Below are 253,283 nucleotides of genomic sequence, written 5' to 3' on the forward strand. Positions count from 1 at the left end.
TATTTTGAGTCTTCTTCCTCCGCTTGTTTAAAACAAATATAACATTAACTAAAAGAATACTATAATGAAGTAAAAAATAAGGGATGCCCATTTTCCCCCTTTCGCAACTATAAGGTTGCCAGGTACAAGGTACTTAACGTAACAATTAATTAAGAATTTTATTTAGCATGTACTCTGGATTAGTGTTATTAAACACATGAGTGTGTACGTTTCTTAAATCTAGGCAACCATACCTATTTTAAATCAACTTTTAAATATATACAGGAATTAATGTAAATATATACCGTTCAAGACAATATACAATATAAACAAGTGTCTTAATGTTTTCGCTGTAGTAACAGTTACCGACATCGAAATCTCATTGGCCACACAAGGTTCATTTCGACATAATTTCTTCCTTATAAAACAGCGGCTAATGATCTAAATAGTAATTAAAGTTGAGTTGCAATGCCAGATGTTGAAAATCATATATCACATTAATTTGGTATTTTTATCCGCGTTTATGTTACATAGCGTGACCCTTACCCTCTTCTGAAAACTGACTTTCTAAAATAATAAAGTATTTTGCTTATTGGTCCGGGTGATCACAATATTAGCACATTCTAAATGAAACTTAATTATATGTAGTTATGATAGATGTCGGTGGAATTAAAATTTTGAATTTGGAAAATTACGATGCGACGGTACTTTTGAAGCTTATTCAAATTAAACTTTTTTTTTTATTTTGATTATCTATGTTCAAAATGTTAGCTAAAATACTGAATAAGTTGGTTTTTTTAATAGGTATTCGATATTTGGTATTCTGTAGTGGATTATATAGGACTCCTGAATCACATTTGTTATGATTATTTTTATTGGATAAGAATTATTTAACTTAAAAAATAAACATTACTTAACAGTACTTTTTGATTGATCTTATATATAACCTCAATATAAATATAAAATGCGCTAACAAAGGAACAAAATAAATAGAAACATTTGTTTTGGGAGCCTAAACAAGCGCAGCTTCGTTAGGATCTCGAGTTCCAAATCCTGTCGCATTGTTCCAACCTAACTCCAATCATTGACAGTACACAAATCGTATTGAGCTTTACCAAATTATACCTGATTTCTTTGGTACCATTCTCTATAAGAATTATATAATTTTGTACACGTGGCAATAGGGATTTATCAGAATAGGTTCAATTACATTTCAATACGTTAATTGATGTTTCTGGTTTAAATACTGAGAAATTCTAAAACTGTTTCACATCTGAGTTATTTCTTTTAAAGTAAATGAAATTGTAGTGTATATATTTGAATTCGTTAAACTTGGGTATTGTCAATCGGATTTTAAACACAAAATTATTTCCGTTAGAAAAGCCTGATATGGTAAATATGGGCTACAAAATTTTATAAAGAAGCGAAATAGTAACCTAATGCAGGTTAAGCTGAGTTGTATATCTAGTGTTTATCAGTTGATCACACTTCAACATAATGAAAACCATTCAAGAAGTACTTCCACAAAATATAGCTTTTAAATAAATCATTTTTTTTCCAATCTAAATAATGAAGATTTTAAGTTGATTTGGTAAATTGGTAACACTGACAGTTTAGAATTTAATGATATGATAATTTATCTTTTTTCTTCTTTTTTTAAAAGAACTTACCTTTAAATTTTGTTGCCTTGTAGAGTATTTATTATAATAAAATATATAGAACAGCTTAGGCTCTAATTAGATAACCTTATTTTCTCAATAAGCATGAAGAATTGATAAGAAGAAATAATAGAAACGTAAAATTATATCTTTGAAATGGGCTTCAAAATAATTTAATTTAGTTATTAAAGGCAAAAATATCAATCTTAGACTAATTAAATATAAAGGAAGATAATAATCATCACAGAATTTATTTGAGGCCATTAAATACCTAACATTCTTAATTACATTAACTCAATACAGTGTAAACAAGTAAGTAGCATTACAAAGTCGATTCTTTGATAACTTGACTATCAAATTTGTTTTTTTTTTTTTACATAAAACTTAATTAAAATGAATTAATTGCTCCTACAAACCTCTGATACGTACTCAAAGTAACTGTGAAGACCTTATCAATATATGTTGTGTGATTAAAAAGAAGAAAACGGACAACACGAAGGACATGATTAGAAATATTATACTCAATGTAAAGATATATTAATACAAAACTTATATGATATATTATATTCCCGAGTAGAAAAAAGGTCAGGCTCAACCAGATCATGTATCTGGACCGGATCAGGATAGGATAAGGTACGCCTGATCCGGCAAGCTCTATCAGGACCGGGTCCGATCCAGACAAAGATAGCCTGATGTAAAATATAATCAAGTATGGTAAGGCATACTGGATCAGGACCAGGTCCGGTCCAGACAAGGATAGCCTGATGTAAAATATAATCAAGTATGGTAAGGCATACTGGATCAGGACCAGGTCCAGTCCAGACAAGGATAGACTGATGTAAAAAATAACCAAGTATGGTAAGGCATACTTCATCAGGACCAGGTCCGGTCCAGACAAGGGTAGCCTGATGTAAAATATAACCAAGTATGGTAAGGCATACTGCATCAGGACCAGGTCTAGATCAAATAAGAACAGCCTAGGTAGTAAAGAATAAAGCCACCCCCTCTCCCCCCAGGACCCCATAAATTTGAGACCGATTATGTGAAGGATTACGCGAAAAGCACACTACGGGGGGGTAAAAAACCCACCCTCCCCACTACCCTTTACCCCCTCACCTCCATTTCACCCCATAAATTTGAGGCCGTTTAAGTAAAGTATGACCTAAATATTAATTTTTACTCTTTTTTTTTATTTTGTTTCCTTTACCTTTGCAATAAAAGGGATACGACCGATGAGTAGGTGGCCTTTACCTTGTTTAAATGCCTATTATTAACTATATCAGTTTACTGTAGTCTATAATAATTCGAAACTGTTCACTGTTTGAAAGCGCCTAGTTTTTTAAATCATAACCTATATTCTTACATGTTACCGTTTAGTCTATTGTAATGACAAGTTCTGTGAGTTTGATGATTATAACATTTTAATGTGCCTATTATCGCGAGTTTATAACACCAAACGTCATCGATGTACACTAAGTTCGAACGCCCATACAAAAATTGGCCATGTCATATAAAAGTAGCCTAAGTTACTCCTTGTTACCTGTGTAGCCAACCCTACAGTTTTAACTGTAGATCTACAGTTTTTTGGAAATTCTCTCAGTTTTTAGTTTAGGCCTTAAAATCTACAGTTTTTTGCTTAAGATGCTAGCGCCATCCATTTGGTTTGCTACGTAGTAGTTCGTGCACTAAGTCAGCTTAAGTAAAACCTACTATCATCGAACCGGAGGTAATGGTCATCAATCAATTTAATAGATGGCGTTATTAGTAGACAGTCTTAGATTGTTTCGGTCGATGTTAGTTTTACCGACATTTTGTTTTTCTTACTGGGAAATCCCCGCGAATGCTTTGACTGTCGAGATATATGTACTTGACCGTGTATTCAGTCATTCGTCTGATTGTTCAGTTAACGTTGTGAGTTGAGCAAAAAGTTACGAATATGCATAGCTGTAGTAGTGATAGTGAGTCAGATGTTGACAAATCCCCAGCAAGGAAGAAGAAAACAGTGAGATACGAGCAAAAATTTATTGACTCTTGGCTCAACGATGAAAAGTTTAGCGGATGGCTTGCAAAAAGTAAAAAAGGCAACACATATTTTTATTGCTCTGCATGCGACTGTGATCGTAAATGCGCGAAGAGAGAATGATTTGACTTATCCTTCAATTTCATGCCTCCGACTGCATATTATCTACGACGTTGCATAAAGTTTCGAATGACTACCGTATTAATATATTTTAAATGTACAGCACAAAATGTTTGATATTGTTTCTATTTATTTCGCTGACTTTGTGTGCATATTGAATTTTTATCTTGTTCCAGCTTTTTCAGTTGATTTTCTATTAGTTGTTCTTCACGTAGGCGGGTTTTTTGTTTTTTTTTTTTTTATTATTATTTTATTTATGTCTTTTTAGTCAGAAAAATTACGTAATCGGTTAAATTCATTAAAACAGTTTACATCATGTGGTTGATTAAGTAATTTTTTAGGTAACTGATAGCAAGCCCGGAGAAAGATCTCACTCTGCTCAAAGTAACGTAAGCCTGACTTTTAGCAAATAGGTGACTGCTTAAGTCAACAACTATTAGTTTTAATATAATAAAATTATTATTAAAATTATTTGTTTGTATTTGGTATTATGTATTTGTTATTGATTTTATTAATGTAATTGTAAATTGGTGTGACATTTATTAATTTTTATTTGTAATTTTAATTGTATGTTTTTTTTAACCATTGTATTTTATTAGAAAGGCTACACCCCGAAGTTGATCGTCGCCTAGGAGGCGAGTTTGGCATGGCATAGGCGTGGGAAAGAGCAAAGTCCACATTTTTTAAACTTTAATATTGTATTTCTTTATTAGTATTACGGTAATAATAATCATGATATACCTTTTTAAAATGCTTGTATTGTGCCCTTCAATTTGATACCCATATTGTAGTATTCGAGAAAAAATTTTTTTTCTCTAATGGCTTCGCGCAGCCGCCATGTTTGATTTTTTTTAATGTCACCTATCTAAGAACACTTGGGCAGCTAAGACGAACCTAACGACACCTCGATTATGTAAATCCGTTCAGTGGTTCTGGAAATATGAGGTAGTAAAGAATATTACATACATACATACAAGATACGCGCGAAAAACATAACCCTTCCTTGGCAGTTGGGTAATAAAAAAACAAAGCTGTAGATTTACTGTTTTTTAATTTGATATTTACAGTTTTCTACAGTTTTTTTCTGGCATATCTACAGTTTAACTCTATGCTGGGGTTGGCAACACTGCTTGTTACATTAATTATCTGCCAGTGAAAGTCCCGTCAAAATCTGTCCAGCCGTTTCAGAGATTAGATAATACCAAATTCAATTTTAAATAATAATCAGAAGAAATTTCCATCGATTTAATGAAATATTTTTAGATTAAAAATATTAATTATTTATTCGTTTATTACTTGTTTTGTTACTTTAACCAATAATTTTACTTGTTTCATTTGCATACCCAATTTCGTACCTAATTTGTTAACTCAGAATACAGAAAAAAACTGTGTTTGTTCTGTATTCTAAATTTGTTAGATAAATAAGTAGGTAGGTATGTGATTTTCCAAGTATTTTTGCTCCATAACTCTTGATATAAACCCTGCCTGATTAGCCTGATTTAGACCTAGCCACATATATACTAATCTGTTATTTAGACTTTATTAAATTTCACTAACGCGTGCATAGTTAAATTTTATGATAGCCGTCAAAAAATAAATAAATCAATGAACAGAGTTATTTTTCTTTACTCTTGATTTGAAATTCAATTCCAAGATTTCGACTTAATTAGATACTATTTTTATTTCCGTTTTTCATTAAATTTATAGAAACAATAATTACATGACGTAAAGTTATTTTTATCATAATTATGATCGATTTATTCATTTATTGTATTACAAGCACAATTTGATAGTCTTTAGTTGTTTGTTAATTTGTTATTCATAGGTCACTTCACTTCCAGTCAATTGAGTATATTATATATAAAAAACTGCCTTTAATTTCTATTAAATAACATGAATATAATAACGAATATAACATAATATAATCTTGTATTGAATTATATACAATAAATAAAAATTAACGAAAATATTAATATAAATACAACATAATATGGAACGAAATAATAAGCGACAACGCGTGACGTCACGAAGCAACATGTCGAATCTTGTTCACAGTGTTCTTCGAGTGTTTCAGTGTATTAATCTTTATGTCTAATATAGTGTAATATATTTAATATAGTGTATATCAGTGTATAATTATATTTTTATATAACTTAAAAGTTATTTGTCGATTAGCATATTAATGTAAATAATATCAAGATTAAATAAGTTCAATACAAAAACTGAACCATATTAATATTGTGTTAAACAAAAAAAAAGTGTACTATAAACTTCTCTCTAGACGTTTACTCGGTGTGTATTGTGTACAAAATACGAACTTGTGGACTAATTTAGCTAGATAAAAATTTGTGTTGTGTGTAAAGCTTCGTTTTTATGTTTAATTACGTAAAACATTTAAGGTTAGTAAAAATCATTGAAAAAATACATTACAATTCTTTACTATTTTTAAAATAATTTTATATTTCAATAATCTGTTTTTTTCAGATGGCTTTTATGTATGCATTAGTTTTATTTTTAAATGATTCGTCCAATAAAGAAATTGATATATTGAATATCGTGGTACCGGATGTAAATAGCCTGAATCATTGTTAAAAAGTACTAAGTATTGTAAATTATTACAAACGATAAGTGACACAGCAGGTAAATTATTATTTAAATTATAGATTTTTAAGAATTGCTATTTCATTGTCATAATAATAAGAAAGTAATTCATAATTACAATTAATATTATCAGAAACAATGGAAGAGGCAGAGGAAAAATTATTAAGATTAAAAAGAACCCCTATTCTTCTCTACCAATAATGAGTAGTCTGCTAAAGCAAAAGCGGCTGCTGTTGAAAAAACTTTCAAATTAAAAGCATTAGCAAAGGATTGATTAAAAATAGATAATATATTTAGCCAAACGGCTTTAGAGTTAACTGGCGAACCCACTGAAATTGCAGGTAATATATAATAATTATTTACAAAATCATAATATAGATTCCATTCTGAAATTGTGGAGTGTTGTAATCGTGATAATATTTATCTATCAATATTTATATTTACATCAGTGTCACAATTTTGAAATTTAAATCATTGTGTTAGTTAAAAAAAAAATAATATATAATTTATTTTCAACAGATTCTTTGCTGGAATGTATCAAACATAATTATAACAGTCTATCAAAACAATTAGCAAATTTAAAAGGCCATATCTGCTGACGTTCCCAAATCCTATCTGAAATAAAAAAATAACAGTACTCAGCTGTTAGAGTTCAGTTTATTAACAGATCCTGAAGGAAATCCAGTGGTCCAAAAATTAGAATTTCCGCTATCAACAATGGAAGATATTATTTTGATAAATGCAATGAAAAATTAAAAGGCCAAAAATATAAAAAAAAAATGGTAAGTTTTTAATAAACTATATTCTTATATACAAATATATGAAAGATCTAATATAGTTGCTCTATCTGACAATATTGAAATTGTCATATTTGATAAAATGCTAATCATAATAATTAATTAATCATACAAATAATTATAATAAATTTTCTTTTCCAGAATAAACGTATATATACTTTTCTCTTGATGGAAAAAATACTTTTACCCGTAATATGGGAAATATTACTCGTGTTTATATATCAAGAGATGTCATATGTAGCGGTTAAAGCAACTTCAAAAAAAAGTTTTCAAAGATACGACTTTTTCACTTCTATAAAAAGTATGTTAATCATTATATAGTGCAGAATTACTATCATTGATACCTAATTAATTATTTCTTAATTATGTGTTATTATTTTATACCTAATAATAATTATTTTTTACTATTACTAATTTAATTACGTACATGATTAATTTAAATTTTGATTCGAAAAGAATCAAGAAAGTATTTTCGATAATAAATTCCATCAAGCATTGTCTGCAGTATTGAATAATGCTAATATAATAATAAAGATTGGGATGGGTACAGGGTATCCAGGATCAAAAACTACCATCTAATGAAGATAAATAAAAACAACTATTTTTTTGGCTGTGTAAAATATTTTGCCAAGCAAACAAAAAGAAAAATTAATTCATAATATTTAATAACAATCATTATTATTATTAACTATAACATAAAAATAATTGATATTTAAAGTAAAAACAAAAATAAATAATACATTTGAAAAATAAATGGAAATAAATATGTTTTTTTTTTCAATCGGATAAGTTTTTTTTCTGTTCAAGTGCACAATAAAGTGTATTGTTATGTTATGTTAAGTTAAATATATATAATATGTTATTTTAAATATACATAGTATGTTAAGTAACATAATATCATTTCTTTTTTTTTTTTGACGTGACGTCTAATAAATCGATTAACGCCGGCTTTGTTACGCTCATATGTATGCTTGTGCCGCATCTATCTGATCGGCCTATGCATCCGAGGAGTTATGATGGAGGATGTTTTGTTATGACGGTTGTCACGTTTAACTATCGTCTGTAAACCAACTTTGCAGACAACCAAGTTTTTTAATAAACAATTTTGTCAAGACTGTGCATTCGTGTTTTATTTAAAAGGACCGCACATTTTTTTTTTCTTTTGATATCGCAGGGTAACCCATTTACGGGTGATATCCAGGATGCCAGGGTAGGCATTTCTAGACCGTTTGTCGGCTTAGTACTTGGGGGTGCACTACCGACCAAAACCCCTGCGGGGAGCCTTCAGCCGCTTTAATTGGAGGGTCCCGGATCTGCAGGCAACAGGATCCCTCCAGCGACAGGCTGGCCTCGGCGAAAAGACCAGACTTCTCCTCCATGGGATTGTCCGGCTCACCTCTGAACAATCCCGACGACGCCATGTCTAGCAGGACCGGGTTCCTATCCCGGCCCGACATGGGCACAGGGGCGTTACTGGAAACGCATTAAGTAGCGCCTCCTACGCACCCCCGTTCGTCGCCTGCGGACGGAGGCCTCGTCGGCGGCCCCTTCTCTCATCCGCTCGTCGTTCTCCTTCTGGGACATTACTGTCTCGCAGAAGGAGACCATCGCCTTCCAGGACTCGTCGTCGCCGAGCATCGCGGTAAAAGGACCGCACTGGGCATACTCGATTTGGATCAAGCAACCAAGGACCGGACCGTGCATGCCTGATCAGGACTAGATAAGGCATGTAACGCAGATGATGTATCTGGACCTGACCAGGGAAACCTGATCAGGTCCAGATCAGGTATGACCTGAGATCAGGAAAACCTGATCAGGTCCAGATCAGGTTTTCCTGATCAGGTCCAGATACATCATCTGCGTTACATGCCTTATCTAGTCCTGATCAGGCATGCACGGTCCGGTCCTGACAAGGAAGACGAAAAAATTTCTACTCGGGTTTTTTCATGCCGCTTCATAAGCATTATATAATTATATATTTTTTAATATTTTCTAGGATTTCATAATAAAAACAGTTGACGCATTTGATATTAAAATCAACGTTGCAACCAAGTTTTTGTTATTAACATATAAAAACGAAAAGTGAACGTACATACAAAAAACTATACGGCTGTACGTAGATATTAAATTATCTTATTCGTTACTCATTAGTAAATCTAACTCTTTAAATTATTAATTTAATAGACAGCTTTATATGCGAAATAAAAATTCAACACTAGTATTCCGCTTAGCAGCTCATCAATTACTTTTGAAAATACAATAGCAATAGCTTATATATTTTGTATGCTTGAATCTTTTTTCCCTTGGGTAGTAATGATAATTTTATTATGACTATTAATGGTGTTTTTGACGTTTTATCCATGGCCTTGTTGCGTCAGAAATGTCAGTTCCTCTTCCTTATTCTGTATTTTCAATAGTGTTGCCCTACTTCCGTTGCTCGAACAAAAACCGTATCCCTGGGTTTTTGGTCTACTGTCATGATTAACGGATACGTTATACCGACGTAACTAATTGATACTACCGTATAATGAGTTAAGTATAATTCATTACTGTAAGTGTATGATAGCAAAAATTACTGTGTTAATTTATTTATTTATTTATTTATTAAAGAGCGTTGTAGCCCAACTAAATTACACATGTGAGTGGAGATGACCCGATGCATAGAATACGGTAATCTTAACTAATATATGTAGCGTTCAGTACTGTCTATAAATAATTAATTTTGTGCAAAGTGAACCTAGAATATAATGCAAGTATTAATTCCAGTATTACTGCCGACCTTATACTGTTTTTAATATCAACTGTGCATAATCGGATTAAAATCGAACAAACAGTAAATATTATAGCATACGTAATAATTAATCCCGATTCATTTCGTCTGATTTTATTACGGCCTTCCTATGCATATTGAAATATCAAAGACGCGGCGAGCCCGAAAATTTATGAGCTTTTTTTATCTAAAAGGAATTCTGCAACCATAGCGGGCTTTCATTTCGGTGAAAAGCGCAATTTCCCCATTCTATGGCCGCCTAGTGAAATCGTTATCGTCTGTGCGCTGCTGCGGCGCCCATTTCCTAATAGTGGCATCGCGTGCATTTAACCTTTTATTACGTACCTGCTCTAACCGAGTACTGATTAACTATCGCCTTCAAATATCGTTGTTTACTTATAATGACATTCCGAAGAATCTTTATGATAGATAAATGAAAACAATGTTGTAATTAAAACGAAGCCATCGATTTATTCATGAAAACAACTTTTTAAAATGTACACCAGCTACATAAGAAGATTTAATTATTTTACCCACCATCAACTCGTTGAAATCGCCAATCAATATCATCGTATTAATTGCTTCATAAAAATGTTTTGTTCGCAGTTTACTTTTTCAGAACACCGCTTTATCATCACGAGGAAGAGATAAACCAGAAAATACGATTTTACTTGTAATTTATTAATGTCTGATATAAGGGCAATTGTTACGTAATCTACTGTCCCCGTACTCGTATATATTTATTTTCAGCGGGAAAATGCTGATGGCGTTGCCGCCATTCCACACGGACATGATTTATACAACAATTATCTGAAAATAATTATTTACTAAACTTCTTTACAAGAATACGATAAAACGGTAAACCATTTTTCATTCCAGACCAATGTCTAAATAAAGACAATACTAAAATATATAGTCGATTTGTTTGAACTCTTTGAGTTATGTCGCTAGGAATATTTCCAATGTCGATAAAATATCGCATCTGCTCATCTATCAAGTCGTGTTGTGCTACGTTAGATGCGAATCGGATCGTTGAATCAGCCAGTTTTCTGTAATAAAGCTTCGTCTATTGCCTCTCTTTTTATCAACCGACTTCAAAAAAAGGAGGAGGTTACTCAATTCGACCGTATTTATATTTTTTTTTATGTATGTTCGGGGATAACTCCGTCGTTTATGAAACGATTTTGATATTTCTTTTCTTGTTGGAAAGAAGATATTCCTCGTTTGGTACCATGATAAGAGAACCAAGATCTAATGAAGGGATCCCAGAGAAATCAAGGGAAATTCTCGAAAATCCGCATAACTTTTTACTGGGTGCACCGATTTTGATGATTTTTTCATCTACCTACGTTGTATTACTTGTCGATATAATTGAAGTCGGGTTTTTTTCGTTCTCCTACAAACACAATTATTCCTATCTATTTACTTGCAACGCAAAGCCTATTGTTCATATCGGTAAAATGAATTTGTTTTGTACGTTTTCTTAGCATTAGTTGATTCAAGAGTTTGGGAATACATTAATTAAACTCGTATTTTCAGTTTATAAATATATCGATTAACCTACATTGGTTTTGCTATTAGATTACTAAAACGGCAAAACTAGATTATTATTATTGTATCAATCATATTAGTAATTTATATAAAACAAACGTTCAAGTTGACATCGTAATTAACTTGATCATTACATCGACAAGTAACACAACGTAGATAGACGAAAAAATAGTCAAGTAAATACGCATTATTAAATATAACTCGAAAATTACTTGACGACACCTTTTGATTTAAAAAAAATCATCAAAATCGGTCCACCGAGTTAAAGTTCTGAGGTAACATACATTATAAAAAATACATTCGAATTGCGTAACTTCTCCATTTTTCGAAGTCGGTTAGAAATGTTCTTATTACTTTTAATAAGTTACACAACAGTGACCTATTATCGTATTAAACTAAATTAAATCAATTAATAGTAACAAATTTTGTCACAAGAAGAATAAGCTGTCATCAAAAAAACTTTTTAAAGTGATATTGGGTCATAATTAATATAACCTAGGAAAATAATTATATTTAACTAATATTATTTTGCATCACTAAATATTTTTCTCAGGTGACACCTCTTTTTTATAAACACAAAATCCGCAGTTTAGATTAAAGTTTAAAAATATTAAGAATTTAGTTCGTAGAATAGAATAACAGGATTCCTCTTTTACTAACCTAAACTGACCTATATTTGTGTGCTACTATTAGGCTACCTAAATGTGTCCACTATTTTTAAAATTGTGATGATATTTTGTTATATAATCAATGTCACATATTTATATGAAAATACTTGAAGTAGGTTTGTAATTCACTAAATCTATTAAAATATATATTTCTAAATGGCAATGATTCCTTTCTTAGGTGGAAATGCAGCGTAAGCCACTTTATCTACCAATAATTTTTAAATTGGGTAACATCTAAAAATTGGATGAAATAAACATTTTGTATTTGATAAATCTTTACGGATGTTTTTTTAGCATTATTTCTTTTTAAAAAAAATATACGGTCGAATTGAAGTTCCCTCTTTTTTTGAAGTCGGCTAAAAATAAAATTATAATTGAAAATTTTAAAATTTTAAATTTCCTTGTAACTGTCAAATATTTCGTGTCCAAGACATCTTTAGTTTAGCTGTCCGATCGCGTAATAGATGCGAGCCGAACTGCAGCGTCGTCACGGACAGCATAAAGACCAAGTTAACTCACTATTGGAATTTATTACACTATGCTATTATTATTAGCACTATAGAGAGTATTATATTATAAAAAGAGAACAACCACTCTGAAGTAGTGGTGCGTGTGCCATGTAAGCATCTAAACACCGCCAGTTTGCGGGTTCGATTTCCGCTCGGGATGGATATTTGTATTTGTCCTGGTGGGTCTCCCCATCGTGACTCGAAGAGGACGTTAAGCTTTTGGTCCCCCTTGTTATCATGTACACCTAATAGCGATCGTTACTCATGATTTATAGTAAGAAATATATCCCAATTATATAAGATCAAAAGGCAATTCTATCTTTGAGTGATTTTGTCTTGTATATAGATCAACGTCTTGAGTATACATAAAATGTATTATTAATTAAATAAATTTGAGTTGAAGTACAGATTTTAATGATTTTATATAGAATCGTTTAACTGCATTTGACTTTATATGCCATAAGGAGTACGATTGTTTAATTTCTATTCTAGATCGTGTTAAATCATTCGAAATGGCATGTAGTGTAAATATACAAAACGTTTATTTCGGACTCGAAACTTCGACACGAAGCAAGTGTCTTCATAAAGAACTTTTCTTTTAAAACAACTTTGTTCTTTTCTGAAGGAATATTTTCGGACATATTTACAATTTTAGTAGCAGAGATTTGCCATTTGAAAACGTGAATTGAACGCCCGCTCAGTCAGTGACTTGTGTATAATAAAGTAAATTACTCAGAGAACAACGGCGAGCGAGGCAACAATGATATTTCGACGGAGGAAAAAACAAGAGGGTCGTTTGGGGATCCGGCGGGAATTCTCATCGCGTCCCGTTTTGTATCCGCCGAGCTGAGAGTATAAGTAGAAAGTACACGGGAAACGTTCAGGATGCTACTGCTATTATGCCCCATTTACATAGCCAAGCTATTGTGATGGAACATTCTCTGTTGTGCGTCGTCCAATTAAGATTTTCTTTTGTAACTTTTACATATATTACTTTAAAAGTTATACGGCTAATTTATTTTTTTATAAAATATTGAAGTAGTCAATGAATAATGTGAGTAAATTTTAAATGCTTGAAGGTTAAAAAAAATTTAATCAAAATTGTGTTCAATTATAATGCAGGGAATTAAAGATGACCTCAAAAAAAGAGCTATCTCTAACGAAGAAGGAACGTAACACTTTTCATTTGTTTATCGTCCGCCAAAATAAGCGAATCCAAGGAAGTAATTCGCTACATTTTAAAGTTTTACTTTAAATCAGGGTAAACGTAACTCAAGCCGCTAAAAAAATTATGACGTTTATGGAATTAATGTAGTGTCAGTAAGAGAAGCACCAAATTGAATTAAGGAAATTTTGATGTCAAAGATGCATTTCGCTCTGGTCGCTCAGTTACGGGTAAACTTGTTGACATTTTTGAAAAAGTAGAGCTAGATTGACATTTGAGTAGTTGCGATATAGCTAAAAGATCTGAGAACTGACCATAATACAGTTTCTACCCATTTTAAAAGACTGGCTATACAAAAAAGCTCGATATATGGGTGCCACGTCAACTTACTAAAAGAAACCTAGGTAATCCTGTACTCATTTTCGATTCTCTCTTAAGACGTAATGATATCGAACCATTTTTGAAGAAATTGATCACTGGTGACGAAAAGTAGGACAGCTACGATAAGAACGAAAGAGATCGTGGTCAAAGGTCGGTCAAGCTACACAGACTATCGCAAAACACGAGTTGACTTATTGTAGAGTTATTGCGTAATAAGGTGATGCTGAGTCTTAATGTCTTAGTCTTAATGCGTCTACCATATAGCCTTAGATATTGAACTCTCAGATTGCTCTGTTTCGGTCTCTTCAGAATTCTTTAGATAGTGTAAAGTTAACATCAAGAGAGAACTGTCAAAAATACTTGCCGTGGTTTTTTTTAATGAGAAATCCCAAAATGTTTACAGCAACGAAATCCTGTCCACTACCTACGAGATAGCTGCAAGTTAGAAAGTAAAGCTTTAAAATGTACCGTATTTCTTCGTTGGATTCACCTATTTTGGATTATAGAAAACTAATGAAAAGTGGCGGGAACTGTATTATATTTTTCAAGTTATCGAACAAAACGGTACATATATATTATAACTAATTATAATTTATTTAAATAAGTTTTGTAACATTACCTTAAATCTCTTTAGAAAATACAAAGAACCTTTTCCCCGACCTAATAGTTTACCGATGTTAAAAAACTTCGTGAGCAGCTTGGTGGATTAAGCTCTAATCCTTCTCCTACATGGGAAAAGAGTCTTATTCCCAGAAGTGGGATAATACAGGTTGAAGCGTTAAAAAACTTCATAGCATATATAGCATATTTTTATACATTCCATAGCAAGGTTATATATATATATTGCTCAGTGGTTACGGCATTAAAAAAATAACCACCCCGTCTCTTCTCGTGGGTGTCGTAAGAGGTGACTAAGGGATAACACAGTTCGACTACCACCTTGGAACTTTAAAAGCTGATTGATGGCGGGATAACCATCCAACAGCTGGCTTTGAAATACACAGGCCGAAGACCAGCGTCTTCGGTGCGACAAAGCCAGCCCTGCGGTCACCAACCCTCCCCGGCGTGGTGACTATGGGCAATACACATGAGTTCACGCCATTTTTGGCGCGAACTTATGGTGGCCTATGTCCAGCAGTGGACTGTATTAGGCTGAAGTGATGATGAGTGATGATATATATTACATTTTCTAGTTATATGTGTGAATGGGATAATAGAGCAATTAACATACATTGGAAATAATCTGATTGGCGTGTGATAACAAAATTGGAAGTTCAAGTAAAAGTATTATCAACCCGACATTGATAGATCTCGATAAAGTATTTCTTCCTCCACTTCACATCAAAATCAGTTTTTAAACACAGTTTGTTAAGGCATTACCCCCAGTTGACAACACTTTCAAGTACCTCTGTTCGCCCCTACCTTATCTGACGCTAAGTTTAAAGAAGGAATATTGATTGAAGGCAATGGCAACCTAAAAAGGGGGCTTTGAAAATGTGGTTTCAAAGTTCTCAACTTCTCAGGGAATAAAATAAGATCCTGATTATAAAAATATTGTCCAAAAAATATTAAACGCCTATACAAAGTTATTATTTAAAAGTTGTTATTATGTGTTGTGTTTTGTGTTTTTTTTAATTATTGTTTGAAGTCTCACATTGATGTTTCCTCAAAACATTTGGACGATTACAGCCAGGAGCAAGTCGAACGGTTCCTAAAGGAGATTGATAGAAGGTATTAAGGCCGTTTGGACGTTACTATAATGGCGGACTATGGATGATATGTAGAAATTAAGTAAATATTCATAAACGAAACCCAACACAAAGCAATTGTATTGTTATTGATTGGTTTTATGTTTTGCATTTTTAACCGTTTTGTATTTTATTTAACATGAATAAGAATAAGAAAAATAAAAATACACTTTAATACATTTTATAGAATTTTTGAGTCAAAAGTTAGTACGTACATATATCCAAATACTATACAGCCTAAATATGGTAATCCTGTATTGTTTTGTGAGTTTGGTAAAAGCGTGATTTTTAGATTTAAGATATTAGGCAGTTTTTTTTAAGTCTGGGTGCTCCGCGGTCGTAGCTCGAGCTTTACAGATCTGAAAGATTAATTTGTAAATTGCCGACTGAAAATCGTTTATTAAAACCTATTTGGATAAAGGCATTGTTTATCTTTTACTAAGAATTTTTTATTTATTTATTTTTTTATTACCAAATTTAATAAATAATTAAAATAAAGGTATAGACATTTAAAAAAATGGTTTGGTTTAAAATAAATAAAATTTTACTCTCTTAAAACTAACAATTGTCAGTAGTATGTAGGTACTTGTCATGTTTACAAATTATAAAATTATGTTTACATCGTAACATGACCTAATAATGCTATGTTTGTATGTATGCACAGGTATTCCTTAACCATGATAACTGGTTAATTGTTGTGTTCGTGTACATTGGTGAAAGTTAGCCAACACTTCGGAAATGAATCATATATTAACAAACAATATTCTCATGTAAATTAGGACAATGTATAACTGCAGTGTAAGTTTCTCTCTGATTGTGAAATATTACTTTGTTGTATAAATTACTAGGCGTATTTTATCGCCGTCAACGAAGTTTTATATATGTATATTTAATGACAATTTATAATAAACATACTTCAACAATATGCTTAAATGCAGATTATTTGCCTATCTCATCTCATTAGAATAGATAATTACTCGACAACAATATAATAAATAATTATTCACATTTGTCTCCATCGATCAGTCAATCGAAGCAATTCCATCGAAGTAATTTTTTTAAATTATATTTTCGAAGTTTTTTTTTTCTTTTATTAAGGAACTAACAGTTGTATACAATGGAAAAAAAGATACATAAATGATAATAGATAAGTAAATATTAGAAAGCAGGAAAGGGGCATCAATAATATTATTCAGAATCTTAAATAGATAAATTGCATCGTTGCAATCTCGCCTTTCAGCAAGGCCTGACAGCTTGTGTACTTTTAATGAATTGCTATAATTTATAAAGCTATTGCCAACTCTATACTCTAATGACTTAAGAAATTTTCTTTACAATCTTTCTATTTTCTCTACATGTACTTTTTGATAAGGATTCCAGATGCAGCTGGCAAATTCTAAACAACTACGGACATAGCTATTATATAGAATCTTATAGGTGAAAGCACTTTTAAATGGTTTACCTACACGCAAAATGAAACCTAAAAATTGATATGCCTTATTTAAAATATTTTCAATATGAAAAATAACGCCAAGATCCCGGATTTCATTAACTTTTGACAAAACATTTTCGCATAACTTATAATTTTTATGGATGGCATTTTTTTACGAGTGTATGTTATTGCAAAGCACTTATTTATGTTAAGGAAGATATTATTATTATAGCAATAATCAACGAAACTATTGAGATCTTCCTGTAAAAGATCCGAATCATGGGTATCTTGAATGATCCTAAATATTTTAGTCTCATCAAGTCAGTTTTAGAACAGGCGTACAAAGTTCAATAATAATCAATGATTTAAGTAAAGGAAAGTGAACCCCACCACTTTTCCTGACAATGGCACGGCGTGCGGTCGCGTACCTACTCGTGCGCCGCGATGCGCACCTCCGCTTCACCTCGCCGCGGAAACGTCCACTCGCGCAGGTAGCTGGCACTCCGCCGAACTGGCACTCAGTGCGCGCGTTCTCTCGCCGCCGGTGGTAGTGTCCAAGTAGCGCGGACGCACGCGCGCCGACCGCGAGCATGGTGTCTGCGCCTAGCTGGTGAAGTGTCATCGTAGTGGCGTAGTGATACAAACAACAGACGATATGTCCTGTGAAAGGAGAACAAAGGCCGCCCGTTTCCTCGACCTGCGGTGAGTTCACCGCATCATGCTTCCTGTCACGACCGACCAAATCCTTTGTTGAATCCTCGCTAAGAATGACATATGCCCGTCTCTTTTCAACGCGCTTTAACAGCCAGACGAACATATGCTCGAAGTGCTTGTGTCGTGTCTCGGTGTTTGAATGTTTGCAGTAGGAATGGTAGAGACGGCATTGTAGCAGTTTTTATCTTTATTTGCGGAAATACTTAAGGAAACGATGCTTATAGGCTATTATTCCTCCCAAGGATTTTGCAAGTAGTTTTATAATAAGTTTCCAGTTGAATACGATAATATTTGAAGAACAGAACTATTATGTTCAACCTTGACAAACTAAGTTACGAAATCAGCGACCCGAGCACATGTAGTCTTAACTAAATTAGTGACCGTGATTTTCGCTCAAGATCTTTCAAGGTTAAAAACTCTTAGATTTTTTCTTATTTCGAATTGAGTTCGAAAGTTTTGACATTTATTCACATAATGGAACTGTCAAGGATTAAAAAAGTTTGTGGAAACGGAATCAACGGAATACGTATTTCTTTCATCTTGATTACTATAAAACTGTGACTTTCACATGCAGAAAAATAAAAAATAAACTAGTGGAATGTAGGCGGTAGGGCTATAATGACCCAGGCACAGATGTGGGGCGCTCCCCGCCTCGCCTCCCGGCCTTGAAAGGCTCTTGACCAGGCCAGCGCCGTCGATGTTGTATTTATTGCAACCTCCACGATCCGTACTGCCGAGGTTATTGACGCCTCGAGACACAACAACTTATTTTCATGGGAACGTAACAACTAATACTAATAACTGCAAATGCTCGGCTTCTCCTTGACTTCCTTGAGGCAATTATTCTCACGTCGATCTTGTTTAATGAATAACTACAATACACATTACGTCACTTGTAACTTAGCTTCCGCCTTCGAAGTTCGTTAGTTAACGACGTGAGTCACGAAACGCACACTACACAATGATAGACTTCGCATTTTTCCATTATTAAAAATAATTAAAGTGCACTGTACTTATAACCATACACTATTTTCATATTGCATATACACACATGAAGTGAGTACTTTTAACAGTCGCGAACATTATCTATAAATACACTCGTCAAACAACTACTAGCGTAGGATCGATGCCCAGCCAGCCCTAGGTGAAGGCCGATTGTTATAGTTCCTCGCCCTTTAAACACAGCATCCTCCTGACTACTTATAACTGTTGTGTCATTCCATGCTATTTGTAATTTATTTGAATTAAATAAATATAAGATTATTTTTAAATAATTTTGCATATTGATTAGTTCGGCCAACCTAGTATCAGATAAATTCTGATTGTACCATATGGCGACAGTTCGACACTTCAAAGCGAATGAGGTCGGCATATGTTGCCGCTTTCACTCCCTACATCACAATCGCTGTTACGTACATTCATATATAGACCGTGCATATCCGAATAATAAGTTTATCCATCTGTATACCACACAAGTAAAATGTACCTACTACTACTATCATGAGACTTGTTTTGTATCTGCAGAGGTAAATATTTATAACAGTTTCTTGAGACAGTGCAATGCAGTTCAGTTCAATCAATGAAAAAAAAATACTACGTAATATTACTGGGATACCTATTTTTTTTTATACATATATAAATTCGCACTGCTGCTATTTATATTGCGACAATTTTTAAGTCTTCATCATAATTTGATTATGTATATCTCCTTTATTATTTTTTTATTTTTTTATTGTATATTTAGTTTAGTACTGTAATTAAGCCAATTATTAACAATAATATTATTGAAGAATATCCCACTTTTTTATATTAGTTTCGGAGAAGGATATCTATTATAGTCAGCAAAAAAAAACGTGCCACTTACTTTAAATCTGACCGCACACGATGCTGATTATTATTAAATCTATTTCAATCTTTTTTTATATTGATTAGAATAGTTTAAAATTTTATATAAACATATACACGCGCTGGCATTACATCAAGGGTAGTTTTAGCCGACAGCAGCTGGTAACCCCAGGAGTGACTCACGTCCTCTATCAGAGCCCCACTGTGGGTCGGGGTGAGTGTCAATGACCCCACTCGCAGCCCTTAGGCACATATATGCCACACATTTATCTTTTGCCCATTGTTGATCTCTATTATTTATAAGTTTTTGTTCATATAACAGCCCTGTATGTTTTATGTCTGCACGCACCCAGATTAAACGTGGCATCAATTTTGCTTAGTTCACTAATGTTGTCGTTATACCATATTTCAATATTCTACTTCATTTGCATCGCAAATACAATTTTAAAAGAGTGACAAACCTATGTCGATGTAAATATAAATAATATAAAGTTATGTTTATTGATCGTATAAACTCAACAGGTATGTTTAAACCGCAAAATATATAATAAATTTAAACGTAATTGATCTAAGTAAATAACTTTGTAATATACATAGAAGCATTATGGCCGACACTCGCAAACGTCTCAACGCCCCGCTACTATCATACCGGTTTCCAGTTCCGACTGCATCGGCGAGCGATCCTTCCACAGAAAAACAAATGAAACAATCGAGTGGTCGTTTTTCTTTTCTTTCGCCAGCGCTTCTACCAGACGATCTTTTGCTTTGTTGCTCTTTACTTTGATACTTGGGAATTCAACAGGAGCAACGTTACCTTTATCCGGTGTAGAAAGAAAACTATTTTAACGCCAGTTAACCCGTTTTGAACTATCTTAATTATTACCTATTTCGGAAGAAAGTAACAACTTGTTTTGTTGGTATTTTGTGCATTCTTTAAAAACCTAAAAGTATACCTTTTATAAATTCTACGGATTTTTTTTACGTGTACTGACTTTAAACAATTTTTTATTATTTTGTTTCTTATGAACGAAACATGAAGTATTTCAAAGTAGGACTCGTTTAGACTGCATTATTGTAAACTAATGAACTTTGTCAGTTTGATCGTACATACTAATTTCACAAAGTTACTGGACCGATGTAAATAAATCCATTCACGATAGCGCCTTTATTGTAAATAGAAAGGACTATTAAGAAATGTGAAAATAAATAAAGTTTCGTGAAATTTCCAGCGATGAAACAACATTCCTTAACTCTTAATTACTTATATACATAACATTGGAGGTTTAATTGGTGAAGATTAAATTGGTTAATTTTATTTTGCGGTTTTATGTTTAAGTATACAATATGTTTTGCCTTTTAATTGTTTTTTTTTTTTCTATTTAAGAACATACGATTAGCTGCGCTTTCTATGAAATAGACTCTTGATGATATTCCTAACACTGTTTGTTCAGAATCCCGAAAAAGAGGTTGCAGTTGTTAGGCACTGAGGACTTACTTTATTATTATGAATTTTCATTAGATGTGACAGGATTTGTGGTTGCTAATTAAAAATAAAACTATGAGTATATTCATTAAAGTTAAAAGTAATTCGTTCTAAATAATTTAAGTCAAACACAAATGTGTTAAAAAAATACAGTATCCGTGGTAGAATCGATTAACAGGTAAGGGAAAGGATAAAACCCACCGAAGTTTTTGAATAATCAATCTTTCCTCTATTTTCGTGCCCTTAGGGATAACTTTTACTTAAACGGGATCTTCCTCGTATTTATACATGCATTTTATCCAATAAAAAGAATGATCGGTTTCGTAGTTTTTTCTATCATTTTATTTTTCGTCTGTTATTAGAATTTAAAATTACATGTAAAAAATTGCTATCTATTTGACCAGACCATTTGGAAATAAGAGACTAACATATGTGCTAATGTGCGATAATTTTCGTCGTAAAACTAACGCGAACATCACTCTTAAGTTAACCTTATCACGACCGAATTGAAGCCAAAAAAGTTTCCTCTTTTGTCTTCTTTGTTTTTGGTTGGCCCAAAAACCTCAGAACTTAATTTTAATTAAAACTTTACGGTGACGAAGCTTATACTAGAAACCGAAAGTTTTCTACCATACTTTACTTGTTTATTGTGCTTAACCCTTGTAACTTGACCTCCGATACTTGTTATAAGACATTAATTTATGTAGACATCTTTTATATCATCCCTGTATTCGAAGTCACGAACTTCGTTAATACTTGGGTATATCGAATTGTAACGAATTCTAATAGGTAAAAATTAAAACGTTAAATGTTTATTATGAGTTTGATATGAATTGAATAAAAATAAATTGTTTTTCCGCTTTTTCTGCAACAAAAAAAAAATCAAAAATACTTTAACGAAATTGAAAATCAAAAATACTTATAATATTTACTACTTTTAAGGTAGAGTTAGTTATAAATGTTTAAAAAAATATTCGTTGTAAATACCTTTTTTATTTTATAGCTGTCGTAGTAATAAACATTTTGTCAAAGTTTCAACCTATTACAATTTCAATACTCTAAGGTCAAAAATAGGAGACATCGGAATATTAGTGATAAGATCCCATTGGTATACTTTTGGAAAAGAACCCCAAAGCGACGAATACAAGTAGATATAAGTTTTGTTTGTAGAGTTAAAGATGTTACGATACTCAACAAATATTCACTCAGTCACTTCCTGTTCTCAGCAACCTCAAGCTTTACGTCGACGACGTCAACTGTGAAACTTGAAAATTTATATCTATCTAACTCAATAATACCAGTAATATAATATATAAAAGCAGAATACTTTAATATATAAATAAATAGTAATTTTTAAATTCGAGTTAAGACGATTAGTGTTTTAGTTCAACTTCTTCATTTAATATATATTCAAGTGCATGGTATGTGGTATTGGGTATTGTGCATTTTAATATTTAATATCTTTAAAAAATCGAATGGATATCTCGTAATTCAAGCATTCTGGTTCGTGTTTATTCGTAAAAAAAAATATAACAAGATTTATAGTTTATATAGATATATAGGTAAGGAAAATAGGTATTGGATGAAATTATCTATGAAAACAAAAATAAAATTAGTTTACAGTTCTAATCAAACAACATATATCTTACAAAAAAGGCACAAATTAAACCTATGATAATATAAAACAAACATGTAGTACTCACTTTCTTCATTAGCAAATTGAACCGGCGCGTCAGACGTATAAAATATTTTACGATGGAATATTAAAGTTGTATGTCCTATTTTGACCAGTCCTGTTTATAAAAATTATAGATATAAAAATCGAAGTCTTAAAATATATCATATCAAATGTTTAATCAGTCTGTAAAAGCAATAAGATGTCTGTAAAAATGTCAATCATTAAGGCGCACTTAAATGGTTGCTCTTAGTAGGCTAGTTTCTTTGATAGGATGCTATTCTCGCATTTTACGACAACAATCGGCTGAGATGCACGAGTATGAATTATTCAAAACGGCGGCACCCTTCGTTGCCTCGACTCGCCAGGCCGCAAGAAATTCAGAGGATTCATTGGATTGCTTATTTCTTTTCCCCATCTACTGTGATCACGCGAATATATCAATACGCATTCGTTTTTACGCTTACTTTGTATCTAATTCTATTTGTAACGCGTACAACTTGCGATATTTGTATAACATTCCTAACGGTTTTAATGTTAAAACTACTTCGTAATATGTTTTCAACTTTTCCCTTTAGGTACTAAGTATATCATATTTAAGTGTCATTCTATATATTTTATTAAATTTATTATTGCTCAAAAAGAATGACAAATCTATTATTAGTCTAATATTAAAAAAAACGATCGTGGTACGTACTTAAATTTAAAAAAAATTACTACGAATTCTTATTTTCTAAAAACAAAATTCTATTATAAAAAGGATCTTAATTAAAATTGAAATTCTTTTAACAGTAATCTGCTATAAATACGCCAGACGACGTCGAGCAAAGATTGAGTAGTGAACATATTATCTCAGCGGGTGGTACACGTACATCTTACATTTCACCCGAGTTTTTAAATTACAAACGAACATGATTTATTTATTTATGTAGATGAATAATTCTTTGATTAAATCATTTCTTCCTCATTAGATATACATTACGGAATTTTACCGTAAAAAATATCGTTTTAACATTTAGAAGAGCGAAATCTTTTATTCTTAGAACGACATTTTAAGGTAGAAAAGATGGGTCGTGTTTTTCCTTTTACTTTGCAGAGTGAAGAAGATTTGGATCAAACCGTAATACTTGATCATTTATAAAATAATACGACTGTTGCTTACAATTTTTTCTTGAATAAAATATTTAATAACTTCATTTCGTGTTTATCTTTAATACACGTCGCCAAGGACTGGCTTATTCGTTGTCTGCGAGTATTGCAGAAACATTATTAAATGATAATTTATTATACAATACGTAAGTAGGCGCCTATTAACTATAAACAAAACACCGTGTACAAGGTAAAATCTTTTTGCATCAAATCACGTTACGTAGCGATGCACGCTGTATCCACTTACAGGTAATTCATACGACACGTTCGAACTTAAAAGCCTACACAATTCCCTGATAGGAAGGTCACGTTTAAATTATTTTTGCCTTCAGAATATTGTTAAAACCTATTGTGTGCCAGTGTTAAGCCAAACATTCAATGCCCTAATTTCTACTCGGCATTGTCAAAGTTTTATTTCCTCGTTTAAACTTTTCTCCTTTTTGTCGTAATGAAATTTCAAGTGGCGGAATTTTACGATTATTTCTCAAGATTACGTATATACCGAGTACGATTTTATTTAAATCCGATAACTTCGTGTGCGAAAATGTTTAGGGCGAGATTAAAGTGTTATCTAGGTTTTACCCTCATACTGAATGTAGGCCTGATGCAGGCGTGGCGGCGAAAGCAGCGCTCCCTTGACACGCTACGGCGCGTGCGCATTGCTGTCAAGGCCCTCGGCTACCGGCGCGGGCACATAAACCGACCTAATGGACAAGCAGTATCACTATACATAAACATTAGCTATTACTCATAACGTAACAACTTCGATTGATACGCATAATACACCGCATTTGGTTCGCTATTGTAACGTACACATTAATTATTGCCATTTGTTTACCTTCTTTGTTAGATTTACTGTGACACGTATTTGTAGCTGGTTTTACAAGGAAGTCTTTACGAACGGACAGTTCGTTATTAAGGATTTATTGAAGTTCACAATGTCGACATATATAGTTACAGTTTAGTAGATACGTAATAGAAACCCTAGCCTGTAATGCAGTTCCGATTCTTCATCGTAAGACCAATCCTTACCTATATATCACTATTAGCAGAACTTTTTAAGAACTATAAAGATCTCACATTAAAGAAAAGTTAAAGAACTTAAAATATTTAATGATGTATTTTTAATCATACCTATATCATAAGCAAATTTAAAAACATATTTGAATGAAATGTAACTATTTGTAAAAAGAAAAATTAACCGTAGATATTATTATGAGGACCGTTTTTACATGATTACTCTTTAAAATTTGGCTGTCACTCCGACTCGATAAAAAATTCTACCATTTCAAGTTATTTTGTTAATGACGTCAACACTACTGGCTTCTTTTACCTTAAGGCGCCTCCCTGACCAAAACGCCGCGCTAGCCGTTTTTTGTGCACTTTTTTGGAGCTATCTACTTGTTAATGGAAAGAAGAATCAAACTAATAAAAACACAGTTAAATTCTGCATAATTTTAATTATACAATGGTAGATTTTTTTTTTTTTTTTGAAGGAATAGATGTTAAATAATCTCCTTACAACGATACCACAAAAATGAGAAATAGTGATTGATAATATGCATCTCCTCGTAAAGTAAACATTATTTTATTTTGCAACCGACACCAATGGATTGACAATTTAATACTAAACAATACGTAAGAATTTTTTTTTTCAAAAGACCCAAATTTGAATTTTTATAGATTTTTTTCTAAAATCTGGGCGTATTCACTACTGTAACTCAAGCACAGGGTATCGGAATTCAGTCTGCCGCAAGGTTTGGAGGGAGAAGCTTGTGTTGTTTGTCACCGTGTCGGCTAGCGCACGCTCAATACACAATATCAATTAGCAATAATAAATTTATTAGCATCTTGTTAGCATTTATTGTTGAAGTTTATAAAATAAAATTTACTTTGTTTTAAATAAAAAAAAGTTGTTTGTTAAAATAAAATATTTTTCTACTTACACTGTCTGAATAATAAAGATAGATTGCTTTTTAACCGACTTCCAAAAAAGGAGGAGATTCCCAATTCGATTGTATTTTGTTTTAACCGACTTCCAAAAAAGGAGGAGGTTCTCAATTCGACTGTATTTTTTATGTATGTGGACATCAGAACTTTTAACTGGGTGGACCGATTTCGACAAAAAAAAATTTAGTCGAAAAGTGGTGTGTGTCATTTGGTCCCATTTAAATTTATTTGAGATCTAACAACTACTTTTCGAGTTAGATCTAATAATGCGTTTTTACTTGACGCTTTTTTCGTCGACCTACGTTATATTATAACGCATAACTTTCTACTGGATGTACTGATTTTGATTATTCTTTTTTTGTTGAAAAGGAGATATCCCTAGTTTTGTACCATGATAAGGAAACCAGGATTTGATGATGGGATCCCAGATAAATCGAGGGAAACTCTCGAAAATCCGCATAACTTTTTACTGGGTGTACCGATTTTGATAATTTTTTATTTAATCGAAAGCTGATGTTTATCATGACATTTAATATTATCATATTTAAATTTTATCGAGATCTAATAACTACTTTTTGAGTAATCTTTGATAACGCGTAGTTACTTGACTATTTTTTCGTCGATCTACGTTGTATTACTTGTTGATGTAATTGAATTTTCGTTTGCGAGCAAATACAATTATTAGCAATAAGATCGCCTGGTTGAACAATTTATTACTATAATTGCTTAATGTAAATTTTGTTCTTTATTTACATGTGCAATAAAGTATATTATTATTATTATTATTATAGATAACTCGCCTTCAATCCAAAAAGTCAACACCAAACGAGTATCATGAATACTTATACTTCACTACATAGTATAAAACAAAGTCGCTTTCCGCAGTCTGTATGCTAAGATCTTTAAACCTACGCAACGGTAATATAATAATGTACTAATATATAATATATACATTATAATGTAATACAATATATTTTTTATATATTAGTATCTTTTCATCTATATATATTTTATATTTAGTATCAGCATTGCACCCGTGCGACGCCGGGGCGAGTCGCTAGTATTAGAATAAAAGTTGTAAGTATTCATTATGAACGTAAGTGTAGTGACTGAATTCATTACCAAAATTATTTATGCACCAATTAAATAAAATTAATTTACTTTTTATTGTACACAGCAAATATATTAATATTAAATAAAATATATTTGTAGTACATATATATATATATATATATATATATTTATTTATTTATTTATTTATTTATTTATTTATTAACGTAGGTGTTGTCACTGAATTCATTACCAAAATTAATTTACTCACCAATTAACATTTCTTTCTTTCTTTAAAAAAATTTTTTTTAATGAATGCCATGTCTACGGACTCCATGATCTATATTTTTTACGCGTATTCGTAAGTTGTTTACCAAATAGCGCTAGTAGTGTTTTACGAAGTATTGTAGAGGTGGGGTGCGGCAAAGAGGGAACGAATGCTCAAGGTTATTTGGTCGGGGTAGCGCCTTAACTGTTACTGGGTTATCTGTTTAGTTTACTCTTTATATAAGTTTAAAGGAAAAAGTTACATGACATAAGCGGCTATAATTCATCGGCTCCAAGCGTGAAATTATCTTTTGAAAACTGTTTTAACAGTGAATGCAAGTATGGCTCAGATTTCTAGTTTCAAATTTTTAATAATAGGTATAGTCGATTGTTTGGATTGGTGCGTTAGGCGCATTATGAAAAGTATTAAAGAAGGGTATTAAAGTGCATTAATAGTGCAATTGTGTCTGTTTTTGTGATACATTAGAGAATAATAATTTGATGATATTTATGTTGAATAACTGGTAAATTTTTCCACTATAAAAAAATAATTAATGCTGACTGAATCCAAACAAAAAAACGGCCAAGTGCTAGTCGGACTCACGCACTGAGGGTTCCGTACAAACAAAATTATTAAAAATATTTTTGTTGTATGACGTAACAAAAAATTTATGCTTTTCGCAATTTTTTCTTTATACGAGTATGTGCTGTAAGACGTTGCTTCGTACCAAATTTCAAGATTCTGAGTTCATAGAAAGTACCTTGTAGGTTTTGATTCCCTTGCGAGTGTCGAAAATTTGCCGCATAAACGGCTGTATCTTTTGATTTTGTTGGCTTAGAAGTTTGATTTTTTCACAGCTCCAAAGGACAGTAGACCTCAATACTCGATATGAATTTTAGCTTGAAACCTCCACGCGTTGCTGAGAAAAAAGGTCTTGACAGACGGACAAAAAGTGGTCCTATAAGGGTTCCCTTTTTTTTCTTTTTTAGGTGCGGAACCCTAAAAAACTAATAGGATGACCCAACAATGAAAGAAAATATGATTTTTTCACGCTTAAGATCTATATTAGCTTAACAATTATTATAAAATAATTTTACTCAAGCAGAAGCTTAAGCTACCTAATATTAAGACTGAAAAAACTACTATTCTTTAAATTTTTTGAATAAATAAATAAACAATTTTTAATCTCATCCAAATAATATTTTATGCTTAATATTTACTAAGGTAGAGCACAGCAGGAAATATCCTGGTCAAAATCTGGATTAGCCCGACTAGAGAAGAACCTCGACCTTACAAAAGATTATAGCTAAATAATACAACTCGCAAGCAGTGTTGTGTTCATGTGGTGAGTAAGGTGACCAAAGCTAGTAGAGTCGTAGAGGGAATTAGGGGTTGGGTTGGCAACGCGCTTGCATGCTTCTGGTATTGCAGGCGTCTATAAGTTACGGTAATTGCTAACCATCAGGTGAGCCGTTATTTATAAAAAAAATGCCTTTAATTATCTTTAAATAAATATACGTCTGACATATTAACATTATAATAAACCGAAGTTGACGCATCCTTGACACGTACACCAACATGCGCACGCTTCACTACCACGTTATGCAAGTACCCGTATTATATACAATGTTTCTATAGCATTTGAATAATCTGCTCATTAATTATATGTACTTTGTACATCAGATTTTATGTTACTGTCATTATATCGTTATAAATTCAAATTATTAGTTTCAAATATTTGATGTAATATTATTATGTTTTTACTAGGAAAGTTTCTATTAAAAATATATTATATTGTATGGGTTAACACTCTCAAATAACACGTCCTTTGATTAAATATTATTAAATCCATTCATATTCGGCTCTACGCTTAAATAAAAATAAAAATAAAATAAAATAAAATAAAATAAGCCTTTATTACTGTTCCACAATTTATAGAAAAATTAAAAAATTTATATTAGTTTGTTATTGACAATCGGTTTCAAACAGCTTGTCCTTCGACATAGGCCTCCTCTAATTTTTTCCACATTGATCTGTCTCTCGCTATTCTCATCCACACTGGACCAGCCACCTTCTTCAGGTCATCTTCCCAACGTTTCATTTGTCGCCCTTTATTTCTTTTTCCATTCCTAGGATACCACTCCGTTATCATTTTTGTCCATTTCTCGTTTGTATCTCTTATCATATGTCCCGTCCATCTCCATTTTAAAGTCTTGCATGTCTTTTTTGCCTCCTTAAATTTAGTAATATTTTTTATTTCTTCTAATGTTATTTTATCTAATCTTTTTACCCCAATTACACTTCTCTCTATTCCGTTTTGACATACGTTTACTTTGTTCATTAATTTTTCTGTTAATGCCCATGTTTGGCAACCATATGTTAAGCATGGTAAAATGCAGATATTATATACTTTTCTCTTCTCTTTAAGCGGCATGTCTTCATTTTTCATTATTTCACTAAGGGACCAGTATCTTTTCCATGTGTTAGCTATTCTTCTATCTATTTCCTTATGCATAGTATCTCTTGCGGCTACGAGTTGTCCTAGATATACGTACTCTTCCACGTATTCTATTTCCTGTGCATTGACTCTGATGTTATATGACTGTGAGGTGTTCGTCATAATTTTTGTTTTCGCTGTGTTTATTGTAAGCCCTGCTATCGCGCTTTGATCTGACAGTTGTTGTAGCATTTGCTCAAGTTGTTTTGGGCATTCTGAAAATAAAATTATGTCGTCTGCAAACCGTAAGTGATTTAACTTTACACCATTTATATCCAGTCCTTCGTGGTCCCATTGCAGATTTCTGAATATAATCTCTAGCGCCGCTGAAAACAACTTGGGTGAAATCGGATCCCCTTGACGAACCCCTCTCTCTATAGGAAATTCTTCTCCTGTAGTTTCTAGTCTAACTCGAGCTGTGCTTTTAGAATATATGTTCTGGAGTAATTTTATGTACTTGCCCTGTATCCCCTGTATACGCAGTGCTTCCCAGATGTAATCATGCTCTAAGGAGTCGAATGCTTTATTGTAATCAACAAATCCCAGGTAATATGTTTTGTTGTATTCGTTGTACTTTTGTAGGATTTGCCTTAGAACATGTATATGATCTATTGTTGAATATTTACTGCGGAAACCAGCCTGTTCTTTTGGTTGATTTTCATCGAGTGTACAAGTGATTCGAGATAGGATTATTTTTGAAAATACTTTATATACATTGGACATCAAACTAATAGGTCTATAGTTCCCTATATCTGCTTTGTCGCCTTTTTTATGCAATAATATTATTGTTGATTTAGTCCAGTCTTCAGGTATAATTTCGGTATCTATAATGTTGTTAAATATGTGTGTTAATATAGGAGCAATTACTGGTGTAGTAGATTTTAATAACTCATTTGTTACTTGATCAGCACCCGGTGTCTTGTCTCTCTTTTGCGTGTTAATTGCTCTTATTGTTTCTTCTTTCAATATTTCAGGGATCGATTCAGTATTTATTTTATTTGTTATTCTTTTTGGGTTTTTGCTTCGGTAAAGATTTCGATAATATTCGGTTGCTACTTTAACTATTTCTGTTCTTTTATTTGTATAATTATTATCCATTGTCTTCACTTTTAACATCCATTCTTTTTTACTATTTAATTCCTTTATTGCCTTTTTAATTCCACCTGTTTTTTCAATATGTTTCTTTAGTGTATTTTGTCTTTTAATTTTCTTGTCTTTTCTGATATTTACATTAATTTTTTTACTGAGTTCTGATATTCTGGGACGGTAATTTTTCTTTTCTTTCTTTTGTAATAATTCTTTCCTTTCTTTTAATAGTTGGTATGTTTCATCCGATATCACTTTTTTGCTATCTGTATTTACTTTTTTGGTTTCTGTTTTCAATAGGCTTATAAGTTTCGCGTATTGTTCCTGGATTGGTAGTTGGTATATTGACTTTTTATTTATTTCTTTCTGCAAGTTACTTATAAGTTGAGTGATATTGCCGGTACATAAAATGGATGAGTTGTCTGTGCGAAATTGTCTTTTAGTCTTTATTTTCGTTCCTGTTAGTTTAGCACGAACCATTTTATGATCCGAATTAAAATTTAAGTTGTGTATGATGGAAACATCTTTGATATATTTTGCATTATTAGACATGATAAAATCAATTTCGTTCTTGTAAATTCCATTTGGGGACATCCATGTCCACTTTTTTGTTTCTTTTTTCTTATAAAAACTGTTTAAGATCTTAAGTTTATTTTCTAAAGCAAAGGTGACTAGTCTGGATCCATTGTTGCTTCTTTTACCCTGTCCATACTTTCCCACTGTATATTCTTCTCCACTATTGCTACATATTCCTATTTGTGCATTGAAGTCGCCCATTACAATAATATTTTTGTTGCAATTATGCATAGACATCCTAAGATCTTCGTAAAATTTATTAATTTTGGATATGTCTTCCTTTTTATCCGATTCAGTTGGTGAGTATGCCTGGATAATTGACCACTTTTCTTCTTTATATAAAGGTAAAGTTATATTTAGTATTGTTATTCTTTCGGATATTCCTCTTATTTCTTCTATTCTATGTGCAAGATTCTTTTTAATTAAAAATCCCACTCCATGTTGCCCTAGAGTTTCACCTTTGTAATGTAAGATGTAGTTCCCATAATCAGTTATCCCTTCTCCATTTCTTCTCATTTCACTAATTCCAATAATATCCCATTTTATTTCTGCCAGGGCTAATTCAAATTCAAGACGTTTCTCAGTGGTTCGTAGTGATCTAACATTAAAAGTAGCTATGTAAAGATCCGATGTGGGTTTGTTTATATTTAGAGGGTCGTGGTCTTTTTCCCCCACGAGGACCAGTCGGCTTGGGGGAGGGTTCGTTTCCTTGTTTTTTATCTTGCTAGTTAATTGATATTTCCGATTGCCGGTGTATGATTGCTATTGTTTGGTTGTACTAAAGGAGGTCGAAAAGGAGTTAGAACGCATCCTCATCATATCAAACGCATTTTTCCTATTTGATTCCGATGAATTTAATGTTTGTTGTTTTCTTGGTTGAGCGTCTTCTTTTGGGGAGTTTGATGTTTGTCGCTTCCGTTTATCGTTCGTGTTTGGGTTTTTCTTGACCACGAGTTTATCATATTTAATGAAAGCAAAATTCCCTTTCTTCCGCTCTTCTGCTACCTTAGATTGCAGTGCCTTCCTTTTTTCTAAAGTCTCTTTTGAGTAGTCTTCAGTTATATACAGTTCCCTAAGTTTCTTTTTATTTCTCATGATTTCACTTTTCTTCCACCCACAAACCAATACAAGGACCGTGGGTCTGGGCTTGTTATTATTATTTGATTTTCCAATGCGATAAATTTTATTTACTTCCCAATCTTCTAATTTAAGGTTAAGTTCATCCAAAAAATGTTTTTTAACTTTATTAAGTAAATCCGGTATAGATTTCTCATCCTCATTCAATCCATGTATTATTATATTGTTACTTTTTTTGTCTCTTTTTAGATATTCTACCTTTTTTTCCAAGTTTTCTATTTTATTTTTTAATATTTTATTTTCCTCCAAAATCGGTTTTAATTTTTCATCAATTTTTTCCATTATCGTATCGGTTACCTCTTTTGTTTGGTTTTGCATTTCTATTTTCATTTTATCAAATAAAATTTGAAATTGACCTTCCATTTTTATGTGTAACGGAACGTATTTATTATCTGGGGAATTCAATATTACTTACTAGCAACACTTGACGTTGACACTTTCCGTTGTTAGTATGCGTGTAAAGGAACGTAAATAATGGTGGAAATTATTTTATTCAGAATGGCAACACTGTCTGTAACGTCCGTTGTCAGTTCTGTTGACGTTGCTGTCAATCCGCTTGGAACAACAATTTTAAGTTCTACTCTCAGTTAAATATTAACAAACTTGTACTTCTATTTATGCGGCAAATTCCAGTAATTACGTAAAGTTGATCGTTACTACGTACTTTACAGTGTTTCTGCTGATCCCTTGACTCGAATCCAGTATCCAGAGAGTGTTCGAACTACATTTATTTCACTTATTTTATCGGATATTATCACAATGGTATTGACAGTTCTAGTGCCGGAAACGGAATCCTACGCTTAAATAAATTTGCATAAATATTATGTTTGCAACATATACACACATCGATATAATAATATATCCTATGTACATAACTCATTACTCAGCAAAATTTACATTCTAAAGCGCTGTTAAATTTACTCTTTAGAAACCAAAATTATTTATAAATAACGATTTAGACGCTTAAATGACGGAATATAATTAATTTATTACCTACATATGTTTATAACAATGGATTAATAGTGTATAAAATAAACACTTTTGTACAAAATACACATCAGACTATAAGTTAAAAATATTTTGAAGTTGTTTTTGAATAATATTATACTTAAAATAGTCGATTTATAAATAAAAATGAATGTTGCTAAGCGCATAACTCAGAAATGGTTCGACCAATTTGGCAACTTTTTTTGTATGTTCCTTGAGACCCACGGTAGGTTTTAATACAAAATTAAAATTTAAAAAAAAATGTATGTAAATAAAAATCTATTAACTTTTGACAGAATGAAATCTGTTCGGGCAGCTAGTTGATTAAATAAATATAATGTTTGACGTCAACATTTAGGATATTAAGATGATAGCAAAATAACGCGAGAACAACTTGACAAAATAAACTGTTTTTTTTTTTTTTTTAAATTAGTATTATTATGTCAGGAAAGTATTAACTAAGAAGCCTATTGAATATGAAGGCTGAAAAATTCTTAATTTTTTTACAATATAAATATTTTTAGTTTCTACCGTAATAAAATATCATGTTGATGTTTATGAATCACAGCCATCTGGGATTATCAGCAAGAACTAAATCAACTAATCGAACTTATAATCGTTGTATGGTCGATCATTAGTTCCTAAACAAGCGACTATAGGGCGTTGCTAATTATAAGCTGAAAACAATAATTTTTGAGCCGTGCGTGGAGGCGTGCATTTTTTGATTATCCTGATTTATTTATAGTCAAAATACGATGCCATTTAATGCATAGTTGAAAATTGTCTTGCGAAAATCTACTGAATAAGAAGGTATTCAGGGCCAGGGAAACTGTTAAGTGAATTTTTCCTTGACACAAGGCCTGTTGCAACGCGGCAACGGACACAAGGTTGCTGCGACACGCCCTAGCTATTATTTAATTGTTATTAAAACTAGGGACAGTACATCATCGCTGAGAATTAAAAAAGTGATTAAAACATCAATTGATAGAGCACTTTGTAAATAATAGTAAAGTTCTATCTCCTCTACCTTCTTGATTTTGATAGTGTTTAAATACTTAAAAAAAAGTATTCAAGATAATCAAATGAAAAAAGGGGTTTTCGTTGACCTAAATTAAAAAATAAATATATATTTTACTAAAATTTACTTAGAACAGAAAATTATCAGTTTATAGACTTCGTAATTCGTAATTATAATATATAGTAACAAATATATAATATAGCTAAAATACGTTTTATTGTAAAAATTTAAAATGAAAACTTATTTTCGTGTTGTCGAACTAGAAGAAAGAAAAAAAAAAACAAATTACAATTCCCATAAATATCTAATACTAAATATTTGAGGGACGATAAGCAGACCGTTGTAGCAAAGCTTAGCTCTTCGCAGGAGATTACGAACTTCACAGTTCGAATTTGAATTGCGATAAAGGGTTTAGCTACTTTATAATCTTGACATACAACATTCATATACTGTGAGTGTATCCAAGTAATTCTCTAAACAAAAATACATGAACAAAGTTACAACGTAGGTAACAAATAGAGGTCACCATTTAACTTTCAAGTTTACTTAGTTCTAGAAGTAACGTAAACCTTAAATTTTTTATCGTAAAGTAGGATAATACGTTGATCTCAATACATAAATTTATTTCCGAAAGTTCGGGTCGAATTTTTTCATTACGCTGTCCCCTTATAAGGCGTGGGCCAAAGTTCTCGGAGAGGTATCTTTCGTAAGGCGCTCCTTGTACACGACACTTTCTCCGACCGTTTCGAATTATATGAAATGTATGACAATACACAGTAATTTAACTCTCGACACTCATTACAACGGGTTTGCATACATCCGAGCATTCATTTAGCACTTGGTGTCGACTGGGGTTATCTTATCACAACAATTACTTTATGAAAGTATAATTGCATAGGATTTCGCAAATACTTTTTTCGATTCACGTTTTATTTTTTGTTGTTTCGATCATATGTACGCACACATATATATATATATATATATATATATATATATATATATATATATATGGATATAAGCTATAAAATATAAATGGATATGGCGATAAATGGATATAAGCTAGGATTCATTTTTAGAAAATGTCGTTTTATCCCTGTTTTTGAGCAATGAAAAAATGACTACAATATCGTTAGAATACGAAGGTAAAGTTCGCAATTGTTAGTTAATAAAGTTGTAATAGCTCGGTGGGAAGACCGGGATGACCACGGTTCAAATCCCTATGTCTCCAGAGCGATTATTTTTTTCCTTTTTTTTCTAATTGCACTCATGATTTGTTATTTAAATAGCCAGTTCATATTTTTTATTATAATGTCGGTAAAATCGGAAAATATTATTCATATTTTATCAATATGTAATTCGTATAATATATGTAAATATGTTTTCCAAAAAACACGATTTACTAAAAATACCGAGCTAAGCTCGGTTGCCCAGATAGTTATATAATTCCTGATTTTATTATAAATATCCAATTATTTTATATTTTTTCGGAAGAATTGTTATGTAGAATACTAAATCTGTAATTATAATAAGTCTATTTTAAAACTGGTTGATATATAGTAATACTGGACATAGGCCTCCATAAGTTCGTGCCAAAAATGGCGTGAACTCATGTGTTTTGTCCATAGTCACCACGCTGGGCAGGCGGGTTGGTGACCGCAGTACCTCTACCATGAGTTTTTGTTACAAGCGCACATGACATAACTACAGTAGTAAACGTAGAAACGCAACAGGAATAGTTATCTATACCATACCTATTATTATGAGTATTTCTAAATTTCACTATAGAGTCTATCGAGCACTCGATAAGACTTATAGTTTTAAATCCGTTATATTGGTATTAGTTACTAATATCTTTATCTCTTTCTTCCGTATAGAAAAAAGAAAGAGTAAACATGATGACTTTCGAATGAAGTGAGGTCTAAACGAAGTTTAAAATAATCCGACAAAAATGCAAAGCAGCATATTACAGTGTATTCATGCGAGCTCAAGAACTTCTAAATTTTTTCAATTTATTCCGTCAGTTTAAATGTCTAACTTAAGTTGTTGTCAAACACTTGTGAATCAATCATATTGTTTAATTGTTATACAATAATTCTAAAACAACTAAATATAAAAAATGAGAACTAATGCTTCCCAGTTCGAACTTATGGTGGATTATATGAAAAAGTAAGTGTTTATTTAAGTGTTATGGTTATTTATCTCTTTCTTTATTTACGTAAATCGTGATATATATCGTATAATTTGTATTATATTATTATATTATTTCGTAAATTGAATATAGAAAATAATATTATTATATCGTAAATTGTGTTTTAGGAACGGGGCTATGTTCTACCAAATATAATGCAATTAAATAGTATATAAACCTAATAATTATAAACTTCTCGCACGATTTTTTCAAGTGAGTGACGCAACTATAATAGTAACGTTAAACAGGGTGACATCTGTCAAATATGTTACTCATGGTAGCGAATTGTATGAAAATATCGGCGCTCTAGAATGACATTTACGAGTGTAGTTAACTTAACTGTCCTGAGAAAACTTATGGTACCAAATATAGTAATGATAGTATCCGGTAGAGGCGCTGCTCAACTTGCCATACAAATTTTCTACTACACTCGCTAACGTGTATCGTCTCTGGAAACTCATGGTAGACGTACAGGGCTGGCTTGGCCGCACCGAAGACACTGCTACCTGTCTTCGGCCTGTGTATTTTAATATATAAAATTCTCGTGTTCCACCCCAAATTTTTTTTTTTTAATTTTTTGATAAGTATTAATTTTTTATTTTATTATGATTCGGCATTGAAAAATACATACAATCCTAAATTTTCACCCTTCTACCACCAACCGCTATTTTTAAATAGCGTTTAGCGGCATGACAACGTTTGCCGAATCAACTAGTATATATATAAACGCTTCACACTCAACGACCCCCAGTTGGATTTTCTCTTGTTTCGAGGGTCCAGAAACACACAATGCACAAGCACAAACGCCCAGACCACGACAAACATCTATATGGCCAATACAAATGTCTGTAGTGAGCAATCGAACCCGTGACTGCCAGCGCAATAGCCAGACCTGTAAGCGCTGCGCCTATGCAAGTAAAACAAGCGAATCAACATCTACAATCATGTTTTCAAATTCTAGCTGGCACCAAGGAGTTGACAACTGCTAAATTTGTCTTTAAATTTTTTCATTGAAACTATGTAAGGAAAACTGAACTTCTTGATAAAAGTTCTAGAACACGTACACACTATGGTTCATCACTTATATGTAGTTTTAGACATGCTTAAAATCACAAAGGATTGTCCTTATTGGAGTTAAAGTAAATCTAATTATTTTTATTATTACATGGTACATATAATACTTTGATAATCTTCTTGGGGGTCTCCTTTAATTAGGCATTCTGTGAATAATCTTTATTTCATCTATTCCTAACTATATATTACAGAGATTTTAGATGGAAGTAGGGAACTGTTTTTTGGACAGATTATATAATTGATATAAAACTCAATCCTTTTTCACAAAAATAAAGCCCTTTGTAACTAATTTTATCTCTCTCTCTCTCTAGTTTTATTTCAGTGAGTATCTTAAAAAACAGTTAGCAGACGTATCTTCATTACTTAGAAAAGTAGAAAATTTAATTAGTTTTATGAAACGCAAACTAAATAACCACTCATAAATCTACGTGCTTCGTTTCAATTAATAATTAATTAATCCGTCCCCTGCGGGCTTGCGGGCTGTCCGGTATTCAATTCAGTTTCGGGACGTTTCAATTTCGTTTGCGAGTTGTTTTTTATTTGTGTTGTGTTACAAATTAAACGACGCCAATCAACTTGTATTCTAATAACGCTCGTTGCATAACTAATATTTTGCGCCAATTTACCTTATGTGTTGATTTGAATTTCATGGAAAATTACTTTAGAACCAGTATACTAGGAACTATAAATTGATCTACAAAGCAGTTCTGAGAACATGGGTTTAAATTGTGAGTCAGGTAGAGAACCAATTGTATTATTATACTTTGTTTAAGATTATAATATCAATGAAACGATTTAAATTCCTGTGTGAAACTAATGATATTAAGCAAAATTAATCGTTACATAGATTTATATTCGTCATAAGATTTGTAAGCTGTCCGTAGGTACGCATTTAAATGTGTCAGCTGTAAATGATTTATGAAGCGGTAGCGAGCCGGAGTCGTAAAACAGTCAATAATGCTAAGCTTTCAATACACGGCTTAGGTCACCCTAATCCTCCTCCCCGCTCTGGTTTTGGCTAACCGCTGTGTCATTCTGATGAGAGTAGCCGGTATATTGCTATCAACATAAAGTACCTGTCTCGATGAATTCGACCAAAACTGTAATGACATTAATTTGCTTATCATTTTACCACTCGTTTCTTTAATTAGTTTCTGTATGATCTAAGGTTAAGCGGTCTATTATGTTTACCGAAAATACGCCCAAACCATAAATTTTGTGTCTTATATTATTAACGAATATACAACATTTAACTATGAATACATTTTTAATATACATTAAAATATAGTTAATGAAATTGTAACCTAAGTACGAATGCTGCAATAGAAACTGACTATTTAGAACTAGACTTACTACAGCAATAAGATACAAATCAGAATTTCGCAACAGTAGTAACTTTAGGACAGCAAAGGTTTAATGCACTAGTTTTTATAGAATAAACGTCATTTGTCTAGTTCATTGTTCGGGCTTGCTGGCACACGGTAATGTAGTCGGCCTAGCAACACTCGATTCCATTCACCTCTCACCGAGCGTGAACGGTTATGCTGAATACAGCCGCACCCGGTCTTTATTTCAACCTTTTAAAAATAACTTAAGTATTTTCATTCTGATACTTATTTGACGTCGAGACTGATGTCCGTTGACTGTTCGAAAACTTTCCCACGATGTGTATGGATCTATTCATACCAGTCCTAAAGGTTAATTGACACAAAATAGAAAATATTGATGATTGCCATGATAAATATTTTTATAAAAGCTACAGAATCACTGTGAAGCTCAAGCGTCAAGTCAGGTCACGTGTCACGTGCCGATTTGTTTACCACGATCATGTGAAATAGCCGCCCGTCAGATCAACTGACGCCATTATTTAAATTGCTGTTAGAATAATATGAAATGTAACAACTGTAACTTTTCACAGTTGGCCAGATTGCCATTCTTAATGTAACGCATTGCAATGAAGAAGTTTGTACGATCGGAGGTGACGTCGGGGGGACACATTCACTGCCTTTCACTTCCCGCTTTTGTCATGCCACCACTCTAGGCGACGGAAAGGCAGACGGCCTTGTGGTCCTAGTGACTTGTGCGCCTTCTATCCGCTGCTTCCCATCGTGCACCGTACGCACGAGACTTCGCTGTCGATGACATAATACCTATTTTGGTTCTTCTATTAGGCATTTAAAATAAAATTACGCTACGATTCTGGCATCAATTACTAGGCTTCGTCATGGCATACAATAAAAATATTTTTATTACATAATTACGTGACATCATGTCGAGGAGAACACAAAGAGATACAAAATAATGCTTCGAGTGATGCGGTCATGTAAGTAACATTTGCGTGTGTTGTTAGAACGAGGCTCCAGGGCCGTGTTAACCTTGGCTTTTGAACGGCGACTTTCACGGTTAGACGGCTGTTGCGTTACATAAGATGCGCGTTCTATGCCACCGCGTCGGCGACGTCCGCTGGCATCTGCTCCAGTCGTCATCCGCAAACACAAACAACTCTCTAAGCACTCAAAAACCAGTTTACGTTGGAGAAATTAAATAATAAATAACGCACAAAAATTACGTAGCATTGCGCAATTAGTCTTGGCCTAAATAATAGAATATGACATTGTGTAAAAGTGATGTCTTTCTATCTTCCAGGTACAAGAGCGGGGTGCGCTCAGTGAGGAGCGGGGGCGGGGGCGGGGTCGGCGGCGCGGAAGAGGCGCGGCGCGGCGGCCTCAAGGCGCTGCCGAAGCGCGCCCGCACTCGCTGCAGGGGTATGAACATGGGGCAAAAGTTGTCCGGCGGTGTCAAGTCGGTGTCGCGCGAGTGCACGGCGCCGTTCAAGGCGGTGGTGGCGCGCGAGCTGGCCCCCGAGCCGCCGCGGCCCGCGCGCCTGGACGCGCTGCTCGACGCGCCGCCCGCGCATCCCGACACACAGCTGAAGCACGCGTGGAACCCGGATGACCGGTCTGTACCACGCGCTACCTATATACTATATCTATACACACGTTATAAAGTTGATAAGATCGTTAGTTTGAACCCACTAATGGATATGGCCGAATATGGGTGATTTGTGTGCAATCGCAAAAGGTTATATGAGTTGCCTAAAATATTTTACTACTACAAATAGACGAATTGCAATAATCACAGATGCTAGATAATGTGTACTGTTTTCTTTTTTACATTTCAGCTTATAATTTGAATACATATAAACTAGAAGCCACTGATACCTAAATAAACTTTACAAAAACTATTAAGAGTGAATGCTACCTCAAATTGCTTATTTTCCTCTCGGCAGGATGTCCATATCTTCCAAACTACTAAATATTTAAGTTTGATATTTATGTATGGTAAAGTTCAGGACATAAACTATCTTTCATATGTTTTGAAAACACGATTCCATAAAATTTTCTCGATACAAAAAAATCGCAAAGTTACCTCTATTTTTGTATTAAAACCTTAATATCTCAGTAAATATAGAAGTTATGGACTTGAGATTATGCATGGCATGGTAATTGAAATAAGTATGAAGAACATTTTATATGTTGCGTTTTTTAAAAAATATCTATTGATAACGTTTGTGGGGAGAAAATACATATAATTCGCGCGATGAACAACCAAGCGCTCTCAATTCTCATGTGTATTTAGTACGGGTGAAATCTGAATTGTGCTGTGTGGCTACGGCACTAAAGAATTTAGCCACCCCCTCTCTTCCCGTGGGTGTCGTAAGAGGCGACTAAGGGATAACAAGGTTCCACAACCACATTGGAACTTAAGAAGCCGACCGATGGCGGGATAACCATCCAACTGCTGGCTTTGAAATACACAGGCCGAAGACGGGCAGCAGCGTCTTCGGTGCGACAAAGCCAGTACTGCGGTCACCAACCCGCCTGCCCAGCGTGGTGACTATGGGCAAAACACATGAGTTCACGTTATTTTTAGCGTAAACTTGTGGAGGCCTATGTCCAGCAGTAGGCTGTAATGATGAAATCTGAATTCGAGCTGAGGTAGTGTAGCCCCTTAACAATGACCATCTAAATGTAGGTTCCGAATTAATGTATTTAGTTGTAGACCCCCAAAGATTTTCTCGAATCCATTTACCAAATATTGACAAAAACTTGTTGTAAAAGCAATCCTATGGCTTGTTAACCTTCACTGATATGTCCTTGTCGTTTGCGATTTTCAAAGCAAATCTAATTGGACTCTACGGGTCACTAAAATCACTAAAATCAATAAACTTGCGACTCAAGTGTAATTAAAAGTTTTAAAGCAAACAATACGTCACGTTACGAACCTTTTAAATATTTCTCCTGAAAATTTCTACAGACAAAGGTCACAAGGTCACAAAATGTTGTATCGAGCGAACCTTCTCAATAAAAATAATTTCTCTAATTACTTGTTTACCGGTTACGTTGAAAGCGCTTATTTGTTGAATCACGTGGATAATAACTTATTTATATAGCTTTACAAGTATATCAGTTCGATTTATAAAGTGCCAATAAAATTTCGTTGCCTTTGATGAACAACAGAAGGGGTAATAGGTAGTTTTTTATGGTTAGTAATATTTTTTTAATTATATGACGCAAACTTAAGATTCACATTATTGGTACTTCAGTAATGAATTTTAGACGGATTATAGAATTATAAAATAATTATAACACATATTTTAGTGTATCTTGTGTGAGGAGAAAGAAGGTTATATTAATGTCAAAAAGAACATACAAAATTAATTGACCAGCCAGATGTATCGTGCATACTTTCAATTTATCTTACCAATTTTCCTAACATGAAAGTCATTGTTATAAGCCATAATTATCAAAATTGTTACAGCCGTTCTTTAACGTTACTATTACCAATTGCTGTTAATAGCCTCTCAATTGTTATTTGTGGTACAGTAGTACCAAGCTGAACTGGTGCCTGTAGACCTTTTGTATAGTGTGTATAAGGGTATTACGAAGAAGTGTTTGAGGCAGTTATCGTACAATGTCATAGATACCCAAAACTATATTTAATTCATTAAAGGCCTTTGGATTTATATTTACAACAGCAAACCCAAACCAAAATTTAATACGGAATTTGTGACAGACTCGCAACTGGTTAGAACACCAGGATTCCCAAACTCTTGTAGGCAAGAATCCTCCATTTCAAAATGAATCGATACCTATCACTATACCCTTACCCCTCTACGAAATATCTACTTCTAAATTTATCTAAATAGACCACTAATCAGAACATTTAAATTCCAGATCTTTAAATATATTCGTGAAAGAGGAAGACGCGTTAACATTCCACCGGCATCCGGTGGCCCAGAGTACAGACTGCATCCGGGGTCGGGTGGGGTACTCGCGCGGGCTCCACTGCTGGGAGGTGGTGTGGCCGGCGCGGCAACGCGGCACACACGCCGTCGTCGGAGTGGCAACAGCGCACGCACCGCTGCACTCGGTCGGCTACCAGAGCCTAGTCGGCGCGACCGATCAGAGTTGGGGGTGGGATCTCGGGAGGAATAAGGTAGAGTGTGATAAATACTAATTTATGTAAATAGTTCTTTTACTTCTTTAGAGTTAATGATTTTTAATGCTTGACACCATTAGAGCGATGTAGATGATTTTGCGTATGTCACGAAGAAAATAAATAACGGGCGAAAAGTAAAAAATTACTTGTTAGATTAAGAAAGAGGATAACCATGTACTCGTAATGCAACTTCAGAGCTACCTGTATGCAAAATTAATTGTCATTAGAAACGATAAATTCATAAAAAATATCTGAAAACTCGTTTTCAGCATGAATATGTAATTTCGTTATTCAGTTCTTTTTGGACCCCCCGACACTAGAAAATCCTACTGGGATCCGGTGTGAAGCGCTTATTTATTTATCATTGTATTCGTCCTCAGGTGTACCACAACGCGAAGGGCACGGGCGGAGGCAGCACGTACCCGCCCCTGCTGCGGCCGGACGAGCAGTTCCTCGTGCCCGACCGCCTGCTCGTGGTGCTGGACATGGACGAGGGCACGCTCGCCTTCTGCGCGGACGGCCGCTACCTCGGCGTCGCGGCGCGCGGCCTGCGCGGCAAGACGCTCTACCCCATCGTGTCCGCGGTGTGGGGCCACGCTGAGATCACCATGAAGTACATCGGCGGGCTCGACCGTGAGTACCGTGACTAAATTGATAATAAAACGTGCGTTTTAATAGTGCCTGTGGAAATTTAAGACATAAAAACCTAAGGACCTGTTTCACCTCTTGTGGAAAAAGCTATTTAACGAACCCAACAGATACAAGTTTATACATATTATATTATTATTTTTAACCATCAACTTACTATATTTATGAGATATTTCTATCGGCAAATGGGAATCAAGAAGTTGTAGTAATAATTGAGGAGAAACGGGGGAAAACTAATAGTATTCTAACCTCCTGCTGTTAAAAGTCTATTCTGAAGTGCAGGATAAACTTTATCCAAAACTGATGAAACTAAGTTTAGTAAGTAACGTAGCTACGTTTACCGTATATATGTACCAAGTTTTAAAGAGTAACAAATATCCATCTACCCTCCTAGACTTCCGATTCGAATAAATTTATTGTTTTAGAAATTAGTCCAAGGAATAGACCTTCATTTAATTGTAGTAACCATCTTAAACATTAGAACTTATATTTATAACGTTTCGTTTTAATCTTCCAGCCGAGCCGCTGCCGCTAATGGAGCTATGCAGACGCGTGATCCGGCAACGTGTGGGACGTGCGCGACTGCGCGCGGCCGCGTCGAGACTGGCGCTGCCGCCCGCGCTCACCGCCTATCTACTATATCGCGCGCCATAGCCGCCCCCACCACACCTCCCCTCGACACTCCGGACGCAGTGACCACGACCACAACCTGATCGCCACACAGCAATGCCTTATACCGATAGGACGGTTCTCAACCACAGCCTGATCGCTTACACAACATCGCCTCGAGACGAATCGACTGTTACTAGCACTAACGTACGCACTAACTATCCGTGGATTTAAGTTGCCACTGACCATCAATTTGAACCTAACTAAAATTTGACCAAAGTTAAGCGGAGTTCTGTTGATTAAACGTTTTAACGGTTACTAGTCAAAACGTATGCCTTTCAGATGTTTTTGATGTCAGTTACTAATTTAAAAAAAATCGTCACATAAACTGATTTCCAAAAAATCTATCAGTTTTACCTGGCGATTTTTTTTTTATACTGGCTATTTCGCGCCAATGTAATGGGTTCAAATGTTTTACATCCGAACCGTTATTGAATTCCGATTTTATTTAAATAAATATTGACTGTCAAATAATTTTAGATGTAAAACATTTTTAAATCAACATTGTAAATTGACGCGATTTCTTTATTACGATTATAGTTAGGTTAAAATAGACGTCAGTTGCAAAAGATGTGAACTAAAACGCGCCCTTTGTAATAATACAGCGTCAGCACATTCGATTCGAATTGGTGTTATTAAAATTGAAAATTATTGAAAATCCCACTGGAGAGGTTTTAGAATTATCCGAAACCTCACGCTCAATACTGTCGTCTCTCCATTTTAACTTCATTTAAAATGGCTTCCAGTTCTTGAAATCATAAGGGTATGCTCTTCCTTTTATTTCGAAAGATTATCTTGACTGCTATTTATAATTTTCCTAGACTATCGTTATGCTAGCCAACAAAATATAAATCTAGCGATCGTTAAGAGACTTTCCTAAATTATGATATCCAGTCATTGACGAGTCTGAACTGTAAAATATTCATTCCCGAAATCTCAATGCTGAATACTAATTATATCATCACTCACAAAAATTTACTATAGACTTAATTCTATGTTGTAGCTTATATCATTTTATATTGAACATTTTGCAATATTCCGATGTGAATACGGTGTTTTATTTTTACACTATCTGTGATATTTATAATTTAAAGGCATCGCTGGCGTTATCAAATCGTTATTCATAAACGATGCATTTTATAAAGCAAATATTACCAATTATGATCATAAAAATGTATTTTAGAGCTCGAGGAGGTTCCTTGTGAATGATTTTATTATTTAAATCACGTGATGCTCAACTGGTGGGCGAAAATGGTACTATTCTGTTACCGATCTTATCAATTTATGGACGTTTTATATACGATATATTTATTAAGAGTTAAGTTAGACGTGGCAGTAAACCATTACCAACATTTGTGTTAATATTGTTCAGACCTAAAGCAAGCCGCACGTTTTTAAAGCCATATTGATCTCTTATAGAATATGATATCTGCTTTGAACAGTCACTGCAGATCGTATTTTTCTTATTAAGAAATATTTTAGAATGAACAATCGCAATTTATATTCATAACTCACGAGCCTCGGCAGATAAATACGAATGTGAGAAGTCATTGTTACTGTAACAATAAGTCGCGAGTCGTCGCTCGTGTCATAGGCCAGTGTATCGTTGGCAATCTTGAGTACTATTTTATAGCTTATTAAGTGACTGGTTTCTTTTTTAGTTTAGGATTTTTATTCCTATTGTAAAAACGAGTGATTGTGTGATGTATATATCTGTGACTACACGCCTTCCCTATGTTACATGAATGTTCAAGATTAAATTTGTCTTCGTTCAAGTAAATGCTTCAAAATGGAAGAGGATTTTAGACCTCCTTTTAAATTATTTTCCTTCTTTCTTTTGTGACGTTAGATTATTAGGCGATGAAATACGAGAATAGTATTTTTAAAGCACTGTTTATAATGGACGTGTCTGCCATTTTAACGCAAATTAGTTATATTGAATCTGTGTAAAATATAAGTACTTCCATTTCAATAAGATTTTTTTTTTTTCATTTGTAGATTATATGGCATGTAGACAAGACATCCCATGTGTAGCTAACTTTTTAACCTGTCGATATTCACATTAGAGCACTGATTTTAAAATAAATATTACTTTACTTCAAACTATTATTGTTTTCATTTTAAGTTTTAATATTATTTTCGGAGTGTTTAATGTGAATATTGACAAACGTGAAGTAATTATGATAAACTGCCAAATGCGATGTGAAAGCGAGAGTTAAACGTGTGTTTGAATTGAACTGTGACAAGTGAGACCGAGTAATGAATGACTGCGGTATGTATGTACAATTTGTGTCGTGTGTTCGGAAAATATTTTCGTTTTGTAAGAGATATAATCATGGGTAACATTAAAGACACCAAGTTCAATGAACTGTTGACGCAGTCCTTTAGGATAAGTCCAATTTAGTATCGATTCCAATACTATGACAAACATGGACTCATCCGAAAGGATCAAGTATGATTGGAGGTAATTAATATCGAGTTTAAGTTTATAAATCCTCAAATTTAGTCTTGTATATAAATATCGTTTTTGCAGTGTTTAATGACTTTATTATAAGTGAAATGCATTTTAGTTTTTTAAGTAGTAGGCAATATTTTTAACAGGTCATTTCTAACAGACAACTGCGATTGAGTGGAATCTCTTAGAAACAATGATTTAAAAAAAAAATAGGAAAACGATTGGAATAAATTATACTGGTTAAGAAAATAATAAATAATATGAAGTAATATAAAGTTTTTTATTTCAAACATGTTCAATGATAGTTTACAATTATAAATTACATTAAAATTAAATTAATACAACAGATCCTTTTAAAAACCAATATCTGTGTTAATAATATGATGTATTTTTAATTTATAATAAATGTTGAATATCAGTAATATTTTAATACAGTCTCACAATTATACCTATAACACGTTACATAATTATTGCCAAGTTTTTAACACCATGTATGTAAAAAAAGTAAATTTTCCAGAAAACGATTATAGTATTCATTTATATATAAATATAGTTACATTTATCACTTTAAGTTTTTAATGGACGATGCTTGTTTTGGATCATCTAAACAAGGCATTTTTTTATAAGCTAATGATATAGAATTGTCAAAATGCCAAAAATATGAGTCGCATGGTATTAGAACTGCAAATATCATGTACTTGTCATTAATTATTTTGTGAAAAAATCAATTAATAATGTGAAATTGAAATCACTTGGGACGGAAATTACTTAAATAATCAATAATGGTAAGTAAGTACAAATAAGTCAAATTAATTTGCCTTATATGTGTAACATAAGACAAATTTAAAGTGCTTAAAAATAAGTATTGGTCAGCCAGCTTATAAAAATATTTTAATAAAAATCTTATACCTATATTCTAGTCTATTAATCACAGAGTGTGTGGTGTTCAATCACTGTATCATCACTTATTAAAATAGTATTTTCTTCTCCAAACTCTTGTGGTAGATCAATTTGAGCTGTTAATTCCTGTAGGCCTTCAACGAGCTCATTTAAAGAACCCTGGCAAAATAAATATACAAATAACATGTTAATTTTCAAACTTTAAACAAAAGAAACAACTTAATAACTTTACTTATCCTTCTTTAAAAAAAATAATTAAAAAGAAAGGTTTGTATTGTATAATTTAATCTATTAACATTATTTACCTTTGTTTCATTGAAATTCTCTAAATAAACATCCATAGCCGGATCTTCTCCATCAAAAGACTCAACTAGAACCCTCAAATGGTCAGGCAGTAGAGACACATTCAACTCCCCATTAGATTCATCTTTGAGTACTCTAGAAAAAAAAAATACAGATGGTAAATAATATTCTCGTTCAATCAAAGAATCGTTAATTATATCTAATATGTACCTACTGGATTTTTTTTTTATTTTCAAAAAAGTATTTGAGGCGGCGACGCAGGAAAAGTATCACTCATTGAAATATACTTTTAATGTTTTAAAGCATATTTTTCTCTTTCAACACTAAATTAATCCAAATCAATTCGACCTATAGTATAATCTATTTACCATTAAATCTAGAAATAAAACATTTATACTTTCAAGGAACCACTGTTTGAAAATTGTTTTTAAATTTTAATATATAAATATCGTACATGTGTCAGTTAATCTCAAAATTATAAGTCTAAATAATTGACTAGTGAACAAATTCGAAACGGTAATAACAGTGACGGCCCTGAAACCATCGCGATTTAACGTGCATCATTTTAGCTTTCTCATCGGCATTGGTGCAGTTCCAGTTAGCAAAACCACCAGACGCCGTGGCGCAAGCGCCAGGTATAAGGGGTTCGCGATAAGTCACATGATGTTTTTAGCGACTTTTTAACCCCCTACCTCCCTTATATTTTGGTAATATGTGGTTAGGTTTAGACTACCACCTCCGCCTCCCTACACCCCATTAATAAAAATGACGTGTATTTTTTAAGCAATATTGAAATTTTCAGAATCATTAATACAGGTATAATGAGACTAAATTTGGAAAAAAAAATAAGATTTGTGTTACAAGTTTCACATACCAAAAAATAAAGTTTATAAATCGGACAACAAAGAATCCAAAAATGTTAGTAAAAAATCTCAAAAAATCTCAATAACTAGTGCTAGTACTTAATAATCAAAAGGTTAGTAATATCATAGAGGTGCTCGATAACGGATGACTCTTAAATTGTCACCAACTAACTTGAGTATCCGGCGGCGCACGAACTCGGGCCCGGTGAGCACGGACACGGTGGCGAGGCCGGACGCCCCGTGGCCGCGCGCGCGCCGCTCCAGCTTGCCCCACGGCACCGCCAGCGTCAGCGCGTGCCTCGAGCGGCGCCGCAGCACCGCCCGCGCGCCCCGCAGCTGACACTCGTCCGCGATGAACCTGTACTGCACTGAAATTCAATCACCGTAGAGAATACTATGTTTATAAAAAATGTGTAAATTATGCCTCATTAATTAACCTAATTGAGTCATTTAAATGTGAATGACAAATTTAAACAGACAAAACATTATAATAGTTAGAAATGCAAAAATTAAAAAATTTTTGTTAACGTGTGAGTTTAGTGATTCATCGGTCGCTAAAAGCGAGCTTCAGTATTCGTCGGTCGTACGTACGGTTGAGGCGCAGCTGCGCGAGCACGAAGACGGGCGCGTCGCCGCGGTTGTAGAGCGCGAGGTCGAGCGGCGCGCGCGCGGCCGGCCGCGCCAGCGCCGTGGCGCCGTACGTCACGTGGCCCGACCAGCGCGCCGCGCCGCCCGCGCTGCCGTGCAGCCGCACCTGCGGCCACGCCCACCCCGTCTCACAACTGATAACTCTTTATGGGACAGGGCTGCCAGATGTATTTTTTTAATCGTACTCATACGTTTTTTTTTTTTGCATTTTTACCATGTACGATCGCTAGACCAAGATCGTACGCAAAATGAACGATTTTTATATTCCTATTACCTGGAAGCATTTCATAATTTAAGAAACGTCATCCCCGGCAAGCATGAATTTCGTTGAATTCCCCACCTACCTTTTTTTTACGCTGGAAAATGCCTTTACGTACTTACCCCGTCACCCGTAGGCGACGGGAGTGTGAGGCTCCTGGTGGTAGGTGTAATGCCGGACTACCAACTAAAAAACAGCGGTGTCCTCGTCGTCATAGTGGGGCGCCACTGGGTCACTTTAGTATGCAACCGCGACAGAATTCCCCAACTACCCAACGCGTGCCTAGATCTTTTACTTAAAATAAAGACTCTTTGAAAATCATATAAAAACTGTATTTGTTTGCTTTCTAACGAAACTTATAGTTACTCTTTCGGTAATAATTGCGACTTAAAAAAAAAACACATTTTGAAATAAAAAACAATTTGAAAATTATAACACTGGCTCGATTTGCTTTAAATTTGTTATGTTTTCTCCATTACAGTGCAGATTGTGAACGAGCATTCAGCGAAGGTAATTTAGTCAGAACAAAAATTAGAAACAGTTTATCTAATAATACACTTAACACATTATTAGCCAAGCAATTAATAAGAAGAAATGAAAATTATACGAAGTTTAAGCCAACAAATTCTTTTGTTAAAAAATATGACAGCAGAAAATTTTGTACGAGTGTTATTGCGTAGTTTTATTGCGTTTATTTTCTAAAACTAAGCGATTTTTGATAATTTATAATAAAAAATTAGTACTTAGTCTTAAAAGGCTGTACGATCTTTTTATTTCAAAATTTCCCTCACATACGATTTTTTTTGTAGTTAGCATACGATCACACTTTTTTTCACCTGGCAGCCCTGTTATGGGAACTGGGAAAACAGACCGCTTCGTTAAGCAACGCGTTCCGGCGCCAGTCTGTCTGCTTTCCCTTTCTCTCACGCGTACGCAGGATCCCGGTGGTTATTCAGTTCAAAAATTTCAGGATGAACTTTAACCAATCCCGGGATTTTAGGGATTGAAAATTATCCCGAAATTTTCGGGATTGATTACGCTATTATTCCATAATTTTACTTTTGAATATCTTTGCAGTGAATCTGGTCGTAATAAGTTTTTGCATACTGATCTTGGAAATAGTTAAAATTATATTTTCGTAAAATTTAACTTGTAAATATAATTAAAAATATTAATAAATTTTCAAATATTAAATATAATTCGCTTATTTTATCAATGAAAATAATTAAAATATGTGATTCATATAATGTACTGTTTCTTTGTTACCTGTCTATAATATCGCTATTGATCCCGGGATTCTAGGATAAATAAAAAGGGTCGGGATTCTCTAACTGTGATTTACTGACTACATGGACTCTGCGTATTAACACAGAATTAACGTCGCTGATTTTCATGATTATAATTAATCTCTACTAATCAAAAGCTCGAAAATTAGAATGTTGCTGAGCAATTGTAAATTTAAATAAAAACCAGTAAAAACCGAACTGTATGTATGCAAACGAGTATAGGTCACAAATACGTTCTTGACTTAAAAACTAATTTGTAAAAGATGTATTAACAGTTTGATGACATTTTTAATACTTTGCAAAATGGCAACTGAAATAAAATATGATTGTGTGCTTATTTTGTATTTAAATCCCTATTCTATAGCCTTATGTCCAGGACTTACCTTTCTAGAGTAATCGCTGTTCTTATCGAAAACTAAGTGCAAAGCAGCTGCATGAGGCAGGGGAGAGTTCGGTGTGAAAACAATCGGTAACGGTCTGCATTCACAAGGTCCAAACGATAATATAAAAGTTCCTCTCGTTTCAACTCCCGGTGAATCTATCACAAAACCTTCCCCCACTATTTGACAACGAATTTGAACTTTTTTATTTGTAGAGTTTTTAAGGCTGAGTTCCTTTCGTCCCGCTCGTACCCATGACATGTTGTTGTAGTTAGTTTTAATTGGAAAGTTTTTAGGTTTGTCTGAACCACCAGTTATCTCAATCTTTGTTATATTACCGGTTGTTTCTTCCAATAATAAAGTTCTGTGGAAGACCAGATTATAAATAAATAATTAAAATAAAGCAAATTGGTTTTAGGGTTATATTTCTATTAAATGTTAAAGAAGTAAACAGTAAAGATAATGTTTCGATTTTTACAGATTTTTTTGTTAATTTCTATTAGTCAAAGCATAATTATGTTAGGTCTATATAACTTAAAATTTTCCAAGACACAGAGACCAGAAACTGCAAGCGATTCTTTTTCTAAAACTAGCACATCTTTATTATATTTAAATGTCATAAGCTGTTAAGTGTTAACACTGTGCTATGCTTAAATTTTTAGATAATTATAAATCATAATATCTAAACTGTCGTTTTTTCTTGTCATCTTAATAGACAGACAGACACTTAAGACTCAGATACTTCACCTCTTTTTTATCATTGGGCATAGGCCTCTTTCCCCATGTAGGAGAAGGATCAGAACTTAATCCACCACGCTGCTCCAATGCGGGTTGGCGGATATATTCCCTACTATGAGTAACGATCGCTAACAGGTGTATATGATAACAACCGGGACCGACGGCTTAACGTGCTCTCCGAGGCACGTTGGGGAGACCCACAAAGACTGCACAAACACCCAGACCACGGCAAACACCTGTAGGGCCAATACAAATGTTTGTCTTGTGCGGGGATCGAACCCCCAACCGCCAGCGCAACAAACACAATCCATAGCTGAGACCGTTGCACCAACGCGGCGTCTATTAATTAACAGCTAACTATTAATTATAGGAATCCCAATATTAAACACACATACGTTAACTCACCCCTCATTAATGGCATCAGGTGGTCCAGTATATAAAAGATTTAATTCTCTCATGTTTCCTGGAGCTATTTCAAGCTTATTTGCAGACACTTTGAATGGAAAGTTATCTTTGCTTGTATTGCTTCTAAACTTAATCGTCCATACACCAGCTACTGAACCAGTGTTACATAAGTTTATTGTTGTGGTTTCTAAAAATGTTAAAACAACACGAATTAAGTATATTAAAAAAAAAATATTACATATTATGACTTTATTTATATAGTTACAAGTTTTTGCAAGAGTTTAAAATAACTTAAATGTTAGGTACTATTAAGTACAAAATTGTGTAAGTATTATATTTCCACGGTTAAATTTCATTATCTTGTAAATAAAACATTGAATAAAAACAAAATGTTAAGTTAAGAACTGACCATTTGTAAGATAAAGCTTATTAGTAGGAGGCTGCACTGTAAGGGTTGCAATCCCAACTGAGCCGATGAGATTTACTTTCTTCAAAATTGTGTTAATACCAATCAAATTAACGTTTAATGTTCCTTTGAAGTTTACCAACTTTTCAGCTGAAATTAAATTAAAACATCGTATTTATATACGTGATAAATTATTCCAAAAGAAACTTTATTTATAACTGTTAACAATTAGTCACAGCTTGGTGTTCAGGGTATGACTCTATCATGAAACAAGAGTGTTAACATAATATAGCTTGTGGTTTTATAGCCCACATTATTTATTGATACAAACAATTTGTATTGCAATAATTGTGTTTGCTCGCAAACGAAAAAAAAACCGACTTCAATTACATCGAAGAGTAATACAACGTAGATCGACGAAAAAATAATCAAGTAACTACGCGTTATCAAAGATTACTCAAAAAGTAGTTATCAGATCTCGATAAAATTTATATGTAACCACATGATAAACATCAGCTTTTGATTAAATTAAAAATTATTAAAATCGGTACACCCAGTAAAAAGTTATTGCGGATTTTCGAGAGTTTTCCTCGATTTCTCTGGGATTCCATCATCAGATCCTGGTTTCCTTATCATGGTACAAAACTAAGGATATCCCCTTTCCAACAAAAAAAGAATTATCAAAATCGGTATATCCAGTAAAAAGTTATGCGGTATAATAAAACGTAGGTCGACGAAAAAAGCGTCAAGTAAAAACGCATTATTAGATATAACTCGAAAAGTAGTTGTTAGATCTCAAATAAATTTAAATGGGACCAATTGGCACACACCACCTTTCTATTAAAACAAAATTTGTCGAAATCGGTCTACCCGGTCAAAAGTTCTGATGTAACATACATAAAAAAAAAAAAAAAAATACAGTCGAATTGAGAACCTCCTCCTTTTTTGGAAGTCGGTTAAAAAGAAAACTTACTGTAGCCTGATAGATTTTAAATTCAATGCATACAAGAACACAAACTTTGTTATAATCTTTTATGTACTTAAATTTATAGAATAATAAACTTACTCAATTGTAACTCCTGCAACTTGGGTGCAACAAATGTAATTGTAACTTTAATGGCATTTCCGCTACTTAACCTGCACAATTGTTTATTTATTCCTTTCATCTTAAGCCTTATTTGACCATCTTCGGAAGACCCCTTTCTTTCCATTAATGCTTTACTCACGTCATTCTTTTTAATCTCTTGAACTGATTTTATAACAAACATACTCTCTCCTTCCGAAATTGACAACTCTAATTGTAGATCTTCACAACAATCACTGATCAGTACAAAGTATTTAGTCAGTATAGCTCTCTCTTGAATGGTTGGAAAAGTTACTTTATTTACGCCGTCACAAGACAATGCTTGTATTGTGGGCATTTTGATGCTAACTTCTAAGCGTCCCTTTTGTTCCACGTCACCGTCTATTGACGCGTCTTTTAGATAAATCGTGAATGGTAAATACTGATCAAGTTCTACTTTTGACGTTATGTATAAGGTGAATTTCTCAGTTTTCCCTGGCGATAGGAGCAGAGGTAATCGGGGTAACTCGATACTTAAATCATTTCCTTCATTGGGTAAGGTATCAAAATTAAACTTAGCCGTTAGCCAGCTATCCGTTAGTGTTGTTATTGTAATTGTTACAGCGGTGCTTACACCTGAAGAAAAAAAATTATTAAATTAATTGTGCTAAATTGTCTGTAATAATTTTGTAGGCAGTTTAGTAACACTAGTTTTCATATAGGACATATCTGAGTTCAGAATATTCAATCTTCATTCAGTTTGGTAAAACAGTAACTGTTGATTTTCTTTTCTTTCTTTGCACAGCATCTACATCATAGGTTCCCAACCTTTTATGGACTACCCTCCCTTCACATAATAGTAAGTTATATCAATTTTATATGTCCATCTATTATCTATTATTATTTACAAATTAAAAATTAATTCTTCCTCTCTCTCTCTGTAATCGTGCTACTCGTGGTCGTAGCTAAGGGTCGTGATTAATTATATTTAAAAATACTTAAAATAATTATAATAAAACATTTAATTCGGACAAAGATCATACCAAGTGTTATGAACAAAATTATAACTTAAAACAAACTAATGAATACGATAGACATTTTAGACGGCTAGACAAAATGTTTGATAACAGCTTTTAATATGGTTTAAATAAAAGTAAATACAAAATCGTAATGCTTACCTACAAAACCCAGAACTGGAACTGTTGTGATTTCAGCCCATTTTTCTGAAAATAATTACGACTATTACACATATATCTCTTTGAATTCAATGTCATTCAATTTATTAATTTATATCATAGCATATTGAAGTTTAAAATTTAAACATGCTTGCATCTATTCATTAAAAGAGGTGGTCAAGTGGAAATTGATTGTTAGTCTAGTATCAGTTGTTAGAAATTTGTGTATTATGTCTATCAAGAATTCTTGTTTATCATAAGATTACAACTAAGCTCCTAGTTTAACCGGAACAATATTGTAAGTTTTGTTAGTGTTGCATTGAAAGCGAGGCCCACAAACCTTTTGCCAAGCACTCCTGTTTATGTTTTAACACCTCTTGCCAATCTACAGACTTATCTAACTCTCTATACCCCATGTTAGGGGAGGGAATATATGTTGCATTAATTTCGCCTGAAAATAACTACTCATTATCACTAACACTCTTTTATGCCTTTTTTGAAAATACTCCCATAACATAAATAGGCCATATAAAGTATATTTAGATTTTAGTTCAACAGATTGCATACTTAACGTACGACTATGTATAATAGTGTTACATACTAAAATAATAAACTAATAGTTTTATTGTAATAGTACAACATATTCATTAAAAACTATGCATAAAAAAATTGTAACATTTCGATGTTCTGGTGCAACACTTATTATTACATATAAATAAGGCTTAAACTCGTACTCATATTAAATAATGTACATACCTTTGCTAGAATGTGATGGACTATCACCAGATTTAAAACTTGGCGCTTCTTTAACAGTACTGAGGGTAGATCGACTTTTGCTTGATGGGGAACTTGATGGAGCAACCTTATGGAGTTTTACACCATCATTATCTTGCGAATCAGTAGAGTGTCGTGTAACAACAACAGAAGGAATTTCTTTGTCCTCGGTGATTTTTAATTTATCAACAGATATAACTGTTTTTACCGTTCCTGATGAACTAGCTGTTTCTGTATTTTTCGTGTCTTTTAAATTTGTCACATAAAGGTCTTGATTAGCCTTTTTATTCTCTAATATATTCATATGTAGTTCTGAGAGAGGTGGTTTTCTGTTATTTTGTTTTGTTTGATGGTTCAGTTGTAGTATATCAGATATGCTGACATTTGATTGCTTTCCTGAAAAACAAAATATAGAACAAAATATTTCAAATTATTTTATTACTCAATTACAATAATTTAGTTTTTTTTAACAAAAAAAAAAATATGTGATCATGCAGTTTAAAACAATTTTGTACGAAAATCATAAATGTCTAGATTTATTTTATTGATATGTATAGTTTGCGATTTATCGACAAGTTGGCAAACGAGCACGACGACAACGGTCGTAACCTAATGGTAAGCAGTCTAGAAACGTTCGCAGCAGCAGAAGCATCGCAAGCGCATTGCTGACGTTACCCCTGACACTCCCCAGCAGGAGCTCTAGCTACTTTACTCACCACGGGAATACACACTACACTACTTGAGAGTAGTATTATTTATCTGTGACCTTCTGTAAAGTTAAGGTGCTTCCTCAACTGACTGCTCCAGATTTTGAGCAATATTATTCCTACTGTCACCTCAGCGTATTAAATAACTTATGGGTGGTAACCATGTGTAACTAATGGGTCTTAAGTTCGATTTATCAACATTATTCGAAAATAAAATCTAAGGAATAATAATGTATTCAATGTTTCGTCTCCTGAGTTTACTTCATATTGCATATTGCACATGAAAATTTCTCTTTATTTTAAGTCAATTTCGAAAATCCCAGGATTCGTCACATTTAATCAAGATATTTTCGAGACTAAAAAACGGACGGGATCCCGGGATTCCACGACCCCGCAATCCCGCAATCTGAATTGAATACTAATTTAACTGTGATATTCTGTAAGGTTGAGGTACTGAGGTTACAAAATGCGCTTGCAATCTTCACAATCTAAGTCTATAAATATAATACCAGAACTATGCAAAGCCCTAAAAAAGGTCATCGACAAAAATAAAAATAAAAAAACTCATAAAAATCATATACGAATATGGTAAACATCTTACATATCAATAACATAGTATACCACAATCATTTTAAAAGCTATACCTAGATAATCCGCGATTTTTGAGATACTCAGAGAATTCTCCATAGAGCATTCAGTGTCTTCAGATACCAGTCGCAATGAAGACTGTAGGTTTTTGAGCAAAATATCTGTTGGCTTTGATGACGAAAATATTTTTTTGCTTGTATTTTGATTCACAGTTTTTGAGGCAGCCATTTGGGCGTAACTTTTCACAGGAATAGAAACCTTATCAAGCATTACACTCTGTAACTCTAAAGGCGATGGTTTAGGTATATTGGTGACATCCACTTTTGTAGGAAACAGATTAGTGGGAACAAATTTTTCCTGTGTTTTCTCATTACGAGGTTGTCTAACTGGGACACAGTCTAGTGTTGTGTCCATTTTGTATGTATTATTACTAGGCCCAACGTCTGATGGAGCACATGACGACACTGTAAAAAATAGGCAAAAACACAATAGACAGATGTTCAAACAAGATTTGGAAGTATTTCAAGCTATATAAATTTAAAATAAAATAATGAAATATTGACATTACTAATAGTATTAAATGGGTTTCATTATAGCCTTTATAGCAAACATTTTTAATTTTGTGTTTTATAATTTATTAACAATAAATGAATATTAATTACTTACCATCCGTAATACTTGGCCTATCTGGGCTGTCCACATTGCTAAGAATTTTACCAAAGTCTGGACACCTATTTTGAAAATAGGCTCCAACAGACATGTTTGAGTTACTCATTCTGAAAGTGAAATAAAAAATAAATATTTTGAAATGCTGAACTGAGCTGAAAGTTATTTAATTTAAAAATTCATCACTAATCTCAAGAACTACCACAAGTTATTAAGGCTATACATCATTATGCTATGACACAAAGGAGATGAGGGAAAGATGTCAAGTAATCTGAGAGAGCATGAGAGATCATGTAATTAATGGTTAATATAAAGTTAACAATTAGATATTGTCGCAGTCGTAGAAGTCGGAACAAAACAGAAAAAAAGGACATTTTTACGAATTTAGGTTTTCAATGTACAATTACATAAATATTATCAGATATAGTACTTAGGACCTAATAGAAAAATTATGCTTATTAAGAAGACATGTGACACACTAGACAACACACTCTGTTTAACCCGTGTATCATTTATACTATTTTTACTCTTCTACCTCCATGAATTGTAGAATGATACGTTTTTAACCGACTTCAAAAAAAGAGGAGGACACTCAATTCGACCGTATATATATTTTTTTAAATGTATGTTCGGGATAACTTCGTCGTTTATGACCCAATTTTGATAATTCTTTTTCATAATCATCAAGATATCCTAAGCATAGTCCATGATAAGGAAACCAGAATCTGATTATGGGAATCTAGAGAAATCGAGGGAAACCCTCGACAATCCGCATAACTTTTTACTAGGTGTACCGATTTTGATGAGTTTTAATTTAATCGAAAGCTGATGTTTATCATGTAGTCACATTTAAATTTCATAGAGATCTGATTACAACTTTTACAGTAATCTTTGATAACGCGTATATACTTCACTATTTTTACCACAATTATCTTATAGATAATGAAGGTTTTGTTCAATCAACAAAAATCATTTTTTCAGTAAAAAATTTTGTTGACTACAAATATTTTGTCAATCATTTAATGTGATGTTGATAATTTACAAAAAATACCAATAATTAAACAAATATGTCATACTTACAATAAGCTTTCCTGAAAATTAGTTTGTGTAGTATGTTGCACAGGAAGAGGTGCTTCCCTCATTACCAGGGATGCTTCATCTGCTGTAAGATCTCTCTGGAATACAAAAAATGTCATTAGTTCGTAGTTTAGTAGTTTATTTGTTCCGGCTAATGTCTGGACTGATTTTGACGGGACTTTTACTGGCAGATAGCTGATGTAGTAAGGAGTAAATTAGGATACTTTTATTTTAGAAATATCTATTTTATAACTCTGCGAACTGAACAATATTTTTTTTTAATTTCCACATACAAGAAAATGTGGGCACAGCTAGTTTATACTAAAACAGCTAGATAAGTTCTCTAATAGAGATTTGTTAAAAAGTTTAATTTATCACAAAGTTTAATGGAAACATTAAGCAATCTATTTGTATTGTATAAATATCTTAATATTTTTTATTTTAATAAGAATATTATAGCCTTTTTTGTGCCATTGCAAGATTTTCATCATAATTATATTGTTGCAACTCATATGTCCATCTCTATAAAATCATAAAATACAAACACAAACACCAAACAAACAACAAATATTTATGGCCCATACAAACTTAACAAACTAAGAATGGCTTATACATACTATTTTAAGAATTGAGTAATTTATTTCACTAAGTTATTAGCCCATTGTCTCTGTTCAATAATATTGCACTTAATACTTTGATAATATTTTAAAATAAGAATATTTCAAATTAAAACCATAACTCAATATTTATTTTAATCTTAAACTTTAATAAATATTAACTAATAATACCTTTGAGTGAAATGAATAATTTGTAGCAATTGAATGTCTCATCAAATCATTAATTTCAGAAGTCTGTTTGTCCATGTGGCTTGTAATGCTGTCTAATGCAATGGAGTGTCGGCCATACTCTTCAAATGCTCTCACTGCACTAAGTTGATCTTTCACATCAATATCTTCAGCTCCAGTAGACCTGCCAGTCATTTCACCTGGATTGAATGCTGTCTGCAAAAATTTAATGTTTTACATATATTATGAAATGCATATCAAGTTCATAAGTAAAGCAATAACTGAAGGGAATTCTGTAAACCATGTCTTAGAAACACAATTATTTCGGTAAACCTTTAGATTAAGGGCCGTCGAATGTTATAAGATCGAAATTTGACCGTTTATCAGCATAATTTTGTCACAAAAAAAAAATAACCTTAACCTATCTAACTTCAAAATTAAACCGTTTATCGAAATAATTTCGTCACCAAAAAAAAAATAACCCTTTTATCTATCAAACTACAAAATGACGGCCCTTAATCTAAAGACTAGTCATTATTTCTAATACTTAACACTATACTGAACATGCCATAACTGATAGAAATATTTTTTGTGAAGTGAATATTTTATAATTGCACCTTCGGTGCAACAAAGTCACAACAGCTCATTTCTTAATTTTACAGGAGATGACTTTTAATTTCTTTTTTCGCATTTATTTCCTCATTTCTAGATTACTATTTATGGTAGGTTTGAAATCTTTATAAAATTAATAGTTTATTTTCTTTGCTATAGTTTAAAAATCTTATATTGAATTAGCAAAAAGTTCTAAAAAAATACTGCTGCTGCAGTGCTGTGTGGCTACGGCACTAAAGAATTTAGCCACCCCCTCTCTTCCCGTGGGTGTCGTAAGAGGCGACTAAGGGATAACAAGGTTCCACAACCACCTTGGAACTTAAGAAGCCGACCGATGGCGGGATAACCATCCAACTGCTGGCTTTGAAATACACAGGCCGAAGACGGGCAGCAGCGTCTTCGGTGCGACAAAGCCAGTACTGCGGTCACCAACCCGCCTGCCCAGCGTGGTGACTATGGGTAAAACACATGAGTTCACGTTATTTTTGGCGTCAACTTGTGGAGGCCTATGTCCAGCAGTGGACTGTATAGGCTGTAATGATCTAAAAAAATACAACAAAAAAAGTGTCCTGAATTGTCTTTGTTGCAACGAAGTCGCAATACGTATAGGGTATAGGAGAAATATAAGGTATAGAAGAATGAGGTAGAATACATTACACAGTATTTTATATTCTCGGCGAAAAAATTCTTTCGTAGGCTACTTTTCAGAAGTTTCACTTCAGTTTTGTATAAATTGCACACATACACACACACACTTTTTTTAAATGTATACATATACTAAATGCAGAAGCTTGGTCATATGTATAAGAATAATGCTTAATACTTACAGACTTACTTAAAGACATATTCCCAACACCAGATTCACCAAAACCTGAAAATTTTCAAACATTATATTGGTTACCTTATTTTAATATCCATAACAGACAACTTTTACTTTAATTAAATCATTACGAAAAATACTTTATACCCAAAATCCGTGAAATATATGTATCAGCCATCGCTGCCGCCGTCATATAGAAAATGTAATCGATGATTACCTGTTAGTTTAATATTTTAGTTATTTATAAAAATAAAATTACCTTCTACTCGTTCCAAGTCGATGATTCCCGAAGATGATTCGTAGTTAGTTCCAGTTTTATTTAAAGTCATTTGATTTGAACCCACACTACTATAAATAAACAAGAAAAATAGCTCTTTTAGTTCATATTGAAATCAAAATAACAGACATAAGTTTATTTATAAACATTTTCAAACTTTACCTCTGCATATCATCATTGTTGATTTGCAACCGTCTCGGAAATTGAAATGATTTGTCTTCAGCTAAATGCATCAATCTTTGTATCTTATTCGGAGTTAAAGGATTATCCATGATTGTATTATATCAAAGGTGTTATTAATTAATAATAATCATAGAATTAAAATTATTCCACTTCTTTCACATAAATCTTTTGCACTTTTACGTTATGATTCAAAATTTTAAGTTCCCTATTTGACACAACAAAAATGTTGCAAGGCTTATTGAACAAAAATAAATAAATTAATTAATTATGTATATTAGAATTATTACATACTTTATTGCACTCAAAAATACATCTAGAAACAAAATAATAGTAAGGTTTATGATAAAGGTGGACTTATCTCTGAAAGAGATTTCTTCCAGTCAACCCATGGTCATGACTGTTTCATATAGCGAGGCAAACAGTGCAAAAAGTATTCATTAAGAAAAAAAATTAAAAAAGAACAGAAAAATAAAGAAAACAAAAAAAAAACATAATAAATAATAAATACATAATAAATATTTAAAAACTAGCCGACCCGTGCCCATTTCGTTGGGCGTTAATTATTATTATATTAACCAAATAACATACTTTAAAAAACAAATTTTATAGCACTTAAGTAAATAATATGTTGCTCCCGTGTATTTATTATTCTAAATTACAGAGCCAAATAACATTCTTTAAAGAACAAATTTTATAGCACTTAAATAAATAATATGTTGCTCCAATGCCATCTATCAAAAATCAAGAAAACGTCGTCCATAGACTAAAATAAGACTAAATTGTTTTCTAATAGCGATAGATGGCGCTAGTTTATTTACCATTTTGATATTATATTTTAATCTTTTTCTTATTTATTGATTTTTTTGTTCAATTACAATAAAATATAGCCTATGTCACTCCTGAATAGTGTAGCTTTCTGTTAGTGAAAAAAATTTCATGATCGGATCAGTATTTTCGAAGATTACCCCCTACATACAAACAAAGATATAAACTTTACCCCTTTATAATATTAGTATAGACGTAATATACTACATATTAACAAATACATATAAAGGTACATACCAAAATACAAATATACCTATACATAAAAATATACATACTCACTATAATATTGTTACGAACACACAAAGAAACTAGCGCCATCTAGCGGCAACCATTGAAACCACACAAAGACAGAGACAGCATGAAACCCTCTACTCAATACTAGGTGGCGTTAGAGGAACTACGGTGGAATTATATAGAAGAATAGTCTCGAAAACCGGGTACATGCGTGAACTTTCCAGAATGGTCTAAGCCTCGTCTCGACCGATATAAATAGCCGCAGGGAGGCGAGCGAGTTCAATTGAGTTTGAGCGATCTTCGAGCCGACTTCAAAGTGAAAACAAGTGATTAAGAGTGATACCAGCGAAACCTACGACATTGGCTATGACTTAAGACATCATTAATGCTTAGTGGTTGAACCTAGTTCATTGTGTTGGACCTAGTGCTAGTAAATAAAGTCTCCAAAAGAGTCAGCAGGTCTTTCTCTCCAAATCCTTCGAACCCTAACACGTAACAACTGGTGTCGGACGTGAGATTTGGAGATGCCATTGACTCCGAGAGAGAACTTCAAGGAGGGCGTCAAGACAAGGGCACAACGAGCTGCGGAGGCCACACCCACTGGGGACCAAGCTCCGCCCACTGTGGGCCAAGCCCCGCCGCACTGACCACGCCCCAGGCCCCGCCTACTGGGACTCAGGCCCCGCCTACTCGGGCTCAGGCCCCGCCAACTTTGTCTCAAGCCCCGCCCACTGGATCCGGCCACCTTACCACGCCCACCAGCGACACCGTAGCTTCTACAGACTCTCAAGTGGCTCTTCAATTAGGAAGTTTAATTAAATTAATGGAAGAAACGAGGTGACGTACAACCAATCTGGAGCGAGGTTGCACCCACTGGCGCTGTCACTAAGGCGTACTGGCTCAATGAGACAGTCTGATACTTCAAAACGGAATACTCTACTGGAAATGGGAGAAGACTAACGGCAGAGAGTTCCATCTTCAGATAATTGTCCAAAGAACGAGAGTACCAGATGTTCTCCGTGAAATATATGATGGCGTATCAGGAGGTCATCTGGGTGTCAAGAGGACGTTAACAAAAGTGCGAGAACGATTTTACTGGTTGCATTGTCGAGATGATGTACAGGATTGGTGCCGCAAATGTACTACTTGCGCTGCTGTAAAAGGACCACAGACCAGGAGCCGTGGGAATCTGCGGTTGTACTACTTAATTAAGAATTATTATATTTTCTTAACATTTATTTAATAACAAATGACTAGGTCAGTTCCTTAAGTAATTTTAAAAGCATGATGTACGTGAATTATATATTTTACTGTAAAACAATATTTTAATACGCTTTTCTTTTTGCAATGTAAGATGCGTCATAGCTATAACAAAAACTAGCGAGATATTATAGTGACCCAATCGGCTTTGCACGTGGCACGGGTATTATGTACATAATGTTTTTAGCAATAGCGAAGAATAGGGCCCGGCCTCATGTCCACGGCACAACGCTGTAGCATTTTACGGCGACGGCGTCGAGCCGTAACATTTCACGGCGTCATGCCGTAGCACGGTGCCGTGGACGGTGCGCCCCGCGCAACTTGACATTTGATATTTCGCAGTTTGTGTACAAAATAATTATGTTTGCAGGCAAACATAATTATTTTGTACACAACGTAGATCGACGAAAAAATAGTCAAGTAACTACGCGTTATCAAAGATTACTCAAAAAGTAGTTATCAGATCTCGATAAAATTTAAATGAACATCAGCTTTTGATTAAATTAAAAATTATCACAATCGGTACACCGAGTAAAAAGTTATTGCGGATTTTCGAGAGTTTCCCTCGATTTCTCTGGGATCCCATTATCAAATCCTGGTTTCCTTATCATGGTACAAAACTTGGGATATTTCCTTTCTAACAAAAAAAAGAATTATCAAAATCGGTACATCCAGTAAAAAGTTATGTGGTATAATACAAAGTAGGTCGACGAAAAAAGCGTCAAGTAAAAACGCATTATTAGATATAACTCGAAAAGTAGTTGTTAGATCTCAAATAAATTTAAATGGGACCAATTGGTACACACCACCTTTCGATTAAAAAAACATTTGTCGAAATCGGTCCACACGGTCAAAAGTCCTGATGTAACATACATAAAAAAAAATACAGCCGAATTGAGAACCTCCTCCTTTTTTGGAAGTCGGTTAAAAATACTCTACAAATCTTTACAAATAAATAAAATTGGTCTCGGTTTGTAATATTAAAATAACCGCTTTTTACTAACATGACATATCACATAACATATGGTATTTTAGAGATGTGAAGAAAAGGGAGGATCCTCCACCAGACGGGTGTTGTGTCTGGCGGGCTAACGCCCCGACGGTTGTTGTCGGGATATTGTATATATACTTAATCACTTTGAAAACTCTGATAGCGCGATGTAGCATACGTCAGTTTTCTCTAATTACGTAGTTTCGTAGTCGTTCGTATTTCGCGTGATAGATGTCGCCACATCACTCCCCTCCGAGACCGGAGGTCGATAGCAGGTTAAGTCGTCCATTCATCTTGTGATGCTTGCCGGGCCAGTGGAATGTTCCAGTGAGTCGGAACCAGATGCCGCATAGTTCACGGTGAGTCGGAACTGTCTGCGGTGATGCTGCATATGCTCCAGTGAGTCGGAGTGGTGCAGTACTGCGTAGTGGCTGCTGCTGCGTCGACCAGGAGAGAAGTGCGTCTCTGCTTGCTGACCGGCCGAAGTGCAGTGTGCTGTGCCAAAGTCGCTGAGAAGGCTGTGGGCGATGACCAGGAATGCGCGTCCGCTGCATGCTGGTGGTCAGGATACCCGTAGTAGCCGTAGATGCTGGCTGGCTGAAGCTGTAGATGCTGGATGCTACTCGCTGCTCGAAAGCTTGAGGAAGTGATGATGACGATGAAGGTTGCGCCGATGTTCATGCTCGGGGTCACCAGTTTAGGGGATGTGAAGAAAATGGAGGATCCTCCGACCAGACGGGTGTTGTGTCTGGCGGGCTAACGCCCCGACGGTTGTTGTCGGAATCTTGTATATATACTTAATCACTTTGAAAACTCTGATAGCGCGATGTAGCATACGTCAGTTTTCTCTAATTACGTAGTTTCGTAGTCGTTCGTATTTCGCGTGATAGATGTCGCCACAGTATGGTCACACGGTACATATACCAAAATAACATTTTTCACAATTTTTATCTGTCTATTTGTTCTGGCTAATCTCTAAAACGGCTGGACCCATGGAGCATAGAATTCTCATTTCTTCATTTCTCTATGCTCCATGGCTGGACCGATTTTGACGGGACTTTCACTGGCAGATAACTGATGTAATAAGGAGTAACTTAAGCTACTTTTATTTTAGAAATTTATTTTTTTTATAACTACGCGAACTGAACAATAACTTTTTTGTTAAATTCCACGCAGACGAAGTCGCGTTCACGGCTAGTAATAAATAAACATATTTTGATTTATCTTATGTTCGTTTTATTTCTCACTTGATAGTTAAACCAAGCATCTCCATAGGATCAACAGGTTTGCTGAACACATATTATTTTTATAAACGATCTTGGTGAGCAGTTCTTCAAAGCTTGATATCGTAATTCTATAATATTCAAAAAATTTCTCATGCCCACATATTTTTAATGCTACATATTTTCTCTTGAAATAACTTCCATCTTGGTTCATTGTATAAATATATGGATTTACCCAAAATTTCCTCTGTTTAACAGTTTCTTTTTCATTTGTCGTCTTAATAACAACAGATCCAGGCAAGGACGCCCGAGCACACAAACTGCGAAATATCAACTGCCAAGTTGCGCGCGGTGCACCGTCCACGGCACCGTGCTACGGCCCGACGCCGTGAAATGTTACGGCACGGCGTCGTGCCGTGTTACAGTACCGGCTCCGTTCCGTGGACATGGGGCCGGGCCCTTATGTTTAAAAAGATATTTATCTCTTCATCGTAAGACACGTATCGCGGGAAACGTGTCACTCTCTCTTTCGCTTAGTTCTCAGCGTTACTGTTTCACACTACTTCATTCTCCATTGTTTTCCACCATACCACTGTACCATAAGCGGACATTTTTGTAGAACTATGAAAAAGAAATAAATCCACTAAACCTATTGTTTTATTATATCTCAAAAGGTTTATGTAGCGCATCAATAAAAGCTCGCAGGTGCCTTGAAGTAGTCAGACTTCTTTAACAATTATTGTCATAATTCATCCTATTTACAAAACTTAACGAAATGTACCTTAACCTTACTTAGGAATCACTCGGTCTGTTGGAGAATACCCCATGAAAATCTGTTCAGTGGTTTTCGAATTCATACAAATACGACGCCGCAGGCACTTTGTTTTACTACCCGTGCAAGCCGGAGCAGACTGCTAGTTATTTTATATTTTTTTATCAGTAGATACTCAGAGTTTAACGACAGGGTTGAGCGACAACTGCACTTGTTTAGTGATGCTTTTAGGAACGTAAACACCAAAAATCATAGGTGGAATCGACCAGCTTGGAATGGATATTTGTAATGTACAAATATTTGTTTCAAGTTTCTATTGAGAGCAAGTTAAACTATTGGTCCCGGTTGTTATCACAGACATCTGATAGGAATTGTTACTCTATTATGAAATGTCTGCCAACTCACAATGAAGCAGTATGGTGGATTAAGCTCCAACCCTTCTACATGAAGAAAAAGGCCTGTGATGGCTAGGTGGGGATGTTCAGACTAAATTAATCAGGGTTTAAGTAGTCAATTGTATATGTTACACCATAAAATCATCTGATTTTGTAAAACAAAGTGACAATTACATAAGTTTTTTTTATCTGTTAATGGATACACAAAAATAATCTTTGCATCAATGTTTCATGTCCCGTTTAATATTAATTCATTAAAGTAATAAATTTATGTTGTTAATGTTAGAAACAACTTCAATTTTTACTTGTAAGAAAAAAATTACTATAATAAAAACTAGGATTAAGCTATTGTAAAATAATTAAAAGCTAAGAATTATTATCATAAATAATAAATTAATGGATTCTGGTATTATTTCATTTCCAAATTTTCTATTTTATTAATGTGGGTTGTAAAGGATTAATTTGCTGGAGATAGATTAATGTTTCAAAGTTTTACCAAAGTGCCATCCATGTATAATTATTATTTGATTTCAATTATGAGTTTTTGCAGTATATGAAACTGAAATGAAACAAATAATGGAGGATAGTTATTGTTATTATTGTTAAACCAAGCCAATTAAAATTACAATATTTGAAAATAATACAATTTTAATTTTTTTTAATATTTAACTTGTGTTTGGACCTGTTAAAGGTAATGCATTAATTTCCTTGTTAAGCCGTATCTGTTCATTTATGGCACGCCAAGCATCCTCTTTCTCTTTCTTAGTAATAGGTCTTTTCTTCTGTTTAGCGGCTACGATCTTTTTATATGTATCAATACACTCCATGTCAACTTGATCTAACTGTTTTTTCAAGTTCAGTCTTATCATCTCTTGTTTACACAAACCTATGAGGTTTTTCAGATTTCGACAATTTTCTTTCCTCACTGCAGTTAATTCTGTCTGACACTTCTTTATTTCAGCTAATATTTCATCATCAGCTGGATTTGTAAGTGGAGGTAGATCTTCTGGATCTAAGATACCTTGTTCAACTAATTCCTTTCTAAGGCATTTTTCTAAAGTCAATGAATTTTTGTAGCTACTTTTACTGTTTGTAATTTGTTTTAATTTTATATCAGGGACTTCATAAGGCAAAACGTTTTCTTCCATAAGAGCTGATACTAGTCTCTGTGTTAGAGGTCCAGTTATCATATTATCAGATGACTTTTCAAGTTTTTTCCGTAAATTTGATGCATCTGGAGACATACCTGAAGATTTTTGTTTGTTGGGACTTGCTGCATTTTGGTCTTCCGATAGATGCTCATCAGCCCATACTTCAGAATAATGTCTGCCTAAAGGTGGTATTGGAGGAAGTGTTGTATTGCTGCTTTGAACCATAAGAGATTCAAGAAATTTGATATCATCAAGAGTGACTGGTGCACAGTAAGGATCTACAGAATTCCAAAATTTGTAAGGAATATTATTCTTTGGTAAAGCTAATTGTGACAGTTCGAGCTTAACTGAATTGTCTGAATTAACAGTATTTTCATTAAGGTAGTTATGTGAGGCACCAGAGGAAGAATTACTAAAGTTTTTTAATTTGGGTACCTTAGGCTGGTTTGATATTTTAGCATAATCTTTGCTTTTAGCCATTTTATCTTCTGGAAATTTTCTCTTCATAGAGTACTGTAACTGTTTTCCAGCAGCTTTACCCTTCTTTTCTCTCTTGGATTCGTTAGTGTCGATATTTTCAATTTCTCCTTGAAAATATCTTATGCGGAGGGCTGTGTTACAGAGAAGCGATTCTAGCTCCAGTTGTAAGGCATCAAGCTCGTCCATACCGATAGGTTCGTCTGCTGATCTCGCGGCTATAGCAGTAAATCTCGGTAAAGTAATAGCATTATCCTGTTGTCTGATGTACGGGATAGGACACATTTCTGTTTTTGTTTTGCCTGCGGAAGTTGCACCCGGTATTTTTGCTGGTTTGTTGTATGGCGAGACACCAGGGCTGGAAGGTTTTCCATTATCATGGCCTTTACTACCCAGTCCCCTTTTGTTATTATGATGCATTCTCTTACCCATCATTATTCTTTTAAACAAACCGCCGAACAGTTGTACACATATATAAATATAGGCGATTAGTGTCACTTTTCAACTTCGTATATACCACTATAAAAATGCTAACCGACAAGAAAAAGTTTGGAAGTAATTGTGTTTGCTATAATCGGTTAATAGTATTTACTTTCAACTCATATAGGTAATTATACACTACTTACACTAGAATTAATACAGAAAACAACAATGAAGTAAACAAAATGGCGACAAATTTCAAGTTTCAACCAGAGTGAAATGTCATATGTTTGTTCACAGATTAATTACAAATGAAAATGAAATGAATGCTAGCTAACCAAAGAGTATGACCAAAAAGCACCTACCCCACCCCAGCCTGCAAAATAATGATACGTGTAATAAAAAAAATACTAATTGATAGACTTTGAATAGCTCAATTCAACTACGTTGTCCTTTTAAATTGCTCACCTCAAATTATATAATTAAAAATCAATTTTTTTTTTAAAAATCAAATATTTTCAAACTCCTATATCTTTTGATGTCATAGATCAAGTAAAAAGAATAGATAACGCACTTAGAACAAAAAAGTGAAGCCACTTTTTTAAATATGTGTGAGTGAGTGAAGTGTTGACACTTTTTAAAAAAAGTCCCTGAAAATTTTATTAAATGGGATTAAACACAATTTAATATAGGTAAAATGGGTATGCGAGAATAAAAATCTGTTTATAGTTTTAAATATATTTACTCCTTTTTGCTTCAAATTGTTAATAAATCTATTGCAGCCATGTTTTGATTTAATGAATTATATAAATCTGTGTCAATGAAAATTGCAATTGATGATTCCTCTGAAGGGCAAGTTCCTGTTTTAAAGACGTCTAACTCTTTGCTGTAATGATTTAATTTTTTTACATTTTTTTTTAATAAAGTTCCTGTTTTTTTAACTTTTCTCTTAGTTTATGTTTTCTAGGTGTATCAAAGATTGAATCTTGGTTAACGACTAATTTAAGACTCATCCGGTAGGTCCTAGAACAAAAAATTCAACATTAAAATACCTAGTAGTAAGTAGTAGTATATACGTGATGGTACTCTGCGCAGTCCACTTTTTGTACCGTACATGTCAGCTTTATCAAAATGGTTTGAACAAACCACACTAGATGAGGATGGCTGTCGTTGTAGTTCATTTCAGCTCAGTCGCACAGCAGCTACCTATTCTATCTATCTCCTATTAAAATATTCGTTGGAAACCTAAAATCATGATATTTAGTAGTAAAATATGAGTAGTTAATTCACAAATTTAAACAGACAAAAACGAGTTAAAAATTCATATTGACTTCAATTTAGGTAAAACATAAAATCACACGATAAAAAAAAAAACACAATAATGATGTCCACTTTCTAGTTAATTATTTTTCTATGATTGCCTACAATTTACTTACCCGCATTTTGGGCTAATGGAAATAAAAATTACTGGTAACACTCCCTCGGTACGTCATTTCGGTGCATAGTTATTATAAGTTCCGAATAACCTCAATATTATTTTGGAATAACAAAAAATATAAAGTTTTGTATGTATTTACGTGTGAAACGATATTTCTTCAGACTTTTTGTTCACTTTGGTATTGTTTTTGCACCATTTAATTACAAAAGAACGGCATTTTATAGGCAAAGTTACTGTACGAGGCCTCGTGAGATACTAACGAAAATGAGCGTAGTTTGATGCATATGTGTGCGTGAGCGCGTGTGTTTACTTGAAGGAGCCGAGTTTTGTGGCTTCACTAACAACAAAGGCTGCGCATTATCTACTTTTTTTTACTTCATCTATGTTTGATGTATACAATATTTTAAATTGTTCAAAGTGTTAAAAAACTGCTCAAGTTGCATTTATAATTGCTCAAGTACAGTTTCGAACAGATCCACTTTCCTTAATTTTTAAATAAATATAAATAGTTTGCACAAATAAAATAATGATTTAGTAAAAAAAAAAAAAATAATAGATAAATTTTCAATAGCTCAATTCAACTACGTTGTCGTCTTAAAGTATTTAATTGAAAATTCGTGTCATCTTAAAGTATTTAATTGAAAATCAAAAAATTCGTTGAAAAAAATTATTTTATCAATATTTTCAAACTCCTACATCTTTTGATGTATACAAGATTTTAAATTACTCAAAGTGTTAATAAACTGCTCAAGTTGCATTTATAATTGCTCATATACAATTTGGAACAGCTCCACTTTCCTTAATTTTTGAATAAATATGTATAGGTTGAACAAAAACATTTATATCTTAAGACTGGTGAGCGCTGCGCATGCGCATAGACAATGATGCAAAGCAAAAAAATTGCAGATATTCGTAATAAAAAAAAAATACTAATCGATAGATTTTCAATAGCTCAATTCAACTACGTTGTCCTTTTAAATTGCTCACCTTAAATTATTTAACTAAAAATCAAAAAGTCGTTAAAAATATATTCAAGTTAAATTTGTTCAAACTATTTCTATTTATTTAACAATTAAGGAAAGTGGAGCTGTTTCATACTGTACTTGAGCACTTATAAATGCAACTTGAGCAGTTTTTTAACACTTAGGAATCAAAAATATTTTATGCATCAAAACATATAGGAATTTGAAAGTATTGATATAGGAATTTTTTTGCGTGCTGTGTGGCTACGGCACCAAAGAATATAGCCACCCCCTCTCTTCCCGTGGGTGTCGTAAGAGGCGACTAAGGGATAACAAGGTTCCACTGCCACCTTGGAAGCCGACCGATGGCGGGATAACCATCTAACTTTGAAACACACAGGCCGAAGACGGGCAGTAGCATCTTAGGTGCGACAAAGCCAGCCCTGCGGTCACCAACCCACCTGCCCAGCGTGGTGACTATGGGCAACACACATGAGTTCACGCATTTTTGGCGCGAACTTGTGGAGGTCTATGTCCAGCAGTGGACTGCAATAGGCTGGACTGATGATGATGATTATTTTGCAGGCTGGGGTGGGGTAGGTAAGTTAAGTTTAATATTTGAATTTTTAATGCGGATAAGTATAGAACTATAGATTATTGCAGAGTTCCTCTCACACTCATAGACAAATTTTTATATTCTGTCACGGAGCATTTACTTTATGGCTTAACTGAACACCTTTGTCTGTCATCCGTGATCTGCTTTGCTTTCTGATTATAAGTGTGAAGTTCTTCAAAAATGGACTTGTGTTGAGAATTTAGATACAAACTAAACGTCAATTGGCAAGATGGATTGATAGTTACATGTTTACAAAATAATGCACGATCCCTTGTCAACAATATTCCCGATACATTTTTATAGCTTAGAGATTTCGAGCAAATGACTTTTTACAATGGGAGATCAAGTATTATATTGTCCTCTTTGTTGTAATGCTACATTTGAGTCGAAACAATCTCTTATTGAACATATATCAATTATAACGTCAAATTTAGTATGTCCCCTATGTACAACTAGATTATCTTCAGTAGAACAACTCACAGATCATTTAAAACACGATGATTGCGAACTTACAAATCCTGTTCAAACTATCATATTTGATACTAATACGCAAATTGAAAAGAATGAGAATGCCTTAGATAATTCTAATCTAAAATTAGAACTACATAAAGATGGTAAGAAAACACTTTAAATTTGAATATTGATATGTTAACAAATAAATAATTATAAATTATTGTACCAAGTTTCACTGTCATTATAATAAGATAACACATTGTACTTGATAATCAAGGGTCTAATATAACACACGAGAGAGAGATTTTTTTATTCTTTTTTTTAACATATTAAAACTTAAAACGCAAATAAAAATGATAATCTATACATATAATAAAATGGTAGGAAAGTCAAAACTGTACATTGAATATTTTTTTAAAAAAATACTTGGGGTATGATCTACAATCGACACCGAAGCCAAAAATATAGTTTTTAGAATTTTTGTCTGTTTGTCTGTATGTATGTCTGGGATAAACTCAAAAAGTACTGCATGGATTTACTTCAAATTTGGCACAAATATTATTAAGAAGTCTGGTCAACATATAGGCTACATATTATCACGCTATCACCTACGGGGAACGAGCAGTGAACCTTTGTTTCTTCAACGCATTCTGTAACAACGTGTAATCTAACGACGCATATTTGAATGTTGTTGTTATTATGTTAATAACCATGTCATAAGGTAGCTTCATACTATAAATATAGACATTCTGTAGTATATTTAGTATCAGCATTGTACCCGTACGAAGCCGGGGCGGGTCGCTAGTGTTACAATATCATCATCTACATTTTAGTAATATATTTAAAGAAATATATGATTACGACAAAACACATGTTCTTTATATTTCTGTGCTTTCTTTTTGCAGGTAATAAGCTACAAAACGATAATGTAGATGATAGTGTATCATCACAAGCAGTTAAATTGAGTAGTGATTCGGACGTTGGCAAAATGTATGTTGAATTGCTGAGCAAGCAAATGATGAAGCCGTGCCTACAGACACAAGAGCTAAAGTTGGTGAAAGAGGATGGACAGAGCCGTTATGTGATCCTGACAGATGAGGATTCCATGTTAAGCCAGGGTGTTTCAATTGTAACTAAACAAAACAATGATGGAACTATATCATTAACTGCTCTTAAAGGTTTAAACTAAAGCATATATTTTGAATTCTGAAATTTGTTAGACAACCCATATGCAATATATTTATTGACATATTAAATTAAATATAAAATATGTTTCATCAAATAAACATCTCGGTCAAGGTCGTTTTATATCGGGGTCTTAGACCACAAGCAATTGATTTAAATGCAGATAAAATCACTTGCAATTAATCTCTTATTTTATTAATTTAGATTTTTGTGGTCATGAACACTGATTTTTGTGTAATGTGGGATAGTACGATATATGTTGTTGATCACTTTGAGTTTCTGATTGGCACTATTGAAAAATAATTGTTACTCTAAATTACATATTTACATTACCTTTTATAGTTTTTCCTTTTTACTTTATTAGATGAAGAACCAGAGAGGAGATCTATAGAAGAAGATGCAGATAAAAATCAAGAAGAAATTTACAGTTGTAACACATGCGGTGTGTCATTTTCATCAGTCTTGGAACACATACAAAATTATCACAACAATCAAGATGTTGTGGTTGAGGTATGGACCTTGGAATATAAAGTATAGATTTAAATTATGTAAGTTATAAAAAGAGGTACTTTAGTGCTAGTTTTAGTGCTAAATTTGTATTCAGATAACTTTGATTGATTCAATCTGTAGGCTGTGATCTCCCACTGCTGCGCCGTCTTCATTCTCTATATGTGAGAAGGCATATAGATGACTCTTTGGTTTATTATATATAAAACATTAATAAAAGGTAGATTTGTTGTCATGATAACTATATTCCAATTGGTAAAGATTGCTTACAAAATTTAGAAGCATATTTGTAAATAGTTTGATAGTATTATAAAAATTAAAACATTATATTAAGTTAATAATATATTATTTTACAGGAGCCTATGGAAGAAAGTATTCCAATAGAATATGAGGCAGTACAGAATGAAGAGGTGTTAGCAGATAAACAACAGTCACGACGAATGATAACAGAGACAGGGGACATTATTGAGGCACCATTGACAGAAAATGAAGATATAGGTATATCTACAAATGTAGTTGATTTTTATAATAGTAATTATGACTAAGAAACAGCCTTGATTCATATATATTAACTGCCTAAAACATTTGTTAATAAAATTTTCAAAGTAAAAAAATAAAAAAATTTTCATTACATTAACAATAGTATAATTATATCAATCATTACAGCTTATACAGTCCACTGCTGGACATAGGCCTCCACAAGTTTACGCCAAAAATAACGTGAACTCATGTGTTTTGCCCATAGTCACCACGCTGGGCAGGCGGGTTGGTGACCGCAGTACTGGCTTTGTCGCACCGAAGACGCTGCTGCCCGTCTTCGGCCTGTGTATTTCAAAGCCAGCAGTTGGATGGTTATCCCGCCATCGGTCGGCTTCTTAAGTTCCAAGGTGGTTGTGGAACCTTGTTATCCCTTAATCGCCTCTTACGACACCCACGGGAAGAGAGGGGGTGGCTAAATTCTTTAGTGCCGTAGCCACACAGCACAGTATAATTATATACCTATAATAAATAATAAACAAATGGATAAACACAACTTATATTGTAGAGAAAAGGAATACAAAAACCTTTTTATTAAGAAACTCATTGAAGAAGAAGAATTTATTTCACATTAACCTTAATGCCTACTAAAGATTTTAAACTATGTTTAGTACATTTTGTAATGTTAACTGTTAAATAAATGTACCAATCACATTAAAAAGTTAAAAAACAATTTTTTTTTGAGTTATTTTAACTATTGCCTATAATAAAGTGTGAGAAAAGATGTAGGTTAATATTTTATCTTTTATTACAGAAAAATCAATGAATGTAGTTATTCCAGCAAAGGAGACAGCAGATAAAAAGGGTAGAGGTACACGGCAGTATATTCAAATGGAGAAATTCTGTAACAGTCTTATAAAGGACATCAAACCTCCTGATGGTATGATATTTAAATTTTTTACCACATTTTTAAGAATCCTATTTGTATCATGGAATGATCTGATCAAAGTCATATCATATTACTATGACTATTGGCCTGCTGTCAGTATTTAGAACTACTATTAGTAGACACAATTTTTGTGGAATATTTATTACTATTGATATAATTAAAATAAAATAATGATAAAATTTAAAGTTACTAGTCATCTAACAGATATAATATTATTTTATTATTCCTTTGCTTAATATGAGTCTGGTTTTAATATTGATTTAATATAAAGAAACTTATTTTAAGACATACAAAAATTTCTTCTTTTTTTTAGAAAAAAATGGACCATACCACAATGTCGTTGTAAAGGAAATGCAAACAACAGCGGGTAATAAAATGAAGGTTTACAATTGCATGTCTTGCAATATTTATGTCTCATCATTGTCGGAATTCAAACAACATCCGTGTAAAATATGTATGTATCAGTTTTAAAGTATTTTTATTCATTAAACTGATATTTGCTAAAGATTTAATAGTATTTACAAATAAATGTTATAAAAGGTAATAATAATTGTTTGTTAATGACATGCAATCAAAAGTATGGTATGACTTCAGAATTCTTGAAAAAATAGAATTATTTAATATAGGAGCCGGTTTTGCAGATGGACGTTGCAAAACAAATTGTGCTTTGAATATAAAATCCATGTTTTAAACCTGTCTAAGCAATGTTTAAGTGTTATATTTATCTTAGTTTATCTTGTGTTCAGTGATGAATTAATATTTAGGAATACTGCATGTAATAGGTGAAATTCCGAGTCAAGAATATGCAAAAATGCACTGGCTTACCATACTTGGTTTAGATCTAAATCTATTATTTATTTTATTAAAGAAAGCTTTTTTTAGCTTAATACGATATTTAGTCTCATACAACTCAATATATTTTTATATTTTGTAAATAGTGACAAATTTTCTTTTCCAGTAAAATACTCATGTCCACAATGTCCCGTCGCCTATGAAAACTCAAAATCATTATGTGCACATATGAAAGTACATAAAACCAGAGAAGGTACATATATAATTTAAACATTAGTAAATGATTATTATTGCAACGTTGAAAGAAGTGGTATATTAATTTTTGAAAAAAGATTTCGTTTCAGACAACAGTTTTTTATCATCTCTGAAGTTTGAGTGTGAGATATGTTCTACGATATTCCTTACGAGCAAATCTTTAAAACTTCACAAGAGGATGCACGACCCTATCAAGTTAGTAAATTATATTATTTCAAAGCCCTATTTGTTATTCCTGCTAATCAACAAATACAAAGAAGTTAATAACTAAACGGTTAATTGTTACTTTTTAATATAAAGGATATTAAAGTTAAAAGTTTGCTGTTATTCTGCCTAAGGAACAGCTTTTAATTTATTAATTAAAAAGACTGCAATTTTTTTAATTTTTTTATTGAAAATAATTTTTTAGGCTGTTTAGTCTTGGACTTTTGCTTACCTTTAATCTTTATTAAGCATAATAATTATATAAAGTTCTCTATTGTCAGACTCATTTTGTTTTTGTTGAGCTAATAAAGTTACACTCAATCACTAATTAATAATAGTAAAAGATAAGAATATAATTATTAAATAACAAACAACCTTCACAGATCTCGTCCAATAGAGCCACCCGTAGATACAACGGGGGGTAATGTAGCAGGTGACCACAAGTTCCTGTGTCCAATATGTGATAAGTTGATACCGATTGACTACCGCACCATACATATGAACTCTCACAAAGGTAGCAATAAAATGAACTGTGATATATGCAACAAGAAGTTTCACTCCAGGGAGTATTTGGATATGCATATGAGCGTGCATAACATCGATAAGGTTATTCTTTTGTACTGCATATGCGGCTGAGTAGAAGTTTTGACAAATTATATATTTAACAGGAATTGTTAAACTCGTGATGGAAATTATAATTCTATTTCTAAATTCTCGAAATTTAAAAATATAAAACTCTCGTGGCGCGGTGTTTCTTACCAAACTCCTCCGAAGCGGCTGGACCAATTTTTATGAAATTTTGTGTGCATATCAAGTAGGTCTGGGAATCGGCCAACATCTATTTTTCATACCCCTAAATGATAAGGGTGGCCCCACCCCAAAAATTTTTTTTGACAAAATTTTTCAATTTTATTTTATTATGATTTAGCATTGAAAAATATATATAATAGCGTTTAGCGGCAAAACAACGTTTGCCGGGAGTTGGGATATGGCGACCGATGAAAGTATTTTTAAAAACAATTTTATTTAAATTTACAATGTTTATTATTTCAAAATATGAAATGAAATTACAATTCGATTAAAAATAAAAGTAACTGTTCTTTGAGATAGATAGATGATACAAGACTGATTTAAAATGTATTTTAATAATTAAATTGTAAAACAATCAAATTGCTGAATCGCTTATTCTGTTGTTCCCATGTTCCATCAATTCTTCCTTCGTCAGCGGGATTATTGTGTTACGGCGTGGTAACTCGGGTCAGCTTTATATAAAATTCCGAATGTAAATTATACTTATGTCCTTCATGTTACAAGATGATATAAAACATATATGTTTGAATTAGAACACCCATTTGTAAAGAAAGATTCATCATTACAGCCTATACAGTCCACTGCTGGACATAGGCCTCCACAAGTTTACGCCAAAAATAACGTGAACTCATGTGTTTTGCCCATAGTCACCACGCTGGGCAGGCGGGTTGGTGACCGCAGTACTGGCTTTGTCGCACCGAAGACGCTGCTGCCCGTCTTCGGCCTGTGTATTTCAAAGCCAGCAGTTGGATGGTTATCCCGCCATCGGTCGGCTTCTTAAGTTCCAAGGTGGTTGTGGAACCTTGTTATCCCTTAGTCGCCTCTTACGACACCCACGGGAAGAGAGGGGGTGGCTAAATTCTTTAGTGCCGTAGCCACACAGCACAACAAAGAAAGATTGTAAGCTATAAAATATCATGTAGTAATTACAGTAGTAATAGTAGAACCATAAATGTTCAACGCAGATAAAGACGGCGTAAGTCGTCTAGTTGTTGTAATTATTTTTGTGGATTTAATGAAAAAATAGTGTTATTAAGTGATATGATGGAACCTGTGCTAAAATTATTGCGATAACAGTCTAAAATCACAACGTTAGTGCAGATAAAATCGAACATCATCGTTAAATTGGAACGTTAATACTGACTGTCTAATGTAACTAAAGAGTTGCGCGTTGGAGCCACTTATTTACCATGTATCATTTTATTCATTTAAATGTTAATACACTATACTCATAAACTTCGATCATGCGTCATAATGGGGAGTTATGCAATTGATATGAGCGCAAGATCAGTGCGCAAATAAACATTATAAAATTTAAAAGATTAAATAATGTTTTTATGCAGAACACGATCTATTATACTATCAGAATATTTTGAAGGATCACAGAAGCACTGTATAAATTTAATTTAGTTTTCTTACGTAGTCACTATACACTTTAACAAGTAAAAGTGAGTGACTACGGAAGTTTGAAAACTTATAGTTTGTATTTTGTTAATACAAACTCATCAGAGGCACAATTTCAGGTAGTAGTCGGTAAACAAGACAAGTCGCTGCCATATACGTGCCTATATTGCAACAGGAAGTTCGCAAGACCGCATGAAAAGGTGAAACACGAGCGGATACATACTGGTAAAGTATATAAAATATATTTTTTAATTTATATAAAAGATTCGATTTTTTGCTGTCTAAAAAATACATGATCAAAGTCTGTAGGTACTATAAGTTTAATCGGTATAGCTATGTGACTGAAGTCCGTTAAACATCAGTAAATATATGTCGGTAATTGGTACTTTTCATCATTATTGTCGTCTTTATATTTATATTATAATATATAATTCTGATGCTTAAGGAACGCTTTAACGAAAGCACTCGCTACTCGATGAAGCATTTGCAGTTCAGTATGTGACAAGTTCGCATGTATTTTTTTTATGTGTGTGCATATTTATCGTAAAAATACGTTGACTTTTACCTATAATATACGATAAGATTTGACACTGTTTGTATCTGACATATACATACAGTCGTCTATTGACGTATGGCATAGTAGAAAATATTCTGCTCAAAATTTGGAGCAGCCCGACTAGAAAAGTACCTTAACCTTACAGAAGATCACAGCCAAATAATATTGCTCTTAAACAGGGTTGTGTACCTGTGGTGAGTAAAGTAGCCAGAGCCGCTGCGGGCGTCGGGAATAGGGTCGGCAACGCGCATGCGATGCTTCTGGTGTTGCAAGCGTCCAATGGAAAAAAAAATGTGTGGTTTTATGAAACCCGACGCAACTCAAACTTAGTGAATAAAAAAAAACATAAAAAAAAATAATAGACACTTGCGGCATGCGACATGCAATAGATGAAAGAAATATTTTGGGGTGTAGGATGTTAGTTTAGGTTTAAAATGAATTGATGGTGAACGTGTGTCCAGGCGAGAAGCCGCACTCGTGCGAGATCTGCGGCAAGTCGTTCCGCGTGTCGTACTGCCTCACGCTGCACATGCGCACGCACACGGGCGCGCGCCCCTACGCCTGCCCGCACTGCAACAAGAGGTACCACCACCCCTCTCTCTCTCTCTCTATATATATATATACACACACACACACACACACACACACACACACATATATATATATATATATATATATATATATATATATATATATATATATATAATAAAATGGTAGGAAAGTCAAAACTGTACATTGAATATTTTTTTAAAAGAATACTTGGGGTGTAATCTACAATCGATACTGAAGCCAAAAATATAGTTTTAGAATTTTTGTCTGTTTGTCTGTATGTATGTCCGGGATAAACTCAAAAAGTACTGCATGGATTTACTTCAAATTTGGCACGAATATTATTAAGAAGTCGGGTCAACATATAGGCTACAAATTATCACGCTATCACTTACGGGGAACGAGCAGTGAACCTTTATTTCTTCAACACATTCTGTAACAACGTGTAATCTAACGACGCATATTTGAATGTTTTAGTTATTATATTAATAACCATGTCATAAGCTAGCTTCTCACTATAAATAAAGACATTCTGTAGTATATTTAGTATCAGCATTGCACCCGTGCGAAGCCGGGGCGGGTCGCTAGTATACACATTTATACATATATTATTTATTAGTTTGTGCCAAAAATGACAAAATTTTTTTTTGCTTTCACTCAAAAATATCTAAACAAATGTCCCCAAAAAACCAACAAAGCTACTGTTAAAAGCAGAGCAAAATTCCAATCCTATTCATATAATCATAATTATCTTAACGGAGTAGCATGTCGAATACCCGACGCTTTGATCTTGGAAAATCATTACTACAAAACACCTCCAAATGTAATTTGTAAGCGTTGTGAAATCGGTGCAGGTTCAAGGCTCACAGCGTGTACAATCATCACCTGTTGACGCACTCAGAAGTACGCGCCTACAAATGCCCCTACTGCCCTAAAGCCTTCAAGACATCTGTACAGCTAGCAGGACACAAGAATTCTCATACCAAGCCTTTCTCGTGCCAGCAGTGCAACCGGTAACTATGCTACCTTATAGTATTAGTATGTGACGATGGATGGGTGGTCATTACTTTGTCAAGTTAAAAGTTTTTTGAGATGAATAATGTTATAGGTGGTTTTAAAAATACGTTTTCAAAATCTTGATAGAATAAAAGGTTAGCCAACGAAAACTTGTAATTTGCAAAGTCACAATGTGATAGTATCGATACAAAGATTTATAAATCGTTATTTTGCTGTCTTGCGTGCGATTCTGGCCCATCCTTAAAACCCGGTGCTTAGATGCATTACATCCCCTGCACTATAGATAAATCCACCCCTGGATGTAATAGATACAAACTAAATACTTTGTTAACAAATTTTTGTTGTTCTCAGATTTTTATAATCGTATGATACTGTGACTGATTGTTTATTATTTTGGGATTGGTTTATCTATTTATTGGGTTTCTTATTTTCTTATTAACAATGATGATGCAACGTAAAGTTTATATACATTTTATTATATCTATAGCCTGTAGTTAAAACTGACTGAGGAATGAATTTATTCTTAGAAAAACTAGGTAAGGAGATTTTTATCACTTGTGACTTATAGGGGGTTTCACAATGACATGAGAATTCACTTTGAAATAAGACCACGGTCTTATACACAGGTCATGCAACTACATTAGTGGGTGTATGTCAGCTTAATGGTTGCGCTTTTCTTTTTAATTTATGGCCGCCAGAGGCATGACGATCGATGGAAGTGCTGTGAAACGAAGAAAAAATAGCTTTCTGTCTCTTTTTTTATCACACGTAACGCATTTATGTTTTAAAATATAACCAGTTATAATGAAACGTCATTCAATATAACCAATTATAATGAAACGTCACTCAACCGGCGTGCGCAGTGGGCACCGCGCGACCTCACACACCGATAGCAGTGACGTACCAGCGACATTAACGCGAACGAAAAGTTATGACACCATCGTACTAATCTCTCACCATTGAAATTGGTTTTAGTTGCATGACCTGCATATAATACCGTGGATAAGACTGTAGATTTAATACTCCCTTAGAGTGTCAAAGCTTCTCGGAATAGTATCGAATGACCTTTCAATCTGGTGACAAAACTGTCAAAAGTTGCCCCTCTCAGAATACTTGCGATAAAACTTCAATGAAGAAAAATATAATTTATACCAATAGATACCGATTACCACTTTCGAAGCTCAAAGGTGATACTTTGGGTTGAATTTGAAAATATAAATAAAAGAGCGTATATGACATATGCATGTACAAAAATGACACTGGATGGCTTAAAAACCAACTAACACGATAGACGTGATACGTGACGCGACAGGCAGTTCGCCTCGTCGTGAGATATAAGAAGCTGACTAAAGAATGTAACACGTGACGCAGCCCGTTCGCGTCGCTGTACGCGGTGCGCGTGCACATGGAGATCCACTCGCGGCAGAACAGCCTGAAGTTCTCGTGCGCGCTGTGCGGCGCCAGCTACGCGCGCGCCTTCGCGCTCAAGGACCACGTCAAGCAGGCGCACCAGCGGGACGTCGACGCCTCGGACGCCGTGAGTACCGCCACCGTCGCTGGCCTACCGCCACTACCCCACCGTCACTACCCTACCGTCACTACCCTACCGTCACTACCCTACCGTCACTACCCTACCGTCACTACCCTACCGTCACTACCCTACCGTCACTACCCTACCGTCACTACCCTACCGTCACTACCCTACCGTCACTACCCTACCGTCACTACCCTACCGTCACTACCCTACCGTCACTACCCTACCGTCACTACCCTACCGTCACTACCCTACCGTCACTACCCTACCGTCACTACCCTACCGTCACTACCCTACCGTCACTACCCTACCGTCACTACCCTACCGTCACTACCCTACCGTCACTACCCTTCCGTCACTACCCTTCCGTCACTACCCTTCCGTCACTACCCTTCCGTCACTACCCTTCCGTCACTACCCTACCGTCACTACCCTACCGTAACTACCCTACCGTCACTACCCTACCGTCACTACCCTACCGTCACTACCCTACCGTCACTACCTTACCGACACTACCCTTCCTTCACTACCCTTCCTACGCTACCATACTGTCACCGACCTACCGCTACTACCTTACCGTCACTACCATACCGTCAAATGATTCGTTTCATTAATTCATTACTTTCGCTGCCTTACCATCATTTCCATGTTGTTACTAATTAATGTAGTTGATTTCTTCAACCGGCAGTCGATCTTACGTAATATTTGTAAAAATATTGAAATGTATCTAGATTTTAATGTACTTAACATCAATTTACTTACTCGACGTAAAATTTGATATTTCATCTGTTGTGCTCTTTTAAAAGTTATACAGGTATAATACGCCTAGGGTTATAAATAACGTCCTTAATAGCCAATATAAATATCAAATCGAGTGAGCTATAATCTGAAATACAACTTCCGCGGCCAGACAGTGGACGTATTGCACTAAACGCATAAAATAAATATTAAATAGTAATAAAAGTCATAACTATTTTATTGTTTGAAAAATTTCACAGGCGCTACTTAAAGATGAAGACTGTATGGTGCAAGAAACTACAGACATCGACTCTGATGGAATTAACCTAAATAAAGATTTGCCTCAAGAGGTAAGGCATACTTAACGTTTTGTTATGGTTTGAAATAATTGTAGTACAGAAAATTTGATTCTGTCAAGTGTAATTGAACCTTGACTAAAATCAAAGGTTATATAATGTTTTCAAGTCTTACGATCAAATTTATTTTTTAATAAAGAATAATTAAAGTTCTTATTCGGTTATAAAATGCTACGCTTCAGCCTGTAATATCCCTATACTGGGCATAGGCCTTTTTCCCCATGTAGGAGAAGGATCAGAGCTTAATCCACCATGTTGCTCCAATGCGGGTTGGCGGATATATTCCCTACTATGAGTAACGATCGCTATCAGGTGTACATGATAACAACCGGGATCGACGGCTTAACGTGCTCTCCGAGGCACGGTGGGGAGACCCACAAGGACTGCACAAACACCCAGACCACGGCAAACACCTGTATGGCCAATACAAATGTTTGTCATGTGCGGGGATCGAACCCGCAACCGCCAGCGCAGCAGGTACAATCCATGGCTGTAACCCTTGCGTGTCTATGTCCTTATTATCACAAAAATCAAATTTGGTAAACATAACTCATTTTCCTGCCCTTGGTATGGTATGGTATGGTTAACACGGGCTGGTTTCCGCAACTCGACGACTTTGCGCCTATTTTGCGTGTGTGGGAGTGATTCGGTTCACTCTTGCCACCCAAGCTCCTCCAGAAACTTCAGAAGCTTTTTTGGCTTCTTGAAGATCTCCGGAAGTGTCTTCAGGGTGCCAAGATGTTGTGCCCGGTAAGCCGCTACACCTGGACAGTAAAGAAGTACATGCGTAGCCGTTTCTTCTGTTCCCATGCAAGCTCTGCACAGGGGACTGTCGGTAATGCCCATATTAAATAGGTGTTTGTTATACGGACCGTGTCCAGTCAGTGCCGCAGTTATTTGTCTCAGTTGGCGTCTGTCCAGATTTATTAGAATTCTTGCCAATTTGGCATCAATTTCTGGCAGCGCCAACTTGGCTTGTCTACAGTCCTCAATTTCGGACCATAGTGTGATATGTTTGTGTTTCATGCGTTGTCGAATTTGGCCTTTGAGCCAGCAAGAAGGTAACGGTATAATCGGTTCGGCCCCTATAGCCGTCATACTTGACCCCCTTCTTGCTAGCTCATCTGCCTTGTCGTTACCGCGTGTGTTGTTGTGACCTTTGATCCATTGCAGTGTGATGTCATTATTTTCACCTACCTGCATCAGGGTGTTGTGGCATTCATAGATTATACCTGACGTGGTCGAGTTACTATCCAGTGCCTGTAATACTGACATGCTGTCCGATAGTATACGGATGTGGGAATCCTTTACGTTCCTCCTCCCGATTGTTCTGGCTGCCTCAAGTATACCCAAGCACTCTGCTTGAAACACTGTGCTATAGGTACCAATGGGTAGTGATATATTAATATTTAGGTCTTCGGAGAAGATACCGCTTCCTGACCCTGTTTTTGTTTTTGAGCCATCCGTGAAGATACTCAGGTCTCGCCCAATTGAGGCTACACTTGAATCCTCTTCCAGCTGTATTTTGTATTTTTTATCAAAAATATATTTGATCTGTATTCCGTCATTTGGTGCTTCCATGAACGGAATGTCTTTGGCTATGTCTTCCAGAATCTTAATGTGTGGTGTGCCGGTTGAACACAGTAGTTTGTGAGTCTTTAGTCTTACTGCAGTGGTTGCAGCTTCTTGTTGGATAAATAGGTGAAGTGGCAGAATATTTAGCATGGCCTCCATTGCTGTTGTTGGTGTGGTTCTCATGCCGCCCGTGATTGCCATGCACACCAACCTCTGCCAGCTTTGTAGCTTGGATTGCGTTGTGGTGAGGAGTGTTCTACGCCACCACACCACAGCTCCATAGCTGATCATGGGTCTAATGACCGCAGTATAGAGCCATAGGGTCAGTTTCGGTGTAAGTCCCCAGCTCTTGCCTATCATCCTGCGGCATTGCCAGAAGATGATGCTGGCTTTGTTTAATTTATTTTCTATGTGTTTGGACCAGCTTAGTTTATTATCTAGTATTACACCTAAATACTTTACCTCTGAGGTTAGATTCAGGGTTGAGTTAAAGAGTTTAGGTAGAGTGTAATTCCCCAGGTCTCGTTTGTTCGTGAACATCACTAATTCTGTTTTGTTCGGGTTTATCGATAGGTTATGCTCCTCGCACCATCTCTCTACTAATAGCAGGGCAGTCTGAGTTAGTTCACAAAGTGTACTTGTGAACTTGCCCGTCACGAGTATAACCAGGTCGTCGGCATAGCCTATTGTGTAATATCTGTTGTCGTTTAGCAAGGATATTAGATCGTTTACTACAAGGTTCCATAGCAAGGGCGATAACACCCCTCCTTGGGGACATCCTTTAGCAACGATAGCGCCTTGTTTGTTGTCATTGTCTACTCTTACGATCCTGTTTGCCAGCATGTTTCTGATCCAAGTAATTATAGTTGGGTTTGTTTTATGGCGGTTTAACGCTGTAACTATGCTGTTGAAATTTGTTTTATCAAAGGCCCCTTCAATGTCAATAAAGGTGCCTAGGCAGGATTCCTTGACTATGAGTGCTTCTTCGATCTTGCCCACTACAGCATGTAAGGCTGATTCTGTAGATTTACCTGCACTATAGGCATGTTGATTCTTGTGTAGGGGTACTTTTGGTAGTACGTTATCTCTCAGGTACCTATCGCATAGTCTCTCCAAGGTCTTTAGGAGGAAGGACGTGAGACTGATTGGCCTATAGGACTTTGCGTCTGAGTAGTCTGCTTTACCGGGTTTAGGTATGAAGATAACCTTTACTTCCCTCCATAATTTCGGCACATAGCCAAAAGCTAGGCAGGCTTGAAAGATTGTGTTAAGTGTGTGATTTAATCTTGTGCCTCCCCATTTGAGAAACGCAGGGTAAACACCATCTGGCCCTGGCGTTTTAAATGGCTGGAAGCTCCTGATTGCCCACGCTATTCTCTTTGGTTGTATTACCTCACTTGCGCACTTCCAGGCGCTGTATGATGTGGTGAGGTTTGTATCTTGCCAGCTAGTTGTAGTAACCATAGTGCAGTCAGGGAAGTGCGTCTGGATTAGCACTTGGTGTGACTCTTCTGATGATTTGGTGTAAGTATTATCTGTTTTCTTTAGGGACACCAGTTCTCGTTGTGGGTCCCCAGTAAGGATTTTGCGGATTCTACTGGCCTGCACGAACGACTCGATCGCTTCGCAGAACTTTCGCCATGCTCGAGTTCGCCAGTATCTAATTCGCTTCTTGTACAAGGCCTTTACGTTTCTGTAGTGATCCCAATCCTGGTTGTTATATGTGTTCATAGCTCTATTGAGTGTTTTCCTAACCTTAGCTCTGAGGCGTTTTAACTCTGGGCCCCACCATGATTTTTTGTCGGTTGGGTTATCCGGAGGGTGAATTAGTGGGCATGTTGCTTCGTAGCATTTTGTTAACAAAGATGTTAGTTTCTCCACTAGTTCTTCTATACTTTGAGTGTTTGTTATTCTTTCAGGACAGTCAAGTGCTTGTAGCCCTTTTTCGAGCATTGCACGAAACTCTTCCTTGTTAGTCTTACGCACATTCCTATAGGGTTGTATGGGTGTTGGGACTAGTCCTAGATCGAAGCGTATCCACCTGTGATCTGAGCAGGACGCTTCGTCAGACACGTGCCAGTTCGATATGAGTTTCGACCCGCCGTCGTTTGCCAGCGTGAGATCAATTATGGTTCTAGCACGCCTGGTAACGAACGTGGGTTTGTTACCTGTGTTGATAATGTATAGTTTAGTAGTGGATAAGTATTCAAAAAGTGTCTTACCTCTGTTATTAGTTTTTTCGTTACCCCAGACTGTGTGATGACAGTTCGAGTCTGTTGCAACGATGATGTCTAATTTCTCTGACTCGCAGTAGTTGACCAGCCGTACTAGGTCTTGTGGTGGTGGGTCCTCTCCGTCTGGCATATAGACAGACGTGAGAACTACTCCCCGCGATGTGTTCGAGGGATTAGCTGTTTTAATTGTGCAAATATCTCTGGAACAAAATTCTGTTAGGGTCTGCACGGGTATGTTATTAGAGACAAATATAGCTGCCCTTGGGTTAGGTTCGTTACTTGTTATAAGCTTACCTTTGAGGTTGCCTAATCCTTGTATGGACCCTGACCGCGATAGCCAGGGTTCTTGGATGAGGGCTACAGCTGTATTGTTTATCTCCAACCACCTACGCAGCTGTGCCGTAGCGGTAAGGCTGTGGTGGAGATTGATTTGAAGAGCTCGACTACTGGGTAAAAGGGACTCCGTCATCAGAGTCGTCCCCTGTCCCGAGGTCGAGTTCTTGTATCCCTTGGGCCCAATCCCCGACACTATCCGCCTCATCACCGTCGCTCGCCATGTCGGCGTTCGTCGGATCGTGCGCAGTGTCCGAGAGGGTGCCTTCGGGAGTGTCGTTCTCTACACGACTGGTGCTCGGTTGCTGGGTAGACTCCTCTACCATCATCGGGGTGTCCCCTGACTGTTTCGTCTCCGTCGGTGTTGTTTCCTTATTTTGTGGTGGTATGTCCGTAAACCGTCCCTTGCGTTCTTCGAACTTAATGTAGACGGCGCCCAGCATGTAACATAATTGCCGTCCACGTTCTAGAATGGTAGGGATCAGTTCTTCTGGTATGCTGACTACAATGAAGGTCCCTGTAGCCTGTTTTTGCGCCGCGTGCAGCAACCACCGATCTACTTCAGCCCAGGGGTTGAAGTAGCGAAGTGCTTCGCCAATCTTGTTTGTCTCGGCCTTGCCTGGTATTAGAATACCACACCTGACTTTCTTTGGTAAGTCCGATTTCTTTCGAACTTCCAAACTGACTCCGGAAGTCAGTGTGTGGCCGTCGATGTTATTCTTCACCCATTCCATGGCCTCGACGTTCATACACCACAGCTGTAGTGAGCCGTTAGCGTAAGTCGGTTTGCCCTGGAACATGGGTGGATTGCTAGCTCTGGCCTGAACTAGAGACCAGAGTCTGTTATTAAGCGTCTCTTCTATCTCTTCCGCTTGTTCCCTAGTTAGATGTCCCGCATTTTTTTGCTGTAACGGCCGCAATCAAATCGGATTTAGCGGCCGCTGCATAGGATTTGGGTGTCGCACCAGTGCGGGCCTTCTTGTTGGCGCCGCTAGGCGTCACCGTATCCTCGGGACGATGTCGTTTGTTAGTATTCTTTGAGGTACCCGGTTCGGGAACTGGCGTTACTTCCACGTTTACCTCTGTTGCTGGCGCCAGAGCCTTTTCAGCTCTTAGCTTCCTCTTTCGCCTGTTTACAGCATTTGGTCTCTTCCTGCGTTTGTCTGGTTCGCTTTTCTCCGTATTTCCAGTGTTCGTGTTGGCCTTTTTAGTTTGTTGTGGCCTGTTTGATTTTTTGGAGGTGACTACCGTCCATGGTCCTCCTTTGTCCGGTCCTGGTAGGGCGGCTGCAGTCACCCCCCCGGACGTCCCCTTCTCAGCATTCGCGATTGCTTCCGCATCAGCCGACGGGGGCAAAACCACGTTATTGGATGCCGCCACATCTGCTTCAGCGTCGGCTCTCGTTTCGCCGGTCGTGGGCGCCGGTGGAGCATCCACAGCCGCCCCCCTCCCCGCGACAGCTTCGCCAGCCTCCGCCACCGTTGGGGGGGCCTCCAGTGTCGTGGCTGCCACCTTCCCTCCTATGGCAGAGGCCGTCGAAACCATCGCAGGGCGGCCCGAGGTAGATGAGGTAAATGAGGTAAGGGGGCCCCGTGGGGCCGCCACTGGCCTCGATTGTTGCTTCTTAGTGGATGTTGGTGGAGCAGGTTTAGAAACCTTGGGTTGCCCCTTGGTCTCCTTCCCTTTTCCCCCTTTCCTACCTTGTTTTGTTTGATCTGTGGCGTGGGACCCTCTCACAGGAAAATCTGTGATTGGATCACCGGACGCGTTCACTGCAGTTGTTTTATTGGGGGCTTCTTCGGGATGTCCCTCCGAAGCCACCGGTTTCTCTTTGTTTTTAAAATTGAATCCTGTGGTTTCCATGTTTTGTAAAGTAAAATCTTCATCTGCTGAGCTTCCCACCCTCCTTCGAGCCCGCAACTGGGAGTGCTACATGAGCACTAGGACTACCCAGCAGATATAGGTGAAGAGAGTTGGCGTACAGCGCGACATCGGGAGCTCGGACGCACGTGCCCGGGGGCCGCGTACTATGTGTGGCTGGTAGACCGGATTCGGATCTACCAGTTGTTCCACACATCCTTACTCCGTCAGCATGGCCTTCCGCTTCTCCCCCTCCACCTCACCTACGGCCCTCTGACGGGACGTATAGCCGTTTCCCCCAAGCTGGTTAGACTCAGGGGCTACTGTTTAGCACGAATTCGGGACCAAAGGGGCGTGTTGTCGGCTGGTCTGGCACGACTCAACCTCCCAGGACTCCGTCATCCGCGCGTACAGCGATCGACTGCGGAGGCTCTACCGCAGGTAGGCAATTGTAGTTGGAATCCGCCGGGTCACCTACTATACCCGGCAGATGGCCTGTCACACTTAGCTACAGCAGTCCGGGGTAGATGGTAATTTGCGGCGCCCGTTTCGACCACAGTATTACCAGGGTGTGCGACCCACTCCAAAAGACCTAAGCCCTAAGGATTGGGTTCGCCCCCAAGCCCGTACGTCGGCGAGCTGAGGGCGACGAGGACGCGTATGACAGACTTGACAGGGGCAAGCCAATAGCTTAACGCCGCGCACTTAAGCGTACTCACCCCTGCCCTACACCCCAAAACCCTTACCTTTGTAACCCTTGCGTGTCTATGTCCTTATTATCACAAAAATCAAATTTGGTAAACATAACTCATTTTCCTGCCCTTGTCCCACTTATGTATGGTCGGTACAACATGTTTTCCTCTTCCATTCCTTTCTTTTATTCGTCACTTCAGCGCTTACTCCTTTCTTTCTCATATAATGACTCACACAATCCATTCATCGCTATTTCGGTCTGCCGATCGCTCTTCGTCCTTCGACATTCATCCCTAACATTCTTTTACCAGCATACCGTTCATCCCTCCTCATTACATCAGAACTTTTCACTGTGTGGACCGATTTCGACAATTTTTTTAATCGAAAGGTGGTGTGTGTCAATTGGTCCCATTTAAATTTATTTGAGATCTAACAACTACTTTTCGAGTTATATCTAATAATGCGTTTTTACTTGACGCTTCTTTCGTGGACCTACGTTGTATTATACCGCACAACTTTCTACTGGATGGACCGATTTTGATAATTATTATTTTGTTGGAAAGGAGATATCCCTAGTTTAGTACCATGATAAGGAAACCACTATCTAATGATGGGATCCCAGAGAAATCGAGGGAAACTCTTGAAAATCCGCAATAACTTTTTACGGGGTGTACCGATTTTGATGATTTTTAATTTAATCGAAAGCTGATGTTTGTCATGTGGTCACATATAAATTTTATTGAGATCTGACAACTACTTTTTGAGTAATCTTTGATAACGCGTAGTTACTTGACTATTTTTTCGTCGATCTACGTTGTATTACTCGTCGATGAAATTGAAGTCGGTTTTTCTTCGTTTGCGAGCAAACACAATTATTGTATAATATAATGTTTAACAGCCTGATTTTACAGTCGGATCTAAAACTATTATATGCATGAAAATAAATTGATTGTAAATGTCTTTTGTTTCAGATCAACGAATTGGATATACACACTAGCGAACTTATCGTACCTTAACTTGAAATGTTATTCATATTAGGTAATGTATAAGAATATTGTTGATATTATGTATAACAATGTTATCGTTTCAAACCCGGTTCCTATATTCAAATAACGATTCGTTTTACGAACATCAAAACTAACCGTTTCTTGATTATAGGAACGTGAAGTCAACGACTCGACTGGCTTACTAAGACGCTTTAAAATATTTTAAATATACGAAAATGAAATATAAATTATGATGATTCATCTTATTTTTAACCGACTTCCAAAAAAGGAGGAGGTTCTCAATTCGACTGTATTTTTTTTTTTTTTTTTTTTTTTTTTTTTTTATGTATGTTACATCAGAACTTTTGACTGGGTAGACCGATTTCGACAAATTTTGTTTTAATCGAAAGGTGGTGTGTGCCAATTGGTCCCATTTAAATTTATTTGAGATCTAACAACTACTTTTCGAGTTATATCTAATAATGCGTTTTTACTTGACGCTTTTTTCGTCGACCTACGCTGTATTATACCGCATAACTTTCTACTGGATGTACCGATTTTGATAATTCTTTTTTTGTTGGAAAGGGGATATTTCTAGTTTGGTACCGTGATAAGGAAACCAGGATCTGATGATGGGATCCCAGAGGAATCGAGGGAAACTCTCGAAAATCCGTAATAACTTTTTACTGGGTGTACCGATTTTGATAATTTTTAATTTAATCGAAAGCTGATGTTTATCATGTGGTCACATATAAATTTTATCGAGATCTGATAACTACTTTTTGAGTAATCTTTGATAACGCGTAGTTGCCTGACTATTTTTTCGTCGATCTACGTTGTATTACTTGTCGATGTAATTGAAGTCGGTTTTTTTTTCGTTTGCGAGCAAACACAATTATTGTATATATAAATGAAATGTATATTTTTGTGATGTTTTCACACTTATTGTTCTTAGACTATTCTTTTTAATATATTGTTAGGATCAGTTTCACCGGTTCTATTTGTTTACCCTCCAAATTAGTTATGAATAGAAATATTTCATAAATATTGTGGAATTCGATGGTAAAAAAGTGATATATCAAAATTTTTTGTCTGTTGGATAACGTCATCTGCCAATCAGCATTTTTTTTAAATAAATAAATAAATATCTACACAATACACACACGGTCGTCTGTTCAAGTTTAAGTTTAGTTAAAGTAAGCAACTTAATGCTTGTGTTATAGGTAACAGCCGACTGGTATATAGCTACATTTTTTTTTTTTTTTTCGATATATATAGCATTATCTAGAACCGATGAAACAGGCCTTTGGTCTCGTTTCAAAAAATTATTGTATATATATATTAGTTCTATGTTGTTCAATGCAGGTTATATGAAATCGAAGATTCACGTAAAGCTACAATGTTATTCTTGGAATCACATAGGTAATATCTTTTTTTATTTATGTGTTTCCCAATCTTAGCTAGGACATTAAAAAGGTAACTGTTATTGTTAGACGAAATAATAAAGTTGTAGCAAAAAGTTACGCTTATTTACATTTTCGAATATATTTTAGAAGTGTAATTCCTTCTATTATCATAGATAATTTTTTTTAATTCGACGTTTTCATTTTTTTATACACGTTGCAATGTTTGAATTTTGTCCAGGAATCATTCATTCATTGACAAACAAGTAAATAAGAAACAATTTCAGGTTACTGCTTTTTTGAATTAAAAAAAAAAGTTTTAAAATCAAGTTAGACATTTTATGGTAGTATATTTATGGCAATAAATAAATAAATAAATTTTATGTGTTATGTTTTTTAAAACCAATTTATTAAGTTATTTCTACCGAGTCGCCTAAAATTCTGATATTTTGTACTTACTTATTAAGTAAGAAAAGTAAGCCAGTTGCTATTTAGATAATCAATTTTAATAAATGTATTTTGAATACTATTTTGAAGTACTTCCAATCAAAGTTTTAATGTACACTATATGTATGTAGACAATAAATCAATTTTAAAATATAAACGTATTTTTATTTCACATCGAGTAGTAAATTGTGTTTAAAAGTGGTGTGATCTAACATGTTTGTTTTCCGTCTACCGACAGTTTGGTGTTCAATAAAAAGCCACCGATGTTTATAAGTCACAAATTTATTCGTATTAATCATTTTTAACGTATAACTGTATATAATTGGAATTCAGTTATAAGTTTTTATTTGGAAATCAGCTGTATATTTAAAACTTAATAATATCTTATCTCGAATTAATCATTTAAATGAATACCGTAGTTCTTCGGTATTCTGGTAAAGTATCACATTGGTTATGATAATTAAGGATTAATCGTTAAACTTAAGTAGCTACATTGATTTTTTTTACAAATAAATGATTATTATATTAGAATTATGGAATAGAATAAGCGTCTTTAGATCAATATAGATCATATATTTTATCATTCAAACATTATCACGATTGACCGTTAGTCCACTCGCCCTCCATTCTCCACACTGAGAAAGCGTAACTTAACTTGTCTTGAGCGAGATATTTCCCGTGCTCACTTCCAGAGTCGCTCCCAACATCACTACTCGATGAAGTCTCACTGTTGGATAGAATTTGGTACAAGAACTCGATGTACTGCGTCGCCAACTGGAGTGTTTGTATTTTCGACAGCTTGTCACTCGGCAAAGACGGAATGATTTGACGCAGACTTGCAAATGCTTCGTTTAAACTCTGCGTTCGTTGTCGCTCACGCACGTTAGCCATCACTCTCTGTATTTGCATTTCTTCGAAAGACTGAGTTTTCTTGCGAGATGATTTCGATGACCGCTTCCTGGTTCTCCTTTGTTCCTCGTTTTCATCACTGCGCTCTTCTGTTGAAGATCGATACGAAGTATCCCCAAGTTTAGGTAACTCGTTTGACTCGTAATAACTAGGGACTCGGTCTTGCGAATTCGAATCCTCAAAATACATACTCCGTGAGAATTGCCTCTGTCGTTGGTCTACGATGTACATTTGGTCGTACGAAGGATATTGGGACTGTTGGTACTCCCTGTCTTCTCCGTCGAATACAAGGTTCGGTGACCACGGTTGCGGAATAATAGGTCTCTCGGAGCCATTGCTTAAATCCATTAGATGTGTAGGCGACGATGGCCCGAAGCCCTGCATCTCCGCATCCCTTTTAACCTCTACAGGGGCGTACCCGTAGTAGCGGTCCTCGTCTAGACAATCCTGATCTTCCTCACGCTTAATATGCACTCTGTTATCACAATTTTCGTAACTCATAGTTCGAGGTCCGAAAACCGTCAAACTGTTTAAGTTGTCGTGTAGCATGCGCAAGGTGTAAGCGCAAGCGCTCGTAGTGACAGACTGAAAAAAGCGACCCGCCCCTACCCGTCCCTTCATTGACAAGATACAACAAAATAACCATTTCCACTAAGCGGGCTCCGATGCGCCTCCCGCCCAGTGCGCCGCCTCCTGTACACAACCGCGACTTTGTATGCGTCAGAGAGAGACGGCAATATGCGACCCGATCGGCTTGTGTTTATCTTGTCCGTCATCTCAGAATCGTATTTACTGATTATACATAGATTTATAGGTATCGGTTCGGTCGCCATAACTGATCGCATCGGTAAATGTGCATCCTGTGATCCTGTCAGACTAATGTATCTCTGCAACGTTGACCATCATTTCGACATGAATGAACTTTCTTAACTATCTACAAGCGTAGTCATTTTGTATACAAACGTAATGACATTTTTATACAATCGGTTATAAAACGTTAAAATTAATTTTAAAATATAAACTTTAAACAATTTTTGTAATATTATTAATATCTATATATTGCTGATATTTTAAGCGATCACAAAAAAAAACATACAAAATTCGGCGCCACCCTTGCTTGTAAGTTTTTATGTCGTCTCGTCGTTCCGTCGATCGCTCGTATTAGGTCCTAAAAATATCCTTGACGTAATCGGACCAAGAAGTCGATCCCACGGGCAGACCCGCTACCATCATGCCTTTACACAAATAATATAAATATTTAATATACATATTTGTCTAGCGCTCGACAGATTGCTCTGACGGGAGTCTGGACAGTATCAAAGGTAAGGCGGTAATACTAAAAGAACTCTATGGATGTGTTTAGTATCACAGCAAAATATTAAATATTATCATTTTTACTTTAATGTTTTTGTTAAAGTAAGAATTGGGTTTATTTTTCTTTTAGTAAATCTAAACAATTCTATAAAGGTTATCTACGTTGCATAAATAATTGAACAATGTAGACAAATTTCATTCTTTCAAAACACGACGCATTGACATCGTTTCTATAATATAATTAAAAAAAAAAATAGTACAAAGTTTTAAGTTCGTAAGTAGGTACAATTGTGCTTGCTCGTTGTTCAAAGAAGCAAATTTTAAAGCTAACCGACTTCCTACATCTTTTGTTGTTACTACATTTTTATAACTTGTACCTATACTTATTTACTCATAAAACAATTTAATATGTATACCTATATCATTTTGTTTAATAAAGTATTTTATATTGCCTTTAATACAATTGAAGATATACATACATATTTATGTAGGTATATCTTTATTTTAAAGATCGTTGTTAACCTTTTGACCGCCGTAGTCACCTATACTTGACAAGGGCTCGCGAGTCCTGTGCGCCAGCGACGTCTATAGCGTAACAATGTTATTTCTAAACATCTTAAGTGATGTCACTGTTAAATGTATTTTAACTAAATTAAAAACCTAGTAAATAATAAAATATGTATGGTATAAGTATCGAACTCAAACGCTATACCTAAGAATGACCCATTAAGGAAAAAAGCATTCAAAATACTTTAACCAACACATAGGTAGATAATTTAGTTTAACATGTAAAGTGCCAGAACTTGAAGATCTATTTTTGTTGTTAACAATGAAATCAAAATTGAAGTACTTACTTAATTCTTTAATTTTTCATAACTATTGATCTAGTACTTTCCTTGTTGTATTATCATTTTGTATCCAATATTTATTAAACCCTCAAAAAAAAAATCCAATAAAAGAAAACTCACGTAGGAAACATTTTTAAAAAGTATCCGTCACAAATGTTCCTTATCTCGAATTCTCGACACACTATTAGATGTTTTGAATTATTTTTGTACATGTAAGGGTTATTTACTTTTTGGGGTATTTCGGGAATAATTACCAACCGCAGCAGTGACGTCGAACTCGACGAAATATTAATAGGATCATCCTTATTGAATACATATTTTTACTTTATACACTGGAGTACAACTGAGAATTATATCCATTGTATCAGAGCTATTTTTTTTTACGTTATAACTTCAATTGCTTAGTAATTATAGTATGTAATTATACTATTTAGTAAGTAATACCTATATGAGCGCTAGTCGCGGTGACTAGACACACTAACACCCACCTAACACTTGTGTCTAGTACACCGACGACAAGGACGACGCAATCGGCCACTTCGTCAGAAGACTGGCAAGGAAAGGAAGAAGGAATGCTTCGTGGAGGGCTGGAAGCAAGCCGTAGGCAAATCCTCGAGCTTATTGAGGATGTGCTCGCAAAGCTGGCAGCGGGCGCTAATTTAGAAAAATGAGTGTGGCCGTCGACAGTGCGGTAAATTAACATTATAGAGCATAAATTATGTGAAAAATATTAATGTAATGTATAAAACATGTAGTGTGTTATAAATAGCAATGCATAGAGCATGTAGCATGAAAAAAAAAACATAGTCGTAAAAAATTATCTTAATTATTAACCTACATAAATATATATATGTATATATAGGTATATATATCTCTTACGGTCAGTTTTGGACTCACCATCGAATTAGAGAAAATAAGCTATAGTTCGCAATTTGAGCATGCAGTGTTGAAAATAATTCAACGTTTTGAAAATAAAAATGTAAATAAAAAAGGCATAGCCACTTAAGAGCCCATGGATGTTTAAAATTATATTTAAAAACAAAATACCTACCTATATGAATTCTTTATTAACATAATTATCTAAAAGATCTCTTTTTAATAATCTATACATTTATACAAATAAATAAAATTGGAGTGTCTGTTTGTAATATTAAAATAACCGCTTTTTACTAAATGCATAACACTGTGCATATATACCAAAATTTACATTACATTTTTAACAATTTTTGTCTGTCTGTCTGTCTGTTTGTTCCGGCTAATCTCGAAACGGCTGGACGGATATTGACCGAACTTTCACTGGCTACTTTTATTTTAGGAATTTATTTATTTTATAACTGCGAACTGAACAACAGCTTTTTTGCTAAATTCCACAGGGACGAAGTCGCGGGCACAGCTAGTAGTATACACTATTTGTAATATGCCTTATTTTATCATATCGCGATTGCTGGCCAAATTTTATTGTTTGTATTTAGAATAAATTCGTAGTTATTAGCGATATAACTATAACGATTTCCTAATAAAGAACAATTTTTTTTAAAGAATCACTATAGTGTGGGCGTCGTCGTTTCCCTGCAATGGTAAATTAACTGCCGGTGTCCGTAGAAGAAAGCCGCTTTGTGTTAAGGCGTGAGAAACAACACCAGACAACAGCTTAGAATCATTTTTTTATATGTTTGAAAAATTTATTTTGTTTCTTTAAATGATCTTTAAACAACCGTATATGCTATGGCATTATTGCTACGGTTTATTTATTATTTTGTCTCCAAAAATCATGCTACCTGTCTCATACTTTTTAGAAACTGGCTAAAATCCTTCTATACGTGTCTAAATTTTATTATAATATGTAATTATATTTGCTCGCAAACTAAAAAAAAACGTACTTCAATTTAATCGACCAGTAATACAACGTAGGTAGACGAAAAAATAGTCAAGTAAATACGCGTTATCACAGATTACTCATAAAGTAGTCATCAGATCTCGATCATATTTAAATGGGACCGCAAGACAGGCCAGTAACATACATAAAAAAAATAAAGTTGAATTGAGAACCTCCTCCTTTTTTTAAGTCTGTTAAAATCACTAATCAAACTAAATTTACCTATCGTCGTGCGCTTTGGGAAGAAACATCTTACGTCAAAAAAGTATTATATAGGTACATAATAATATTCCTCTGTATCAAAAATAATTATTATAATAACAAAACTTATTTTAATGTTTTAAAGAATTATATAGCTTATTTATTTATTTCTTTGAAGTAATATATAATAAGGACTGTATTTTAAAACTGATTCGATTATGTAACTACATATAGTATTTTTTATAAAAACGATTTTAATACGAAAATATATCAAAGTGTAAACATTATTAAAACAAGTTTTTTTTTTATTTTTGTACCAAAAATTAGTTTAATACGAACACTATGTTTATTACCTACTGTTTAATTTTTGAAGGGTTTCTATCTTTTAATTTACAGTTACGGTAGGTATACCTAGATAGGTACATACATTTTTATCTACAATCTATCTATGTATACTGCTATAGATATAACTATTCTATATTGAGCTATTTTGTTTAAAGGTATCATAGGATTTTATACAAAAGTGTCAAATGTTTTTGCAAGACTAAAAATTCCTTTTTAATTACGTATGACTCACATTGACAGCATCTGGTGAACACTTGGGGAACCTCTTCAATATTTTTGTTCCATTCATAAATTCAAATGTTCTTACCGTTATCTAAACCTTCCCGGTTTCTCACGTCCTGAGTTTTATTGCGACAAATTTAACAATTGAAAGGAACCTGGACGTTTGATTGCATTGGATTCGTTAAAAGAATAAATAAATATTTTAATTAAGATACTGTTACATTACAGAGTTTAATTGTAATTACACTTCATGTGACATATTTTAAGTAATTTAGTTTAAACTAATTAAAGAAAGCGTACAATATTTTGTACGTTTTAACTTCATTAAAAATATCACCTACTTATTATGGAGATAAAATGTGTATGAAAAGGAAACTCGTCAATTTCATATAGTCTACCTGTAATATAATTGTGAAATTTCATTAAAATAAGTAGATGACGAAACAGATTTCGCAAAAATGATTAGTATCCGAGTATGATTTGACTTTGATCCACCGTGCACGTAGAATGCGTCATTCCCTCTTCAGCAGTGGTACAGATGTTTTAACCAAGAAAGAGATTAACGCCTAGCAAGTTTATTTTGTTAAGAGTTTTACGACACCACCGTTTATTTTCAAACTTTACAAGTTTCGTTTGTAAGTGACACCTGCTTGAGATAACTAGGCTTGTTAAACGATTTTTGAGGGCTCTACAAATCTGGCTCTACTTTACTTCAGTACTAAACTGTACCAAGCCCTGTTATTATGAACGTTTTTAAAATTTATTAAAAAGTAGCTACGCCACGCGGTTTCATTCGCACATTCTCTGATCCCGTGGGAATGTCGGGATAAAAAACGTACGAGTTATTCTAGATCTCCAGTTATCTATGTACCGAGTTTCATTAAAATCGGTCCAGCAGTTTTTTCGTTAAAGAATACTAAACATACATACATCCTCACATTTTCGCATTTATAGTATTAGTAGATAAAATGTAAAATATGATGCAATACAGCTAAAAATTACCTACAAGTAAACCGAAATGCGACAGTAATATACTCACGTGGTAATTTTCTTATTTAAAAGTGTTATTGATATAACTATTCTAGAGCAAAGAACAACTAACAGTTTGTAAAGTCCCATACAGTTTTAGCCGCCATCATTTTATGATCATTTATATTGATAAATGTTTGTATGTATATGCTTACTTTTCCACTTCTAGAGATAATACTGCTATTTGCTATCTAACAGTACAACATCGCTTCAGTTTATCGCAGTCCACTGTTGTAGCTAGGCCTCCCCAAGTTTGCGCCAATTATTCCGGTTATTTTTAACCGACTTCCAAAAAAGGAGGAGGTTCTCAATTCGACTGTTTTTTTTTTTATGTATGTTACATCAGAACTTTTGACCGTGTGGACCGATTTCGACAAATTTTGTTTTAATCCAAAGGTGGTGTGTGCCAATTGGTCTCATTTAAATTTATTTGAGATCTAACAACTACTTTTCGAGCTATATCTAATAATGCGTTTTTACTTGACGCTTTTTTCGTCGACCTACGTTGTATTATACCGCATAACTTTTTATTGGATCTACCGATTTTGATAATTCTTTTTTTGTTGGAAAGGGGATATCCCTAGTTTGGTACCATGATAAGGAAACCAGGATCTGATGATGGAATCCCAGAGAAATCGAGGGAAACTCTCGAAAATCCGCTGGAAAATTTTACTGGGTGTACCGATTTTGATAATTTTTAATTTAATCGAAAGCTGATGTTTATCATGTGGTAACATATAAATTTTATCGAGATCTGATAACTACTTTTTGAGTAATCTTTGATAACGCGTAGTTACTTGACTATTTTTTCGTCGATCTACCTTGTTTTACTCGTCGATGTAATTGAAGTCGGTTTTTTTTTCCTTTGCGAGCAAACACAATTATTTTTTTGTTATCGCAAGGGAACCCATTTACGGGTGATATCCAGGACGCCCGGGCAGGCAGTCCTAAACCGTATGTCAACTCCAGCACTCGGTTGGCACTCCAGTGACAGGCTGGCCTCGGCGAAAAAGCCAGACTTCTCCTCTATGGGGACTGTTTGGCTCACCTCTGAACAATCATAATGGCAACAACAGCGATCAATTCTAGAGAGGTACAGGGTTTTCCAATCCGTATACTTTCCGATAGTAGATCGGTCCTGCAAGCCCTGCAGAGCGACATTATGACATCAGGGCTAATATACGAGTGCCATCGAGCTCTGACGAAGGTAAGTGAAACAAACAGCACTACCCTTCATTGGATCAAGGGCCACAGTGGATCGCGAGGCAACGACGCGGCCGATCGACTGGCGAGAGAGGGATCGGAGTTAAGGGTCTACGGACCTGAACCCATTCTGCCTTTGCCTTTCGGATGGTTGCGCAGCCAGCTGCGACAGAACTCCAATATAATGCACCAGGAATATTGGACAAACCTGCAGGCAGACCAAGAAAGCTCTTCCGAGGATCAACCCAGGATTGTCCCGCAAACTTCGCGGTTATGGGAGAGCGTACTGGTCGGGACTCTTACCGGATTGCCTTGCTTGACAAAAACTTACACAATTTAGGTGTTATATAGACAGCCCCCTATGCAGAGCGTGCATGGAGGAAGAAGAAACGGCCTCACATATCCTGCTGGAATGCGGTAGTGTGGCGAACTACGGGGCACTACACCTCGGGACACCGAGGTCGCTCCAGGAAGTCGTCGGCAACGTGAAGGGTCTGCTAGACTTCCTTAAGGAGCTAGTCTGGCACGAATAGTGTCCACAGCCAGTTACGCAAAATAGGCGCTTGAAGACGTCGAGTTGCGGAAAACAGCCCGTGCCTAACAACAACAACAACACCTCTGAACAATCCCGACGACGCCATGTCTAGCAGGACCAGGTTTCCATCCCGGCCCGACACGGGCACAGGGGCGTTACTGGAGGCGCATTAAGTAGCGCCAAATTAAGTTCACGTCAAATTAGTTCCCAACATTTAGATCTCAATTCTTTGAACCTCCATTTTTCTTCTTCTGTTGTCATAGATGACGCAACTAAGTTACGTATAAAAAATCAACTCTCTACGACGATAACTCTTGATGTTCCTACTGTCTTGTTTAGCCAGTTTTCCGAATGTGATGTTAAGAGTAGCATTCTCGCAATTAAATTTAATTCTGTTGGATCGGACAACATTAGTCGCAACAAGATTATCGCCCTAATTGATATTCTATGTCCAGTTATCACATTTATTTTTAATTTTTCCATCTCAACTAACTCTTTTCTTTTCTTTGTGGAAAGATGCTGACAATATTCCTCTACCTAAAAAAAGTACTTCGTGTTCTTTATCTGAATATCGTCCCATTTCCATCATTCCATTTCTTTCCAAAGTTCTTGAGCATTTTGTAGATCAGCAGCTTAGCAATTTCCTTCTAAATCATAATCTCCTGAATCCCTTCCAATCCGGCTTTTGTCCTGGACATAGTACGACTACTGCGTTAATTAAAATAACTGATGATATCAGGTCGAATATGAACAACCAAGGAGTCACGGTGTTGGCGCTGTTGGATTTTACATAATAATGCATTTAATACCGTGGACTTTGACTTACTGTCAGATACTTTGTATACTCTTAACATATCTCCTGAGGTGACTGAGTGGTTTCAAAATTACTTGCGAGACCGCTGACAACGAGTCAGGGTTAACGACTCCTTTTTTAATTTGAGTGCGGTCAGTGCTGGCGTACCGCAAGGTGGCGTGCTTTCCCTCTCTTATTTTCTATCTCCATCAATTCCATTAGCAAAGTTATATCTTCTCTCTACCATCTTTATGCTGACGATCTCTAAATCTACACACACTGTACTATTGAAGAATTACCACGAAGTGTCTCTATTATCAATGGTGATTTATTATAAGTTGCTAATTTAAGTAAATCCTTTGATTTAACGGTCAATCCAGGGAAAACGCAGGCAATTATAATAGGATGCTCTAAATTTATTTCTCGCATTAATAAATCACAACTACCTCCAATAATTTTTGATGGCGTTGAAATTCCATACAGCGATAAAGTGACTAACTTGGGTATTATATTGGATCAAAATCTCTCTTGGTGTCCACAGATGTCTGAATTAAGTCAAAAAGTTTTTCAACTGTAGGATCACTGCGCAGGCTGCAGAATTTTCTTCCTACTTCCATCAAAATTGCGCTTGCACATAGCATTCTCTTATCTATGCTTGATTATGCTGACACTACTTATCTTGACATTACTAAGGAACAACCTAATAAGCTTGAGCGCATTCAGAATTTATGTATCCGTTTCATATTTGGCCTACGCAAATATGATCACATCTCTGATTTTCGCAAAAAACTCAAATGTCTCCCAGTTCGCCTTCGCAGGAATACTCACATACCTACTTATTTTGTTATATTGTATACTATTTAATCCTGCTACTCCTTCTTATCTACGTGAACGTTTTAAGTATCTCACCGAGTCTCATGAGCGAAGCCTTCGCTCCGGTGATAGTTTACTTCTTAAAATTTCTCCCCACTCCACTACTTTCTATACTAAATCATTTACTGTCCAAGCTGCTCGGCTTTGGAACTACCTACCTTTGCCCATCAGACGCGTTGAATCCCTTCCGATCAAGAAGTCTGTAAAACACAATTTCCTTCAATTTTAATCTAGTCATATATTATCTCCTGTCCTCACTTTGAATCTTATCACAATAATTCGTTAACTATCGTCTATGTGTCTATGTCTATTTCAATTTTCCATTTATATATGCCACGTACGTACACATACGTTATTTTAATTTTTTTACATTATTTATTTGTCTAAATATATTGTATATGTTTAGGTAAAACTGTACACCTAAACCATCTACATATACCATTTCCTTTGCCCGAGGTGGCCTTATTTCTCGCAGTAAGACAATCCGCCCAAACCGGGGCCCCGTACGTCGCCATACTCCGGCAGACTCCGGAATATAGCTTGGCACAAATATTCGTCACTAATTCCAAACTACATAATTGTGCCGTTTGCAGTTGAAACACTTGAACCTTGCAGTAGCAGTGCTAATTTTTTTAAAGCGATTATTCTTTGTCTTATTGCCTCCAATTGTGATAAGAGGGTTGGTGAATTTTTTGCCCAAAGAATCGGCAGATCTCAGGCAGACCAGCCAGCATTCTTAAGCATTCCACGCGGATGTGGTTTATATTATAACTATCTGCAAATATTTAGTTCTTAAGACTTAGGTTGTGAATTGAATTGAATGAGACTCAAGTAATAAATATGTATAATATTGTAAAATTTCGAAATATATGCTATGTACATAACATTTGTTCTTATATAAAAATTTCGTTTGAAATCTAATATCCGTAACCGTAACTTTCGAAACTAACGGATAATCTATATACCTATAAATAAAAATGAATGTTGCTAAGTGCATAACTCGAGAATGGCTCGACCAATTGGGTAATTTATTTTTTTGCATGTTCCTTAAAGGCCACGGAAGGTTTTAATACCTACTTTAAAAAAAATACTATCAACTTTTGACATAAAAAAGTATCTCCGGGCAGCTAGTTAGAAATAATTTAATATCTGTAGTGTGTAGCTATAACCAAAAACAAATATTTGAATATTTAAATAATATTAATGTCGTATATTATTCAAATGTTATGTGGTTTTTCGTAAACGAAATTTTATATTCGTAACATTTCTTGTAAATTCTACCTTGGTGCATACTTCTAAAGTACGAAAAAAGGTGGTTCCCACGTAAACTTATTTCACATCTGCGAGCAATATGCCAAAAATAATGACCGAGGTGACCATTGTTTCATAATAAAAACGAAGATTAGGTTCTAAACGGCAATATTGTAATGAATAATAAAATGTCTTGGAAATGTTCAGTGCCATAAAACATCTGCGAGCCTTCGGCAGCTGTGGAAAAAAAGTACGTCACACGTGTGCCCGATCTATAGACTAAACCTATTACCTGTTCGGTTACATTGATAAGCAACTATTGTTCTGTGTTCGCAACTTTCATATTTAAACAAGTACTATTTAACATCTGGTGAACTTTCGACAATTTAAACAAAACTTTTATTTTTAAACTTACAAAAATTTAAGACTTACAAATGTAGTAAAAAGTCTCGATTGTAATATTTGTATTCATTGCTTGCAAACGATATCTTTTTTTTGCTATTTGTGTACTAACCGGCTTAGCCATGGATATTACAAAAATAAAAACTATTTTTTATTCAATTACAATTAATTCATTCAGACGTTTAAGAACATAATTATCCGCCAAACCTCAGTGGAGCAGTATTGTGGATTAAGCTTCGAACCAGAGAACTATGTGTTACAGTCTAATGATGTGGGTTACAGTCTGAATCAGTCAATCCACAATTCTAAGCGAGTATTTTTAAATAGATTTACATTTCATACTCATAATTCAATAGAAATATTTTTAAAATAATTAAAAACCCTTTAGCACGGATAAAACAATCATAATAAACAAAACAAAATGAATATCAAAATTCATATAAAGTATTATTTTGATATTTATTTTGTAAGTACGTGTGAAACTCGTACAGGACTATAGCTACGGATTTCAGGGTACACCTCCAGCGAGCGAGCACAGATGCGTCCCATGTGTGTTGCTCTCTCTCGAAGCCGACGACGCTCCAATGCGTACTCCATTGCTCGTATTTTTCAGGGACAATCTAGTTTGGTTACTTCTATTTATTAAAATCTAATATATAAAATTTTCGTGTCGCGGTGTTTGTAGTTAAACTCCTACGAAACGGCTCGACCGATTTTCATGAAATTTTGTGTGCATATTGGGTAGGTCTGAGAATCGAACAACATCTATTTTTCATCCCCCTAAATGTTAAGGGTAGTCCACCACTAATTTTTTTTCATTTTTAGATAAATTATTTATTTTTTATTTTATTATGGTTTGGCGTTGAAAAATACATACAAACCCATTTTTAAATAGCGTTTAGCGGCAAGACAACGTTTACCGAGTCAGCTAGTACTAGTATAAAATAATAAATCATAGACACAAATAACTAAAAATAATAGAATCTTTTTTTATTCATTTCATAGATAGTTAATTATATTATACTACTTACTACTACTTATTAAATTATATATGTTATGCTTTATTGTATTATTTAATATTATTATATTATTAGTATTATGTTATGATATGTAATGTTATATTATATTATTTGTTTTTTTTTAATTTTAATTACACCTACACACTATACTCTTTTGCCGGACCAAGGTTGGCTGGTAGAAAATGGATTAGCGTTAAGCCCGCCTTTTGTACACATTTGTATTACTGTTTTTATTGTACAATAAAGAATTTAAATAAATAAATATAATTATTTATATACTTAATTTGTAATTGCAGGTGGTTGCATTTCCGTTGTTATGAAATGTTGATGAATTCTTTACACAAACATTTATATTCGAACCGATTATCTGTGATTGTACAAATATTAATTTTTGATCGTTACGTCTTCTCACTTTCAATAAGGGTGGTAAATAAATCTTTAACAATCCTTGTAGAGACATCTATTAACACCAACCAATGTGTACACTTCGTAGTTCTCACTGTTATACTATTCTTGAAAAAATCCAATCAAGGTCACTGTGTTATAAGTGCGTTTTATATAAGTTGAGTGAAATCAGCAACATATCATCAAAAAAGCTAACATAATTTGATAATAAAATCGGGAATGTTGTAAAGATGCTAGCACGCGTAGTCAAGTAGTGTAGAAGATTAACTTCCAAACCTTTTTCTAAAATAGATTTGACCAGCAATAGGGCCCTTATAGGCTATAATTTCAGTAATCAGTACCTAAGTCAGCCATTTTTTTTTGTTATCTTTATACTATTTCTATAGCTCCTTTTCCTAATTAGTAGATATATCCTAATTAGAGCGGTAGTGTGGTCATAGAAATGTCACCCCGCATTGTCCGGCGCGTTCACACAATTGTTTTGTTTCAGCAGATGCATGTAACGCAACCCCACTGGCTTACCTACTCGGAAACATGCCAACTACCTAATTACATGCCTTTGGCTAAACTAAACATCAAGCTATTTGTCCATTGATTGTATTCGTTATATTATTTGATTGTGAAATCTTTTAGTTTATTCAGAATTATATAGTATTAACAAATATTAATCTTGCTCCTGAAAATTTCGGTAATATAACATATTTAATTGTATAATTTTTTATTACCATACATACAAGGATTATGAAATTGTTTATTAATTATTATTAACGTCAACACAAAAAAAAAAAACGAATCATCTGAAGTAAAACTAACGAAACGTAACTCTCTCTCTTTCCGTCTTAATTATCTTATATCGCCCTCTCAACTTCCGTTCGTCTCGCCCGATCACACTTTTCGAAACGCTCTCGTCACGCAATCTCCGGCTTAATCCCTTTTTTTTTTTTTTTTTTTTTTTTTTTTTTTTTTTTTTTTTTTTTTTTTTTTTTTTTTTTTACGTGGGGAAAATCCATCATGGATACCCTCCAGCGCGGGGGCGCCAGAGGGTTATGTCAGACTCCTACTGACTAAAAACCACCACGTGTGAGCAGTCATCCGCCTGGGTGGGGCGAGAGGGGTCGCGCTAGCATTCGCCACCTCGCCTCAGCGGTGGGCCCGGACAAAGCTTCTGGGCCCCGGCATGATGGTGGGGTGACCTCGCTCACAACAAGGCCACCCCTCAGACGTATGGGGTCGTGTCGTCCGGCCGGCCGAAGTCCCCCGACTATCGGCCGCCGACCCCACTATTACGAAGGGGGGAGGAGGTGGGCAAACCGCCTTCTCCTTGCCCCCGTACGTCTGCGCCGGAGTGGGCCAGCAGAGGCGTCTTCCTCTCTGGCCCGCTCCGCGGTCTCCTTCTGCGTCATTACCTCTTCGCAGAAGGAGACCACCGCCTGCCACGATCTCTCGCTGTCAAGCATGGCCTTTACGACACTCGGCAGCGAGAGATCCCGTCCGAGAACCGCTGAAAGCGTGCGCCGCTGCGGTTCCCAAGTGGCGCACGCCTCCAGCGTGTGGAGCGCCGTATCTTCTGGCGCTCCACACTCGTGGCAGGCTGGAGTCGCCTCCCGTCTCGCGATTTGGTGCAGGTACTTACCGAAGCACCCATGTCCGGAAAGCACCTGCACCAGACGGAAGGTCAGCGGCCCGAACCGCCGCCTCACCCACTTCCGGAGGACCGGCTTCACTGCGTCCACCGTCCACTGCCCGGGGACTGGCGAAGCCAAGTCCTCCGTCCACCGCCGCAACAGGGTGTCCTGTGCCAGCCTCTGCATGCGTGTGAGCTCCTCCCACGTAGGAGACTCCCCCCGGGATCTCCTCGCCGCCACAATCCGGCTTAATCCCTAACTCAAGCGTGCGCAAAGTTTTACAACAAAAACAATATTAACTAAAAAGGCATTCATTTGATGCTAGACGTCTTTAACTAGATACTTGTAGTATTACGATTAAGCCTGTAACAGTCCACTGCTGGGTAATGCTCAGTGGGCACTGCACATGCATTGATGTTGTTTTGCAATATTTGTAATGTTACTTTTATAAAATAGTAAATTAGTTTATACTTACTATTCAATAATAAATTTGGTGTAAAAATGATGAATGTGGACGCCGCGTTGGCGCAGCGGTTACAGCCATGGATTGTACCTGTTGTGCTGGCGGTTGCGGATTCGATCCCCGCACATGACAAACATTTGTATTGGCCATACAGGCGTTTGCCGTGGTCTGGGTGTTTGTGCCGACCTTGTGGGTCTCCCCACCGTGCCTCGGAGAGCACGTTAAGCCGTCGGTCCTGGTTGTTATCATGTACACCTGATAGCGATCGTTACTCATAGTAGGGAATATATCCGCCAACCCGCATTGGAGCAGCGTGGTGGGTTATGCTCTGATCCTTCTCCTACATGGGGAAAGAGGCCTATGCCCAGTAGTGGGATATTACAGGCTGAAGCGAAAAATGATTTAATTTATGAACGCATATTGCTAGGTGATAAATTTTTGATGTGCAATTAAAATTATCCCTATCTATAATATCATGCTTGTCGTTTGCTCATTCGAGAGTTTTTTATTTATGTCTGATGAAGATGAGATAACAATCTGTCTGTATGAGAGATTGTTATTTATGTCTAAGTGTTAGTTGACTATGAAAGTTTCAAAACTTTCATATATTTTTAGTGTCTTATAGTCTTAATCTCACACGGAGAAAGAGGCCAGAGGAATTACAATGTTGGATGTGTGATCGAAAATATTAAATACTAGCATTCCGCCCCAGCTTCGCACGGGTATTTTACAAAAAATTCAAAAAAAATTTTTTGACCATATAATAATAGTCTATGTCACTCGCAGATAGTGTAGCTTCCCAACATTGAAAGAATTTTTCAAATCCGTTTTTCGGAGCCTTTTCAATGTAAACAAACATCAATCTTTCCTCTTCATAATATTAGTATAGATCAACTATAATTATAGCAATCTTTAATTTTGTGTCTTGTTTTGCTTTCTTTTAAATTATTATTATTTACTAGCTGCCCTGACGTTCTGTCAAAAATTAATAGTAGAAATTACTTTTTTTTACTTTTTTATATTTAAACCTTCCGTGGTCATTAAGGAACATACAAAAAAACAAATTAGCCGAATTGGTCGAGCCATTCTTGAGTTATGCGCTTAGCAATATTCATTTTTAGTGATATATTAGATGGACCTTACTCCAACTTACTCCACATTTGAATGTAGGTAATGTGAAATAATTGCGAAACATGTGGCTACAAATCGGTGCGCTGATTCTGCGTAATAATTATGTCTATATACTGCGTTTCCTGTATGCGTCTCTTTCATGTCCCTTAGGACAAGATACAGTTTTAGGTGTTTAGGTTGAAATTAAAGATTTACCTTTTCCATAAACCTAAATAAATATTTAAGATATTTACGTTACTATCAATATAATCTCATAAAAATAAAGAAATTAATTTGGTTTATTATACAAAGAAATATATTATATGTACCTATTTTTTTATCCTTTGTATCACCTTGACATGTTTTGTGGCATGGCATTAAAGAATATAGTCACCCCCTATCTTCCCGTGGGTGTCGTAAGAAGCGACTAAGGGATAAAACAGTTCCACTACAACCTTGGAACATAAAAGCCGACCAATGGCGAGTTAACCATCCAACTGCTGGTTTTGAAATACACAGGCCGAAGACGGGCAGCAGCGTCTTCGGTGCGACAAAGTCAGCCCTGCGGTCACCAACCCACCTGCCCAGCGTGGTGACTATGGCCAAAACACATGAGTTCACGCCAAAAATGGTGTGAACTTCTGGAGGCCTATGTCCAGCAGTGGACTGTGATAGGCTGAAATGATGATGATGGTGATTATGATGATCACCTTGAGAGAGTATCTCTTGCTCAATTTCAGTACAAAGTAGACTAACCGGGTCGAGATGCTATAGATCCACTATCCACACTATTACGGAGAACCTTGTAGACCAGAAAACATACACCACCCTGCGATTGCGATGCTTCCTTCCTTGAAGTAGAATAGGTGGCCTGATTCCAAGGTAAAACAATAAAAACGTTAATAAAAAAAATCTAGACAGATTTAAAATCTGTATCTTAATGTCTATACCTAAAAGCGAATTAGAAGCAATCCAATTTAATTTTTTTTAACCAACTTCAAAAAAGGAGCAGTTTACTCAATTCAACCGTATATATATTATGTATGTTCTTATTATCTTATGTATCTTCATATACAGGGTGGCCGATCACTTGACGTCATAAAAAAAATTTAGGTCCGGTATGTTGTGGGGTATCCGAATCACCCCCATGTATGTTACGCGATTTTTTATAGTTTAGGAGTTATGAATTTTTTTCGATTTTATGAGAAATTTCGACTTGACCATCTTAAAAAATTTCTAAAAAAAAAAGCAAAAATTTTTTTAGGGTTTTATTTTTTGCAACTGAATTCGCATAAGTTATACTTTTATGCATAAAATAATCAGCTTCGTCGCTTTGATGAAAGTTATGAAAATGTTGGCCTAAAGTCAAAAATCTACGTTCCGTGAATTAGGACTTAAATTTTCAACTTTAAATTAAAAATCTAAACAGGTGACCTTATGATTTCTTAGTTAGTCGTAAAAATGCGCCAGACTCTCAGCTTTCATAATAATAATAAAAAAGCCGTACTTAATATGGAAAATTTGGCTAAAATCGGTCTTCAAAGACAGCAAGGTGGAGAATTCTTAAAATTAGCCTATTGATTAAAAAAATTTTTTTATCATTCCTAAGGCTAATTAATGATTAGAAAATGCTGGAAACCTATTTTGTTGGTTGGATAAGAAAAGTTTTAGGCTTTTAAGTAAGAACGAGATCATAATGTTACAATCATTTAATATTTTTAAAATTTATAATAAATGTTCAACGTGGCCACCTTCAGCAGCAATGAAATAACGAATGGTGACACAAGTAGCAGTAAACACAATGTGAGCACAACTGAGATCAGTAACTAACGAACTAGCTTTGATCGGTTGCGATCGGCCTCTTTGCCACCGAGAGTGAGGGAGATAGCAATATAGTTTCTTATTCTTTCAGCCCATTGTTATTGCAAGTAAAATTTGTCGTTTTTTTCGACGGTATAGAATGTGTATTGTTTCTGGAACTGGAACTGGAAAATTCATAACTCCTAAACTATAAAAAATCGCGTAACATACATGGGGGTGATTCGGATACCCCACAACATACCGGACCTAAATTTTTTTTTATGACGTCAAATGATCGGCCATCCTGTATAAATTTATATAACATGTATGGGGATAACTTCGTCGTTTATGAACCGATTTTGATAATTCTTTTTTTTTGGTTCAAAGTAGATATCTTAAGTGATGATGGGATCCCAGGAAATCGAGGAAAACCCTCTAAAATCCGCGTAGCTTTTTACTGGGTGTACCGATTTTGATGATTTTTAATTTAATCGAAAGCCGATGTTTATCATGTGGTCACATTTAAATCTTATCGAGATTTGATTACAACTTTTAGAGTAATCTTTGATAATGCGTATTTACTTGACTATTTGTTCGTCTACCTACGTTGTATTACTTGTCGATGTAATTGAAGTCCGTTTATTTTCTTTTGCCAGCAAACACAATTATTCTCATTATTGTTTTAATGTACAATGTAATAATTTGTCGTTTTGTACATCATATTAATTGTCCCACTTCTTACCTGTACCTCACTAGTCACTACGCAAATGTTGTTTGCAACTAAGGGTGGAGTTCACCGACTTTTAAAACGGCTGTTTATCATTTAAACAACTGATTAAATCATTTTTAATGTTCACCATACGTTAACCAGTGTTTAGAGCCCTTAAACAGCTGATTACTATAACCGAGCTCTACAGCATTGTTTAACCGTCCATTAATGTCATATTCGGACATCTGCTCAACAGATTGTGATTTTACAACAGTTGCAACATTACGTTATTAGTTTAAAGTTTTTGTTAATAGATAAACATGCAGTCAGTTTTCAATTTTAATGTACTAATTGATAACTATCAAGATCACTACTTAGGCCTTCTTGAAAATCTAGAAGATATAGAGACCAAAACAAGGCGACCTAGAGTATTTCAAATGCGTCGTAATTATTACGAAGAATACGATGAGGAATCATTTAAAACTAGATTCCGTTTGTCAAAACCTTCTGCACTGAACGTACTTCAACTAATAGAAAATAAATTAGAATTCCCGAACGATAAGTAAGTAACCACTATTATTTATAAACAACCTTTATTAAAAAAGGGGTAAAATTGTGTGTAAGTTCTATCAACTCACAGCCTCACATAGAATAATATTTATTATGTTGTTTGTTATTAAGTCTTAAGTTCAATATCGCATAAGCTAGTCATTAAAAAATGCAATGTGTGCATTTAACAAATAGTTGGAAATAATTGAACAAATGCGGTTTTTTAATATTTACTCATAAATTTCCAATTTTAGATATTAAAATGTTTAAATATTTAATTAATCTTTTACTTTATTGTAGGAATAATTCCCTGGCACCTATAAATCAGTTACTATTGACTTTGAGGTACTATGCAACTGGATGTCATCAACTGACCATGGGTGATTTTTCTGGAGTCAGTCGACCAACAGCTAATCGTGTCATCCACCGAGTAACTGCAGCAATAGCCTCCCTGAGTCGTGATTACATCAAGTTTCCACATACTGATACAGATATTAGAAAAACCCAACTAGAATTTTACAATATAGCCAGATTTCCAAAAGTTGTAGGTGCATTGGATTGCACTCATATAAAGATAATATCACCAGGAGGAAGCCATGCAGAAACCTTCAGAAATAGAAAAGGCTATATGTCAATTAATGTGCAAGCTATATGTAATGCCCAATTGTTATTAACAGACCTAGTTGTTAGGTGGCCAGGAAGTACTCATGATGAACGAATATTCAGTGCATCTAGAAGACATGCTATGTTTGAATTGGGAATGTATGGTGATTCAGTACTTGTTGCAGACAGTGGGTACATGAACAGAAATTATTTGATGATGCCATTAGATAGAGTTTCTACATCAGCAGAATTTTTATATAATGAATCCCAAATCAGGACACGTAACCCAGTTGAAAGGTTATTTGGAATTTGGAAAAGGCGCTTTCCAGTGTTAGCCCTAGGAATTAGGGTAAACTTGAAAAATGCGCCACCTATTATAGTAGCTACTGGTGTATTACACAACATCCTACAAATGAGAGGAGATCAAATGCCTTTAGACGACCTGAGTTTAGACTTGCCAGCACCATGGGAAGAAATATTACACCAGGGAAGAATACAGCGTTCTATAGATAATAATGTTAGAGATTTAAATCCCAGCAGGAGATCATTAATAACAAATTATTACCAAAGTCTTGTTTAAAAGTATGTAATTTATGTAACAACAAATAAATAAAATATAATACCAACAAATAAAATAATTTTTGTCCTTATCCCTGAACATTTTTATTATCAATACAATATACATGTAGGTATAACACCTAAAAAAATAACTAACTATTCATAACCTTTTGGGTCTTTATTTCTTCTTGCTTTAATTGTTCCTTCAAAATAGCCAATCTAATTTGGGCTTCCTTCTCAGCATTTTCTTGTAATATTTTTATTAATTTAATTTTTTCTTTTACCAATTCATCACTCAAGCAATTAATTTTAGGTCTTCTTCTTTTTAAGTAGCTTTCTTCACTTTGTCTAGATACTTTAAGATTACTTGATACTGGTGTTTTTAGATTCTTTGGAGTCCATGAGTTCCAGGTATCATTATCACTGTCCTGCACACAAAAAATACCAAAATTAATCACTGTCACAAATTCTAATTATTAGTAAATGAACAAAAATTAGACTTCATCTGGTTGCTATTATTATTTTAGCACTGGGACTGCATGAAAGACTACTGTACTATAATGTATATAATGTATGTATGTATATAATGGTATGATGATTCATTTCTAATAAACTTAGAGTCAACTTACATTCTTTTCTTTCAATAAACTCTTTGCAATGTTTTCCTGTAAGAAAAATTTAAAAACAAGTTAGAATTGAAAACATGTGAGTACAATACAATAGTAAAATATTACAACTTATATATATTTTCAACTCACATTATCCTCTTTTAATATGTCTGCATAATCAGAGTCGCCTTCTATTACATGAACTTTTTCATTCTGATCCGTTGTGTTTACTTCTATAATTTCCTGTTAATACATTATTTATTTGTCAAAATGGGTGTAATATTTGTTTTAATATATTTATATATGTATTATTTCTATGTATATTTATATATATAAAAAATATATAGTTATAACAGTCGGCTATTACTTGTAACACAAGCATTAAGTTGCTTACCATAGGAACAAACGACCGTGTGTGTATGTTGTAAGATATTTATTTATTATTAAAAAATACAACAATTTTATATGCAGAATTTGACAATCATGTGGGAACTCAAATAGTGGGAAATTATCAGACTTGAACACACAATATTGGATAAAACTAAGTACTTACACTGAATGTAGCACTGTCGGTGTCAAAATCACTTGGGATTCCCTTTAGTGCTGGTCCTAATATAGCCTCAACTATTGTAGACTCGGTATTAGATGGTGGTGGTGTTGGCGGTTTTCCACCACCTACAATACACAAACATACAAAAAAGCATGATATGTAATATCCTTAATGATAAGTCGGTACCTAATATAAGACGTGAATTGTTATTGTACATACCAGTCATAAATAGCTTTTTCTTCTTGTCTGCTCGGTCTTTTTTGGTCTGCCTTTTAATATTTTCCCAGCAACATTTTAAGACTGTATGGGTTCTATGACAAATCCTCTGCTAGACGGATCCACCCTTGCAACTTAGTGGAATTTGTGGTGGCATCGGTGCGCTTATTTTCAACTACATTTTGGTATTTTAACACTAACTCCGTTAAAATACGCTTTTCATCACTTGAAAAATTGTTTGTTCTCTTTTTTAAAGCTGCCATTTTTCAAGTAAACCGTAATTTAAAAATTAAACAACAAAACAAAATAATAATCAACACAGAGAATGTAAGCACGTGCATAGAAATAATAATAAAAAATATTTGACAATGACATCGCCGTGAGGTTATTACCTATCCAAATTGGACACTACATTCTAACGTAACAGTTTCCAATGCGTTTTCGAACTTCTCAAGTTGAAAGCGTTTTATTTTATGCTACTAACTATAGATGTCACCAAAACTCGTGTCGACTAAATAAAACTATGTGACTTCCCTAATGAGTAGACTTATAGCATTCGTTCATTAGTGGTTCATTCACTCTGAGCGTATGGTGATTGCCTGATTTAGTAACCACGGTTAAAATATTCGTGGTGAACAGTGAATACTTGACCGGGTGTATAACCGATGTTTAGGAATTCATCGGCTGATTACTTAAACATTGTTTAAATGATAGTCGGTGAACTCCACCCTAAATGTAACAAATATCTTAACGGCCATTCTCCGATTAGCAAATTTTTCGTATCCGGGCTTGTTTAAACCGTAATATCATCATATTCAATCATGCACTTTTTTATATATTTTAGATAGCATCCGTACCTAGCTGTAAAAGAAATATTGGCTTCTGTTTTAAGTAATTAAGACGAAATTAATTTAACTTATGTTCAAAAAACCTCTGTTCTCTAATTACCGTGGCGTGTCCGCACACCAATTTAATCTTAAAACTTGCTTGTAATTTTTATAGCGTATAGATTTACTTTGATCCATTCAACGTTTTAAACGATATTAAGCAGCGTGTATCGCATAACAAAATATCAACTCAATAGAACCAGTCTACAAATAATTATTATGAAGTAATCGTATGTCCAATGGAAACTTCTAATTACCGTAACATCTGCTGTTCTCGAGTGCACATCCCTAAATAAAAGTATTTGGCACATTACTACCGTACGCATCGCGTCTCCTCAGTATGTGCCGAGGTCCATCAGCAGTTGTATGACTCTCATGTTAGTGTACCGCCAATGAAGCACGTGAGTATATAATTACCGTAGCCTTGGTTAAAAACTTTTCTAATTACCGTTGTTCTTATTTTAATACTAGATTTTTAAGATAGACCCAAGTTGATCATGTAAATGAAGACAGTACTTTGGCCTCCGTACGTTGTAATAAGCTAGAATTTGTATACTGTGTCGGTTTTAAACATTTTTATGAAAATTTATCGTTTTCTAATTACCGTATACTAATTACCATATGTTTATAATTACCGTTGTATGAAAAAGTAATACTTGTTTACCGCGGTTTTCGTAGATTATTATTATTACTGTCCGTAAATATGTCTATATTCATCAAATTATTTAATTTATAAGATAGGAAAACCTAAAAAGACCAAAGAGGAAGTTAAAGAAAATAGAAGGCTTGCCGCGCGACAATGCCGAGAACGAATTAAAAATGCCCCTTTTTGTATTAGCAATCAAAAAAAAAAATAAAGGAGAAAGAAGGGTACAATAAAAAAATAAAAAAATACTGCCTATCTGCGAAATGTCACCAAAAGCCGGAAGAAAACTCAAAAAAGAAGTAGAGAAAATTTCAGAGCTTACTATAAAAGACAAAAGGAAAAGGGAAAATTGAAAACAATCGAGGAAGAAGTGACCTTAGATATAGAGGTGCTTGATAACAATATAACAGATCCTCTTGAAACTTTGTCACACCACATCTCAATGATTTATGATACTCGCTGCGCTAAAAAGTACACTAAAAGAGTACAAAATTGTCCCGAAAATCCCAAATCAAAAAAAGAAGATAATCAGCAAGACGAAATTTTTCTGCAGTCGACTTCTTTTGAAAAAGAATTAGTTCCCTTGAAAAAGACACCAAATTTTAAACCTTCTTTAACTACATCAACGCCGCGTCTAGTGCTCTGTCATCATCTTCTACTGAAAGTATGTTATTTTATTATTAATTAATAATGAGCATTTGACCGAAAATAAAGATACAAGTGTAAATATTACGGAACGAGCGTCTTCCTTGTGTTCAACACCAACTTCACCAACTTCACCATCTCCAAAGATAACTGTCGAGAAACCGATACGTAAAAAAATCTCACTCTTATTGTTATTTAGAAGGCATGTATAGAAAACAAATAAAGAAATGTCATATTTGAGACAAAACAATAGAGCTAAGAAGAGCAAAAGAAAAGTACAGGAAGCAAGCATTAAGACTGAAATATAAAACACGCTACATCCAAAACCAAAACAAAGTCATGATAAAGAAATAGAACCAAAGTATTTACATAATAATAATATAGGGACTACTGTAGAGAAAACCAAACAAGACGTCCAAATTTTTGTAGAGCAAGATGAGAACAGTCGCATTTGTCCTGGCAAGAGAGAATATATTTCAAGAAAAACGTGGTGTGAACTCATGTGTCTTGTCTTGCCCATAGTCACCACGCTGGGCAGGTGGGTTGGAGACCGTAGGGCTGGCTTTGTTGCACCTAAGACGCTGCTGCCCGTCTTCGGCCTGTGTATTTCAAAACCAGTAGTTGGATGACTATCCCGCCATCGGTCGGCACTTCCAAGTTCCAGGGTGGTAGTGGAACTGTGTAATCCCTTAGTCGCCTCTTACGATACTCACGGGAAGAGAGGGAGTGGCTATATTCTTACTGCCGTAACCACACAGCATATTTTCTAATTACCGTTACATTAAATATAAACATTTTCTAATTACCATAACCATAATTTTTTTAAGTCTCATTATCTAGAAAACCACAATTAACTGGTACATGCCAAATTAATTATTGAATTCGTATTTTTGATTTGTTTCATATTTTAATGTGTTTAAGTCAAATCAGTGAAAAATAAAAAACGTCACGGTAATTAGGCAAAGAACGCCGAATTGGAGAATGACCGTTAAAAGCTAAATTATATTCGGATGCGTTTATCTTTATACGTTTGCTTGCTGAACGGTACACATTTCTTTCAACGCCAAATATTTCCAAATGATCGCGAAAATAAGTATATTTACTTTGAAAGCAAGACGCGTTGATACGTTTAGTAGCGGCTTCCGTTCAGATTTCGCGTGTTAATAAAATATTATTACTCCATTTTAAGACCCTCATAACAAACGCGCGAAAATACCACAATGAAGTGACACTTTCAACGAAAATGTAATTTTAGTTACAATTTGCTAACAATGTAACATTATGAAAAATTAATGATCGGTGTGATACTTTGAAATAACGATCGAAATATCAGGCGAGAATATACAAAAAAAGGATGCTTTAGACCACGCGACTAAAGTAAAACTTTCTATTGTCACTAACGTATATCTCCCTCTCAACTTCCGTTTGCCTCGCCGATCACACATTTTGTAACGCTCTCCTTACGCATTAACCAACTTACTCCTCAAGTCAAGCGTAAGTTATACATCAAAAATGTAAAACTCTAATGGAGTCATGTTATGTAAAACCCCTGGCCTTAATAAGACTTAAAACAATTGCGTTTAAGTTTTTGTTGGTCATTCAAAACACTACTGAAAGAGTAAAAGTAGTGACTGAAATATAAGTAAATGTTTTAAAGGAATATTTGTTCGATTTTATTTTTAACATAGCTTAATTTTGGAATGATGCGTGTTCAAAGTGACAGACAAATAGGCAGACATTTCTAAATTGAATTTAGGGAGAAGAAAATTATCACGGGGAAAGGTATAATTTTAATTGCTATTAGGTATAGCTTATTTGGCTAAACAAATACATTTTTGATTATATGAATGAAGCAAATGCCTAAACGTTTAAAAAATGAAATGACGAGTCTATTAAAATCATCAAATGAAACTCATTTTTCCTGAAAACGCTCAAGCTTAGTGATGCAGGTCTTATGACGTAGTTTTATGATGTTTGATATATTATAAAGTACTTAACATAATTCATCTATCTATATATATAAAAATCAATTGCTGTTCGTTAGTCTCGCTAAAACTCGAAAACGGCTGAACGGATTTATCTTATCTTGGTCTTGAAATGTTCGCAAGGTCTAGGGAAGGTTTAAAAAGTTGAGAAAAATTCGAATAATTTCCGGGAAAACCCTAAAAACAGTCCTTTTCTTTTCCCATACAAACGTTTTCTAACTAAAATGTAGAGTCAATTTGAACTTTATTACTCTTCAATAAAATTCATGTTATATAATATATTAGGGCGCATTTTACGTAAGTTATTAATGATTAAATTGATCTTAATCGTAGACCGCATTTTAATTTAATTTACATACAGTAAAAATGGTATTAACTAGCTATTTCACATTACTTATTATATTCTTGGGGGGGCGTTAACAATGGAAAATTCCTGTTTTTAAACTATAGCTCCTATCGACTCCAAATTTGATACGAATCGCCTATATATGTGACATAGAAATGATCAATGAGCGGATTTTAGGATAACTCATCCCCAATAAGGATTTCGGGGGTGGGCGTTAACAATGAAAATTTTAAATGTATGTAACTCCGAAACTACTGAACCAATTTTTATCAAGTTTTGTAAGCATCTGTAATTTGGTCTAACTTGGAAGATATGGCAGTTTTTGTCTCAATTGGACCCAATAGGTGGCGCTGCTATCGCTATGTAACTCCGAAACTACTGAACCAATTTTTATCAAGTTTTGTAAGCATCTGTAATTTGGTCTAACTTGGAAGATATGGTAGTTTTTATCTCAATTGGACCCAATAGGTGGCGCTGCTATCGCTATGTAACTCCGAAACTACTGAACCAATTTTTATCAAGTTTTATAAGCATCTGTAATTTGGCCTAACTTGGAAGATGGTAGTTTTTATCTCAACAGCTATCGATATGTAACTCCGAAACTACTGAACCAATTTTTATCAAGTTTTGTAAGCATCTGTAATTTGGTCTAACTTGGAAGATATGGCAGTTTTTGTCTCAATTGGACCCGATAGGTGGCGCTGTATCTGTGTGTAGCTCCGAAACTACTGAACCAATTTTTATCAATTTTTGTAAGCATCTGTAATTTGGTCTAACTTGGAAGATATGATAGTTTTTATCTCAATTGGACCCGGTAGGTGGCGCTGCTATCAGTATGTAAGCTATCAAATTTGGTAGCTGTTTTCCGGGCAGGACAACGTCTGCCGGGTTCGCTAGTTTAATAATAAATTTATGTAATGAAATTACCAACTTAGATTAGTGTGCCGAATAACTTCCTATAAATATTATTCTAGTAGAGGTTCCATCTCGAAGCCAACTATAAATCAGGTAGTGAACAGGACAGCCCGTGAATGAAATTTTTTCAACTAATTGATAAAATATTAATTAGCTGAGTGGTCGCAGTAAGAAGTTTTGATTCATTATTCTTTTTGAAATAAAACTTCTTTACACGCCCTTGACTTAAGGAGTAAGCTGGTGAATGCGTGACGAGAATGTTATGAAAAGTGAGATAGGTGGGGCGAATGAAAGAGAGGGAGATATAGGTTAGTGAAGATAAAAAGAGAGAAAGAGAGTTACGTTTCGTAAGTTTTATTAGATACTATATTTATGTGATATTTCTATTCGCAATTATTAATCTTAAAATGTCAGTTTATTTATTAAGGAGAAACAGGTCCTACTGACCTTTTCTATCTCTCGCTGTCAAAGTCTATTTGTATCCATCGATTAGCGTTATCTGGCGTTATCCACAGCTGGTAAAACAGGCCCTAAGTGAATTTTAAATAACATACTGGTAAATAATTGATCGCTTCTTTACAATGAATGACTGAAAGTTGTGAAGTAGCTAACCGCCCCAAAATAGTAAATAAGAAAACATTTGAAACTTTCTACAGATACCTATATCAAAAATGTTCACAATAATATGGTGACCGGCGATACATCATACGAGTTGACTGATGATCTCATATGTCATTTGGCACTGAGGATTGGTTACTGTCACGGTAGGTTTTTGAAATATAGCATGTGTAATGAATTTAAAGATCGTTTGCGGAACGTTACGTCATGTTGGAGAGTCTGGATTTCAGACAGTGGGGCCCAGAGCTATAAAACTGTTGTCTCTGCTGAAATCGAGTTTCGTGTTATAAAGAGTATTGCAAAAATGTGTACAAATGTTCCTACGATATATCATTATTTAATTTAAAAAAAAACATCATTAGGTTTAGGTTAACCTATTATCTATACCTTTTTTATAAAATGAAAAAATAAATATATATATATATATATATATATATATATATATATATATAATTATATACTTATAATATAATAAATATATATATATATATATAATTTGGTACTTAAAATTATTAATTACTTATTATTAAAATTTTATGCAATTAGTTGCTTTCCTTGTCTCTTTCGGCAACCAAAATTTTGACCTATTTAAAACTTTCTTGATTAAATATCAAATGTACGTATGTACGTGTATGTAAGTACGTGTATGTAATAATCTATATATATCTTATATATATATAAAAGCAAAATGTCCCAAATTATAACACCTACAAACTTAAAATTTGGCAGGTAGGTTTCTTATAGAGCGTAGACATTCGCTAAGAACGGATTTTACGAAACTCATCATTACATCATCATTACAGCCTATACAGTCCACTGCTGAACATAGGCCTCCACAAGTTTACGCCAAAAATAACGAGAACTCATGTGTTTTGCCCATAGTCACCACGCTGGGCAGGCGGGTTGGTGACCGCAGTACTGGCTTTGTCGCACCGAAGACGCTGCTGCCCGTCTTCGGCCTGTGTATTTCAAAGCCAGCAGTTGGATGGTTATCCCGCCATCGGTCGGCTTCTTAAGTTCCAAGATGGTTGTGGAATCTTGTTATCCCTTAGTCGCCTCTTACGAAACCCACGGGAAGAGAGAGGGTGGCTAAATTCTTTAGTGCCGTAGCCACACAGCACACGAAACTACGAAACTCAACCCCTAATAAAACGGGGGTTGGAAGTTTGTATAAAAGTCCTATGTTTTTGAAGTTAGAGACTTGAAATTTAAAATGTAAGCTCTATAGATGGTGAAAAAGTGTCCAAATAATGTATCTTTAGAAATCAACTCCCTTTTGGGGTTAAAACAGAGGATGGCAGGTTGACTCACTCATCACGAAATCTCCGAAACTATAACACCTGCAAACTTGAAATTTGGCAGATAGGCTCTTTATAGTAGACGTATGCTAAAAACGGATTTTGCGATATTCCACCACTAAGGGGGTTTTATTGGGGTTGATAGTTTGTATGAAACATATACAGCAGCTATAAGTTAGCCTGATAGGTTATTTATACTGCAAGCCTGAAAATAAAACTAAAAATGTGGTGCTTAGAGAGGTTTTATAAAAACAACTATTAAATTATACTAAATTGTGCCTTTTAAAACGTTACTCAGTGTGATAAAAATTTCAAGTGACTAAAATAAAAAATAAAAAATAATTTGCGTTAAACATCTTAATAGTAATAATTATCTTCATAACCACGCGGACGTAGTCGCGGGCAACAGTTAGTGTATTATAAAACAAAGTCCCCAAAAGTGTATATGATCAATTCCCTCAAAATCTGCTGAATGGATTTTCATGCGGTTTTGGAGACAGGGCTTCAAGAGGAAGGTTTACGGAACGGCTAAGCCGATTTTGATGAGAGTTTCACTGGAAGTTTTCCGGGGAAAATTTGTGACACACTGATTTCAACGCGGGCGAAGCCGCGGGCACAGCTAGTAGTTTATATAGTTTTACAAATCTTGTAGAAGTTTCAATAACGAACAAGTAAATACAAATTAAAAAAATTTATCTCATGCAATTTATCCACTGTAGCGTAAAAACTTCAATTTGCGCGTGTACTGCAACGTATACCTACTGAAAACGCATATTGGTATATTTTGTTTACCTCTAACAGTGTGTTTATCTTTAGACGCTTTTACTGCCGAGGATGAATTATTAGCTGTCTGATAAATGACAGCTTGTCTCCGGTAATGAAATAAAATTAAATAGAAGTTAAATACGTATTCGATGAACGTTTTTACTTCAACTATATAATTTCTTTTCGATGATTTTCATTAAAATGTTAATAAAAGACTGCACAATTAAGTACAATCTTATAGATAGTTCGAAACAAACCTTTGATACTTGAGTCTGAATTGTAATCGTTTGGGTTTTTTTACAGTTTCAAGATTTTTATATGTCTTCTGTCATCGCTAAAAAACCTACGCGTTGAAAGCAGTATTGCATTATATAGTAGTAGGTAATATTTACAATAATAATCGATTATATATACACTTTAACGCAAAAAGAATTTTGAACAGGTATGTTACCTACTTGAACCTACAGTATCCACTGTATTGCGAGATCAGCGCATTCAAAGTGACGAGAATTATACAAAATCTTCTATTTTCAACCTTCTTCCAAAAAAGGAGGAGGTTCTCAAATCGACTGTTTTTTTTTTTAATGTATGTTACATCAGAACTTTTGACCGTGTGGACCGATTTCGACAATTTTTTTTAATCGACAGGTGATGTGTGTCAATTAAATTTCCCAATTAATTAATGGTCCCATTTAAATTTATTTGAGATCTAACAACTACTTTTCGAGCTATATCTAATAATGCGTTTTTACTTGACGCTTTTTTCGTCGCCCTACGTTGTATTATACCACATAACATGCTTTGCTAAATTAAATCTCTAAAATAAATCTCATGGCTATTAAAATCATTTAGTTTTTGCTTTGAATTTTATTTATTTTAAATAAATGAACTATAGTATAATTGAACAGTTTATTATTTCCCGTCAATCTCTATTAGGTATATTCACGTCAATCTCGCGTAAGGGGAAGCGGAGGGGGTCCAGGCAAATCTAACTAAATTTCTATTCTATTCTAACTGTCTAAACTGATCGAAAAATAGCTTACGTAATTAATGGATGTCCCCTTACATAAAAAGAAAAACGCTATTATTAAGTTATCTTCCTTATATCTCTATAAAAGCAAAAATTACTGGAATCAAATTTGGTAAAGAGTTATGTTAGCCAAATTTGATGTTTGGCAAGCAGTTATGTTTGCCATGTTATGTTTGCCATTATGAAGATGGCAGTGCAGAGTATGAAGAATGGAAAAGCAGTTGGGCTAGATGGTATACCAGCGAAACTGTGGAACTTTTTAACTCTATCCTATCTAGTTTTGTACCATGATAATAAAACCAGGATTTGATGATGGGATCCCAGAGAAATGGAGGGGAAACTCTCGAAAATCCGCATAACTTTTTACTGGGTGTACCGATTTTGATAATTTTTAATTTAATCAAAAGCTGATGTTTATCATGTGGTCACATTTAAATTTTATCGAGATATGATAACTACTTTTTGAGTAATCTTTGATAACGCATAGTTACTTGACTATTTTTCGTCGATCTACGTTGTCGATGTAATTGAAGTCGGTTTTTTTGTTTGCCTGTAAACATAATTATATTTAATTATATTATATTGAATTAGAATTTGATGGATATTATCGATGAAACTGATATGGCGCGATTAATCTACCCAATTATTCGTTTATTTTTTCACTTACACTGGGTATTTAATAAGAACGACTTCGATTCCCGCTCGGAGTGGATATTTGTGTTTATATAAATATTTATTTCCGGTCTGGTTGTTAGTCCTTGTATCGTACCTCGGAGAGCACGTTAAGTTGTCGGTCCCGGTTGTTATCATGTGCACCGGACAGCGATCGTTACTCATAGTAGGGAATATATCCGCCTACCCGCATTGGAGCAACGTGGTGGATTAAGCTCTGATCCTTCTCTCACATGGATAAAGAGGCCTATGCCCAGCTGTGGGATATTACAGGGTGAAACGCCTACATATACCGAAATCAGACGTTATTATTAACCAGTAGTCATCCTTTCCAAACCGACATGGCCCAGTGATTGGAAGACGTAAAGCGCTACCATACGATCGCAAATTCAAATCGGTGCCGCGTCCGTTGAGATAACAAAACGTTAGGTAATTTGTCTTTAAAATGTATGATGTGCTCAACGGAGAATATAAGGTAAACCTACTCAATGAATTTTGAGATTATATTGTATTTATTGTTATTAGTAGGTAGTTAGGCACATCCGACAACCCCCTTAAGAGCCATTTCACAATTTTACGCTCTGCAAGTTTAGGTAAATTTGGTCGCATCGCGCGAGTCGTACGAGCCGCGCGATCTTTGTGCTAGTACGTATAGTGTGACAACCAAAAGACCATCGTGATCATTTTCTGATGTATAATAAAAATTATAACTATGGTATAAAATGTTTTTTACATAATTAATTTGTTAAAAATTTCAAGTATGTTATATAACAACAGTCAATAAATTTAAAATAAAATTTAAAAAATCAATTTTATGAAACAATTTTTTTAAATTGATTTAGTTTTTTCAGTTTACGAATGAATCTAATATTTACGATATGAATAAAAAAGCATTTAATGACATCGACACCGACAAACATATTAATTAACAAATAACAAGACAAACAGATTGAAATGCCTATTTGTATTGATAGTGTGAGAAAAGAAAATTAAATTATACATTTGTTTACAGAAATTATCATTATATTATTTTACAGTCATTTTCGTAATATGTTTATTTTATTTATATTTTATTATGAAAGTATCAAATGCGTTTTATCCGCTATAACAACAGGCGCTTGGCGCGTGTGAGCGAAAGAGACGGCTGCGCAGAATTTGGCGTGGACCTTACCTCTAAGAGCGCTAGCGCTCGACTGATTTACCGGGCTTGATGCGTGGCAATATATACTATATTTTTATTATTTAATATAAAATGTATTAAAAATAATAACATCGTTTAATTATTTTTTTTGTATTCCTTAATGATGTAAGTTTACTTTGATGAAGATAGTTCGTTAAAATTTCTTAGTTTTCTAAGAGAAATATCGCTTTTAAAATTGTACTTATTTGGAAAATATTCGTAACTTTAATTTTTTTTTATCGTTTAATAGAGATACAAATGGAATAAAAATCTATGATAGTGGACAACAAAATTATATTCCACATATTATGATATTTTTTTAAAATGGTTTCAACGTAGAGGTTATTGAAAAGTAGGACTTCAAAGTATACATTGCGACCGTTTACCCAGGGAGGAGGCTGATGAAAAGGTTAATAATTTTATACACATAATATAAATCAAAATTCTGATTTGACTATGGACTACAACAAAGGTTGCTCTATTATATTTCAAGAATATAAATTACATTATTGCATCCAACACTGAGATTAACGACGTCAAAATATTACAATTTCGCGGATTGTTACCGATTTTTGTGAAATGGCTCTTAAAAGATAACAAACAACCTGGTGATATTTATCAAATAATTTTCGTCTGTGTTACTTCATGGAATTCGGATCAAGTTTGAAGAAAAACATTTCGATCTTAGACATTACCTTTGATACATCGTTATCAGATTTCTCAAGTAAACTGAAATGTAATTGGTAGGTTTAGGTAGAATGCATAATTGCCCTTTCTTTTTAATTGGAGATCGAGCTGGAATTTCTAACCTTGCGTACAATTACAAACACTTAAAATTAAAACCATATATTTTTAAATTTTACAAAAAACCTTATCGCTTCGCTTACAAAATAAACTAAAAAATAACTTATGCTGTTTCAAATTTACGAAATCTTTGAATCGTTGTTCCTTTTTTTACGAAATGGCTTTCACCAATACAAATAACATTCGCTATTTTATGATTATAGACATACATAGATATTTAATAGGTAATAAATATCTACTTACGTTTTATTTATTTTTATTTTTGTTCTGAATAAACCTTCATTTCTTATTTTTTTTTCTTATTTAAAATTTTTAACCGACTTCCAAAAAAGGAGGAGGTTCTCAATTTGACTGTATTTTTTTTTGTTCCATCGACTTTTTACGATCCCTGCGCGATAGCTATGTCGTTTTTTTGCACTTTTAGTTCAGATAAATTGTGTTTTTGCTAGGAAAGTTTTGGGGTACTTCTGATTTCTTTTATTCTAAATGTATTTTGGGGTGCTGAATCCAAATCTGAGATTTGCGGACAAATTTTCGTGACAATAAAGTAGTAAAAAATAAATATTTGGAATGTAGCAAGTGGGTTTTGCAGAGACCGCTGAAAATTGCAAATTTTCAACTCGCATGAAACCGAACGGTTAAACTTTCCCACTAGCGGCCCTTTATGAGTACAAATTGATTGTATTATTTGTCGCTAAAGCGTCAAGAACCGTGGCCCTGCGCATGTGGACAAAATTTAAAAAATCATTTGTCGGATAAAATATTGATTTTTCTCCAATTAAAACCTACAATCAAAGCGTTTTGCGATTAGACTTTGTCTTTGGAAAATTTGATGATAAAAATTTCTCATCAACAATGTTTTATCATCCAATTATGATGAGAGAATAATTTTGATACTACATTATAATCTTGAATATAACATTTATTCTTCGATAATACATACCTATTTCGTTTTACTCTACCATTTTACCTAAATTGTATTCAATACTTAGGGTTGATAGTAGCGCCACCTGAGTTACTTTTAATTAAATTGTTAAACAAGCGTGACATGTTATATTATTGTGTTGTTGTGATACTCAAATATGATGCCATTTCGAATAATAATAATAATAATAATAATAATAAAAGGATTGAGGCAACAGATTAACAATATTTTTTTTATAAACTTGTAACAAATATACGAATTAATTGTTATTATACAAATTTGATACATAAATTAAGAGAAACGAACGATCGGCTCTAAAAATTTTTGTAAATTGGCGTATATAAATTGAATTATGTAAATTAAAGAAACGAAATTATACAACCAATAAACCCTATGTATGACACAAGTTTGAATTCTTCGACTTCTTTGTTTGATGTGCATCGTTGTTGTTTTAAAATTTATCCCCAATAGGGAAAGGCAAAGGACTATAATCCATACAGCCTAGTCTGAATTTGTGAGTTTCGTTGATGTGCATCGGTTTATTTGACACACATTTCAATATTTGACATGTGTATAAAAGTTAAAGTTGATGCGTGCGCGCAAGTTAACTTATTTTGTACTACTTTTATTTAAAAAATTATGTATTAAAGTTACCGTAAATTATTAAAATATCTATTAAATCATAATGGAAGGAGGAGAATCGTTTTTGTCGTGTGCGGTTACTGTAGAATGGACAACGCCGCAAGGATCCGTAACCCGAAAAGTAAATTATAAGACTGCTTCCATTCGCTTGATTCGCAATGAGTTTCGGGAAATGTTTATGGAAATTGCAGGCGATAAGCAGTCTAATGTTCGGCTAGCTTTAAAGAATATCAATGTTTTTAAAAAATTTATGGCTGAAGGAAAAGCCAGCATAAAGTTTCAAGAAGCTGGTTGTACACTATTTCTATCAAACGCACCACCGATCAATTTGGTGTCATTTTTAAGGACTATATTTGTCAAAATGTCCGGTGATAAAGAAGCTGTTAATAAAGCAACGTCTAAACAGACTATGAGAGCTAAGTTGTTGAGTGGCAAAGCACAAGCATTTGAAGAAATAAGCCCTGTTACAGTTGCAGATATATCTAATGCCAAGAGCAAAATTAGTAAAGCAACAACAACCACGCCTTCGCCTCCCAAAAAGCGAAAATTAGAAGATGTTAACAAGGGTCCAGCACCTAAAAAACTATATTCACCGTCACCTTTAACAAATACCAGCTTGTTAAATGCCGAGCAACAAAGAGTATTAGAGGCTTGTCTAAGTGGGAAAAATATTTTTTTCACTGGTTCCGCAGGCACAGGAAAAAGTTTCTTGTTAAAAAGAATTGTGTCTGCATTGCCACCGGATGTCACAATGCCAACGGCATCAACTGGAGTGGCTGCATGTCACATTGGTTAGTTTATAGTCACTTATCATAATATAAGATTTTAAGCTTTATAACAATTATTATTTAGAGATTACCGATATTTCGGAGATGTTGCAGACACCATGGTCGCAATCAAGTGGCTACTAATAAAAATGTTTAATAACTAAATCTTTTTTTTTAGGTGGAACAACACTCCATGCATTTGCAGGCATTGGAGATGGTAGTGGTACTTTAGAGAAATTGTGTGAAAAAGCTATTAAACTACCATTGGTGTCTCAAAAATGGAGAAAATGCAAGCATCTTATAATAGATGAAATATCAATGGTAGATGGGACATACTTTGAGGTATAATAATATACATTTAAATAACAATTCACATATATTTGGGAAAAATGCAAACAGTTTATATTTTTCTTCTATTTAATACTACCCTGATAAAAAAAGAAAAACAAACCTCAAAACTTTTTATATTTCATTGCTTAAAGGCGAAAATATAAATTGTTTATTGTAAAAATTACTTGCAACTGGTTGTTTGCCCCCTCAAATATTGTTTTTATTCACATCTTTTGTAAAAAGAATTATTACCCATGTAGATGTATTGATATACAAATCTGCTTAATCTGCTTTTATTACACGAGTTCTTTGTGAAATATACACGAGTCTTATGGGGCATATAATATAAGTTAAGTTATAAAATAGTAACGTGAGTGTTTTACTTTATTACAGAAATTGGAGGCAGTAGCAAGACATGTTCGAAAAAATGATAAACCATTTGGTGGTATACAGCTTATCCTCTGTGGTGACTTTTTACAACTTCCTCCTGTTGTTGATAAAGGAAAATCTAGTAAAAGATTTTGCTTTCAAACATCTTGTTGGGAGAAATGTGTAGAACTTTGTTTTGAGCTAAAGGAAGTTCACAGACAAACAGACAAGGAATTTATCTCAATCCTTAACAACATTAGAATAGGCCGTGTGACAAAAGATATCAGTGATCGTCTAACACTAACAGCTTCACAAAAAATTGAAAGTGATGGAATTCTCGCAACAAGACTATGCTCTCATACCAATGACTCAAAAATGATTAATAATTCAAAATTAAGAGATTTAGAAGGAGAAGAAAAATTATATTCTTCACAAGATAGCGATAATGCAACCTCACTTCTTGATATGCAGACCATTGCACCTTCTAAATTACTTTTAAAGATAGGAGCTCAAGTAATGTTACTGAAGAATATAAATGTCAATGCAGGCTTAGTAAATGGTGCTAGAGGCGTTGTAGTCAGATTTGAAGAAGGTTTACCTGTAGTCAGATTCAAAAATAAAAAAGAGTATACAGCTAAGTTTGAAAGATGGTACGTCAAAAACTCAAACGGATCACTGCTTTGTCGTCGGCAAGTACCTTTGAACTTGGCTTGGGCATTTTCAATACATAAATCACAAGGATTGACTTTAGATTGTGTAGAAATGTCCCTTTCTAAAATATTTGAAGCAGGGCAAGCATATGTTGCTTTAAGTAGGGCTCAAAGTTTAGATACCCTAAGAGTATTAGATTTTGATTCACGTCATGTGTGGGCTAATCCAGATGTACTAGAATTTTACCAGAAATTCAGACGACGTTTACAACAAATGGAAATTATCCCTCTTGGGAAACCACTGTCTGACAAGACAAATAAAAAAGCAACACTTAGGCAAATTTTAGAAAAACAAATGAAAAGAAAGTGAGACTATCAAATAGTGTCTTATAAAGACTGAACTCAATGATCTTATATTTTACTGTTGTGACTGAAAACTATTTATGCTTATCTTATTAATATTTCAAGATTTTATATTTAAATAAACAAATTAGTTCTAAATATATAGTTACTAGAGATGCAATCAAGGCTTAATGTAATAATCATAAAAAAAATATATAATTTAAATAATAGTAATAGTGACCATTTTATTTCTTATCTAGTACTGATCAAATATCAGATTTGTCAAATATCTTTAGAATGGTTATAAATTACATAAAATTAATGATATAAACATAAAAAAAATATTTTGTAAATATTTAACATTTTATTATTGAAGTCCCATGGAAGTAGAACATTATTTATAAAGGTATATAATTTTATTGGTATTTTTTGTTTATGAATTTAAAATGACATTTAGTTACACTAAACAATTAGCACTATTCAGCAACATTCTGATTAAATACTGAGACAAACTGAGTTATTATTTTTAAATTTTTTTTTTTAATAAGAATGCTTATGAATGCTATGCTATTAATTAAACAAAAATATAAAATTATAGTCTTAAGTGTTCTTATAATCTATTATATAAAATTCTCGTGTTGTGGTGTTTGTAGTTAAACTCCTCCCAAACAGCTTGACCGATTCTCATGAAATTTTGTGTGCATATTGGGTAGGTCTGAGAATCTAACAACATCTATTTTTCAACCTCCTAAATGTCAAGAGTAGTCCACCCCTGATTTTATTTTTAATTTTTAGATAAATTATTTATTTTTTATTTTATTATGATTTGGCATTGAAAAATACATACAATCCTAAATTTTCACCCTTCTACCACCAACCGCTATTTTTTAATAGCGTTGAGAAGCAAGACAACGTTTGCCGAGTCAGCTAGTATAGATTATAATAAACAGATAACCGCAGCAGATAACTGAAAGCAGGTCACAGTTACAAAAAACCTCACACTCAATTGTCAAATTAATTCAAAACAAGTCAAACTATGCACTAAAAGCCCTACTTCACATATAGTGGCTAAGTTTAGTTAAATAGTGCATAATTTTAAACTGATTAGACGAAATAACAATTTCATTTCATGTCTACATTATAAAAATATAACATTAAGTATGAATAACTATTTCAATAACTTATACATATAAATTCCAATCATAGTTGGGAGAGTTTTGTTTCCTACTGCATATACATGCTGCAAATACAAAACAAAATAGATTTATTTTTAAAGAAATAATTTATTTTACACAAAAGATATATATAAAGGTGGCATCGAAAACACTTCTTAGGGTTAAACTTAATAATTTAAGATGACAATTTGTCATATTAGCTACCGCGATTCCACAGCTGTTAAAATCTCAATTTGTTCCTCCAAGGTTGCAAGTTTTTCTTGAAGACATTTTATTATATATTTGTATGTCTCCACATTTTGATCCACATCTTTTTTTGAAGTTTTTTTTTCGTCAATATTCTTTTGTAAAACTTCGATATGCTTTTTATTTTGGACAACATGTTCTAACAACCTATTGTTTAAATTATCTTGCTTCTTTATTAATAGCCAAAGTTGTGTTTCAATAGAAGCATCTGGCCTACATTTTAGATCATCAGTTACAAAATTCTCAAAATTGACAGGCTCTTTTACCTTTTTCATACTATTTTTTATGTCAGCAATCAGTTCTGATTGAGTAAGTTTACTCATAAGTTTATCTACTTTATTTTTATCAGGTGTAGTAGTATCATGATGCTAGAAATAAAATACAAAAATATAATTAGACACATTTAAAATCAAGAATTTAAAAATTCTAGATTTGAACAAGTTAGAATCAACAGTTAAAAATCTAACTATTCAATAATAGACCATCGTTTTACTATATAAACATGATTTTTAAACTATTTTCTTATATGAACGATTAAGTTGCGTAATATTAAAGAAGTAAAGCTTACTCTCAACACTTTTTTATAAACTGGAAATAACGTCGGTACTGCGTTCTCCTTAAGTCTTTTCTGAGAATCAAAACACTTATGTTCAAAATGCTTTGAGCATACCCGACTTCTTGACCAATCTAGTAGAGCACATCTATTTCTCAAAGCATGAAGCCATTTATTTCTCATTTCATTCGATGCAGGACACCTGCATGAAATTTTAAACTTAATTATAAGCAATAAATTTGAAGACAAATATTAGTTAGCATTATAACACTTACGAAAATAATGAAACACCAAATGGCTTATTGAAAATTGATATTTTACAGCCTTGTATGGCACAGTGGTTTTGAGACATTATTTTTAATTTGTGTTAATATTTTAAGCTATAACACTTTAAAAAATGGATTATTATAATAAAATTACTGATACCAATGCAACTATGACAGTAAAACATATCCAAGTCAGGGGTGTGAAACTCGCCTACTAGCGTTGGGCGTTATTTAACGTAATCGGTTTTAGTAACTAGTTACGAAGCTAATAACCATGTACGTAGTTTCGCCGATACGAATGTAACGTTTATTTTACGTACGCAGTTTTATCAAAAACTTGACACAACGACCGGCGCATAAGTGTTTTGTCTAATAACGTAACAGATTACCAAAACCATTACAATACGCAGATACGCTTACGCATAGGATAAAAAGAGCTGATGGCTATAAATACTATAGACGCATCTTGGTTTTCGAATATGCTCATGCGATTTTGTACGCAATTACTATGACCTTAAGTTTATTTTAATATGTACAGTTTTTTAAAGAAATTTTAATTTCGGTCGTGTTTCTTTTTAAATATTTTGGAATTTACTATTTCGTATTAAAATTAATGCTATTTATTTTTGAATATCATATCAAAAATTGACCGCTCCAGCGGGATTCGAACCCGCGTCTCCGACTGACCGTGTCGGCGCTCTAGCCAATTAAGCTATGGAACGATGTACCCGCTAGAGCGAAATTTTTGATATGATGATTTTTATTTTCGGTTCAATTTTTGATATGATATTCAAAAATGTTTAGAATTCCTAATGTGTGGGTACACAAAAATAAAATCGTACATATTAATGCTATTGTCTCGCGTTGAAGTATATACTAAAAAGTGTGGGTTTTTTGTTGTATTTTTAATTATAATGTATGTATCTCGAAAAATAATTAAAAGCTGTACATAAAATCAAATGAACTTCTAAATACGCCTGCGTCGATTATTGTCTATACAAAAATCAAAAAATTAATTTAAACAACATGTTTTGCAGCCAGTCGTAAGCCTGGATAAAGTATGAAGGGAAGTTAATTTTATTATACTATCCATCAATATTAACGTACGTAACGTCATTTGTATTTATAACATAACGTAGTAACTGATGCTATATACAGAAATAACTAGTTACGAAACATAAGCAATTTCGAAACTAGTTACGCGTATCCACGAAACTACGTATAACCAACGCTCATTTTCGTTAGTATCTCACGGGGCCTCGTACAGTAACTTTGCCTTCAAAATGCCGTTCTTATGTAATTAAATGGTGCAAAAACAATACCAAAGTGAATAAAAAGTCTCAAGAAATATCGTTTCACACGTAAGTACATACAAAACTTTATATTTCTTGTTATTCCAAAATAATATTGAGGTTATTCGGAACTTATAATTTCGATGTCCCGAAATGACGTACCGAGGGAGTGTTACCAGTAATTTTTATTTCCATTAGCCCAAAATGCGGGTAAGTAAATTGTAGGCAATCATAGAAAAATAATTAAGTAGAAAGTGGACATCATTATTGGGGTTTTTTTTGTATCGTGTGTTTGTATGTTTTATTTAAATTGAAGTCAATATGAATTTTTAACTCGTTTGTGTCTGTTTAAATTTGTGAATTAACTACTCATATTATACTACTAAATATCGTGATTTTAGGTTTCCAACGAATATTTTAATAGGAGATAGATAGAATAGGTAGATGCTATACGACTGAGCCGAAATGAACTATAACGACAGCCATCCTCATCTAATGTGGTTTGTTCAAACCATTTTGATAAAGCTGACATGTACGGTACAAAACGTGGACTTGGCAGAGTACCATCACGTATATACTACTACTTACTACTACGTATTTTAATGTTGTATTTTTTGTTCTAGGACCTACCGGATGAGTCTAAAATCAGTCAATAACCAAGATTCAATCTTTAATACACCTAGAAAACATAAACTAAGAGAAAAGTTAAAAAGACAGGAACTTTATTTAAAAAAAAAAAAAAAATTAAATCATTACAGCAAAGAGTTGACGTCTTTAAAACAAAAACTTGCCCTTCAGAGAAATCATCAATTACTTAAAAACACAATTTTCATTGACACAGATTTATATAATTCATTAAATCAAAACATGGCTGCAATAGATTTATTTAACAATTTGAAGCGAAAAAAGGAGTAAATATATTTAAAACTATAAACAGGTTTTTATTTTCACATACCCATTTTACCTATATTAAATTAATTGTTTAATAAAAATTTTAGGGACTTTTTTTAAAAAGTGTCAACACTTCACTCACTCACACATATTTAAAAAAGTGGCTTCACTTTTTTGTTCTAAGTGCGTTATCTATATTTTTTACTTGATCTATGATCAAAAAGTAACAAGTATGTACATTAAAAATATTTAATATTTTTTTGTGTTACGTATTAAAATTTTGATTTCAAATTAATTCTATTTTACCTAATATTAACAGAAAATCGGGGGTTTAAAAATAAAACACCAGTACCATATAGCATTTATAAAACTGTTGTTTATTTTCGTCTTTTATTATAATAATCGGATGCTTATTTTTTAACATGGTCATTCCTATCAATATTTGAAAATTTTCCATTTAATAATCGATTTAATCCCAGGCACCAACTGTATAAATCACCTTAATACAAAAATTGCAAATAAAATCAACCAAATCAACTCTTCGTCAATCGTCTGCTTGATGATTTGAAGTACTCCTCGAAATGTTTGTGGCATATACGAATGGAATTGTAAATATAATTGTTTCCTTTTTCTTGAATTGTACTGTCAAGTACAGATTTCTATTGGTTAAACTTCTCTGTATGAGGATATTCCCATTTGGGAAAGCGATGTAAAGGTCTAGAAATTTTTTAATATTCTTAAAATATTGCTTTATACATAAAAGTGATACTAAAGCCAAATAGTAATGAATTCTAAATGCAATTAAAGCAAAGAGCAACACGGAGGGGAGTAGCCATTTATAGGCGTTCCCCTCTGTCAAGCTATAAGGCCAAATGGCCATATGCGTACAATAAAACTAATTGCAGCCGCACTGATCACTAGACTAAATCTAGTTGCGCGATTGAATCAACGTCCTTCAAAAAATGCCGAATTGTTCTGTTTTTTGCTGCAAAAAGAGATCTGCCAAGTCAAATTTATTAAAACATGGCGTTTCCTTTCATACGTAAGTATTAAATCACATTATTACTTGTATACTTTTTTTAAACCTTTTTTAAACTTAAAAATTACAAATATTATCGGTCGTGTTGACTCGATTTGTTTACCAACACAGGCCGCTCACCCTCATACAATATACGGATCGGTCGAGCGACTGATCGGAGTATATTTCCGAGAAGTCACTGTCGCCGAGCGATAGTGTTGTTACCGGTTTGTTTGTAGATGGTTATCGATAAAAATGGCAAAGGCAAAAGAGGAGACAGACAAGAAGAAGAAGAAGAAGAAGAAGAAGAAGAAGAAGAAGAAGAAGAAGAAGAAGAAGAAGAACGTAAGTAGACATTGAAAATGATAAATGTAACTTATTTTTCCACTCCTCTTAAAAAGCACGGAATTTATAGCAAATTATAGCAGCCTTATCATCGCAAATCGCGGATCACAATCGCAGTCGGTTCGAAGTTCCATTGAGTGTCGTGCGGGGTTTGATGGTGACGGGGGTTGACAAACATTTTACCCTCTTGTTTCGCATTTGTTCTTATTATTTGTACCTTTGAAGGTGTGAAGGACGTTTTGAATAACGATAGCGCCTGGGGCCGTGAAAATAACGATAGCGCTATTTATAATGATAGCGCTATTTGTAACGATAGCGCTATTTATAACGATGCGCTATTTATAACGATGCGCTATTTATAACGATGCGCTATTTATAACGATGCGCTATTTATAACGATGCGCTATTTATAACGATGCGCTATTTATAACGATGCGCTATTTATAACGATGCGCTATTTATAACGATGCGCTACTTATAACGATGCGCTACTTATAACGATGCGCTACTTATAACGATGCGCTATTTATAACGAAGCGCTATTCATAACGAAGCGCTATTTATAACGATGCGCTATTTATAACGATGCGCTACTTATAACGATGCGCTATTTATAACGATGCGCTATTTATAACGATGCGCTATTTATAACGATGCGCTATTTATAACGATGCGCTATTTATAACGATGCGCTATTTATAATGAAGCGCTATTTATAACAATGCGCTATTTATAACGATAGCGCTATTTATAACGATAGCGCTATTTATAACGATGCGCTATTTATAATGATAGCGCTATTTATAACGATGCGCTATTTATAACGATAGCGCTATTTATAACGATGCGCTATTTATAATTTATTTATAACTTATTCCTGGAGTACCCAGGGCGGATCGCCCGCGAGAAGCGTGGCCGCCGTCCACGACACCGTACGGTATACACGTATCGCTCTCACCGCTATGGGGTCTCCTCAGGAGGGCCTTGTTACTGCGAGTGGCGAGAACGTCGGTGAACACGAGGGCACCGTACAGTGCCATGCTGCGCACTATGCTGACGTAGAGACGCCGACACGGCGAGTCCTATCCGCCTACGTTGGGCAGAAGTCTGCCCAGCGCGGCGGCGGATTTCTCAAGCCTCGGAGCGAGCTGTGTAAATTTCGGACCTGTAATGAATTGTGGAAAATAATACTAATTACTCGATAACAATTGTAGATAATTTATTCAAGCCTCAAACCAATTCTATAATCACTTGAATCTAGATTCTCACTAATTATTAGCTTTAAGTTTCAAACCATTTTTATATAGCCGATCAATAACTGTTTCCAATGCTTTTATATGTGCAACTCTATTTTTACCCTCCATTTTGACGTCATCTAGGAAAATTTCTACGTTAGGTATGTTGCCTAAAAGTGAACACATAATTCTTTGGAAAATGCCTGGACTCGATGCTAAGCCATAACTAATCTATTGTATTTGAATAACCCCCTATGTGTGCTTATAACTGTATACTCCTTCGATTCATCGACCTCTATTTGATTATACGCCTGTGATAGGTCAATTTTTGAAAAATAAGCCGAACCGCTTAATCTAACTAAAACATCTTCAATTCTGGGTAAAGGAAAGCGATTGATCAGTAAATTCGGGTTAACCGTTGTCTCATAATCAGCGCAAATTCTCAAGGAACATCGGCCTTGCTCACCGGCACCAGTGGCGAGGCCCAGTCCGAGCAGTCGACGGGTTCGATGATGCCGCCCCGCAGCATCACGCTCAGCTCAGCGTCCACGCGCGCGCGCATCGCGTACGGCAACGGCTGCGCACGGTGGAACACCGGCACCGCGCCCGCGCGCAGTCGCAGCGTCGCACGCCCGCCCGTCTCCTGATCTAGCCAGCCGTCGATTTTTTTCTTATACCTGTTTATCAAATTAGATATGTCCTCATTAAATGACACATCCTGATCTAAAATTTAATTCGATCAACCACTGCCTACCTAAAAGCGATGTTTTGCCACCTTCTATTACAAATAATTCCAAATTGTTACTGACACTTTTAAATTTAACAACTGCTTTTATGACACCTGCGGGTTTAATTCTCATACCATTATAAAAATTTAAGACAACATCTGGGTATTCGAGTTTTAAATGTCTAAATTTATTTTTGTATGTAACACTAACTTATACATGAAACTGCCGAGCCAGTGTCTACTTCCATATTAATTACATGATTTTCAATGGAAATCAGTAACTTAACCGCTCGATAATCCTTTAAGCAGAGATGATGGAAGTCCTCTTCCACATCTTGCTCTACTTATTGAGCACTGTCCGCCATCAGTGCTGCCACTTTCGGGGCCGTCGGTGCTGCCACTTCGCCCAAGTGTCGGGTTTGTATCATCCTGTCACCCCGGTCCATTTTGTACTGCTGCCTACGGAACCTGTTAACACTGTTCGTTAAACACACCCGTCTCAAATGTCCCGATTGTCCGCACTTACTGCAAACGTGATCACGAAATCTACACGTTCCGTAGTCGTGATCAGTCGCTCCGCAGCCCCCGCACGATCGCTCGTCCTTTCCGCCGGTATGGAAAGCTCCCGAGCTGCTCACACCACAGCTGGTACACCCTCTGGATGACCACCCATGCACCTGGGGGAGGGGGGGGACTCTTCGTGGGCCGTGTAAGAGGAGGGCCTCCATTTTCAATAGGGACACCCTCACCCAGACCCAGTGCCAGTGCCAAACACGGCGGCATGTATATTAGTCGCTCTTCATTAATGAGGCAGGCAATTATGCTATTATTATATAATATGTATATAGTTAAATACCATAGATTAAGTTGTAAATTAGAATAAGCCACCAGATTTTATAAATCAGTCTTAGTATTTGGTAAAGAGTTTAAACATAGTAATAAAAGTTAGTTTAATATTTATACGAATAAACAATCTGTTAGTACCTATACGCATCATAATAAGTAATAAAACTTGTTAACATAGATTAATCACACTTTAAGACCCAATAGTGTAAAAAACAGAATAAAAATAGTATAAATTTAAATTAGCCAAAATTAAAATAATTTGAAATGGGGATGATAACGTGACCAAAAAAAAAAAAATAGAAAAAAATTACATCGTACAAAAATCTAATATATAAAATTCTCGTGTCGCGGTGCGCAAAACTGTCTATAAACGGTGTAATTTTTAAATTTAGATAGGTTAGGGTTTTTTTGTAACAAAACTATTTATTTTATTTATTTATTTATTTATAGAACACCAACAAAGTATACACCAAAATTTCAAGTACATATACAATAACAGTAGAGTCTGAGTGTAACTTTAATTATAGGTGATAACTACATTAAATTTGAGTAACATACACTAATAACACACATAAATAACATACATATGACAAGAACTTAAGACAGTGTTATACAGTTAAATTACCTACATTACAAGATTGAACAAAAGAAGTCAAAATATTAAAGAGAAATAATTTGTAAAATACTAAAAATTGATCACTTTGCTGATAAATACAATTTAATCATTATTTTAAATTTAAAATTTGTGTCGTTAAAAATATCTATGTCTAGATTTTTTTGAAATAATGCTGTAGGATCTTATCATCCTGTTTAAAGGTGCCTGATAACCCAAGTTAGAACAAGCTGAGGTACGATAAAATAGCATTCGTTTATTGACACGTAGACAGTTAGTAGGTGCCGATAAGCAAACAGAACTAAGCAAAACAGGACAATCCAGTACACCATTAATTAGTTTATGCAGAAACAGGTTGTCAAGCAAGCATCTTCGACTTTCGAGAGTGTTCATATTAAAGGGACTCAATCTATCATGATAATGCGGTGTTTTATTAGCTAAGCCAAATTTAAAAGTAAGGTGCCACATAAAACGTTTCTGAATGCGTTCCAATCTAGAAATATAAATATTGTAAAAAGGGTTCCAAACAACACTACAGTATTCGAGCCCACTGCGAACGAATGCGTTATATAAAGCTATAGTAGTTTGAGGGTTGGTGAACTCGCTACTATTCCGCAGTATAAATCCCAGATTCTTGAAACCCTTGCTACACATTCCTTCGATATGATTATTAAATCGTAATGCACTATCTAGCATTACACCCAAGTCGCGAATAGTATGTGCCGTTTTCAAAGTGTAGTGATTCAAACTGTATTCCCTTTGACTCACTAATTTATGTCTGGTAAAGCACATTACATGACACTTTTATGGTTTAGACTCATACCATTAAAATTACACCAATCCATGATACGATTCAAATCACTTTGAAGTCAATCAGTATCATCAGGTGAGGAAATAATGCGAAAGAACTTAAGATCGTCAGCATACAATTTTTGAGTATAAAAAGCATTCATTTATATCGTTTATAAATATGTTGAACAATATCGGTCCCAGGTGAGAACCTTGAGGAACTCCCGATGACACGTTGTATGCGTTAGATAAATAGCTATTTACTACAACAATCGATTCTCTTTTGCTAAGGTAAGATTCAAACCAATTTAGCAAAATACCCGTTATACCGTATTCATAAGTTTTTTTTAAAGAATAGTATGAGGAACCCTGTCGAAGGCCTTGCTGAAATCTGTATAGATAGCATCGATGCTTTGGCGAGAATCAACTGCCGTGGAAATGACGTTTATAAAGGATACCAAGTTTGTCGATGTTGATCTACACTTGAGAAACCCGTGCTGATGAGGACTTATAACATGTTTAATGTGCCATGTGATAATAGGACATAAAAGTTTTTCAAAAATTTTGGCAAATACTGATAGGATGGAAATGGGCCTATAATTGTTAACGTTTTCGGTATCATCGCTTTTGAACAAGGGGACTATTAAAGCTCTCTTCCAAACAGCCGGAAATGTACCAGATGATAGTGACATATTATAAATTACCTGCACCTCTATGAAGATCTATTCTTTTCAAAACATTTATTAGCCTATCAGGGGCAACAAAAATATTATTCAAGCATGTATTACTTCCAGCTGAAAAATCATGAAAAGAGTTATTTGAAACTACATTATTGCTATTATATACGGAAGAAAAATGTTCCGCAAGTAAATTACATATATCAGGTCCATTAGTAGCAGTTTTACCATCTAATTCCATTCGTGATGGATAATTACTTTTATCCTTTCTGTTACCTTTATAGAACGTCCAAAAGAACTTGGGATTTGACCGCAAAAGACTTTCAAGACTAACCTTGTACTTAATAAAACAGTGTGATTGTAAATTCAAGCAGCGTTTCCTCAGCAGCTCGAAGGATATCAGGTCGAGGGGATTATGATTATAATTACGCAATTTGATTCTGAGATCATATTTTTCCTTTAATAACCTTTTTAAGCTATTTGAATACCAAACAGGATATTTAGATTTCGTAGTAAATTTTTTAGGAACAATTTTGGTAATAATTTTACTAATTGTTTCATAAAACAAGGAAACCATAGCGTCAACTGAATTGAGATTCTTTATAATATCGTCCCAAGATACAGAGCTAAGTTCCGAAACCATGCGTTCATAATTGGCTTAAAAAACAAAATCGTACATCAGATTTATAGGTCAAGTTTTTAAATTGAGCGTACCGTTGTATTGCATGAGAGAGTTCAGTGTCAAAAAGTCTGAAAACATACCGTGTATTAAGCTACTGCCAGGTTGAAAGATATAATTTTCACCAAAGTCGGACTTAGACCAGCTGATATTACTGAAGTTGAAGTCTCCAGCAATTAATATTTTACTATTAGGGAAATTGTCAAATAAAAAATTAGATCCATTAATAAATTGCTCTAGAATATGTTTTTGGATAGGAGGCGGAAGATACACAGCTCCCAATATAAACATTTCAGAGCTGTTATTAGCATTAATAGTTTCGACAGATACCCACAGATCCTCACACTTCGATTCATAAGCAGAATGTCTTTTAGAATTAAAAATTTTTAGAAATAGCAATGAGAACACCTCCGCCAATATTATTACAATGAAAACCAGATGTCTCCCGGTCTCTCCTATAAACTACATAACGATGGTCAAACAGTTCCGAGACAAATATACTGCTATTCAACCATGTCTCTGCAAGAATATATCAAAATCGTTACAAACCAAATTAGCAAAGAAAGCATCAGTCTTTGTCCTTAAACCTCTTATAACCTTAACATTCTGATAAAAAGCAAAAAAAAAAAAAACAAACTAAAACAAATTTTGCAATGTAAGAGTATCTTTAACTAAAACATATTTGGCATTATCAGATTTCCGCATAAAAATTCTACCATTTCGAACCCAAACATATTTATATGATAGTTCCTTCGCTTTGATCCGTGCTGCAGCGTGAAGAGATTTATTTTCGGCCGTTAGATTTTCAACAACGTAGATAGGCAACGCCTTCTCAGAAGCTATACCGAGATGACTGGTATTCAATTTTTCATTGGGGTTTTTCTGGTTAAATGTGATCGATGAAGCCAAAAAGGTGTCTCTCAGACGAGGACTGCTGAAACTAACCAGCACTGATCGTGGTCGGGTGGAACTAGTGTTCATTTTAGCGACTCGCGAACAGTAAAAAATGTCTTCTACTTTGACAGGGCAATTTATAATCTTACCCAACTGCTGAACGAGGCTTAATATATTTTCATTGCGGTGCTCCGGAACACAATTAATTTCTATATTCTTAGCACGAGACTGCTGATTAATCATACTAAGACGCTGCGCCATATCGCGGGTTGTGGTGCGCAATAAGTCATTTTCTTTTTGTAAAGAGATCAAATTACTCTTTTGAGATTTAATTTCCTTTCTCATACTGTCGTACTCATTGCTTAAAAACTGTAGTGATTATTCAAATACGCTTACTTGGTTTTTAATTTCAAGCAGCTGATTGTCCAAAGCAGATCGCAACTCATCCCGAATAATTTCTCTAATAATGTCCGGAGAAATACATGTGCAATTAATTGAAGATGACAGTTTCGATCTTAGCGTAACATTTTCATGTACTATGTGTAGCATTCGTAGTAGTTGAACGAACTGGTGTGTTCGTATTATTTGTTTTTGGCTCTTTAGAGCGACATGTTGGACATACCCATTTAGATTTGTGAGCTACAGAAAAACTGCGAAATGTTTTCTTCGGTATATTTAAACAATCATAATGGTAATAGTCGTAGCAACTCATGCAATGCATTGCCTCATCCTCCTCCACATCACAAATGCAGCCAGCACATTTAAAAGATGGCATTATTAAAAAAAAAAAAAAAAAAAAAATAATTCAAAAATTTTTAAAAATCAAAAGCAAAAAGTTTACAACTATCTGACTTGATCTTCCAACCTAATATTGTGATCAGCAATTTAATTAAATTTTGAGGGTACTTGTATTTTCACTTTACACAGCAGGTTAGACATTAATGTTTTTTTCCCAATTTACTATGTAATGTTAATTTAAAAACACTGACACATAATTAAATCTTAAAACAATCACACTTTTGAACACTTTTTTGAAACTAAGTATGCAAAACAATTTTAAAAACGGAGCAAGTTATAAACGATGTTTACACGACTTTGACAGTTGATATATCTATAAACGGACTATGTCTATAAACGGTGTAATTTTTAAATTAGATAGGTTAGGTTTTTTTTTTTGTAACGGAATTATGGCCATAAACGGCCTCTTTCTGAAGTCAGATAGATTATGGTATTTTTTTTTTATTCATATCATGTTTTTCACTTCATTATATATTTTTTATTTATTTACTGTCATATAAAATGAAATAAAATATTGAGTACTTTTCGTATATAACAGTAAATAAATAAAAATAAAATATATTTAAGTAAAAAACATAACATGAAACAAGGCTGTATAGTCTTAGACCTTTGCCTTTACAGTTATTTAAATAAAAACAATGAATTTATGCTTACACTGTTTTGAAGCGAAACGATAAGTGGCCTGTCATTTTTTATTTAAACATCTATTTCTCAGTTGTTAAACATTAGTTGTATCGTTTGTTAAATAACCGTGTGAAAACGTTAAATTAACGTGTGAAATGTTAAAATCATGTGCGAAATGTGAAAATAACATGTGAAAACTACGGAACGGAGCATGAGTAACGTAAGTTGTATCGTTTGTTGATCTTGGAGTCGAGATCGTTTTTATTTTGAAAATAACTTATGAAACGTGAAAATAGCCTATGAAATGTGAAAATAGCCTGTGAAATGTGAAAATAGCATGTGAAGTGTGAAACAAAACGCGTGTGAAATGTGAAAATAACGTGTGAACGCTGCGAAATTCTTTTTCTAACCTTAAAACTTTAACCATGGATATCTCCATAACCATGGGGTTTTGAAGTGTGACACTGAAACCAGGGGTAGCGTTCCCCACCCTCGCTCTCCTCTTTCCCCAACCGTCCCGAAATTCGGTTTTTCCTAATCTAAAGCTTTACCAATAATTATTTAGTGTAGTAAGATTGATTGGCATTTATATTTAATTTTGGTTAGCAATAAAAATAGATTGCGTTTTTTTTTTCAAGACAGTTATAAAAATGAAGCTATATATATGACACTATCCCAATATTACTAAATAGGGATCCCTTTCTTTCGAATTTTTGTTTTTCTAATTTAATTTTGCAGTTAGGTATTTTTTGGCATACCAGCACATGGGTCACTCATTGCTGCTTTTACATATATTCAGCCGCATGTACACCACAACTACATTTTAAACAATAAACACATTTAAAAAACATTTACAGATTGTGAAGTAATGCAATGGGCGGACTTATAGCTATTTAGCCATTTCTTCCAGACAACCCAATTAAAGGAAGGATAAATTTAATAGAATCTTGGGACAGGGTAGGTGGTGCAGTTATATGATAAACTTATATTCCGTGTTTTTGGAAGAGCCTTATTTAATATGTACGATTTTATTTTTGTGTTACCCACACATTAGGAATTCTAAACATTTTTAAATATCATTTCAAAAGTTGACCGCTCCAGCGGGGAACGAACCCGCGTCTCCGGCTGACCGTGTCGACGCTCTAGCCAATGAAGCTATGGAACGATGTACCCACTAGATCGAAGTTTTTGATATGATTTTTATTTTTGGTTTAAGCGAACTGTGGCGCCGTCTATAGTGAGTTCTTTACAGAGACCCATAACTATTTAAAGTTTCATATTACAATGAACATCTTTGACAGGAGACGACACCATGCTATTTTTGATATGTACGATTTTATTTTTGTGTTACCCACACATTAGGAATTCTAAACATTTTTGAATATGTGAAATGATCGAACCCGCGTCTCCATGTGTGGGTAACACTTTTGATATGATATTCAAAAATGTTTAGAGTCTTATTTGGTAAACCAACCCCTGTCAATCGTAATTCACGTTTTTTCCGCATTTATCACTCACTTTTACAACACATTAGCATACGGACATTTGTAAAACTCCATTTACTATTCATTTCACTAAAAACAATTATCAATTTATCATTGTAAAAACTACTAAAATACGAATTCCGAGAGTACAGATAACTAATATTTTTGAATATGACATTTCAATATCTTTTTTTAAAAGGCAAATAGGGATGTGGTCATAATATTTTTAGAGGTGAATGAGTAGAAGTGAATGAATAGCATGAGCGATAAAATACATAGGCCATGTTCTTTACCTATATTTTAAAATTTCAAGAGGAAGAGGAAGAACAAGAAGAGGAGGAGGAAGAACAAAAAGAGGAAGAGGAAGAACAAGAAGAGGAAGAATAAGAAGAGGAAGAAGAAGAACAAGAAGAAGAAGCCATTTTGGCGTGAACTTGTGAAGGCCTATGTCTAGCAGTCGACTGTGATATCCTGAAATGATGATGATAAACAAAAATTTATTAACTTTTGACAGAACGAAGTCTGTCCGGGCAGCTAGTAACGTATAAATAACGCATTAGGTACTTGAACTCATTCCCCACAACTCGTCCCACTATTTGAATTTGATAAAATTCAGTCGCTTTATAAGTATAGAAACCTCATGCTATATATACATGCTAGTACTGAAAATTTCTGCGCAATTATTTGTAAGCGATCGAAAATAAACCAACATATTTGAATAAATAAGCTTTAATCGTTTATAATGTTTTTTTTATATATTGTTTAGAGATTTGAATTACAGGGTTAGCAGTACACGTTTCAATAAATAATGACAGTACACGATTACTCTAATCAGTGACACTAATCGCTACTGGAGGTATAAACCTCCAAACATGACTTATTTCACTAGCGCAAGACTGTACGGGCACTTGGTTTGTATCTTTGATGTGTGGGACTTCATCTAATATAGGTTCTGTAGTTGAGCATTGGATGTCGATTTTGTACTCGCCAGGTGTTAAAAACACAACAGTACATTCATGATATGCCTTTGCCGATTCTAGTAGTGTTGTCAGTACTACCCTAAAATAAAAAAATAAAAAATAGCGTTAAACGAACAGTAGATAAACTTTTAAAGTTTATTAAAAATACAAACATTTTCTATATTTGAGTTACAAAAATTATTTAGTGCACACACAATTATATTGTGACAAAAAGAATTTATCAATCGAAATAGTTATGAAATTATGTGGTGTCATGGGACACCAGGTAGAGGAACGAAGTTCCTTCGGATAGTATAGAAGCAACACAATTTGAGAAAAATAATGTTGAATTTTATATATATTTTCTAGTTCTTGATTTTTTTTTAATTTCGTTGATTGGTTTTTAATTAAGTACATAAAAGTATATAGGAAATTTAGTATTTTAGAAAATAACAAATACCGTAAAATAATATAAATCAAACAAAATAATAATAATTCAAACTATTAAGTGAAATAAGAAAACTTCATGTATCCTTATTTATTTTACTTTATTTTTTTATTAGATATTACGTCACTTCCGTTATATATTTTTCTTACGGTTTTAGTATCACATTTTTTTCAGTTCGGTCGCCCAGCCAAATGTCAGCCTTCCGTAAGGAACTTCTTTCCCATATTTTATTTCAAGTTATAATGTACTTATTTTAAACAATAATTGTGTTTGCTCGCAAACGAAAAAAAAACCGACTTCAATTACATCGAAGAGTAATACAACGTAGATCGACGAAAAAATAGTCAAGTAACTACGCGTTATCAAAGATTACTCAAAAAGTAGTTATCAGATCTCGATAAAATTTATATGAGACCATTTGATAAACATCAGCTTTCGATTAAATTAAAAATTATCAAAATCGGTACACCCAGTAAAAAGTTATTGCGGATTTCCGAAAGTTTCCCTCGATTTCTCTAGGATCCCATCATCAGATCCTGGTTTTTCTTATCATGGTACCAAACTAAGGATATCCCCTTTCCAAAAAGAATGAATTATCAAAATCGATACATCCAGTAGAAAGTTATGCGGTATAATACAACGTAGGTCGACGAAAAAAGCGTCAAGTAAAAACGCAATATTAGATATAACTCGAAAAGTAGTTGTTAGATTTCAAATAAATTTAAATGGGACCAAATGACACACACCACCTTTTGATTAAAAGAAAATTTGTCGAAATCGCTCCACCCAGTCAAAAGTTCTGAAGTAACATACATAAAAGAAAAAAATACAGTCGAATTGAGAACCTCCTCCTTTTTTTGAAAGTCGGTTAAAAATGTTAACTAAATAAGTACTTGATTTATGTATAGCTCAACTCAAATGGTATTTTTTTACACACTTTGTAATTTAAAAAAAGCAACAATTTCGAGTTTCAAGCCTACACTGTACGATTATTTAGAATAAGAATAGAATTAATTTTTTATAACTTACTTGTTATTTCCAGCTGTTGCAACTCTGTTATCTAGTTTGTAGTTAAGCACACCATTATTATAATCCTGATAGAATTGAACGGATAGACACAATTTGTGTAACGGTCTGCTAAGATGATTCCAAACTGCTACTCCTAATGACAAACATTCACCAGCCATGCAATTGTACTCCTCTTGTGGCTTAATGCATTGATTGTTTAGACTCACCTCTGAAAGTGTAAGTTTAGATTACTTCCTAGTATTAACTGAGATTTTTAATCTCTTGTAACTATTTTTTTAATCCACCTCTTTCTAAAGTAACAATTTAGTTAATTTGAAAATATTGTAGAAAATAGCAATTTATATTATTTTAGTACAAATTCTGTAAATATACGAGGTGGATCCGTTACTTTCTGAATTTTCTGCATTTGCAGTGTGGTAAGCATTTGTCAGTTGACTTCATTCAAATTTTGAACACGTGACGTACTTTAGTTTGGGTATGTTTGTCAGCCATTACATACATACATACAAAAAGAAAAAAAAGGAATTTCCTATGCTCATCAAGAATTATTTTCCTCTAGTTATTTGACTGTAGCTCTTGCAAGGCCAAGTCATTGTATCTATACAAGCTTAACGTACATTCGCGCGCACTGACTACCTTTCAATTATTATTAGTATTGAGCTATCTTACACAGTGGCGTATTTACCAATATGCTGGAGTCAGGGCGGCAAATATTGCTTAAATTTTATTTTTGTCACAGAAAAAAAAACATTATTATCTACATTCAGAAAATTAATAGATTAAAAAAAAGCAAGCTGAAATAAACTATTTTGCCTTGACTTCATTATTTTATGGAATTATGGAATGGGCGACCTAAAAAAGGTTTTGAGGGCTGGATCTGCGCCTGAATGTACTCCTACTAGGAAATAGGGTATCGAGTTTCAGAAGACACTTCAGTGGTCAGAAGGCGGCAAAACTGAATAGCCTATTGGCGGCTAATTTGTAAATTCTCCACTGATCTTACATTTAATTTCGAGGACCTTGAATAATTTAATTTTACGGAAACGGATAAAAAAAAATGGAAAAACGTTTGACGAGCTCAAAGGAGACTAAGTTGAGAAACCAAGTCACAAACTTATTGTCGTGCCTTTTTACAACCTTTACCTCGTACTTTTCTAATGCGAGTATGGCGGTATTCTATTAAATTATTCATTACGGAACCACACGTTAGTAACACTTTATAAGTAATGAAACAATTAACTTATGGACTTACCCACAGTGGGGCAAGATGGGGCTTTTGCCCTACCCTGGCTCAAAGCTAATAATAGATATTTTAGATTTTAATAAGCATATTTTAGGTAAATTTAGCCAAAAGTTCTGCAAGCTATTATTGTAGTAGTGTTGATAGTAAATGATATGAAAATTTGCAGTAATAAAGACAATTTTTAATTTTCTACATCTTGTCCAGTTTTTCATTTATTTTTTTGCCCCATCTTTAAAAATTCTGGATACGGTCATGCTTAATGAATACATTATTATTTATATTGCTTAATATTTTTAAGTAACTAGTAAAATCATTTACAAATCTTACCCCAATTCAATGGTGACATTCGCACAATATCCATCATAGTTTGAGAGAGAGTTATGCCTTTGACAGAAGCGCGACCAGTTATATTTGATTGTAGTAAGTGCCATTGTAGATCTACATTCTTAGTTAAATGTTCAGAACACATTAGTTCAAGACTATTGATTGATGTTCCTGTACTAATGGATTTTGGTTCAGCAGTATCTGTTAAAAAAAAGTCTTATTAAGATATGCCTATATGCTTACATATCTTTAATTTTTTTTCGCACGATAAAGGACAACCACTGATTGATATTAGATAATTCCATCATCTTACTGTGTCGAAATAAAAAAGTTAGTTAAAGAAAATGGACAACTACAAAAGAGGGTTACTAATATAGAAACACAATTTAAAGTATCAAAATGTTTGTCTAAATAATTAATTAAAATATTTGGAGCATAGTTGGAGCTCCAATTTTGCGAAAGCCTACAAATTTGCGAATTTTTTATAATTTTCAAGGGTTTATAAAATAGCTATAGCTGTGGTTTTTATAGCTACTGTAAACCAACCTTCCTCAATTTTAGTTATCGGGGTAGTAAATGGACATCTATCGAGTGGAACGGGTACCCTGCGAGACTCCTTCCCTTCGATTAAAATATGTTTAGTGGGAGTGTAGTGAAAGTCCATTTCTTCGTTTGTTAGGTTTGTGATGTCCAATACTAGGTAGAGTTGACTAGGGCTGCAAGTAAAAGAAAAAGACGTAACATGTAATTGATATTAAATACTATTTTGTATATACATGGGGCCAATATCAATAAGCAGTAAAATCAATCTTGTCCGAAATTTAGGATTAGGAGTTAGGCCCAAAAATCATATTTTTCAGAGGCAGGAGAAAAATATTTTAGGATAGGTTTAGGTTTACTAAATAAAGTTTGGAAATGTTTAGTTTATGGCGTCAATTAAAAAATGGCATATTAAAGCACAAACGAAGTTAATAGTCCAAGGCTAAATTTCTAATGTGTATAGGTACAATTAGATTAATTTCCCAAATTAATTAGATTATAGCTTACATTTCAGCGGGCAACACATCCCAGTGAGTTATAGACACACTTGGTAGTAACTCAAGATTCATTTGAAGAATAGATTGTCGGCAATGCAAATCCTTACCAACGCCTCCGGAATACCTTATAATAATCTGCAAAAATTGGAATAGTTATAGTTATCACATATGTATGTGTATTAAATAATATACCCATGTAAGAAGAAAGAATATAAACCTGAGTTTCTATTTGACGTCCTCTTGACGGTGGCATAATAGAAAGTGGTGCGGACCAGCTAGTTGTTTGTGAATTGGTAGACCTTAAAAATAAGTTTTTAAATATATTTATATTAGACGTAAGTTAACAGCAGATAAAAATTCAAATTTAAAATACACTCTTGTCTTGATTAGTCATTTTATTTAATTACTATATCAATCGCTGATCGATACTTTTTTAACCGACTTCCAAAAAAGGAGGAGGTTCTCAATTCGACTGTATTTTTTTTTTAATGTATGTTACATCAGAACTTTTGACTGGGTGGAGCGATTTCGACAAATTTTCTTTTAATCGAAAGGTGGTGTGTGCCAATTGGTCCCATTTAAATTTATTTGAGATCTAACAACTACTTTTCGAGCTATATCTAATAATGCGTTTTTACTTGACGCTTTTTTCGTCGACCTACGTTGTATTATACCGCATAACTTTCTACTGGATGTACCGATTTTGATAATTCTTTTTTTGTTGGAAAGGAGATATCCCTAGTTTGGTATCATGATAAGGAAACCAGGATCTGATGATGGGATCCCAGAGAAATTGATAGAAATTCTTGAAAATCCGCAATAACTTTTTACTGGGAGTACCGATTTTGATAATTCTTTTTTTGTTCGAAAGAAGATATCCTTAGTTTAGTACCATGATAAGGAAACCAGGATCTGATAATGGGATCCCAGAGAAATCGAGGGAACTTCTTGAAAATCCGCAATAACTTTTTACTGGGTTTACCGATTTTAATAATTTTTAATTTAATCGAAAGCTGATGTTTGTCATGTGGTCACATATAAATTTCATTGAGATCTGATAACTACTTTTTGAGTAATCTTTGATAACGCGCAGTTACTTGAGTATTTTTTCGTCGATCTACGTTGTGTTACTCGTCGATGTAATTGAAGTCGGTTTTTTTCGTTTGCGAGCAAACACAATTATTAAATTTGTTTTGGCTTAATATATACTATTTAAATTAATTCTTAAAACAAAAAATATAAACAAATTACCTAAAACTCCCAGAGGTCCTATTAACAATCAAACCACTACTTAAAGAAGTATGAGGATTAGAACTGTGTGTAGGTAAAGATGTTTGAGCATTTGGAACTGGTGAACCCACCCTTGAAGGGTAATTAGATATCAAACTATTGGGAAAAAGATTTTCTCCTACTCCTCCTAAGTCTAGAAAATCAGCTTCTCCATATAATTTCATAACTATTGTGGCCACATCACTGGGATTTATCGGCAATTTTGCTTGTATTTCTTCATTTGACCACTGAAATACTTTTGACTGTAGTTGGCTATCCATGTTTGACTGCGAAATAATTAAAAAACAAAAACAGTTTTTAGGGTTGGAAACTTAAACTAAGCAAATAAATGATATAAATTATGCATAATTATGTACCTGAATTGACAAGTCCAAATATTCAATTGGTACATTGCTAGTATTCGTGATAGTTATAACGCATTCAGTACTCTCACCATTGTATAGTGAGATGTTAGTTATGTTACCAGACATTTCTGGATTTGAAAGATTAATGTTTCCAGCAAGGGACAAAGTTGTCTCTATGGTTATTGTTGGCAAACTTGGAATGACTTCGATTAAGAATGAAGCAGGAAATTTATGAGGCATTGGCATATTTTTAAGTCTACAATTAGACTTAACTCCCAAAGTGTGGGTCGAATAGCCTAATATCTGTAACTCGCCAACTTCCTTAGGTGTTCCGTGAAGGTTAACAGTAGTAGGAGAATCTGGAGCAAGAATTATAGTCTCTGGGATAGATTCGAAGACAACGCCAGAAGTTAAAAGACGCATGTTCGATACTTTCAACTCAAAAGGAAGAGGATTGGTCAATTTCAATTGGACTTCACAAATATCGTCCTCGACCCAGAGGTATTCTAAAAAAAAAAGTTTTTATTAATTCAAATTCAATAACAACCGAAGAGATGTTTATATTATAAGTATATACTAAAAGAAAACCTAACATACCCATTTTGCCCTCATCTTTTTTATTTTTCCTCTCAAGGCTACCAAAATGTATCGGTGTAAATATGAATGGTCCTTGGTTGGATTTGGATTTTATAAGATGCGGTGTTCGAGGTGGAGGCAATTGTCGTGGATTGAAGTATGAGCAACTTGGTACGTGAGTTAAGTTTGCTGGAGGTATCACTTCTCCTGTTTCCAGGACGAGAGGTACTGGACCCCCTTCACACTGAGCTGAAAGTGCCTGTAGGTAACAAAAGGCAAAGGTAGGTGCAATGTTAATAAAATGAACTTAACTGGTACAACCTGATGAATCGCTTACCTATGCCTACAAATTTTACCTTACATAGGATAAAATAAAGAATAGTATAGGAATATTAGAAGTACATCATTTTACAACTACTGCTAGTAATGGTAATTTTAGTTTTCCATTTTTTATTTTTTTTAACGTGGGGAAAATCCATCTTGGTTACCTTCCGGCGCGGGTGTGCTAGAGGGTTATGTCAGACTCCTACTGACTAAAAAACCACCACGTGTGAGTAGTCGTCCGCCTGGGTGGGGAGAGATGGGAACGCGCTAGCATTCACCTCGCCCCGGCGGTAGGCCCGGACGAACCCTCAGGGCCCCGGCATAATGGTGAGGGTGGCCTCGCTCACAACGAGGCCACCCCACAGACATGAATTTTAGTTTTACCTACTAGTAACCAGTCATGGCGACAAACAAAAGACATCGCGAATATTACTTTGTTGTGTTTGGCGTTTGGTCGTTGGCGGCTATAACAGTAGCAATAAACGTTCTCCATAAGAATATGTAACCTTACACATTCGCAAAGCTCAAAGCATTGCTTCATTTAAAAAACTTGTAAAACACCATTATCTGTCTCTTAATATTTAATGTATGTATGTATGTGTGTATTATTTACTGTGTACTTATATTTTATTGTTATGTACGTGTATATTTATACCTATAGGAATATTTAATAGTTTATTGTATATAATTTTTTTGTATAATTTGTATTGTATTTTGATTGATGTACGTTTATTATACACCACCTACTTATTTATTTTTTTCCCCTTAATCCTTACCTTACCTTACTACCTTAAGGTTGCCTGGAAGAAATCGCTATCGAGCGATAAGGCCGCCTCATTGTGCATTATACTTTTTTTCTTTACAATTCTGTATTAAATTACTCTATGTGGTGTACAATATAGAATAAATAAATAATAATTAATAACTAAGAATATTTTTTTTTATCGAACATGAAGTATGTGGTACTTGGCATTTTCTGGATTTCGTCGAAACTATGCTTTACATATTTGTACGGTAATATAATAATAAAATAACCGTACCTGCAGCTGTATGGCCAGGTCCCGGTGCTCCTGGCGCGACAGGTGCGGCCACATGGTCTGCAGCAGGAAGGTCATGTGGCGCGTGGCGAGCGCGGGGTGCCCCATCCGGCGGGCGGCCACCACCAGCTCGTGTAGCAACTGGATCTGGAGCGCTGGCCAGCCTGGTTACAGACTCGACTTTTTTATTAGCCTCAAAGCTTGAATTTAGCCCCATAAATCTATTCCCGACTATGATTTACATTTAGTTTTCTTAATTTTATTATTCGCTCTTAAAAGTCAAAAGGTACAAAGTACACAGTGTCCACTCTATTTTGCCGCTTCGTACAAGGAATAAACTATCGAAAAGTCACCATATATGTTTGAAATAACTGACATCAATACAAATCAGTTTGGTCATTGACAATCTTTTGCAAACAAAAACGACCACATAAATATAATGCTAATTGTGATATTTGTTATGTCCAGAAGAATAAGGTTTTCTTAAAAGGGCTTAAGTCAATTGAAAAGGCTTAAAAACAGAAACAAATTATAGTAATAAAATCAGTTACATCTTACCCACTTGATGTTGAATAACATAATTAGGATCAAGACTAAGTTTATGACCAGGAAAGCTGTGCAACATGAGGTAGTAACATCGTTGCCAATCAGGATTCGGGTTATTCGCGCTCACTTGTCTAGTAGCAGCGAGGCGTTGACAAAATGCCGCCTTTCGAAGAAAGCCTAGAAAAATAATCAAAGAAATGTTTTTAACACTCTCACACAAAAAATGTTACAAAAAATATTTATTCAAACTATATTGTTTAAAGATCATTTGCATGATAGCGAAAAACGGCATAAAAACACATTCCTAACATATATGAAATTAAATTCTAAGTTAGGGTTTCATATTTTTCATCAACTGTAGAATATGTATGTTAAAGATTTTGTCTAAGATACTTACCGATTTCTTTATAGAGCTCAGCGAGTGTATCGAATCTCTGAATTTTCTCTTGCTCACTTAATGTTAAATTAATAAATATAACGTTTTGTAGAAAACTGGACGCGTGCAAGCTGTTATTTTGCTCAACAGCAATTCTAGCTGCCTTAAAACATGCCTCGGTTTCAATTATTCCTGCATTTTGATATTTGCTGTAATGTATTATTGCTTTTCTGTATTTTTCTGCAATTTCCTCTCCGTTGAGTAAATATTGGTTATTAATTTGAGATGGAGGTTGCCTTGGAATCGAAGGGAGATCAGGGCTCAAGTAGGATTTTTGGCTTTGATAGTCGATATCACTTGATGAAGCTAGAGACTCAGTATCTGCATTATCAGTTTCAGACTGTCTGGAAGATGTTTCCACGCTCTCAGAAGAAGATGGAGTTAGTTCACTTGGAGGATTTACAGGACTAGACGTTTTAGATGATTTTAATGGAGATGAATGAAGTTTTAATTTCCGGAAAGGGTCTGTATTAGGCTGATATAATGATAATGGCTTTGTTTTATTGGGAGAGCTTTCTTGTAGAGACGCGTTACGTTGTAAGGGCGTGGAGTTCCTGAGACTTGGATATTGCAGTATAGCAGATGTTGCACAGTGACCTGCAATATTATTTAAGTATTTTAGGAAAATACACATTACACTTTTATGTATGACATTTAATTAAAAAAAAATTAAATACCTTCTTTAGCTGCGGCTAACCAAAGCCAATCATTAACAGATTTAAGTATTTCTGCAGAAGAATGATATAAACTTAGAGCTTCTGCAATTAATCCTGCTTGTAAGGTTAAGTCTGCCAAATTTTTGGTAACTCGGCCCATACAACGCTTTTTATTATTACGAGATTCCATGTCAAGCCCTAAAAAAAAAAACAGTAACCAATCTTCACTTAATTTAAAATTGCCTACCTCAAGAACGTCTGTTCCTAAAAAAATGTCAATGCGTGTATGTTAAAGATGTTTAATATCTGGGTGACCGAGTTTAGCTCGGTATTTTAATAATATAAATAAATAGAAAAAAAAATTAATAATAATAATGATAAAATATGAATAATATTTTTCGATTTTACCGACATAATAGTAAAAAATAAGAACTGGCCATTTAAATAAAAAATAACGAATGCAATTATAAAAATAAAAGAAAAATAATAACCGATCTGGAAATTGGAAGATTTGAACCGTTATGTTTTCGATCGATCGCGACCGGCCTATTTCCCACCTGAGCTATTACATCTTTAATTACAGGTGCGAAATTAACCTTCGTATTCTAACGATATTGTAGCCATTTTTCACTGTCTAAAAACTGGGATAAAGTGACATTTTCTAAAAATGAATTCTAGCTAGATTTATTTATCTTCCCCGAAATCTCCTGCATACTAAATTTCATGATAATCGTTGGAGCCGTTTCCGAGATTCAGATTCTATATATACCTAGTCCAGCCATAAGTTCTATTACAAATGAAAAGGATTTTTTTTTTAAATGAAGTAATTCACGATTTGTTGGAGCGCCTATTAGTTTTTGAGAAGCAATTACTCTCAATCTCGTAATTTTGTAATTTGTATCAATTTTTTATTTGACGTAATTTTTTATTTTTATTTTATAAATTGCATTTGTTACACATCGTGCGTTAATTCATTATTAAAAAAGATTTCATCCAAACCGGCAACAAATCATTTTAACTCTCTCTTCTACTAATGCTTCACGATTTACTAAAAATACCGAGCTAAGCTCGGTCACCCAGGTACTTACCTTAGAAAATGATAGATAAAATAATATATTAATTTCTAAAAAGGATATACTTTGTCTATTATAATATTTAATTTGGACGCAAAATTTAGGAGTTAATGTAAAATCAAATGAAACGACGCCGCGTCGCGCCGCTCGTTTAAGTAGCCCAAGTAGCGCAGTATGATAGTTTAAAAATATTGTTTTTTTCTCAAATTGACGCGGGTTTAACAAAAAAAAAATCATACAGTAGGTACGTGTAAGAAATAATACATACCAACAAAATCTCTTTTCTCAAATGGAGCCAACAATAGGGAGACCTTTTCCAATTTCTCTCTCGATCTTTCCAATCTTTTTGATTCAACCACCCAAAATAATGAATTAATAAGATCGGCCACATGCTGCTCAAGATCTGGCACAGGGTCGTTTTCTCCATAGAATAGTCCATGAGTCTTAAAATTCGATGGGGTCGTAAAATTTTCTTCTTGCACTGAATATGATGTATTAGAAGATGTGGATCTAGGAAAACTCCCAACTGAAGATAAGCTATCTGGCTGATCACTTGGAAGTGATGTCCTATAAATAATATTGAAATATTTTAAAATACTAGCTTGGCTTTTATGTAGTAAACTACACACACTTTACAGGGACTAGTTGTTTAATTCACATCCTGTGTCTGGGTGTCATTTTTTTTAATTCTTTATTTTTTTTAGGGACGTTTGTCTACACAGACATGCCAGCCCCATCATACCCTAATTGTCACTAAGTCTAAGAAATGGAGAAAGAATCATTGATGATGTAAGATCATATTAACTAACAAATTTGTTGCATCAGACAAAGGTTCTGTTAACACAGAAAAAAAAAGTACCCATATCAAATTTATTTATACTAAAACGTTTCATCAATGATTCTCTCTTACGCGTTAGTATGTAGCTATCTTTGCTAGACAGTCAGCCTTCTCGTTACCACTAAGACCTATATGCGATGGAACCCACTGCAGCTTCACATTTATATTCCTAATCCGAAGTTCGTTGAAAATGTTAACGATTGTGTAGGCTATCGATACACCTCTGCTATATCCAGAGGCGCATCGAGCCAAATGTTGTAAACTACTTTTACTATCCGTGAAAATGACAATATTTTGGTTATTCAGTGTACTGAGACATTTTAAAGCCTCTGAAACTGCAATGAAATTCTGCCGTCATTATACAAACATTTGATAAAATTTTAAATTGACCAAAAACATCCCCTTTCTGGTTACAATAAGCACATCTAAGTCCAGCTTCGCTCCTCGAACCATCTGTAAATATTTGTGTCCAACCAGAATACTTTTCGTATAATTCTTTCACAACACTAATTTTCAGAGATGCGCTTTCATAGCTTCTTTTCGATAATTTAATACAACTCAAATTAGTTTCTATGACATTACTTAAATCAAAACTACTAACCCATGAATTCAATTTAAACATTTCTAATAGGTTCGAGGAGTGAATCTGGACCTGTTTACATTCACGATATACTAATAAAAGTAACGGGTTTTTAATATTTTGGCAGTATCTCTATATCTTGAGGAACTTAAATCTTTCAAAAGTTTAATTGTTGTATTATTTGACCAAGATCTACATTTCATACAATATTTATATGCTAAATACAATCTCCCAATAAACAATGGTTGAATACACAATTCATTCTCCATTACACGTATAGGAGTACTTCTAATGAATCCACCTATTATTCGAAGGGCCTGGTTTTGGACCTTGTCAATTTTATAAAGATGTGTTTTTGCACTGTTATCGTAAAAATAGCAATCATTATCAATCCTGCTCCTAATCAAAGACAAGTATAAGGATCGAATATGCCTTGGATGGATACCCAAACCAGACCCAGCCAACGCTTTTAATAAATTTAAAAATTTTGTAGATTTCTCAACAATCTCATTGATATGTTTGCTCCAACGCAACGATACAACACAACAACACAAGTAAGAGGTGATAAAATCAACTTGTTTTCTATAAACCATTTCAACCGTTTTCCTATCATGTTATGAAATATTTTACACAAACACGATATAAGTGAGATAGGTCTTAAGTTGATTTCTGAATTTAAGCCATTATGTGATTTAGGAATGGGAACTATCAAAATTGTACGCCATTGCTTTGACACAATAGCCGAATTAAATATAGCATTAAATATTGTTGGAAGTGATTTTTACCAGCCAATGGTAAATTAAAAATCATGGAATACGTAAAACCATCAGAATTTGCCAATGTCTGACATTGGCAAATCCTGTCTGTGAGTGTGAGAGATTTTATGTTTATGGTAAATGCGATCATGGAGTTTATCAATTAAAGGGTGAGAAGAGTTTCGTACGGCATTAATAAGGAACCTGTCACATAAGAACTGTCTGCGTAGATGTAAAGGAGGATCAACCAATTCTACTTGAAGGGCATTAGTAGGAGACATTTTCATTGCTCCAGCTATAATTCGTAGGCATATCGCTTGTAATCTAGTCCAATATGAGAGAGCGACTTTATAACATGGTTCCAAAACAAAACTTGCGTAGTCAAGATGACTACGTATAATCGCATTGTACAACAACTTCTGAGAATAAGGGTGCGATCCCCATCTAACGCCCGAGAGTGATCTTAGAATATTAATATTTTTTTTCACATTTGTTAGAAATATAATTTAGATGTTGAACGCCCGACATTTTGGAGTCCAGTATCACTACCAAAAATTTTACGTGATTCTGAATGGCAATAGGTTGATTATTGATGTGAAGAGACACGCTATCTGGAACAGAGCGTTTTCGAGTGCAAACGATGCCAGAGACCATGATCAGTTAACCAATTATTTAAGTAGTGCAGGACAGAATTAAGTTTAGAAGTGGAGTCGGAAAATGATGAAAAACAAGAGTAAAGAGCAATGTCATCAGCATATTGTAGAATATTGCAAACACGGAGGACCGATTTGTCAAGGTCGTAAATATACAAATTGTACAAAAGAGGGCTCAGAACGGAGCCCTGAGGAAGCCCTTTCCAGACTATTCTTTTTGGAAGTAATAATCCTTGGACACGAACCGTGAAGTATCGGGCAGAGTAAACATTAAAAACAATATTGATCATTCTCATCGGCAAGTTTAAGTTAAACATTTTCTGACGGAGAATATGGAGCTCAACGTTATCGTATGCAGATGAGGTATCAAGGAAGGCGCCAATAACATGTTTCTCAGAGCTAAGGGCATGCCAAACATCGGTGGTAAAGATGCTGAAGCTATTTAAAGAGCTCATACCCTTCCTAAAGCCAAATTGGTATTTAGACAATAGGCCTCGACTATACATAAACTACTCTAATCTATTTTTAATAAGGTGTTCCATAATTTTAGTCATAACAGATGAAAGAGCAATTGGTCTATATGAAGAAGGATTCCTGGGGTCTTTATTAGGTTTTAGGATAGGAATGGTAATATGAGTTTTCCACGAATCAGGGACAATTTCGGAGCTATAGATGAAATTAAAGATATCAAGCAAATATAATTTAACAGAAGTGGGGGATTTCATAATGAAGGAGTATGGGATACAATCGATTCCGAGCGACGAATTCTTAAGTCCATCAAGGGCAGAAAGTAGTTCGTTTAAGAAGAAGGAGTCGTTGAATCTTTCTGAAGTCATGCAAGAGGGAAGACATAAGAAAATGTTTTCAGAAGGAACATAGGGAGGAGCTAGATTATTAAAGTTAGGCAACCAGTAAGAAGAATCGTTATAAGAGACGTTACGATCATCCTGAAAAATTTGTCTGAAAGATTTTATTTTTCTCCATACAAGCAAGGCAGGAGCTCGCGGTGACAAAGACTCGCAGAAGTTACGCCACCCACTAGACTTTTTCTTTGAGAGTAAGCGCTTAGTCTTAGCAGTTGTTTTCTATAAATGTAGGTAACTAATCATCGATAAATTAGAAAGATAGGTAACCTCAGCAGCATTGCGTTTCCGAATACTATCTGTGCATTCAGAGTCCCAACATGGGGGCGAAGTTATTTTGTCTAGAAAATAATTTTCAAGTGGAATTGATTCATCAGCTGCAGAGCTTAGACACCAAATTAACAAATCATAACACAGTGAAAAATTATTGTCAGAGACCGGAGATTTTCATCTGAGACAGAGCAGGTTTCGCCAGAGTGAGGTTGAGCGCATTTGTAGCATCGGAGGGTGGAGCGGCACTGGCCCTTAGTATGACCGAAACGGCAACAAGCAAAGCATTGGATGATCGGTAATTGGTACAAAGAAACAGGAAGGAATGCCTGAAAACAAAATACTCTCTCAGGTAAATTCTGTCCGAGAAAGGTTAAGGCAACTATAGTAGTAGGTATCCATTCAGGTTTTCCATCGGTAAATCGTTTTTCATTTAGGCGACGAGCTTTGATGGCTTTACCGCAGTTATGAGGGTATTCCATTCCCTCAACCATATCTTATAAAGACCAATCAATGGGGACAGAGCTGACCACGCCAACCCTCGTGACTTGATATTGTGGGATAGAAGCTTCGTAATTATTTGCGGATAGAATAGAATTCTGGACAAATAAATTTGCTAGATCAGCCAACAAAAAATCTACAGAAATCCTATTTCTGCCTAGGTTTTTAATGCCTTCGTTAACAATTCCATTTATGGAGTTCTTATGAAGGAACTGTTCGAAATTGAGAAGGCGAATAGATGGACCAGGTTTTTGCACAGATTCCAATTTAGAGATATGAACAGAAAAGGGACCTTTATCATCCTGATTATAAGCAACTTTATTACCTGTGAAATCTGGATCAGTATACCTGTCTTGCACAGAGGCAGACGGAGGAGAGGCTTTCTTAACACTTTCAGGATCACGATCCATTGACAAGCGTCTTTTATTGCCGCCAACGCCGCCACCACCCCCATCAGGAGGAGGTGGAGCATCCCACTCCATATTAGGGACTACCACTTATTACACCAAAAAAAAACAACACTATTATACAAAACAAACTGTCACAGTATACAAAATTCAAAAATAAACACAAAAAAATTTCCACCAAATAACAGGAAAGATACATTGGCACGTGTTGACTCTCACCTACCCTCAAACGAAAAAAAAAACTTCACTACTATCTTCGGCCTCACGTAATCTTTTTTCACTTTTTTTAGCATTCCTGGTTTGCTCCGTTAGATCCAAGCTCATATCCTTCAACAAATGTTCATGCTGCTTTAAAATTGTTGAATGGCCCCCAGGATCATCCTCATCAATCAAAGAAAATTCATTCATATTTAATAATTATTTTAAAAGTGGGTAGATTGATAATATTTTTACAATGTAAATACAGTCGCAATCGTTATGTGCGCTCGTCGCAGATTATCGCGCGTCACTGGGGTGTCAAATTTATATCTAACACATATTTATTTGGAAAAAAAATTTAAATTGCTGTTGCCTAATATTACACATTTATTAAGTTGGCGATAGTAGAATCTGTTCACTATAGTAAAAAAAAGCAATTACCATAGCTTATATTTTTCTTACGGTGCTTTATCTCAGTTAAGATATATTTAAAATAATTACAGTAATTATGTACAAGAGCGGCCTCTAATTTGTGGGGCTAGGGGGGACAGGGGTTGAAGGGGGGGTGGGTTTTTTACCCCCCCCCCCCCCCCCCCGACAACTATTATTGTGTAAACCCCGTGGTTACGGAGATATTGTGGTTAAAGTTTTGAGGTTACATTTTTAAATCGGAAAAATTTTTAACTTGGGGTTAGTATAAGCCTTGGCTCCGGCTTAAAAAAAAGTACTCCAGGGGTAGGGCAGACCAAGACCACGTGGACAGTGGGGTGCTCCGATTCGGTTTTGGGTATTTTTAAAATAATAAAAAAAAAAAAACAAATTAGTACTAGGTGAAAATTGCCTACCATTAAATCTTAATATATATAAATCTCGTGTCACAATGTTTGTCCTCAATGGACTCCTAAACCACTTAACCGATTATAATAAAATTCGCACACCATGTGCAGTTCGATCCAACTTAAAAGATAGGCTATATTTTATTTTGATATATTATGTTATTATTATATTTCAGGAAAAAATAAGGCGATACGAAGTTCGCCAGGTCAGCTAGTCACTATATATATTTTTATTACTTTTTTTACATTTGAAAATTATGATATTAAAATAATTTTCTTGTTAAAGTTATAATAATAATAATTCTTACTTATCACTTAGGCTCGCTTTTTCTTTCAGCTTATCATCATCAAAAGGGTTGTAAGTTTCAGGCTCCTGTTGTGGTTTCTTCAAGTTACTTCCAGGCCCAAACATGAAAGCTCGTGAGTCATATAGCGTACTAGAATATTTCACTTTTAAAGACTCGTGAACTCTACAGACTTCATTGAGCTCTATTTGATTTGCAAACTTGCTTAGCGTTATTAAGCCTAGTAACCTCCTATCATAAAAAAAAAAACAAGTAAAATAGAGTAAATGTTTACAATATACTTGTATTAAAACTTGTAATTTACCAATTTTACCTATGAGTTTGGAAGTCTCCCCAATCATTGTTCTCAACTGGGTAATCTCGGACATACCTTACCCAAATATCTCTTACTTGTCCAGAAGAATCTACAGGTATAATAAATCTAGTTAAGTTATGAATATTTCGGTTTCAATGACTTAAAATTTCACCACTTACCAGTTACTTTAATATTATTGACGCGTTGTATCCGCTCCCAGAGTTTATTGAAATTTTTTAATACGCCCCCAATCCCTTTGACCAGTACCAGCAGGCAAGCGTGGTGCTGAGCGTGTTGCGCGTAGTCTGGGTGAGACATCACGGACTCTCCGGGCGCGTGAGACAGTATGTAGCTCACTGATGAGCGCATTGATATCTCATTTGATAATTATTTTCAATGCAGGATATCACTATTAACAAATATATTCGCCATTTAACACAAAATAACTAATTATATACTTGAAAACAACTAGGAAAGTACAAATCTTTAAGAATTTTGTAAAAATATTGTAATAAAATTATTAGTAATTGAAAACTCCTTATTGTTGTGAAATGTGACGTATAAAAACATAAGAAACTTGACAGATTCACGTCAGCCAAATGTCAGGTTAACCGAAACAAATTGGGTGCGTTCCATTGAGCGACCACCAAATCCAAGTTTTAATGATATCCTCTAGCGCAGTGGTAAACAGTTTCGGTGATATTACATCTCCCTGTCTTACCCCACGCCGGAGGGAAATAGGCCCTGTTCTCTGGTCCTGGATATGAACGGTCATCGTCGCCGCGTCGTACATACATCTCAGTACCTCGATCTATCGCTAGTTGATATGACATCTGTGCCGAGAGTCCTGGACAGCCCAGGTCTCGACAGAGTCGAAGGCTTTCTCGTAGTCCACAAATGCCATACACAGTGGCTGATTATATTTTTCTGTTTTTTGAATAATCTGCTGAACAGTACGGATGTGGTTTACTGTGCTGTAGCCTTTTCGAAACCCAGCCTGCTCCGGTGGTTGAAATTCGTCTAATCTTCTTGCGAGATGATTCGTAACAACCCTCGAAAACTGCTTATAGATGTGGCTCAGAAGTGAGATCGGTCCGTAATTCTTTAACAGAGACTTATCGCCTCTCTTAAAGAACAGTACCACCACACTCCTGGACCACGCCTCCGGCGTGGTACCTTCGTGAATGACGGCGTTAAAGAGTCTTGCCAAGGCTTTTAGGGTAGGTTGCGACTTCAATGAGTTCAGTCGTAACTCGATCTTGCTCTCGGGGCCTTTCTGTTTTAAGGTGGCCCGAGCGCTGCACTAATCTCATTTTCGCAACACTTTCACGCAACAATGGTGTACGTGGATCTTCAGTGTCTCGAGTGTCAGGCTTGCGTGCGCTAAACGAATACAGCTGACCATAAAATTTCTCAACCTCTTCTCGGATCTGAGGACGAGAGCAAACGGTTCTGCCATCCACAGATTTTCCGCAGAGAGCTTCGCAAGAAGGCTTCTCCCCAACGGTCTTTGGAAAACTTTGGACCTGACTCTGTTCAATAAGAGTAGTAATCTCTCTCGTATTTGAGCAGTGGTTGTCTCGGCGTACAAGTTTTCCTATTATTTTTAGACAAAACGAAAGTTTAACAACCAAGTCAAACCGAGATCCATATTGGTCTATGGTACCCGAAATGAAGTTGTTCAGCATTATATTTACCTAGGCCATAGCGACTTCGAGAAGGAATTCGATATGAGAATTCGATTGGGCTGGGCGCGTTTGGCAGACTTCGTCGAGTCTTCGCTTCGAAAATTCCGCAATGCTTGAAAACAAAAGTCTTCGAGCAAAGCGTCCTGCTTATGTTAATATACGGAGCCGGGACGTGGACACTGACGAAGGGACTGGTCCACAAGTTTAAAGTCGCTCAACGTGCAATGGAACAGGCTATGCATGGGGTTTCTCTCAAAGATAGGTTTTGATAAAAGCCAACTCTGACCCACCTGTGACCAGTGACGTCATCTATGACGTCGAGCGATCGCTTGCGACAAACATGGACCATAGATGGAACGATAGAAAGGGCATTGCGGTCGTTGCAGTCGCTTAGTGTCAGTCATTAAGTCAGTCAGTTCAGCCTTTTGCAGTTCACGGCTGGATATAGGCTTCCCCAAGTTTGCACTAGACATCCCAGTTTGCCGCAATCCTCATCCAGCCTACACCGGCAATCTTACGTAGATCGTTAATTCAACAGGTTGGAGGACGTCCCACACTGCGCTTGCCAAGAGGCGGTCTTATTTAAATTATTTCTCAGTTAAATTATTTTTAGCTGTGTGGTTACAGCAGTAAAGATATAGCCACCCCCTCACTTCAATTTAGAACATAAAAAGCCGACGAGGAGTGTGGGTTTTTCCCCGGACAACTATTTTCGTAAACCCCGTTGTTACAGAGATATCGTGGTTGAAGTTTTGTGGTTCAATTTTTAAATCGAAAAAAATTAACCTAATAATAACGCTTGGCTCCGGCGCTGCGGAAAGTGCAGCCCTTCCGCCCTTGCGTGTGAAAGCCGCTACTCTACGCATTCGTTCGCCCGCTTTCGCAAGGCGGGTGAGGGCTTCCATCCCTCCACATCTCCGGCTCAAAAAAAAAAAAACACTAGGAGTAGGGCAGACCAAGACCACGTGGACAGTGGGGTGCTCCGATTCGCTTTTAGGTATTTTTCGAATTTCTATACCTATATTCTAGCATGCAATGTTACCAATTTTATTAGAATATTATGTCTGACGCGTTATTTTGTTTAAAAGTGTCTATTTGTCAGTCTTTAAAGGTTAGTTCGTATCATATTTTGATCTTGCAGTAAAGATCGTTTTTACGTACATTTGTTCGAACATAACGTGTGAAAGTCGCAGAACGGGGCGTGAGTACATTTCCCGCAGCACCAGAATTAAGGTAGAGTCAGAAATAACAAAAATTTAACCTCCCATAAATTAGTCACCTGTGATGTACATGTTAGCCAAATTGCGTTTACTTGTATTAAATTACTTTCTACATTAGTCTAATTTAATTTTGTCTCCAATCCAATCTGATTTCTAACTTTTTTTTTAAATATATCTTTACCTCTCTGTGATTTAGTTAATCGCGTTAATAAAGAATTAATATTCTCTTATTTTATGCTCTTTTAATTTAATTACATTACATATATTATTAATTACATTTTTTTAAACGCGCGTCACTTTAATAAACATAGTTTCTGAACATCAATAGTTAATGTCAAAAATATAACCTAAACTTAATAAGTTAATAACAAGCAAAGAATAAAATAGCTTGCTTATACAAATAACAAGTAACCAGATAACAAGTAACCAGATAACAAGTTTAATTTGTATATTGCTGTTTGTATCTGTTCATATTTTAGACATTAAATAATTAATTTTTCACGATATGGCATCTAAAGAAGGTGAAAAGAGTAAGGTAAGCAACCGTAATAACAACACTATCGACAAGATGTAATTGTTTTCTCTGTTTAAAGTTACTAACATTGATATTTACAGGGCGCGCAAGCAGGTGACAATAAAGAAAAAAGACGAAAAGAATCTATATTAGACTTAAGCAAATATTTGGAAAAGAGTATAAGAGTTAAGTTCGCTGGCGGGCGGGAAGCGGCTGGAATATTGAAAGGATATGACCCTCTATTAAATTTAGTTTTAGATAATACCACTGAGTTTCTGAGAGGTGTGTATGATTGTTTTTTTCCTTTTCTTTAATACTATACAGGGTTACTTGTAAAACACCAGCATCCTTGCATGACAAGATAGCTAACATTATGTACAACAACATTGTTCTACGACTTTTGACATAACACAATACATTAATTAAAAATGATTTTTTAATCTTTTATTGTACTGTCCTAACATTTGTAAGTCTATGTTTAATTGATTCGTTATTGAAAGAACGACGCAACGCTCGCGCGCGCTTGCACTGTTAATAATAATAATAATAAATAACACTTTCTCTGTCTGATAATTCTAGTTAATAAAATAATTCAAGTTAATAATATAAATTGTTTGATGGGTTTGTAGGCAGTATCACAGTATGTATGTCGCAGTGACTTAGGTAAATGTGTATGTAGATTAGCTATCTGAATTCTGAACATTCAAAATATGTGAAAATTATTAACGTACCTAATTATTATTCTTTAACGTTTACTAAAGTTTAATTAAACCAAATTAATATTAAATATTGGTAGCTAGGTATTATTCACTTTTCATTGTTTAATGCAGGCGAATTAAAAAAGTGGAATCAGCATATTTACAATAATTAAAAAATAAAAAATAATTGACAATAAAATAATATTTACAAACTAAATTCCTATTACCTCTACATCGCGCACATAGCGTTCAAAATAGTCACCATCACAACCATCACACAGACCACACCTAAAAATCAGCTGTTCACTAACACGTGCTAACACTTCCGAATTCGTTTTAATTTGATAATAATCATCCTCACCATTTCCGTGTATTCGACATTAGAATAGCAGTACGCCATGGTTATGAAATTACTTTAGTACAGATACAATACATCGATCGATACGAGTAAAATAAATACAAGTGGCACACAAAATCGTATGACGCGGGCGCATCAAAGTCGCCGCGCCGACTGCTTCGGCTAGCGAAATAGTTCAAGTTCAAGGGCACTAGCTCCACCACGGCCCTTCCTAAACCCCTCATTCACACCCGCAAGTGGTAACTGTTTACCTAATCTTTAGGATGCGCGTAGAGTTTATAACATTCAAACGGAAAATTAAATTAATTTTTTTGTTTATATGAAAGTAAAATCTAACAAATTATCAAAAGTCGTAGAACAAATGTTGTTACTTTTGATGTTAGCTATCTTGTCCTGCAAGGATGCTGGTGTTTTACAAGTAATCCTGTATAATTAGATAGGTAAATATTCCTACATAGTTTTCATACTATTTAATGTTTTCTTCTTTTAAATATTTAGGTTTAAAGTATAACCATATGACTTGCTGTAGTCCAAAGCATATGTTGTAGAAGAAATATGCACAGAAACTAAACATTTTGAACATGTAATTCTGTTGGTGGTTCTCATTATATAAATAAATATCTCAAAATATTACAAAGTAATTGTGGTTTCTTAATCAGGATAAATTACTGAGTTATTAACCTTATAATTACAGATCCAGATGACCCTTACAAGTTACTAGAGGATACAAGAGCACTAGGACTTGTTGTATGTAGAGGTACTTCTGTAGTACTAATTTGTCCTATGGATGGAATGGAAGCAATTCCAAATCCTTTCATTACTCAAGAAGGATAACATTATTTTTTTTTTAATTACTTAAAAATAAGTAATTTTTGTAAGTTAAGTAAATGATAAGCTTATAAATTGTCTTTTAATATTCTTAGATATTTGAAGTAATTTTCTCATAAACCTCCTTTTTGTGGTCAGATTATTTCAAATAATTATATAAAGCTAATTTAGAATTAATTATTAATGAATGTTTTATATTCGTATATCGATATTATTATTTTCGACATAGTTGTTAGCTTATACTTAATTAATTCAATATATATTTTATTTGAGACAATACTTAAAAGCATTTTATTCTTAATTACTTCATTTATACTTATTTTTGACCTCACGTTAGTAAGTGAGTGGATCATTATTTTTAAAAATGGTGAATTTATTTCATATTTTTGCGACTGCGGAGCAACTGAACAAACTAGAGCGTCGCTTTATTTTTGGCTTACATAAGTATGACCACATATCAAACTTTCGTGCTCAACTTAAATGGCTCCCAATCTGCCTTCGCTGTGATATGCACATCCTGTTGTTCCTCTACAGAATACTCCACGACCCTAATTCTCCTGCCTGCCGTACCTGCGTTCTCGTTTCCAAATCCTCCCTTCTCCCACACGTTCTAGGTGGTCTTGCATCACTACACTGCTCGACATACCGAAGAGCAACACCAAATTCCGCTTGCAATCTTTTTCGGTATATGGTGCATCGCTCTGGAACAAACTTCCTAAACATATCCAGCTTAGTCCTCCTATTTATACCTTCAAAAAGAAGCTGAAACAACACCTCACTCAAATTAATCCGTAAATATCTTTTCATTAATTTTTGCTTTTATTGTGTATTGTATAATATGTATATTATGTGTGTCTATTATGTGTATATTACTAGCAGACCCGGCAGATGTTGACCTGCCCAGAAAACAGCTACCAAATTTGATTGTTTACATACCGATATCAGCGCCACCTACCGTGTCCAATCGAGATAAAAACTACCCCCTCTCCCAAGTTAGACCAAATTACAGATACTTAAAAAATTTGACAAAAATTGGTTCAGTAGTTTCGGAGTTTATCGCCCACATACATCATGACACGAAATTTATATATATAGATTTATGTTTATAATCTTATACTAGCTGACCCCGCAAACGTTGTTTTGCCATAAAACAAAATACCAAATATTTTTCTCAATTTGATCGCAGCACCAACTGTCGGGACAAACTGAAATTAAAATAGAATAATATTTAATATTTGATGCTGCGATGGTAGCGCAGTCTACTGGATCCAATGTAAAACATTCCAAAATTAACAACTACTTATAAATGAAAAGTTAGTTAAATAAACATTTTCCAGTGGACCAAATTGTGAATCTAAACCATCCTCGATTCCCCTTGAACTCACACAACAAATTTCATCAAAATCGGTCCAGCCGTCTCGGAGGAGTTCGGTGACATACACACGCATACAAGAAATATATATATATAAAGATAAGTAGTGGTGTGTATATGTATTTAGTATGTATATGTAGCGTGTGTGTGTATATATATACTATATACAGGGTGACTGGTGAATTACTATCAATATTTACAGAGGATACTCGGTACATGATTCTCATTCGAATTATGTAAAAAAAAATAGGTACTTAATTTTTGACAAAATTCCCATAAATTTCAATTTAAATAAATGAAATGTAGACATATTAATTTTCAGCCATAATGGCGGCGCGTGCGGCCTTGGCCTTGTACTGTGCCGCTTGCCGCCGCACGCCGCAACCCCCGCCAATTCTAATTCCCCCCTAAATTCGATTAGTAGGTCACTAGGTCAGTTGGGCAAGCGCCGCCATAAGGTTTGTACGCTAGAATACGTCCATCTTTCCGCGCGCGCGCCTAGTGATCGATCTTACGCGTATACTTATTATGTCAAGTATGAATGTGACCTATTATAAGTAATTAGGTATGGCTTATCAATACACAAATGCAGAGTACTTAAAAGTGACCCGTTCGTGTTATATCGTGTAAAAGACAATAAGTATGGTTCATTTATTACGTAAGACGATTTAGGGGGAGAGGGGATCGATCATGTCTTTAGTCTCGATAGTTCTTAGGTAAAATTACAAAAATGCGCAAAGTGAAAATACCTTGAAAAATCGCGGACAACCGCGCGAGTGGCGACTAGTTGTCACTTGCTTTCGTAAACAACATTCGTTATTTCGTTGATTAATATTGTAGTTGAATAATAAATGGATTATTGAAGTGTGAATAGTTTCTTTTATTTGTTTTTTTTTTTTGTTAAGCCTCTGGACTGAAAATCTTATGTCGATAAAGATCAATAATTAAAACCAAAGTTTATTACTACCAAAAAATAAAAATTATTAGTACCTACCTAAAGTACAAATAAAAATAAACATTGAAACAAACCAAACGTGTATTCATTTTTTCGTTTAGATTCTTACGTAATAAATTAATATTTATCAAATTATCAAGGGGAATATTTATCAAGGGGAAGGGGGTCGGCCTAATCTTATCTTGGTATTTTTGCCTGTCCTAAGCCAAAATTAAAGTATGAAGGGGGAATGGATCATACTGGTTTATCAAAAGTAGCCTGCTACCCTGTTAACACTTGGCGGTGTTTGGACGTAGGTAAACGACTGCGCGATAACTTAATGTATCTATAATTTTCATATACCTACACACCTGCTTTGTGACGACTGCGCAGCTAGGGCGTCCAGACGACGCGTAATTAACGAGATAACTGTTGGTTAACTTTACTTAGAAGTTTATGAATATTTATTTTATATGTAATTTTTTTTCGTCATATATGATCGTCAATTAACACGTCCTCAAATATTGATAGTAATTCACCAGTCACCCTGTATATATATATATATATATAAATATATATATATATATATATATATATATATATATATATATATATATATGTAACTATGCTTGTAAATATTATAAAGGGAAACCTGTTATTGGCCTTATTTTTTTTTTTGTAATTTAGTTATAGTATGTATTAACTGAAACGCTGTTGGTTTTCTTAATAAATAAATAAATATATATATATTGTATGATGTTATGAATATTTAATTAGCTTTTTATTTTCAAGAATCTGTATATTATCTACGTTACTGCACTTTCTTAGCCTGCTATGTAACATTAGTTCTCACTATCACAGGTTGGCTGGAAGAGATTTCTTCTAGAGATAAGTCCACTGTTGCTAACTAAATTTGTATATAAATAACTGTACAAAAATTTTAAGTACAATAAAGAATATATATCATACACTTCTTATCTTTGAGACAACTGTTATATGTTATTACAACACGTATTACACTCAAACTTGACCAAAAGGATAAGAAATACAATAAAATGACTTAAGCACCAAACATTTAATAAAATATTAATTAATCACAGTAACTCAAGGTTTTAAAGATAAAGATATTTAATGTTGCTTACAATCATAGAAATAAATTAAGGTGCTTATATTTAATTATAATCTGTTCAAACAAAAAATAAAAATTAAAACTCTAACTCGAAGAGAGTTTCGTATCATTGTATGAAATGCAATTATTTATATACATTTTCTGTTACAATGTGTTATTGTATATATATTTAGACAGACACAGAATTTTACATTTTAAACCATTTTAATTTTCTAAGTACTCTACAAAGTTTAACAGTTAACATAACTAAAATTATAAATTATGTGGTGTCATGGGACACCAGGTAGGAACGAAGTTCCTTCAGATAGTATAGAAGCAACAATTTGAAGAAAAAAAATGTTGAATTTTATATAATTATATTTTCTAGTTCTTGTTTTTTAAAATTTTGTTGATTGGTTCTTAATTAAGTTAATAAAAGTATTTAGGAAATTTAGTATTTTAGAAAATAACAAATACCGTAAAATAAAATAAATCAAACAAAATAATAATAACAATAATAATTCAAACTATTAAGTGAAATAAAAAAACATGGCTTTATTTATTTTTGTCGACAGTATAAAATTACATAAATAATTTAAAAAAAAGTTTACTAGTAATATTTTAGTTTTACAAACGTCATATTATACAGTCGTGTGACTGATATTACGTCACTTCCGTTATATATTTTTCTTACGGTATTAGTATCACATTTTTTTCAGTTCGCTCGCCCAGCCAAATGTCAAGCCTGCCGTAAGGAACTTCGCTCCAACAAGAAATTAGAAGTATCGAAAATGGTAATACCTGACCTTGTTACCTCTCACTCAAGTATTATACAATATAGGTACATATACAAAAATACTACACTAAAACTTCTATGTTTTACTTATTTAAAATATATATATATATATATTATTTATGTGTTGTTTTTTAAGTTATAACCAACCTATACAAATAACTAAAATTGGAGTGTCTGTTTGTAATATTAAAATAACCGCTTTTTACAAAATGCGTATGGATTTATACACGGCACATATGCCAAAATAATATTTTTAACAATTTTTGTCACTGTCTGTTGTTTCCAGCTAATCTCTGAAATAAATAGCTGGGCCGATTTTGACGGGACATTAACTGGCAGATAGCTAATGTAATTTTATTTTAGAAATTTATTTACTTTATTAATCTGCGAAATGAACAATAACTTTTTTGTTAAATTCCACACGGACGAAGTTGCGGGCATAACTAGTCCAAAATATTATACCTATATTGGTATAATTGACAAGCTATTCTTGAATGAAAAACAAAATGTCAAGTACGGGTACAGTTCTATTCTTTGATGGCGCATCTATGTGATAACTAAAGTAAAAGATTTACAGTCCTTAAACATAATTGGTAACTTTGATATTATTTTATGTATCGTTCTAATGTTGTCATTCAAAACCGAATTCGTTTCTTATCCAGGGATAAGATTTTGGACAATCCATGCATGTAATCATATACTTGTCGTGTTCTAAGACTTTAGAAGGTAATTTGCAAGTATTTGGTTTATTGCAAGCAATTTCCATTTCTTCGAAGTGGCGGTTGTTACACTGCCATGGTTGAAACTTTCGGAGTTGTAAAACCGGCGTTGGTCGTTTTATCCAATCGATTACTTGACGATAGGTAACGAAGTAAACGTCAGGAAGTTTTAGCAGTTCATCTATGAATTTCTGTGGAATAAATATATATTTTTTAATAATAATGTAAAATACAAATTATGTTAGAAATTCAAAAACTTATTATAGATTAATATATGTTTTTATTTTGAAAGTAAAAAAATTACGTTAGTAAATAATATTTAAATGTAAGTTATTTTCGGCGAAAGTTAAACACAGTCATACATAATGTAAAAGAAAATTTTTGTACAGCAATTTGAGTCTTCCATTTAAGGTATTTTGTACTTATTTCAAAAATACTTAATATGTTTGGGAAACTATACCTTCAAAGCAGTCAAGTAGTTAGTATTCTTCAACCACGTCGCGCTAAGATGTACACCAAACGGTGCTCGATTTTTTAAATAATGTCGTTTAAAATTGTTTAATAATATTTCATATACGTCATCTCCGGTGATATTAGAGGGACAGTAGTCTAACGTGGCGCAAGTGTGGTCACCATTGACAAGGGGATTTATGACCATTTCCCATAAACCAGCGTAGCTTCTTGTAGGACAGTATTGATTGTTTCCTAAAAAAACATACGAAAGAAATGTAAGAATTAAAAGCTATTACGGCATATGTACAAAAATATATTTTAATTGAGGTACGGCACAGCAGGAAATTTACTGCTCTAAACATGGAGCAGCCTGACTGTTGTAGTACCTCGACTATAATAATATACTGTTTTCATGCAGTGTTATGTTTCTGTTGGTGAGTAAGGTGACCAGAACTTCTGGAGAGAATTTAGGAATAGGGTCGATCGGCAACGCGCCTGCAATGTTTCTGGTGTTGCAAACGTCTATAAGTTACGTTAATTTCTAACCATCAGGTGAGCCGTACGCTTGTTTGCTGACCTAGTTACATAAAAAAAAAGTTAAAGCGAAAATGTACTAGACATACTTAGAATAATTTGAAGATATAATGTTAAAATGATTGCAAAATTACATAATTTGAATGGTATCTTCGCTCATTATTGTTATAGTAAGTGGTAACTTTTACATAATCTTTCACACGTCCCACTTATCGGTTATGGAAACTTGTTTTTCTTATTAAATCATATCTGTGATCTTTAAGTAACTATTAAATGTTGCTCGCTTTAGCCTATCTCAGTCTGCTGGACGTAAGCCTCCCCAAACTCGCGCAAAATTTCCCCACCAAAAAACCAGGCACCAGCCATATTACGTAGATCATCGGTACAGCGGGCCTGGGGGCGTCTCACACTGCGTTTGCCAATACGAGGTCTCCACTCCAGGACATGTCTGTTCCAACGGCCATCGGTCCTGCGATAGTGGTGACTAGCCCAATGCTACTTTTACTTGCTTATTGAGAGCATTATCACTTATTTTGGAGAACAGAATAAACACATTCTTGAACCATGCCTCCGGCGTGGTGCCTTGGCGGATGGTGGCATTTAAGAGCTTTGCCAAGGCTTTCAGTACAGGTCATCCTACGGCCTTAAAGAGCTCAGTGATAACTCCTCATCTCTCGAGGACCTGCCGGTTTTAAATTGCTTGAGCGCCGCACTAATCTCGTCTACTAAAATATCCGAGATGTCTTCAGAAAAGGGCGCAACAATGGTGTACGTGCATCTTCGGCGTTCCGAGTCTCAGACATGTGTGAGCTCGATGAGTACAGTTGTCATAGAATTCCTCGAATTCTTGAATGTAAGTGCGAGAGTAAAGAACTTTGCCTTCCGCTGTTTTAAGCTTCGGAAGAACACTTCTTCCCAAAACTTTCGATCCCTTTTTATTCTCTATAAGAGCTGTAATATCTCTTGTATTTGAGCAGTGGAGGTCTCTGTGTATGAGCTTCCTCTTGGAAATAGCCTTCTGTACTGGTGAAGCTGCTTGAGCTTCATTAGATTTAAGATTTCGAGAGTAAGTTTCGACTGCTTTACTGATCTGAATATACTAATGTTTAGTTTTTATAAACAAAATATGGGCAGAATATAAATGGGACTCTTAACAAAATAAGTACCCACTTATTACATATCTTAACAAGTAGCCAAGTGGCTTCAAACGATTTATAACAATTTTATTTAAGATTGATAAGTGTAGGTACTTACTTTTTTTTATTATTCTTTTATTAATTTTAGGGACTTTTGTCCTGTACGGACACACCAGTCCCATTTTTACTTTTATAAAATAATCGCAATACGCACAATAAACTTAAATAAAAATACCTCAATTATTAAAATCTATTTACATAAATCAACAAGGGATAATTTATAAAAATCTAAAATCATTCTAGCAGATTAAGTGTATTGACTAGTACCAGAATTAATAAAAAATAGTGTATTACCTGTACAAGGATGAGGCATTTTGTAGTCTAACGTATATGGCCAGTACGGAGGATTGGCTAATGGCGCTACCACTGTAGCGTCATACACGAAGCCGAACTCCTGCATCATAAGAAATTGTCTGTTCCATCCAACAGACAAAAATGGAACCCGCATTCCTCTAGAATATAAACATTATTAATTTTGAACCTTTTGATTTAAAAATAAACATTCGTATTTTAAACAGTTAAATAAGAGAAAAAAAAATAGACCCTGCTGTTTTAAATGTTTAAACGGTCATTCTCCAATTCGGCGTTCTTTGCCTAATTACCGTGACGTTTTTTATTTTTCACTGATTTGACTTAAACACATTAAAATATGAAACAAATCAAAAATACGAATTCAATAATTAATTTGGCACGTGACAGTTAATTGTGGTTTTCTAGATAATGAGACTTAAAAAAATTATGGTTATGGTAATTAGAAAATGTTTATATTTAATGTAACGGTAATTAGAAAATATGCTGTGTGGTTACGGCAGTAAGAATATAGCCACTCCCTCTCTTCCCGTGAGTATCGTAAGAGGCGACTAAGGGATTACACAGTTCCACTACCACCCTGGAACTTGGAAGTGCCGACCGATGGCGGGATAGTCATCCAACTACTGGTTTTGAAATACACAGGCCGAAGACGGGCAGCAGCGTCTTAGGTGCAACAAAGCCAGCCCTACGGTCTCCAACCCACCTGCCCAGCGTGGTGACTATGGGCAAGACAAGACACATGAGTTCACACCACGTTTTTCTTGAAATATATTCTCTCTTGCCAGGACAAATGCGACTGTTCTCATCTTGCTCTACAAAAATTTGGACGTCTTGTTTGGTTTTCTCTACAGTAGTCCCTATATTGTTAATATGTAAATACTTTGGTTCTATTTCTTTATCATAACTTTGTTTTGGTTTTTATGACATTTCTTTATTTGTTTTCTATACATGCCTTCTAAATAACAATAAGAGTGAGATTTTTTTACGTATCGGTTTCTCGACAGTTATCTTTGAAGATGGTGAAGTTGGTGTTGAACACAAGGAAGACGCTCGTTCCGTAATATTCACACTTGTATCTTTATTTTCGATCAAATGCTCATTATTGATTAATAATAAAATAACATACTTTCAGTAGAAGATGATGACAGAGCACTAGATGAACGCGGCGTTGATGTGGTTAAAGAAGGTTTAAAATTTGGTGTCTTTTTCAAGGGAACTAATTCTTTTTCAAAAGAAGTCGACTGCAGAAAAATTTTCGTCTTGCTGATTATCTTCTTTTTTGATTTGGGATTTTCGGGACAATTTTGTACTCTTTTAGTGTACTTTTTAGCGCAGCGAGTATGATAAATCATTGAGATGTGGTGTGACAAAGTTTCAAGAGGATCTGTTATATTGTTATCAAGCACCTCTATATCTAAGGTCACTTCTTCCTCGATTGTTTTCAATTTTCCCTTTTCCTTTTGTCTTTTATAGTAAGCTCTGAAATTTTCTCTACTTCTTTTTTGAGTTTTCTTCCGGCTTTTGGTGAACTTTCGCAGATAGGCAGAATTTTTTAATTTTTTTTTATTGTACCCTTCTTTCTCCTTTATTTTTTTTTGATTGCTAATACAAAAAGGGGCATTTTTAATTCGTTCTCGGCATTGTCGCGCGGCAAGCCTTCTATTTTCTTTAACTTCCTCTTTGGTCTTTTTAGGTTTTCCTATCTTATAAATTAAATAATTTGACGAATATAGATATATTTACGGACAATAATAATAATAATCTACGAAAACCGCGGTAAACAAGTATTACTTTTTCATACAACGGTAATTATAAACATATGGTAATTAGTATACGGTAATTAGAAAACGATAAATTTTCATAAAAATGTTTAAAACCGACACAGTATACAAATTCTAGCTTATTACAACGTTCGGAGGCCAAAGTACTGTCTCCATTTACATGATCAACTTGGGTCTATCTTAAAAATCTAGTATTAAAATAAGAACAACGGTAATTAGAAAAGTTTTTAACCAAGGCTACGGTAATTATATACTCACGTGCTTCATTGGCGGTACACTAACATGAGTGTCATACAACTGCTGATGGACCTCGGTACACACTGAGGAGACGCGATGCGTACGGTAGTGATGTGCCAAATACTTTTATTTAGGGATGTGCACTCGAGAACAGCAGATGTTACGGTAATAAGAAGTTTCCATTGGACATACGATTACTTCATAATAATTATTTGTAGACTGGTTCTATTGAGTTGATATTTTGTTATGCGATACACGCTGCTTAATATCGTTTAAAACGTTGAGTGGATCAAAGTAAATCTATACGCTATAAAAATTACAAGCAAGTTTTAAGATTAAGTTGGTGTGCGGACACGCCACGGTAATTAGAGAACAGAGGTTTTTTGAACATAAGTTAAATTAATTTAGTCTTAATTACTTAAAACAGAAGCCAATATTTTTTTTACAGCTAGGTACGGATGCTATCTAAAATATATAAAAAAGTGCATGATTGAATATGATGATATTACGGTTTAAACAAGCCCGGACACGAAAAATTTGCTAATCGGAGAATGGCCGTAAACTGCTTAAATAGTAGGTACGAGTAAGACCAAAAACATGTGAATACTACCTGAAATCTTCCATCCAAACTTTTCCGAATCTATTGATTATGTTAGCTTGTCCGACCATTTCGTCGAACCAGTCTTCGACGGTAGCATTCTTTGACCACCATTCCTCCGGGCCGCGTTGTCTAAAATATAGGTGAGTGGTATATTCTTAAATGGAATTACCTCACTGAATTCGACAGTTGTTTTTTTACTTTGTAGGAGACAACGGACCGCAAAGAAAAAGGGTCAGTTAGAAAATCTTCAATATCTTCAAAAGTACCTGACCTAGCTTTATGAAATAAAGACTACATTAAAGAATATTTAATTCCACATAAAATAATATATGTAATCTTGTTATCTATTTATGATAATTGTATAATAAAACTGAAAAAGTAATAATGGTCGTTTTTGAATTTAGTACCAAAAAATTCAAATTAATTGTTTCACGTTTGTTTTAGTTTTGCAATAACAAGTTATAAATATGGTATCTCTGCCTTATACATTTTAATATCCCAAAAATATCATATCGTTAACTGCTGAAGAATGTACCAGGATCCTTACAATGCTTGAAGATGGGCACAGTGAAATACAGTGAGAACTGTTGGTGTGACTCTTTGTATAGTTCAGCGATTCCAGTGCTTCCCTGAAACTGAATTCAATCTTCGAAGACCAGGAAAAAGCTGAATAAGGTGCACGATGACGTGGAAAGATTGCTATATAGTGTTAACAATTTTGAGAAATCGCTTTCTTACGGCTATTGAAGTAGAGAGCCATCGTTTACGAGCTAGAGGAAACAATCTGAGTACAGACACAGTAAGCCAGCATCTGGCTGTAGCAAATTTAGAGTCATTAAGACTTGCAAATTGTACAAAACTAAAAAGACACCACAGAAATTCAAGGTTGAGTTATAGTAGAGAACCTGAGAATTGGACCCTGAATGATTGATGGTCAAGATTTATGGTATAAGATGAGACTAGATTCTATTTATACAAGCAAGATGGAGGAAAAGAGTGTACGGAAGAGCAGGAGAGCGCTATAACCAAGCCAGTATAGGAGATAAAGTACCATACGGTAGAGACTCTGTTCACGTATGGGCTGGGATTTCTTCAGAAAGCCGCACTGGGCTAATGGTTTTATAAAATGGAACTTTAAGAACTTTCGAAAGAAGCTCTAATAGAGGAATGGCAGAATAATCCGCAGCAACGCCTCAATAACCTAGTAGAAAATATGCCGAATCGCATCACAGCAGTATTGAGAGCTCGCAGAGGCAACATAAAGTATTAAAATGCCTGAAAACGGCACATCTGCAACTAATCTGCATTTACGAAAATACTGGAAAAATTATGCATTTTTATTTATTTCACATCACATTTATTGAGAATAAAAAACTTGAATTAACTGTTTTTGTTTCCATTAAAGCATATATAATCTTTAATTTAGTCTTTATTTCATAAGCTAGAAAGGTACCTTTAAAGATAGGTGGCGAATGCTAGCGCGACCTCATCTCGCCCCACCCAGGTGGACAACTGCTCACACGTGATGGTATTTTAGTCAGTAGGAGTCTGACAACTCCCTCCCTCTGGCGCCCTCGCGCCGGAGGGTATCCATGATGGATTTCCCCCACGTAAAAAAAAGGTACCTTTGAAGATAGTGAAGATTTTCTAACCGACCCTTTTTCAGTCGGTTGTAATAATCTCTGGATCTTTTTTTTGTTACTAAAGATATAATTATTACGTAAGCGCTAGACTAGCAAATTTTGAATTTTTCCACTATAATGCAAAAACAGAGGTCATAGATTTTAAACCTGTCTGTTACTCTTTAAAATTAAACGTACGTTATAGAGTGAACTGCGATTTCGTGTCCATCGTTCCACAATTTCTGTACGTGTCGGTAGTTAGTGTACGGATGCGATACAAAGAATGTCGCCCTTATATGACATCCGTTAGGATTTGTGCGATCAGGCGTAAAGAGATGCCTCGAATACGTGTCCCAGTTTTCGTGGTTAACTGCCCCATCGAATGTTAGAGTTATCATTTGTGGTGTCTGAAAACATTTTTTTAAATAGTTTGTCATATTTTAATGTGGTTTTAAATCTTAAAATGTAAAAATCAGGGTTATAATATGAAAGCTCTAAGAATGTAAATCAATTTTAAAATAAACACAGTAAATATAAGTAGTTTTATGGCAATCTCGAATTATTAACACGTCTCCAAAGAATCGTCTCTTCAATGCGGAAATGAAATAAGAAGTCGACTCTCACACAATTCTTCTGGATATGTCTATAAGAGGAGTGCACTGTATTCTTTGATAGGCAGTACAGTACAATAAACAAAATTTGCGCCTTGTCCACGTTGTTTGTGTTTTTCGCAATTTAAGTCTTAGTTAACGTTACCTGGCTCGGAACAAGGTTGTTGGGCGTTTGATTTCCATCCTTCGTGCAAAAGCATTCGGGTAAGTGACACAGACCTGTGTCGCAAGGTGCAGCGGCGTTGGGATCGTAGGTGACATCGCACCAACCCTAAAAGAGAATTACGTATTGTAATAAGCTTTTTACCTTTATTTTATTATAATACATTTATTTTATATGTTTTGTTCAAACACAAACTTATTTAAGCGCTTTATTTGTTTATTTATTTAAACTTTATTACACAACTTAACATAACATGTTGCGGACTTAAAGCCTTACAGTCTTATATATCTAACATATATATCTAACCACCAACCTTAAGAGTTACAAAATAAAAAACAGAGTTGCGGTAATTTTATATTATAATAAAAAAAAAACAAACGGAAGTAATAATAAGAACAACAAATCAAGAAACTAAATAAATAAAAAAGGTGTATTTGGAATATAGTACGCATTTTCTTACATGCAAAAATATACATACATACATGCATACAGCAAAGCAAAGAGTCTATACAAGAATGAATGCGTCTATGTGACATATATTTCATAATATAATCACAAACAGCCTAAGAAATTTTTTAACGCACATAATTAGAAGAAGAGAAAATAATTGTGTTTGCTGGCAAATGAAGAAAAACCGACTTAAATTACGTCGACAAGTAATACAACGTAGGTAGACGAAAAAATAGTCAAGTAACTACGCATTATCAAAGATTACTCCAAAAGTTGTAATCAGATCTCAATGAAATTCAAATGTGACCACATGATAAACATCGGCTTTCGATGAAATTAAAAATCATCAAAATCGATTCACCTAGTAAAAAGTTATGCGGATTTTAGAGGGTTTCCCTCGATTTCTCTGGGATTCCATCATCACCTGGTTTCCTTATCATGGTACCACACTTGGGATATCTCCTTACCAACAAAAAAAGAATTATCAAAATCGGGTCATAAACGACGAAGTTATCTCCGAACATACATAATATATCGCTTCAGCCTGTAATATTCCACTACTGGGCATAGGCCTCTTTCCCCATGTAGGAGAAGGATCAGAGCTTAATCCACCACGCTGCTCCAATTCGGGTTGGCGGATGTATTCCCTACTATGAGTAACGATCGCTATCAGGTGTACTTGATAACAACCGGGACCGATGGCTTAACGTGCTCTCCGAGGCACGGTGGGGAGACCCACAAGGACTGCACAAACACCCAGACCATGACAAACACCTGTATGGCCAATACAAATGTTTGTCATGTGCGGGGATTGAACCCGCAACAGGCACAATCCATGACCGTAACCGTTGCGCCGACGCGGCATCTTTTGTTTGTTGAGGTTTATTATACATCACCTACTTATTTATTTAATTTTTTTTCCTCTTAATCCTAACCCTAAGGTTGCCTGGAAGAAATCGTTATCGAGCAATAAGGCCGCCTCATTGTGCATTATACATTATATATATATACGCGGTCGAATTAAGTAACCTCCTCCTTTTTTGAAGTCGGTTAATAAATGTAGAAGAAAATCAATTATTTCATAATTTAAATGAATCTAGGTACTTTTCAATTTAGGTTTTCTAACGCTTTTATTTTGATAAACTAAGAATTAGTACCTAAGTATATATCCGATATGCTTATATCGACCTTCCTTGTAACCGAAAAATTCGAGATCTATGATAGACAATATAAGAAAAAATATGATTATTATGCAATTTTGTACAATTACCTCATCAGAAGAATCTTCGCAATCAGAAGAACCATCGCAAAAATATTCAGCGGGAACACAAGTATTGTCAGAGCAACCGAGATGTGTCTCGTTAGCGCATCTCGCGTCTTCCAACAGTGGCTTAGGTATTAATGTTTCTAAAACATTAAATATTAATAAGGTTGAGTGTGTATAATATGTAAATTAAAATAATTTTAATTATAATACAGTATGAAACAAAAAGAGCATTTTTTTTTATTGGTAATGATTTCTGATTATGACCAAAATGAATGACTTAACGAAAATTATGTTGTGCAACTATTAGTGGTATTTTCGCTTTCTCTTTGGGCAGTTCACAGGTATGTCTTGATATTTCCGGTTATTATTTCTGTAATATCATATAAGAATTATATGTATTTCGTTTTAAAGGTAAGTATTGCCTAAACCACTTGTTAACAAGCGTACTGTTATTTCTACGCAGTCATTAAATTTAATAAACACTCAAATTAAAATTATACTTATAATTGAATCTGTCTTCTCCCTATTTCTTAAGGCCTTTATACAAACTGTGCCAATGGCGTTACCCGCTGCATAAATTTTTCGATTATTATTCAAAATAATAAATAAACTAATCGCTTCAAACTCAAAGGGTCCCACTAGGATTTAGGTACTTCTCTGTCGGGGATCCGACACTCATACGCAAGCACTAGCGCCCAGATCACGAAAACGCTTATACGGCCTATAGAAATGTTTGCCATGAGCGAGGATTGAATTCACAGCCGGAGGAACCAGGACAAGTGGAATCAGTCAGTACTATGGCCGCTGCACCAAAGCATCGTCTAAATAATATAACTTTTTGGAACGAAGTTCCTTACGGCAGGCTTGACATTTGGCTGGGCGACCGAACTGAGAAAAATGTGAGACTAAAACCGTAAGAAAAATATATAACGGAAGTGATGTAATATCAGTCATACGACTGTATAATATGACGTTTGTAAAACTAAAATATTACTAGTAAACTTTAAAAAAAAAAAAATAAAGACATGTTTTTTTTATTTCACTTAATAGTTCGAATTATTATTATTATTTTGTTTGATTTATTTTATTTTACGGTATTTGTTATTTTCTAAAATACTTAATTTCCTAAATACCTTTACGTACATAATAAAAACCAATCAACAAAATTAAAAAAAAATCAAGAACTAGAAAATATATATAAAATTCAACGTTTTTTTTTTTTCAAATTGTGTTGCTTCTATATTATCCGAAGGAACTTCGTTCCTACCTGGTGTGCCATGACACCACATAATTATTTAGTGAACCGATTAGTTAAATCAAATGGTTCGTAAAGGATATGTTGTTGTATCACTTTTTTGCGATGTTTTTAGATAAGTAATTCTTGTATTACCATTAATCGTAAAAGTCACTCAATAGTAATGCACGTTCAAAGAAGCAGACATACAGATTTACATTCCAAGAACATACCATGTGATAATTCGTATGTCTTACGTAATTTAAATATCATCTATCTTTATCTTTATAAATATAGGTTATATCTTTTAAAATATACCAGTCGTAATATCATACCAGTTGTAAGGTCACAATTGTGTACGTTTTGCGGCATATCGCACAGTTGTCGGTTGACATCGAAGAGTAGACCTTTAGAGCATTGGAAGTCGAACACATCGCCTTCTAAGCAAAGGTAGTAGCGGGAGCACTCGTCACTCGTCCACATTACATCTTCCTTTCGATCAGGGTTCCTTTCGAAATATGGATTTAATCTTTAGAATATCTGTCTATTGTGCAACTAACAAAAAGTATTTTTGTTAAGGTAAAGTCATCGAAAATGAGATGTTTCTCTATTTACTGTGCTCTCTTTTTAAATAATAGGTATACATCATTATTTATTTTTACTTTATTGTTTAATTTCTTTTCATTTTTATTGGAATTGTAAATAACTTCAAGATTCTGGAAAATTATTTACGCGTACAGAATTCTGATCTTGATGAAACGCTTCCGATTCAATAGCAGCGAAAGTGGATTTCTCAAGACGCGGCAGGAAATGATAATATCACGGAATACGACACGGTAGCATGCTGTCAAGGTTGGCGAAAGTGCTGTTGGGTCAATGTCCTGCCGCATTAAATAGGCGAACGGGGAAATTATGCTACAACTATTTACATTGTCGTGCGTTAATCGTCTTGCGTGACTATGTTTACTGCATTTGCGGAACTTCTTAATTAGTCTGTTAAGTTCGTTGCTCATATGCGTGTAATTTTTTATAGGTATATAGGTCTTAACTTACTTAATGAAAAACTAGACTTCACCGACGTCTTAAAAAATCATGAAATAAATATAAAATTATATTTATATGAAATAAGAAGCTCAGTCGGTTACTTAAAACTTATTGAAAAAATAAGACAATAAGTTTCATGTAAATGAAGATATTTGAGTGTTTTAATTTTGAATTTGAAATATATTCTGATTTTGTTACCAAATCAGGGTATATTATATGGTATATTATTATTGCTTTATCTGCAATATTATTTATTCAGAGTTCTGCAAGATTACGAACTGCGATATATTCTTGATTGTTAATTAGGTACATCTTTGATAGGATATGTTAGGGACTGATTTTTCAACTAAATACAAAAGTTGGAGCATATTTGGCAATGCTTGTCAACAGTGTTATGGCAGTCAGACATATCTCACGATTTCTTTTCAAACATGCAGGTTGTCACTCAATGTTTTCTTTCACCGCAACGCATGAGACAAATTTTTAAACATAAAATCGTCTGGTAATTATTGCTTTACGTACGTAGAAAACCTTACCTATCTGAACATTAGTTACCTACTTTTATTTTGTTCGTTTGGAATTGTTTTTAATCAATTGGTGAAATAGAAAACTACCTTCTTGTTTTAAGCGGGATGATAAAAAAAAAATCCCTTCAATAAATTTTGATACAAACGTCATTTTATTTTTAACCTTAAGAGTGTATGCTACCTCAAATTGCTTATTTTCCACTCGACAGGATATCCATATCTTCCAAACTACTGAATATTTAAGTTTGAAATTTATGTATGGTAAAGTTCAGGACATAAACTATCTTTCATATGTTTCGAAAACACGATGCCATAAAATTTTCTCGATACAAAAAACTCGCAAAGTTACCTCTATTTTTGTATTAAAACCTTAATATTTCAGTAAATATAGAAGTTATGGACTTGAGATTAAGCATGGTAATTGAAATAAGTATGAAGAACATTGTATATGTTGCGTTTTTTAAAAAATAACTATTGATAATGTTTGTAGGGAGAAAATACATATAATTCGCACGATGAACAACCAAGCGCTCTCAATTCTCATGTGTTAATATCTAAGATTTTTATTTTTGTGTTACCCACATTAGGAATTCTAAACATTTTTGAATATCATATCAAAAACCGACACGGTACGTCGGAGACGCGGGTTCGAACCCCGCTGGAGCGGTCAATTTTTGATATGATATTCAAAACTGTTCTCATGTGTTTTTAAAAGTACGGGTGAAATTTGAATTCGAGCTGAGGTAGTGTAGCCCCTTAATAATTGTTAGATAAGAATGTCACCCAAGATAGCAAAATAACCTTTTTGGTTAGTCTGTATGACCTCAGATTTATGGTTTGGACTTCAGATCTTATGTCTAAACGACGTTTTTAAGACTTTCTCAAGAATGCGCCACCTAACGTAGACTTTCAGATCTCATCAAATATTGCTCTCAGAGAGGTCCTTTTTCTGAACTTGGAAAAATTAAGACATAAAGACGTACGGGACGTTACAGATTAGCTTTATTTATATATGTATGTAACTTGCCAAGCAGCTTTCCTATTAGGTAGAAAAGTAAAAGAAGTTTTAGTTTCACCGGGTTTTGTTTAAACAAATACCCGTCATGCTCAAATTAAATTTAAACCTGAATACACGTAACTGATAGTATATTATAGCTATGAGAATTTGGTATGGATTTGTCCATACTTATATGAGGTTTATGAGATTTTGTCCACAGGGATGTAGAACTGAATCATTGAGTGCCGGTACTCCTGCTTTATATTTTTTTTTCATATCTTGTTTTATTCCTTTTTATAAACTTGAAGAATTATAAGCGCGGATCATTCTCATTTTTTTATATATTTCAAAATACTTCGTTTTAAACTAACTAAAATTCTAGGAGCATGTTTTGTAACAAAAAGAGAGTCTACGTGTTTTATAATAAAATAATTTAATGTGCAAGCGCAAAGATAATATCCCATTTATATTCACCACTTATAAAATGAAAGAAAGACAGGATCCTCTGCTTTTTGTACTTTTTTATTAAGTTTAATTTTTCTATTTTATGTGTAGGTTATATGTTAGAGCGAGAGAAATAAAATAAATGCATTATTTATGTAGGTATAACTAACATTATCTCAAAAAGATTCTCGTGTCGTCTCAATAATCTGAAATAGTTAAATTATAGCACTAGGTATGCCACGGTTTCGATATAGGTACCTATAATAAAGATAGCAATTGTGTTGTGTGTAGCAATTTGTTAGATATATCTTGTTGTTTGGATAATAATGTTCACCAGGTAGTATTGAAAAGAAATTATTGTATTTTCTAAGTCTGAAATATCAATACTTATTTTGTGTAAAATATTTTTATATTCTTTAAACTTTGTATCGTGTAATAACACCTTAAAGAAAAAAATCGTATTAAAATACCTGTAAAAACGTCCAGTTTCATGACACTTTATATCAGCTAAACTCCTTTTGTTTAAATGTTTCCCACTGACTTCTGAAATAATAATCACAAGTTTTACACAATTCACACTACTTAACAATTTTTTTTTTGTTTATTTTTGCCATGCTTGGACACAAGTTATTTTAAATATATATAATAGTTATTATAATTGTTACCTATAAAAACGAGTGTGACTGTTAATATAAAAATACGTGAAACTCGTGAAAGGCGAGCCATGTTGTAAGCTCAGACACCATTTGAGAACTGACGCCGCCTTCAAATAACTTTCTTCAACTATTACAGCAGATGTGCAAAGGTAAAAGTAATTACATGATAATGATTATAAAACAGCGCACAATTGCTAAGTAATTTCAATAATTTCTATAGGTAACGATTCAAAATATTTATTTTCTTTAAAAATAGTTTTTATTTTAACTGTTTATTTTCTTGTAAATTATTTATAAATAAGCATAACTATAAATAAAAAGGCTCACTTGGATATACACTTTAACCTAAATGAATTTAAATAAGATCGGAGATATTAAAGATTTTTCTAGTATATACCTACGCATTACGAGATGCAATTTCCCATCCTTAAGGATATAATTTATAAACTAAGAATATATTATTGTAACTTATAATTATGTTTGCTAGCAAACGAAAAAAACTGACTTCAATTACACCAACAAGTAATACAACGTAAATAGACGAAAAAAGATAACATACACGTACACTAGTCGCCACTACAATTTTCGAAGGTTCCCCTCGATTTATTTATGATGCCATCATCAGATCCCGGTTTCTTTATCATTGTACCAGGCTTGTGATATCTCCTGTCCAACAAAACAAGAATCATAAAAATCGGTTCACATCGGTAAACAACAGTTATCCGGAAACACAAAATATATATATACGGTCAAATTGAGAAATATCCTCTTTTTTTGAAGTCGGTTAAAAATAAGATCCCATATACTTAAAACTTAACATCCGTACGAGCTTTTTGTTAGCGTAGGAAACAAATTTTTATAATTGTAGTAATATATTATATATATTGAATCTAAATCTAAATCTCGGAAACGGCTCCAACGATTTTCATGAAATTTAGTATGGAGGGGAGGATTTCGGGGGAGATAAATAAATCTAGCTAGGATTCATTTTTAGAAAATGTCGTTTTAACCCAGTTTTTAAACAATGAAAAAATGGTTACAATGTCGTTAGATACGAATGTAAATTTCGCACTTGTCAATAAAGTTGTAATAGCTCAGGTGGGAGATCGACCGAAAACACCACGGTCCACATCCTCAAATTTCCAGATCGATTATTATTTTTTCTTTTATTTCTTATTCTAATTGCACTCGTTATTTGTTATTTAAAAATATAATATATGTCGCAGAGTATGAATACGGAACGTCAAGTGTTTGACTTGGGTGTATTCAGATAATCATTATCATCATCATCATCATTACAGCCTATACAGTCCACTGCTGGACATAGGCCTCCACAAGTTTACGCCAAAAATAACGTGAACTCATGTGTTTTGCCCATAGTCACCACGCTGGGCAGGCGGGTTGGTGACCGCAGTACTGGCTTTGTCGCACCGAAGACGCTGCTGCCCGTCTTCGGCCTGTGTATTTCAAAGCCAGCAAGCAGTTGGATGGTTATCCCGCCATCGGTCGGCTTCTTAAGTTCCAAGGTGGTTGTGGAACCTTGTTATCCCTTAGTCGCCTCTTACGACACCCACGGGAAGAGAGGGGGTGGCTAAATTCTTTAGTGCCGTAGCCACACAGCACATTCAGATAATGTCAGTTGTCAATTATTAGCTGTTAGAGTAGTGGGGTGATCGACGCGCCACCTAGCACATCGTTCGATAGTCACCTACCCTCATTTATTATATTACTCGAGTTATTCTGACGTGTACTAAACGACCGGTACAACCGCCGCTAAGGCAGTCTTGGCTCTGGCTTGGCACGATACACTTGTCGTATCCTGCTAGTAGCTTAACCTAGACTCATTCAATAATTAATTTGTGCAAACGAATTAATTGTTATCTATTACGATTAATTTGGCTAGGCGGGACGTATAACTCGAGCAGTGAAGGTGAGCGTTGATGCGCATCTCAAAGGGGGCCTCCTTAACCCTATACTTGGCAAGAATTTTTTTCTTGAAACTTTATATTTTTTTGAATTGATTTTACTTCTAGGTATATAGAGGATAGGTGAAAAAATAATAAAAAAAAATCTACACTTTCTAATTATTTTATTATTAATAGTATCTTATAAGATACATTGCCAAGTATACGTCCAAATGTCAATAAAAAGTAAGTATCCACACGGATACACTGTCAAGATAACATTATTCTTTAAACATTTAAAACTTTACAAAATAACGAGATCAATTTAAAATATGTAACATTTTCAACATATTATTGTAACAAAACTCTGCGCTATGCATCTAAAACAATATTTTCTTTTATCTTCTAATACTACTTTACCTCATGATAATAATAGAAATAGAAACTCAGTACCTTTCTTATATCTATCAGTCTCATCTAGCTTATCATTCTAATTAAATGTTTAAATGATTAGATTGTCACTTCAAAGGGTAAAACTTAAAAGTTAACCTAAAAGGAATAAGCATAATTATTGTTTATTTAGTATGGTAACTTTGGTAACAGTTTCTTTCAGGCACTAAATACAGCCTTACGTTGCATTTTTGGCAGAATAGACGGGTCTGCCCCTTCGTACAATACTTACAACGTCCTTTTGTTGAGTAGGTTGGAATATGACCAGCCTGATCATATCGTATGGCATCGGAAGGTCTTTCAGTCCGCGGATTCTTTATTGTTTGAGCTAAGCTCTCATTTTCTATAGCCTGAGTTCTCCTAAACTTGAGGAGGCTCTCATGAATTTCCATTCGGAATTTTTTAAGTGCGATAGGTTTTGAACCTTTTAGGTCACGTCTATAAAGAAGCCACGCATTATTAATGCAAATGTCCACCATTTGTGAAAATAGGGGTAAGTACCAACGGTGTCCGCGGAATGGTGTTCGGTATAAAGCGATTAACATGTCCGAGAGATCTACGCCTCCCATATTTATGTTATAATGTTTCACTATGTTTGGGCAAGACACGGGTATTTTCCGTCTTTCATATTTATCGTACCTTAAAACTTCCTGAACAGGTTGAGAGTCTAGATAGGTGCTTGCGGTTGTAACGCATTTATTGTCGTGCCACTTTACAACAACAACCTTGTTTTTATTACAAACTACTTGGGCATGAGATCCTCGGCCCCTAATTTTTAAGTTTTTATCTGTTGGGAGCTTTTTCTCTGCTCCTCGCAATCTGTTTTGTCTTATTGTCCCTACGGAAAATATTCCGTACTAATTTCGTAAATGCGTCAAAAGCTCAATCGATGTAAAAAAGTTATCAAAGCACATAACTTTACATGCAGGTTGGCGAATGGATTGTGCTAAGGCAATGACAACTTTTGCTCCCAACCCCATGCTGCTTTCTTCGGTGGTAAATGTGTGAAATCGGAAAGTATCTTCTCCTCCGTAGACAAGGAAATCATATACGATACCGGAGATACCTGCCCGTACAAATATTTTATAGCCCAATTTCTTGGGCTTATTTTTAATATACTGCTTACGAGTTCCTGCTCTGGTACCTTTATGAGGCACCATCATCTCATCTATGCTGAATCGCGTTTCTTCTTCTACCTTTAAGCAGTTTGCACGAATCATGTGAAGGAGTGGTCTCACTTTGTGGTACCTGTCTCCATCATCAGACATATTGTCGTTGAAGTGCAAATACTTCCTGACTATTTGAAATTTTTTCAACGGCATAATATCAGCCACTTTGTTATACCTGTATTTTGTCGACCAATAATCTGTGTAAGCTGGCATTTTAATAATCCCCATTAGTATTATGATGGCTAGAAAATCTTTTATGTCATTTTCTGTAATATTTATTGACGTACCTCTTATCTGTGTACTATAAATGTTAGTTTGTTGCACTAAAAGCGAGATGACTTCGTCGGAGAAAAATAGCTTGAAGTACTCAATAGGTGTTAATCCCGTATTCGAGTTCTCAATCAAACCGTCTTCAATTTCACCTACACCAGCGAATTTTTTGCAAGTCCATTTGAGTTCTAGTTTCTTGATATTTTTTTGCAGCTTTCTCCTTGTTACTAGAATTCTAGATTTTTTAGACCGAGTAGCAGTTGCAGGTGACGGTATGCTTAGTGACAAAGGCACATGTTCAAAGGTTCTCGGTGCGATGGATCGTAGTGATATACTAGATATACTAAATGGTGATGGTAGCTGTTCATAGTTTCCCAAAGCGGTTGGTCTCGGGGAAGGCACAAGTGATGATGTTATTAGTGGCAAAATGGATGGAGATCCTCTGAATGATGACGAAGACTGGAAAGTTTGTAATTATGTTGAGGCTAGAACCACATTCAAATCTTCATTTTCGTCTTCATCTGAGTCGAGAATGTTTAGTTTTTCAAACGAGGACGGCAATGATGGAGGTGGAGAGCTGCTGTCCGATACGTTAGTTCGAAGCGTGGAAGGTTGGTGAAATTGTAACTCATCAGATGACGAGTCACTGTCATCGAAATCGGATTTGGCTCCCGGCCTTGGAACGAGAGCGACGATTTGGCTGTAATCGTTTTAGAAGAGGTACCTACACCCATAAAAAAACGTCTTTCAATCAAATTAGCTACAGATATTAGGCTTTAAATTTCACTACATATTTGACAGTGTATCCACACAGATAGGGGAAGGTGGGGGAATTGCGGACGCTTAAGCAGATTCACAAATAAAACTCAAACTATTAATAATAATCAGTCTGTCTTTATTAATTATTAAACTATAGTTATTTACCTATTAAATCAACATTAATAATTATATGAGATCAATCAACATTTATTAAATTTTAATCAAAAACAAAAACGTATATGTCCGTAATTACCCTTAGCTCTTGGGGTAAATACGGACCAGTGCTGGGTTAATTGCGGACAACGTGGGGTATTTACGGAAGAGATCCCGTTTTATTTGCAGAATTCACAAACGTAGCCTCTTGAAGAAGACCCAGCACTGCAATTCTCGTGTGCCCAATTCTCGCATTTTGAACACATAATCCAGTCTTCGGTGGGTGGGTCACAATACTTTTCCTGGCAATAAATGCAGAAATATTCATCATTTTCTTTATCAGATTCAAAATTGTTTAAGTTTCTTAAACCCTTTGGTCGTTTTTCTTTAGTGTTTTTTTGTTTCTTATTTGTAGTTTTGGTCTTTTCTTGTTCGAGGTTCTTTCTCTTTCTTTCTATTTTCTTTTGTTCTTTTTGCTCTAGGTTTACTTTTTCCGGTGTGCTTGTGAAAATAATGGAGTGTTTTTTTTTTACTAATCGTTTTGTACGAGTAGGTTTTAGAGTTGGTACTTGCACTACATTACTAAGTGGTATTAAGGAAGATGAACAAGTTTGACTTGTTATACTTTGATTAACACCAGCTTCACTAACATCACTCACTAATGCAGACTGACTATGTATCGTTTCGCTTAAATTAAATCTTAAATCGTCAAAGTTAGCGTCATTATTAGAAAGTTGAAATATTTCCTGAGATTCTATTGGATTAGAAATATTTTCATTGGCAGCATCACAGACAACTTGAGATTCATTGTGGGACTTATTTTGTCTTGAATTATTGCTATTTGTTTGTAACTGTTGTTCAAGAGGAGAGAGTGATGCAAAAATATCACCAAAACTTTCAAAAGTGTTTTTAAATTTATCTGGATCCATTGGACAAATTCCAGCAGACTTAAAGCCATTCATAGCTTTATCACTACTTGTAATTCTATTAAAAACCTTTGTATAAAGGCCTACAACATCATATGCCGTAATTTTGGTGCCTGGATGGTTAACCATGAAGGATTCACATTCTCTGTTATATGCTGTTTTTAGTGGGCCATGGAAAGTTAAATCTAAAGGCTGCATTCTATGGGATGTGTGAGGTGGCAAAGTTAAAACATGAATAAAATTCTTGCGACAAAATTCGTGAGCTCTCAAACTAACATGGCTTTCATGGTTGTCTAGTATGAGTAAAATAGGATCATCTGCAGATGGTTTTGCAAATGCTTTAAAGTGCTGAAGCCAATCAACGAAAATTGATTCAGTTATCCAGCCTGAGTCAGAAACACAAGCCACCATGTTACTATTACTGTCCTTCATAAGCAGTGCATTCATTCGCTTTCTTTTAAATATAAAAAATGGTGGAATGTATGTACCTCCAGCATTAAAACAATTTATAACTGTGGTCAAGGAACCACGTTCTGTGCTAGTACATTTACCTACTTGTCTTAATCCTTTCGGTGCGAGAATTCTGGAATTTCGTTGTACAGTACTAATGCCCGTTTCATCAACATTGTAAATTGAATTTGACTTAAACTGGTATTTTGTCATGAGTGTTTTTAAATTTTCAAAAAATATATCTGTTTCTTCTTGATTAAATGCTGTGATTCTATTTATTGAAGTAGCTTCTGGTCTTCGAAGTGATATATTGGGGTGTCTCGCCATAAAATTGTAATACCAATCCATACCTGCCATTTTTGTATCTTTATTAAAGTCATTTACTATGTTATTAGCAGCGGCAAAATCAAATGCTATTTTTCTTAGGGTAGGAATTGTTATCCCAAGGAAGGCTTTGCAAGATTTTAAAATGAATTCGACCAGTTCGTTTTCTTGAGATTCATTAAAAACTGATTTCTTTCCTCTTTTTGGCATGGTACTAACACAGTCTTTTTTCACTTGATCAAAAAGGGTCGCTCTGGGAATGCCATACTTCTCTGCCGCCTGTCGAAAAGGAGTCTTTTTTTCTTTAATTTCTTGCACAGCTCTTCGTAAAGTTTCAATGGTGTAAGTTGGTCCTTTTTTCTTAATATATTTTCGAGGCATCTGGAATATAGAAACATTTCTATAGGTTTTGATAGATAATGGGGGAATTACAAAAAATAATATAAAAATAATAGGTTTTGATAAATAATGGGGTAATTACAGACGTCCGTATTTACCCCAGGCCATTTGTCCGCAATTGACCCAAACGAGTTAGAAAAAGAACAACAAAATTTTTTTTAGGTTAACAAAATTTATCAAGGAAAATGGTTGTACTATTTACTCGTCATTTACATCGCAAACGACAGAAAATATGACTTTTTTACTGACACCTATTCTTTTTGAATAACACTCAAAATAGTTAATACTAAAAATTACATCAAAATCACAAAAAATGTAAAATTGTAATTACCTTGAAACGTGTGCGCAGCCGTCTGTCAGAAATGTTTAGTGGGCACTAAAGATGGCGGAACGTAACGCGTGATCGCGGCGGCGGGACGCGGGCGGTAGGTATAGAGTAGATAAATGTTAGTCCGTATTTACCCCGTGTCCGCAATTCCCCCGTCGTCCCCTACATAAGAAAAAGAGCGTAATTTGTAGCCAGACTAGCAATGTGCATCAGGAGATACTATCACAAAAATGTGTTCTTTACATGCTCTTTTTACAGTATTATAACAAAAAAAGCACTTTTACATAAAGTAAAATATTTCATCTACATGATAAGCAACTTTTTTTATCCGATTACGACCAAATAATATTAAATAACTAATTTTCTTACCATGCGTGTAGTAGACGCGTGCACCCGGTCCGCCATTTTGCGATCTACTGACAATCTGAGGTTGCCAGAAACATTATAGTATTTTTACACTTCTAAAGTACAAAAATATGCACTATTTTTAACCGACTTCAAAAAAAGGAGGAGGTTACTCAATTCGACCGTATATATATATTTTTTTTTTTTTTAATGTATGTTCGGGGATAACTTCTTCGTTTATGAACCGATTTTGATAATTCTTTTTTTGTTGGAAAGGAGATATTCATAGTTTGGTACCATGATAAGGAAACCAGGATCTGATGATGGGATCCCAGAGAAATCGAGAGAAACTTTCAAAAATCGTAAGGGTGACTAGTAAATTTAATCATGTTTTCATTAAGTACTATAAAGCACTACTATTTAATAAAGGTCTAGAGTCGATCTGATGATGGAGAAGAAAGATAGTAGAGGGAACTCCTCAACAATTTATAGCAATTACCTGGTTTTTGAACTTAATTCGTTTATATTGATGAGAACTTTGCACTTGTATGAGTTATAAGTGCCATTACAGTCTGATGATGGAGACAAAAGATAGTCGAGGGAACTCTTTAACGATTTATAGCAATTACCTGCTGTTTGAACTTAATTCGCTTGTATTGATGAGAACTTTGCATATGTATGAGTTATAAGTGCCATTTCAGTCTGACGATAGAGACGAAAGATGGTCGAGGGAACTCTTCAACGACTTATAGCAATTACCTGCTGTTTGAACTTAATTCGTTTCTATTGATGAGAACTTTGCATATGTATGAGTTATAAGTGCCATTACAGTCTGATGATGCAGACGAAAGATAGTCGAGGGAACTTTTCAACGATTTATAGCAATTACCTGCTGTGTGATCATCTGTGTCGCAGGACCAGGTTTGATGATGGAGCCCATAAACACTCGAGGGAAATTCTCAACAATTTACAGCAGTTACCTTTTGCTGTTTGACGACCGCTTTGATATAATGGTGCAAGTGCCGTGTCGGCGGCGCCTAAACACCGACGGTCGCGGGTTCTATTCCCGCTCGGAGTGGATATTTATGTTTATACAAATATTTATTTTCGGTCTAGTTGTTAATCCTTGTGGTTCTCCCAACCTAGCCTCAGAGAACACGCTAGGCTGTCAGTCCCGGTTATTATTACGTACACCTGATAGCGAACTTTACTCATAGTATGTCGACGCGTTAGCGCAGCGGTCACAGCACCGGCTGTTGCGCTGGCGTTAGTGGGTTCAATCTCCGCGCACGACAGATATTTGTATTGGCCATATAGATGTTTGTCATTGTCTGGGTGTTTGTGCTTGTGTATTGTGTATGTTTCCGGTCCCCCGACACAAGAGAAAAAGCATCCTTGTTAGGTCTACTCATCACTAAAAATTGTAAAATAAAATAATTTTTAACAAAAAAATAAACCGACTTCAAACAGGAAACTAAAAAGTGAAAAATAAATTTACTTATAGTACAAAGTAATTCGTATTTTGATTTAGTTAATCAGAAATGACTAAATAAATATTTTATAATTTTGAAGTTGGTGCCAAGTAAATACAATAAAAGTACAACCTGGCTACAATAACAAATACAAACAACACACACACAACAAACAAGTATAAAAAATATTATTAGATATGTCAAAACAATAACAGAATAATAACAGTATTCAACCTAATAGTCAATGAAACAATATTTATGAAAGAAAACTGAATACAACTTATGAGTAGATACTAGAGTAGTTATTGTTTTACTTGGCACCGACTTCAATATTATAGTTGTGTAGTTTTAAATAATGTGACTTCCGACGGGTGTAATATTTTTTTTTAATTAACGTATCCGCTAGGACACAATGTCAAGTATAGGGTTAAACCTACACCTAGGTCGCAAGTCCTAGGCACTGCTCTGAGTTACTCCCTCTGCCACACGATGGATTCGGCACCCGCACGGTGAACCGTGAATCTATCGAATGCTAAGAAGTTCGTCTTCGCCCCCTTAACTAATAACTATCCTGCCTTCCGTGCTGAGTTATCTTTCTGTTAAGTGAATCCTGTGTTATAATAATTTGGTGATATCATTGAATTGTGTTTATTTGTTGAGTCAACATTACCCACTGAAGCCCATAGTAAACTGAGTACTCTGAGACGATGAGAAAGAGAAATATACCTTCAAGCCGAAAAGTATACCTTCTTCTTCTTCATCTCCGACATATATATATTACCTCAGATTTTTTGACTATGTGGACTGATTTCGATGTTTTTATTTAAAATTACAAGTACTTTTATTTATTTTGGTTACAAGTACCTACTTTTATTATTACTTTATTATTTTTTCGTCGAGCTACGTTGGGTATACCGATTTTGATAATTCTTGTTTTAATTAAAAGCTGAAGACTCATTAAATTTGATCGAAATTTAATTACTACTTTTTGAGAAATGTTCGATAACGCGTATTTATTTGACTATTTTTTCGTTTGTTAGCAAACACAATTAGGAACGATATATATATACACGTGTTTCTGCTAATGTCCTATATCAATTAAGTTATGAAATTGTAAAAAAACTAGTCGTGGGTCGTAACGTCTTTTATGTGTAATCGGTTATACGTAGTTTCGTGGATACGCGTAACTAGTTTCGAAACTGCTTATTTTTCGAAACTAGTTATTTTTGTATACAGTATCAGTACGGGACGGCGACGTTTTATTACTTTTGTTTGTATTATGGTTATGAAGTAGTTATATGTTATAACTTGTAACATATACGAATGCCGTTACGTACGTTAATATTGATGGATAGTATAATTAAATTAACTTCCCTTCATATTTTATCCAGGCTTACGACTGGCTGCAAAACATGTTATTTAAATTACTTTTTGATTTTTGTATAGTCATAATAATCGATGCAGGCGTATTTAGAAGTTCATTTGATTTTATGTACAGTTTTTAATTATTTTTCGAAATACATACATACATACATATAATTAAAAATACAACAAAAAACCCATACTATTTTAGTATATACTTCAACACGAGACAATAACATTAATCGTTAATAATTAATCACTCGTCAACTGTCTTAACTTAATGCTAAATAGTAAATTCGAAAATATTTAAAAAGAAACACGACCGAAATTAAAATTTCTTTAAAAAAAACTGTGCGTATTAAAATAAACTTAAGCTCATAGTCAATTGCGTACAAAATCCCATGAGCATATTCGAAAACAAAGATGCATCTATAGTACTTATAGCCATCTCCTTTTATCCTACGCGTAAGCGTATCTGCGTATTGTAATGATTAATATTAGTAACCTGTTACGTTATTAGCAGGGGGTGTCGACTCTATACGTCAAATCAACGACATACCTTCAAGGGCTATTTCAAGTGAGGCTAGAGTAAAAAAAAATCGGGACCTAATGCGAGAAATTAAAAATTCACTGATGACGGCAACACAGAGCATCAAAATGGCGGATTTGTTTATCCAGCGTCCATCGTTGTGTAATGTGTTGTTTTGTTTATTGCTTTGGTTTATTGTCATAAAAGGTTATAAGAATTGAATTTTTATTTTATTATATTAATTTTATTTTTGTTTCGACTCGGTGGGATTGAAATATTTTGAGATAGTGACTCTTGTGTGTGGTTTGAGTTATCTTTACGATTTTTATGAACCTATTTCGAAAAAGTGACTAAGACGTGACTATGTCTTCGGTAAATAACGCGGAAAATCAACGCCGATGTTATAAGTGCGGACGTTCACCGGCTGAGGACTCGCTGACTAAATTGTTTCGCTTTCCTAAACCCGGTATAACGAACACATTACGGTATGTATTTATAAAATTTATGATAAATTATCTAATTATATATAGAACATTGTATGAGTTGTACCAGGACTTCGAACAAGTGATATCTAGTCTAGACTCTAGAACTAGATGTATGTGTTACAACAACAAAGCTACTAAACTACAGCTATGAAGCCTTCCACCCAATCTTCCAATTTAATTTTTGTGAGTAGCACTACAGCCCCAAACAACAAAATGAAATCAGCCATTTGTCATAACATTTTGTTCTGTAAAGTCCAATGCACACCGGGGATGGCAGCGTTGATGCAATTTTATCTTTATGTATCACTACTCTCATAAGTAGAGCAGTGTTTTATTATATTAGGTTGATTCTACTTCACAATCAACTATCCCAGTCAGTTTGTTATTTTGATATAGTTATAATTTTATTTCAGCTGTGAATTATGGGCAAAGTACTGCTTTCCTGATAAAGAGCACTGGTCTCCAGAATTTCAGCAAAAACTTCATACACGACATTTAATGCTCTGTAATAGACATTTTTCAAGGACATCATTTAGTGATTACCCTGAAACTTCAAAGAAGCTTCACAGATTTGCTGTTCCAGATGACATCAAAGAGGTATATAATTAATCTATACTAATATTATAAAGCTGAAGAGTTTGTTTGTTTGTTTGTTTGCTTGTTTGAACGCGCTAATCTCAGGATCTACTGTCCTATTTGAAAAATTCTTTCAGTGTTAGATAGCCTATTTATCGAGGAAGGCTATAGGCTATATATAATCACGCTAGGACCATTAGAAGCGTAGCACCAATGAAGAATGTTTCAAAATCGGTTTTTTTATCCTTTTGAGAGCTTCCGCTGCGTAAAAGGTTAGTTTCGCACAAATCATAAGTATATATGACAGATTTGATCCTATTTCACAGGGACGAAGTCGCGCGCAGAAGCTAGTGTTATTATAATATTTAACATAAACAATATAAAGTCATTTGAAATTTCACATAGTAGGTTTGTTTGTAGTAGTTTCATGTCAAAATGTTTGGAGTATGGAAAGCAATAGACTTTCTGTCTGTTGGTTCAGAACTTAAGCTAGTTTAAGGGATATCCTACTAAATTTTTAAATAAATAATGCTGCCGTCGCGTTGGCGCAGCGGTCACAGCACTGGATTGTGATTGGCTATTGCGCGGGAGGTTGCGGGTTCGATCCCACACACGACAACATTTGTATTGGCCATACAGATGTTTGCCGTGGTCTGGGTTTTCTGGTGCCTCGGAGAGCACGTTAAGCCGTCGGTCCCGGTTGTTATCATGTACACCTGATAGCAATCGTTACTCATAGTATAGTAGGGAATATATCCGCCAACCTGCATTGGAGCAGCATGGTGGATTAAGCTCCAATCCTTATCCTACATGGGGAAGAGGCCTATGCCCAACAGTGGGATATTACAGTCTGAATCGTGAATCATACTAATTTTACAAATGCAAAAGTTTATGACAATGTTTGAAAACTTGTTACTCAATAATGCTAAAATGGATTTATGAATTTTTCTGTGATTAGCCAGCCAGTGAAGACCACAGCTAAATAATACTGTTTTAAAGCAGTATTGTGTTCCTGTTGGTGAGTAAGGTGACCCGATGTTAGATTATTTTGTTATTACAACTATTGTTGCAGTGGTAGTAGTAAGTAAGTAAGTAAGTTTATATGATTATTATTACTATTATTACAACATTTATTTATTTAAATTTCAGACTGAACCTCAACCAGGTCCATCACATTGTCATCTGAAAGTATTGAATGACATTACCAACTGCTATTCTGAACCAAAACCAGTACCCACCATGAAAAAACCTAGACTTAAACCTCAACCTGGGACTTCGCATGTGTCATATGCTTCATGTGCAGAAAATAATGTTTTGAGTAAAATCAACCATCTATCTCAGACACCAACACGGCAACCTAAAACCCCAAAAGAACAATATCTGTTGACAAAATGCAGGAAACATTTAAAACATATTTGGCAACTGCGAAATAGAATAAAAACATTGAAAAATAAAGACATGTTAAAAGTATTACATAAAAACAAGTCTATTGATATGTTGATGAAAAATATTACTCCTACATTTGCCTTGTTGCTGCAAGCACAGATCAAAAACGTAAAAAAAAAAACTAAAGGAAGGAGATGGACTACTGAAGAAAAAGTAACAGCTCTCAGATTATATAAAAGATCACCAACGTGTTATAGACTGTTGAGAAGGTTATTTTGTCTACCATCTGAATCTACTCTAAAATTTCTTTTGAGCAAATTCTCCCTTAAAGTTGGAGTTAACGAATGTATTTTTTCTGTTTTAAAAAGAACAGCAGAACTTCAAACTGCATCAGACAATGAATACATTATCATGTTTGATGAAATGTCAATAAAAAAAAATATCATGTACAACCGAAAGACAGATATAATAGAAGGTTTTCAAGACCATGGACTTCAAGGCAGATCACCACAAATAGCATCACACGCTCTTGTATTTATGTTAGCTGGCATTAGAAAGAGGATTAAGCAGCCTGTGGCTTATTACTTATCAAGCGAGTATGTTACAGCAGACCGATTAGCAGTCTTGATAAAAGAGGTATGTTATTACACAACAATTACAAGTTCTGAGTTGTACAAATACAACTCAGAACTATATTCCAGTGTTATCTTTCTGAAGTAGCAGATGCACAGCACATGGGTGACATATTTAGCAAAACTAATTTGAAACATAGATGTTAAATAATAATTTTAGATACTGTGAAAACTTAATTTATGCCGGTCTGGGCTGGATGGGAGTGGCAGGGGATTGGCCGTCTTGGCGTTTATTGAAGGAGGCCTATGTACAACAGTAAACGGAATAAGGCTAATGATGATGACTGCGTAAACTGCAGGTTATGTATTGTATTAATTGCCAGTTGTTTTTTTTTTTGCAGATAATACGTGAATGTCGTGCGGCAGGTCTTAACATACCGGTGATGGTTTGCGATATGGATGGGGTAAATCGACGAGCTTTGTCCATCTTGGGTGCCACTACCGAAAAACCCTCAATTAATATAGATAATATAGAGATTATCAGTATGTATGACCCACCGCATCTTCTAAAGTGTTTCAGAAATTTATTTCTGAAATATGATATCCAGTGCACTACACAAATAACATCTAGCAACAAAAGTGGAATAGGTAAGAATTAAAAATAGTATAAGAAGTGAGAATATTTATCATTATATATCTTATCTATTTAGAAGATATATTACATGAAATTCTTTATTTTAGGAGTTGCAAAATGGAGCCACATAAAAACTTTTTATGAACTGGACAACCAGAACCCCAATTTTGTTTTTGCTCCTGCCTTAAAATTAGAACACCTCAATCCGAACAGCAGGCAAAAAATGAAGGTTAAGCTGGCAGCACAAACGTTGAGTCATACAGTTGCTGCTGGGATGATGGCAAAAATTTCAGAAGGTATTGTTATGATAATATTATTTCAATCTATTATCACAACCTTGTTTTTTTATTATTCATCAAGCAATAAAGACATCTAAGACTCTAAATACATTTTCACTATATTTTCAGGAGTATTGACTTCTGAAGCAGCTGTAACTGCAGGTGTCATATCAAACATGGATCAACTTTTTGATTCTGTCAACAGCGACTCTAAAGATTTGCGCCGCGGGAAAATACATGCTACAAATTTGAAACAAACCACACCACATCTCACGTTATTTAAGAAAATGAAAATATTTTTTAATACTTCAAAATTTGTAGGCAGCACACGTACACCACCTTCAAAAGAAGGATGGGTGTGGACTCTGAATGCAATTGAACTATTATGGAATAAACTCCGTAATAAGCATTCAAATATTCAAAGTCTTGCCACCCGCAGGCTACAGCAGGACCCACTAGAAAATCTGTTTGGTTGCATTCGGAGTAATTGTGGTGCAAACTACAATCCTACCGCTGGTCAATTTATTGCAGCACTAAAAACATCAATATTAAGCAACCTAGCTCACCTAAGCACTGGGAATTGCGAGAGCGATTACTGCGAAGCCATAATTGATAATTATAAAGACGTATTGACCAGATCCACAAACTTATGCACAAATTATACAACTTCCACTCAACAGAGTTTTTCATATTCCTCAAATTTGTCTGAGGAACTTGAAAGTATATGTAATGCTGAAACATCAAGTGGTGAAGCTCAGGCATGTGCATATGTTTGTGGATTTTTAATTAAAAGACTTGATTGTAGTTGCTCTAGCTGTAATAACATTTTATTTTCCAAGGAAAAGTGTTTAGTAGAACATTTATTCCTACAATTTAAAGAATACAATTCCGAAAAGCAGAGCTTAAAATATCCTCATTTAAATATTATAAATTATGTGGAATCCTGTGCTTTGGTGATAAACAGAATGCTTAAAGATATAGGACACGAAAAGCATGTGCTTAAAAAAGTAGTAGATAAGGTTCAAGAATCGGTCGATCACGATTTTTTAAAGGCTTGTCCAGTACATTGGGAAAAAAATCGCAGTTATTTTATAGAAAATATTTCATATATTTGCATAAAGAGGTACTGTACATTAAAAAATCGTGAGTTCTCAGAGGAAGCTTCAAAGGCTTCGTTAAAAAGAAAAATTGACATTTTAAAACATAAATAAAAAACCGTTTGGAATGAAGTTCCTTTTGCTGAATACCTACAAGTTAAAAGTCGTTTTACGAACATGGACAAATGCACTTAATTTTATATCGGACTATGTAACTAATTTGGTTATACATACTTAAATTACTGAAATAAAAAAGTACCATAATTCCTGAGTTTTTTTCTAATATTTAGTAAAGTAGGAAATTAATGAATACCGATTTTTTTCTGGTTGTACAACAGAAATCAAGTTATGTCAATTTAGCATAATATGTTACATAGGTCATTAATTTTTAAATTTTAATATTGTTTTGTAATGCTAATTTGAGATAAGCAATTCTATTGTACACTTGAAAGAAAAAAATAGTTTTGATTATGCATTTCAAAGTTCCCGCCACATTATGCATTTCAAAGTTCCCGCCCTATTCACGTCCTTCACGCAGTTGTTCTGGGCTACCACTAGATGGCGCGCAGCAATACTGTCTTAACCTTTTATTTAGGAAGTCGTTATTCTTCTCCTAGAGTATTTAATGTTCTGTGGTTATTAGGCAAAACGCTTATGCGCTGGACGTTGTGTCAAGTTTTTGATAAAACTGCGTACGCAAAAAAACTGCGTACGTAAAATAATCGTTACATTCGTATCGGCGAAACTACGTATATGGTTATTAGCTTCGTAACTAGTTACTGAAACCGATTACGTTAAATAACGCCCACCGCTAAAAAAAACTACGATATACTTAAATTTAAAATTAAGCGTCTCTCTGGCGTCAACATTGAATTGAAATGTCAAATTTTAAATACTTTATGTCAACGTGATGTCAACATTTTTAAGCGTTCCGGTGCCGGTGTAAATTTTAATTGTTTTTATTATACATTTCTTTTATAATTATCCCTACCACTTTGTATTATTTAATGTCTAAGATGAAATGTGTAATTCTAATATTAAAACTATTACTATTGTCAAGTCTGTGCCTTTGTACTTTATCTCCACCGGTTGATAAAAAGAATCAAAAAAATGTGAAACCACAAGAAGGTTCTAGGAAAAATAATGTTCTAGATCGAAAATTAGTTGTTGAGACACCATACGTCAAAGATATTCTTAAGTACCATGCTACTTACCATCAAGATACTTCTTTACGAAGCTTTAAAAATACGGTTTTGGGCTATGTTACACCTGTAAGTTAACGCTACACTTGAAAACTATGTATTCTTACAAATATTTTAATCACTTGGATAGGTACTATAACACGTTTTAACATTGAATAAAAGTTAAAAAAATAACTATAGTATGTAAACCAATTTATTTCAGTGGAATAGTAAAGGCTATGATGTGGCAAAAATGTGGGCTCCTAAATTTGACTACATTTCCCCAGTGTGGCTACAGGTTCGGCGGCAAACACCAAATATTTATATAGTGTCTGGCTTACATGATGTAGATCATGCGTGGATGAAAACTGTTAGACAAAAAAGCTCCAGTACTAATGTAAAAAGTATGTCCATTATACATTAAACATATTTTTTAACGATTAACTTTTACCAATACATTTAATTTTATTCTCAATTAACCTTTATATTAATTAAAAAACAATAAACTATAATTTCCATTTACAGTTATACCAAGACTGCTCTTTGAAAATTGGCAACCAGCTGATTTAAAAGCATTTTTTATGGAGCCCACATCGATGACAGAGCAGAAAGCTCTCATTAATGAGATTAAAAAAGTTTGTAAGCAGTGGAAGTTTGACGGTATTGTGTTGGAAATAATGTCCCAAATTGGGAAATATATTGATAAATCCGTAAAATTTGTGCAGAAATTTGGTAAATATCTTTTAAATTATGGCTACCCTATTTATTTTAGAAAAAGAAACCTTATCTTGCTTTATATCTAATATAAATAGTATACATATGAAAAAGAAGTAGTATGAATAAATATTAAATGATGTAATTGACTTTGGCGCAGTTTGTAATGGCCCTGCTTTCTGTTCCGCGGGTTGTGGGTTCGATCCCGCCTGAGACTGGGTGTAATATTTGTATTTGTATATTTATATATGTATTATTTCTATGTATATTTATAAAAAAAATATGTCATTATAATAGTTAGTTGTTACCTTTAATACAAGCATTAAGTTGCTTACCATAGGCACAGACGACCATGTGTGTATGTTATAAGATATTTATTTATTTATTATTTAAGATTTCCCGATTGAGCTGCAGCCTATCTAGTTATGTTGGACCAAAGCATGAGAACAATAGAAGTAAATGCTTAATCAGCGGAATAGAAATAACAAATGATTTCTCACGTTGTCTCATGCTTTGGGATCATATGTCTTGAGAAAGTTTAATTAGAATTAAATCGGTGATTAATCCAGAGCATGTAATTCTGTTCGGACGTGTCCACTGTAATTTTAATTAATTTTTAATTAAATAGTTTTAGTTTAATTAATGGAATATTTTTTTTAAAAAGCCATATATAAATAATACCTGACAAAAAGTAAGTATATTTTGGTTTATAAATTTTTATTCATATTCCTTTCAGGTTTGGAAATGAATGAAGATGATTTGAGTCTAATATTGGTGTATCCCCCATTCCGAGGCTATCCCAGTGATGAATTCTTCATACAAGCATTCAATGAAATCTATCCTTATGTGCAAGCTGTGTCAGTCATGACATATGACTTTTCGAATCCACAAAAACCTGGTAAGTATTATGTGGAAGTAAACCATTTGAGGTAATATTATTGACCTGTTGGTTATTTTTGTATGATTAAAATGAATAATTTTCATTAAATATTAGTGTAAGGTAAAAGCACTAATGCTGGACACTTTAAGGACAAATCAAACTTCATTGTCAAAAATCAAATGTATTCTAAAAAAAAATATAGTTATAATTTTTCTTACTGTTGAGAGTAACATTTCGAAATTATGTTTTTCATATAAAATATTTTAAAACTGTCGTATTTTTAACTAAAAATTACATTTTTCTTAGGTTTGCCGTAGATACTAAAAGATGACAGCATCAAAAATCAAATCCACCAACAATAGACATCAATTGGCACTAATAGTAGACATGACTATAACACCACTACACCACATGTTTTATCAAAACATATCAACAAAAAATACTTTGAAATCAAAACCGAGCACAGCTTGTGCTTTATAAATACTTGTATTTGCTCGCAAACGAAAAAAACCAACTTCAATTACATCGACAAGTAATACAACGTAGGAAGACGAAAATATAGTCAAGTAAATACGCGTTATCAAAGATTACTCAAAAAGTTGTTATCAGATATCGATAAAATTTATATGTGACCACATGATAAACATCAGCTTTCGATTAAATTAAAAATTATCAAGATTATTAAGAACCATGGAAATTTAAAACAATATATTATCAAAATCGGTACATCCAGTAAAAAGTTATTGCGGATTTTCGAGAGTTTCCCTTGATTTCTCTGGGATTCCATCATCAGACGCTGGTTTCCTTATCATGGTACCAAACTAGGGATATCTTCTTTCCAACAAAAAAAGAATTATCAAAATCGGTACATTCAGTAAAAAGTTATGCGGTATAATACAACGTAAGTCGACGAAAAAAGCATCAAGTAAAAACGCATTATTAGATATAACTCGAAAAGTAGTTGTTAGATCTCAAATAAGCTTAAATGGGACCAAATGATACACACTACCTTTCCCTTTATTGGCGGCATCGTGCTTGAAACTTAATCTGACATTAAGGAATACTAATAGTTGACATCTAGTATACCCTAATAGTTGACACTGTCTTCTTTTAGTTAGGCTAGTGTAAAACAAACGAAACTCAGACATAAACCTTATTTTTACAACAGAAAGGCTCAATTTGCATTAAAATAAGCAAACAAATTCAGTTCGATGTAACCCTAGTAGAAGACACATGTGTCATCTATTAGGTTTTGATTAATTTGCGGTACTAATAGTAAACACTACTTAAAATTTATACAAAAACAAACTAAAATAGCAAGGTAATGGTCCTAATAAGTCAATAAATTCATACATTTATAATATCAAAATCAACAATAGCCAAAAATAATATATATAAGACAAAATCATACCTGTTCAAAAGTCGCTTGCACTAATAAAAACGCTAAGAATTACGCGCCTAATGTCAACCTGCTCACATTGTTTGTTATCAACTAATGCCATTTTAAAATTTGCTTCTGACAATGTACGCAAGCTTTTGTGCATGTATCATCGATGGCACTAGGTGTCTTTAACATCAGGAGCAATGTTATATAAATTATTAGTTTTCTTAGTACAAAAGATTTTTTCGAAAATGTCATCTTTTAGTTCAGTGTCGAGCATTAGTGCTTTTACCTTAATTATGTTGAAAATAATTATATAATTTAATAGCTATAATAAAATGATATGTTTAAATTTAATTAGTATTTTTTGACTAAAAGTAAAACTTCAAGTTTATGGAATACTGTTATGGAATAATATTAAAACATTCTGTTAGTATAGTTATTATATTGTTTATAGATAGTATTTTGTTTTATGGTGTATGTACTGTAACATTGTTTGTTATAAAACATAATGCTATGCCTACGGTGCTCACTGTTTACATTAGCTTTATGTAACATGTAAAGATTACATAATTTAGTAATTAATATTGTGATTTTGGAACTTTTATGTAAAATTTTGAAAGCAAGCACTCTTAAAAATGGTCCATGTTAGTATAAATAAAAAAAAAAATGTAATGACAATCCCTGAACTATTTTGTATCTTTATTTCATTTTTCTATATCTTAATCATTATTATCTAATTTTATTAATTAACTATAATTTTTCTGTAACTTATGTCGGTTCATTATGTAGTGTTAAACATATTGTATGGTGATATAACAGGTTTCTATCCCATCTTATGGTGAAATTTACCATTAGTTTTTATTTCCTTACTGTGCTAATTTTATGATTATCTTTTTAGGACCTAATGCACCTTTGAATTGGATGAGAATTTGTCTCGAAAAATTAATTGACAATGAAGAAAACCCATCTAAGAGATCAAAAATATTATTGGGTTTGAATTTTTATGGCAACTCGTACACAGCTAATGGAGGAGGACCAATTGTGGGGTTGGAGTACATAGAGCTACTAAAAAATGCAAAAGCCAATCAAGTTCTCACATACAGTAATAATACTGCCGAAAACTACCTAGAAATAAAGTAAGCAATAAAATTAACTTCATTTCGCTTCAGCCTGTAATATCCCACTACTGGGCATATGCCTCTTTCCCCATGTAGGAGAAGGATCAGAGCTTAATCCACCACCCTGCTCCAATGCAGGTTGGCGGATATATTCCCTACTATGAGTAACGATCGCTATCAGGTGTACATGATAACAACCGGGACCGACGGCTTAACGTGCTCTCCGAGGCACGGTGGGGAGACCCACAAGGACTGCACAAACACCCAGACCACGGCAAACACCTGTATGGCCAATACAAATGTTCGTCATGTGCGGGGATCGAATCCGCAACCGCCGACGTAACAACTACAATCCATGGCTGTAACCGTTGTGCCAACGCGGCGTCTTCGTTTATACATAGTAAATTGTTAACAATGATCATTTTCTTGTCAACTGATGTTTAAAAAATTGTATCTATAAATATTAATAATGTTCATTTGTTCAATCATTCGGAGTTATGAATTTCAACAGTGTAAATCATGTTTTCGATGTAATGTGTGATGAAGTAATTGTCACTTTAAATTCAAACTACCCGCCAATTAGTTTCGAGCCTATTTTAAATCAGAAAAAAAAATTGCAGGACATCACAGGGTACAAAGAAAATATTTTTCCCCACACTATACTCAATTCAAAAGAGACTGGAACTGGCACGCGAGTTTGGTACTGGTGTCGCAATATGGGAACTCGGGCAGGGCCTCGATTACTTTTATGACTTATTTTGATGTGATATTAATTTTTAAATAATAAATAATTTATTACTACTATATTTGTTTAATTTTTACTGTCCAAAAAGGAGTTACTTACTCAATTATAAAACAAAAGTTAAATATTGTTTGTGCAGGTCTTTTTTGTCACGTTTGTTTAAAATTTACAGTTGCAAAACAATAAATAACTTGTGACAAAAATTATATATCTCTCACTTTCGTTTCGGCGACGATATCGTCATCGTTGCGGAGACGTTGGAGGGGCTGAGCCAAATGTTGGGCGGTCTCAATGAGTCCTCCTGACGAATGGGTCTCGGTATGAACTTGAATAAAACGAAAGTTATGTTTAACAAAACAAATCATACCGAGACCGGTATCGGTCGATGGCACCCTTCTCGAAGTTGTTCAGGATTATGTCTTCCTAGACCATACAATTCAACCAGGCGGAAACAATTTTGAGAAGGAAGTCAATAGGAAGATTCAATTGGGCTGGGCGGCGTATGGAAGAATTCGCAGAGTCTTCACTTCGAGCATTCCGCAATGCTTGAAGACAAAGTTCTTCGAGCAATGCGTCGTGCCTGACTAGTCCACAGGTTCAAAGTCGCTCAGCGTGCAATGAAACGGACTATACTTGGGGTCTATCTTAAAAATATGATCAGAAATGAGACTATCCACGAGAGAACAAAATTAGCCGACATAGCCTGTAGAATAAGCAAGCTGAAGTGGCAGTGGGCTGGTCACCTTTGTCGCAGGACGTGTCGCAGGACAAAAGCAGTGGGGGCTGTATAAGGACTTGGGGAGGCCTACGTCCAGCAGTGGACTGCGATAGGCTGATGTGATGTGAAGATGAATATAATTATATCCATAAAATCACATAATTGTGTTTGCTAGCAAATGTAAAAAACCGAGTTCAATATATTACATCGACAATATACAAATACAACGTAAGTAGATGAAAGAAAATTAGCAAACGCGCGAGTCGCCACTACAATTTTCATAGGTTCCCCTCGATTCCTCTGGGATGCGAACACACATAAAATATATATACGGTCGAATTAAGAAACCTCCTTATTTTAAAGTGGGTTGAAAATGAATTTTAAATAAAAATAGTTATTGTGAGATAATCACAGTAACAGTTTAGGAAAAAACATTTTTTTTCCACCCTTAAAAGATGCTAGGATGATCTCGTTAAATACAATATTAATATTGGCTCGACGTTGTCTGAGATATAAGGTAGAAAACGGCATTTTTTTCAATGGCATTATTACTTATCAGCTAGTCACTCAAAAATTAGCGTACTTTCATCGCTTAACCCCGATTATCACGTGCTACTAGTGTACTAGCGTTCCCTATAATGTATTTCGAGATTTAATAGTAATAATAAAATAATTATTTCTATTAAATGTCGAGAGATGTTATAGGGAATAACGTACTTTCTAAAGTTAGTCCAAATGTATAAGACGTAGAATATATACTGTTTGCAATTTGTATAAATAGGTAAGTATTATATTAACAGTGTATGTATTATTTAACACATTTTTTTGTTTTGTTTTTTTTTTTTCTCTCGTACTCCTGTACCTCGCGATAACACCATCATTCACTCCCACGGGTAAAGTGGTAGAGATCTTTTTAAGAGATAAGTTCGTACCTTGCCAACTGCCACTGTACTAATATTTTTGTATGTGCTTATAAGTGCAGTAAAGAATATATTAATTATAGAGGAGGCCAGGATCTACCAATAAGTTACTAAAATAAACAGGAATATGAGTATGTACATATATTATTTTCCATTTAATTTTATTCACCACAAGATCGTTCAGTCTTCTAAACAGCTACGTTAAGCGTTTTCTATTTATTTTCTTATTATTTTATCACGCTACTTTTGGTTTCCTTTTCAACTCCATCATTGATTGGGGCCCCTTCATGACGCGATGCATTAGATCCCAACACATTTTTGCTGGAAGTAAGCTGAAACATCGAAAACCAATAAAAAATAGTTTTAGTATAGGTATTATAAATCTATATAAATAAAAATGAATGTTGCTAAGCGCATAACACTAGAATGGCTTGACCAATTCGGCTAATTTCTTTTTTTGTATGTTCGTTAAGATAATAAAAACAAAATCTATATAAAAATTATGTGGTGTCATGGGACACCAGCAAGGAACTGTCGACAAAAATAAATAAAGACATGTTTTTTTATTTCACTTAATAGTTTGAATTATTATTATTATTATTTTGTTTGATTTATTTTATTTTACGGTATTTGTTATTTTCTAAAATACTAAATTTCCTAAATACTCTTATGTACCTACTTAATTAAAAACCAATCAATGAAATTTAAAAAAAATCAAGAACTAGAAAATATTTATAAAATTCAAAATTGTTTTTTCAAATTGTGTTGCTTCTATACTATCCGAAGGAAATTCTTTCCTCATGACACCACATAATTTTTTAAGATTTTTATTTTTTTTGATTATCTAAACTTCTAAAGCCTATGATTATCTTCCGTTACAATGTTTTCTGGTGCGCAAACGGTGTTACCGTTACCAAATTATTATAGTTACCGCAACGATATGATTTTAGAACGAGTGAAAAGTAGAAATGCAGAAATTAATTAAAATAGTATTATACATTTAGTAAAATATTTTTAGGGTACTAAAGTGTAAAAACTACTGAACTGATTGTAATGAAACTTGGTTCGTTATCTGGGTAGAAAATATTTTACTTTTATCCCGATATTCCCAAGGGATGGAAATTACACGAGTAATACAGCGAAGAGCAACTAGTAAAGCTACAATAGAAAAATGTTATAACTGTGGTTCTCACCATTTCAGAGGCAACAAATATCTGACTGAACCCGGCATAACACAGTTGACCTCGTTCTTGCGTATAGAATCAATCATGGTTTCCGCCACGTAGTCCGGTTCTAACATTGGCATGAGTCTTGGTGTCACTCCGTCGAACATGCCTGTGTTGATGTAGTAGGGGCAGACTAGCGTCGCGTGAATAGCGTTATGCCCATGAGCCTGTGATATGAAATATAAATATGATGAAATTACTACGTTAGTAAGCAAATAGCTTTAAAAAATATTAATGCGTAGAGTAAGCTTTTACAGATTTTATATTGTCAATTTTAAAGATTTATATGTATTTTATGTTTTTTTTGCAAAGGTAAAAAAAAGGTAAAGCTTATAAATTATACTTTAATAAACTTTCACAAAAATATTGTACTTTTAGTAGAATGCTTATTCTTAAATAAAAACGGTTGATCTCATCTACTTATAACAATATTAAGAGTATAAAGTAGTCTTGTTTATTATAATATCTATAAAATAGCTTCTTTAATATATTCAATTATTGTATTTTTAATCGACTTCAAAAATGGGGGAGGTTCTCAATTCGACTGGGTGTACCGATTTCGACGATTCCTATTACAATCGAAAGCTGATACTTGACATGTTGGTTCTATTTTAATTTTATCAAGACCTGCCGGCCTAGCATGCATACAACGAGATATCTCTTGACGAGAGAGAGAGATAATGTCTACATCGAGTATTTTCTCGATTACCCTAACATGCGCACTACGAGAGACAAAATTCTCTTCCGAAGACTTCGCCTTGTCGAGTAGAGAAACATTATCAACCATAATCACAACTGAATATCATTCTTATTTCTTATGTCGTAAAGTTGAATTTACAAGGTTATTGACCAATTTCAAACGAGTGACACATGTTTTATTTAACGATGTTCTCGGCCTTTTGGCTAAGATAAAAAGTGTATATCTAATTTAAAAAATCTAATATGAAAAATAAAACGGCGTAAGTAAATGAATTTAATTATATATGTAAAACAATATGCTCGTGTTGTGCTTTATATCTTGTCGCACATTAGATAATTGTAATTCTATCACGCATTGTTTTTTTTTTTTAATTTTTAAAATTCTTTGAATTTTTGAATTTTTTTTTTGATTATTGATTTTACTTTTATTCTATTTAATTTTATTTTTAGTTATTGATTTTTTTAATATAATTTTGTTTTGTTTTTTATTCTGAATGTTGTCTTGTCTTGTTGTACTAACCCAATATGGACTTATACTTTGGTCTGAAATAAAGTATTATTATTATTATTATTTAGATTATGAAGCAACAGGGCGCAAATACGTTTTTTGTGTCATTATATGGCACACTTCACTCGACTTTTCGCATTTCCCTCTCTTCGTATACCGAAATTATATAATTATAATAGGGAAACGCCATGGTATACAAAAAATAGGCACCCGGTTTTATTTATTTTTTATTTATCGTCTTTCTCGTCGATAATATTGAAGACGAGAAGTTTCTCTTCCTAAAACGACAAAATTACGATGTCATGTTAGCTTCCGTAGAGATAAATATCACAGATCACTAAAATTTAATGATTATCTCTTCTTGACGTAACGAGAAGAGTATCGCGTGCACGCATGTTAGCTACTGTAGACATAGAGAGATAATACGAGATAAGGGGTAGGCAAAATTTTGTCGTGGCGCGCATGCTAGGCCTGCTGATAAGTACTTTTTGAATTATCTCTAATAATGGGTATGGGTGGGTATGTCGGTATTTTTTCGTTTGCGAGCAAACATAATTATCACAATTCTTACCCGTAACTCAGTGAAGAGACTTTCATGAAACCCGACAGTAGCAAATTTCGTAGCGCTATAGTCAGTACAACGGTATGTGCCAAGAAGTCCAGCTACGGATCCTACGGTCACAATATGCCCTTTGCTCGAGTTGATCATGTCTGGTAGAAAAGCTTTTACGGTCTGAAAATACGTTTACTTTTATTTATATTTATTATATATCTTAATATCTCCTTAAATTATATAGAAATGCTATGAGAAAAAATGGATTTTTCCGATTAAATATATATTTTTTTATAAAATGTGAACCTATAGGCTAAAATAAATTTAACCTCCATTTTAAAAAGTCATGTGGATGGTTTTAATTACAAATATATTACTTGCCGCGCCGCGTTGGCGCAACGGTCACAGCCATGGATTGTACCTAATAATTCTTACCCAGTAATGTGATAGGATGTTGACTTTGTACGTGGTTTCAATAGCGTTATCGTTCAATTCCAGTAAAGTTTCACCGAAGACAATACCCGCGTTGTTAATTAAAACATCCACTTTTCCAATCTGCATTAAGAAAAAAAAAAGAAAATTTCAAATATTACAAACCAGAGACATAATTATGCAATCTAACTAATGTTTTTCGCTCTTTTAAAAATATGTTTTGGCTATGAATTAGAACACTTAGAATTTAACAGAAAGGTTACATTCGGGTTAATTCAATTCAATTTTATTCGGTTAAAATTCATATTCTTGACAGTATGCAAAAATGGAGTAAAGGAAAACGTCATGAGAACATCTCTATTTCTTTAAGTATGTTACAAGTAACGTTCTTTAAGTATTGTTCTGACACAGGTATTCGTCACACATTGTTGGAGACGAAGGAACTTAACTATTATATTAAGGAGGAACATCTTTCTAATTCATTTTGCTAAGACGCAGTCTCCACTTCAGGATATTTTTTTTTTCAGTCGAAAGGTTGTGCGTGTCATGTGGTCGCATTTAAATTTAATTGAGATCTAACAAGTCCTTTTTGAGTTATATGTAATAGTGCGTTTTGACTTGACTATTGTTTCGTTGACTTAGGTTGCATTATCCCGCATAAATTTTCACTAGTTGTACCGATTTCGATGATTCTTGTTTTAATCGAAAGCTGATGCTTGTCAAGTACCTACTTCTATATAAATTTGATTGAGATCTGATGATTCCTTTTTGATTAATCTTTGATAACGCGTGTTTTGTTTTGACTATTTTTTCGTCTATATTATATATTTCTGTATTACTTGTCGGTGTAATTGAAGTCTTTTTTTTTCGTTTGCGAGCAAGCACAATTAATAGGAAAGTGGTTAAAAAGTGGGCCATCTATTCTGGTTTACCCTATATACTCGTAGTACGCAAAAGTTAATCTATGTACATATACTAGTATAATAATTAAAATCTAAATTATTTATATAAGTACATACCTCTGCTTTAACTCTTTCTGCGGTTTTGTATACAGAGTCCCGGTCTGCCAGATCGACCACGTAGCTAGCTACTTCGTAGCCCTCATCTTTGATTGCACTACATATTTGGTCCAGAGCTGAAAAAAAACTTATTATTCATACTACGAGTAGCATAAGCATAAGCGTAAGGACGGCCAGTCGGCCAGACGGTTAGCGGCTGCCGTGGGCTATGAACGCGTTCTGGGGCGAGGTGGCGAATGCTAGCGCGACCCCATCTCGCCCCACCCAGGCGGACGACTGCTCACACGTGGTGGTTTTTTGGTCAGTAGGAGTCTGACATGACCCTCTGGCGCCCCTGCGCCGGAGGGTATCCATGATGGATTTTCCCCACGTAAAAAAAGGCTATAAACGCGTTCAGCATCGAGAGCATGAGTTCAAGCGCGTTGCCGACCCTTCGTCAACACATCGTATCTACAAGAGTTCTCGCTACCTTATTCCCCACAGGAACAAAACGCTACTTGAGGTCAGTATTATTGGGCTGTGTACTGTCTTATTAGCAATAAGTTAAGGTATTAACCTATATCGAAAACGTGATTACACTATAGTATAGATAGTTGAAGATATTTGATTCATAAATTGTATTCATAAATGAGGCCGCGTGACAGTTAAATTAAAGCAAATTAAATGAGAATATTTATAATTTAACATCAATCGCATGAATATATAGGTATAACAAAGTAAAATAACATGTAGAGATATAAATAAAGAAAATAAGCGCGAGTAATAATCATTACCTACCTATCCTACTGTTGGTAAAAGATCAAGTAAGTAGTCAGTTTTTATGTATTCACTATTTTAGCCAATTATTTATAACTAAGTATAATGACTTTTAGACAATGGAAATGTTGACAACCACAATTGCAATGTGAATTAGAATTTGATTGCTCCTTAAATTTATTCTTTACGTGCAGACTTGTAAGTTGCATAATTTTTCCGAATTATAAACTGTTGTACTACGCAGCGAAATTTTTCCTAATAATTGTGTTTGCTAGCAAACGAAAAAACCGATTTCAATTACATCGACAAGTAGTACAACGTAAGTAGACGAAACAATATAACAAACGCACTAGTCGCCACTACGATTTTCGAAGGTTACCCTCGATTTCTACCTGTAACTACCCTTGGGATATATCCTTTCCAACAAAAAATGAATCAGCAAAATTGGTTCATAAACGACGAAGTAATCCGCGAACACAAATAAAAAAATATATACGGTTAAATTGAGTAACCACCTTTTTTATAGTCGGTTAAAAATTATTTCAACATCGATAGTTTAATGAACATGATGTTGTGTTATAGAGTATATTTGGAGTTAATCAATCAAAGCGGTTTTCATTGACTGATTGTACTTAAAAGGGCGAATACAGAGCAGTGACATACACAAGACAAGTTTTAAGTAAATCTCAGGTCGTAAGCTTTCATACGTACAGGACATAGAGGAGGAGTACATCTTTTTCTGGTTGAATGTGGAATTTTAAGTATTATATAAAAAAATATAATTATGAAAAGAATCTGTAACCGGCTTGATATGTGAAATTAATAATAATAAAAAATTATATTCTTTTATTCTTGGGATTTCAAATAAAAATCGTCTTCATCGACCTACAATTTAACCGTTACTATATTTTTAATCGAACTAAAATATTAGGTACATAAGAACACTAGCAACTTTAATTCAGCAAATGTTATGTCGATTATGGATACATCTTTTAATTTTTAATGTTATTTTTCTTTGTGTTTATGATGGTCTTAGAAATACAGATGTTGCACGATTTCACAAACATAGCGACGTGACAGACAAATGAATGGTCGAACAGCGGAGCCTTGCTAAACGTTTCCATTGGTTTCACTTTGGAAACGTAATTTAAAAAAATCTCATAGAGAATTTAGTACTCAATATTTACCTTCTTTATTAATGTCCCATAAAACAACTTTTGCTCCAAGCCTTGCAAGCTTGATGGCCAACTGTTTGCCGACTCCTCCCGCGCCTCCAGTCACCAGTACAATATCATCTTTTAAACTTTTCATCGGCCTTAATATATTAGGGACCAGCGTCCAAAATAAAGATTCCAAGATGTAGTAGCAAGATAAAAACAAGAACAGAACTGTGTCTTTTGCAATGTCGAATATACTCGACATTTGCGATGTCGTGTTAATCTTGGTGCCTTCTAACATTTTGCAAGTGCCTGAAAGTAACAAAAACAATTTGTCAAAATAATTTAATGTGTTTCTAAACAATTGTTTAGAATTTTTCATTATAATATTAACAGCGTTTTTTATCTACTTTTATTTGATTACTTTTGCTAATTATGAAAGCTCTAAGGATGAAAGTTGGTCATGTAGATTTGCTTGTTTAATTAACTTTTATTTTTATTGGTAAAATAGCAATATAATAATAACTATCGTAGATTCGTTACATGTGATAATGATTTAATGTGATATTAGTTTTCACAAACAATATCAATTGTAAGTAACAAAAAGGAGCCATAATTAACCGCGATTTTATTTATTTATTCTAAAGATTTTTATGACGTGAAATAGAATGTTGTTTATGAGCAAATTTCAAGGGTTGACGATCCGATTTTGAATATAAACCAAGACTTACATACAAAATAGTACGAGTAATGATGTTGAAATAATTATAATGAATATTACTCAAGGCTCTAAATACTGATTGTAACTTTATAAGGCTTCGATTACAAATTCGTGCCTTTTATAGTGCAGTTGTTGGTAGAATTGTATTTCTTTCTTACTGTGGTAATAAATAATCGTGAAAATTGATTGTTTTCTTGACTCCTTGAATAACGTAAATATTTATTCTAAAGGCAAGCAAAAAAGGCTCTACGGATAATTTAATTCTTTTAAATTGTATTTTTCTAATACCTTAGTACGTGAAGCAAAAATAGTAAAAATAGAAGTAGTGAATGGCTTTATAATTTTATGCAGCTCTAGATTTTTTAAGGTCAAGCGGTTCTGCTACTCGAGTTTTAGCCATATCTTTATATGAGAGAGTTTGTAGGTAGCGTATCTAGTGTCTATTGAATATATATAAGACTTTCTGGATCTATCGAGAATAATAATTATTTAATTTATTACAGTAATATTTATTTCAAATTTATAAGGTTATTTGTCTAAGTTAGTTTTATATTGCTTTTTTATTTAATTCTCAAAAATATATAAGTTTCTATCGATTAGTAAATAAAATAATCATTTTAGGCATTGTATAGAGCTTACACAGTTTAGTAATATATAGTTTATGATAATATAACGGACATTTTCTTTAAACTACATTTCTGCCAAGTATTCTTTGAGTACACATTACTTATTTGTCTAAAGGTAAATCTATACTAAATTACATAAATGAAGACATAGAAGGTACATTAGTCATTTTAATAGTCATATTAATTAAGATATTAATATTTATTTATATTATTATATTATTATTTTAGCTGACGATTAGATAACGATAAAATTACTAATATATACATATTACTTTCTCGTCAATAGTTTTAAAATATTTAAAATGGTTTTTATGTCATAGTGTCATAGTTAGAACTTTCGCTTTGAAGCGAAGTTTTAAAATTTTACCTACTTTCAAAGAACATTACCGACGTTTTTTTCTACTTTCTGATACACACACTAATACATATGTAACATACTATCACGGTCATGTCAATGGTCTAGCATTCTTAAACTTTTTTATCGAGTGTTTTTTATGAAGAAAGCTTCTTTAATTAAATTGTGTTTAATTATTTAAATAATAACTATTAATTTACATTTTATAGATAATCTAATAGAAGTAAGAAAAAAGTTGCTCAAATGTAAAAATATTTTTCTTTTTTTATAATATCTCGAATTTTGATTATTTAAATTATTAATTATTTTATTATGATTCATGCTGTATTTTATTTCAATAATTTTTATTAAGACTAAATAGCTATGACGTGAGTTATTTTATTACTCACCTTTATTTTTCATGAATAAAAAAATCCAAAATAAGCAATGTGAAAATATACTGTGGTCAAAATCACTGTTATCGATCTATTAGATTCGGAAAACTTTATAGTAAGCGCGTTCTCTGCTGCGTACGCGCCGGTTGGCCCACAACTGCGGGCATAGCTCGTTCCACTCTTGTAGCTTTCTCCGATAACGGTATCTTACATGATATGTCTTCAAGTTCTAGTCATTTGATTGTTATTCACAATTCTACACCGTTTTGATTTGAAAATAATATATCAAGTTAGAAATTAAATTGTTACCATAAAACTATCTTTATAGCATTTAGATAATACTAGATATTACTAGTATTAGGAGATACCTAGGACTCTCTTCGTTTCATTAAAATTGTACTTTATCAAAAGTTATTGTAATTTATTTAATGAACGAAGACGCGGGAACTGTTACTTTGAAATAACTTACTAGTCTTCAATAATGAAACAATGCCAGTATGTCTTATTTGAATTCTCATTGTATTAAAAATCTATTACTGTTGATTGTTTGCCTTTTATTGAATTGATTAGTATCAACAAAATAACCTTATAGTACGCAATCCCGCGGAATCCCGCTCCACTTATGAACCTGCGGGATCCCGCACCACCAAAACGCGGATCCGCAGATACGTACTTGGAGATAACTACGAGTATGAAAATTACGTTTTTGAAAGAACATCTATAGCTGGAACATCTGCAACTGACACAGGTAATGTTATCACATTAAAGGAATAATTAGGAAAAGAGCTTTAACAAGAAAAAAAAAATACAAAAAATACAATAACAGACAGGACTATGAGAAATTTTTGAAAAAAGAAATGGCGTGCTTTTAGTCCAACCGAATCAAAGGATCGCATCTAACGCTTGCTTATGACGGTCCAACCCTGTGGTCAAACCTACAAAAGTAGAAGCTTACTTACTAAATACTTTTTATGCCAATAGTAGATAAAAAAATTCAGCCATACTCTCGACATACATTGGATTTTATCATAAAGATATGGTTAGCTAGTCGTAACCAATTGCCAGGTAATAATTTACCCGACTGGTCTAAAAACTGTGCTCACTTGTATTGTACATGAATATGATTTATTTATTTTAATTTTATAATGCAACTTTAAAACTATTTTACATCACAATAGTAAACATAAATTTAGGAAGTAAGGAAGATAATCAGAAAATAGCCAATCTTTTACTTAGATATCATAGTTGATATCTGGGAAAATGCATGTCTTTTTCTTTCACTTTACACACTATACATCTATTGTATTAACACAACACAAGAGACGAGCAGATTATCTGATGATAATCAAATGTTCAATTACATCCGCTACCTACATACGTTGGCATTAGGTACCAGTAAAGCTTTTAACTAGTTGCTGCCTCTAAAGGTAGAAAGCAAGAGTGGTAAAAGGAAAAATGAGGAACTTGGCTTCACTGATATATAATAGATTGGCTGTCATCTACTATAAACTGGAGAAGATTTCTTAATATGGTATTTTCCTTACGCTCTGATTCTGAATGACACCCAGCATGCAATTAATACCACATATATGTGTACAAAAACGTATACATACGAGTACATATATGTATATCAGTAACTCGAGGTTGCTATGAGATAATAAGCATATTTGAATTCTTTACACGGAGAACGCTCATTAATCGAGGTCGTAGAATTATTATGCATTGTAAAATGCCACTGAAGAGGTGTTTGTAAGTTTGGACCAATGGTTTGTTTGTCTGTCAGAAGTTTTGTTTACACTCAACTTGTAGCTTTTAAACTGTAAAAGGCAGTAACCGTTTTTCACTCCTTTCTTTAGGATTACAGGTGTAAAATATATCATTAAACATATTTCATTACCATAATAATATACTAGCTTACCCGTGCGAATCATTCACACTAAATAAGTATAATCATTATCACTTTACAAAATAAAAAAAAGTATTTTTATGTGAGTTGATTTGAAATTGAACAAAAAATTTACCAAACGTTGACGTTGTGTCTCAATGTATATCTACATATATAATTTTAATAATTAATTAATTTACAAAAAAAGCATTTATAAAATTTTTAGTTGTTGTCGGTAGAGCAAGCAATTATCTATAAAATGATTTATAATTTAAGTAGCTCTTTCTTAAGGGAGGCAAACATCTTAAACCTTAGCGTATTGATATATTGATTTAGTTTAAATAAATCAAAAGTTTTACACAATTTTTTTTCAGATTGGAATATTTAAAGCATGCAGCTGCAAGCTGCATGCTAAGCATGGCAGTATTGGAGTAGTGTACATGGATTGTACCTGTTTTATAATTGAGTAAGTAACTCCTTTTTGGACAGTAAAAATTAAACAAATATAGTAGTAATAAATTATTTATTATTTAAAAATTAATATCACATTAAAATAAGTCATAAAAGTAATCGAGGCCCTGCCCGAGTTCCCATATTGCGACGCCAGTACCAAACTCGCGTGCCAGTTCCAGTCTCTTTTGAATTGAGTATAGTGTGGGGAAAAATATTTTCTTTGTACCCTGTGATGTCCTGCAATTTTTTTTTTCTGATTTAAAATAGGCTCGAAACGAATTGTCGGGTAGTTTGAATTTAAAGTGACAATTACTTCATCACACATATCATCGAAAACATGATTTACACAGTTGAAATTCATAACTTTGAATGATTGAAGAAATGAACATTATTAATATTTATAGACACTTTTTTTTAAGCATCAGTTGACAAGAAAATGATCATTGTTAACAATTTACTATGTATAAGCGAAGACGCCACGTTGGCACAACCTTTACAGCCATGGATTGTAGTTGTTGCGTCAACGGTTGCAGGTTCGATCTCCGCACATGACAAACATTTGTATTGGCCATACTGGTGTTTGCCGTGGTCTGGGTGTTTGTGCAGTTCTTGTGGGTCTCCCCACCGTGCCTCGGAGAGCACGGTAAGCCGTCGGTCCCGGTTGTTATTATGTACACCTGATAGCGATCGTTACTCATAGTAGGGAATATATCCGCCAACCCGCATTGGAGCAGCGTGGTGGATTAAGCTCTGATCCTTCTCCTACATCGGGAAAGAGGCCTATGCCCAGTAGTGGGGTGTTACAGGCTGAAGCGTTCATTTAATTTATATTAATTATTTTATCTGAAAATATAAGATTTTAACGAATTTTTTGAAATCATATACCTAGTAAAAACATTGCCCATACAATATTTTAAAATATATGTTGTTATACAGTTTCGAAATCAGTTTTATGTGTTATGTTTGCATAATTAAATGGGTGTCGATTTTGCATAATAAAATGCATTAAAAAAATATTTTATTGAATGTTTGTTGGAGGTTTGGCTCGAAACAAGTGGAATATTCCACCGTCGTTTCGAAAGAATTTGTTAATATAGAAAGGAGCTAGGTATACCTACTCGTATGTAACTGTCAATAAGTATAACAATTGACATTAAATCTATCTATATTATTTATATTATGTATATACATAATTTAAATTGTGATAGAATGTTTGCATCAATCAATGCATAAAACACATTATAATAATGTGTTTTATGCAACTTACACCGTTGTATTATTATTATAACCTAATCATTAAAATTAATTTTCAGTTTATATTGTGATACAGAATCGTATTATAAACTAACAGTACTTGCGATCTCGTTCGTGATTGCCACTCATCTTATTGGCGCGCATAAAATTAGTAGATAATTATAAATTTCAAGACTAATATTTGGAGTATTAATATTGAGGGTTATCTACAATCACTAAACAGTCAGATCACAAACCGTGTAATATTTACAACACATTACCGAAAAAAAAATACATTTTTGGTTTTGTCTTCGATTATAGTGTAGCTAAAACATTTCAAAAATGCATTACTGACATAGAAAAAAAAGTTTAGGTATGAAGCTTTACGAGGGCTAAAAATCAATCTAAAATAGGGATCATTTCAGATTTTCCATCTCCATATTTTCATATAAAAAAATTTTTTCGCGCAATATGGTTTGTAATTTGCCGGAAACGGTAAGTCTTCTATTTGCACTCGATCAGAAGAGAGCAGAGTTTGCTCATCCCGGATACTGAATAATATTACACATTACGCGTATTTATTATAATGGGATAAAACTTTCATGTAAATTTTCTTAATCTTAAAAAAATGTGTGCAAAGCTGAGATAGTATTAATTGATAAAGCTAAGATGTTAATAATTGGAAACAATTAATACAATTGCCTGTAATGAATATCACGTTTCATTTCTTAGCTAGTTTCCTAGATAAGTTTAAATTTAGAATTCTAGATACGAGACATCGAGACAAGAAATACTTATTTAATGAATGTGCGTTAACACAAGCGTACACGGTACATCGTTTAAATAATAATTAAAATATTTATATTATTTTATATATTCTCTTTTATATAATCCAGATAGGTAATTAGATATGACATAAATACGTACTAGACAATCAATGAGTTTCTAATAGGTATCTAACGTACTAGTTGTTGATTTTAGAGGGTACTTACATATATCAATCGTTTAATGTAACTTTCTTAGAATAAGATCGCGCTTATAAATAGGTATTTATCTATCTATAGATATGTATATAAGTAAAAATAATCACGGAAAAGAATGTAAGTGCATAAATTTCGAACTATTCTCCTTTTTGTTTGTGGTATATATAACTACCGCCAACCAACCCCCCTGCCCAGCGTGGTGACTATGGGCAAAACACACGAGTTCACGTTATTTTTAGCGTAAACTTGTGGAATTATCACATTACATATTACATATATCAACATTAAATATCTATCTTTCAAGTTGAATCAAACTGCACACGGTGTGCAAATTTGATTAAAATCGGTTAAGTGGTTTAGGTTTTGTTTAGCCTGGTCCTTCTCCTACATACAGGGAAAGAGACCTATACCCAGCTGTGGGATATTACTCGCTGAAGCGATAACGAAGTAGTTTAGGAGTTCATCGCGGACAAACAACGTTAAGATTATATGTATCAACTAGTAAAAAAATATTTTGTTCTGCCTGACTGATTTATCATTAGGTACCGAGCTGGCGAACATAAACCTTTGAAGTTAGGTATGAACGTAGTCCGAGAACATAATTTTCTTCTCCTAGATTCTCTACTAGATCGATTATCGATCTATCTCTACTAGATAGATTAATCTACTACTAGATTTTTAGAACAGGTACCCAAATGAAATATTTTTGTGTACAGTGTAAGATACTCTGGAGGTAAGAAGCTGTGTACAATTATGCCGTTCTACTTTCATGCGTGAGTTAACTAATATACCTAATTTACATAACACAACAAATACCTACTGTAAGGTAGTAGGTACTATGATTTCTAAATGAAGTAGGTAAGTATTATTTTTATAATTGTGTTTGCTCGCAAACTAAAAAAACCGACTTCAATTACATCGAAGAGTAACACAACGTAGTACAAATAGTCAAGTAAATACGTATTATTAGATATAACTCGAAAAGTCCTGGTTAGATCGTAATTAAATTGAAATAGAACCACATGACACATCAAAAGGTGGTGATTTTTGACCTTTTGATTAAAACAAAAATCACCGAAATCGGTTCACCCAGTCAAAAGTTCTGAGGTAACATACATAAAAAACAAATACATTGAAATAAACACACATATATTTAAGACCCTCCTCCTTTTTAACCCCCGACGCCAAAAAGAGGGGTGTTATAAGTTTGACGTGTTTGTCTGTCTGTCTGTCTGTCTGTCTGTCTGTGGCTCGGTAGCTCGCGAACGATTGAAGCGATTCCATCTTCTATTTCTTATTCTCATTTCATTCTTCGATTAATCGTAAGATACTCGTACATACTTAGGTACTTTAAGATTGAGTTTCTTTAATTATTTTTTAGTTTTTAAAGGCAACTCAGGTTATTGTGTCGGGTTTTTTTTAATTTTTAATTTAATTATTTTTAGTAGCCTGTAAAAATGAATATAACCAGTGAACAAGCAGAAAAAAAAATCACCTGATGCGTCATCTAGCGGCAACTTAATAGAATTAGCAAGCAACGGTTAACGATTGTCTGCAAATACATTTCAAGTTGTTTGTATTGAAGAGCATAGCTGGCGTTGTGAGAAAAAAAATCTCGTAAAATAACTAACTACCTAGCACGTAGAATATACTTTTCTGTATTATGAACTATTTTAAGCACTAAAATAATTTGTTTTAATACATTTAGGTATAATAAGGCTTAGAAAAATAATTAGAGTTTATCTGATGGATAGGATCATAATAAGTAATACGAGACTTTATTGCCAGAGATGGATAAACTTTTTACGTTATGTCTCATGATTCACCACACATTCGCCTTTGACATCCCCCTGCTGGCAAAAGGCCCCTCCATGTAGGAGAAGTATCCGGGCTTAATCTGCCACGCTGCTCTACTGCGGGCTGGCGCATACATGTTTTCCTACTATGAGTAACGATCACTATTAAGTTGTGTCTGATAACAACTGAGACTGCGCTATGCAAGGCAAGGTAAAAGAACCACAAGGACATATATCCAAACTGGTAAGAAATACTTGACCAAATACAAATATCCATCTTGAGCAGGAATCGAATCCGCAAACTGGTGGTTAGGAGCGCACAAGATGTCACACGCACCACTACACTAGAGCGGTTGTTTGTTCACGTTATATCTAGGAATTGACTTTTTTATACATATTTTTTATTTTAGTATCTCAATTACCTTCGAAAGATAGTGGTGATAATGTAAGACGATTATCAATTAGGAAACATTCATGAATATTTATCGACTTTTAATGAATAATTTTTTTTCTATTATCAAAGCTTAAAAAATTAATTAAATCATATTTACCATTAGATATTTCTCTATATTACGTCTGCGTCGAACAAAATAGCAAAAATAATAAAGAGTTTAGAGAGGAGATGTGAGGCGAAAAATTGTAACGGTAAAGTGTGATGTCTTGTCAGGAAAAGACATTTATTTTACCCTTTCCTCCGCACGGACATCCGTGTTCTAAAGTTCAAAACACAAAGGCTCGAATATATACCAGATTTATTAATATTTATTTAGTATAATTAATTTTATTATATTATCCCCTTACCAAATGAATTTTACACTAATATAAAATGTTGATATTATATTTAGGTATAAAAAGTTAACTTTGTGACAACTACAATATTATAGAATAGTTTTTTGACTACAATTATAAGTGTTTACCAAATCTTCTGTGATATGTACTCATTATAGATATATTTACCACGCGCCAAAATAAAAGTTAAGTTAATTAAGCTGTATTCTTGTTTTTTCTTCTAGATTGTGTATATTTTTCGGAAACCCAACTTTTCGAAATAAAACTTAAGAAAGTTTAATGAACCGCATGCACGTACATATATATATATATATATATATATATATACGTATTTTACTGTACCAAACTAACGTTAGTCGCTCTGAGACTTGCGATATCTCATTACTATCTCACTTGTGTATCTAAATACACTATAACGTAGGTACTTACTTATTCTTAAGAAAACTTCTCACCAAAGACATATTTACAAAAAATACCGAAAAGGAAATGAAAACCGTTGCAAGAAACCGTTGTGTTGTTTTACCTCTTCAAGTATTTTCGCCTGCACACGATGACAAGCAAATTAAAACTGTTATTTAAATGTCCGTGATATTTTAATATAATTTTTAATCGTATTTCATTTTAAATGACGCCCATATTGGACGGTAAATAAATGTGTACATTTTAATTAAGAATTTTATACATTAATCGTACCTACTTGGTAATGTCCTACTAATAATATGAAATGCGAAAGTTTGTGAGGATGTATGTATGTATGTGTGTATGTATGTATGTTTGTCGCCCTTTCACGCAAAAACTACAGAAGCGATTTTAATGAAACTTTGTGTACAGATAGCTGGACCTTTTTTTTTTTTACGTGGGGAAAATCCATCATGGATACCCTCCAGCACGGGGGCGCCAGAGGGTTATGTCAGACTCCTACTGACTAAAAACCACCACGTGTGAGCAGTCGTCCGCCTGGGTGGGGCGAGATGGGGTCGCGTTAGCATTCGCTATCTCACCCCGGACAGATAGCTGGACCTAGAGTAGCACATAGGTATGCTACTCCTTATCCGGACATTCCTACGGGATCGGAAATAACGCGATGATTTAAATATTTTGACGTTGAGCTATCTATTTAGTCATTTTAATTGAGTAGTAAATTTATTTTGAATGTAAAGGAGTTCTGCTGTGTGGCTACGACAGTCAAGAATATAGCCCCCTCTCTTCCCGTGGGTGTTGTAAGAGGCGACGAAGGGACAACACAGTTCCATTACCACCTTGGAACTTATAAAACAGACCGATAGCGGGATAAACATCCAACTGCTGGCTTTGAAATACAAAGCCCGAAGACCGGCTTCGGTGCGACAAAGCCAGCCCTGCGGTCACCAACCCGCCTGCCCAGCGTGGTGACTATGGGCTAAACACATGAGTTTACGCCATTTTTGGCGCGAAATGGTGGAGGCCTATGTCTAGCAGTGGACTGCGATAGGCTGAAGTGATGACGATGAAAGGAATTTAAAGAATTTTGAAGTTTATTCAACAAATTTTAATACTTCTTGTATAATAGTTTCTTATAGTAATACTCATACAAATTATGGTATTATGACTTAGCTTTCTTCATAAATAGTTACAATTGTACATAAAATTGAATTATGAATTGAAAAATATTGCATCAATGTACTGATACGATTTGTAGTAGGTACGTTAATTGCAATGTTATGAGTTTAGCGATTCATTTATGTAATAAAAAAAAAAATATGGCAAAAGTATGTATGTAAATGTTTCAAAGCCATGGAAAATCGTCTCGTTTTATGGCATTCTTTTATTATTACTTATTATTTAATTGTTTTAAAAGACAAAAAAAAGATTAATGTAATTAAATGACGTCTGATGAACGTGTTAGGGGGCGTTCATAAAATACGTGAGACGTTTAAGGGGGGGAGGGGGTCGAGTCAATCTCATCTAATCTTACGTTGGAGAAAGCGCAAATATCACGCAATTTTCTTTTCTGATTGAAAAGTATTATTTAAGTTATCTATTGTTAAATTTTTATTACACTCATAATTAAACTCTTAGCAATATTGATAACTAGTCTTAACTAGTCGTAAATAAAAGCACGAAGCATTTTTTTTTCTTTTTACAATAACAATCCAACGCTCTTACGTAAATAACCCACATTTTGAAAAATCTCACGTGAGATTGGGGGATGGGGGAGGGGGTTGAATAAAATCTCACGACATCTCACCAGGGGGGAGGGAGGGACAGAAAATTAAAAAAAAAACACCTCACGTAATTTATACACAATTACACATACATATTTATTTACTTAAATATATATATTTTATTTTGGCATAAAATTTTCGTTTAGGTTTACTTTCTATGTATAATTATCATCTCAAAGATCCAGTTAAAGCCTCAGGCTGCTCATGACTTCGCTAGACAACTATTACTTGACAGTATTCGCGAGTCTGTTGCTTTTCGAAATAATGTTTCACTTAACAAAGACTATCGTATTCAAAACTAAAGAAGAAAATTTATATTTTATAACAACTACTTAACGATATTAAAGTGTTATTTTTGTTAATATTACGAATTGTTAAGAGTATTTAAAGATTTATTACTTAGTTTATTTTAAATATTAATAGGATCTTTTTCGTAATAAAACATTTGAACCGGTTAAATTATAATATTATAATTTACAATGTATAAAGAGAAAGTCTTTATCCATATTTTGATTAAATAACGGTTGTAGCGTTACTTATAAAATAAGTATCAGGCAGTCGAGGAATGTGATGGTGTACGATTGAATCTGTCCTAAAAGGAGTAATTTTTCAACTGGAATAGTTTTTTTTTTAAAATAATACTTCTTTCCTCACGTTTTGCTTCGGGAGTAAGCTGGTGAATGTGTGAAAAATAGCGTTACAAAAAGTGTGATCGGGCGAGGCGAACGGAACAAAAGGGAGAGGTGCGAGCACACATTTTCTTTATCTCTTTCTCTCATAGCCAGTTAAGTTTCGTATATCTAAGACAAAGTGCTGGTCTATTGTGCAGGCCTATTGCTAAAGAAGTTTTACTTCAGTCGTGTGGTCGAAAGCACACTACTTTCTTTTTCAGGTATTATATATAAATCATTTTATATACGTAATTTTTAGTTGTCTATATACTTTTTAATTATTGCCTCCATTTGGATGTTTCTTAATATCTATGTATAAAGTTTTTTAAATTTGTAGACGAGTGTCTACAAGTATAATGGTAAACAATTTGTCTGTAGCCGCTTTCTCTATGATTACGGCTCTAAGGGCATATATAACTTGAACGTCTCCCTCTTCGTCAAAATTTGTTTTAAATTAACACCGATAGCAGTTTCTTAAGTTTACAGATTATTGTCTGAGTTTTAGGTAAAAGCCGCTTGATATCACAGTTTCTTAAGTTTACAGATTATTGCCTGAGTTTTAAGTAAAAAACGCTTGAAATAATGATTAATGATTGTCTACCTTTTTAGAAAAAAACCTCACTATAACTCTGCATAAACTATACATCATTTTATACATATATCCATGCTCTACCGGCACCTACAAGTAAAAAATGTATTATTGCTTCTGTTTTTGTAAATTATTTAATTATTAAAATTATATATATGACGACTTTAATTTTGAAACAATGTCAACATGATTGACGATCGGTAAATTTTTTGTTCAATTTCAAATCAACTCACGTAACCACATAGCAATTTTATAGTCTAATAAAGTATAATCATCATCGATCAGCCGATCTATCTCTAGATTTTGGGTTAAGTAACTATATTTGAGGATTTTGAGGATTATTGTATTGATTTCTTCCAGAGTTACTGTCAATGTAACTCACCGTCGACAGTCCAAAGGTATAACCCGGCGCTAATAAATTGATGAAAATTTTCTGTTATTCCAATTAAGCTTTGAAAAATAAGCTATCTTGAAATTTAGCTATTCTACGCTTCTTCACTTATAGCCATTATAGCTATTATATGCTTGTTGTTATTAACTATTAAAAATAGAAATGTTTTATTTTTTTGTTGTTGTTTTGATACATTTGTTTGACGTCTACATTTTAACTTCTGCTTGCGAAATATACGGACAAAAACTTGTTTATAGTTACACATAATTATTTGAAACTTTGAAACCTCTTTTCAAAATCTGTAGACAACCATGACCTTCGATGATTGCGTATAATTATTACTGCGCATCATATAATTGCGATGATTACGTATTTATTTTAATCACTCGTTTTATAAAATAAAAAGGTATATGTGTATAAAGATCTATCTGTGTGTTTTATTACATTGTAGATATTATTTTAGCTGAGCACTATATACATACACACCCCAAGAACAAAATGTAATAAAAAATACATACAAACAATTTTTTGTTGCTATTGTGTATAAAATTATAATTATATTTAGATAGGTAAAGTTAAAGCGCAAATGTTTATTGTTTTCTAAATATTATGTTGTTTATAATATGGGGTCGTTAATTAATCACGTGATGTTTATTAGCAACTTTATAAATGCAATGTCATTAAAATGTCAATAAAATTTTAATAATCAATCAAACGGAAATCTTATGTAGATCGGTCGGACATCCCGGTTTTCCGTAATCCTCATCCAGCCTACATCGGTAATCTTACGTAGATCGTAAGTCCAACGGGCCGGAGGACGTCCCACACTGCGTTTGCCATGGTGCGGTCTCCACTCCAGGATACGTAGGTATGCTCTAACGGCCATCGGTCCTACGATACAGGTGACCAGCCTACTGCCACTTTAACTTGCTAATCCTGTGGGCTATATCGGTTACTTTCGTTTTATCACGGATGTCTCATCTCTAATTGTTATAGTAATTTATTTTGTTAATGAACGGAATAATACCCACATAGAAGTCAATACCTACATACATACCTACTTATATGTATATGGGTATATAGCTACATAGGGGGCTATGTTATTATTACTAGAGTTAGTTCCATTTTTTGTAATATCTTATTCCTCTTTTCCACAAAACTTGATTGCTTTAGGACAGTATTAAAATAGTTTATTGTACATAATCAAATCTTAAAATTAATATGAAAACATAACATATGATGTCGTTCCGTTAAAATAATCTTTTAATGTTATCCGTTTAAAAATTATAATTATGTGTTTTGTGTTATTGTTTTTCTAATAGCAGGTTGTACGTATAATATCAGGTGGCTCACGTGGCTGAAGGTCGCGTCTCAAAGGGTGTGAGGCGTGAGCCACGAACCAGAAGGGTCGCAGAATGCGCGCGCACTTGCCGGCTCCGTCTCGCCGCGCTCAGTCAACGTACAGTCGATCTAAAGCCACGCGCGTCGCCGCCGATTCGATATTTCTATTTTATTTAAATAGACGCGCGGTTGCGCTCCAAATTTTATAGTTATTATTTAAATTAAATATAAATCTTCCACATTCGTTCGTTTCGGAACGAATCTTGCGGAGGTTGATAGTAACTATAGTGACATTCAGTGAACGTGATCAGCTGATCGTCAAAATTTCTTGTTAATTTAGTGCAAACATACGGTGAGTTGTCCCAGCGTTTTAATTTTGATTAAGCGTTGATTTGTATTAGGTAAACGCGTAGTCCACAAGAGTTTTGAAAGTATTTCAAGGCGATCGTGGTTCTCGCTACTCTGACTTTGAATTGGATAAATTGATTTTTATATATAAAACACCATAATTAAATTGTTTAATTGTGAGTTTTTATTAATCTAACTCTAAGTATTTTATGTACATATTTTAATGAATAAGAGTTAACGTTAATAAGTACCTGAATACCTAAATATTAAGAAGTGGTATTACAAAAGAGCAGCGCAAAATATATAAGCCTTAGAAATGTAAATCAGCTTAGCATGCTCTATTTTTCATACAAATCCAAGCATAACGTTGTTATGAGAAGGCAAACTCGGAAACTCTCTTCCGTGGCTTGCACGGTCTGCAAACACGACTAATCGTTGTCAATGTAAATGCTGAATGTTGAATGTATCTAACTAAATATACCTAATTAACGTTTTTCTTTTGTCACTTAAATGTACGACCTTCTTAATCACAATGACAGGAGTAGTATTAGTTAATCGAAAAACCGAAAAATGAAACCGCTGACTTTCAATGTTAATCGAAACTGCAAAACGAAGTAAAAAGCGATTCATTTTGACCCGATTTTTTTTACACTATATTTCATCTACATCTTTAAATAAATAAAATTGGAGTGTTTGTTTGTAATATTAAAATAACTGCTTTTTACTAAATTCATATAATTATATCTGTCTATACACGGTACATATACCAAAATAACATTTTTTATAATTTTTGTCTGTATGTCTGTCTGTCTGTTTATTTATTCCGGCTAATCTGTGAAACGGCTGGACCGATTTTGACAGGACTTTTACTGCCAGATAGCTGATGTAATAAGGAGTAACTTCGGCTATTTCTATTTTTTTTATTTTATAACTGCGACCTGCATAATAACTATTTTGTTAAGTACACCGCGAACGAAGTCGCAGGCACAGCTAGTTTGAAATAAAGTGTGTTCTTTAAGCTAGTGTTTCATATAAGTCTTAATTGTTATTATTTTGTTTACAAACTGTCCCACCAATTTTTATTTAAATAAATTACAGTCAATATCAGCTATCAAGTCCTAATCGTACTTTGTAAAATATATTTTTGTTTTACATAAATATAAGCCCTTAGATGGAGTTGAGTTAAACCAACGTCAAATAGTACCGATTAGGTACATCACTAGTTGGAAACAACGTTTTGGGTTATCGGATGTCCAAACAATATTAAAAACAGATAAAATTAAAAGAGTTATTTTGACGAGATTTACAAGGCAAGCGAGATATCAATGAATTACAAAATATCTGTTCTTGTATTTGCAATCACAACCATGTTTTGCAAAATTGTGAAACGAGTTACAATATGAACGGAATCTTCTGTAGGCCATTGCCAAAGAAATGTAATTTGGACTGGTTTTATTTAGGATTTACGATAGTAAGATTTACTTCGTTGATAAAGTGACATTAATGTGGATATCCATGAATTACTTGTACATCCTTTATGAATTTTATGGAATTAAATATTACCTATCAACGAAATTAGAATTGTTTTAATGAAAATCTGGTGTTTTAATGAAATAAGTTAATTTTACTGTATAATTTTATTGACAAAAATAATATTTTATATCATTTCTGATAATCAATGTGATAAAAATGTTATTGATATGTTAGTTTTTCCATAAATCGAAAATACATTTTTTTTTTGTTGAGAGATCATACGTTATCATACAAATTATATCATACGTTATAATGACACAGAAAATGTTCAAAAGTATTATAAACAATAGTATCGTGAATATCTTTATTACTATGTCTTCTGAGTTTGCAATCACGAGCCGGTGCGCGCGACGTTGAGAAATGCACCAGAAGGCCGACTAGTGCTGCGTTGATTTGCCGGACTGTTTGCGATCATCTTAAAACCTCCAATAGGATATGATGAGGTTTACAGAAAAAACATAATGTAATAAATAATTTTTTAACGAATTATTTTTTCACAAAATTATAACTAAGTCTTAATATGCGTGTAAAAAGGTAAATAAAAAATGTAAAAGATAATTAAAATGACGTTTATAATACCTATGTGGAAATGGGAATATTTTAAACAAATCCTGATAGAATGAATAAATATCTAATACATCTAAATATCTAAAATTTAATTTCTTCATTACTCCTAGGTACTTTTGCTTTCTTTTTGTCACTTGATCGGTGTTCCGAAAAATTTGAGTCTCCGGTCGCCCTTGTCTCCAAAAGAAGTGTTTTGGGTGTCTGGTAAAGTACACCGCTGTTTTTTTCTTCGGCGTTGACCTCGATTATCCACTTTCTGAACCACTCACCTAGTGCCTTCTGGTTACCAAGAGGTAGCAGCTAGGAGGCGTCTGGACATCGTGTCTACTGAGACAGAAGGACTTGAAATATGCAGTGTCATCTGCGAAGAGGACTAGATTGGTAGTTGAGCGTTGGTTGAGTATAGGTCTTTGTGTATAGTGAATACAGGAACGGAAAGTATGGATTCCTGAAAAGTGCGATTCGACAAGAAGTATTATATGATGAACACGAGACTACCTGACACTTCTAGCTGGTACAGCTTGATGACGACCGATACATGATAACGACCGGAACCGACGGCTTTACGTGCTCTCCGAGGCGCAGTTTGGGTAAAGCTTTAGATTAGGTAAAACCGAATTTCGGGACCGTGGGGGGATGGGGGGGGAGAGGGTGGGGAACGCTACCCCTGGTACCACTGTCACACCTCGGAACCCCATGGTTATGGAGATATCCATGGTTAAAGTTTTGAGGTTAGAAGAAGAATTTCGAAAGTTAGAGGAACGCTTGGCTCCGGCGCTGCGGGAAGTGCAGCCCTCCCTCCGCGCCTCCGCGGCACAAAAAAAACACTCTAGGGGTAGGACAGACCAAGACCACGTGGACAGTGGGGTGCTCCGATTCGGTTTTGGGTATTTTTCGAATTTCTAAACCTATATTCTAGCACGCAATGTTACTAATTTTATTAGAATATTATGTCTGACGCGTTATTTTGTTTAAAAATGTCGATTTGTCAGTCGTTAAGCGTCAGTTCGTATCGTTTGTTGATCTTGCAATCGAGATCGTTTTTACGTAAATTTGTTCGAAAATAAAATGTGAAAGTTGGTGAATGGAGCATATGAGTGCATTTCCCGCTGCACCGGAGTTAAGGTGGAGTCAGACACGGAGCTCTAAGGTATTGTAATATCTCTGAATCACGTAAAGTTAACCCCAAAACTTCAAACACGATATCTTCGAAACCACGGGGTTTACGCGAAACGCACACTACAGGGGGCTAAAAAACCCACCCTCCCCACCACCCTTTACCCTCCCACCCCCATTCACCCCATAAATTGGAGGCCACTTAACTAGCAAATGACCAATTCTTCTTCTAACCTCAAAACTTTAACCATCGATATCTCCATAACCATGGGGTTCCGAGGTGTGATAGTGGTACCAGGGGTAGTGTTCCCCACCCTCCCCTCCCCCATCCCCCCACGGTCCCGAAATTCGGTTTTACCTAATCTAGATCTTAGCCGCAGTTTGTAGACGCACAAGGACTGCACAAACACCCAGACGACGGCAAATATCTGCATGCCCAATACAAATATTTGTCATGTGCCGGGATCGAACCCGTAACCGCGTGCGCAACAGCCACAAACTTGTGCCGTGATCGTTGCGCCAACGAGTCTGCTTTATCCAAGTCGTCGAGGGCTTATGGGAGATTCAGGCGTAATATCGGGGGCATTGTGACGACCAGTGAACGGAGTTCGGCCTAGTGTGGTTTCACCTCCCTCCGGGAGCTCCCATTACCCACCAGGGCGGATTGGTATTTCCTTAGAGCAGTAATCGATCTTATATAAAATAACAGAATTTGCAATATTTAAATTCTGATATTTTATATTGCTACAGTATTATATTTATGTAGTGGCATATATTGTATGAGTAGGCATACCTGTTTGGCATAGATGTTATAACAGATACCTGATAACGATCGTTACTCACAGTACGGATTATATCAGCCAATTCGCAGTAGAGCGGGGTGATGGATAAGGTCCCACTTTAGAGAAAAATATCTATACCCGGCAGGGAGTGTTACAGGCTGAATCAATCAAACAATATATAAATATAACGAATATAAATCAAACAATATAACTTTTAGTATTTCTAAACTTTTATTAGATAGGGTCGGAAACGCGCTTGCGCTGCTTCTGGTGTTGGAGGCGTCTATAAGCTACGGTATTCGCTTGCCACCAGGTGAGCCGTACGCTTATTTGCCGACCTAATTGTATTTTAAAAAAAGATAGTGTTATCGTGTTAACGTATTCGAAATGAAGTTTAATTATCGTTATCGAAATGTATTTAAATAAACGTTAGCGTAATTCCTAATATTACAATAAAGTTTTACTGATAAGGTATCTGAATCCTATTTGTGGCTGTCTCCAAATTATTTATATACCATACTATCACTTTTTGTACGATAAAGTGGAAGTAACGTACAAAGAGAAAGATAAAAGCTATTTTTGTTTATGGGATGATTACAAACTTTAACAATTACAATGTTATGAAAAAAAAATTGAAGTAATACAAGCAAGTATTTTGTTTAGTAATCACAAGCATATGATAGTCATGGTATCGTGAATATTTTGTTCTGGTGTGAGATTCTAGTGTAAGTATTTTGAAGTTTAGAAATAAACGAGCATAGCTTGCAAGACTGCACCAAATGAGATCATTCTTTTTTACATGTGTTCGTTATTGTGATGGCAAGTATTGTATACTGTCTACATTACTGCACTTTTAGCATGCTATATAACATTGGTTCTAACTATCACAGGCTGACTAAAAGAGATGTCCACCGTTGCTAACTAAATTTGTATACAATTTAACTGTAAAAAATTTAAGTGCAATAAAGAATATATTCAAGCTATTATTGTTTATTATTTATTGTAAATCAAAAAAAGCTATAAAGAAATAAAGTACTACCGCTTTTTGTATATAAATATACAAAAAGCGGTCTTACTGCATTGGGATTGCCCTAATAAGTAGCCTTAATATTATTATTATAATATTACCTATTATTAATTTGTTGCCCTAATAAGTAGGTAAATTGTACCTACTTTTAAAATAACAATTTAGTAGGTGTACGGAAACAAAACAAATAGGTATAAAAATATAATTAATAAATATTATACTTAAACAAGGTATAATACGTAATTTCCCGGATCAGGTAGTTTTATATAAAAACTAGTGACCTGACAGACGTTGTCCTAACTATGAGTATTTAATACAAAATACATATATATTTATAAATATATATGAATGTTTGTCTGTATGTCCTTTACAGAATCGTAAACTATGCATTGGATCATGTCATGATCTTCAGCAAAGTGTTGTGCATGAGCCTACAAAGATTTCTGAGTTGGTATGACCAAAAAAAAGCGTAGCAACGCGCGCAGGGTACAGCTAGCAATTAATAAAAAATATATAAAAAATGGTTATAACCAATCTTCTGTCAATTCTATGTCAAACGTCATAAAGGTTACATTAAAAAAGTTTATATTGTCCAAAGTATTAAGGTTAGATTAAAAATAATTTTATATGGTGGTTAAGTATTCTTAAGTTTTCTAATTTTTCGTTTAATTTTCTTAATTTTTTTTTCATAAGAACGTTCTCCTAACATTAACAAACACAACAAAAATAGAATTAGCGAAATCAGACCAAGGGAAATAGGGATTCATTTCTATATATATAGACTAGCGATGCCCCGGCTTCACACTGTTGCAAAAATTATCAGTGTTCCTCTACTATCTTATCCATGTATTATACATATAAACCTTCCCCTAGAATCACTCTCTTTACTAAAGAAAACCACATCAAAATCCGTTGCGTAGTTTTAAAGATATAAAGCATATAGACAGCGAGAAGCGTCTTTATTTTGTACTATGTAGTGATAAGTTCGCAATGCTATGTCAAAATTCTATATTTGTAAAGTACTATTAGATATTCTTCCTGGACGACGTTACCCAAAGAACACACTTTATTTCAAACTAGCTGTGTCAGCGACTTCGTCCGCGTGGAATTTAACAAAATAATTATTTGTCAGTTTGCAGTTATAAGTTATATGTCAGTGAAATTCTCGTCAAAATAGGTCCAGCCGTTTCAGGGATTATCTGGAACAAACAGACAGACAGACAGACGGATAGACAGACAAAAAGTATTAAAAATGCTATTTTGGTATATGTATACATACATACATATGACTTTAGTTAAAAGTGGTTATTTTAATATTACAAACAGATACTCCAATTTTATTTATTTATAGGTTCAGAAGATTTTATAGTAATATTTTTTAAATAATATTTTTATAAAAAGGACTGTAAACGTATAAAAAATTATTAAATTATACTTTCAATATTAATTTTATAGCTTGCTCATTTTATTGCTATTGCAAGGTCAAGCTGATGCAAGAGATTCAAAATAAAAAACAAATAAATACATGAAACCTAAGATTTGATTGATAGAAAATGGAATTTTATATATTACTAGCTTTGCGTCTACGGTTTCGCCCAAGTGAATTCTATGATTTTGGCTGTTCCTTTTTTTTCCTGTTACAATACAAAGGTAAAGGGAGGTGTGTCACTCACTGTCAGTAAAAATAAAACATTCTACTGGCGAATGAATTTTTAACATCGGCCAAGTACTTTTTGAGTTTGTCCATTGTAAACTAACAAAAAATCAATTCTTTATAATCCCTAATAATATTATAAATGTGAATATACCTAAGTTTGTTTGTTACGCGTTCACACGAAAACTACTTAACCGATCATCATGCAACTTTATACAATATTCTTGGAGGTATTAGAATTACTGCACTTGCATGTATTTATATTTAATATATTTTTAAGATGAAAAAAATAGTATGGGTGCTATTGATTTTTTTTTTTTTTGATTTTTTCAATTTGATTTTTTTTTATTTGCAAACAAAAAAAAACTTATTCACTGATAGTTTAATTTTAAGTAAATAAATAAATTAAATTTTTAGCTCATGAATATCTCTTTTAAAACTTGGTCTTACACCTTTAACAACATATGTATGTACCTATCTATATTTATTAATTCACAATGACCAATAGTGGTTACATCTTTTTTTTTTATTTAAATTAAATTAATAAATTAACTAATAATTTATTATTATTAATCGTATTCTGTTCGTTAATCGATCGTTATGTTTATTGTGTAAGCAAATAAAAATACATCTATGTATCGATATATTTTTGGGTCAATGTCAACATCACTACTAACTTGCTTTTTAATGCACCTCAATATAATGCAACGAAATCAGTTTTGAACATGGCCTTATTTTAGCCGAATTTCAACTATCACTTTTGTGTATAAAATACGTGATAATAAAATAAGTGGTATTAATTATAAACCTACCTTAATTGTAAATAATTTTTTCTTGAATATTTTCGCAAAAATATAATACCTATATACGATATATGTGTACCAATATGTACATGACTAAGTATTCCGTTCTGTATACAATATAAAATTAGTTACACCTAGCTTAACTTTTCTACAATGTATGTTTATAGCTTTAGTTCAAAGAGGTTGGTACTATCATATAAATAAATTATGCCAAGTAATAAATATCGCGCGAGACTTCAAAATGTTACCTGTGTCATAACATCAGACACACACAACACAAACTAACAAACAAACACACACACACACACACACACACACTCACACACAAACGCGCGCTCGTCTGACACACGGATCATGTGCGTGTGAACGTCAAGTATTAAGATGATAAACCAAAATTCAGGTCCAATGGCCTAGTGAAAGCAGAGAAAGCAAAAAAATGAAGGCGAAAGACATCCAAATGACCAGTCAACGGTGCTTTGGGAACTAGACGAGCAAACTGGTTTTTTATGTGCCGAAATGTTCATTCGCTTTGAGTTTATGATTCACAGCTTTTGTACTTTACCGATTAAAATAAAATAACTTTAAAACTTGTAAAGATTGTAAGTATATTATAGTCTAAACCCTATTTAATATTTAATTGTGTAACATGAGTTCAAATAATGAAATGGACGTACGAGTACGTGTCGGCGTATTACTTATATTTTGTCTTATTATAAATTACCTATAGATAAAGTGATGGTTTTACGCAAAATATTTCTTTAATTCGCAAAAAAGAATCAATTTCACTTCCTTATGAAATAAAAATTAAAACTGAAGAAATAAAGATACGGAAATAGTTAAAAGTCAATGGCAGAAGAGGGTAAACATGAAATTTCGTCACTCAACAGATGTGTGAATGAGTCAGATATATAAATATACATAATAAATGATATTTTTTGTATACGAGTAAATAAAAAAAGTTAATTTATGGAAATTTCTTAATTCGATCGTTTGTTCTTGCACTTTTTTGTAAATGGTAATTTTGTTTGCCAAGGCCTTAAGGATTTTTATCACAAGTAAGCATTTATTTTATACGCTTGACATCTATAATTTTATTATATATGCAATTTGTTGAAGGTGACAGTTAAATGAAGCTTTTTTACTTAAGTTGAAATTAATTATTGTACTCCAAACCTATATTATGTACATGTTTGTTATGAGATTTGACTAGTGAGTGATATGCCTGTATTATATAACTTCTGGGAGCAATATTAGGTTCAAATAATTTATGTTTACTAATTTAAGTAACTAATAATACTGATTGTATTCTTTCAATCATTTGAGCGTCTCAAAAATATATTAAATATAAGTCGTAAAAAATACATTAAGTGTATTCTTTTTATTTGCATTTCATCATTAAATAGCTCTTTTCTATTTGTATAAATTTAACGAATGGAAGCAGAAAAATTGAATACCTAAATTGAAACTTTACAGCAAGAATGTAATATTGGGTAGTATAGTAATCTATAATGAACGTATCTTGATCTAAGATTTATGATTTTAATGGCTATATTACATTTTATAATTACCTACATCAAAAAATTTCAAGTGGTTTTATCGTAAAACTATCGTCGTAAGTGCTGATAAAGCCGCTTTCGCTTCTTCGCATGGTTAAACAAATGGATTCGATGCTTTATTCCAATTTTATAGAGGAAATAAAAACAGGAGATTTGCTTTAAATAGACATTTATTCATTTTCCTCTCAAGAGATTTGTTTTAATAATATAACATCGTACCGCTATTTTTTTCCGTAATATATCGATATTTTGTTAAATTTTTTTGATGTCCAACTCTTTCTTACAACAACGAACACGAAAAAATAATTATCCAATTTGGTGAAATCCATACATTCGAAAGTCATGCGTTTCAACAGATACAGTTATGATGATGATATAGGTGATTTTTTCGCTTGATTATTTTTCGCGCAAATTGCCTGTAACTTGTGACTTGCTGAAGTTTGTAGTGTGATTTGAAAATATTTTAAATGTTGTGCCAAATTGCAGTAGGTAGGTATCATACCCAACAAACTGTGCGATTCTAAATTTATAATTAGCAATGTAATGTATTTTTTATCACAAAATAGACTAACAATTAGAGGGATTACTTTTTGTTTTTATATAAAAAATTAGAATTAAATAAAATAAATATTCGTCCCACAAAAAATTACAATATAGATTATGAAAATCTTGTTTTCCCTGTTGTCCATGTAGAACATAACATATGAACGGAAGCTATTCAGAATAAATTATTAAAATATAATAGGGCCAAATATCACACTTGTAGTTTTTTTGTATTATTTTGCAACAGTGCAATATCCGATGATGAAAAAGTGTGTCGAATGAATTATTGCTGTTTTTATAAAACAATTGTGACACTGAGATTGTGATTGTATATGAGATTAATGTAGGTGTTTTATAAAAATTACTAGAAGTGTTTTGATTTAGTGTTACATTGATTTATTTATTTAATTTCCTTTAATCTCAAAAACATTTTGTGTCCAATTTACATTTGCTAATAGCGTCATGTAAATAATATGTTAATAGCGTTAAAAATTAAGTAATTATTTAAAAGAAAAACAGCCTTAATATCTATGAGCAAACAATGTTTCACTTATTTTTACCCGACTACCAAGGAAGGGTTATAAATATTTTGATATTGATGACTTATTGAATAAATATTAGATTCGCCTCTTGGGATATTTAACATTTACATTAGAAAATTAAGGATAAAATAGTATACAATACAAAAACAAAACATGCAAATATTTTCAGTGTGTTCGATTATAAGTATAATTATGTATTCAACAATTTCGTATTGGAAAGAGTATGTAATGGAACTACTGAGTTTCTTGCCAGCTCTTCTCGATAGTATCTCCATTATTTTATTTTATTTGTATTGCAACTAACACAACAATCTTATGACTTACGTTACGTTTTTAATTTGAATATAATTTAAAAATAAAATAAAATATCAAAATTGAACTTTATGCCTGACTTGATGATTTAAATGTATGACATTGATTTGTACCTCTTATGTTAATGTAAATAAATACAAGTTAACAAAATTGGAGTGTCTGTTTGTAATATTAAAATAATCGCTTTTTACTAAATGCATATGGATGTATGTATACACGGTACATATACCAAAATAACATTTTTTACAATTTTTGTCTATCTGTCTGTTTGTAACGGCTAATCTCTGAAATGGCTGGACCGATTTTGACGGGATTTTCACTGGTACATAGCTGATGTAGTAAGGAGTACTTAGACTACTTTCATTTTAGAAATTTATTTATTTTGTAACTCTACGAATTGAACAATAACTTTTTTGTTAAATTCCACACGGATGAAGTCGCGGGCACAGCTAGTATTATATATTAAAAGCGTTTGTATGTAAAGTTAACCTTACATTAAACATTTAATTCATTTGTTTAGATAAGTATTAGATTGAATAGCTATTGCACGCCTTTAAGGAAACTGTGCTTTATTCTCACAAAACGAAAAGTACTGGAAGCGTTTACTCCTAAACCTCTAATATTTATACACACTTTTATGCAGAATACACATAAAACTATAAATTAATTACTATGTGAAGTCTTTTTTAAATACTATTATGGTAAAGAATTGAATACATAAATATTATGTTGGATGTCAAAGTTTTGATTTTTTAACCGACTTCCAAAAAAGGAGGAGGTTCTCAATTCGACTGTATTTTTTTATTTATGTATGTTAGTTACATCAGAACTTTTGACCGGGTGGACCGATTTCGACAAATGGTCCAATGGTGTGTCAATTGGTCCCATTTAAATTTATTTAAGATCTAACAACTACTTTTCGAGTTATATCTAATAATGCGTTTTTACTTGACGCTTTTTTCGTCGACCTACGTTGTATTATACCGCATAACTTTCTACTGGATGTACCGATTTTGATATTTCTTTTTTTGTTGGAAAGGGGATATCCCTAGTTTGGTACCATGATAAGGAAACCAGGATCTGATGATGGGATCCCAGAGAAATCGAGGGAAACTCTTGAAAATCCGCAATAACTTTTTACTGGGTGTATCGATTTTGATAATTTTTAATTTAATCGAAAGCTGATATTTGTCATGTGGTCACATATAAATTTTATCGAGATCTGATAACTACTTTTTGAGTAATCATTGATAACGCGTAGTTACTTGACTATTTTTTCGTCGATCTACGTTGTAATTGAAGTCGGTTTTTTTTTCGTTTGCGAGCAAACACAATTATTATTGTAATCTTTGAACTAGTAGTAACTCAATTGTTACCGAGCTTAGCTCGGTATTTTTGGTGTGTCAATTGGTCCCATTTCCTCCGTCCATCCCATGGACGCCGCGTTGGCGCAGCGGTTACAGCCATGGATTGTACCTGTTGCGCTGGCGGTTGCGGGCTCGATCCCCGCACATGACAAACATTTGTATTGGCCATACAGGTGTTTGCCGTGGTCAGGGTGTTTGTGCAGTCCTTGTGGGTCTCCCCACCGTGCGTCGGAGAGCACGGTAAGCCGTCGGTCCCGGTTGTTATCATGTACACCTGATAGCGATCGTTATTCATAGTAGGGAATATATCCGCCAACCCGTATTAGAGCAGCGTGGTGGATTAAGCTCTGATCCTTCTCCTACATGGGGAAAGAGGCCTATGCCCAGTTGTGGGATATTACAGGCTGAAACGTTAGCTCGGTATTTTTAGTAAATCGTTTTTTTGGAAATCATATTAATATTAAGAATTTCATTTTGATAAAATATGACTAATATTTTCCGATTATACCGACATCTAATATATAAAATTCTCGGGTCGCGGTGTTTGTAGTTAAAATCCTCCGACACACGGTTTGATCGATTCTCATGAAATTTTGTGTGCATATTGGGTAGGTCTGAGAATCGAACAACATCTATTTTTTCATCCCCCTAAATGTTAAGGGTAGTCCACCACAATTTTTTTTTTAATTTTTAGAAAAAATATTTATTTTTTATTTTATTTTGTTATGATTTGGTGTTGAAAAATACATACAATCCTAAATTTACACCATTCTACCACCAATCCCTATTTTTAAATAGCGTTTAGCGGCAAGACAAGGTTTGCCGAGTCAGCTAGTAATAATATAAAATATGAACTGGTTATTAAAAAAAAATCGTGAGTGCAATTAGAAAAAAAAGAAATAAATAATCATTGACATGGGGATTTGAACTGTGATTTGAATTGTCTTCTCGGTTGGTCCCGACCGGCCGATGTCCCACCTTTTTTTTTTTTTTTTTTTTACGTGGGGAAAATCCATCATGGATACCCTCCAGCGCGGGGGCGCCAGAGGGTTATGTCAGACTCCTACTGACTAAAAACCACCACGTGTAAGCAGTCATCCGCCTGGGTGGGGCGAGAGGGGTCGCGCTAGCATTCGCCACCTCGCCTCAGCGGTAGGCCCGGACAAAGCTTCCAGGCCCCGGCATGATGGTGGGGTGGCCTCGCTTACAACAAGGCCACCCCCAGACGTATGGGGTCGTGTCGTCCGGCCGGCCGAAGTCCCCCGACTATCGGCCGCCGACCCCACTATTACGAGGGGGGGAGGAGGTGGGCAAACCGCCTTCTCCTTGCCCCCGTACGTCTGCGCCGGAGTGGGCCAGCAGAGGCGTCTTCCTCTCTGGCCCGCTCCGCGGTCTCCTTCTGCGTCATTACCTCTTCGCAGAAGGAGACCACCGCCTGCCTCGATCTCTCGTTGTCAAGCATGGCCTTTACGACACTCGGCAGCGAGAGATCCCGTCCGATAACCGCTGAAAGCGTGCGCCGCTGCGGTTCCCAAGTGGCGCACGCCTCCAGCGTGTGGAGCGCCGTATCTTCTGGCGCTCCACACTCGTGGCAGGCTGGAGTCGCCTCCCGTCTCGCGATTTGGTGCAGGTACTTACCGAAGCACCCATGTCCGGAAAGCACCTGCACCAGTCGGAAGGTCAGCGGCCCGAACCGCCGCCTCACCCACTTCCGGAGGACCGGCTTCACTGCGTCCACCGTCCACTGCCCGGGGACTGGCGAAGCCAAGTCCTCCGTCCACCACCGCAACAGGGTGTCCTGCGCCAGCCTCTGCATGCGTGCGAGCTCCTCCCACGTAGGAGACTCCCCCCGGGATCTCCTCGCCGCCACAAAATGATATGTTTCGGCGAGAATCTCTGCCTGCAGTTCCCAGGGGGGATCGCCGGCCAGCACGCACGCCGCCGTCCAGGACACCGTCCGGTAACCGCGTATCGCCCTCGTCGCGATGACCCGCTGCGGCCGTCGCAGCTGGATTTTGTTGGCGCGACCGAGGGCGTCCGCCCAGATGGGTGCCCCGTACATGGCCATACTCCGGATGACCCCGGAGTACAGCCGACGGCAATGGGCACTCGGACCACCCACGTTCGGCAGCAGCCTTCCCAGTGAGGCGGCGGCTTTCACGACTCTTGGGGCTAGCTCTGCAAAATGAGCCCCAAAAGCCCACCTCCCGTCCAGGGTGAGACCCAGGTACCTCATCTGGGTCCCCACCCGGACCGAAACCCCATCCACAGTCACCCGCGTACCTGGACGGGGTCCCCTTCGAGGCCCATGGAACAGTAGGGCCGATGTCCCACCTGAGTTATTACAATTTATTGACAGTTGCGAAATTCACCATCGTATTCTTATGATATTGTAGCCATTTTTTCATTGCCTATAAACAGGGATAAAACGACATTTTCTAAAAATAAATCCTAGCTATATCGATTTATCACTCTCGAAATCCCCTACATACTAAATTTCTTGAAAATCGTTGGAGCCGTTTCCGAGATTCAGATAATATATATATACAAGAATTGCTCATTTAATAGTATTAGATAAACACTACTTAGAGGCGTGCACTTTTGAATTTCTCAGATTTTTTTATAACTCAAGATGTACATGACAAAATTCACCGTCTGAGCGGAAACCTGATAATAATTTGTAGACTTTAAAAGCCATCAGTTGAATTTACACGAAATATATGTGGTAATATTGTCTATGTTATAAAGGTAGCATTTGTCAATATCCAAATTCATGAAGATTAAAGAATCTTTAAAAAAAAAATTAAAAAATACAATACTCTACTCTATAAACAATGATTCATTGACAACGATATACCTATTATGTGTATGCAACTCCTATCTTATTTTCTGATTGTGACGAAAATAATAATAAAAAGTGGGGCAAGGCCGTAGTTATTGTGCATTTTTTGATAACGATTATTATGAATTATATTTTAAATGCAGTTTGTGCAATAATATTGTTTGATAAACAGATGTAGCACATCCTTTAGGTTTTAATGTATAAAAGTTTAATCATAACATTATTTTTAAAGGGTCACTTAACTCAGGTGAAACTATACAAAAAAATAACATTTCATAAAACAATATTTATAAGGTCATAACTCGAGGTCAAATCAAAGAAATAAATATAATAAACAATAGCAAATTCCGTTACATAATAATTTGTAGATGGCATTTATTATTTAATATTAATTGCTAAAGTCTGTAGTAATGAAATTATACACATGTGTCGTGTGGCGGCCGAAATGTGTTATGTAGAAAATGTGGATGTTGCAGAACGCGGTGTCGCAAGATCGACGTGCTATTGAGATATTGGAACGAATGTAGAGTAACCTGTGACGAATAGATGTTAAACGAATAACGAATAATTCAAGTAATAAAAATATTATTGAAAAAAAAAAACGAAATACAATCTTGACTTCAAAAAACTGTGACATGAAATAAGCTATGTATATTATTTAGTAAAAGGCATTAAACAATAGTCAATAGTAATGCATAAAATACTAAACTGAGGAAATACGCTATGTTTTATAATCGTATAATCTGTTTCGGTGTGGCTGTTACTAACCGAATTATTATCAGGACTTATTCTTAATTTTTTTTTTCTAATAAAGGCATCATAATTATGTCTTACTTTCTCGTTTACTTCTAATTTTCGTTCATAATATGTTATGTTCACAAATTTTCTTAACTAATAATCAGGACATATTCCGTCAAATCATCTAAAGTTAGTGAACTTGGATTAAATTACTTAGCTTAAATATGTTTTACTACTAGAAGTATAATTTAAAAACAATTTTAATACCTAGTGATGATTATAGAAAAGTAATTACATGCAAGTGCATTACCTATGCTAAGACGTCGAAGCCAATTTTCGGCCTTCTACAGAACAATCGGTTGAACGCACCGCATGTTTTATACTCTGATGATATGCCGATCACAATACTACGATTATGTATCATGTGTATGAGTGTCGGATTTTATGGTCATGACCTTCGATGTGTGCAATGGCCAATGACTGTTCAAAAACAATTGTATGTTTTGTGCAATCGTAATTCGGCCAAGTTTATAATATTTTAGGAAGTCAAGTAAATTAAAATAAGAATGAAAATAATACATATTAGTTATATAAAACAAAACTAATAAAGTTTTTGTTCAATTATTCATGTTTATGCAATAGAGCAATAATTTTGTTATAATTACGTGAATAAAGTAAACATTGTTTTAAATAGAAATTCGATTAAAGAGGTTTAATCAATGACAATTACTTTAGTTTAGGTAAAGCTATTCTTACATAGAAATGGAACATTAGCGGACCGTTTCTGCTTAGTTCCGTTCATTTTCATTTCTTATTTAATTTGTAACGTAATTACTAATACTACATATCTACTAATATAATTTTACTAATCACAATATCTTATTATAAATATAACAATTAGACGATGGTAAGAATCTATAATATTATAAGATTTAAGTATCAGAGGAAATATTATTATATTAATTAATTTAGAATACAAAGCTTACCAACTAAATAATCGTAAAAAAGTTCTCAGTACCCATATAATCCTACTGAATTCAATTAAAAATGACTTCAAATTCATTGAATGATTTACTGAGCACTAAAGAGTAGATATACACCTGCGTGTTTGACGTTTAGCGCTGTTACACCCTGTTACACCGGCAACCGGTATGTTTTTAATATGCTTGATGCCATAATACTGACTGTTACTTTACGTAGTCAATTCCAGAACCGTTAGTCATCAGTCAAGAGCCGAACGTACGAAATAGGTTTATTTTCTTATTGGAAACACAGAAGTAATACGTAGTCATGCCATGGATCTATAAGTTTTATAGTTAACTATTTGTCTATCTAAATACATATATCTAAAAAAAGAATAAAATTCTAACAAAAAATGACCTACCTGTACCTACGGGTTGTAATAAAGTAGGTGTAGTTGTAATTTTTTAATTTCATTGACCTTGATTGATGGTGTACAGCCCCTTAGCTCAGCTGTTGCAATAGGTTGCGTTCACCGACCGACGATAGCGGGTTGCGACATGGCTCGATGTATGGAGAAGTACTTCCAGTCGAAGGTACAGCAGCTACCGTAATGAGTTTTCCCAGAGATTTTAACATAAAAAATTTGGACTACATTTATGTTTCAACAATAAGAGTTACTTCTAGAGAGAGACTATTTAAGTGTACTAACATAATTAACTTTGGTTATATTGCAACTTTGTTACACTACCAACTTTTTAGTATATATATTTTTAATGGTAGTAGGTATTAAGGTTTAAGACAACTTTTATGACAATATTTCTTTATTATTCGGCGAATAAGTTAAAAGTCTGCTACAATTTATCGTGACAAAGTGTCGTTCAAAATTCGAAGCCATTAAATTTTATATCTAGACATATAATTATTCCCACGATCTTGGTTTCTTTTTAATTAAATCAGTGATATTGACTTTGAGAAATATAATCTCAGATTAATTTACGTGAGTGCTTTCACGTCGTAGTAGTTGCCATGTTCATCATATTATCTTGGAAATTTTATGATACTCAAGTTCTTCAGAAATATTGTACATGTTTTAAATACTTGGAAATATCAATAAAGGATCAATATACTAAAATGTTCGTTTACTTTCTATATATGTTCATATTCTATTTCTTTTAAAGTTAACTATACTTATTATTACGTACGTATTAAGTACAATAACATTTTGAAAAAGTGGTCGAATTAAATGTTGTCAACAAATTATGTTTTATTTAACAATTTTAAAAGTCGTCATCTAGAAAAATATCTTTTATGAATTTTATACTTGAAAATGATTTTTTAAAAACAATGACCAAACTTATTAATGTAATTAATAACTAGTAATTTCAATTTTATTAGTGTGGGTTAAATTTCATTACTAGGTTATTATCCTAGACTACGCTGTCATAGTATGACATGAAAATAATACATAATACGTATGTTGTATTAGCAGATAAATTATCAACAATTTGCTTAGTTCATTTAGTCATATACAAATATACATCAGTCATAAAGAATTGAAAATCGTAAATCATATAAACCCTTCATAAGCTCTACCATTATAATCAGTCAAACGCATCATCAAATGATTGAACGTTACGTATTCATTCATCAAATGAGAAATAGTTCGGAAAAATATACATACTAGGTAGAGTTAATTTGTAGTTTATTGTACCTGTTAACGGCCGAACCCAATATTCAATCTAAAGATAGAGATAGGTAGTTATCATCGACTGCTAATAACTAACTATCTATCCTTTGTAGTTGTCCCAATAATTCGCATAGGGGACTACTATCTCCAGTTAGCTGTAGATAGACCGGCTGGCTACCTGAGCTCTTCCTTACATTCCAGTATACGCAGCGTCACAGACGGCCTCAGCTATGTTACACAGATGTTTTGTAGTATTTAAATTTGTCATACAAATTTTATTCATATTAAAGTAATCTTGTTTTATAAAAATATGGACAAATTAATTTTTACATAGACTTTTTAATTTATAATAAATGATATTATTTTAATATGGAATCCATGGTAAATCTAGTAACGGAACGTTTTAACACGACACGAAAAGACGCTACGACGCCATTACGCTTTATTGAATCGTCGTTTCGTTTGTATTTTTTTTTTACAAATCAAAATTCAAATTATACAAATAATTGCAAATTATATAATCATTCACCAAATTTTTTGTTTTATTCACAAGATGAGTAAAGTAAGTATTATTTCACAAGAAACTTATTATTTTTATTCAATTAATTGTTGCAAAAGAGCAATATCACTTGAACTGCTACTTGAACTTGAGTCTGCCATTATTTTTCACTCGAAATTAATTTTATTTTAAACAAAGAAAATACTTTTTCAATTAATAAATCTTAGTTATCCCCCGAAAACTATAGATCGGATATTGTTGTTACTAAAGATAACCAACGCTACTGACAGATAGAACTCTATTATTATTGGGACGCTTACACTGTCATTTTCATACGAACTGTTATCTCTGGTAAGCTATCCTCCCTCTCGTCGATAGACAGCTTTGAAGGATAGGATTGCCAATCGTCGACAAGTTTATTGGGTCAGTAAAATGAATGATAGATAGATATTTCTGTCTCTAGTAGGACATAACCAGAGATAGATTGAATATTGGGTTCGGCCGTAAGTGAATATGTTATTATCCAACTTCGGGTTGGATGGAATGGTTGGATCTATTTTTTTTTAAGTTTTCTAATACTT

At 34.2% G+C, this 253,283-nt stretch overlaps 17 protein-coding genes and 3 long non-coding RNA genes across 20 annotated transcripts; 9 read left to right on the top strand and 11 right to left on the bottom strand.

The window, feature by feature from the left end:
* The first annotated feature begins 5,886 nt into the window (after positions 1-5,886).
* On the top strand, positions 5,887-6,666 carry LOC123660484. Its single transcript, XR_006744206.1, has 3 exons — positions 5,887-6,176; positions 6,262-6,417; positions 6,512-6,666. It is a non-coding gene; the product is annotated as an uncharacterized LOC123660484 (long non-coding RNA).
* Positions 6,667-6,739: 73 nt separating this feature from the next.
* LOC123660485 lies at positions 6,740-7,538 on the top strand. The gene is made up of 2 exons (XR_006744207.1): positions 6,740-7,160; positions 7,317-7,538. It is a non-coding gene; the product is annotated as an uncharacterized LOC123660485 (long non-coding RNA).
* A 24,435-nt stretch (positions 7,539-31,973) lies between these two features.
* Positions 31,974-33,644, bottom strand: LOC123660482. The gene has a single exon (XM_045595551.1). The coding sequence runs from the start codon at positions 33,190-33,192 to the stop codon at positions 32,455-32,457; it is 738 nt and encodes a 245-aa protein (XP_045451507.1). The 5' UTR covers positions 33,193-33,644; the 3' UTR covers positions 31,974-32,454.
* Positions 33,645-40,854: 7,210 nt separating this feature from the next.
* On the top strand, positions 40,855-45,068 carry LOC123660481 (protein gustavus). The gene is made up of 4 exons (XM_045595550.1): positions 40,855-41,054; positions 43,334-43,595; positions 43,979-44,231; positions 44,764-45,068. Exons 1-4 carry the CDS (start codon positions 40,864-40,866, stop codon positions 44,898-44,900), a joined length of 843 nt encoding a protein of 280 aa, XP_045451506.1. The 5' UTR covers positions 40,855-40,863; the 3' UTR covers positions 44,901-45,068.
* A 2,568-nt stretch (positions 45,069-47,636) lies between these two features.
* On the bottom strand, positions 47,637-62,374 carry LOC123660154. Its single transcript, XM_045595257.1, has 18 exons — positions 62,265-62,374; positions 62,085-62,170; positions 61,833-61,876; positions 60,397-60,609; positions 59,612-59,706; positions 58,532-58,641; positions 57,922-58,329; positions 56,553-56,966; positions 56,137-56,247; positions 55,800-55,844; positions 54,625-55,257; positions 53,562-53,708; positions 53,153-53,339; positions 52,013-52,373; positions 50,028-50,190; positions 49,609-49,804; positions 48,576-48,708; positions 47,637-48,429 (listed from the first exon to the last, which is right to left on the bottom strand). The coding sequence occupies exons 1-18, from the start codon at positions 62,372-62,374 to the stop codon at positions 48,295-48,297; spliced, it is 3,591 nt and encodes a 1,196-aa protein (XP_045451213.1). The 3' UTR covers positions 47,637-48,294.
* Positions 62,375-68,615: 6,241 nt separating this feature from the next.
* Positions 68,616-70,350, bottom strand: LOC123660253 (transcriptional adapter 3). The gene has a single exon (XM_045595349.1). It carries the CDS (start codon positions 70,046-70,048, stop codon positions 68,651-68,653), a length of 1,398 nt encoding a protein of 465 aa, XP_045451305.1. The 5' UTR covers positions 70,049-70,350; the 3' UTR covers positions 68,616-68,650.
* A 2,800-nt stretch (positions 70,351-73,150) lies between these two features.
* Positions 73,151-84,844, top strand: LOC123660155 (zinc finger protein 471-like). Its single transcript, XM_045595258.1, has 14 exons — positions 73,151-73,663; positions 74,408-74,680; positions 75,079-75,197; positions 75,551-75,692; positions 76,486-76,611; positions 76,934-77,074; positions 77,579-77,665; positions 77,757-77,862; positions 78,255-78,477; positions 80,205-80,310; positions 81,103-81,223; positions 82,045-82,203; positions 83,579-83,744; positions 84,740-84,844. Exons 1-14 carry the CDS (start codon positions 73,384-73,386, stop codon positions 84,842-84,844), a joined length of 2,154 nt encoding a protein of 717 aa, XP_045451214.1. The 5' UTR covers positions 73,151-73,383.
* Positions 84,845-94,630: 9,786 nt separating this feature from the next.
* Positions 94,631-96,051, bottom strand: LOC123660133 (protein twist). Its single transcript, XM_045595236.1, is given in 3 exon segments — positions 94,631-95,908; positions 95,910-96,021; positions 96,023-96,051. Coding segments are annotated over 3 exon segments (1,089 nt in total). The 3' UTR covers positions 94,631-94,960.
* An 18,424-nt stretch (positions 96,052-114,475) lies between these two features.
* LOC123660157 (putative nuclease HARBI1) lies at positions 114,476-115,030 on the top strand. Its single transcript, XM_045595259.1, has one exon. It carries the CDS (start codon positions 114,476-114,478, stop codon positions 115,028-115,030), a length of 555 nt encoding a protein of 184 aa, XP_045451215.1.
* A 58-nt stretch (positions 115,031-115,088) lies between these two features.
* Positions 115,089-116,481, bottom strand: LOC123660355. Its single transcript, XM_045595451.1, has 5 exons — positions 116,386-116,481; positions 116,170-116,291; positions 115,767-115,859; positions 115,638-115,673; positions 115,089-115,436 (listed from the first exon to the last, which is right to left on the bottom strand). Exons 1-5 carry the CDS (start codon positions 116,390-116,392, stop codon positions 115,161-115,163), a joined length of 534 nt encoding a protein of 177 aa, XP_045451407.1. The 5' UTR covers positions 116,393-116,481; the 3' UTR covers positions 115,089-115,160.
* A 13,302-nt stretch (positions 116,482-129,783) lies between these two features.
* Positions 129,784-132,432, top strand: LOC123660353 (ATP-dependent DNA helicase PIF1). Its single transcript, XM_045595449.1, has 3 exons — positions 129,784-130,531; positions 130,686-130,849; positions 131,231-132,432. Exons 1-3 carry the CDS (start codon positions 129,784-129,786, stop codon positions 132,224-132,226), a joined length of 1,908 nt encoding a protein of 635 aa, XP_045451405.1. The 3' UTR covers positions 132,227-132,432.
* A 1,029-nt stretch (positions 132,433-133,461) lies between these two features.
* On the bottom strand, positions 133,462-134,673 carry LOC123660263 (THAP domain-containing protein 2-like). Its single transcript, XM_045595357.1, has 3 exons — positions 134,448-134,673; positions 134,188-134,374; positions 133,462-133,987 (listed from the first exon to the last, which is right to left on the bottom strand). Exons 1-3 carry the CDS (start codon positions 134,522-134,524, stop codon positions 133,574-133,576), a joined length of 678 nt encoding a protein of 225 aa, XP_045451313.1. The 5' UTR covers positions 134,525-134,673; the 3' UTR covers positions 133,462-133,573.
* A 9,513-nt stretch (positions 134,674-144,186) lies between these two features.
* LOC123660158 lies at positions 144,187-145,219 on the bottom strand. The gene is made up of 2 exons (XM_045595260.1): positions 145,067-145,219; positions 144,187-144,813 (listed from the first exon to the last, which is right to left on the bottom strand). The coding sequence occupies exons 1-2, from the start codon at positions 145,217-145,219 to the stop codon at positions 144,187-144,189; spliced, it is 780 nt and encodes a 259-aa protein (XP_045451216.1).
* Positions 145,220-148,063: 2,844 nt separating this feature from the next.
* LOC123660369 (protein brunelleschi) lies at positions 148,064-165,542 on the bottom strand. The gene is made up of 17 exons (XM_045595461.1): positions 165,353-165,542; positions 165,192-165,282; positions 164,882-165,109; positions 158,941-159,239; positions 157,621-157,797; positions 156,905-157,540; positions 156,520-156,684; positions 155,965-156,125; positions 154,622-154,859; positions 154,037-154,530; positions 153,642-153,946; positions 152,608-152,689; positions 152,401-152,525; positions 151,900-152,069; positions 151,357-151,554; positions 149,787-149,994; positions 148,064-148,409 (listed from the first exon to the last, which is right to left on the bottom strand). The coding sequence occupies exons 1-17, from the start codon at positions 165,540-165,542 to the stop codon at positions 148,178-148,180; spliced, it is 3,999 nt and encodes a 1,332-aa protein (XP_045451417.1). The 3' UTR covers positions 148,064-148,177.
* Positions 165,543-168,382: 2,840 nt separating this feature from the next.
* LOC123660251 (U6 snRNA-associated Sm-like protein LSm7) lies at positions 168,383-170,758 on the top strand. Its single transcript, XM_045595347.1, has 3 exons — positions 168,383-168,616; positions 168,697-168,877; positions 170,346-170,758. Exons 1-3 carry the CDS (start codon positions 168,587-168,589, stop codon positions 170,483-170,485), a joined length of 351 nt encoding a protein of 116 aa, XP_045451303.1. The 5' UTR covers positions 168,383-168,586; the 3' UTR covers positions 170,486-170,758.
* A 4,562-nt stretch (positions 170,759-175,320) lies between these two features.
* Positions 175,321-186,367, bottom strand: LOC123660610 (chitin deacetylase 1). The gene is made up of 8 exons (XM_045595667.1): positions 186,205-186,367; positions 184,639-184,775; positions 182,901-183,026; positions 182,343-182,551; positions 180,532-180,651; positions 177,886-178,043; positions 175,869-176,113; positions 175,321-175,599 (listed from the first exon to the last, which is right to left on the bottom strand). The coding sequence occupies exons 1-8, from the start codon at positions 186,350-186,352 to the stop codon at positions 175,321-175,323; spliced, it is 1,422 nt and encodes a 473-aa protein (XP_045451623.1). The 5' UTR covers positions 186,353-186,367.
* A 9,675-nt stretch (positions 186,368-196,042) lies between these two features.
* Positions 196,043-197,087, bottom strand: LOC123660363. The gene is made up of 2 exons (XR_006744177.1): positions 197,039-197,087; positions 196,043-196,831 (listed from the first exon to the last, which is right to left on the bottom strand). It is a non-coding gene; the product is annotated as an uncharacterized LOC123660363 (long non-coding RNA).
* Positions 197,088-200,398: 3,311 nt separating this feature from the next.
* LOC123660362 lies at positions 200,399-205,669 on the top strand. The gene is made up of 6 exons (XM_045595457.1): positions 200,399-200,862; positions 201,276-201,459; positions 202,588-203,460; positions 203,798-204,044; positions 204,138-204,326; positions 204,438-205,669. Exons 1-6 carry the CDS (start codon positions 200,741-200,743, stop codon positions 205,517-205,519), a joined length of 2,697 nt encoding a protein of 898 aa, XP_045451413.1. The 5' UTR covers positions 200,399-200,740; the 3' UTR covers positions 205,520-205,669.
* Positions 205,670-206,408: 739 nt separating this feature from the next.
* On the top strand, positions 206,409-211,484 carry LOC123660321 (chitinase domain-containing protein 1). The gene is made up of 6 exons (XM_045595424.1): positions 206,409-206,676; positions 206,810-206,990; positions 207,112-207,318; positions 208,037-208,198; positions 210,463-210,700; positions 211,303-211,484. The coding sequence occupies exons 1-6, from the start codon at positions 206,413-206,415 to the stop codon at positions 211,442-211,444; spliced, it is 1,194 nt and encodes a 397-aa protein (XP_045451380.1). The 5' UTR covers positions 206,409-206,412; the 3' UTR covers positions 211,445-211,484.
* Positions 211,485-213,188: 1,704 nt separating this feature from the next.
* Positions 213,189-219,713, bottom strand: LOC123660339 (short-chain dehydrogenase/reductase family 16C member 6). The gene is made up of 6 exons (XM_045595439.1): positions 219,443-219,713; positions 217,500-217,615; positions 216,484-216,603; positions 216,067-216,228; positions 214,256-214,455; positions 213,189-213,394 (listed from the first exon to the last, which is right to left on the bottom strand). Exons 1-6 carry the CDS (start codon positions 219,711-219,713, stop codon positions 213,298-213,300), a joined length of 966 nt encoding a protein of 321 aa, XP_045451395.1. The 3' UTR covers positions 213,189-213,297.
* Positions 219,714-253,283: the final 33,570 nt, after the last annotated feature.

Source organism: Melitaea cinxia, chromosome 15, assembly GCF_905220565.1.
Source record: "Melitaea cinxia chromosome 15, ilMelCinx1.1, whole genome shotgun sequence".
NCBI lineage: Eukaryota > Metazoa > Arthropoda > Insecta > Lepidoptera > Nymphalidae > Melitaea > Melitaea cinxia.

Coding starts and splice junctions, on each gene's coding strand:
- LOC123660482 (XM_045595551.1), bottom strand. CDS start 33,192: ATGGAAGGTCAATTTCAAATTTTATTTGATAAAATGAAAATAGAAATG.
- LOC123660481 (XM_045595550.1), top strand. CDS start 40,864: ATGAACATGGGGCAAAAGTTGTCCGGCGGTGTCAAGTCGGTGTCGCGC. Junction 41,055..43,333: donor GCGTGGAACCCGGATGACCG/GTCTGTACCACG, acceptor TTTAAATTCCAG/ATCTTTAAATATATTCGTGA. Junction 43,596..43,978: donor GGGATCTCGGGAGGAATAAG/GTAGAGTGTGAT, acceptor ATTCGTCCTCAG/GTGTACCACAACGCGAAGGG.
- LOC123660154 (XM_045595257.1), bottom strand. CDS start 62,374: ATGGATAATCCTTTAACTCCGAATAAGATACAAAGATTGATGCATTTA. Junction 62,171..62,264: donor AACAATGATGATATGCAGAG/GTAAAGTTTGAA, acceptor TATTTATAGTAG/TGTGGGTTCAAATCAAATGA. Junction 48,709..49,608: donor GTGCGCCGCCGGATACTCAA/GTTAGTTGGTGA, acceptor TTTTTTTTCTAG/AGTACTCAAAGATGAATCTA.
- LOC123660253 (XM_045595349.1), bottom strand. CDS start 70,048: ATGATGGGTAAGAGAATGCATCATAATAACAAAAGGGGACTGGGTAGT.
- LOC123660155 (XM_045595258.1), top strand. CDS start 73,384: ATGGGAGATCAAGTATTATATTGTCCTCTTTGTTGTAATGCTACATTT. Junction 76,612..76,933: donor GGACATCAAACCTCCTGATG/GTATGATATTTA, acceptor TCTTTTTTTTAG/AAAAAAATGGACCATACCAC. Junction 77,863..78,254: donor AGGATGCACGACCCTATCAA/GTTAGTAAATTA, acceptor CAACCTTCACAG/ATCTCGTCCAATAGAGCCAC.
- LOC123660157 (XM_045595259.1), top strand. CDS start 114,476: ATGTCAATTAATGTGCAAGCTATATGTAATGCCCAATTGTTATTAACA.
- LOC123660355 (XM_045595451.1), bottom strand. Junction 115,860..116,169: donor CCGACAGTGCTACATTCAGT/GTAAGTACTTAG, acceptor ATGTATTAACAG/GAAATTATAGAAGTAAACAC. Junction 115,674..115,766: donor ACATATTAAAAGAGGATAAT/GTGAGTTGAAAA, acceptor TTTTTCTTACAG/GAAAACATTGCAAAGAGTTT.
- LOC123660353 (XM_045595449.1), top strand. CDS start 129,784: ATGGAAGGAGGAGAATCGTTTTTGTCGTGTGCGGTTACTGTAGAATGG. Junction 130,532..130,685: donor AGTGGCTGCATGTCACATTG/GTTAGTTTATAG, acceptor CTTTTTTTTTAG/GTGGAACAACACTCCATGCA. Junction 130,850..131,230: donor TAGATGGGACATACTTTGAG/GTATAATAATAT, acceptor ACTTTATTACAG/AAATTGGAGGCAGTAGCAAG.
- LOC123660263 (XM_045595357.1), bottom strand. CDS start 134,524: ATGTCTCAAAACCACTGTGCCATACAAGGCTGTAAAATATCAATTTTC. Junction 134,375..134,447: donor TTTGGTGTTTCATTATTTTC/GTAAGTGTTATA, acceptor AATTTCATGCAG/GTGTCCTGCATCGAATGAAA. Junction 133,988..134,187: donor TTTATAAAAAAGTGTTGAGA/GTAAGCTTTACT, acceptor TTTTATTTCTAG/CATCATGATACTACTACACC.
- LOC123660158 (XM_045595260.1), bottom strand. CDS start 145,219: ATGCCATCTTTTAAATGTGCTGGCTGCATTTGTGATGTGGAGGAGGAT. Junction 144,814..145,066: donor TAGCTCACAAATCTAAATGG/GTATGTCCAACA, acceptor TAATCACTACAG/TTTTTAAGCAATGAGTACGA.
- LOC123660369 (XM_045595461.1), bottom strand. CDS start 165,542: ATGCGCTCATCAGTGAGCTACATACTGTCTCACGCGCCCGGAGAGTCC. Junction 152,690..153,641: donor AGGACCTCTGGGAGTTTTAG/GTAATTTGTTTA, acceptor CTTATTTTTAAG/GTCTACCAATTCACAAACAA. Junction 151,555..151,899: donor GATAACTAAAATTGAGGAAG/GTTGGTTTACAG, acceptor TTTTTTTAACAG/ATACTGCTGAACCAAAATCC.
- LOC123660251 (XM_045595347.1), top strand. CDS start 168,587: ATGGCATCTAAAGAAGGTGAAAAGAGTAAG. Junction 168,617..168,696: donor AAGAAGGTGAAAAGAGTAAG/GTAAGCAACCGT, acceptor TGATATTTACAG/GGCGCGCAAGCAGGTGACAA. Junction 168,878..170,345: donor TACCACTGAGTTTCTGAGAG/GTGTGTATGATT, acceptor TTATAATTACAG/ATCCAGATGACCCTTACAAG.
- LOC123660610 (XM_045595667.1), bottom strand. CDS start 186,352: ATGTGGACGAGTGACGAGTGCTCCCGCTACTACCTTTGCTTAGAAGGC. Junction 180,652..182,342: donor ATCGCAGTTCACTCTATAAC/GTACGTTTAATT, acceptor CCTATATTTTAG/ACAACGCGGCCCGGAGGAAT. Junction 178,044..180,531: donor GTTTGGATGGAAGATTTCAG/GTAGTATTCACA, acceptor TTTATATTCTAG/AGGAATGCGGGTTCCATTTT.
- LOC123660362 (XM_045595457.1), top strand. CDS start 200,741: ATGTCTTCGGTAAATAACGCGGAAAATCAACGCCGATGTTATAAGTGC. Junction 203,461..203,797: donor TAGCAGTCTTGATAAAAGAG/GTATGTTATTAC, acceptor TTTTTTTTGCAG/ATAATACGTGAATGTCGTGC. Junction 204,327..204,437: donor GATGGCAAAAATTTCAGAAG/GTATTGTTATGA, acceptor CTATATTTTCAG/GAGTATTGACTTCTGAAGCA.
- LOC123660321 (XM_045595424.1), top strand. CDS start 206,413: ATGTCTAAGATGAAATGTGTAATTCTAATATTAAAACTATTACTATTG. Junction 206,991..207,111: donor CTCCAGTACTAATGTAAAAA/GTATGTCCATTA, acceptor TTCCATTTACAG/TTATACCAAGACTGCTCTTT. Junction 210,701..211,302: donor GAAAACTACCTAGAAATAAA/GTAAGCAATAAA, acceptor AAAAAATTGCAG/GACATCACAGGGTACAAAGA.
- LOC123660339 (XM_045595439.1), bottom strand. CDS start 219,713: ATGTTAGAAGGCACCAAGATTAACACGACATCGCAAATGTCGAGTATA. Junction 216,604..217,499: donor CAGAAAGAGTTAAAGCAGAG/GTATGTACTTAT, acceptor TTCTTAATGCAG/ATTGGAAAAGTGGATGTTTT. Junction 214,456..216,066: donor GTCTCTTCACTGAGTTACGG/GTAAGAATTGTG, acceptor TTCATATCACAG/GCTCATGGGCATAACGCTAT.